The following is a 288,358-nucleotide window of genomic DNA, read 5'->3' as shown; positions in this document are numbered from 1 at the left end:
CAGAACACAGGCACTAGTTCCCCCATCAGGAAGCCTATAGAAGCCACTGAACCAATCTCACCCACTGGAGGCAGACACCAGAAGTAAGAGGAACTACAAACCTGTAGCCTGTGAAAAGGAGACCCCAAACACAGTAAGTTAAACAACATTAGAAGACAGAGAAATATGCAGCAGATGAAGGAGCAAGGTAAAAAACCATCACACCAAGCAAATGAAGAGGAAACAGGCAGTCTACCTGAAAAAGAATTCAGAGCAATGATAGTAAAGATGATCCAAAATCTTGGAAATAGAATGGAGAAAATACAAGAAACGTTTCACAAGGACCTAGAAGAACTAAAGAGCAAATAAATGATGAACGGCACAATAAATTAAATTAAAAATACTCTAGAAAGAATCAATAGCAGAATAACTGAGGCAGAAGAACGGATAAGTGACCTGGAAGATAGAATAGTGCAAATAACTGCTGCAGAGCAAAATAAAGAAAAAAGAATGAAAAGAATTGAGGACAGTCTCAGAGATCTCTGGGAAAACATTAAATGCATCAACATTCGAATTATAGGGGTTCCAGAAGAAGAAGAGAAAAAGAAAGTGAGAAAATATTTGAAGAGATTATAGTTGAAAACTTCCCTAACATGGGAAAGGAAATAGTCAATCAAGTCCAGGAAGCGCAGAGAGTCCCATACAGGGTAAACATAAGGAGAAACATGCCAAGACACATAATAATCAAACTATCAAAAATTAAATACAAATAAAAAATATTAAAAGTAGCAAGGGAAAAGCAACAAATAACATACCAGGGAATCCCCATAAGGTTAACAGCTGAACTTTCAGCAGAAACTCTGCAAGTCAGAAGGGAGTGGCAGGACACATTTAAAGTGATGAAAGGGAAAAACCTACAACCAGGATTACTCTACCCAGCAGGATCTCATTCAGATTCGATGGAGAAATCAAAACCTTTACACACAAGCTAAAGTTAAGAGAATTCAGCAGCACCAAACCAGCTATATAACAAATGCTAAAGGAACTTCTTTAGGCGGAAACCACAAGAAAAGGAAAAGACCCACAGAAACAAACCCAAAACAATTAAGAAAATGAAAATAGAAATATATATATTGATAATAACCTTGAATGTAAATGGATTAAATGCCCCAACCAAAAGATACAGACTGGCTGAATGGATACAAAAACAAGACCCATATTTGTGCTGTCTGCAAGAGACCCACTTCAGACCTAGGGAAACATACAGACTGAAAGTGAGGGGATGGAAAAAGGTATTCCATGCAAATGGAAATCAAAGGAAAGCTGGGGTAGCAATACTCATATCAGACAAAATAGACTTTAAAATAAAGACTATTAAAAGAGACCAAGGGCACTACATAATGATCAAGGCATCAATCAAAGAAGAAGATATAACAATTGTAAATATTTATGCACCAAACATAGGAGCACCTCAATATGTAACGCAAATTCTAAAGGACACAAAAGGGGAAATTGACAGTAACACAATAATAGTAGGGGATTTTAACACCCCACATGCACCAATGGACAGATCATCCAAAATGAGAATAAATCAGGAAACATAAGCTTTAAATGACACGTTAGACAAGATGGACTTAATTGATATTTATAGGACATTCCATCCAAAAACAACAGAATACACTTTCTTCTCAAGTGCACATGGAACATTCGCCACAATAGATCATATCTTGGGTCACAAATCAAGGCTCAATGAATTTAAGAAAATTGAAATCATATCAAGAATATTTTCCAACCACAACATTATGAGAGTAGATATCAATTACGGGAAAAAATCTGTAAAAAATACAAATACATGGAGGCTAAACAATACACTATTAAATTACCAAGAGATCACTGAAGAAATCAAAGAGGAAATAAAGAATACCTAGAAACAAATGACAATGAAAACACAACGACCCAAAACCTATGGGATTCAGCCTAAGCAGTTCTAAGAGGGAAGTTTATAGCAATACAATCCCAACTCAAGTAATAAGAAAAATCTCAAATAAACAATCTAACCTTACACCTAACCAATTAGAGAAAGAACAACAACACAAAAATAGTTAGCAGAAGGCAAGAAATCATAAAGATCAAATAAGAAATAAATGAAAAAGAAATGAAGGAAATAATAACAAAGACCAATAAAACTAAAAGTTAGTGACTTGTGAAGATAAACAAAATTGATAAACCATTAGCCAGAGACATCAGGTAAAAAAGGGAGAAGACTCTAATCAACAGAATTAAAATGAAAAAGGAGAAGTAACAATGGACACTGCAGAAATACAAAGGATCACGAGAGACTATTAAAAGCAACCCTATGCCAATAAAATGGGCAACCTGGAAGAAATGGACAAGTTCTTAGAAAGGTACAACCTTCTAAGACTAAACCAGGAAGAAATAGAAAATGTGAACAGACCAATCACAAGCACTGAAACTGAAACGGTGATTAAAAATCTTCAAAGAAAAGCCCAGGACCAGAGGCTTCACAGGTGAATTCTTTCAAACGTTTAGAAAAGAGCTAACACCTATCCTTCTCAAACTCTTCCAAAATGTATCAGAGGGAGGAACACTCCCAAACTCATTCTACAAGGCCAGCATCACCTGATACCAAAACCAGACAAAGATGTCACAAAAAAAGAAAACTATAGGTCAATATCACTGATGAACATAGAAGCAAAAATCCTCAACGAAATACTAGCAAACAGAATCCAACAACACATAAAGAGGATCATACACCATGATCAAATGGCGTTTATTCCAGTAATGTAAGGATTCTTCAACATATGCAAATCAGTCAATGTGATACACTATATTAACAGATTGAAAGATAAAAACCATATGATAATCTCAATAGGTGCAGAAAAAGCCTTTGACAAAATTCAACACCCATTTATGATAAAAACTCTCCAGAAAGTGGGCACAGAGGGGACCTACCTCAACAATAATAAAGGCCACATATGACAAACCCACAGCCAACATCATTCTCAATGGTAAAAAACTGAAACCATTTCCCCTAAGATCAGGAACAAGACAAGGGTGCCCACTCTCACCACTGTTATTCAACATAGTTCTGGAAGTTTTAACCATGGCAATCAGAGAAGAAAAAGAAATAAAAGGAATCCAAATTGGAAAAGAAGAAGTAAAACCATCACTGTTTGCAGATGACATGATACTATACATAGAGAATGCTAAAGATGCCACCAGAATACTACTAGAGCTAATCAATGAATTTGGTAAAATAGTAGGATACAAAATTAATGCACAGAAATCTCTTCCATTCCTTTATACTAACAACGAAAAATCAAAAGGAGCAATTAAGGAAATACTTCCATTTACCATTGCAACAAAAAGAATAAAATACCTAGGAGTAAGCCTGTCCACGGAGACAAAAGACCTGTATGCAGAAAACTATAAGACACTGATGAAAGAAATCAATACAAACAAACGGAAATATATACCATGTTCTTGGATTGCAAGAATCAACACTGTGAAAATGACTGTACTTCCCAAAGCAACCTATATATTCAATGCAATCCCTATCAAACTACCAATGGCACTTTTCACAGAACTAGAACAAAAAATTTACAATTTGTATGGAAACACAAAAGACTCCGAATAGCCAAAGCAATCTTGAGAAAGAAAAACGGAGCTGGAGGAATCAGGCTTCCCGACTTCAGACTATACGACGAAGCTACAGTAATCAAGACAGTATGGTACTGGCACAAAAACAGGAATATAGATCAACAGAACAGGATAGAAAGCCCAAAGATAAACCCACACACATGTGGTCACCTTATCTTTGACAAAGGAGGCAAAAATTACAATGACGAAAAGACAACCTCTTCAATAAGCGGTGCTGGGAAAACTGGACAGCTACATGTAAAAGAATGAAATTAGAATACTTCCTAACACCATACACAAAAATAAACTCAAAATGGATTAAAGACCTTAATGTAAGGACAGACACTATAAAACTCTTAGAGGAAAACAAAGGCATAACACTCTATGACATAAATCCCAGCAAGATCCTTTTTGACACACCTCCTAGAGTAATGGAAATAAAAATAAAAGTAAACAAATGGGACCTAATGAAACTTCAAAGCTTTTGCACAGCAAAGGAAACCATAAACAAGACGAAAAGACAACCCTCAGAATGGGAGAAAATATTTGTATATGAAGAAACTGACAAAGAATTAATATCCAAAATATACAAGCAGCTCATGCAGGTTAATGTCAAAAGAGCAAACAACCCAATCCAAAAATGGGCCAAAGACCTAAATAGACATTTCTCCAAAGAAGATATACAGTTTGCCGACAAACACATGAAAGGTTGCTCAACATCGCTAATCATTAGAGAAATGCAAATCAAAACTATAGTCAGAATGGCCATCATCAAAAAATCTACAAACAATAAATGCTGGAGAGGGTGTGGAGAAAAGGGAACCCTCTTGCACTGCTGGTGGAAAGTAAATTGATACAGCCTATGGAGAACAGTATGGAGGTTCCTTAAAAAACTAAATATAGAATTACCACACGACCCAGCAATTCCACTAATGGGCATGTACCCTGAGAAAACCATAATTCAAACAGAGACATGTACCACAATATTCATTGCAGCACTATTTACAATAGCCAGGACATGGAAGCAACCTAAATGTCCATCAAAAGATGAATGGATAAAGAAGACATGGCACATATGTACAATGGAATATTACTCAGTTGTGAAAAGAAACAGATTTGAGTTACTTGTAGAGAGGTGTGTGGACCTAGTGTCTGTCTGTCATACAGAGTGAAGTAAGTCATAATGAGAAAAGCAAATACCATATGCTAACACATATATATGGAATCTAAAAAAAAAAAAAGGTTTTGATGAACCTATTGGCTGGACAGAAATAAAGACACAGGTGTAGAGAATGGACTTGAGGACACAGGGAGGAGGTGAAGGGGAGGCTGGGATGTAGTGAGAGAGTAGCACTGAGATATATACACTACCAAATGCAAAATAGCTAGTGGGAAACACCTGCATAGCACAGGGAGATTAGCTAGGTGCTTTGTGACCACCTAGAGGGGTGGGTTAGGGAGAGTAAGAGGGAGGCTCAAGAGGGAGGGATATGCGGATATATGTATACATATAGCTGATTCATTTTGTTACACAGCAGAAACTAACACAACATTGTAAAACAATTACACTCCATTAAAGATGTAAAAAAAATAGTAAAAGTATGTTTCTTTCATTAAAAAAAAATAGAACTACCATATGATCCAGCAATTCCACTCCTGGGTATATCTGAAGAAATGAAAACACTAATCTGAAAAGATATATGCACCCCCCATGTTTATTTTAGCATTATTTACAATGGCTAAGATATGGAAACAACCTAGGTGTCCACCAACAGGTGAATGAATAAAAAAATTATGGCATACATATACACACAATGGAATATTACTCAGCCATAAAAAATAATGAAATCTTGCCATTTGCAATAACATGGATGGACTTCAAGGGCATTATGCTAAGTGAATTAAGTTCGACAGGGAAAGACAAATATCATATATTTTCTCTTATATGTGGAATCTCTGTATTTATGTGAAGCTCATATATATATGGAGAGAATAGATTTGCAGTTGCAGATATGCGGGGGTGTGGTTGAAAGAAAAAAATGAGTGAATTTTTTTTTTTTTAGTTTAAATAAATTGAATTTAAAAAATAAAGCTGTGAGCTACTGAAAAAAAAGGTTATATTCATGAACAATGGGTCAAAAACAAAGTGCTTCCACCTGAATTGATTCTATATTCCAACTATAGCGTATATAATGTAAATAATACAGAGAGAGAGAGAGAGAGAATATGCATCCAAAAACATTTTTTTTCACACACATAGGTGCTACTAGAAGTTCAGAATTATAATGTATTTTAATCCCTCTCAGCTACTCTTTTCTTTTTCCAAACTGTAAAAAGTGAGCTATATTCTTCACTTCTCATAATGTTCATATGTTCTCTAATTAGCATAGATTATTTTTTTTTTTTCCTCATATGGTTTACAAGTAGGTCCTGTTGTGAAGAAGTCTTTTCAGTCTTTTTCCATCTTCTCCTTCCCTTTTAAAAATACATGTTTTGGTTGTGTATTTTTGTGCTGATAAAATGTCCAAGCATTGAATTACAAGCATACCTCGTTTTCCTGTGCTTTGCTTTATTGTGCTTCACAAAAGGCATTGCATTTTTTAAGAACTGAAGCTTTGTGGCAACCCTGTATCAAGCAAGTGTAGCAGCGCCATTTTTTCCCATTGCATTTGGTCACTTTGTTTCTCTGTCACATTTTGGTTAATTCTCATTATAATTCAAACTTTTTCATCATTAACATATTTGTTATGGTGATCTGCTATCAGTGATCTTTGATAATACTATGACTTGCTGAGGCTCAGATGATGGTTAGCATTTTTAACCAATAAAGTATTTTTAAATTAAGGTGTGTACATTGTTTTTTAGACATAATGCTATTGCACCCTTAATAGACTACAGTATAGAGTGTAGATAACTTTTATATTCACTGGGAAATGAAAAAATTCGTGTTGATTCGTTTTATTTTGATATTGGCTTTATTGCTGTGGTTTGGAACCTAACGCACAATATCTCTGAGACGTATGCTTGTACTGTATCAATATCTTCTAAAAGTCTGGATTTGTTTTAACATTTTGAAAAATATTTGAATAAAGCTCCATAATCACTGGTTTCCAAGACAAAAATTATCCTCAAAAACATCTCAAGAATTAACCTATATATTATAGTGTACTTGTGCCATAACCTGTGTTGGTAGACACAGCTTTGTTGTTTAACAAACATAAATGTAAACTCATGAGCTCACCTCAGCAATTTTTTTTGACTTTTTTATTTTAATGTAGACCACATTTTAAGTCTTTATTGAATTTGTTACAATATGGCTTCTGTTTTATGTCTTGTTTTTTTGGCCACAAGGCATATGGGATCTTAGCTCCCCGACCAGGGATCAAACCCACACCCCCTGCATTAGAAGGCAAAGTCTTAACCCCTGGACCGCTAGGGAAGTCCCTCACCTCAGCAATTTTGAGAGGCTTTAACATAAGCATCATTTCACAATTCGCTGATAAGAAGAATAGTACTTTTCTTACCACTTTAAAGCCTCATTATGTGTCATTTAGCCAATGCCCTCTCACTCTACCATATGTCTAAATCATCATGGAATTTATTATTCTGTTTTGAAATCATCTCTTCATCATATCCCCTGTGTTTTTGAGACTCACTCCTTAGACTAAGCTCTTTGAAAGAAGGACCCATATGTTATTTGTGTCCTTAGCACCTGGAACATTGAAGATGTACGTGTAACGTCCTGAGAAAACATACTACTTCTCCAGAAATTTGTCTTGTATTTCACCAGTAATGAAACTATATTTAACATAGCAGGGTTTGTCTCTTTAAGGTAGAATCAAGAACACACCTTCAATATTTCTCAATCTTGTTGTTCGCTTCTTTATAATATTGGAAATCATTAAAAAGTGGTTTCTAAGAGAACTTAATTACATGTGGGGAATTAGAAATAGAGAAAATCATATGTCAATGACACCAGAAAAGGGCAATTATTTTCTCTGTTCCAGTTCTCATATAGAAGCAAAATGTTCTCTTCTCTCCTTCAGTAAAAGTAAACAAAACAAAAATGACAAACACAGGAACTCCAATTTCTAACTGTATGGAACAGAACCACTAAAATTATAAAATATTTCTTAAAAGCCAGGTGTGGGATGCTTCAGTTTGATCTCATGAATCAGAGAGAATTTTTGTATTAACTTAATATGGGAATAGACTCTGTGACAGAACTGAAAAAAAATGTAGCGCACGTAGTGTTATTTTCTTCTGCATTAATAGGAGGCATTTTGACTGCAAGAGTATTGATTAATGGATTTCTGTAAAAATGTGTATGCACACATCAACAGTGATACAATTGGTCTTTGAAAATTACGAAGTTCACCCTATTCCCCATTAGAATGGAAATCTGCATGTAATCATAATACACATCATAAAACTGAATGTATAAAATTGGGTCACAGAGTCTAATAGTAAACCTTTTTTGCATAGTACTTAATTCAGATAAAATTAAGCTTTTTCATTCAGAGTGAGATTAGAGTACAATTACATGTTAACCCTTCACTGCTCTGTTCCATTGCGGAAAACCTTTGAAAGTTCAACTGACTTGTATAATGACAGATTTGGAACTCTGGATTTCATCACTTAGAGATTTATTTTATTTCATGCAAAAGCTACTGCAACATTAAATTAAGTGTCTTTATTACGTATTTAGGTAAAGCATCTAGAATAATTTCAAGATATTTGTCCCAGATTTTATTTTTTGTAATCCTTTTCTTAACCACTCCAACTCCACCCCAAACTTCTTTCTCATCAGTAACTCTTTTATTAGTATTGTGACCACCATAGTCCCAGAATATAATCACATTTTTTTATCACGTATTTTTATCATCATTTGGTAGTTTAAGGCAGTAGACCAATGATACATTAACCGAGAAGGAGTAGAAGTGGCTAGTATTCTTCATCCAGTTGACAACAGAAAATCCAAAGCAAAAAATACTTCTCAGAATATGTTAACCTGTTTTATGCCACTGTATACTCTTATAGCATATGGTTATGAGCAGGTACTCGGCAGTCAGACCACCTAGGGATGAATCCGAGCTATACCAGTAAATGGCTGCATGGCGCTGTGTAATTTACCTACTCTATCTATCCCTCAGTTTTCTCACCACTGAACTGGGGATAATAATAGCAACTATGCCATTATGTTGTTTTGAATATTAAATAAATTAATACATGTTAACCATTTAAACTAGTGGTTGTTGCATAATAAGCTCCCAATAACTCTTAGCTGTTACTAGCCTGCCTTTGCTTTGAGTATCCCCTGATGCATGCACTGTCCTACCTTGTACATTGTCAGTATTTTAGCAACTCAAGATCTGGGAAAATGGTTTTTCTATGTTTGCGTATTCAACACCTCGTGTTAGTCCTGTAACAGTCACTTAGGAAATACATGTTTCAGACGCAGTCAAATTTCATGAACCAATCTACAGTGACCTCTTCATTCATCCTACCAAGAAGATTTTACAGTCTTCCTTTGTGCCCACCTTATTTGCCACACTGCTCTCTCATAGTACTTTTAGCACTTTGTTGGTGTATTAGCTCTCTATGGCTGTGTAGCAAATTATCCCACAATTAGGAGCTTAAATCAACACAAGTTATTAGTTCTCAGCTTCTGCATGTTAGGAGTCCAGGTACAGGTTAGTTGAACCCTCTAGTCAGGGCCTCACCACACTGAAATCAAGGTATTAACTGTGGCTGCAACCTCATCTGAGGCTCAGCATTCTTTTCCAAGCCCACTGTTTTTTGGCATAATTCATTTCCATGCCATTGCATGACTGATGCTATGATCCATTTTCATGCTAGCTCTTGGTGAGGGGCTGCTCTCAGTTTTTAGAGGTCACCCTCAGGTCCTTGTCATATGGTCCCCTGCTCTCACAATATGGCACCTTACTCCTTTAAGGTCAGCAGAATAGTGCCACTGCTGCTGCTTGTCTCCCTTAACTAATTAGGCGAGGCCCACCCAGGATTATCTCCATTTTGATTAACCTGAAGGCAACTGATTAAGGGCCTTAATTACATCTGCAAATTTCTGCCAATTAAAATATCATGGGAGTGATATTCCATTATATTAAAAAAATCCAGTCTACATTCAAAGGGAGGGGATTATACAGTGTGTGTATAATCTTGGAGGTCTTAAAATTCTGCTTATCACACTCAGTTATACCCTGGGAAATAATGAAATGGAGGCATCACATGCCATTTTTCTCTGTATTTCCATCACCTAGTATAGTATACAATGAATATTTGTTGGACAGCAGCAACAACAAACAACAGTTGAATGAATGAATGGATGAGTGAATATTATTCTTATGGTAATTTGCGTATGCTAAAGATAATTTAGATGTTGCCAACATGCATTGAAACCACTAATTTTGCTGAGATTTTGGACATTGAAGTATGATAAAAGTGGCCATTTTGAATATTTTCCTGGCTTGATTTTAAGCATCTTGTTACGGTCCTATTTTTCCCCATAAATCAAAACTAATCAGAATTTTTATGGTTTCTCTACATAAAAATTTACTAGAATCAGGTTATTTTTTTAAGCACATCCTCAAACTATTATCATTGTCTGAAAACTCATATCAATCTGCCCTCACAACCCCTTTGACTGAAGGTAGGGTTCCAGGATGTTCCAGGAGGTGGCTGGTGTCTAATTGGTTTCCTCTCAGAGCATAAGAACTAGACATCTATGAATTTTGATAGATGGATTTGCAGAAATAAATACATAATTATTATTTGTTTGAATATTTCCTAAGAAACATCAAAATGGAACACAACTGAATGCAACTATGTTGATAATTTAAAATAGGGAACGACTAGTTGCACCATATAAATGATACGAATTTCTACTATGTCCTATACTAGGTACATGTGGCTGGAATCAAGCCTATGAGTTTTAATGTTTCCTAAATTCAAAAGAGCTGTTTTAAGTTTTTCTTTTCTAAGTAGTCAGAATAGCATTTACACATAAGGAGAATGGAGTATTTTAATTTCCCAGCTGTTCTGATCACCTTCAGGAGAGTTCAGGAAAGTGCTAACTCCCTTTTCAGTTTGACCCTCTTCTCCCTGAGACATTTCTTGTAATCTGGTTCATAGGTCAGGGTCACTATTATTGTTTTATATTTTGAGGGACATTCTGAATCTAAATACCAGTGACATAGACCAAACCAATTTGGAACAATGTTAAAAAAAAACAATAGCATTGTAACACAAATAAAAGAAAGGGCAATAGTGCATGAAAGTGCTTTTTATTCATGCTTTTGCATATTTTTTCTGCATAATTGGCAATTAACCTTTGTTATCCCTCCAGTTCTTTACCTTCAAACTTATTTCCTTTCCGAATGGGGGGAGGCACTGGTTTTTTTTTAAAGTGCGTCCATTTTGGCCTTCTTAAACTTTGCCCAGTGAGAATAACTAATATTTCCACTGAAGAATATGCATTAGGAGTTCATTCATACTAATTTGCACGTAGAAGAAGCCACTTGGGTAGAAATCAATTTACTAGAAGGGTAGAGGTTGCACCATGACTTTTGCTTTAGGATCTTTATCGAAAAGATTTTTTAAAGAGGGACAGCTATGAGGTTGCCTGCAATACTTTTAAGAACTGTGGATATTTAGAGAGATCTAGGCTCTGCATCTTCTTATCCACCTTTACTTATTTGAAAATTTTGCTTCCAGTAAACTCAACACTACATGACAAATAAGTACATCAAAGTTTCTTGAAAATCCTGCAAAATTATTTCTTAGGTCTTCCCTTGAAACCTTAGCAAATCTGGTTTAGAATAGATCTTTAAATAAGCTTGGAAGCTTGAAGGAGTAATCTTTAGTTATCTCAATAATGCATATATGGGGCTAATCCCATTTCCAAGTGATTCTTGAAATGATTACTTAATCTGTATTTTTGAACTGCTTTGGCAAACAGAAATACAAGTTTGAGGCATATGGTAACTCAGAAACATCTTACTAATAATACAGCTTGTTGCATTAGGTCTTTTTTTTAAATTCTTTTTTAGGATTTCTCATGACTAAAGCAGTCCTTCTAAACACTAGATGCACATCAAATCACTTTATTATTATTATTTTTTAAACAATGCCTATGCCTAGTCCTTACACCATACCAATTAAATAAGAAATTCTGCAGATAGGACCAGCTACTAGTATTTTTTAAAAAGTTTCCCAGAAGATTCTAACATGAAGACAGGGTTTATAATCATTGGAATAAAAAGAATGATTTTTTTCACGTCTTTATTGGAGTATAATTGCTTTACAATGTTGTGTTAGTTTCTGCTGTACAACAATGTGAATCAGCTATATGTATACATATATCCCCATATCACCTCCCTCTTGAGCCTCCCTCCCAACCTCCTTATCCCACACCTCTAGGTCATCACGAAGCATCTAGTTGATCTCCCTGTGCTACACAGCAGCTTCCCACTAGCCATCCATTTCACATATGGTAGTGTATATATGTCACTGCTACTCTCTCACTTTGTCCCAGCTTCCCCTTCCCCGCCCCCATGTCCTCAAGTCTGTTCTCTATGTCTGCCTCTTTATTCCTGCCCGGCCACTAGGTTCATCAGTACCGTTTGACCAACAAACACATGAAAAGATGCTCAACCTCACTAATCATTAGAGAAATGCGAATCAAAACCACAATGAGGTATCACCTCACACCTGTCAGAATGGCCATCATCAAAAAATCTACAAACAATAAATGCTGAAGAGGGTGTGAAGAAAAGGGAACCCTCCAGACTGTTGGTGGGAATGTAAACTGATACAGCCACTATGGAGAACAGTATGGAAGTTCCTTAAAAAACTAAAAATAGAGCTACCATATGACCCTGCAATCCCACTACTGGGCATATACTCTGAGAAAACCATAATTCAAAAAGAGACATGTACCACAGTGTTCACTGCAGCACTATTTACGATAGCCAAGACATGGAAGCAACCTAAATGTTCATCAACAGATGAATGGATAATGGATAAAGAAGATGTGGCACATATATACAATGGAATATTACTCAGCCATAAAAAGAAATGAAATTGAGTTATTTGTAGTGAGGTGGATGGACCTAGAGTCTGTCGTGCAGAGTGAAGTAAGTCAGAAAGAGAAAAACAAATACCGTATGCTAATGCATATATATGAAATCTAAAAACAAGAATGATTTTGACATGAGTGCACACACAATTGAAAATCACATTATAATCTATATGTCCACTTTCGGGTAATGCTTTTATCAAAAATATCTGTAACATTTTCTAAAATATATTAACTCAGTGAATCCAGGAAGGCATTGGGAGAAGGTAAGATGTTTTATATGCAGCCATAAGGGCGAGGCAAGTCAAGAACAGAGTCTGGGGCTCATATTACTGAGTTATGAGAATCCTTTCTCAATATTATCCAAATACAATGATTTATCATAAATAAAACTACAGCGATCCACAAAAACTAGATGCAATTCAATACATCTAGCTTGGTGGTCTTCCAACTGGGATGCACACACTTCTGAAAGTACACAAAGATTTTCCAGGCAGACAGTCTTTAGAAAATAATTTCCCAGACTGTCAGCTTCCATGTATACTCTTCCCTAAAATGTATCTTCAAGAGAATAGCATCTGCACTCTGCTGCTTCTCCTTTCACACCTCTTCTCTTATTGTACTAAAGACACTCAACCTCCCACACATCCTGAATCTTGCTTTCACAGTGCATTGACCCAGTGTGTAAAATACCAAGTGTGAAAAAAAAAAAATTACCATTCAAGAATGCAGATCTCCTGAGTGAGCGTTCCTGGAAGTAAAGCAAAGCAAGGAGAGGTTCTGCAAAAATAGTAACTGGTTTTATATAAGAAACACTCATGGCAAGACTGTGTCTAATTCTGTTTATTTTTCTATCGATCTATCTATCTATCCATCCATTAGATTTATATTTTAGAAGTGAGATGACTGTCATATAGAGTTGTATTAACTCATTTATTGTAATTGAAAAAAAAAAAAACTCATTAGGGTGTATTTTCCCCAGAAAGTCTGATCTAATGGCTTAACAATGAGGTCTAACTTACTGTTGGAATTATGTGGCAGCAGGTGTTCTTCATAAACTGAATTACCTAAATCAGCCCCTTCAAATTTTGATGAAGATATATTTAAATTAATATACAAACAATTCATCGGACAGTCATATTTCATTAATTATAATCTTATGAAAATTGTTAAAATGCCAACCGAAAGATGTACTAGTCCCTAGTCCCTAGTACATCTTTAGGTGGTTTTACAGAAACCGTTTGAAGACCACTGGTCTAGTTCATGCTACCTTGGGAGACTGATTGAGATGGAATTTCAGGGTGTTAATAAAATGTATAAATAAGTCCAAATGAGATGGACTTTTGCTAAAAATAAGAGATTTTTTAAGCTTTGAGCTTGCTAAAGACTATCTAGGGTGTTGCTGACATACAAGGACTGGGAAGTGCAAATTATTGAAATGCTTATCAATCAACATAGCCTATCTGTTCTAGTTATTTGCATCTGCAAGGAAGGAAACATCGAAGCTCATTTTCCTGAGTGAATGCCTTTAAGAATAGGTTTGTGAATAGCAATTGAGGCAGACTACTGGGCGACAGTGTTGCCCTGTTCAAGCAGGCAACACGTTGGCTTCCACTGGGTACTTTGCTCCCACTGGAATCTGCTACCTCTTGCTTAACGGTTTTGCACAAAAGTTCTTAAGTGCCAGTGCTGGGAGTTTGTTCGGGAGCTGGGGCAACTTTCTCTCTCCCCTTTATGTTAATGCTATTAAAACTGTTCAGCTTTTTGCACAATTTTAGAGAAATAGGACTTTTGCTTTTACTTGTTCTCTTCCCCTTTCAACGGGCTGTGGAGCTGGGCCAGGATACACATTTGAGCAATAAATATTAAACTTTATTTGGAATCATCCCTGCTCCCCAGTAGTCCCTAAGGATGAGTTCTCCTGTTGTAGCTTCCTTAGTCCTTCTTGCAAATTGGCTAACAGGTAAGGCTTGGCTGCTGGAAGACTGTTAGACACACATACATCTGAATCTCAGTGATAGACACAAATTGGGTATGAATTGAGAGCCCCATGACAAACATAAAGAATCTAGAATAATGGATGGCATATAGTAAAGGCTCAACAAAATTAGGTTTCTTTCCTTCATCATTTTACTTTTCTACTGTGAATTCAAAAATATTTTAGGAAAAAACTTTCAAAATGAAGCACACATATAACAGCATTATTTCTAACAGCAAACATCAAACACATAGTAAATGTTCAACCACAACTGAATGGTTAATTTTGGTAAGACATAGTTTTATCCTTTAAAATGTTGTACACTGACATTTTTAATGATAGGAAAATACATAGGCTATAATTCTGAGTAATAAAGCAGGATTCTGAATTACAAATATGTTATGATATCAAATACATGGATGGAAACATGTTTCAGTTAATAATGTTTCACTGGGTAGTGAGATTTTGCATGGCTACTGTTATCTTCTTTTTTAAAATTTAAAAAATTTTTTATTTATTTATTTTTGGCTGCCTTGAGTCTTCGTTGCTGTGCATGGGGTTTCTCTAGTTGCGGTGAGTGGGGGCTACTCGTCATTGTGGTGTGCGGGCCTCTCACTGTGGTGGCTTCTCTTGTTGCGGAGCACGGGCTCTAGGTGCGTGGGCTTCAGTAGTTGTGACACGTGGGCTCAGTAGTTGTGGCTCCCGGGCTTTAGAGCACAGGCTCAGTAGTTGTGGCGCACGGGCTTAGTTGCTCTGCAGCATGTGGGATCTTCCCAGACCAGGGCTCAAACCTGTGTCCCCTGCATTGGCAGGCGGATCCTTAACCACTGCGCCACCAAGGAAGTCCCTGTTATCTTCTTTGTAGTACTTGAGAATATCTTCCAAAAATTCCAGAAGGAAGGTGTGTTATCTTTGTGTTGGAGAATGAATAGTTTGATTAAACAGACATCCTAAAAGCAGCCTATTTGCTGGTGCTCTCCTGAAGAAGGAATTTTCCTGATGATAAGTTCTTAGGAAGTCTTTCACTGAAATATTCACCTTTCTGCCAACTCCTCAGCTATCTTTAGGACAAGCATAGTGGATATATTATTTTAAAAGTCCTCATTCCCTTAGCCCATGCCTAATTCGGGAGAGGAAGGAACTTCTTTCCAGGCTCCTCAAAATCTTGCTTCATCAAATAAGCTGTTTTTCTATAGGACTTTCTATTTCTTTTTTCATGATGAGAAGTCTTATCTTGATTCCTAGGTATCTCATTATTATTTCTAAACAAATCAACTTCACTGAGGTACATAATATTTTACAATCAGGGCTTGCTTAATTTAAACCTTGTTTTTTTCTTTGTTTGTTTTTTTTTTTACAATAATCCTTATTCAAGGACATTTGAACTATTCAGTAATTATACCCTCTTGTGGAAGGAGGCTTCCTATTTTTGAAATACAGCTCCTGAATCATAAATTCTGTCTCTTCCTCAATAAGTAATTGACAACTATAGGTGGAGAGATACATATTTCACTCCTCTTGGTCAAATAGCAAAATTAAACCTGGCTGCCAAATATGATCAATGCAAGCCTGCCTGCCAAGGCACAATCAAAGACTCATGACAGGCTACATGGTTCTCTAGGCCCATCCTCACTTCCCAAGTGTATACAGGCAAGTCTCTGCCTCTTCTCTTTTATCCTCCCTTTTAGAAATCCATCTATTTATAATAAATCTTAAATCATTATGGATTTATCTCTGAAGCTCTCAGTATCTGAGACTTAGAAACAAACTAATTTCCTGCTAAGAAAACCATACTGCATAATAATGGCTTTAGGTTAATAACATAGTTTTTGTAGTCAGTGTTCCAAAATGTTTAAACACATTCACTAACTAAAATTACAAATGGCATCAATTTATAAATAATGTTCCATAACCAAGAATTATCATTTTTTATTGAGTGATTAAAAAATATGTTAGCCTGTAGGTCAGCTGGGTCTAAATGATATAATGTCTCAATTGAATGAAAGCATATATTTTTGTTTCATTTTACAGGTATCAGTAGAGAAAGGAATGTAGAAAGAGCTTAAGTGGATTTTTCTGGGTTTTTGAAACTCAAAGTACTTACCAACATGAGGGATTTACGTATGGTCTGTGGAGTGGAAATTTTATGTGGTTGCCTGGGGAGAAAAGGCAGAGGAGACATACTGAAGGGGAGTAGAGTACAGATATTGTTCTCTAGCCCAACTACAAGAGATAGAACTGATGCCTCATAGAAAGAAAGGTGCTTCTGGGATAAATGTAAGGTCTCTCCATTCTCTAGAATCCACTTAAGACTTAGAGGAAAAGGCGATATTGCTTCAAGATAGAGGTAAATGATACAACACATTGCTTGCTGGAGAGATGTTCATTTATGCCTGAGATTCAGCATCACAGTGAAAATGGAAAATAACCCTGTAACATTTAACAGCTATGGTATGGCAGCTTTGGTGGCAATGGGAAGCGGCTCTTTAGATGGGGAGACGAATAGTGTTCCCTTGGAGAGCAGCGGCAGCAATGACCTGTGCCAGCAAGAGAAAGAACATGGACCAATGTAGTTGGCCACAAGCATGTGTGAGATAAGCCTGGGCTTCTCAGAAATACCTGATGAGGCTTCATCTTCACGGATATTTGAAAGCTTGCGGTATCTTACATAAAAACCTTATTCTTATTCGTAGATTCCTGAGGCTGATGGGCATTGATTTTCCACAAATATCTGGTAAAAACCTGATTTTTTTCAATCGTCGCAGTCCTATAGTGAACGCAGTAGTGTTCTCATGTTAATACAAATGAATTTTATCTCAGAGAGACCAATAAATTGCCCAATTTCACCCAGCCAGCAGATGGTAAGACTGGGTTTGAAACTCAGCCCTTTAATTGTAGATCCCAAATGTTTTCACTGCACATACTAGATCTTAAAGTTTTTCTGACTGAAAGACAAAGATGCTATATCTTTATATTCTAGGATTATTTCTAGTATTAATTCAGGCCTATTCCCTTCTTTTGCATGAATAAGCCCTTTACTCTCACTGAAAGGAATAGCAGTGGTGGTTATAATGCATGTAAGTAAGACAATCATACATTTTCAAGGTCAAAACAAGTAGCCGATGTAAATGGAGGGAGGTGAGGAGTTAACACGTGCAGTTTAGCTCAGACATAAGATGCTTGCCAGTCACTTCTGTTTGCCACTGTGCTTCATGACCCATGCAATAGGACTGTTCTCTGGTCCATCAAGGCACCTCTGATTTTCAGAACCTCGTTCACTGCTAACTCCTCTGAGACTAAATCTGGGGAACCATTGAAGCCAAATCTTTCACTTTTCAAAAATACAGGAATTTCACATATTTTACAAAGTACAATTATATTATGCTGAGCCAGGGCCAGAAATTTTTTTTTTAAATTAATATATAACTGAAGAAGCTGAGTCTGAAATATGATGAGTTTGGTGCAAGGTCATACAGCCAGCAAGAGACAGAGTTGGCAATATCCCTTAAGGTCTAGTCACAGCCTTCTGTATCTTCCTGGACAGCAACTTTCAATTGAGTCAAACTACCCGTCTGGCCAGAGAAAAGTAATACATTCAGGGAAGTTCTTTCTGTATCCCATTAAGTCATTTCATTAAGGAGTTTTTATTAGCAACATCAGTACAAATCACACACCCAAGAGCTTCCTGACTTAGAGCACCACCCTTTCTCTAAAATTCAAAGTCCAAGAATTGTGGCATGGTCTTCTGATTCTTTCAGTACATAGAAAAGTTAGCATTCTTATTCGTACTTTGCTTGTTTACTTTTTTGTGTTAGTAAAGTCATAAGTGCAAGGTTGATATTTTCTCAGAGAATGTTGCAAGGTTCATTTAATTGAGAAACAAGGCATTAACTGTGATGATCTTTTAGTGGCTCGGTAGGGTCAATAAGAGTCCTTGATGAGGTAAAAGGAAGGTTTATAGTCATCTATATTATTTATTTTGCTTTAAATACTCATCAATTTGTAGGGAGAGGGGCTATTAAAGAAGTATAATAAGTGTTTGTAGGTAGCATTCCCAACATCCATTGCCACTTCTTTTAGCAAGAATCTCAATTTTCACTTGAGAAATCTACCCCCTTCAACTCTTAACTCAAGCTGTCTAAGTGGAGTTTCATCCCCACATGACCTAGGTCAAATCAGGAAGTGCACTGCGTTTTCCTGGCCAGTGATTGGCTTAGGCATGGTAGCAACAAATCCCGATTCTATCAGAATGGCTAGGAATTTTGTGGGCTCATCTTGAAAACAGAAATATTGTTTGTTGATGATATTAAATATGAGAGGGTATGAGACTGGGGCTGTTATAATAGACATATTATCATCGGGAAGCAATAGTCTATGGTACTGGGGAACCACCAAAGGAAGCCTGAGAATGAAACAACAGAGAGAAGGCAGACTCATGCAAGAACCTAAGTCCTAGTGGCTTTGCTTGAGCCCTGAACCAAGACCCTTCGATTTTTGCGTATTTGAATTAGGATATTTTTTCCTAAATCATCAAGAGTGTGTAGTGTGCGTGCGTGTGTGTGCGTGTGTATGTTCTTGTTAAAAATAAGTAGTCTTAACTCATAAAATAAGGAAACTAAAGTTATTTACAGGTTGGATAAATGTGTGCTTATCCATCAAGGCAAACTTCATCATACCTGATGGTTCTTCCTCCTCTGGAAAAAAGTATTGTAATTGTTGAATATTTTGGGTAAGTGGTTGTCATTCTGAGATACTCTAATCTTGTTATTCCATTTCAGGTTGTCTGGTTTGGAATAGACAAATTATAATTTTTAAAAGATTTTATTTCTCAGTTTTATTAACACTGGAGCAATTTATTAAAGGTATCACCAGCAATTTTAAGAACATTTGAAGAAATAATTTAATTTTTTATTAAAAATTGTACATCAAGAGAGTAGGAGTAACTTACATTTGCCAAACACTTATAAGGAGCTCTCATGATAAAAATTTCTCCCCATTCAAAGAATAAAACAATAAGTAGGCAATTTTAGAATCTGCCAAACTAGATATGTAGTAGATGTTGCTTATATTTATAAATCCATGGAATATATTTGGTTGAAGAGACTGTTTATATGTTCTTAGTGGAAAATCACTACTAGAGTTTTGGGAATTCCAGGTGAATGTAAAGGAAGACAAGAGAATTTGATATAATTCAGGTTATTTTCTGTAAGTAGCAACTGTGAAATCTATGCCTAGGTGGAAAGGGATTGAATCATGCACTCATTGCCAGCTTTAATCCTAGTAACCACAGCATCATTAGAGCTCAACAGTCTTCACAAAAGGTAGCACTAAAATTAACTTGCTTACCTAAGTGTCCATAGACAGATGAATGGATAAAGAAGATGTGGCACATATATACGATGGAATATTACTCAGCCATAAAATGAAATGAAATTGAGTTACTTGTAGTGAGGTGGATGGACCTAGAGTCTGTCATACAGAGTAAAGTAAGTCAGAAAGAGAAGAACAAATACTGTATGCTAACACATATATATGGAATCTAAAAAAAAAAGGAAAAAAATGGTTCTGATGAACCTAGGGGAAGAACAGGAATAAAAATGCAGACGTAGAGAATGGACTTGAGGACATGGGGAGGGGGCAGGGTAAGCTGGGACGAAGTAGGAGAGTAGCATCGACATATATATACTACTAAATGTAAAATAGATGGCTAGTGGGAAAGCAGCTGCATAGCACAGGGAGATCAGCTCGATGCTTTGTGACCACCTAGAGCGGGGGATAGGGAAGGTGGGAGGGACACACAAGAGGGAGGGGATACGGGGATATATGTAGACATATAGCTGATTCACTTTGTCATACAACAGAAACTAACACAACATTATAAAGCATTTATACTCCAATAAAGATGTTAAAAAAAGTTAACTTGCTTGTTTCTTCTATGCTTGAAATTGGAATATGATGTGATTCTAAAGAAAAAACAAGTTCTGTACAACACAGACACACTTCAGGTGAAATGTACCCATGGATAATCAGCGTAGATCTAAAAGAAACAGGAATCTTAAGGTAATTCTCCTATAAAGAAAAGAAAAATCTCTACTTGCCCCTTGGAAAATTGTCTCTTTTCTGTGACTCAGGTTAAACATTTGATGCTTCAGCAGTTTCAATAATTCCTAAAGCTCTTCGTAATACAAAGTACAAGAACCACAGAGAAGGTAGTACATTGCACACTTCTTTAGGATGAAGCAACAAAGTGCCATGATCTACTTGAGGTGTTGCAGCTCTGTCACCATGTTAGCTCTGTGATAGAAATTTTCTGAATTTGAGGGCATGTGGGAAAATCCTTTAAAAGCCTTCAAGTGTAGTTACTAAAGTGTTCACAGATCCAAGATAAATTAATGCCCTTGGAAATGAGAACAATACTTATGACTTGAAATATATTTTTACCATTACCATAAAAATATTTATGTGCACTTCCTTAATTTCTAAAACAATAAATAATCTCCGAAAACACTGAAAAACTCCAAATGAAAAAAAAAGGTTTATAATCTCATCACCTAGAGGGAAATATTTATAATATTTTCTAGTTTGGCCTCAGTCTTTTTCCTGTTGTGCCTCCACATAAATGAGCTTCTCTGTGTGACGGCTTGTATGTAAAAAAACTAAAGTGATATATGTTGTGCATATTATTTTGTATTCTGTTTTTCTTATTTACATGAGAAGGCCCAAGTTAATGAATATCAGTTGATCACATGATTTTTAATGGATACTTGGTACATATACACATGTATTCAAACAATCATATATTGTTGTACGCTTAGACATTTCCAAAGTTCTCCATAATATGGTAAACCATATTAAGCATCCTTCCTTTTTCTGATACTGAAATTCTTTTTATAAATTTTAAATATGAATCTTACAGCAAGTCAGTTAGAGATCAGTGATGTCGAATTTCAGTAGGAATACCCCAAGAATATTTTCACTCTTGATTTGTTGATCAGTTTGCTTCTCCTATTACTATATAGTAACTGATTATTTGCTTATCTCCTTCACTAGGCTATAAACTCCTTGAGGGTAAGGACTATGTTTTCTTCAGCTCACCATCATATCAGAAGCATCCCTCACAGTATATGGCACATTGCAAGGGCTCAATACTTACTATTAAGTGAGAAAAACATAGACTAAATTTTCTGAGACAATAAGAAATATGACAATAAGAATGTTTCAATGGTAAAATCATGTGTTGAAACCTATTTTTCAGATACTACAGTGTTTTAAGTACATTATTGTATTTAACACAAGTCAATGATGTATTACAATTCATATTATAGATGAAGAAATATAATCAAGCATGTTAAGCAACTTGTTTAAGTTTACAGAGACACTAAGCGGAAAATTCATGATGCAGCATACAGTCATCTAGTTCAGAGTCCATGTTCTAAATGACCATGTTGTAGTAATGGTTTCCAACTGTATTAGCATACCTATTCCCAAACTGCCTCAAAAGATCTAAATTGATATTTTTTTCTAAATGTTTCTATATGCAAATACTTTCCATAAACAGCTAATTAAATGAAAATTTGTCTAAATTTTTCTCTTGAGGAACACTGAAAGCATTTCCTACAATGTTGTGCATAGTAAACCATTATCCCTCCTCTTTCTGCACCTACCCTCCTGGTCCCCCAGCTTCCCCCTTTTGAAGATGTGCTATAATGGTGCCATTACATATCTTATTGAATCTACATTTTTTGGCAGGTATAGTCTTGTTTCTGCAAGGCTGGAATGTAACAGAAATGAAATGCTAACCTTCTTTGTTGCAATTTTTTTCCCTCTCCTTATCTTCTTAAAACTTCTTTCATGAGAGCATAAGGGTATGTAATTTAAGACTCTGGTTCTGACCGCACATGAGGTCTGCCTCCAATCCCATTGAGAGTCTCTACATTTTTTCATTTGGCATTAACATATTAGGGTTGTCAAATTCACATAACTATAAGATCTACAGCCAAATGGGTGGAATTAGCAGAAACAGCAAGTGCATGATTCATATCAACTCAACATATTGGAGAATGCTTATTATTTGCATATAGAGGGTGAATATCAACACCTCTAGAAAAACTGGTCACAGATAGGAATTTCCCACAGTGCAATATGAGAGCCATGAGCTTTCCATGTCTTGTGTTACTGCTCTCACTGCAGGGTTTTAGGTTGCCTCTGTACTCTTTTAAGATTTCAAGATTTACTCTAATGAATCCTCTGGATTTTTCTCAGACAAGGGCCTTTGGCAACAAGTTCCAATCAACAGTATTGGCCAAGGAGGTTTCTTGGTAAAGAAAAATCATCCACAAATACAAGGTGACCAGTGGACCTAGCCAAGTCAACTGATGGTCCATTGCAAGCACATACCTTGAGATTAAATTCTGTGGTTTTATCCTTACCCATGTCCCAAAATAATGTGTGTGTAGGGGGTATTAATAGAAGGTTTAATCAAGATTTATTAAATAATTTTATATTGAATAAAGTTTATGTTGAAGAGTCCTATAAAAATGTTATTTGAACAAGTTGCCTGTGATTAGTTTCCACTTATTACTTCAAAGCTAGCAGAGTGAATGCAGCACAGTTCACTGTTGGTGCCTAGATCCCTATGGTTTGACTTTAATATGTCTAGTAGTCTAGAAGGCCGGGTAAAGGCAGTTCTGGGACTGAAGTAACCCCTCTCTGGAGGGCCTCATTATTTTGTAAATGTGCGAAGCATTTTGGGAGACCACCTCCACCTCTCCTCAGGGGAAAGCTTCAGGTGGGTGACTCTCACTAGCCCCTCTAAGCAAGTAGGTAAAAGTTCTGCTGCTGGGAATTATACTTGTCTCTTCCCACAGACTTGCAAGATCTAGACCTGACTTAACTCATATAGGAAAGTTAAGAACAATTTTGTTGGTGGTTTCAGGGTTGTGTGAAACATTGTGTTGCAACACTCTGAATCTCATTTTTGGACTGAAGCACTAATTTCCATAGCTACTGAGAGGGTTGGTTACCACAAGCTTGTATCTGGGTCCAGAGGTTCTCCTTCTGGAGATTATCTGAGTTTGAGAGAGCCGTTTTGCCCAAGGTCATGCCCCCTTCCTGGAGTCAGGCCTCATTCAATGACTGGTTGATATGGGGATGGAGGCCTAGCATCCTCACACCAATTAGGCCACTCTGCAATGCCATCCGGATTCGGTACTCTGTCCAATCTCTTTCTCAGAGTCTGCTTCCTGGGGAACAAAACATGCCCCAAAAGAAGGCAATAGGTTTCCTTTGGTTCTACAAAACAAGCCATCTCTCAATTAGTCAAAAGACTTCTCTAAATTGGCCAACCTACATGAGCAGTTATTAATATTGGGATTTGGATCCAAAGACTAAGAGTCATAGATAGAATTCATTTACTAGCCAGTGTTCACTGCACAAATATTTTCCCAGTAGATATCATGAGAAAAAAGTAGCTGAAAAAAGGAGAGAATAGAAAACTTTTGGCAGTTATAGCAATGATGGGAAATTTTAATGTTACTTTTAGCACATATACTCACCCCCCCACACACACACTCCGTTCCAGTAAGAGGTACTATTTGCAGCAATCCATTTTTTCTCTTCAACTTTGTACTTTCTGTTCTCTCTTTATGGAACATTCTCTACATCTCATCACCATCTTTCCTTTAAAATCTGTCCCATTGTGACCCCTTCTAAGATGGGTTTCATGCCCTGTCCCTATATTTCCAGAGCATAATGTACTCCAAAACCTCAGTGTAAATGTGTTGTTACATCTGTTTACTATATCTCCTCCACTAGACTATGATCTTTTGCCACATAAATTTCTAGCCCCCTATACCATGCCTGAGAGTAAGCATGGACTCTTTTGAGATAGACTCTTTGTGAGAGTCCCATTTACAGTTCCTTATATATTCCCTGTAGATACTGTGAATTCTACAGATGATGCTTACTGACTAGTATTAGCAAGCTCTAAATATCTAAAAATATGATACCATGTGGTATATTCTCCAGCCAAATATCCTGAACATCAGTTGCTTACTATTAAAATATTGTCATGCTTTTCTATCCTTGTGTTCTCAGCTATATCGTTGAACACAATTATAAACTGTTGTTTTCTTCATGTACTTTATTCTTCAAAATAGATTGTAAGCTTTTTATGGGCAAGGTCAGAAATTTATACTACACTTTCTTACCCCACTTGACTAGTACCACGTTAAATCCATAGCAAAATTTTCATTTCGTAATTTGTTGTTTGACCAGATGTAATGGGATATCTTTTATTTTCTTTTGTAAATATAAATATCATCCAAATTATCTGTACTTTTAGGATAACTAAGAATCTTATTTTTGTTGTTAACAAAGGGAAAGTGGCTTTGGTATAAACATTTTTCTTAAGTTTCTACAATCTCCATTTATTTCACAGAGACAAAATAGTCATAGATAAAAGCTTTTTTTTTTTTTTACTAACATTTGCCAAATTATTTCTTGCAGCAAAAATATTGCTAATTGTCTTTGTTTTTATGAAAAATCTCATTAGTAATGATTTTATTTTGTAATTTACCTAGAAATCTGTCTATGAATACTGAAATGTGAAGGCTTTAATATTCTTCTAATTTGCTTCCCTAATTACAGTAAATATCATTAGCTGTGATTTCACATACTCAGACCTTTAAGATAATTATATGTGAGCTAGCCTGATCTTTATTTTGGCACTACTTATAAGGAACCATTGTGATGAGAAAGTATAAACAGATTGTAGATGCAATTATGCATACTATCTGTTATGAAAGAACAAGTGTTTTAAGGGTCTTACAGCTTTCAGTTACTCTTTACTTATATGGAGGACAGATATTACCCACATACAAAAGAACCAAGAACCTGGATAAAAGCAAAAACAGACTCTGAGCAGCCAAATTAGAAGTCACATATTTTCACATTTGTAAGTCACCTTTTAAGACAATCACTGCAAGTCTGTTCACACAACTTAAAAGGCTCCATTGTTAACGGTCCCAGTTACACAACATAGAGGACACCACGACATAATGAACAAAAGTACCACTAGAAGCAGCTGAATCAGCAGGAGACTAAAAATTCCAGCTGGCAGGTAGACACCAAGTTGGGGGATCTTAAGTAAGAAAAGGGGAGGTATGGGTACATGAATCCGGGAGGAGTCATTGGGTGCTATTAATGTAGAGGAAAACAAATATATAAACATAACTGTTTCTTTATTTGATAAAATACCATATATTTGCCTAATGGTAACAAACAATTACTAATGATAGAATTTTACATTTAAAAAAGTGATTTTAGTAGATGCTCAGAGCTGATGGTCAGTGTCCATTCTGATTGGATATTCCCATTTCCCTACCAGTTTTGGAAAAGTCTTTAGTATTATCACTGCTTGTGTTAACTCTTTTGACCTTTCAGTAAAATCTCTACTGCAGTTGTAACAGGTTGCTTTCTGTTGCAAATAGAATTGTATAAAAAGCAGATTATCTGGGTGCTCATGCTTATCATTCCAGCTACCACATAGGGTGACAGGATAAGTTCTAACCCAACAAGAGGTAGTATGTCTCACATGTATAACGTGAGAGATAGGTAGGTGTTCTCCAAAGACTTGTGCTCCCAGTACATTAGTAGAATATTTGCTAGAGAATGGCTGCTCAGCCAAGGACTCTTCCCCCTCTCCCTGCTTTCAGTACTTTCCCCTTCCCTGACCTGACCCCCTTTTTTTTTTTTTTTTTTAAAGATTTAATTTTATTTATTTTTGGCTGTGCTGGGTGTTCGTTGCTGCATGCGGGCTTTCTCTAGTTGCGGCAAGTGGGGGCTACTCTTGATTGCGGTGTGTGGGCTTCTCATTGTGGTGGCTTCTCTTGTTGCAGAGCACAGGCTTTAGGCACATGGGCTTCAGTAGTTGCAGCAAGTGGGCTCAGTAGTTATGGCACGTGGGCCCTGGAGTGCACAGGTTTCAGTAGTTGCGGCTCGTGGGTTCAGTAGTTGCGGCCCGGGGGCTCTAGGGCGCAGGCTCAGTAGTTGTGGCACCCCCGTCATATCTTGCTCCCTCATTTGTGTTACTTCCAGGCTGAAGTGTACCTAGGTGTGCTTGCTTCATATCACCATACTCCCATTTCCTATTCACATAGTACAGTAGAAGTACCAGTGAATACTTGAGACACACATAGAAAGGGTCTGGATATCTGAATCTCCATGTGGCAAACCAAGTGCCACCCAGAAATAGAGGCAAGGAATATATTCTAACATGTGAGCAAAGAATATATTCTACTGTGTCAACACCATAAGTTTGGAATTTACCCCATAATGTTTGGGACTTATTGCTTAAAGTAGCTGGTGTTTAACCAATACTCATTCTATTTAATTAGATTGCAAACCTTTTTTTAGAAGTTGCTAGCGGACTTGTAAGCAATTTGCAAAGACAGGAGTACTTGCCCATGCCCGTAGGAAGAAAAATAGGATTATAGATTTAAAACTCATTTATTTAGCACCAGGAAATAGACTAGAGATAACTCATTTCTAACATTTGCTACAGCTTCTAAACCCTCCAATATTAAGTTAGGTCTACTCTTGTCTTTATGGATAGAACAACCAACCCAGTAGAGCCCAAACCCCAGTAGAGTCCAAAATCTAGTTAAAGCCTGTTCTAGATTTTAATTATCCTGCACAGCATCTCCCAGTTGCAGTCACCAGAAACATGAATATAAGCTATAGAACTTCCTCTTCATATTAACTTTTATTTTCCTGCAGTCCTTATAAAAGCAACCCTGAGTTTTCCGACTTTCACAAGTTCAGTGATTTTTTTTTTTCTTTCATTTGACATTTTCAGATAGTCTTCCAACTCTGTCATTCTCTAGCTGTGACTTTATGGACATGCTACTAAAGTTCTCAGGCTTTTGTCCTTACCTGTAAAATAAAAGAATTTGATCCAACTATCTCTAAATTGTCTTCCAGCTACAAGTAATAGAGAATATGTTTTTTAATGTGTGTGTATTTGTATATAGCAAATTTATAAAATATCAGCCCCCTTTCCATTCGTGTCATGTTGATAAATGTCATCTAGCTTTTTAGTAGGGATACATTCCGCTCTAAGTATTCCTGGATAATTGTGTAGATGGTTTTTATTTTCTGTTCCTTTTCTCTTTCACTGTACTCCAACCTTAATCGGAGGCAACTGTTAAACTTTCATGGGATTCACATGTGCATTTCCAACAATGTAAAGTGTTGAGCAAAGTTAAGAACAGTATTGTAGCCTATACACATACTTATATGCCTCTACCCTCCACACACACACACAGATCCATTTGGAGTGTGTTCTCTTTCTCTTTTCCTTTAGAGTAGAAAATTTTAAGAAGGACTAAATAAAGTTATTCAACTTCCTATATCATAAAAAGATTAAATTATGTTCAACCTCACCTAGAAAATTAAACAAGAACACCTTGTTGCCCAAGCAACAAAATGCTTTTTTAAAAATTTGTAATTGGTTTGAATAGGGCTCTCCAGAAACATGTTGCATTGTTTAAGTGGCTCAATCCAATGAAATTCCACCACTGAGTTCCTGAGAAAATAAAATGCTTAAAATATTCAGACCATAGAAATGAGTGTACAATTGCTTTCTAAGAATGAAAAACTTTGAGCTACTGAGACAAGCACAATTAAGCATTGTATCTAATGCATAACTCAGCCGAAACTGAAGTGAAGTAGCCACCCAAGGTAAACCATTGTTAGCAGTGTTGATCATAAACATTGGTAATGAAGGATTATGAAAGGCATGAGGAAACTTTTGGGGGTTATGGAAATGTTAACCATCTTTCTTTTGGTGATGATGATCATGAGTGCAGATATATCATAATTTTTTAAATTGTACACTTAAAATATGTGTCATTTATTGTATTTCAATATTCCTGAACAAAGATGTTAAAAATAAGGGTAGAGAATATTGTAGAACAAAAGATAAAATGAATTAATTTAATTTACTTTAGGAAACTATCAGCAAATGTTTCTTACTTTATGTTTCTCTCATTTACCAAGCAAACTATTCTAACAGACTGACATTTGGGATCCAGAGGATAAATAACAGAGGTCCTATAATAGAGATTCCAACCGAGGGACTTTTGCTTCAGTGTCAGTGAGCAAATGGCATTGCTCACTACTTAATGGCAAAATATCTCACCTTACATGACTCAATTTCATTTTATATAAAATGGGTTATATTCAAGAACATGAAGTACATTGAAATTGCCCTAAATATTAGCTCCTGTCCATGCTGTGAATTGTTGGGAATTCATACACATTATAACACTGTTGCTTTAATACATACATCTTAAAACAAATAACAGCACTTTGTAATAACAGTGTAAACAAGATCTTATATATGAATTTGCACTTGTTATTCCCTGCTGTGTTTGAACATCAAGTTTACAACTCATCTTTGTAATTATTATTCATTATTGTAATCACAGTAGTGCATGGGATAGATAATCCTAAACAGAATAATGTAAAAGCCGCTCAAATTTGATTTTAGACTACTGAGGAAGCAAGGGAAATACGTTTAGATTAAAAATGGAAATCCACATGTAGACAATCACAATTAGCTGTGTCTAAGCTACCATAGAGTTCCTAACCTAATGTTGGGCTTATTGAGTTAACTAATGAAGCTGCAATGAGGGAGTCTTAGTATATCAAAAGCATATTTAAGACTTTATTAAATAGGCCCAGGAATGGAAAAAATGCACAGTTTTCCATATTTCTAGATTCTTTAAGTACAACTTTGATATGGCTAATGAAAACCACTTTGACAAGTCAAATTATGCAGTAAGTTTCAAATAAGGAGTAAATGACAGTTTTACTTTATTTTAAATGTTTAATTATTTCATACACAATGTTAGGCCCTGGGAATACAAAATTGAGTAACATGTACTTCCTGCCATGATCTCCTGGTTGAGCACTGGTGATGCTAATATTCAAGAGAAGATAATAATTTAGTGCAATTTAAATTATATTTCTATCATGAAAGGTAAATTTTTATATAACTAAGGATGTTTGTCTTTATTAGGAAGGGCACTTAACAGCTGAATATCATTTGAATTTCCTAGTCTCTTAGGGTAAAATTCATGACCCTTATTATGTACTTACAAATGTTAGGGCAGCAAACTTTATTGTTATAAGACTCCTATTAAAGGTGAAACCCATATTTAATTTCATTGGCATGGCACAATAGAAGAGTGACAAGTATACAATTATTGGATATGCTAATAGATTTTCTTACCCTTTAAGATCATTGATTAGGTAAATGCCTTGTTCAAAAGTAGAAATGAAAGAAAGGCATAGAAATGATAGATCTTGCAACCATGCTCCATATGCTACCCCTAACCTAACCCAACACACATTCTCTCACTCTCTCTGTCTCTCCCTCTCTCCCCCTCTCTCCCTTTCTCTTTTTCTCTTTCCATGTAACCGTTCATTTGTTTTTGTGCACTGATCCAAAGATTGCTTATAACAATATAAGCAAATAGCACACATGTACTTACTTTATACAAAAGGAATAGTGAACTTTGTTGTCTATCTTGTTTTCACCTGATAATACACTTTTAAGATCTTTTTATACCACTGCATAGAGGAATCCTTCACCTTTAAATCTGAATGTTATTCAATTGTATATATACATATGGAGTATGTATATATAACATAAAGCATTCAAATAACTCCTATTGGTGGTCATGTTGGTCATTTTTAATCAATATTGTGAAAATGACTATACTACCCAAGCAATCTACAGATTCAATGCAATCCCTATCAAATTACCAATGGCATTTTCACAGAACTAGAACAAAAAATCTTAAAATTTGTATGGAAACACAAAAGACCCCAAATAGCGAAAGCAATCTTGAGAAAGAAAAACGGAGCTGGAGAAGTCAGGTTCCCTGACTTCAGACTATACTACAAAGCTACAGTAATCAAGACAGTATGGTACTGGCACAAAAACAGAAATAAAGATCAGTGGAACAGGATAGAAAGCCCAGAGATAAACCCATGCACCTCTGGTCACCAAACCTATGACAAAGGAGGCAAAAAATACAATGGAGAAAAGACAGTCTCTTCAATAAATGGTGCTGGGAAAACTGGCCAGCTACATGTAAAAGAATGAAATTAGAACACTACCTAACACCATACACAAAAATAAACTCAGAATGGATTAAAGACCTAAATGTAAGACCGGACACTCTAAAACTCTTAGAGGAAAACATGGGAAGAACACTCTGACATAAATCACAGCAAGATCTTTTCTGACTCCTCTCCTATAGTAATGAAAATAAAAACAAAAGTAAGCAAATGGTACCTAATGAAGCTTAAAAGCTCTTGCACAGCAAAGGAAACCATAAACAAGACAAAAAGCCAACCCTCAGAATGGGGGAAAATATTTGCAGACGAAGCAATGGACAAGGAATTAATCGCCAAAATATAGAAACAACTCATGCAGCTCAATATCAAAAAAACGAACAACCCAGTAAACAAATGGGTGGAAGACCGAAATAGACGTTACTCCAAAGAAGACATACAGATGGCCAAGAGGCACATGAAAAAATGCTCAACATCACTAATTATTACAGAAATGCAAATCAAAACTACAATGAGGTATCACCTCACACCAGTCAGTATGGCCATCATCAAAAAATCTACAAACTATAAATGCTGGAGAGGGTGTGGAGAAAAGGGAACCTCTTGCACTGTTGGTGAGAATGTAAATTGATACAGCCACTATGGAAAACAGTATGGAGGTTCCTTAAATAACTAAAAACAGAATTACCATATGACCCAGCAATCCCACTACTGGGCATATACCCTGAGAAAACCATAATTCAGAAATACACATGCACCCCAATGTTAATTGCAACACTGTTTACAATAGCCAGGTCATGGAAGCAACCTAAATGCCCGTTGACAGATTAATGGATAAAGAAGATGTGGTACATATATGCAATGGAATATTACTCCGACATAAAAAGGAATGTAATTGGGTCATTTGTAGAGATGTGGATGGACCTAGAGACTGTCATACAGAGTGAAGTAAGTCAGAAAGAGAAAAACAAATATCGTATATTAATGCATATGTGTGGAATCTAGAAAAATGGTACAGATGAACCTGTTTGCAAGGCAGAAATAGAGACACAGACATAGAGAACAAATGTATGGACACCAAGGGGGGCAAAGGGGGTGGGATGAATTGGGGTATTGGGATTGACATATATACACTAATATGTATAAAATAGATAAATAATGAGAACCTGCTGTATAGCACAGAGAACTCTATTCAATGATCTTTGGTGAACTAAAAGGGAAGGAAATCCAAAAAAGAGGGGATATATGTATACATATAGCTGATTCACTTCGCTGTACAGCAGATACTAACACAACGTAAAACAACTATACCCCAATTAAAACAAAATTTAAAAAAATAACTTTTCTATTACAAACTGATGTATATTTGCTAAATAGAAAATAATATATAATTTTGTATATGGGCAATTTCTTGAAAATGAAGAAATATTTGTAGGGTAAACATGCAGAGGTAATACCTTGCTAAATTGCCATCTATCCATGTTGCATGGATTTAAATTACCATCTGAAATATATAGGATTCTGGTTCTTCCTAGCATGTATTGTTGAACAGAGTGTGTTTTCAAACCTGAATCTTTGCCAGTATCCTAGTTTAAACAGACATCTTAATGTAGTTTTAACTTGCATTTTTTTTCCTCACAGTGAGAGAGGTTGAGCATCATTTCATAAGGAGCCATTTGTATTTTCCTTTCTGTGAACTATTTGTTCAATAGGTCATCATTATTTTTCTTTTGATTTGTTTCTCTTTTTCTTATATGTTCTTAGGATCACTTTATATGTCAGGGATATTTCCTACTGTGAAATGCGGTGCAAATACTTTTCACAATTTAACTTTTTCTTTTGATTTTACTTATAACATTATTATGCCATGTAGATTTTTCATGTTATCATTTATATAATTACATGTATTAGCATTTTCTTTAGCTTTCTCAATATCAAGGTGTAATAATAAAGGTGTTCTTATATAAAACATATAAAGGAATATTACTATGGTGTTTTGTTGCTTATTAATATTATATCTTTTTTTACATATAAATATTAATATTTTTAATATTTGAAGTATTATAGAATTCATCCTGCTGTACAATATAGAGCCTTAACTTTTTTTGTCAGATGGCAACTTAATTTTCCAACATCATTTACTAAAAAGTTCTTCCTATCAGCTGGTTTAACATGCAACATTTATCATAAAGCAAATTTCCATTTGTATTTGGATCCACTTTGAACATTTTTATACTTTTTAATTTTTTTGTGAAGCATTTTTTTCTCTCATGGGCCAGTACTACATTTTCTAATTTTTAAGGTTTGTGATATATTTAAGTATCTGATCATGTTGGTACCCCTGTGTTGTTTTCTTTTATTCTATTTTAGCTTTCATGCTATTTTTCTTATTAATTCACATCTAAACAAAATTGTTTAATTTGTTATTGATTTTTACACTATTGTTTTTACTTAGTGTGTCTACATTTATAATGATATATACATGTACAAAACTCACAAACGTGAGCAAGCTTTTTCTATAAACTCCTTCTGAACCACAAATTTTCCTAAGTTTTGTGGGCATTAATGATACCTTTTGATCAATATACATTTCCAGAGTACTCCACGTGGTAGGTTTTTCTTATTGGCCTTACAGATGTGGAAGTAGGCAGTAGTTCTCAGCATTTAGAATCATAGGATCAGGAATCAGATTACACGAGTTCAATTCCAGGGTTGTTGTTTTCTACCTGTGTGATTGGGAAGAGCAACTTAATCTTCCAGAGTCTCTGTTTCCTCTTATGTAATTTTCCCTCTTCACAGAGTTGGAAGAAAAAGTAAATGAGATTTAGAAGAGTGGCTGAGATAAATATTAGCTCTTGTAATGAACACCAGGTACTGGAGGGTCTAGGGGGTTAGCAAAGGTGAGAGCCACACACTTCCCTCTTTTTAGCAGTATCCAGTTTCCTTTTGGGGAATTCTTTTGATGGTCGCCTTACCACCAATAATCTGAGGGCTCTCTGGTAACTTTTGTTTGGTTGATTTTGTTCTGACTGGCACACCAAGGAGGAGGCATGTCACATAAGCCGGTGAAATAGATTCTTCCAGCTTGCCAAAACTGCCAAGTAGAACCAGGGGCAGGGGAAGTGGGCCAGAGGGAAACAACAGTTGGAATAATCATTTCTAGTGGTCCCTGGACAGGAACTTTGACTCTACTTTTAGTACCAAGGACATATATCACTTCCTCTCGCCCACCTCTTCCAAACCCATTTGTCTTCTTACCTTTTTATCCTATGAATTTCTTGTATCCTTCAAATAAAATCCTTTTTAGATTAATTTAGCCAGAATTGGTTTCTTTACGATGCAAAGATTAAATAATACTCCCCAATTCACACAGCTAAGAAGTGTTCTACACTCTACCATTAAACAACAAAACCTAAGTTGCTGTTTAAAAGAGATGATTTGTAAGTAAGTCACTTTTTTAGAGGTCTCTTCCAGGAAACTGCTCTGAACTCAAGGTCTTGAATTCTGCTACAGGTCTGGCTACAATTCTGTTTTATTGAATACTCTTGAAAGATATCACCATAACTATTTTTGTTAAGAAATACATACGTATCTCTTGTGAAGACAACTAATTGCTCAGAAATACTGTATGGAAAACCTTCCAAGCAAATTTTATCTATTTCTGTTGTTGTTAGATTCTGGTAAAATCTTAAACATTTGACTGGAGTTGATCTTCATTAGTGGATTTAACTTTTTTTTTTTTTTTTGCCATATCTTCACCTGCCATTTCCAGCATGACCATTCAGTATGCCCAGTTACAGGCACTCTATTTACAATGAAGTCAGAGTCCCAATTTGCTAATGAACTGATATTGACTTTATTTTCTGCAAGCTGGTGATGCTTCAGAAAGCAGTTACCTCATTTTCAAAATGAGCCGTGATGAATTTTCTCTGCTGCAGAAATGTCAAAAAAAATCAATTAAAAAATCTAATTGGTTCAATAATACCTGGTTTTAATTACTACTCTGGCTTGGAGCCAATGCTCCTGATCCTCAGGAGGTCTAACTGTATGCTTCCCTCCAGAGAGGATCCCTCCTGGTGCAGGTGAATAGGAGACCCACAAAGAAACAGGACTCCCTGTTTAAGGAGCAGTCAGCAGTGGGTCCCCCCACTCTGTGTTTCCAAGCACTGCCTCAGGTCATTGGGTTTTGATGCTATAGTACAATTCAATGATGTAAATATTTTGGAAAGCCTGCTAAATAAAATTGTGAGGAAATAGCTGGGTAATTTTTCCCCCAAACATTGGCTGATTTCTCTTGTGGGTAGTCAGACAAATTATCTAGATAATTATGGTCCTGTTGACGTCTCCCAAAGGTGCCTTTTTCTCAGCTGCCTAACATTTAATTACTGTCAGGTGTGTTAACTGGTGAGGCGAGAAAGTTAAGACAACAACAGAAAGAAGGCCAAACATCAACCTATAGAAATGCTTTAATTTTTACTTCTGTTACACGCACATTTGCAGATGCTACATGGCAGTTCTTGAAGTCAACGCTTTTCCTTACGTGCCACCTGGGACTATGGTAGGTGATGTTTATAGTAAAGATCAGAATCATCAGGGGCCAAGTTTAATTCTAAACAGAAATATACTATTTATGTTAGAATCAGCCTCATCCACTCTTGAAAGCTTTCCAGGTGAATTCTCTGCCTAGCTCTGATTGAAGAACTACCCGTTAGCAAAGAGAGCAATTTAAAACTCCCTATAATGATAACTTGAGGGGAGATGAAATAAAACCCCAGGCATAAAGCCCCATAGAAGCCAAATCAGTCACAGCTCTACAAATTAATAATTGTTACTTAATTCCTATGAGCCTCCATTTTCTCTTCTGTAAAGTGGAGAATAAGATCTGCTTTGAAGGACATTTTTGAGGATTAAGTGAAACATTTGTAAAGCACCTAAAATTGTATCTGGCTCTTAGATGTGCTTGTAGATATTTTTCCCACACAGTCTCATAATTTATTTTAGAAAGGAAATAGAAAATCTACCGTAAATATTTCAGACATAATAAAATAGGTACTGTTGTTAATTTCCTAAAAATTTAAATCTTTTACTGAGGATGGCCCTTCCAAGTTCAAATCTTAAAAGACCCCCAGTCCCAGCCACTTGCAGAATTATAATGCAGTTTAGTCTCAGAAGATATACAGATGGATGAAAGTCCAGGATAGGAGAATGTTAATGGAAACTGACAAGTAGATTATTAACTTGTTAGTCTTCTTTAAAAAGAATAATGCTTATATATTTTGTTGATCAGTTAGATACAACTTTTTCTGAGCAAATAATTCAAAATTTGGTTGTAAGGTAGAAAAGGGTCTGCAAACTCCTGTTTTACTTTTATACTAACGTTGGATTTAGAAAACATAATGATTTGAATTATTCAACACTGCAGGTGTCCTCAGATATTCACAATTGTTATAACCCAAAGACCCAAACAGAGTGAAAATGAGACTTCAGGCTCCAAAGAAATTACAAAGATAAGTCACAAATATGTAATGGACAGATAGCAGGGAAAGTAGGATGAGCATGTGATAGCTGGCATGTGGCAAGACAGGATCTGAGAAATGAGTTACATCAAAATGAAAGATGAAAAAGGTGATACATTTGATAGTTACCTATTTTTGCTTTGAAAGATTGGATGGGGAAAGCTACCATTTCTTGGTTATATTAGGATGCAGTAAGTAGATATTCATATATGAGTTGATTCAACCATTCATTTAGCAATGATAATAAGAGGTGCTACTGACCAGTAGTTAAGAATGTAAGATCTTGAATGAAATAAAAAAAGGCTGTATTTAAAGGTGTTTCTTCCCTTTCTGGTGTTTCTTCACGACTATTCCTTTGTTTCAGTTTTCTTATCTGTAAATTGAGGATGCCTATCTCATAGGGAACCACCCTCCTATAATTAAAAGAAAATGATAACTAAAGCATTTAAAGTGCTTTTAGTCCAGTAACACAGTATGAGCTCAATAAGTAATCAGATAATTGTTACTGTTTACTGAGTTTCTACTATGTACTAGGTACCATATCTAACATTTTATATGGCATGTCATTTAGCTTTTACATCTTTGGTTTGGTAGAAAACAATTAGTTTTCTTTTGAAGATAAGAAACCCTGAGACTCAGAGAACTTACGTAATTTGTCCAAATTCACCCAAAAGATCCTTGAATTGAACCCAGTTTTCTGAGCTTCAAGTTTTAGTACTACCATTCATTTTCTTTTCCCTATGCCCTTGCTACTATTCTATCCTGAATTTCTCATTTTAAAGTCTTAATTGCTTTTTCTGCAATGATTATTACAAATTATTTAAAACTACTTTATAGTATTGTTCTCTGGAGTTTTCTACATGTTTGTCTTCTCCTACAGACACTTCACTGATTTTCCTAAAGAAAGGAAATGGGTTATAAAATATTTACATTGCCATTTCACTGAGGACAGAACCAACAGGTGCATTATTACAGCTGCTGAATAAATAGCAAAGTAATACAGCATAGTCTATATTTTGCTAAATTATAATGCAGGTTAGGATTTACATTTAGCGCATCTTTCAATCTTCAGTATTCTAGACTACCTAAATGAAGAGGAAATAATTCCAATTTAACTAATTGAGCAACTAGCCCCAATTAATTATAAAGATTACTTTATTCCAAGACTTTCTAATGAAAGAATTGTTTATAAAATGTCTTCCCCCGTTTAAAATTCCCTCATTTTTCAAATAATCGACATATAACTATCTTTATATAACTGAAACTTCTGGAAATGGGAAAAGAATCTTTACATCAAACAATACTTGTTCAGGTATAGCAATTCTGACTTACAGTGATATTGATTAATTTCTTACGTTGTAGTTTTCTCCTAACATTGAAGTTGACTTATATGAAGTTCTTGCAATGAAAATAGAACAAGCAGGGTCTTTGATCTACTCCACTCAATTTCAGATTTGGGTTCCACCACTTACGTGATGCTTTCTTATAGAGAACAGTCAGAATGACTGGACTCTATTTTGGAGAGAGCTAGATGCCTAGATCATCTATACTGGCAAAGAACTACAGTAGAAATACAGGCATCCATACGTTGTGTGTATTTGTGTGTATGTGTTTGTGTGTGTGTATATGAAAAGTTCTCTTTAGTTATTTTCCAATCAACTAATCAATAAGCATTTATTTAGTACATGCTTTATAGCAAACATTGCTAAATTCTATTGGAGATACAGACAAATATATAACATAGTTTTTGCAATATAAACTTATGCTAATGATACTAAAGCTTGAGTAAAAACTTATGCTAATGATACTAAAGCTTGAGTACTAAAGCTTGAGTATATACTGCTTTAAAGCAGTATATAAAAACTTTAAAAGTATTATGATTTTTAACTTAAGGATATAACATTTAGCATGATTAATTTCCTGATAAATGGTGTCAACACTAACTTCAGTAAGTGTTCATAAAAGTAGAGACCACTTTTGGCAAAGGATTTTATGGAGAAGAACTGAGTTTTTTTCTCCCTTGCTTGGCTAAATCCACTTCTTTCCAATGGTTCCTGGTAATCAACTCAGGTGCTGTTTCCCTAACAAACCTGCTTCACATGAACTCTTCTAATTTCCTATTGTCTCACTTTTTGGTCCTCCCATTCTTCACTGCATCTTCCCATGAATTTGTTACCTTGGACCTTCTCTAGCTCTCCAGCATAGGGGCCCCCACTGATAGTTAGGCTGGTTGTGCTTTGCACAGTGTTAATCCTATATGGCTATTATGGATTTATCCCAGGTGGATGCTTTCTCTCCCTCTTTCTCAAAATTACATGCTTCCCTTTGAGAATGAAATAGTTCACTGTCTCTGGATTAAACAGTTCTAGGATCAGGCATACTTCCCTGGTCATGTCTTAAACCATACTTTGACCAAGAAAAATTAACTTAGCTGCTTGACCCAGGAAATACCTGCTTCTGAAAGATTAGACTGAGTCCACTAACCAGCTTATCATTTAAGACTAAATGACTAACAAGTTTTTTTTATCAAACGTTGCTTTTCAAGACTCTCACCCTACTTTACCCACCAATAAATCTTACTCAATCCCAACCATTTCCCTAATTTCCAAAACACACATTAAAATCATTCAGCTCAGATTTGAAAACCCTATAAACACCTTTCCCTAATTTTTTCACTTTCGAGATACTAGCAAGACTGTCAAGTTGTTCTCCATTACTACAGTAGACCTAATAAACTTAGCTTTTTTGAAGTCAGCAGTCAATACCTTCTAAATGTGAATTCCTTTCTACTGCTCTACCCTCTTCCGTTTGATTTGATCTCAGACGATATTATACCCAAACAATTTAAGCAGTAGAAATTCTAATGATTACAGAATGATGACATCCTAAATCTCCATATGGAAGAAAGAAAAAGAACTCATTGAAATTCTAAAATCCATAAGTTAAGTGGCTGTAGATTCTGGTTTTAAGAATGTATTCTTTGGTTTTGAGTCTGCAATTGCAAGATTCCATAGGTACTTGAGCAGTATTTCCTCATTAATTTGATACTTAACTCTAATAATTACTAAACTATGTACCAGACATGAATGTAAAGGGTCTTACATATATTATTTTATCTTTACAACAAATATTTAAGTTTAAAAGAAAAGTTCCCCATATGACTAAGAAAACTGTCACAAAAAGACAGAGTAACTTGTCTTTAGGCACAAAGTTAGTAATTGGCATATACAGAAATGAAATCCATGTGGTATCACATGAAATATGAAGTTCTGGTTTGAAATATATGAAGTTCTGGTTTGTCTTAAAGTGGCATATGGACACATTGATTGTGACCACATTTGAAACATTCACCAGACAGGACACATTGATTGTGACCACATTTGAAACATTCACCAGACAGGTGATAGGTGATTTATTCCTCTCATATTATGAATTTAAACATAGTTTTATAGCTCTCACTGTTATAAATTGTGCATGCTAATTTCTTGTATAGTAATTTTATGTAAAATGCATGAGTACCTTTTGTTTGAAAATCCTGAATGTCTCCATATATTAACACCGTTTAACATTTTGTTTTTGTTTCTATGTCAAATTTGAGTGGTTTAAGATAAAATAATACGTATTTTAAAACTCTTGATTATAGTGGTGACTATAAAATGCTTAGTTATTTTTAAAAACAAGGAGAGATTATCTAATAAAAATTACTAGAATAGATATAGCAAAATTATTTTTGTTACCCTGTCCTCATTTCCAAGGTTACCTTCCCTGGTGTTATGATTTTAATTGTCTTTATGTTTATATTACTAGACATGATGGATTAACAAAATAAACCACAGTTGAGATTAAGGTTGAGAGGGTGGCTTATATTTAGTATTACTAAAGTGTGAAAATATATACACAGTATGGTCATCATTTAATATATAGAACTGCATCTCTGCAGTATGAATATTTTATGATATTTTTAAAATGTTTGAATTGTAATTTATCTTTCAACTTACATTAAATGTTTGGTAAGAGAAACATAATCCATTTTTGGAGCAATAATGTAACCTGTGCTCATAAGACAATGCTCATGTTTTCTTTTCTGTGTATTTAATACTTCCTAACTAATCTCCTTATCTCTAGTTCTGAATTTCTCTGTACACTGGTGACAAACTGATTTTCTTAAAATGTAAGAATAATCTTAAACCTGTTATTAAAATCATAAATTTAAATTTCCTTTCATGACCTTCAATGTCCTCCACAATTGGACAACTACCTGATATTAAAATCACTCAGGATTTTCTTTTTTCCCAACGGGCAAAATTCTTTTTCCCCAACGGGCAAAATTCTTTTTCATTGATTTTATTTATTTCCAGGTTTATTGAGGTATGATTGGCAAAAATTTTATGTATTTAGGTTGTACAATATGATTTTTTAAAGTTGTACAACATGATAATTTATTATTTGGATGTAGTGTAAAATGCTTACTAGATCAAGTTAATTAACGCATCCATAACTTCACAGTTACTATTCTTTTGTTCATTTTTGTTTTTCATGGTAAGAACATTTAAGATGTACTCTCTTAGCAAATTTCAAGTAAACTATACAGTATTATTAACTGTAATCACCATGCTGTATGTGATATCCTCAGAACTTATTCATCTTATAACTGAAATTTTGTACCTTTTGACCAATATTTCCCCATTTCTCTCACTGCCCACCATTCTACTCTCTGGTTCCATGAATTTGACTTTTTTAGATTCCACATATAAGTGAGATCATATAGTATTTATCTTTCTATGTGTGGATTATTTCACGTAACACGATGTCCTCCGGATTTATCCATGGTGTTTCAATGGGCAAAAACTCTTCAAAAAATGTGACAACTGTATATTTACATGCAAAAGGATAAATTTGGGCTCCTACTTCACACCATATACAAAAATTAACTCAAATTGATATTGATTAAAAATGAATAACATAGAAGTTCTGATGAAGAAACTCTCCCAGAAGACTCTAGCAAGTGATAGAAATAGGTAACAACAGAAAAAAGAGAAAGATGAAGAATAGAGTAAAAGTGGTGATGAATATTAATATTCCCAGAAGGAAGGAGGGGAATAAGTAAAAAAAAAAATAGTGATTTTTTTTGGTCTTTTTTACTTTTATTTTCTGTGATTTCATACTTCTTTCACTGACAAATTGCTTCCGCTGAAATATGTATCTGTACCTCTAGATTTGTCTTGAAACCTTAGAAGAGCACCACAAGGCATAAGGGAAAGGAATCTGAATTTGAGAAAGTTGTCAAGACTTGAGAAGGTGCTTTGCACCCCTGGGCTCTCAGTGATGAACTGAGCTGTTCCTATGCCCTATATGTGGGTGCTGGTCACACCCACATTTTAAATGTCCTTGTCATATATTTAAGAGCCTCTGTGTATGAAGATGTATCCTTTATGCAAATCTGTGGAACTGCTGTCATAATTCTCAATCTAGATTTTTTTAGCTTTATTCAAATGTAATGGCCAATTAAATATTGTGTATATTTAAGATACACAACTTGACGATTTGATATACATATACATTGTGAACTGATAACCACAATCAAGGTATTGACATATCCATCACCTCACACAGTTACCTTTGTATGTGTGTATGTAATGAGAACATAAGATTTAGTCTCTTAGCAAATTTATTTATTTTTTTAACATTTTATTTTATATTGGAATATAGTTGATTAACAATATTGTGTTAGTTTCAGTTGTACAACAAAGTGATTCTGTTATACATATACATACATCTATTCTTCTCAAATTTTTTTCCCAATTACCTTGTTACATAATATTGAGCAGAGTTCCCTGTGCTATATAGTAGGTCCTTGTTGGCTATCCATTCTAACTATAGCAGTGTGTACATGTCAATCCCAAACTCCCTAATTATCCCTCCCTGCCCTACCCTTCCCCCCTGGTAACCATAAGTTCCTTCTCTAAGTCTGTGAGTCTGTTTCTGATTTGTAAATAAGTTCATTTGTATCATTTTTTTCTAGATTCCACATATAAGTGATAGCGTATGCTATTTCTGTTTCTCTGTCTGACTTCATTTGGTATGACAATGTCTACATCCATCCATGTTGCTGCAAATTCCATTATTTCATTCTTTTTAATGGCTGAGTAACATTCCATTGTATATATGTACTACATCTTCTTTATCCATTCTTCTGTCGATGAACATTTAGGTTGCTTCCCTGTCTTGGCTGTTGTAAACAGCGCTGCAATGAATATTGGGGGTGCATGTATCCTTTTGGACCATGTTTTTCTCCAGGTATATGCCCAGCAGTGGGATTGCAGGATCATATGGTAGCTCTAGTTTTAGTTTCTTAAGGAAACTCCATATTGTTTTCCGTAGTGGCTGCACTATGGAATTTACAATCCCACCAACAGTGTAGGAGGTTTCCCTTCTCTCCACACGCTCTCCAGCACTTGTTGTTTGTGGAACGAATGACAGTGACCCCTGATAGATGGGAAGCAAATGAGGTGAGTACTACAATTGCCCCAGCTTACTACCTTGAGATAGTTTCCAGGCCATAACTGAGGGAGGGGAAACTTAGACAGAGCTCAGAAGCCTCCTAAAGTTAAAGATATGCAGCTGAGAATCTAGGGCAATTAAGATGGCTAGAGATTACAGAGACTATTGCTGATGGATCTGTTTGAGGGTTAGGGAATGCATTCAAGGTCCTGGCAGTATACAAGCACTCCCCAGCTTTGACTTTCTGCTGAGCTGTCCCCTTGTCTTCTCTGCTCTTGCACATGGTCTCACATTCAGCCAGGGATGTATGGATAACACTCCCAAATCTCCACCAAGAGTGTGTGCAATCTTGCTCATGACCATAGTCTTCCAGAACACCGCAGTTATATGTGAGCTCTTCAAAGCACAGTATGCCCGTCTCATTCCCCAGAATGCCCTGATCAATTTCGGACTATTCTGCCAGCTTCTTGCTTTTCCCAGTCAGGATTGCAACCTGCGGATAGCTGCATCACTGGCCTTCTCCATTCATTTTCTGTTGGTATTGCTATGGTTTCTAATATCCAGGGGCATGGAGTATTTCTGCTCCTCTCCAATTTCAAACAGCTCCTTCCTACAGCAAACTCTGGTTTTCAACACTACTTAGCCAATGTAGAAGTTGGTGGGGAGGGTAGAGGGAGAGTATGAGCAGCCACAGGCTAAAACTCAACAGACCCTCCACCATTCTTAACTGAATTTCAGTCATCTGTCTTGAATAAATGCCTCTCAATTTGTTGTTTGCCTCCAGACCTGTTTTATATCATTTCATTTAGTTTATCATTGATTTGTGAAGAAGGATTTTTGTGTGTGTTTCTCTGCCATTCTGTAATCCTTTTTATCAGAGTCACTGTTGTCTGTTTCCAGATTGTTTGGCTGAGATGGTCGCAGAGAACTCCCTGGCTGCCCTTTTCAGTCATCATTGATAATAAAACAATAATGGGAAAACCTGAGATGCCCTTAATTAGGAGAAATCCAACCATCAAATTATTTATAATAAAGACTTTATGTATACAGCTTGAGAGGCATCATATTAATCTGTAGATGGCTGTTTTTTTTAGTCCCAGCTCAGCTCCAAACAATATATGTGGCATAGGCCGTTCACTTTTTATCTCCAAATCTCTATTTCCTCATATAGAATAGAGGTATTTGCCTAGATTTTTTAAAAGCTTCTTTCATCTCAGAAATTCTATGGTCCTGTGAGAAAATAGCTAGGATGTCAGTTTTACAAGAAATACCTGGGAAGATTAAAGTAAATGTGGTTGATGAGGGAATTGTCCCTAATCTAGGGAGGCAGAAAATGGAGTTGAACATCTATTGCTATATGTGAATATTACTATTGTAATCAGTGTTTAATTTGAGATATATGTTGTTATACATAATTAGCCTTAGATGTCAATCATGAAAAAGGTTGTACTTGCCAGAAATATTTTTATTCAAGACATTTTAAAAGATGTGGGAGAATGTGTGGAAAGGTACTGGGATTATATGTTAGATGTAATGACATTGAACTGGCAGGAGACAGGCTAATGTATCTTTTAGACGTTGAAACTCAGTGCTCCCCAGGCTGGATACTGTGAGGCTCGAATATCATTAAGTTGAACAATTTTCCTTCAAAAATTTCCTTAAATGAATTTAATTTTCTTAATTAAAGTGACTAAATGTAAAATCATATGATGGCTCAAAGGTCAAATGCTTGCTCCATTTTAAGACATGTAGAACTAGCCAAATTGAATGATTTATTATAAAGGAAATTAAATTCAATTATTCATTTGCGGAAACTGCAGAAGATTATCTTTGGTATTTGTAGGCACTCTTAAATACTGGCACTTAATACAGAATTTGCCCTGGCATTGGTCTCTTGACAGTGACACAGTGTGATACATGAACATAATTTTTATTGTAAATGCCCAAGACTGAAAGAAGTCAAAGTTTCCTAAATCAGATTCCAGAAGTGGCTGTAATGGGAAATAAATAATATTTACATATATTTATATTCTGCATTAAATCTCTAATGAGTACTATCCACAATAAAGAGGAAAAATATTACTGTGTAAAAATATAACATAAGCATAAAATACACAAAGGATCAATACAAGTCAATGGATAAAGTGAACAGATCATCTTAACAAGCTTTTTCAGTAAACAGTCAGCAATTATTATTTGGGTTCCTAATGAATATTTATTATTGGGCAAGTTTTTACATACCATTGTTAAGATGTAAATGATACAAGAATTAAGTTATTTGTAGTTTAGTTAAAATCAAGTTAGGATTGTGTAGTTTGTGTTTTCTATCCATTGACTTTAATGTGCATATTAATTATCTGAGGATTTGTTAAAATGCAATTCTAATTTAGTAGATCTGGGGTAAGGTCTGAGATTCAGCATTTCCAGCAAGCTTCCAGGTGATACCAATGCTGTTGGTTCAAGAACCAGACTGTGAGTAACAGGAGCTAAAAACGTCTTCAGTGTTCTTACACAAAATGTCTCAAGTGGTCATTTTTAGAATATATGAATTAATGATCATACTTGTGTGGAAATTTTACTCTCTTATACCATATTCTTAATGAATGAATGTTTTAGTGAGACAAGAAAGGAAAAAATTAGCAATAAATTATTCTTCAGTATACTTTAATTTTGTATTGTTTAATATTTGTATGTTTAGTTTTGGTCTTTCCAAGTTTGAAAATGCATTTTACTCAGTTATCGTATAACGTATTTTTTTCTTTCCCAAATAACTAACTCATTGTTTTATTGTTTATTGTTTTATAAATAAGCATTCTTTGAGGGGTTGAATGCCCACCAAATGCACAGGAGTCCCTTTGCCAAAATAGGCATGAGGAATGTTGGAAGGGACATTAAATAAGCCAAGTTCAAAGAAATTATTTTTGTGCCAAAAATAAATCAATCTAGACATTAAGAATAAGTCATTAAGAATATGTAAAAAATAGAGTGTTTTCCTAATCTGAAATGAACAACTTTAAAAAGCTTTAAAAATGTTGGTTGTGTATCCCCTTTAATGTTTGCCTCATTAGTTTCTTATGTTAAGAATGGTATTTCTGTTGAGCACTACTTTATCATTGCTTAGACTATTTTTTTTCTTCTACTCTTTCAGGAACATTTAAAAATTTTTTTGAATCCAATCAGTATTGGCTTTCACCTTTAACTCCCATCTCTTTTCTTCCCTTCTTGCTGGCTTGGGCACTTTCCTATGGTATTCCAAATCCTAAATATCACCAGGCCATTCATGAAAGGATTCTCCTCTTGGATTTCATCTTGATATGAAATATTAGGAGAGCAGACACTGAAGAAAAAAAAAGTAATATGAAAATCAAAACTTCATTAGAGTTAATTTTTCTCTGGGATGGGTAATCACTTCAAAATTTGTAATCATTGCAAATCACGAAAAATGTTACTCTTAAACAAGTTGATTATAAACAACAGGAAGTCATGGGGCAACTTCCCTAATGAATGAGTTCACTTTACGTCCCAGCCAACCACAAGTCAGAGGAGTTGTGGGGAAGTAACCCTTTCCTGGCTGATTAAAAGGTTGACTTTATACTTAAGCCCCCCTGAAAGATCTCATTAAAAGAAGCAGGTGGGGAACTCCAAAAATGCAAAATATCACAATATGGGGTGGAGCAAGGAGTACTGAGAGGAACAAATCTTCTTCTTTGGGAAAAAGAGGACAATTGTTTGAATACATTTTTACAGCATTCATTACTCAAATTACTTGTTTTCAGTTTTCAACAGTTTTTAATTCAGATACATGCAATAAAATTTTTTGTGCTTCAATATGCAAGATGCAGGATACCTGAGGAAAATGTTAAGCCAGAGGGTAGGACACTCAGGTCAGAGGGAAGAAAACCCTATATTGGGGTGGAAATTTGTTCCCTCAGGCAAAGAGGCATTTTTTATTGTTTGCATAGATCTAGCAAGGCATTGAAATTCGCTATTATGTGAAAAATCTGCTTGGTTTAATGAAATCTTTAACACATACTAATAAGGGACATATACAGAGAGAAATTATTCTGTCAGTCATCAAAAAAACATAATGCTATTATAGTCTTTAAACGGAAAGAGAAGAGCAAGAGGTGAGATCTGAATGAGCAATTTGCAATACTGTTTATGCAGTAAATGACAAGGGGTTATAAGAAAAAAAAAAAAAAAGGCAACTGATATTTCAGGTGAAAGCAATGTGTTTTCTTCCTCTAAGCCAAAAGTACACATGGAGGTTAGGCCAATCTGACAGAATTAGGAGGTCAACAACTGGCTTGATTCAAATGTCTGCAGGGTCATTCAGGTGACATTAACCAGTAAAGCAGGCCAAATATGTTAAGGCTTTGTTCACATATGAAAATATCTGTATGAATGTTATTCACTTCCATACTATTCATTGTTTATTGGGGGCTGGCAGAATTCTGAAATGGTCCACAAAATTCCCACCTTTTTGCACCTTTTTTCAGGCTCTGTATAATCTCCTCTGCTTTAGTGTGGGCAGGGCTGTGAATATCATGGATTGCATACACATAGTTAGACTATGTTTTATGTCAAAGTGAAGAGATTTTGCAAATATAATTATGGTCCTAATTCAATTGATTTTAAATTATTCGAAACTGAGATTATCTAGGTGGACCAGATCTAATCAAATGAGCCCTTCCAAAGGACTGGCCTCTTTTCGAAATCAGAGACATTTGAAGCATGAGAGAAATTCTCCTGCTGGCTTTGGAAAAACAAACAAAACAAAACAAAAAAACAGCTAAGTTGTGAGAGGGTCTATAGAGGAAATCCTGTGTCAAGGAGCTGTGGGCAGTATCTTGGAGCTGAGAGTGACCCCCAACCAACAACAAACAAGCAAAATGGAACTTCTGTCCTACAACTGCAAGGGATTAAATTCTGCCAACAATCTGAATGAGTTACATGAGAATATTGAGCCTCAGTTGAGATCCTAGCCAGGCCAACATATAGATTTTTCAGCCCTGTGAGCCCCTAAGTAAGAACCCAGCTAATATATGCCAGACTCCTGACCTATAGAATCTATGAGATAACAAATAAGTATTTTTTTAAGCTTCAAAATGGTATCACCACTTTGGAAGACAGTTTAGCAGTGTCTTAAAAAGCTGGAGTCTTAAAAAGCTGTAGTCTTACCATACAATTGTGCGATTGTGCTCCTTGGTATTTACCTAATTATTTGAAAATTTATATGTACACGAAACCTTGTATCCAAATGTTTATAGCATAGTTATCCATAATTGCTAAAACGTGGAAGCAACCAAGATGTTCTTCCATAGGTGAATGGATGAACAAACTGTGATGCATTCATATGATGGACTATTATTCAACAATAAGGAGAAATGAGCTATCAAGTCGTGAAAAGATATGAAGGAACATTAAATGCATAGTCCTCAATGAAAGAAGCCAATCTGAAAAAGCTAAATAATATATGTTTCCAAATATATCAGAGTTTGGGAAAAGTAATAGTCTCGAGATAGTAAAAAGACCAGTGGTTGCCAGGGGAGGAGAGGAGAGGTGAAGAGGTGAAGCATAAAGGATTCTTAAGGGGTGTGGAACTATTCTGTATGTGGATACATGATGTTATGCATTTGTTAAAATCCAAAAACATAGAACTGAAGAACACAGTGAATGAACCTTAACTTAACCTATAGATGTTAGTTAATAATATTGTCCTAATATTGATTCATCAGTTGTAACAAATGTACAACACCAATGCAAGATGTTAATAATAGGGGAAATTGCGTACATAGGGAGAGGTATATGAGAACAGTATTGTCTGTACTATCTGCTCATCTTTTCTGTAAATCTAAAACTGTTATAAAAACAAAGTCTATTCATTTCAAACGAAAAGTAGCATTTCAAATGGAAGAATTTTGGCCTCAGTGAGAGGGCGTGGTGAGTATGTGACAAACTTTTTCTAGAGAGTGCTCCTGCTACTCAACTCTGGGATTTCTGACACAGGAAAATGAGACCAATATCTCAAGATGTTCTGATTTCTCAGGAAAAGCAAGAAAAAAGTGAATTTCTCAGTAAATATTCTGAGTTAGAAATATATTCAATTAAAATTTTTTAAACATTATTTTGGAGTTAGATTTAGATCTAAACCAAATAATTTCTACCTTTGATTATAGAAAATTCACTGCTTGGTAAAATGGCAAAAAATTAACAAATGGCTGTGGCAGATTTCATTTTGTTTGGTACTTTCCACAGGTGAAAATTCAGTGCTGAAATAAATCAATGTATCATGTGTCAGTGTCCTGTCTTACACAGGCTAATTCTCTATAAGTTGATCACCTTTGAAACAATGATCCAAGAATGCTGTCTGAGTATTTTTTCGGGGGGAAGGGGTGGGGAAGGGAGATTGTTCAAAAAAAAATCTAATTTAGTGGTAAGGAGCCTTTTCCCTAAGTACAAGAAATGCTCTTCCTCTGTCACGCAAGTGACGAGTTCAACAACTAAAAAGGATATGTTGTAGCTGCATTAGTCAAATGGTAGGTATAGTGCAGACTAAAGAGACAATTCCAGAATGTATGGTGACCTTTAAATCACTTAATGTCCATCTTTACATCAGTTAAGCAATAGTGCTATAGTGCAGCCTACCCTATTACTGTATTTTTCTGGCTACAGAACTAATAAAAGAGAAGTCCAATCTGAATTGATGAAAATCCAAATTGCAGACTATTTTTAAATAAATGAAATTTTACTTCCAAGCACATAAAGGAATTGTAGGCAGTAAAGCAAGGATTCTTAGCCTATTAGCTGTGGTGGACAGGTAAACATGAATTACAGAAAGTCATGAACTAAAATGTGTGTAATTATAATAGATGATCCTTAAAATTTTGAAAATATATGGTACTTGGTTGCACCTTAAATATGTACTTATGTAAATACAAGTAATTCTAAATTAATAAATCCCTTAACAGCAATCTTACAAATGCTTATAATTTGATCCCTAAAAAATGTTTACTGAATATTTATTGTGAAAAATAACTGCGTGAGATTTTTAGATAATGTGACAATAAGATTTGGCACCTTTTCTCAAAGAGCTTGTATTTTACAGAAGAGACAGGTATGTGCACAGTTATGTTAGGACAGAAGTTGAGGAAGAAACATGCTTTGGGGACCCCGAAGGTGGAGGGACTAATTCCAAAGAGATGAGAGAAGGCTTTCTTAGGAAGAGTTAGCATTTGGGCTTCAGTAAAAATGGATGGGGATATGGGAAATAAACATATTTAATACATTTAATAGATGAGATGAGGAGTGAACACAAATAATTATATAGAGTTTGGAAAATACAAAGTTTTGTGTCCTAGACAGATAATGTGTTTGGTGAAGGCAAGAAGGTGCATTCAGAGAGGAAACTGGAATTTTATGTTGTTTCAAGGTAACATTTTGTTGTAAAATAAAGTCCAATTCTTTAGCGTAAAATTTTTACTGTGTCTTTCCTGATATCTACCAGATCTTGGGCATTTATTTTATGTATTTCCAAAGATGGTGCCATAATTAAACATACATGACAAATTTTAACAGAGAAGTTTCATCATCAATACAAAACTAAGATGATGCTTTCTGGGAAGTCCTGGGTACAAGACTGTCAAGGTTTTGAATAGTATATATTTCAAAAAAATCTAACCCAAAAAGGACATGCTATTTTCAGATGTACAAGAAACCTAAGGAATTATCTCATCAGAATCATTGGCAAGGTCCTATCTACTCCAGAAGCTTGGGGACCATAAAACTGGACCCCTTGGCTAGTATGAAATGTTCTTGATCAGTCTAGGAATGAATCAAGTGTGGACACATTCGTGTACTGTAAAGACTATAATAGCATACTCTCCTTCCTCACCATTGTGGCACTTAGCTGCTAAAATCAGCGTTATGCCAAACACAAAAGTGTTTCCAGATGCACATCTGAAAGCATTTAGTAGGCCAAATAATCGGATTTATAGTGATGAATAGATTCTGAGAAATAAAAAGGATGCAGATAAAGTTCCTAATATTCAAAATTTTCTATTTAAATTCTCATGTTTTTCATACTACCTGCATATAGTCAAATGACATCTGTTAAAATGTTACTAAAGTTAGTGGTAGTGGCAGGATAAATGGATTCCTTGATTTATATATTTATTTTAGAATAATGTATACAATCAATATGTGTTTACTACTCTGCTCTGAAGAATGCAAAAAGGTACAAGAAAGGAAGCAAGAGATTATTGAGAATTCTATTACTGTAAAACAACCAGTATTAAAATTTAGTGGTCATAATTTTAGACAATTATTGTTGCCAAAATACAAAAAGAAGGATGAATGGCAGGATAGATGCAAAAATAGAAAAATACTTTTAAGAATAGGATCAAGGGACTTCCCTGGTGGCGCAGCGGTTAAGAATCCGCCTGCCAATGCAGGAGACACGGGTTCGAGCCCTGGTCCGGGAAGATCCCACATGCCGCGGAGCAACTAAGCCCGTGTGCCACAACTACTGAAGCCTGCGCACCTAGACCCGGTGCTCCAAAACAAGAGAAGCCGCCGCAATGAGACGCCCACGCACCGCAACGAAGAGTAGCCCCCGCTCACCACAACTAGAGAAAGCCCGTGCGCAGCAACGAAGACCCGACACAGCCAAAAATAAATAAATAAATTTATAAAAAAAAAAAAAAAAAAAAAAAGAATAGGATCAAATTATACCTGTTATTGTTAAAATACCATATATTTTACTAAGTTAATTTGAATTTAACCAAAAAAAAAAAAAGAAGCTAGATTAAAATGGAGGGAATTATCATACTACAGATTAAGGTTTCATGACATAATAAATATAGTTGCTAAAAAATCCTTCTAATACTTAAAGACTATTAAAAACTTAGAAATGTTTTCCTTTTAGCTAAATAATTCAAGTTATACAGTATTAATAAATACCCTGTCATAAAAGATAATTTAATTTGCTCTTTTATGCTTCTTCTCACCACATTCCTTCTACTTTTCCAATTATTAATGCAGATATTATTTTTTAATTTGTCAAGGACTTTAATATTTATATTTCTTCTCTAATCACATTTTCACGGCTATTTAACTTAGTTTTGTATTTAAGTTAATTTGTTGTTTACACCCCTTTTATGCATCGCCCTTCAATTACCTACTTCTTTATTTAAATTCATCTTGTTTGACTTGATTTCATCTTCAAATGGCTTTTTTTTTTCTTTTTTTAAAGATCATATGACCCCAGTGGTGTAAATCCTCATTCTTACTTTTATGATTTGAAATGGCTGGCTATTGACTTTCTTTTATAAAGGATGCTTGGCTGAGTATATTTGTAGGTAATCCATTTTCTCTCACCAATCTTTATAGATAGGCATTGACCTACTGTGTCCTGAGTGTTGATATTACAGAAGAGAAGTCTCAGGTTAGTCTGCTTTTTTTCCCTTGCAGGTGACCTGCTTTTCCTGAGGCTTTAGCAAATACATTCATCCTTTGTGAATTTCAGTAAGTTAACCAGGGTTTACCTCAATGCTGAAGTAAAGCCCTAGAGTATATCATACTCCTTTTTAAATACACTATCTGTTTTCTTCTTCCTTGATTCCCAAATACCGTTTTTCTTATGTTTATCTGTGAAGTTCAAAAGCTACAGGATGTTTTGATGTCTAGTATTTTGAATTGTTTTTTTGTTGTTATATATACAATATGGGTTTTCACCATATAGACTCAATTACAGATTTCATAATTTTTCTGTATTTTATTTCTGAATAACTTATCTGTTAGCTATTGTATTAGTCTGCTAGGTCTGTAGTAATAAAATACCACAGACTTAAACCATAGAAATTTATTTTCTCACAGGTCTAAGATCAAGGTCCAGCAGGGTTCCAATTCTACTGAGGGTTTTCTTCCCGACTTGCAGACTGATGCCTTCTCACCGTGCCTCACATGGTGGAGAGAATGTCTCTTCTTCTCAGGGCACTGATCCCGTCATGGGTGCCCCACTCTCATGACTTCATGTAAACTTAATAACCTCCCAAAGACTTCCTTCCAAATGCTATCACATTGGGGGTTAGGGCTTGAACATATGAATTTTGAGGGGACATAAACATTCAGTCCGTAACAAATATATTGAGCTCTCAGTTTCAGGAATACAAGTGAACTACAGTTTACATGTTCTTGTATAGCTTTTATATATATTATCTTTTCCCTACTTTATTACTTTATTATTTTCTCCTCTATGGTTTCACAGGGGTTGTCTCAAGCTTTTCTTCCATGCCATTAATTAGGTTTTTCATCATGTCTATTTTATTCTTTGTTTTTTCTATTTATTAGATTATTGTATGCTCAGTACATTTCTCTAGTGTGCCTTTTTAAATCTTATTATGCTTTTTCATAAATAACATTTTTGTACATGTATTTTGTTGAATTCAAATTATCACCAAATTCTAATCAAATTCTATTATCTAAGGGAGCTCTTTTGCAGAATTTGTTTCTACTCCTTTGGTTCTGTCTATGTCAGACAAGTTTTGCCAAGTTGCCAGCTCATTTATTTTTCATCTTGTTCTTAATGTGGGCTGTTGAGTTTACATTAACCATATGTCCTGAAATAATTTGGGCAATTGTTTTTGACTCCCCATCTAACTAATCTGGCTGGAACAATAGATATGGTTCCAGCTTTTCCAAGTTTGTGAGATAATATCACTCTCCTTTCTTTATTAGATAGTTGCTGATGAAATTATGACATTTTAAATATTTAGAATTTTTTCTTACTTAATTATGAATTGAAGAAGGAACTATTTGTGAGTGAGCCAGCTTTTTTTTTTCATCTTCACCCAGCATCCACAAGGCCATAGACTTAAAGGACAGTTGTCAGGATAATATTTTCCAAGATAAGACCCCAAGAGAAAAGAGAATAAGAAGATATGTCCTATATGTGAAGGTAAGTTAACTAAGCTTAAAAGAAAGTGATAAAACCAAGGTCTTTTTAAAGAATTTGGTACAAAGAATTTATGCAATTTATTTGGATGTATTCTTCAGACTTTAAAAAACAATAGTAAATGGCCAACTAAGTGGATTTCAGTTGTGATGATGAATGCTGATGGATTATATTTCTGCCTGTGAACTGAAAAGCATGAGTGAATAAGAAAGACATGTTTGTTTGATTAACTACATGTGAAAGATTCAAACACATTTTACACATAAAAGTGTATATGTGTTAATAATCCATAATAAACTATATGAGTATTATCTTGAGGATATGGGCTTAATTATTAAAAGAAATGACATTCATGAACTATGTAAATTGAGATCCAATTAACTTGCTGCAGCTATCTTATTAAATGCCAATTAAGTGTATTAACATTCTTTACAATTCATATTTCAATATGAATTTAACTGTACCTTCATTGCCATTGTACTGTTGAGTTAATTACATAGCTAGATGATTTATCTTTTGCATAATTATTAAGCCTTACCCTCTGTTCTTCAAAAAACTAAAATTGATAGCTTTATAAACTCTGAAGATAAGTCCCCAAAGCATCACTAATTTCCTGGCTTTGTACAAATCTTTGTTTTAAAGCAAAATGAAGATTTCACATGGTTTGTATTAGCTGGATAGCAATTCAAATTCTTTATATGAAATAAAATATGAAGCCATATAATGTGCCTGAAAGACATTATTAGGTCTTTCAAATTATTTTCTTTTCTATTATGATTTTGGTTAATGTCTGTCTAATTATAGAAAGATTTTCTGACAATTGAGAGGTTTTTTTTAAATAAAATAGAATAAGAAGTAGCCTATTAGAACACAAATATTGATATTTTAGATCCTTTTGGTGAGACAGGTTTTATTTTGCTTCAACAATCCCGTGAATATCTAGCATAGTAACAGGCACTTACCAAATTTGAAGTAGTTGAAGGGATCATGGGCTTTGTAGTCAGATAATTTGGGGTTCAGTATCTCTCCCAGTTTCTGTTTCTTTGGTGATAGAAATTTATGACATTTATGGCATTTAGCCTATTTACTCATTAGTAAAATGTGGATGGTATCAACTCCTGCATATGTTTATGTGAATATTAAATATAATTAAATGCATATATACATGAAAACATAATACCATGAATATGCATGGAAGTCCATACTCAGTAAAAACTAGCCTTTATTCCTATCATTTATATATTTTTGATTTTTGAAACAACTTCATTGATTTGTATATAACCTACTGCTAAGTAACTTTATATATGATTTATGAATGGGTTGGATCTCAGGGCATCTATTAGTCTTGAAAGAAAGAAGTATAAAAGAATGCATTCACATGAAAGACAATTTGGTTATTCAAATCTGAATATACACAAGATTATTGCCTTGTTTCATTTACCTCATTACGATAAAATTTAAATGTTTAATGGTTAACTCTGTATTTATACAAAGAGAACCTCTTTCCCATATATTTACTTATGGTTCAAGAGTCAGTACACTGATGAATCTAAATATGAATTATTGAGAGCAGGGATACCAGAAAATCAATCCTGATTCCATGCTGACAGGTGACCATTCAGTGGAGGCATGCAAATAGTTTGGCTGGGTGTATTTTGCTTTTTTCCTTTAGTTCCACACAGCTCAGTGCTCAGCAGATGTGGCCTGTTCGTCACTGCATTGTTGTGTGATATTCAGATGTAAGTTTCGAGTGGAAAGGAATAACCTTTTCTATGTATTATTCCTGTGAACTCCGCCCAGCACCCCTTCCCTAGTCTTCTCAGCCCTCACTTTTCCTCTGTGTGGAAGGACTGATAAGTGGAAGCCAGACTCCCTCCATTTCTTCTCTTCTTGCCTAAGCAGTGACGATCACTTCCCTTCTTGACATTGTCACTTGTTTCTTTGTTAATCTGTGCCTGTTTAAGTCTTCCATAAAACCACCAATAAAGTCACCTATAAAGCCATCAGGTGTCAGGTACAATAATAAATGTCTTGGAAACAAAATCACCCTAATGAAATGGAAGGAAACCTAAAATCTTTGTCCATGTGCTTCCAATTAGAAACGTTTCCCCTAGCTTACCATTATTTATAGCACTGTTAATGACGGAATTCACACGGAAATAAATGTCTTTCTTGTTGGTGATCATTCATGAGGCCCATGTGCTTATGAGTACCTCAGATAGAACATTCTAATATGGTAGTTTGAGACTGAGGGTCACTGGGAATTAATGTAGAAGTCTGAGAATGGATTTTACCTGTAGCTTCACAACAGTTCCATTGAGCTCTGGATCTGACTGATAAGGATGAACAATTATGACCGCTAGAGGAAGTTTATGGAAGCTAGTTGAACAATTCCAATGTGGCTCTGGAATATCAAAATTGCAATTTGTACAGGTGGTGAACCTTTAGTCAACTAAGCAATGAAAATAAAGCTGCTGCCACTTGTCAGAAAGCCAGCATTTGGATAAAAATTCTTGTAGCAGCCCTAGCCCACATGGCAGGTAGGTTGCAGGCACTAGCTTCAGTTGAAAGTTGCTAGGTTTTCTTTTCTATGATTTGATAGCCTACTGTCACATTTTATTTCTCTCTAGAGTTCTTCATTTAGATAGGAATTTCAAGGATCTTCCCCCATTTCATAACTGCAAAAGACACCCAAGAAAAGAGTAGTCCTAATGATAGATTTCATCCATTGACTACTCTTCAGACGTTTTACATACTCAGTTCGCAAAACAGTGCTGCAATGCAGGCAGTTTTTACAGTGATTTTACGTGTGAGAAAACTATACCTGAAAGACTAATCACTGAGTAAGCTATTATCCAAATAGACTGATTTATCCCTTGAGCTCGTATTCCTTAACTACACCATTCTGCTTGTGAGTTAATTGAGTTAATTGAATGAACCCATGAGTTCATCATCACAGGTCTCATTCCTGCTAACCTATATCCCCAAATCCCCACCTTTTTTTTGCATAATTACTTTAGTACCTTCTTCTGAAGGAGTCTGTATAGGTTTAGTCACTAAAAGTATTTCCTCCTGTGTTGTCAAGAGTATTTTGTTGTTTGTATTTATAGTCTGTGTGTCCTCTAATTATCTGGTCTTGAAGGATTCTGCCTTGTAACTTAATTCTACTGGAATTAATGTGAAATGCTGTGGTGATTTAACCTAATCCTCTGTGTCTGACAGTGCATGCATGATATGAAGTGGTGAGGTAGATATTCAGTGCCTCAGACACTTTGTTTCCTGTGTTTTAAAATGTTTCATGAGTTGAAACTTCCATGTAGTCTGCACACTTTTTTACATATGTTCTTTTTCATTTTTCCCCATGGATAGTATAGACATGTATGAGTAACTGGCATTCTTCACTCTTGATATATTAAGAAATAATTATAATGATGGTGATTGTGCCAGCAAGAAGTTGGAATTTAGGTAAATATTCTACTTAAACCTGTTTTATTAATTCAAACATCCCTGAAAGCATTGTAAGTATACCTTTTCAAAAAAAAATTAATGATGTTCCCTTGGAATTTCTAAAACTTGCTCAATTTATGCTTCAGGATCCATTCAAATTTTCAATATTGTCTCTCTCTTACTTTTCACTATTTTTGAAATTTTTATATAGCATTTCAATTTATAAACCCCTTAAATATTTTTCTTAAACAAAAATTTGTATTCAGTAGTATTTAGTGGCATGTTCAGGATTTCCTAACAATACTAGGTAGGTACACAATACTAGGTGTATCTATACTAATAGAGGCCAGTATCTAGGGTTTCTTGTACTGCAGGATTCTACATAAAGTTCTTGAGTATCTTGCAAAAGTCATAAACAAATTATTTCTTTTTCTTCTATCAAAACTTTTATCTATTGCAAGAAACCATTGCTGATCTTGTGGGATGGCTTAAAAGAATTTCCTTTCTTTGGTCTAAGGCCACCATCTTTCTTTTCTAAAAGTTATTTCCTATCCCCATTGAATGATACAATCACTCCTGTCCTTCTTAGTTTGCTATTATAGCACATTCCTGGAATCCAGTCTTCCTACATTTATAGACATACAATATAGATGCAGGAGATTAAGTCTAGGAGATGAATTTGTCATGAGAGTGAAAGTGACTGGTAAAATCTCCTCACTCACTTTTCCTATAGATTAGGGAGAAGGTTTATAGTTTTTACCATAAAACTATAAAACTTCTTTAACATTTAATAGTGAAAATAATAAATCTCTCAGAGGAGAGTATAGGAGAATATATTCATGAATTGGCATGATCAAATGTTTCTTAAATAGACCATTATTCAAAAAAGAAATGTTTGTTAATTTTGATGTCATTAGAATTCAAAATTCCATTTCATCAGAAGACAGCATGAAGAGAAAGAAGATGTAAAACAGGGAAAGATGTTTGCAGTACATACATCAGACAAAGGACTTGTATTTAGAATACATAAAGAATCCCAGCAAAGCAAGAAGAAAAGGACAGATACTTTAGAGGAAAAAACAACAACAAATAAATAGGCAATTCACAAAAGAATATATCTAAATGATCAATAAGTGTATGTAAAGTTTGACAAAGTCATTCTTCATTAGGGAAGTGCAAATTATAATCTCAATGTATCAATAATGATATACCACTTAGACTCATCATAATGGCTGAAATAAAAAAATAAAAATCTGACAATACCAAGTGCTGACTAGCATGTTGAACGAATGCAAATTATACAACTAATGGGAATATTAATTGTTACAAACACCTCACAAAATTTCTTTGCCATGTCTATTACAATAACGCATGTATACTAACATTCTATACACACACACACAGGTACTAGATTACAGTGTATGTGCATGTGTATATGTGAATCAGAAGACATGTGCATGTCTGTGCATCAAAAGAAATGGACAAGAATGCATATAATAGCGTTGTTCACAACAGAGCCTAAATTGGGTTAAAAGCTTCCAATGTTCATCACTGATAGATTGAATAAACTATAGTCCTACAATGGAATACTGTACATTAATGAAAACAACAAACTACTGTTACTTGCAAAAACAGAGATGCATCACACAAATATGATTCTGAGTGAAAGAAGTCACTTACAAAAGAGTACATACTGATGATGTCAATATATATTGGTATAAAACAGGGAAATTAATTTACAATGGTGAAAGTCAAAAGTGGTTATTTTCCTGTGCATGGGTAATGACCATGAGGGGGCATAAGGCAGGTTACTGAGCTATAGTAATGTTCTACATCTTAATCTGAGTGGAAGTTATCTGACTTTATCTGCACGTGTACATTTTGTAAAAATTAATCAAGCTATACAAGAGATATTTGTGTACTTTATGTTTTATAATTTAATAAAATAAATACCAAAAACCAGACAAATGAAAATACTATATCTAACAATGAGGATAGGAAATTACCCAAGGGAAGAACTTTTTTTTAGTTTTATAATTGCTTGATAGACAGAACCAGATTAAATACGACTGAAACTATTCTATTTATAGCTTGCGGATACCATTTCGTAAAAAAACAAATATATTCATCCTGGCTCCTTCTGCTATATACTTACTTATTGATTATTATCTTTTCCTGATCAGTAAACTTGTCTAGTATCTGTTATAGGATTATTTAGGAGATTCAATGAAATAACGCCATAAAAGTTCTTATCACAGTGCATGGCACATAGCACTCACATACGATAGGTAGTCTTGTTATTAGTATCATCTTCATTATTTTTACTTATTATAGGCACTTGGCTCGTTTTGCCCAATATATATTTTAAAGGTCTATTTTTATTTTTAAAAAATCATAAATCGTTAAAATTAAAAACTTTTGCTGTGCCAAAGACACTGCCAAAAGAATGAAGAGACAAACTGCAGAGTGGGAAAAAATATCTGCAAACCGCACATCCGGCAAAGGACTTCTATCCAGATTCTATAAAGAACTCTCAAAACTCAATAGCAAGAAGATAAGCCACCCATTTAAAAAATGGACAAAGGACTTGTGCAGACATTTTACCATAAGGATATAAGGATGACAAACGAAGGCATGAGAAGATATTTAACATCATTAGCCATGAGGGAAACACAAGTGGAAATCTTGATGAGATACACTGCATGCCTATTAGGATAGCTATAATAAAAACTGTTGACAGAACCAGGTGCTGATGAGAATGCAGAGGAGCTGAGACGCTCATATACTGCCGGTGGGAATATAAAATGGTACACGCACTTTGAAAAACGGGATGCTAGTTTTTTGTAAAGTTAAACATATGCTTCCCATTGGACCCATCAATCCTGCACCTACGTATTTACCCCAGAGAAATGAAAACTTTTCTTCACATGAAAGCCTGTTCATGAATGTTCATAGCAGCTTTATTTATAATAGCCAAAAGCTGGAAACAATCTAAATGTCCTTCAGTGAGTGAATCGTTAAATAAAGTGTGGTACATCCGAGCAATGGAATACTACTCAACAGTTAAAATTCACAATATTGAGACATGCAACAACTTGGATGGATCTCAGACATTTATACGCAGTGAGAGAATCTAGCCTAAAGGTTACATACTGAATGACTCATTTATTTGACAGTCTCGAAAAGACAAAATTATAGTGATGGAAAACAGAAAAAAAAATCATAAATCATATTATTTTCTTGGACAGTCCCATACTTATTACAAACTACCATTTAAATGTGTTAAGAGAAACAATTAGCAAATTATTTTGTGCTTTGTAAAACATAATTAAAATTAATTAAAATATCATATAGACTTTTTTGAAAAACACACACATATACATATTTCTCATCAGCAAAACAATTATGTTTTTTTATTAATTCTTCTAAAAATGTAAGCATCCTTGGACCAACCAACTGTTTAGAATAACCAAACAGTTGTAGTACTTTTACCTATTTGGAGCATTTTTTTAATGTCATGAAAGCCAATTCAAATGTATACTCTATGAGCCTATTTTGGTCCACATTTTTGGTTATATTAGTGCCTACATTTAAGAGCAAAGTGAAACAATAACTCCCGTGTAGTAACATAATTCATCTCTAGCACCTGTGTGTTTTAAGAATCATTTGTATTTTGTAAAGTGGTATGGTCTTTGGCCTTCAAATTTGCATCCTTTGTTCTTAGAAGATGGATTTTTAGGATTGCAAGGATAGTAAAGATGATAATATAATGGTTATCCCTCATGTCACAGAGGAAAAAACTTGAGGTCTAGAGATGCTAAGAACTTGCTTTGGGTCACTCAGTATAAGACAGAGACGACTATAACCCAGGTCTCCTGACTCATGCTGCCCTTGTATAACCTCTCTGAGGTGGCAATAACAAGACAAATGTTTAAAGAGTAAAATGGAAGGGATCCATCAATAGGTTGCTTTCTTTGAAATAGACTATCTAACTCACAGAGTTCTGTTTTTAGCACACTGTGATCATAACACAAATTTTAGGCTAAAATTATTGTATCCCACTCTTGCTTTAGATCATGAATTAGCCTACAGCCACATAAACATTAGTGTTGTTAATCACGTACGTAGCCCCATCTTCTCCTCTTATGAGGCCCTCTCATTATCAGAAGGTTTTTGCTAGTGACAATTTGGATGATGATTTTATTTCTGGGTAAAAGTCAAAGGCATCAAAAGGAAATATTTCATATATTTTCCTGAGCTCTGTGTGGTTTGTGGTATTTCTATGCTAGAGGAGGTAGAAAGGATTTTCAAAATAAATACATTATGCATTAGGCAATGAAGGGGTAAAGCCACTTTTTCTGTAATCACAGTTTTTTCTAAAGTCATATAGTCCCTATAAATGAGATAATAAAGTAGCTCCACATTGGTTCCTTCAGTTCCCTGGAGTTTAAAGTGTATTAATGGCTATTGGATTCAGAATAAATAAACTGGATGGAAAAATCATTATGTGAGTTCTATTTTCCAAATGTCAATTTGGTTTCTAAGCACTCCAATAACTTACCCTTAATTTTCAGCTTGATGCTTCTGAGAAAAAATAGTTGAAATTTGGGGCATCATTTATTTTTCCCCTCATATAATAATGGGATGTGAATTCAGCGGCTGAGTTTATTGAATTTGGCATTAGAAGTTGATTCATCTCTTAAAAAACCACTTATTTTACATATTGAATTTCATCCTTTGGGGGATAGCAAACAATAAAAAATGCATTGGAAAAATTAGTTGGCATGGCTGGATGAATAGACCCTTTCTTCTCTTTATTGAATTCAGTAGTATCATGTGAACCCTAGTTCTCTCTACTACGATTTAACACTGAGAATTAGTGAACAGAGCTGTTAAATGGAATTATATCTTTCCTGGGAAAAATGTTTAAATTTCCCTGTTTGCAATTTGCATACATTGGGACCTTTGTATTTCACAGTGCCACAAAGAGGAAAGGTCAGAAATGGCAGATCACAGTAGTGGGATGTCTAGTGCAGTGTGTGATCGTGCAAGCGTGCGGATCTTCGGGATGACCTGCTGACAAAAATTCATATTTTTACCACTGAATCTCCGTTTCATAGAAATGGAAGCAATTAGTTGGCAAGAATGACAAAAAGATAAACTGCAGCACACAACAATAATTTATAATCACAGTCCAAGGTCTTGTAAAGTGGTCAAAATAGTCACAAACGTATGTTTCTACATTCAACAAACTGTTGAACACCTAACCTCTTGGGTAGTTTTCTCTTGTAGTTAATTTTCTTCCCCAAATCTCCTCCTTTTTCACTTGGCAAATCATCAAATAATTCAGTCTTTTAATCCCGTTCTGCTCCTTTTTTTTTTCACTTCAGTTTATTTCAATGTAAAAATTATTATAGAAGAGAAACTACAGGATATACACACACTTAAAAGATTTTTACCTTCTAATTCACAAACTCAGTGGCTGTTTCCTTCCTCCCTTCCTCTCTGCCTGCCTCCCTCCCCTATTTCCTCCCTTTCCTTACTTCTTTGAATTTTGTAATTGTCTCACTATTGAAAAGCTAGAAGAATTGAATGAGTTCTCTTAACTTCACCTCCTGAAGACAATAACAGAAAATATTTTGATATAATTACTTTCCAAATTTTATATATATTTTAAATGCTTGCTGAGTATAGAAGATAAAGGTATATAATAGTTAAGATCATAATATATACAAAGTTGATGATTTATTTTCTTACAGTAAATATGGTTTTGGATTATAAAATTATAAATTATTTCTAGAAGTTAATTTGTCAGTTCCAAAATTTGGAATATTGATTTACTGATGTTCCACGTGATTCGTCAAGTATCTTGCCTTGTTTTGAATCTAAGGTGAGGACTGTAAACACATGTTACTTACATAAATATATACATTAATGCTGTACATCGTTCTATAAATGTTGATTTAACTCACTTATAATATTGATAACCTTGAGCTACTAAATTAAAAATAAATTTTACAGTGATTCAGGTGGAATATATATTTCCTCCACTGCTTCTGTATTTATCGAGGCCAGTTTCTAAGTGCTTTCTCTCTCCATTTTCTATACAGTGACTAGATCTGATAGAACCCTTCTCTAGATGCCTCAAGTTCTTTTCAAATTGGAGCATACATACATTGTGTTGTCTAGTAAAGAGTTGTTTTCACAATTTAAGTTTTCTCTGTTGGCTCTTTCTTGCCTCTTGGATAATTCTTAAAGAAAAAGGAAAATAACCTTTAACTTCCAGTTGTATGAAACTGCTCAAGATTTCCTAAACGTGCCAAGTATTTTCACATCACCATATTTTTCTCAAATTCAAACCATTTCAACATAAAAACCCCTGATCTTGTACCCTCCCCTAAATTTCTACCCCCTTCCCACATACACACACTGACATACAAACTTATTTTCCTATTTAGTGGGATGTACTCAACCATTCATCAGAGCCCAAACTCTGTATGACTTTATCAGAGATGGCTATCTTGCCCAAATGCCCCAGACAATAGGAGTAGCTCTCATCTTTGGGAACATGATATTATATGACATTAATCACCACAAGTTTTGCCACCTCTTAATTTATATGCTTTTGGAGGGCAAGAACTGTGCCTTACTTACCATGTATCAGGCATTGCAATAGGACTTAGAGCTTTTATTGAATGAATGAGTAAATTATTGTGATCAATGTTCATATTTAAGACACAGAACAAAAGCCTTTTACTTCCCTGTGAGGCAGGAGAATTGCTTTGGTTGGATAAAATGATGAAAAGCATCAAACTAGACTAGGCTGAAAGAAAATAAAGGACAATTATTTGAATAATTTGAAAACAATTTAGTTTATTCATTGAAATCTGTAAGAGAGCAATAAACAGTGACTTTCTTGTATAAGGGGAAGGATCAGGGCAATGGTGAATGTGCCGGTTATTAAGAGGTTAATGAAAAATCCTGACTTGCAGTTAAGTGGCCATAGTCCAGCTGCTGTCAGAATGTATCTAAACACCCCAAATTCTGCAGGCTTTACTACTAATTCTTTTAGTAAGTTTCATTTTTTTATCAACAAAAAACGTTCATTAGAGCCCAGAGATTTTACGGTGATAACGAGGTGTTTTTTAAAAATAGGTATTCACTTTAAAAAGTAAGATATTGAATTAGGATATCTGTCTCCCCAGAACTGGTATTTTTCAGTTTTCAGAGTGCTAGTGATTACTTTCTCAAGAAAAAAAAAAGGTACATTTAAGCAGAAATGAATAAAACTGAAGAGAAGAAAAATAGCCACAAGGTTAAAAAGTTAGGAAAAAGCTGAAGGGAAACCAACACAGCTGCCCAGAACCATGCAGAAAAGCCTTTTGGGGATCCATAATAAATGAACACAGGTGATTAAATTTAATTCAGTAGTTGATGGTTCCCAGGGGCCAAGCCTCCCTCTCAGTATATAAAATATATAACTCTGTGTTGGCTTAAACATCCGCTGCCAGGCTATAGGAAACACACTTAATTCTACCTCTAACCATCTTTCACATGAGAGGTAATTTATTGAAGACCTTGCCCTTCCCTTTGGTGTACAGTTCAGATTACCTGTTTCTGTTCTATCATCATTGTACTTTTTCTCCCAGAAATGGTGGTTTTGTCAGGGAAATTTCCAAGGGCAGGGGATGAGGCAGCTTGCTTCATCATTATTTCATTATTGTGGCCTCCTAGATAAACTGAGAAAGGCCTTTTGCATCTAAGTTGAAGCTACATAAAAATAAGAAGTGCTGTTCTTTCATTCAGCCAACACTTTTTGAGCTCCTGCTATGTGCCAGGCCACAGGGCTGTAGGACTGAATAAGGCGGCAACTGAACCCTAGTCAAGCTTACATTCCAGAGAGAAGAGTGACACTGAAGAAAAAAAGGAAAAAAACCCAAAAACTGTAAGGTAAAAGGATAAGTTCTTTCTTCTGCTGCTAGATTGTGAGTGACCATCCACAAGATGGTTTGGTTGGCTTCATTTTGTGTCTATTGTGTTCATTATTTGTTTTTATACAGATACATGGTGAGAGATGGTTAAAGAGTTTACACTGCCCAGGTAGTTTGGGAACCTAAATCCAAAAGACATAGCCAGTTACTGTCATCAAAAGATAAGGATGCTTAACATGCCATTGATTTTCGTGTTTTGAAGACAGGGCACTGCTTCACCATGACATGGTCTATGGAAGCACACCTAATTTCTTGGGATTTAAATAGTTTACGTAGATGGCAGGGAATGATTAACCACTCCATTACAGAATAATTGACTGATTGATAATTGCCCAAATCCTTGCCCATATACCTCAACATTGAATCATCTTTTTATTTTTAAGACTTAGGGTCAGAATTTCCAAACTGAGTTGTTGATCTATAATTAGTATGTTACAAACAGTCATGAAAACTGCAACATATGATTGCAAATATCTGAATATAAAATGAGTTTATTTCATCTGATCATATCAAAATGGCTGTGCATGTTTGAAATTGCATAGATTAAATTACCTTTCCCCTTGCCTTGTGGCCATTTGTTGTAGATTTAGCTCAAATTTTTCCTGAGTCTTAAACATTTTGGCAACGTTATATGTTCATATCAGAAAAATGAATTTTGGCTCTGAGAATCCACAATATCAGCCCTTATCTACAGTGCCTCCATTTATATATCAAATATGAGGCATTATTTTTAAGATGTACTTTAACAGTGTAAATGTCCAAAGATTTAGTATTCTAAAAAGTGATTATACCAAACCCTCAAAAATCATCTCATGATGTTAATTGTAAACATTGCTATCAAGTCTTATTTAATATCTCACCCAAGGGTCTCTACAGAGTGATAAATCACATTTTTACATTTATTCATATAATTGTTATATCAGTCTAATTTTTAAGCTCAATGCTATCTCATATTTGCTTGGCTTAGTTCTGTGTTTCACAGATTCTCCTCTCTTGTTTTACCTTTATAAAGGGAATAAAGGGTAGAACACAAATGTCCTTCAATACTGATTCAATATTTTATCTTAAAATATTTCCTGTCAAGTCTTTCTCTCTCCTTGACACCTCTATTAATTCCATCACCCATTTTTGGATTTACAAAAAATACTGATACGCTTGCTTTTGTCATAGAAAAAAATGAGGCTCACCATTGAGTGATGAATGGAAAATTTTACTGCCGTGCAGCATGCCCAGTGCAGAAGAGAGTTAGGCTCTGGGGAATGAGGTTGAGAGGAAGAAAGACTTTGAACTGTCCCTGTCCCATGTTAGGAAAGCAAAGTCTCTGATTGTTGCTAATTGGCTGGCAACATGTGGGCTTTTCCATGGGTAAGCACTGAGCTGTCTGGAGGTGGTCTGCTGCATATATGATGGGTATATGCTTCATACATGGGTTATGGCATCCAGCTGCCTAAATCGAGATTATGATGCCCAGTCAGTTATGCACTGTTGACAGGTTAGATGGCCAGGTTAAGGTTGGTCTGTTTCTTTCATATGAGGTGAATAAAATCAAACGTTTAATTGACCATAAAATTTTCTTTGTTGCTCTTAGCACTGTTTCATGTATTCATTCTGTGAGTAAAAAAAGAGATTCATTACCACAATTATATACATTTGGGAAAAATGATTGATTTTTAATTCATGACTCTTAGCTCAAATGTATAACAACCAAATGTGTTTGTAAGCTACTCTAAAACTATCTTTTTATATCTACAATCTTGAGTGAGGAGAAAATGAGATATTTTTTACTTCCCCCCTCCTTTGAAATTAAGCCAATCTTAGAACACTTTGCTTCTGGGGCACCAGGATTTCTCAAGATCAACACTATTGAAATTTTGGGCCAATAATTTTCTTTTGTTATGGTGGCTGTTCTGTGCATTGTAGGATATTTCACAGCATCCTTAGTCTCTACCTACAAGATGCTAGTAGCAACACCTTGCCCCTAGTTGACGTAATAAATGTCTCCAGACATTGCTAAATGTACCCTGGGAAGCAAAATCACTTTCAGTTGAGAACTACTGGGCTAGACTGGTAGAAATACCAATTTTCCATGACTATTTGATTTCCCTTCTATTTCCTGTAGGGTTATTCAAAGGTCTCAAAAACTTATGAGAGTATACCGTTTAGAAAGGTATCCATAGTCTTGGGTGGTTATCATTAAGACCTTTGCATGAACCCTGTTAAAGTTCAGTGACTCTGTTTTTGGATTATGCTGGGGACAGAATAAACCCTGCTGAGCTGAGAGCCCCATGCCTATAATCACCCCCTCTAGTCCTTCTCCACAGCTATTCCCTCTGAGTCCTGTGCCCTCCCAGGTTTCTGCCCTGAAACAGTAAAGGGATCTAATACTTAAGGAAACTGCCAACTCCCTCATCTGTGAAAATCTGTCTCTTTTCCCTCTTCTAGCTCTTCCAGATCTGACCTTCCCTCTCTTTCTTCCTGAACAGTTTCAGTGTCTAATCTTGGCAATAGTTGTACATTTAGAAATGAGGGATAAGGGCAGTTAAAAGAAAGCATTTTCCTCTTGCAAAGTTCTAAAGTTCCAAAGCAAAAGATTATAAAGGGGGTATTTTCAATACTTCAGAATGGGAAGGAGGGAAAAATATAGAGACAAAAATGTATCTAACTTGTAAAATTTGGAGCAAGAATAGAAATCTGTGGCTGAAGAAGTCATATGTGATCCCTAGGAAACTGAATTTCATATTCTTGAATAATGTCATGATCTCTATTCTTGGACACAAGCCTCTTCTCTCCATCCAGTCAGTGGATTTTAAGAAACCCACTTACACCAGCCCATTAAGCAATATGAAGGTAGTGGATTTCTCAGTCTAGTCAGAAGTTTTTTGTTTTGTTTTGTTTTGTTTTTTAATGTGAAACAGATATTGAAAACTCTGATGTTAATGAAATAAGAAAGCAACATGGTTGGATATGCGCTTTGGAGCTAGCCTACTAGGTTTCAATGCCCAGTTCCACTTCTCATGCAACTTCATTAATTTCTCTGTGATTCAGTTTCCTCCATTTAGTCTAATAAAACTACCTTCTTTTTAAAGTGGGTTGACAATTAAATAAGTTAATATGTGGAAAGTTTAGAATGGCTCCTGATCTGTAGTTAGTATTCCATAAGTATAAGTTATTAACTGTATTATTTCCTTGGTAAAAAGGATTATGCCTTCTTAAAATGAATCAGGCCATCAGAAAGGGCTAGAGAAAAAGCAACCCAGGAAAGATCATCCAGAGAGACATGGAAGAATGTCCTCAGACTATTTGGAATCTATCCATGCCTCTGCCCAAACCTCTCCCTGGCTCATTTAGTCAAAGCCTGGGTTATATCTGTGTCTAATCCACTGCTCTGACTGCCCATGGCCTGATATGTCAGAAGTAAAATGCACCTAATATGCAACACCTAGCTTAACTTTACTATGGGCTGACCTCAGATAATCCCGGTATCTATTTCTTCCTGACTTCAGCCCAACCAAATGTCAACACCAGCTGTTCCTTGGGCCTTCAGGCTGGTAGCCAAGTAGTTAGGAACAATAAATGCTTAGGACCTAGTTAGAGATGCTTTGGAATAAAGAATCCTTTTTAACTTTATTTCACTTGAATTTTTCAAACCTTATTTCACCAATGAGTTCTTTTCTTTCATTTTTCATCGAGGAACTATCAACACCTTGAGGAATTGCGGTTCTAAGGAATACAGTTTAGGTTCATGCAGTTTTAATGTACCCATTCACATCGATTAATACATGCTCGGTTCTCTGGTCATTTTTGTGAATCTATGAGTTACTCTTTTATTAGCTTTTGGCCAACCTGTGCTTATTATGGTTTTATCTCACCTCACATTAATTTAATTGTCTCCATTGGCTCCATATTTTATAATAACGTGCAGTCTTATTCACTGCTTTTGCAGATAAGCCTCCTAACTCAGAACAGGTGCCACCTTACCTGCCACACACACACTTTCTTTAGCTAATTGCATGCAGCTCCTTCTCTCACATGTATCTACTCCTGAGACAGAGGACATTTGGAGACAATTAGTGCTTCACTATTTAATCACTTTGGCTTTAATAATGGTTGAACAGGAAAGGTTCATATTAAATTACAACAAATACTAATGTGGTTTTCTGAAGCTAATGAGTCACTTGTATCTCAAGAGAAGAAAGCAAAAATACTGCTGGTTTTGTGAAAGAATGTTCAGCAATTTCAGCAGTCAGTACTTATTTATGGATCAGATACAAATAGCTCAAATGTACTCATTCTTGAGATATTTCAGGATGCAAGTTTTTTAGTAGCTCTCTTCTAGACTAAGTTCATTTGATTTGGATGGGGTCAGCCACTTGGGTATATAACCTGAACTGACAAATTAGAGCAGCAGATCCTCCCGATCACACCAGAGTGTTTTGGGATGTTCCATATGATGGAAGCCAAACCAATGAAAGGCAGCTCTGGGATTTTGCTGGGAACTATTTCAAAATAAACGGTCTATTTTGCTGGAGTTGCTCAGTTGATAGGTATAAGTAACAGACTTACAGCAAGAATCCATTCCTTGAGAGAGCTTGCATCAATGTGAAGCCAATCTTGGGTGGAGAGCATAGCTAAAATATGTAAAGAGACTGGGTTTAAAGATACTGTTTGAACCTCTGAAGCCATACCTCACAAGAACTATTGCCTGGACTGATCCAGTAAGTTTCCATTTGGCTTCATCTAGTTTAAGTCAAATTTTTGGTCACTTGCTCATAAAAGTGCCTGGCTATACAGATTCTAATGTACACAATTTTTGATAAAGCCACCTCTTGAAATGCAAAGCAACAGAACAATGAGGCAAAACTTATAAGAACAAATCTAGCAACATTACATGTAAAAGCACCTTCTAAAAGATTTGTTTTTGTCACTTACATCTCGGCCTGTACCACCCATGAGCAGATCCATGCCATTAGATAATGGTTTAGTTTTGATACACAGGGTTGTTGTATGTCTTTGAGCCCTTCTTTTTAGAATGAAAATTATTGTACTGGACATAGTAGGAAGAAAATGAACTTTTTTGAATGAATAATATAATGACATGATTAAGTGATGGGAGTTTTGCAATTAAAGTTATTATTTTGAATGAGTTTTAGAGAGGACAATATTCATATAATGGACAGTTGTTTTCCAAAAGTGAAAACATTAAAATTGGATATTTCTGAGCATTTTGCTTAAATTTAGGTTGATATATTTAATTCACATTTGTTCCTCTTTGCATTATTTTGCCATCATCTACATATTTTGTTAAATTATTTCATTTTTCTAATAAAATATTATTGTCAATCTTTCTATAAAACTCCTCTTGCTGCCAACCACATGACAACATAGCCATTAAATAAATTTTGTTCCTGAAAAAGTTAATTTACTGTACTTTACATTGTTGTCTTCGGAAGGAAAACATCTATTGTCACCCAAGTGTGCAACATTATCTGCTTCATTATTTTAAAGCCAAAATCTCCAATCCTTCTTGTACCCATGGGCCACCAATGCCATAAATATATATTGTTTCTTCTCTATGGGAATTTCTGGTTATAAAGAACATGTAGACCAAATAGAAGATTTAGTTAGAGGAAGTCACAAAATGCCAGAGAAGTGCTTTGGTGGGGGAAAGGAAGTAATATAGTAACAGTGGGAGATTATTATGAGAGATGTATTACTTAAACTATACCAAGAAATTTGAGTACAAATAAAATCTATATCATAGATAGAACTATAGAAAACGAGGCAGAGCTAAAAAAAAATGAAAGATATACCCCACCTCCCCACACACACATGCCACAAGTGAGCAAAAGACACATTTCCTCTTGTTTCTTACTTTAAACTCCACGTTTATTCCTATTCATTCTGCACTCTTATCAGAAACATATACTGAAATATAAATGATAATCCAATTCCTAATTGTAACTACATACAAGAAAATAAAATTTTCTTGAAAACTAATAAGAGAAAAGCACCTAACCATAAAGAGAGTTCATCCAGACATGAGTGCTTTTGTCACTGTTGTCTTCACCATCATCATCATCATTATCATCATCATCATTAATCATCTTTCTCAATGAATATCTATTTGGCTACATGACAAATGTCAGATGCTTAAAGTTTCTGTATGGCGATAACAATGCTGCAAGGTAAGTGGAGTACAGAAGCAGTTTTCTCTTGAGTTAATTTTAGTTAATACTACTCAAGAAGAAAATGTGATAATGGACATCATGGACTTAGGCTTCATCAGACATTAAGAAGGCATCACTTATGGAGTTTCTCTTATGATGGTCTTTTATCAGATTCACACTCATGAAGATAATAATTATCTAATAGTTATATGCATAGGGTTTCTCCCTCTCTAATAATCAAATGCATATGAAAAGCATTAAAATAATATTTTTTTTAGTCTGACAAACATCAAACAAACTGATAGAATTGTTGAAAAGGTTTCATGAAATACATATTCTTATATACTATTAGTAGGAGTCCTTTTATACTCTTTTTTATGGAGAGCAACCTGGAAATTTTTATTCATTTTAAAATGAGTATACTCACTGATACAGCTATTTCACTTCTAGAAAAAGACAATAGTATGATATGTACCTGCAAGAAATTAATTGCAGCATTGCTTATAATTGCAAAGAAAAAAGGAAGCAAAATAATCTCCATGTTACTAAATCCAAAGAATACCATCATGTGCTCATAGTATTTGACTCAGTAGAATGACTGACACTGTTGCCACTTGCATCCTTGAAAGTCTTACAATAACTGTGTGCTATTTCACCTTCCCTTTTGGCTACTGCTTCTGTCTCCTTTTCAGGGTTATCTTTATCCAGTTAAGAGGCTTTGGAGCCAGATTATCTGCTCTGCCACTCTCTAGACATATGACATTAGGGAAAACATTCTTGCCCCTCTGTCGATTCAGTTTGTTTATAGCAAAAATATATACAGTACCTGTCTCAATAAATATAAGCTACATTATTTTTAATGTCAAAATTGTTGAAATTCTCCAAGACTGGGTCTTTTTATCTTTACATTCTTTACTTCATGTAAAATTTTACAGTGTCCATGGATACAGTTTTTGTAATGGAACTATTTAAAATGAAGAGGTCATAGACAGGGAGAGTACAATTCCCCAGACCTAGTATCCCATCCTTAGGTCCGAAGGGGAAAATAGGAAGAGCATGTACCAGACCCAGAAAGAGGGAAGAGGAGTCGGCAAAAAAATAGGAGTTACAACTTTTTGTTGAGTGATCCAGCCAGTTCGCAATGATCCATAGGCAGGAAACAGAAAATGAACACTCTGACCTCACTGTCCTCCCTCCCTCCCGTCTCTGACTGGCACTCCCCTTTGGTTAAATCGAGTCAAAACCAGAGGCCAGCAAAATCCCTTTCTGTTACGTATACAGATCAGCCTTTAGGAGCACAAGGCAAGGGGAGAGAAGGTAGAGATTGGATCTGAAAAGAAGGATGGAAGATTTTTAGCCCAATCCTTTATATCCCTACTTGCTAGTATCCTTCCTGAAATATCCTCATTTGAATGAGTAAATAAAGTAGCACATTTCTCATGGGCGCGTTTTTTTAACCTCCATTGCAACTCCTTTACCCTTTGTTTAATCTGTTTTCTTCTTTATCTTAGATTACTGCAGAAGCTCCTCAATTAGTCTTTCTGCTTTTTCTGCGTATACTCAGGATTCCTTCCTTCCTCCTTCTCTCTCTTCCTTCTCCTCTCCTCTCCCCTCTCCTCCCTTCTCCTCCTTCCTCTCCTCTTCCTCAAAGAGGGAAATTTTCAAAATGCAAATCGAATTCTGACACTTCTTTGCCTAATAACTTCCCATTTGTTTTAGTGTTCTATTTCTGTGTAAGTAATTACCAGAAATGTAATGATAAAACAATGCCCATTTATTATCTCATGGTTCTACAGTTCGATAATCCAAGTGGACTCAACTGGGTTCTCTGCTCGGTGTCTCACAAGGCCAAAATCAAGGTGACGTTAAGCTGGAATCTTATCTGGAGATTCTGAGAAACGATTCACTTCCAAGCTCATTCCTGTTATTGGCAGAATTCAGTTTCTTGAATTCTCCAATCTCCCCTCACATCATGTTCTGTATTTTCTGTGTGTGCTGGTCACACATGTCAGCTCTCTCAGGGTCTCTACTGGATCTTAGCCTCTCAAATATCAATTCTATAGGACAGCCTTTTCTAATACCTCCCTATTCTCCAGTCCCCAGGCCAACAAGCACCCATCCCCATATACAGTACATGGTCAGTCATGCTTTGGAATATGTATTTGTGTTTGTGCATAGAAAATGGTTTGGAAGAATGTACTCTAAAATATTAGAGATTATCTGTGTGGTGGATTTGTTGACAATTTTCAGTTGTTGGTACAAGCTTTCTACATGTCTAATCTGCTTTGTAAGCATAAATTACTTTTATAATCAATTAAATGCTTATTTTATTTTAAAGTATGTAACAAAACCCCAACATATACGAAATACCTCAAAGATATTGTCAACATTTGTGAATTAGCAATAATTCGGTACATGATATGATTTTAATATAATTTATATTATTCAGCTACCAGCAAGTTCAATGATATGTATATAATAAAAATTAATAGGTTAATATTGATAAACCATCGAAATGCCAGTCATTCTAATATTAGAGGTTTATCCCCTACAATCTTAGCTACAAGAAGTTGCCTTTGATTTTAAACTTCCGTTTTCGTTTTTATTATCATAATTACATGGTGACCATCAATAAGCTCAATTCATTGTACCTTAGAACTTTTTTTAAACATAAACAAGTCGACGTACTTGGAATTTCAGTGAGCTTTATATCATGGTTTTATGTAACCATGTGGGGCTTATTATAGATAATATGAGTATTAGTTGACACAGAAAGTTTAAAAATTAAACAAAACATGTAGAGATACAGTCATATCACATTAGATTTAACAAAGTTTTCTGGCCATTAAAAAATCTTCTTTTATGTCACAGAATATTATAAAGACAGATAACTTTTCCCTTTGTTGAATTGTATAATAGACACAAAGTTCTTATAGATCTTCCTTAAAGGATGAGAGATAGGAATGGGGGTGGAGAAGAAAGCTATAATTTTAGTTTCTCATTTCTTTGTCAATTTGATTACATATCCATAATAGAAAACTGCAGCACAAGCAAAATATATTTCAATTGCTGGATCTAATGAGAAAGAGCTAATGGTGACTAGAAATCTTAAATACACAGTGAGATTTGATGTACTCCTGACATATCTGATATATGCTTATTTATAGAATCAGAATGAAGTTTGAAAAATGTTTGAATTTGAAAGGACAATAAATTTTTACTACTTTATATTATTCCCCTGTATTATTCTCCTCTCTCCCCAACCCTCCTCAATCCTCTCTCTCTCTCTCTCTCTCTCTTTCTGTCTCTCTCTCTCACACACACACACACACACACACACACACTACAGGACAACTTTCCTTGATGTCCTGTACTTAGAACACATTTATCAAGTGTCTCCAATATGCTAGGTATTGGGCTGGTTCCCAGATCCCAATGCACATAAAGTTTATACACTTGTGCTCAGCACTTGTATATGCATAGTCTTGTTATTCATCATAGCAGTCTTTTCAGGTAGGTATTCTTCCTATGCCATGGATGAGTAACTGGTTCAAGGTCACTTCAATAATTGACAGTGGTCTTCCAACTCAAATGTTTCTAGAGATACAACAAGTTTTGAAGTCCACATTTTTCTTTACCGTATCACATATATAATTAACTTAAAGGAAACCATTTTTAAAACCTAAAGTTTGTTCTGTTGGTTCAGTTCTTTCAATACTTTGTATAGAAAATATTTTGATCTGTATATCACAACATGGCATTTGCTTTTTTTCATTCACTTGTTCATTCACTTATCTATCCTACTTTTATCAAGCACTTACCTGGGGCAGATTTTATAGCAAGATAAAAGGAATTATAAGTTGCTGAAGTTCAGATGCTTACTATAAATAAACTGGAGAAGTAAATGAAATATTCATAAGCCAGATGTCAGTCACTGCCACTCTGCTCTTAAAATCTAAGTCAAGATAGACTCTGTTTAAACCTTATAAAGGACAATTGCTGTTATTTTATTTTATTATTTATTTTATTTGCCATGAAGCATTGACAGCCCTTCTTTAGAAAATAATATCTCAATATCTTCTCAGTCTTATCTTTTGTCAGTTGTTTCAATGTGAGATGACTGTATCTCTGGCTCCAACTATGAGTATACTGCTCAGGTCTGGACAATCAGAACATTTTATTTCTCTATATATTTGTCTATATATTGTCTCTATATATTGTCTGGTTTGAGTATAATAAAAATGTAATTCAACTAAAACCAAAACAATTTAATGAAACTTCTCTACAGCTGTTGTGACAGAATGGCTAAGTTTTCCTGCTCAGTTTAAACATGAGAAATGAAACAAAGGAAATGCCCCAGCCATTTTGCCCTCTGGAAAATGGACCAAGTTCTGAAGAAATAGAAAGAGAATAAGGACCTAGTGACATTGTTTGTACCCCTGATTTTAGCCATGCTGAGTTCAGGACTGCACATGATTTTTTAATTATCACCTTAATCCAGTCTTTGCTTTTCTTCTTTCCCCCTATAATTTCCTTTATATTAAGCCTTCACCCCATCAAACCACTTAAATAAGCTTTCTGTAGTGGATGTTCAGTGAAGTATGAAGCTCTAATTGAAAAGGGGTATATTATGGCACCATATGACATTTAGTTTAAAACTGTACAGATTTCAGTTTTTAAAAAATTTCTGTGGTCAGTAATGGCCTACTACCATGCCGCATGTCTTCTCTTTCCTCTTCTCCACCAACACTCATTTTTGCTTTTTCCTACCCAAATTTTAATCGCGGTATGGTTGTCAGGTGAATATAGGTTGCCAAGCCAAGTTTAAATTTTAAATAAACAACAAACAATTTTTTTGGTTAAAGTATATCCAAATTATTGCATGAGACATAATTATGTTAATAACATTTATTTATTTGAAATTCAAATTTAATTTAGAACCCTGTAATTGGGCAACTCTCATTCTAGAGCCATTTGCTGTTTCCATCTAGCCCTTCATCTGAGGGCATTCCTTATCAAAGCATTTTTCCAAATTGTGGTTTTTCTATTTTATAGATTAAAATAAATATTAAAATCTCTCATTTAATTACAGAAGTAAAGTTTTTGCATTACATATATGTTAAATTAATTTTGTATTTCCCTTTGTTTTCAGGCACAGGAAAAACTTCTTGTAAACTGGCAAAGTAGGTGAAACCTACACCTATAATAATTTCCCTTTTCCATTTTCCTACCTCAATGGGACTCCTTACCCTCTTCTGTACTCCCCTCTGTTCGCCAGCTCACCCAGACCCCCAACATACAACATACACATTAACTCTTCCATTCAGCCACTGTGTCCAGTGCTTTTCCAACTTCTCCTACTTTGGCTATATAAAAAACTGTTCTCAGAAAAAGATGTTATAAACTGTTCAGTCAAAATGGAACCCTACCATTTCCATTCTTATACCTGAACTTTCTCCAAAAAGATATTCATATCTTATAAAATTAGTGACTTTTCCCCAAACCTGAGTATCACGTCTACTATTTTTAATTGGTCCAGATGTCTGAACATTTTCTTTCAGGCTAGTTTGGATTGATGTTGAAGCAATCAACAACTTTTAATATCTTTGCCTTTTCTAGAGGTGGAATCTGCTGTCCTTCTCTTTCTGCTATCTCATATATAGAAAATTTACATACTTATGTACCTTTCATGCTCACCCTAAATCTAATCCTCTGCAATCAGCTAAAACAAACAAATAAGCAATCAAAAACAAACTCACAAAAACTTTCAGATCCATCATCTCTCAATTATTTCGATATTTTTTTTTTTAGTTTGGGTTCTTATTCCGCGACTGTTTGCATGTTAAGTTTTTAGCTGAGAGTTAGATCCTGCACATTCCACCTGTATACTGAGGAGTTCTCTGTGAGATATTATTACAAGTTCTCAGAAAATGATGTTTGCAGTCTCTCACACAGTGCAATTCAGGGGACAGCATTTCATTTAAAGAGAGTGGCTTTCATGCCTCACACTTGTCTAACGCCTTTCTTTTGATGTGCTTGGAGCAATTTACAGGTTTCTTTCTTAACAGCTAAATATCCCTAGGAGCCACGCAGGATACAGGTACTAAAGATTGATATCTGTCTTAAAGAAAGACTTTCAGATTTTCAAGAGAGGCACTCACTCAGTAAGTCTTTACATGATTATACAGTTTTAGGTGAATAGATGTGTCTGGAGAATGTGTGACAATTGCAGAGGCTTAGCTAATTCATTTCCTGTGGACATTTTTCCCAGACTTTTTTTTTTTTAACATTTTCCCCTTAAATCTCAAATCTGTTGTGCTGTTTGTTTTAAGGCTTTTACATTCGTTCCTTTCTGGTGACTTAAGACTGGAAGTGGATTTGTCAGGGTAACAATAACTCATCCGTTGGCATGGGTTCTCCAATAATAAATGACCACTAATTGTGCACAAGGTTATAATCCTCTCCCAGAGACTTTGTGGAGGCTGATTCTCCATGTCAGGAATAAAGGCAGTTTGTTCTGAAAATGAAGTACTATCATCTCTGGGGACTTTGGGTGTGGTCTGTTATTACTAAGGACTAGATTATCTGGATTCCTTTTGAATGTTCTGAGAGCTCAAAAGTGGATGTCTCTGGGATGTGTAAATGCAAAGACGAGTTTGTGGTGTCAAGGTGACTAAAGCCCTGATTCTAGGAAGTAGCTTTGATTGACAGCATTTTCATGATTCTTACCAATATATAAATAAATAGAGCCTAGTTTCAACGTGGCTTCCAGTGTTACAGTTGTTTCTTTTAAAGCATTTTCACACCTAGTAAAATTGATATGTTAAATACCAATACCAGTCATTTGAGATTTAATTTTGTAAAAGCGTTCTGTATCATTCCAAAGTAGGCAAGGCTGGTTATCAAAGAATCTAACATACAGAACCTTCTTTCTTCCCCATCCCCAACAAGTTCACATTTCTTTGCCAGTTTTAGAAGTCTAAAGATTTTATACGCTACCTCGTACCAAAAACCCTTCTTTGAACAGCATTCTAGGAACTTATACTTCATTAATGCCATAGATATTTACTGAGCGCCTAGTATATGAGATATGTGGGGAAAAGTATGTCTTGTACTTGAAAGGGTAGGACATAAAAGGTTTTATTTTCTGTAACAATTTGCACTTAAATAGGTTCAAAGACCTAATTTTGTTTATGTCAAAATGATGATGTTCAAATGGCTGCATTTTAGGCATTGGCACACCATGTAGAAGATCGTTTTGTGTGACAAGGACTCCTTTTGCTGATGACACAGAAATCATGCCAACAGTGGGAGCACAGAAGGTTGGAAACAGTCTATAAATGCACTAGGATAGCATTAGGATCCACTTGTGTGCGGTCAGCCCAGGGAAACTCAACACTTGTACCCATATCTCTGTTCTTGTCCAAACCCAAATGAAGAGGTACACGTTTTTTCCCACGTTCTTTTTTTGCCCACCCATCCTCAGAAAAATGCCTGTATTTTGACAATATTAATCACTACCCATTCTCTCCACATGATTTAAGCTCTCTAGTTGTCATTGAAAGAAACTGAATAAAAATTTTAAAATCTTATTTGAAACTTCATTAGAACAAAAATTCTATAGAAATTATTTTATTACTTTTTGACTTTTTCATATATTCAACCAAATTTTTTTTAACTTTGTAATATGTGTCAGATGTCCAGCACTCCTCCATGCCTTCAGCATATAAAGAAGACAAAGTTCGTGCCCTTTGGTACAACTTTTCCACAGGAGGAGTCCTACAGTAAGGAAGTATATAACATATTTTACTTTTGCAATATAATAAGTACAATGAGAAAAATAAACCAAGTTTATTACTTTATTTATTAAGCACATATCTATTAAGGATACATTACTTTAGGCTCTGTTCCATACTAAAAGACTAAGAATAGCCTCTTTAAATCTTTCATATCTACCATATGTACTAGAACTTATAGGCATCAAACTAATATCATATGATAAATCTTTTCAGAAGTTCGCAAGAAGGAAAAAAAGTTATTTTGCTGTGTTAGTTGAGGGATTGCTTCTTTTATCAAATACTTAGCACTGTGTATTCATTTATTAAGTCATTCATTTAAAAAAATCAATGACAGTATTTAGGAAATAAAAGTTGTTAACTGTTTCAAATACTACTGAGAGAGCTGAAGAGTGAAAAGGGTATTTTACAATGCAAAATATTCTCACACCAGTCAGAATGGCCATCATCAAAAAATCAACAAACAATAAATGCTGGAGAGGGTGTGGAGAAAAGGGAACCATCCTACATTGTTTTTTTTTTTTAAATTTTATTTATTTATTTTTTATACAGCAATTTCTTATTAGTTATCTGTTTTATACATATTAGTGAATGTATGTCAATCACAATCTCCCAGTTCATCCCACCATACCCTCTATCCGCACCTTCCCTCCTTGGTGTCCATACATTTGTTCTCTACATCTGTGTCTCTATTTCTGCCTTGCAAACCAGTTCATCTGTACCATTTTTCTAGATTCAACATCTAAGCGTTAATATATGATATTTGTTTTTCTCTTTCTGACATATGACACTCTGTATGACAGTCTCTAGGTTCATCCATGTCTCTACAAATGACCCAATTTCATTCCTTCTTATGGCTGAGTAATATTCCGTTGTATATATGTACCACAACTTCTTTATCCATTCGTCTGTCAATGTGCATTTAGGTTGCTTCCATGACCTCGCTATTGTGAATAGTGCTGCAGTGAACATTGGGGTGCATGTGTCTTTTTGAATTATGGTTTTCTCTGGGTATACGCCCAGTAGTGGGATTGCTGGATCATATGGTAATTCTATTTTTAGTTTTTTAAGGAACCTCCATACTGTTCTCCATTGTGGCTGTATCAATTTACATTCCCACCAACAGTGCAAGAAGGTTCCCTTTTCTCCACACCCTCTCCAACATTTGTTGTTTGTAGATTTTCTGATGATGCCAATTCTAACTGGTGTGAGGTGATACCTCATTGTGGTTTTGATTTGCATTTCTCTAATAATTAGTGATGTTGAGCATTTTTCCATGTGCCTCTTGGCCATCTGTGTGTCTTCTTTGGAGAGATGTCTATTTAGGTCTTCTGCCCATTTTTTGATTGGATTGTTTGTTTTTTTAATATTGAGCTGCATGAGCTGTTTATATATTTTGGACATTAATCCTTTGTCCATTGATTCATTCACAAATATTTTCTCCCATTCTGAGGGTTGTCTTTTCATCTTGTTTATAGTTTCTTTGCTGTGCAAAAGCTTTTAAGTTTCATTAGGTCCCATTTGTTTATTTTTGTTTTATTTCCATTACTGTAGGAGGTGGGTCGAAAAAGATCTTGATGTGATTTATGTCAAAGAGTGTTCTTCCAATGTTTTCCTCTCAGAGTTTTATGGTGTCCGGTCTTACATTTAGGTCTTTAATCCATTTTGAGTTTATTTTTGTGTATGGTGTTAGGCAGTGTTCTAATTTCATTCTTTTACATGTAGCTGTCCAGTTTTCCTAGCACCACTTATTGAAGAGACTGTCTTTTCTCCATTGTATATCCTTGCCTCCTTTGTCATAGATTAATTGAACATAGGTGCATGGGTTTATGCCTCGGCTTTCTATCCTGTTCCAATAATCTATATTTCTGTTTTCGTGCCAGTATCATATTGTCTTGATTATTGTAGCTTGGTAGTATAGTCTGAAGTCAGGGAGTCTAATTCCCCTAGCTTCTTTTTTTCTCTCAAGATTGCTTTCGCTATTCAGGATCTTTTGTGTCTCCATACACATTTTAAGATTTTTTGTTCTAGTTCTGTAAAAAATGCCATTGGTAATTTGATAGGGATTGCATTGAATCTATAGATTGCTTTGATTAGTATAGTCATTTCACAATATTGATTCTTCCAATACAAGAACATGGTAAATCTTTCCATCTGTTTACGTCATCTTTGATTTCTATCATCAGTGTCTTATAGTTTTCTGAGTACAGTTTTTACCTCCTTAGGTAGGTTTATTCCTGGGTAATTTATTCTCTTTGTTGCAATGGTGAATGGGATTGTTTCCTCAATTTCTCTTTCTGATCTTTCATTGTTAGTGTATAGGAATGCAAGAGATTTCTCTGCATTAATTTTGTATCGTATAACTTTACCAAATTCATTGATTTGCTCTAATAGTTTTCTGGTAACATCTTTAGGATTATCAATTTATATATCATGTAATCTGCAAACAGTGACAGTTTTAATTCTTCTTTTCCAATTTATATTCCATTTATTTATTTTTCTTCTCTGATTGCCATGGCTAGGACTTCCCAAACTATGTTGAATAATAGTGGCAAGAGTGGACATCCTTGTCTTGTTCCTGATCTTAGTGGAAATGCTTTCATTTTCTCACCATTGAGAATGATGCTTGCTGTGGGTTTGTTGTGTATGGCCTTTATTATGTTGAGATAGCTTCACTCTATGCCCACTTTCTGGAGAGTTTTTAATCATAAATGGGTGTTGAATTTTGTCAGAAAGCTTTTCTGCATATATTGAGATGATCATATGGTTTTTCTCCTTCAGTTTGTTAATATGTTTTATCACATTGATTGATTTGCTTATATTGAATACTGCATTCCTGGGATAAACACCACTTGATCATGGTGTAAGATCCTTTTAATGTACTGTTGGATTCTGTTTGCTAGTATTTTGTTGAGGATTTTTGCATCTATGTTCATCAGTGATATTGGCCTGTAGTTTTCTTTGTGACATCTTTGTCTGGTTTTGGTATCAGGGTGATGGTGGCCTCATAGAATGAGTTAGGGAGTGTTCCTCCCTCTGCTGTATTTTGGAAGAGTTTGAGAAGCATAGGTGTTAACGCTTCTCTAAATGTTCTCTAAATGTTTGATAGAAAATTCACCTGTGAAGCCATCTGGTCCTGGGCTTTTGTTTGTTGGAAGATTTTTAATCACAGCTTCAATTTCAGTGCTTATGATTGGTCTGTTTATATTTTCTATTTCTTCCTGGTTCAGTCTCAGAAGGTTGTGCTTTTCTAAGAAATTGTCCATTTCTTCCAGGTTGTCCATTTTATTGGCATAGAGTTGCTTGTAGTAATCTCTCATGATCCTTTGTATTTCTGCAGTGTCAGTTGTTACTTCTCCTTTTTCATTTCTAATTCTATTGATTTGAGTCTTCTCCCTTTTTTTCTTGATGAATCTGGCTAATGGTTTATCAATTTTGTTTATCTTCTCAAAGAACCAGCTCTTAGTTTTATTGATCTTTGCTATAGTTTCCTTCATTTCTTTCTTTTTTTTTTTAATAAATTTATTTATTTATTTATTTATTTATTTATTTATTTATTTATTTATTTATTTTTGGCTGCATTGGGTCTTCGTTGTTGGGTCTTAGTTGCTGCATGCGGGCTTTTTCTAGATGTGGTGAGCGGGGGCTACTCTTCATTGTGGTACGTGGGCTTTTCATTGCAGTGGCTTCTCGTTGCAGAGCTTGGGCTGTAGGCGTGCAGGCTTCAGTAGTTGTGGTGCTCAGGCTCAGTAATTGTGGCTCATGGGCTCTAGAACACACACTCAATAGTTGTGGCACACGGGCTTAGTTGCTCCACGGCATGTGGGATCTTCCCGGGCCAGGGCTCGAACCCGTGTCCCCTGCATTGGCAGGCAGATTCTCAACTGCTGTGCCACCAGGGAAGTCCCATCTTTTTCATTTATTTCTAATCTGATCTTCATGATTTCTTTCCTTCTGCCCTCTTTGGGGTTTTTTTGTTCTTCTTTCTCTAATTGCTTTTTGTGTAAGGTTAGGTTGTTTATTTGAGATGTTTCATGTTTCTTGATGTAGGATTGTATTGCTGTAAACTTCCCTCTTAGAACTGCTTTTGCTGCATCCCATAGGTTTTGGGTCATCGTGTTTTCACTGGCATTTGTTTCTAGGTATTTTTTGATTTCCTCTGATTTCTTCAGTGATCTCTTGGTTATTAAGTAGTGTATTGTTTAGCTTCCATGTGTTTGTATTTTTTCCAGATTTTTTCCTGTAATTGATATCTAGTCTCAGAGCATTGTGGTCAGAAAAGATACTTGATAGGATTTCAATTTTCTTAAATTTACCAAGGCTTGATTTTTGACCCAAGATATGATCTATCCTGGAAAATGTTCCATGAGCACTTGAGAAGAAAGTGTATTCTGTTGTTTTTGGATGGAATGTCCTATAAATATCAATTAAGTCTATTTTGTTTAATGTATCATTTAAAGCTTGTGTTTCCTTATTTATTTCATTTTGGATGATCTGTCCATTGGTGAAAGTGGGTTGTTAAAGTCCCCTACTATGATTGTGTTACTGTCGATTTCCCCTTCTTTGGCTGTTAGCATTTGCCTTATATATTGAGGTGCTCGTATGTTGGGTGCATAAATATTTACAATTTTTATATCATCTTTGTGGACTGATCCCTTGATCATTATGTAGTGTCCTTCTCTGTCTCTTGTAATAATCTTTATTTTAAAGTCTATTTTGTCTGTTATGAGAATTGCTATTGCAGCTTTCTTTTGATTTCCATTTGCATGGAATATCTTTTTCCATCCTCTCACTTTCAGCCTGTATGTGTCCCTACTTCTGAAGTGAGTCTCTTGTAGACAGCATATATATGGGTCTTGCTTTTGTATCCATTCAGCCAGTCTATGTGTTTTGGTGGGAGCATTTAATCCATTTACGTTTAAGGTAATTATTGATATATAAGTTCCTATTACCATTTTCTTAATTGTTTTGGGTTTGTTTTTGTAGGTCTTTTCCTTCTCTTGTGTTTCCTGCCTGGAGAAGTTCCTTTAGCATTTGTTGTAAAGCTGGTTTGGTGGTGCTGAATTCTCTTAGCTTTTGCTTGTCTGTAAAAGTTTTAATTTCTCCATCGAATCTGAATGAGATCCTTGCTGTGTAGAGTAAATTTGGTTGTAGGTTTTTCCCTTTCATCACTTTAAATTTGTCCTGCCCCTCCCTTCTGGCATGCAGAGTTTCTGCTAAAATATCAGCTGTTAACTTTTTGGGGATCCCCTTGTATGTTATTTGTTGTTTTTCCCTTGATGATTTTATTATTTTTTCTTTGTATTTAATTTTTGATAGTTTGGTTAATATGTGTCTTGGCGTGTTTCTCCTTGGATTTATCATGTATGGGACTCTCTGCACTTCCTGGACTTGATGACTATTTCCTTTCCCATGTTAGGGAAATTTTCAACTATAATCTCTTCAAATATTTTCTCAGTCCCTTTCTTTTTCTCTTCTTCTTCTGGGACCCATATAGTTCAAATGTCAGTGTGTTTAATGTTGACCCACAGGTCTCTGAGACTGTCCTCAATTCTTTTCATTCTTTTTTCTTTATTCTTCTCTACAGTAGTTATTTCCACTATTTTGTCTTCCAAGTCACTTATCCATTCTTCTGCCTCAGTTATTCTGCTATTGATTCCTTCTAGAGAATTTTTAATTTCATTTATTGTGTTGTTCATCATTGTTTGTTTGCTCATTAGTTCTTCTAGGTCCTTGTTTAACGTTTCTTGTATTTTCTTCATTCTATTTCCAAGATTTTGGATCATCTTTCCTATCATTACTGTGAATTCTTTTTCAGGTAGACTGCCTATTTTCTCTTCATTTGTTTGGTCTGGTGGGTTTTTACCTTGCTCCTTCATCTGCTGTGTGTTTCTCTGTCTTCTCATTTTGCTTAACTTACTGTGTTTGGCGTCTCCTTTTCGCAGGCCGCATGTTCATAGTTCCCGTTGTTTTTAGTGTCTGCCCCCAGTGGTTAAGGTTGGTTCAGTGGGTTGTGTAGGCTTCCTGGTGGAGGGGACTGGTGCCTGTGTTCTGGTGGATGAGGCTGGATCTTTTTTTTCTGATGGGCAGGACCGTGTCCTGTGGTATGTTTTGGGGTGTCTGTGAAATTATTATGATTTTAGGCAGCCTCTCTGCTAATTGATGGGGTTGTGTTCCTGTCTTGCTAGTTGTTTGGCATAGGGTGTCCAGCACTGTAGCTTGCTGATCGTTGAGTGGAGCTGGGTCTTAGCGTTGAGATGGAGATCTCTAGGAGAGCTTTCCCCATTTGATATTACATAGAGCTGGGAAGTCTCTGGTGGACCAATGTCCTGAACTCAGCTCTCCCACCTCAGAGGCACAGGCCTGACACCCAGCCAGAGCACCAAGACCCTGTCAGCCACAAGTCTCCAAACTCCGAACACCACACTCCAGAGGCCCCCCTTTGGACGTGCTGCCTATCCCCTTCCACACAGGTCCTAAGCCTCAATTTTCTTAAATTTACTGAGGCTTGATTTTGTGACCCAAGATGTGATCTTTCCTGGAGAAAGTTCTGTGTGCACTTGAGAAGAAAGTATAATCTTCTGTTTTTGGATGGAATGTCCTATAAATATTTGCTAAATCTATCTAGTCTATTGTGTCATTTAAAGCTTGTGTTTCCTTATTAATTTTCTGTCTGGATGATCTTTCCATTGGTGTAAGCGAGGTGTTAAAGTCCCCCACTATTATTGTGTTACTGTCAATTTCCTCTTTCATAGGTGTTAGCAGTTGCCTTATGTATTGAGGTGCTCCTATGTTGGGTGCATATGTATTTATAATTGTTATATCTTCTTCTTGGATTGATCCATTGATCATTATGTAGTGTCCTTCCTTGTGTCTTGTAACACTCTTTATTTTAAAGTCTATTTTAACTGATATGAGTGTTGCTACTCCAGCTTTCTTTTGATTTCCATTTGCATGGAATATCCTTTTCATCCTCTCACTTTCAGTCTGTATGTGTCTCTAGGTCTGAAGTGGGTCTCTTGTAGACAGCATATATATGTGTCTTGTTTTTGTATCTATTCAGCGAGCCTGTGTCTTTTGGTTGGAGCATTTAATCCATTCACATTTCAGGTGATTAATATGTATGTTCCTATTATCATTTTCTTAACTTTTTTGGGTTTGTTTTTGTAGGTCCTTTTCTTCCCTTGTGTCTCCCATTTAGAGAAGTTCCTTTAGCATTTGTTATACAGCTGGTTTAGTGGTGCTGAATTTTCTTAGCTTTTGCTTGTATGTAAAGATTTTATTTTCTCTGTTGAATCTTAATGAGATCCTTGCTGAGTACAGTAATCTTGGTTGTAGGTTCTTCCCTTTCATCACTTTAAATATATGGTGCCACTTCCTTCTGGCTTGTAGAGTTTCTGCTGAGCAATCATCTGTTAACCTTATAGGAGTTCCCTTGTATGTTATGTGTTGTTTTTCCCTGTTGCTTTTAATAATTTTTCTTTGTCTTTAATTTTTGTCAATTTGATTACTATGTGTCTTGGCATGTTTCTTCTTGGTTTTTCGTGCCTGGGACTCTCTGCAGTTCCTGGACTTGGGTGGCTATTTCTTTTCCCGTGTTAGGGAAATTTTTGGCTATAATCTCTTCTAATATTTTCTTGGGTTCTTTCTCTCTCTCTTCTCCTTCTGGGACCCCTATAATGTGAATGTTGTTGTGTTTAATCTTGTCCCAGTGGTCTCTTAGGCTGTCTTCATTTTTTTTTTTTCAGTCTTTTTTCTTTATTCTGTTCCATGGCAGTGAATTCCACCAGTCTGTATTCCAGGTCACTTATCTGTTCTTCTGCCTTAGTTATTCTGTTATTCATTCCTTCTAGTGTATTTTTCATTTCAGTTATCGTATTGTTTATCTGTTTGTTTGTTCTTTATTTCTTCTAGATGTTTGTTCTTTAATTCTTCTAGATCTTTGTTAAACATTTCTTGCATCTTCCCGTTCTTTACCTCCATTCTTTTTCTGAGGTCCTGGATCATCTTCACTGTCATTATTCTGAATTCTTTTTCTGGAAGGTTGCCTATCTCCACTTCAATTAGTTGTTTTTCTGGGGTTTTATCTTGTTCCTTCATCTGGTGCATAGTCCTCTGCCTTTTCACTTTGTCTTTCTGTGAATGTGGTTTTTGTTCCACAGGCTGTAGAGTTGTAGTTCTTCTTGCTTCTGCTTTCTGCCCTCTGGTGGATGAGGCTATCTAAGAGGCTTGTGCAAGCTTCCTGGTGGGAGGGACTGGTAGTGGGTAGAGCTGTGTGTTGCTCTGATGGGCAGAGCTCAGAAAACTTTAATCCGCTTGTCTGATGATGGGTGGGACTGTGTTCCCTCCCTGTTGTTTGTTTGGCCTGAGGCAACCCAGCAGTGGAGCCTACCCGGCTCTTTGGTGGGGCAAGTGGCAGACTCCAGGAGGGCTCATGCCAAGGAGTATTTCCCAGCACTTCTTCAGTTGCCAGTTTCCTTGTCCCCACAGTGAGCCACAGCCACCCCCCACCTCTGCAGGACACCCTCCAACACTAGCAGGTAGGTGTGTTTTGGTCTCCTATGGGGTCACTGCTCCTTCCCCTGGGTTCTGATGTGCACACTACTTTGTGTGTGCCCTCCAAGAGTGGAGTCTCTGTTTCGCCTAGTCCTGTCGAAGTCCTGCTATCAAATCCTGCTAGCTTTCAAAGTCTGATTCTCTGGGAATTCTGCCTCCTGTTGCCTGACCACCAGGTTGGGAAGCCTGACGTGGGGCTCAGAACCTTCACTCCACTGGGTGGACTTCTGTGGTATAATTGTTCTCCAGTTTGTGAGTCGCTCACCCAGAAGTTATGGGATTTGATTTTATTGTGATTGCATCCCTCCTACCATCTCATTGTGGTTTCTCCTTTGTCTTTGGATGTGGGGTATCTTTTTTGGTGCGTTCCAGTGTCTTTCTGTCAATGATTGTTCAGCAGTTAGTTGTGATTCCACTGCTCTCACAAGAGGGTGTGAGTACATGTCCTTCCTCTCCGCCATCTTGAACCAATCTCCCTCCTACATTGTTGGTGGGAATGTAAACTAGTACAGCCACTATGGAGAACAGTATGAAGGTCCCTTAAAAAACTAAAAATTGAGTTGCAATATGATCCTGCAATCCCACCCTTGGACATATATCTGGAGTAAAACATGGTCCAAAAGGATACATGCACCCCAATGTTCATTGCAGCACTCTTTTCAATAACCAAGACATGGAAGCAAGTGAAATGTCCATCTACAGATGAATGGATAAGAAGATGTGGTACATATATACAATGGAATATTACTTAGCCATTAAAAATAATGAAACAATGCCATTTGCAACAACGTGGATGCACCTGGTGATTATCATCCTAAGTGAAATAAGTCAGACAAAGACAAATATCATATGATATTGCTTATATGGGAATATTAAAAAAAATGATACCAATGAATTTATTTACAAAACAAACCGACTCACAGACTTAGAGCATGAACTTAACGGCTACCTAGGGGAAGGGTTGTGGGGAGGGATATATTGGGAGTTGACATGTACACATTGCTTTATTTAAAATAGATAGCCAACAAGGACGTACTGCATAGCACAGGGAACCCAGCTCAATATTCTATAATAACCTAAATGGGAAAAGAATTTGCAAAAGAATGGATACATGTATATGTATAACTGAATCATTTTGCTGTAAACCTGAAACTAACACAACATTGTTAATAAAAAAAAAAAGTACCCATTAGATATGACAATTTAGGGGCTTATGGTGATTTTTACAGAACAAATTCAGTGGTGTTTTGCAGAGAGGAACCATGTTGGAATACAGCATGTTTCAGGTAACAATAAGATATCATTACACATTCATCAGATTAATAAAAGTACGGAGATTGAGACAAAACCAAATACTGATGAGGATGTAGAGACACTAGAATTTCCCTTCACTGATATTAGGCATATAATTTGGTACAATTTCAGACTATCTAATATAGTTCAAGCTCTATTCACATTTCAAATCCAGGTATTCCACTTCAGAATATAGACCCTAGAAATCTTTTAAACATGTACATAGGGAAAATATATATACAAATATTTATTGAAGAATCATTAGTATAAAACAACAAAAATACATCTCAAAATATGCTATTTAGCACAAAAGGTAAGTTGCAGGATTATATTATTTACACAGAGCTTCAAAAATGTACAAAATAGATGCATACATAGTAACAGGTTACAAACAGGCATAAATATGATAATATAAATCTTAGGATAGTTCTTACAGGACGAAGAAAGAGAGGGGAATTTAGGAGAACAAGAGATTTCACTGTATGTGAAATGTTTTACTTGTAAAAAAAAGGAAAGAAGGATGGAAGGAAAGAAGGAGGGGAGGAAGACAGAAAAGAAAACAAAAGAAAGAAGAAAAACAGAAATGATGTTGAAAAAATGTTAAGATCTGTTGAAACTGGTTAGTTGGGTACATGAGTTAGAGATATACATAACATAGACACATGTCATTCTATTATATATATTTAGATATATATGTCATTCTAATGCATATGTAATATCTTATATACATATACGGCATTCTATTATTCTCTAACTTTACTGTATATTTGAAATAATTTATTACAAAAAGGAGATGAAAAACCAGATGCGACAAGTGAAGACAGTCTCTTTTAGACCCCTTTGACCTGGCACTCAATGAGTGATAGACCAGAGAGGATGATGAGGGAGATACAGCATTAAAGAAGCAAGACTTAACAGGTCAAAAAGGAGGAGATTAATGCTCTGGAGTGGGTAATCGGTTTCTGGGAAAATATCTACCCTCTCTCCTGGTCACGAGGCATGTAAAACATAGGAAGAAAATATGGTCTGCTCCATGAGGAAATGTCATTTTCAGGGGATGGCTGTTTTAGGTAAGAATATGTAGATAAAGCATTTAGAGAAGATACTGAGGGTATGGGATAAGTGACATGCAAGTGATTAAAATATTTTCTGAAGATTTAGTCATTGTAATCACTCAAGACAGATTAGTTCACAAAACACAACATTCGGCAGGAAAAAACTGCCTGAGAAAATGGGTGAGAGGTAAAGCAAAGCAAAACAGTACACAAAGCACACACAAGATCAGGACTATTATTTTTTTCCTAACATAATTTTGAATATTAGAGTTAAAATAAAAGTTAGGGAATGTTCTTAGACAATTAATAGACACAGTCAACAGACAGTAAGATCAGCTATCTTTAGCATATTTTTGGTCACTGTTATAAGACAATTAGGTGTGACTCTCACTATCTTTGTTGTTGTTTCTCCTATTGGAAAAGGAAAACACACCAGGTAAAGTTCAATTTTAATAAAAGATGAAACAACTTACATGAAAGTAAATATGTAACACTTTTCCATGACTAAAATTTGAACGTAAAACAATACATGTGCAGATATTAAGCAAAATAATATGGCTGACAGTCTGTGGGTATTACGATTATTAAAAGAAGTCTGTTTGATTGAACTATTTTGATAAGATTAGATGTTTTGGGAGCCTTTTGATCAAGCTATTTGATCATAACTCTTTACCTCCTAAGCTCAATTGGACCTCTAGGAAAGTATACTCTCAAAATAGTCATAAGCAGATAATAATGGAAACCTATATGTCCTGGAGAGCCACTGGCCTAGAAGATGTTCCAAAGTATCTCATAACCTGGAATTGTTGTAATTATTCCACAAATTAAGTGGAGATAATGGTAACATATCACTAGCTATGAAGTACTGAATGCTATGCTAAATGTATTGCACATATCTTATTGAATCCTGTAAACTTACCCGGTATATGCAATTCTTCCAATTCCCAAAAGAGGCAAAAAATAGGTATAAGCACATTCCCAAGATGGCATAGCTAGTAAGATTCTGAGTTGGGAATAAACCTATGTCTTTATTTTTTTTGAAGTATAGTTGATTAACAATGTTGTGTTAGTTTCTGGTGTACAGCAAAGTGACTCAGATATATATATATATATATATATATATTCTTTTCCATTATGGTTTATTACAGGATATTGAGTATAGTCCCGTGCTGTACAGTAGGATCTTGTTGTTTATCTATTTTATGGATAGTAGTTTGTATCTGCTAATGCCAAAGTCCTAATTTATCCCTCCCCCACCCCCTTTCTCCTTTGGTAACCATAAATTTGTTTTCTATGTCTGCAAGTCTCTCTGTTTTGTAAATGAGTTCATTTGTATCATATTTTAGATTCCACATGTAAGTGTTATCATATGATATTTGTCTTTCTTGTTCTGATTTATTTCACTTAGTATGATAATCTCTGGGTCCATCCACTTTGCTGCAAATGCCATTATTTTATCCTTTTTCATGGCTGAATTCTGTTGTATATATACCACACCTTCTTTATCCATTTATCTGTCGATGGACATTTAGGTTGCTTCCATGTCTTGGCTATTGAGAATAGTGCTGCCATGAACACTGGGGTGCAAGTATCTTTTCGAATTAGAGTTTTCTCTGGATATATTCCCTGGAGTAGGATTGCTGGATCATATGGTAGCTCTATTTTTAGTTTTTTAAGGAACCTCCATACTGTTTTCCATAGTGGCTACACCAATTTACATTCCCACCAACAGCATAGGAGGGTTCCTTTTTCTCCACACCCTCCCCAGCATTTATTATTTGCAGACTTTTTTGATAGATATTCTGACTAGTGTGAGATGATACCTAATTGATTTGCATTTCTCTAAAGGAGGCAAGAATATACAATGGAGAAAAGACAGTCTCTTTAGCAAGTGGTATTGGGAAAGATGGACAGCTGCATGTAAATCAGTGGAGTTAGAACATACCCTCAGACCAAACATAAAAATAAACTCAAAATGACTTAAAGACTTAAATATAAGACATGACACTATAAAACTGCTAGAAGAGAACATAGGCAAAACATTCTCTGGCATAAATTGTAACAATGTTTTCTTAGGTCAGTCTCCTAAGGCAATAGAAATAAAAGCAAAAATAAGCAAATGGGACCTAATCAACTTAAAAACGTTTGCACAGCAAAGGAAACCATAAACAAAACCAAAAAAAAAAACACCCTAAGGACTGGAAGAAAATATTTGCAAACAATGTGACTGAAAAGGACTTAATTTCCAAAATACACAAATAGCTCATATAACTCAATAACAACAACAAAAAAAACAACAACCCAATCAAAAAATGGGCGAAAGACCTGAATAGACATTACTCCAAAGAAAACATATAGATGACTAAACCCGTGTCTTTCTAATGCTATACCCAAACTTGATGATATTCTGCACTCTTTTTTTAGTCTCTGAAGCAAGATAAGTGAAGGAATACTACTTAACATTCTATATAGATAATTAAGTAATTTCTGGAAACAGTTTTCACTGACCATTTCAACAGTCAGAGGTAAAGTTACAGACATTGTTAGATATGTTGATGAGATTGTCTGATAGCTCTGTAAGGAAAATGAGAATACATAATCCTAAATTGAAATGCTCTCCCTGGCTCTACTTTCTTCTTTGCAATTGATTTTGACATAGTTTTATAAGTATCCCTTGTTCTGTAATTACTGCAGCAATTATTGGCCAAAAGTAATGCAATTTTGACTGGACCTCTGATAAGAAAATAGTAATAGTCTCAATATTAGGGAACTTTTCCAGGGATACCAACCAGCTATGGAGACAATCTCCCAATGGACATAGTTAAAGGCCAATTCTCTCAATTAAAAACAGTAAGCAAATTTAAAGACAATGAATTTTCTCTCCCTCTGTCTCTATGAATATGAATTGGCAGTTAAGTGATTATTTCTTTCTAATTTTTATAATTTGATAATGCAGGCATAGTCATGGTATCACTAAAAGAAATCTGATGCCACACATACTTAGCTCCCTTACAAAACTATTGCAAGATATTTTCAGGGCTTAATTTTTACATAACACTGCTTAACATGTAATGTAAACTATGCTCTTTATTTAGATCCTGGCAGGTAGAATCTGTGTTGAGAAGGCAGAAGAGTTAAAAGCAGGACAGAAGGTGTGAATAGTTACATTTAGATTCACATCTTATACACAAACTCCCCAGAATGCTCAAATAAAAAACTCATCTAGCAAGAAAGAATATTACAACTATGCCCAGATATTTCAGTTATGAGAAGCTGGAGAAAGAAGACAATTTTGTTCAAAGTAACAATGACTGCAAAACTAAGATCAAGAGCTTGAGCTACTGATAAACCTCTCCTAAGTAGATTCCAGATGTCAGTTGCTGTAACTCAGTCATTACCAAAGGCAATTAAAAAGAGTGAGTAGTGAACAGTTCTTTACACCTGAAAACAGACACATGATATATCCTTTATAGCAGCAGTAGCAGTTAGAATGGTCATAGTATTGGTAATAATAATGACATTCACCTATGATGCTTTTAAGTGGAAAGTGAATATGTCAGGTCCAAAAATATTATCTTTAATAACTGTAATCTTCTGGGATTAGACAGCAGTACTCAAAAATGCATGACCGTACATCCTGGGGATTTATTATTGATTATGCTTTTTAATCTTCTGTGGTCCATTTTCTTTGGAGTATTCTATCAGTGCCTAAACTTTAGGCCCAGAGTGTTGTAATGTTGTGAAGAGAGTACTTTATTTGATTTGGAAAAAATAGAAACCATTGCTCTTCTTATGATTTGTAAGCATTAATTTTTACTGCTTAGTTGGGAGAGTGATTCAGTTTTTGGTTTGATTTACATATTTTATGGGCTGCTACAATGGGGAACATGTTTTCTAGTTAGAGATATCTGTATGGTGAGTTAACCTTCTTCTAAAATGCATTCTGAGATACCATTCTGATCTTGAACTAATATCTGAGTCCATAAATTGGCTCAAGGAGATAACAATAAAGGGAGGGCAATGACATGGCAAAAATATGGCAAAAACCGTGCCTAAATAAAAGTAATATTTTGGCATACACTTTAAAACTGTTTAGCAATTATATAGTTCTATTTTTGCCTGATGATTACTTCCCAAGGACACACATGTTCTGTTAAGGACAATGTTGGTATCCTCCCTAAAATTCATATGTTGAAGCCCTAACTCTCAATGTGATGGCATTTGGAGATGGGGCCTTTGAGAGATAATATGTGTTACATGAGGTCATGAGGATGGAGACCTTAGGGTAGGATTAGTGCCCTTGTATTGTATACTAGTGCCATATATAAGTCAGGAAGAAAGCTGTCACCAGAACCTGATCATGCTGACACCCTGATCTCAGATTTCCAGCCTCCAGAATTTTGAGAAAATAAGTTTATTTATTAAGCCACCCAGTCTATGGTCTTTTGCTATGATAACCTAGGCAGATTAAGGTATGTCCTTAAGTGGATAAAAATAGTTAACTAATAAACTATATATTTGTATTTGTGGCTAGCAGATATTCTCAATTGAGTTCACTTGATGGTGGATCCTCAGAGTATACCTGTTGCCACCAGAACCTTCATCCTTCCCTCAACCTATTTCCTCATACTGTAACTGAAGTTTCTGGTTTCTGAAAATCTATTTTCCAGGTCTCAGAGGATTTAGCATATACTATGCTCATAAATTTAAATAACCTTTGTATTTAGGTAATTAAGATGTGCTTCCTTAGATTCAATATTTAACAGTTATATAATCAGAGGAAATATTCACATTGTAGCCACCATAAAACTATCTACCTTGCTTAGTAAATATTATATAGTATCTCTGAGTATACACTTACACTAAAAATTTGAATGATAAATGTGTGCCTGCTACTTTGAAATATACCTCTGAGCCTCTGCTAATGGATTCTGAAAAATACATCTCAATGAAATAAAGGATAACATCACAGCACAAATTCAGTGAGAAATCTCAGTTACTGGATGAATTCAATGATTTGTCCTTAAGAAGAAAAAGTAAGATCCTATTGCCAAAGTTGAAAGATGGCCCTTTAAGTAACAGGTTGTGGGCAGAAAAATCTATAGGTATAAGGATGGAAGTTGGGAATGGTTTCCTTTAACATGCTGAGAAAGAAGAACTGTTTCTGCATGTATGTGTCTGATGTAAATGTATCCTTATTAAGAACATTTCAAAAAGCAATCATATTGAGGTGCTTTGCATGAGCCCTAGTCACTTCCTGATAGTAGAATTTGTAGGCATTTGAGTAATTCATGATTAAAATAATAATATATTTGGATTGGATTCAAAGTGAAGGGTCAAAAAGTAATTATCCACTAGTAAATATAATCCATTGTTTCTACCAAGAACCACAAAACAACTTAACGTTAATAATATCAATGAGTATTGATAAGCATGTTTAGTATAACGAGAAGGTCAAATAGTACATTTACTAGAATAAAATTGATTTTAAACATTAATTTTACCCTAGCCTAATCAATGGTCAGAGAGTAGGAAACATAATTTTATTTAAACAGAGAGAAACTGATCTAAGGTACAATCAGTAATGCTGAAATTGTGAACGATAATAGAACATGTTGAAAAGTAACACTTGGATCACTTGGATCAAAGCAATAATATTGATAAAATATATTATGCCAGTGGTGTTACCAGTGGTATTATCAACAGCAATTGTGTAGCTGTTGAATTATTTTATTTTTTAAAATTCCATCTTATAAAGAACAGAAGAAGGTATTTTTATTGGAGTTTTTATTTATAATAAATAGAATCAATTTCATATGACATTACAGGGAACTGAATTACTTTTTGAAATGATGGTATTAACAAATGAATGAATCATTTAATAATCATCTATTGTTTATAAAACATTGAACACTCAACGGAATTTTAGATGCCCTCTTTACAAATAAAAGTGACATTAAAATCGATGAATGGTTGCAGTAGAGGGTGTTTACCTTATTTGTGAAATCTTATAAAGGACAAGAAGAGCATGATGCATATTTGGAATTATTATGTTAATTATGTTGTGAAAGTTGACAGTATGTCGAAAGACTAGTCCAAAGTAGTATGACAGTCAATTCCATGCTGTTTCCCCTAGAAGTAGGAGATCTGTTCATGACAAGTGTAAATGGACAGTAACTTATCAGCTGTGTGAACATTCATCAAGGGGATGATCAGTTCTTGTAGTTATGGTTTTGCAGTCGTTTGCATACTAGACTCATAGAGGTTACAGATGAAAGAAACATGTTAAGTTGAATTTAGTGTATTTTCTTTAACTTGCTTGTCTTGGGATATTCTTTAAGATTTTGTCCAAGCATATTTTATGTAACTCACACAATAAATGTGTCACTTCTTAAGATAGTTTACTTGATGTCATAGATTTCAAGGATATTAATTCCTTTCTCTAGTAGTCTATTGTAATGTGTTTTAATTAATATCTTCTGCAGTTACATGTTAGGATTAACACAAAATTGGCCCTTTAATTTTTATATTTTGTGATTGTATCTGTTTTCTGTATATATTTTATTAGCAATAAATTGTTTATTTTGGTTGTTCTGGTACAAGATACAACATTTAATCCACAACCCTTTCACTGTATGTTTCATTTATAACATATATAATTTCTTTCTCTATATAATTCCAAAATAAAAGTTCTCAAGGATGACATAAATACCAGAATAAAATAACTAGAAATTGTTATAAAAGCTAAAAATGATGACATGCTAACTTTTATCTCATAGTTTATTTTAATCTAGTTAATATTTTAATTTATAAATATTATATATTGATATATAATATCTCTACATTTTAATTTGTTTAATGTGAAGAAGAAAAGTGTGTATTCTTTAGCATAAAAGTTAGAACTTTACTTGGTCAAAATAATTTGTGTTGCAAGCCACTTTAGGGAGGAGATAGTATAGTTTCTTAGTTCCACAAATTGAAACACTTAACTTCTTAACCACCGTTCATCTTTTTAATATTTTTGTAAACTTCGCACATTCTAGAAAATATAAACCCATTAATCAATAGGAAAGTCACTTTTTATGATGTAAAAAGCACTAGAAGTTCAGTCTACACTAAAAATGACACAAAATGTTTAAGCCTGAAAAGTTAAGATGCTACAGCCAGAGGGGATATTTAAGTCATACAGAAAGACATTCATGTTGACCCAATAGGAAATAATTTTTAGTTCACATCTATCATAGGTATTTAATCAAGCAGAAAGAAAAACTCAAAGATACAGAGTAAAACATAACTGCTATGAAATAGAAGCTATTATGGCATAATAGTAAATTGGTGGCAGGCATTAACAGAGAACACTGGAAGAACAATCCCCTTTATGTATGATATATTTTTAAAAATCTATTTAAAAATTGGAATTTTGGGCATCATGTTCAAGATGGTAGACTGAACACAGACAATTAACTTTCCTTGCTCTCAACTGAAATCACAGCAAATATGTATTAAAGAGAATGTATCCAGTATAATGCACAGAATGAATGGTGGAAACTAGCAGAATGGGGATAGAATTTCAATACATGAAAACCTGAACAGACAAAATCACAGCCCAGAAGATTCTTGGAAATTTTCTTCACTGTCCGAAAAAGTCCTGCTAGGCTCCAAACCTATGTTCCTGTTTTGGCAGGTGTAGAGAACAGCTATATATTTAATATATATATTATATTATATATAATTTTACATTATTATATATAATATACAATGTATTATAAAGAATGTACTCATTAACTGTTGGGTTGACTATGATATCCAAGGAAGAGCTGGGTTAGTTGACTCTACCCCCATCCTCTCCCACTATACTTATAAATCTGCCCACAGATTACAGTCTTATTTGGGCCTAAGCTAAACACATAGTCATATTCTAAAGATACTAAATTTGTTAGGGCTGGGAATTCCTTTTGTTTTTTCATTGAGAAAGTACAAAAACTTTCGTGCCTGCATTACTTTCCACAAATTTGAAAGTGAGGACAGATGGCATTGAAACAAAATCTCCACCATAATCAACAAAATTCTTCAAAATTATGATGGACAAATATTTGAGAACACCAATAGAACAAGGGTAAAGGACCACAATAAACGAATAGGATAACCAGCCACAGAGACCAAAGGTTATCAAACAACTAGAAGATACTTTAAAAAAAATCCTAATGAATATCCTCAGAGAGATCCAAGGTGATGTTTTATTCTACTAAATCAGTAGTGCTCTGCTATGAAAGAAGATAAAATAAGAATGTGGGGGGGGGGGCGGAATGAAAACTACATTTTTAAATTGAAAAGTTAATTTAAAGGTTAAAGAAGATATGGTTCAGAAATAGTCCAAATTATATTTTATAAGTTAAAGGAATTTCCTCTTCCAATCATGATATGGAATAATAAGAAAAATTTGATGTTGAGTTGAATTATTGGAAGTTGAATGACTCCCAGTTCACACAGGGTAATGAGGCATTAAATTCTAACCAGTCCAAGTGAAAAGTCTTGATCACTCAGGGCATTTAGTAGAGATCCTAGAAGGGCCACACCTTAGTGGTGGGGCTCAACTATGCTATGCTAGATGTGCTATAAGGTATGCTAGATCTGGCTAACAAAGCTTAAAAATAAACCTTGAAAGGAAAAATTGAACAAGTGTTATGGACTGAATGTGTGTGTTCCCATATGTTGAAATCTAATCCCCAGTGTGATGGTATGTGGATGTGGAACCTTTGGGAGGTAATTAGATCATGAGGATGGAACCCTCATGAATGAACTAGTGCCCTTATTAGAAAAGATGAGAGAGCTAGCTGGTTTTCTTTACACCATCTACAAAAAAAAATAGCTCAATTTCTTTAAAGAGATACAAGAAAATTCAGCATCTAACACCATAAAATTCACAATGTCCAACATCCAGTAAAACCAGGGGAAAAGTCAATTGATAAAACTAGCTCCAGAAATGATTGGGTAATAGAATAAATAGACAAATAGCTGTTGAAACAGCTATTATTACCATGTTCATATATTTAAAGAAAAAGATGAACAAATAATGAAATAAAAGATTAAAAAAACCAAAGGAACTTCTAGACATAAAAAGTGAATTATTTTAAAAAATTAACTGGGTGGGGTTAACAACAGATTAGGCAGTGCACAAGATTGTGAAGCTTGAAGACACAGCAATAGAAATTAGCCATAGAGAAGCATAGGGAAAATTAATAAATGAAAAGTACTTCAGAGCCAATACAAAGCATTTTAGCGTATGTGAAATAGGAGTCACAGAAGGTGAAGAGTTAGGAAATATATATGTGTATAGGTATGTGTGTGTGTGTGTATATATATATATATATATATATATATATATGTATATGTAAAAATTCAGACCATGTTTTCTGAACTTTGATTAAAACAATAATCCCACAGATCTAAGAAGCTCAAAGAAACCAAGTAGACAAAAACAAACAAGTAAACAAAAACCCCATAAGACAGTTTCTAATTAACTTTCTAATAACCAATGAGGAAAGTATCGTAAAGATAAAATAAAATCTAAAACATACTCAATCCATGTCATAGAGTGTTCTGCCTATGTTTTCCTCTAAGAGTTATATAGTGTCTGGACTTACATTTAGGTCTTTATCCATTTTGAGTTTATTTTTGTGTATGGTGTTAGGGAGTGTTCTAATTTCATTCTTTTACATGTAGCTGTCCAGTTTTCCCAGCACCACTTACTGAAGAGGCTGTCTTTTCTCCATTGTATATTCCTGCCTCTTTTATCAAAGATAAGGTGACCATATGTGTGTGGGTTTATCTCTGGGCTTTCTATCCTGTTCCATGATCTATATTTATATCTTTGTGCCAGTACCATACTGTCTTGATCACTGTAACTTTGTAGTATAGTCTGAAGTCAGGGAGCCTGATTCCTCTAGGTACGTTTTTCTTTCTCAAGATTGCTTTGGCTATTCAGGGTCTTTTGTGTTTCCATACAAATTGTGAAACTTTTTTTATTCCCACCTCTTAGAGAAATGGAAATAAAAACACAAATAAACAAATGAGACCTAATGAAGCTTAAAAGCTTTTGCACAGCAAAGGAAACCATAAACAAGACAAAAAGACAACCCTCAGAATGGGAGAAAATATTTGCAAATGAAACAACTGACAAAAGATTAATCTCCAAAATATACAAGCAGCTCATGCAGCTCCATATCAAAAAAAACAAACAACACAATCCAAAAATGGGCAGAAGACCCAAATAGACATTTCTCCAAAGAAGATATACAGATTGCCAACAAACACATGAAAGGATGCTCAACATCACTAATCATTAGAGAAATGCAAATCAAAACTACAGTGAGGTATCACCTCACACCAGTCAGTATGGCCATCATCAAAAAATCTACAAACAATAAATGCTGGAGAGGTTGTGGAGAAAAGGGAACCCTCTTGCACTGTTGGTGGGAACGTAAATTGATACAGCCACTATGGAGAATAGTATGGAGGTTCCTTAAAAAACTAAAAATAGAACTACCATACGACCCAGCAATCCCACTACTGAGCATATGCCCTGAGAAAACTGTAATTCAGAAAGAGTCATGTACCACAATGTTCATTGCAGCTCTATTTACAATAGCCAGGTCATGGAAGCAACCTAAGTGTCCATTGACAGATGAATGGATAAAGAAGATGTGGCACGTATATACAATAGAATATTACTCAGCCATAAAAAGAAACGAAATTGAGTTATTTGTAGTGATGTGGATGGACCTAGAGTCTGTCATACAGAGTGAAGTAAGCCAGAAAGAGAAAAGCAAATACTGTACACTAACACATATATATGGAATCTAAAAAAAAAAAAAAAGGTTCTGAAGAACATAGGGTCAGGACAGGAATAAAAACGCAGATGTAGAGAATGGACTTGAGGACACGGGGAGGGGGAAGGGTAAGCTGGGATGAAGTGAGAGAGTGGCATGGACATATATACACTACCAAATGTAAAATAGCTACTGGGAAGCAGCTGAATAGCACAGAGAGATCAGCTCGGTACTTTGTGTCCAACTAGAGGGGTGGGATAGGGAGGGTGGGAGGGAGACGCAAGAGGGAGGAGATATGGGGATATATGTATATGTATAGCTGATTCACTTTGTTATATGGCAGAAACTAACACACCATTGTAAAGCAATTATACTGCAATAAAGATGTTAAAAAAAAAATTGATATCCTAAAAAAATAAAATAAATTAAAGCTTGAAAAAAAATAAAATAAAAAATACTCAATCCAAAAGAAGGCAGGAAAAAAGAACACAAAATAATAAACTGAATGGAAAGTTATTGATTGGTGTGAACAGAAATTCTGGCCTTTTCTTTTAACTTGTACCTTTCCCAAGATTTGGCTGGGGCTTGGGTAGCAGAACCTCTGTTTTTGAGGGACCTGAAATACACTAATGATTGACTTGAGGCTTTGGTATTCAAAATAGAGTGTGAGAGTCAATGCTAGGGAGCTTCTCAGCATGAGCAAAATTTAGTAATAATACCTTAGAATGGGTGAACCACAAAGGGTTCCAAAGCTTAGTGTAAATAAGCACACATGATCTTCGATACTTATTCTAACTTCTTTATTTTGGAAATTTCCCAAGAACAGGCTCTTCTGGGAGATTACTAGCATTTACTAACTCAGTAGTGGTGAGAAAAATCATGAGAATCTGATTGCCATGTGACCTTCTTAGCTGTTAGCTCAAATTGTCATCACCACAAAGTTTTCCAGACTGTTCACAGTAACTCAGGTTTCAAGTTTTTCTATAATTCTGAAAATAATTCAAGAGTCTTCTTTGTAAATTTATTTTCCACTAATATGATGTGTCTTAAACTACTTTTCTTCTTACTGTGCCTGTTTTCTCAGTAGGAACTGTTCTGTCAGACATCCAACAAAATCATTTTTTAATCACATTTATAATGCCTTTCTGTAGTTGGGGGAATAGCAGACATTGAACTGATTGACTTCAAGGTGAAGGAGAAGCCAAGGCTCTGCTTTCCTTATAGCAACCATAGGGTACATTCCTGACATAATGATAGTTTCAGATTTTCTGCTCATGTAAATAATACTGGTTCACACCAGGCATATGCACTAGGTAGTCTTTCTCCAACCGAGGAAACACATTCTTCTCCACATGACATTCAGTAATCCAGCATCTTAATTATTCATTTCTACCGGTATACTATAACTCAGACTTAGCAATGTCTGTGAGAAAAAAAATTTAAAAAGACTAGGGCTTCAATTAGTCCCTTTGCAAAGGATCTCTTTGGTAGTATAAACAACATGGAACATATTTAACATATTTGTGTTAGATGCATGATATAGACAACAGTTTAAGGAGAGAACTCATTTTGTATGTTAGCTTAAGTTAAAAAATATGAGAGTGAAGTAAAGATGGATAGATGGATGGATGGATGGATAGATAGATGATAGATAGATAGATAGACAGATAGGTAGATGGAGAGACTATAGAGAATAAAATTTAACTGGCAAACTTTGACTCTGAAATTTAACATATGATGAAAGACTTGAAAAAATTTATTATTATCCTTGACACTGAGACTTTACTGACATTGCTAAATTTTGATATTCTGCAAAAGAGAACTAGTAATTATGGAAGGCTGACTCTTCCCTGGACATGATGAGAGAGGAAGGGGTTGAGAAGACAGATCAAAGGAGGAGGACGAGAGGTTCAGGAAACACTGAGCCTTAGGAAATTGGGAACCTCAGAGAGGAGACAAACTCTAAAGTCCATGGCATGGAGAGCAAATTATATGCATAGTTTTTATTATTTTTTCACAACTTCCTGATACTGAAAATTCTGATCAATATTGAGGTTCATAAGTGAGCAATTACTTGAGGTTTGCAGGAAAGGAAAAAGGGGAGTGCTATGTAACTCATACATCCACTGTTGTATACCAGAATAGTTATATCTAATTTCAGAAAAAAAAAAGTAGGATTAAATATTAAGATCCAGACTTCAGTTTTACAAAGACTATTTATTTGTTTATTTATTTGTTTGTTTGATGGACTGTTCTTAGCATAAACTATTAGTCTCCATTTGAAAGTCAATAACAGACCTTACAATTATTATCAAGGCTTTTAATATTTATTATTCCTGTAATTTCAGCATTAACCTTTTCATAGATACAGAATTTTAGAAGCAGAAAATAATACCAAGTTGTACTATTGACCCATACATACATTAGGATTTATAAATTAAATATTCACTTGTGAAGACTTTATAGTAACTAATAATTTCTTATGTATCTTTACCAATACTGCAAGTTGGTGGGGAGTAGTAATCACATTTTACAATTGTTCATTGTTTCCATGACACACTACATAGTGCTAGATGGAAAGTGAAGATTTACAAAATTTATATTGTATTTATTATTGGAATGAATTGGAGTATTTATTCTTTACCAATTTGTATTACAACAAATTGGTAAAGAATAAACTTTGATATGTATTTCTTGTTGAATTATTCATCAAAAATACATTTCTGATCTTAAAAACTAAATTATACTTACACATCCAACCAAGATGTAATAACAGGGTATGGATTTGCCTTCCTGCATAATACAATTAAGAAAAAGACAAAATTATGAAACAATAGTTTTCAGAAACATAGCAGTTCTTCAAAATGCAAATTAATTTAGAGAGATGGAAAGTAGGTCATTGATTGCCTAGGTTTTAGGTGTGTAAGGAGTGTGAGAAGGAGATATTACAAGAAATAGGGGGTGACTTTTGGTGATTGTGGTGGTGGTTTCCAGGGCACATACATATGTCAGTACTTACCAAATTCTATGTTTTAAATATGTACAGTTTATTGTATGCCAATAATATATCAATAAACCTATAAAAATACAGTTCTGTTAACCTAAATTTATGAATGAGGAAATTCCAGAGAGTTATAATTCTGGGCATACACTGAAGTAATAAGAATTTTTTTAGTTAAGAAATTTTAACAGGACTAATAAAAAGGAATACAGACAGCATATAGACAGAACTGATACTTCTGGTATTAATACTTTTTTAAAAAATGGATTTTAGAATAAATGGTATAATAGCCCCATCTCCTTTTGCACTTAAAGTCAATAATACATGGGAGAAAACTAAATGCTTTCCCTTATCTCCTTTAATGTTTTATGAACTCTTAATGATCAGAGATCATTCAATATTAATTTAATTATTTTCACTGTGGGCCAGACAGGTACTATCCTCTGTCTTATGGGATATAGGTTGTTGTACAGGCATATAAGAAATGATAAACCAAATGGTAAGTGATAGTTCCTAAGCTCCCTATAAGACTTATATAGTAGTGGCAAAAAAGACATATGAACTAACCATACCACAATGCAGAATGAAATACCTACTAATAGATGTACCTTTTCATCTTTAAAATATACTAAGGCAGTACAGCTATAGGACCCATTAATTCTGAAATGAAGCAACAAATGGGGACTGGGGAGGTTTTACAGTCAGATGTGAGGGAACTTATTTACATACATACAAGGGTGCACTCTGATGTGTTTGCACAGTAAGGACTAAAGTAAATTCTTGCCCCCTTGTGATAACTCTTAGAGCTGCTGCCTCTCCTAGGCAGCTGTCAGTCTCTATTTGTTCTTGCTTTATGCATTTCTAAGGAGTCACTGAGTAGAAAAGCCTTATGCTTAAATTCAAGCTGGGTGTACTTTATTAGCTGAACTTTGGAATAAGAGACAGCAGAGGAGCTGAAGTCATGTACTTCAAGCCAACTCCTTAAATCATGTGGGCACAAAATATTCCAGAGATTATAGCAGTTCAAACTACACATAGCGGTAACTCACCAAGTCAGGTTTTTAATTACCTCAAAAACTTGAATCAACATCGAATGCTATCAAAAGCAAAATGAATGTACATTAATCACAGAACATTTTAGTCACATGACATCTTTCATCCCAGAAAAGTTCACAACCTCTGGGTCTGTTTCTCATCACATTTAACCTGAGGAAACAGGATAGCAAGTAGCTTTGAAGAGACTGAATGGGAGAAGGTTGAGTGTTTAATTTAGACAGAGCTATACAATAGTTGAAGAAAGCAAGCACTTTCTTTTTTTTTTTTTTAACATCTTTATTGGAGTATAATTGCTTTACAATGTTGTGTTAGTTTCTGCTGTATAACAAAGTGAATTAGCTATATGTATACGTGTATTGCCATATCCCCTCCCTCTTGAGCCTCCCTCCTACCCTCCCCATCCCAACCCTCTAGGTGGTCACAAAGCACTGAGCTGATCTCCCTGAAGCACTTTCTTTTACTGGGTTTCATTTCTAGAGGTGCTGTATTATTTTATCCCCAATGATGAAAAGGTGGACAGTAGCTCATTTATATATTTATTAATATTCTGGGCTAAAAATAAGTCTTGAAAGGACCTTCTAATACCCATCTAATAGAGGTCTCACTTTTGGAAAAATGTGATAGTTTTTATAATGAAAAATTTATGAATATATTTATTATTACTGAATAATTGGTTTATTAATATCCCTGGCAAATACAATTATGGGAAAGCAAGCACACAGAACTATGTTTCACCTTTGGTATTGATGCTTTAGACTAAACAGACCAGAAATTTTTCCTGCTCTTCAAACCAACATATTGGTAAAATATCCTTTTTCTCTTCGTTCCCCATGGAAAAATGGGCCAAAGGCAGAACTGAAGTCATAACAGAAAAATTATAATTTCCTGAAGCATCAATTTTCTATCAGTAACTATTATAAAATAAACTTATTTTATGAAAATAGCAGTTTTCAAACTATACTCCCTTGTACTCTTGAAGATTTATTCCAAGACTTCTGCAAATAATGAATTATTTTCCTTCAAAGAACCAGATTCTCTGAGGAATTTATGAAATACTTTTATCACTTTTCTATATTGGGAGTTATTTTTAAAATTTCAATGTAAAAAAAGTCATCTACTAAATTTTAAGGCTATTCTATTAAAAGAAATTTGTATGTGACTGGAAAAAAGAAAGAAGTTCAGTTGACATTTATAGATAAAATGAGATTTGAAATAAATTGTGTGCTTACTAAATTATTTCCAAGATAATTAGTGTACTCTTCTTCACCTTTTATTATTCTGAGTGAGACTTGGTTTGAACAAATTGTTTCTTTTATAAAAACAGAGTTGAAACTCTGATTCTATAGTAAATTCAGGAATAAAACAAGATTTATTCATTCATTCTGAAATATTTAATGGACTTTTAACTCTGATCTAGGCCCAATACTATAGTAGGATTGGCTCCGTATCTGTTTTCTAGTGGATCTCAGGCTGTGGAGATAGAGATATTCATGTAAATAAGTGCAGCTGTGACATTCTCTGCCAATCACTCAGACATGATGAAATGTACCTTTCTGATTTTAAGTCAAACTTAATTTAATTTTTATTTCAGATCCTTGCTCCCCTACAGAAGTGGTAACTTCATAGTGCTTATTTGTCCTACCCCACCAAACAGCAGTTTTACCTGGGCTTCTATCTTGCTTTTGTAACTTACACACTGCCAAAATATTAGGGAGGGTGTAGGTCCACCAGTTACCCCATATTTTATCCATCCCCACAGGCAGTTAAGGGAATATTTATTCTTTCTCATATGAGAATTTTTCCACATAGGTTTTGTTAAATTGTCTCTTTTTGCTGTTCTCAAGGGCTCATTTAACACAGCAGCTTTCTCTACTCACTATGTGTCCATCTTAGGTACATTCAGGGTTCAGTTTAGGGTACTCAAAAACCAGAAGTGACCTGCTGTCAATTGCGGATAAAGGTTAAGGGTCAGGGCCATGAAATAAAAAAAAGTAAGTGACACGTGAAATAAGTAGCAATTGGCTAATTATGAGTCATATTATCCCAGTACAAGGAATTGCAATCGAATGAGGTAAGAGCTAAAAAACAAAAACAGCACAAGAGTGGCACACACACACACACAAATCAGCATTCATGGGGTCAGAGGAGGAAAGTAGTACTTAGAGAAGTCTTCCTAGAGGCAAGAATAAATGATGTCTACTTATTCTGTGACTTCTATTCTAGCTTATTCCTCTTGGTTTGATGTCCCTGCATCATACATGCTCGCCCAAACTTTTCAACAGAGAAGATCATTCTTAAGAGAAAGTTTTACTTAGGCTTATTAGTCTGTCCAATATAGAAAGTCTGAAATATTATCATATCTTCTTGAAAAATGTTCTCATGGATTATTCTATTGATGTGGCAATGTGTAGCTGGGAAAACATGGGCTTTGGAGTCAGGTATGTCCTGTGGATTGAAAACTTAGTTGCTGTTTAGTAACTGGGGAATTTAATGTAAGCTAGTTAATTTCTCTGAGATCTAACTTTCTCATCTATAAAATCTGGATAAGAATAAAAAAAATGGTAGGGTTGTTGTTAGTACTCTATATAAAAAACCATACATTGTCTAATATAGTACTAAAAATGGTAGTTTAGTATTAAGGATAATAATAATGAAATTAAAAATAATCCCCTCCAATTGGAAGATACTCCATGAATGTGAACCACTTTGGGTATTATGAATTTTTAAATAAACCACAATCAATCAAATGATTTTATGGTCTCATAAAATCATAAAACTGGAGAGGATCCAAATATCTCACCTTTAGTAGTAATTCTAATAATTAATAGGCTTTTTTTCCCATATCTTAGAGCAATCCAAAATTTTAAGTGCAGAATGAATTAGCTATTTTTCACTTTTGGAAAGTTGACATTTAGCCTTTTAGCTGAATGATCAGTAAAAACGTAATTATGTTGAATTTAGAGGAAAAAAATAAATTTCCATTTTCTGCATAATATATAGTTCAGCAGTTCTACTCAGAATTTTTTAATCATACATAAAATAGGTATTTAATGACAAAGTACAAAATTAATTTGTCAATATTCTGTATCAAATTTCTGTTGCTTCTACTAAGTAGGCTAATTTATGAAACAGGCAAAATGCCAATATTTTTTACTTTATGTATATCAAACTCAATAATTCTCTTGATCAGTTCCTAGTGTAAAACTTAAATACCATGACCTTATCACAGATGGCTATAATCAATCTCAAATTAAATACTTTATAATGGACGGGGCCATAGAACAACATCTTGGAAGAAGATGAGAATAATCTAAAGAGCTCTAAATTATTCATATTATAGCCTCAGACTCATAGGTAGAAAAAGGCTTAGAAATCTTCTAGTTTGACTCTATTATTTTTCCAAAAACTATCCCAGGCATTGATGATTTTAAAAATTGGGTCCAGACACCTGAAGTAGTAGATGTAAATAAATAAATGAGATAAAATAATAACTAAAAAAATAAAGGATTATATAGAAATTCAATTCAAAGCCCTATACTCGATAGTAGATAGTCATACTCATATACTTCAATTCATTCTCTAATCATAGCCTTGTTATAGGAAAACTATTTTTTGTGTTTTATTTTATTTGTGAACTCGTGTTTCTCCTAGCATCCTTACCAATGTTAATCCTGCAGGGAGGAAAGCAAAATGAAAACCTACTAGGAAGAGGTGAGTGACTACAAGGTATGGAAAATTTTATCCAGATAGAAGAAATTATGTAAATCTTGCCCTTCAGTCCCAGTAGACTATGGGAAGAAAAAATGATATAGGTTAAGGAAGCAACCATGAAGCACGTTTGTCTAGATTTCATTTCTTTAGGCTCAAACTTGTGTCTGTGTAGGTACATTATTCATCAGCAAAATGCAAATCTAAATCATAATAAGATATCATCTCACACCTGTTAGAATGGCTATTATCAAAAAGATAAGAAATAACAAGTGTTGATGAGAATGTGGAGAAAAGGGAACTGTTGTGCACTGTTGGTAGGAATGTAAATTGGTACAGTCACTGTGGAAAACAATATGGAGGTTCTTCAAAAAATTAAAAATAGAACTATCATATGATCCAGCAATTCTACTTCTGGGTATTTATCTAAAGAAAATGAAAACACTAACTTGAAAAGATATCTATCTTTTCAAGTTAGATAAACACCTCATGTTTATTGTAGCATTATTTACAATACCTAAAATATGGAAACAACCTAGGTGTCCATCTGTGGATGTACTGATAAAGAAAATGTCAGATGGCAATATTCTAAGTGGAATAAGTCAGACAGAAGAAGACAAATGCCGTATGATCTCACTCACATGTGGAATCTAAAAAACAAAAACAAAAGCAAAAAAACAAGCTCATAGATACAGAGAACTGACTGGTGGTTGCCAGAGGTAGAGGGTGGGCATGAGCAAAATGGGTTAAAGGGGTCAAAATGTACAAATGTCCAGTTATAAAATAAATAAATTATGGGGATGTAATGTGCAGCATGGTTACTAAAGTTATAGTACTGTATTGCATATTTGAAAGTTGCTAGGAGAGTAAGTCTTTGAAGTTCTCATCACAAGAAAAAAAGATTTTGTAACTATGTGTGGCAATGGATGTTAACTAGATTCATTGTGGTGATCATTTAACAACATATGCAAATATTAAATCATTATGTTGTGGCCCTAATATATTGATAATATTATATGTCAATTATACCTCAATTTTAAAAAAAGAGTGTATGTGTTAGATATGTTGGGTAGAAACCATGAGAGAGTTTGATCTGACTTCCCATTTCTAAATTTGAGGAGAATTTCACTCTACAGAAGACTCTGTGGCAACCTGGGGGCACAGAGAGTGCAGGGCATGGTTGAGTAAAGAGACAGCCTGAAGTAGCACTTCTTGCCCAGTCTTGATTCCTATGTGGCATGAAGGGAGATCACAAGATCCACATGTCCTGAGAGGAAAGTATAAAGTAACTAATTCATTGGAGGGGTTGCCAGGAAGAGAGTTCACATATATACAAAGTGAGTATTTGTCCTAGAGCTATAGAGTGAGCCATCAAGTCTTGAAGCTTAAAGGGAATAACAGTCAGATCTTGCAATAGTACAATGCCAAAGACAGCTGAGATAAATCAGTCAGCCAGGAGAGATGGTCAACTTCCTGGGTTGTTTGCCATGCTGAGAGAACAGACTGTGAGTTGAATCCTACCAGGAGCAAATATCAGTGTAGATACCATGAAAGAACCGAGAAAGAAACCCCGGACATTACACATGGGGATCAGAAGAGTCCAGAATCCCACTGAAGAGTTGGCTGGCTCACTGAAGGACCAATAGCAGATCAAGACCCCTCCTCCACCCTATTCACTCTGCTCTCCAAAGCCCTGACAGCCGTATGCTTTCCCTTGTATTGGGAATTCATCTTGGGGAGGAAAACAGCCCCACTAGAGACCTTGTATTTGAAGTGATTAAATATTTATTCAAATGATACTGTGTGAATCAGAAAAGACTCATATACCATTAATTGACCCTTTTAAACAGCATTTCATCCTATCCCCTCCCGCAACTCAAAAGATTAAATTACTGGAGATGGAAATGCCATGTTTTATTTATCTGAGTTTTGTGAGTAAATTTGCTATTCAGCTAAATTATAAATGTTTATTTTCCAATTTAAAAGTAGGCTTTGTAAGGACAGAACTTACTTTTTTTTTTGAATTGTATTTGTACAAACCTTTATCACAATATTATTTTGGCTATTTCCCTATATGCTTCTTGATTTTTTCAATGAATATTGAATTGGAAATAAACTTTTTTAATGGTTAAGATTGCTATTGAGTGCAAAAAGGCCTTAAACATTTTAATATCTAACTAAGAAAATAAGATAATACCTGTGAAAATATACAGTAAAAAATAACAGTAACAAAAAAAAAAACCTGAAGAAAATTAGCAAAAGCAAAAACCATAGGCTCCACAATTTTTTCACTTAATAAACTTTGTCAGTTTTTTTTCTGGAATATTATAGAAACATTCTGAAAATTTCATTAAATATAATTCAATATTATTGTTTTGAAAATAGATTACTCAATTTATCATCACAATTAGAACAAGTAAATTAAAATTATGAAAAATTATGAATAGACATTCATTTCCTTTATTTTTTTTCCTGCACTTTGAGCAATTCACAGAACAATTAATTAATTAATTACTTTTGACAATATTTTTAAGATATTTACTATGAGCCAAGAAAGGTCAGTTAGTAATACAAAATCACAAGATTGAACAGAATTCAAAACTATAATATGAAGGACTGGCACTCTGGAGAGGAAACAGAGCATGTTAGCAAATAACGAAAGCAATGTGGAAAGATAATATGAAAACCCATACAGAAAAGCTCAATGGAGCAGAAAGGAAAAAGCCCTTGACTACCAATATTAGGGAAACTTTTTGGAAGAAGAAATATGAGTTTGAACTTCAAAGGCAAATCAAATTCCTCATGCACCAACATCAGAGCACCTAAATATACAAAGCAAATATTAACAGATCTGAAGGGAGAAATAGACAGCAATGCAATCATAGTAGGGGACTTCAACACCTCATTTTTAACAATGGGTAGATCATCCAGACCAAAAATCAATAGGGAAACCTTAGGCTGAAACTAGTTATTTAGAACTGATGGACCTAACAGACATATACAAAACTTTCCAACCAGCAGCAACATAACACAAAGTCTTCTCTCATGCACATGGAATATTCTCCAGGATAGACAGCATGTTAAGCCACAAAACAAATCTTAATAAATTTAAGAAGATTGAAATCATATTGAGCATCTTTTCTGACAATGATGATATGGAACTAGAAATCAGTTACAAGAGGAAAACTGGCAAATTTACAAATATGTGCAGATTAAACAATATGTTCCTTGACAACCAACGGGTCAAGGAAGAAATCAAAACAGAAGTCAAATAATATCTTGAGACAAATGAAAATGGAAATGGAACATAGTAAAAATTATGAGATGTAATAAAAGCAGTTCTATGAGGGAAGTATAACAATAAACACCTACATTTAAAAAAAGGGCTCAAATAAATAATATTATACCTAAAGTAACCAGGAAAAGAAGAACAAACTAAGCCCAAAGTTAGCTGAAGGAAGGAAATATCAAAGATCAGAGCAGAAATAAATGAAAGAGAGACTAGAAAGACAGTAGAAAAGATCAATGAAACTAAGAGTTGGCTTTTTGAAAAGATAAACAAAATTCACAAACTTTTGGCTAGACTAAGAAAAAAAAGAGACAAATAATATTAGAAATTAAAGAAGAGACATTATGACTGATAACACAGAAGTATTAAGATCATAAGAGACTATTACGAACAATTACATGCAAATAAATTAGATAACCCAGGTGAAATGGATAAATTCCAAGAAAAATACAACCAACCTTCATGAATCATGAAGAGAATCTGAACAGACTAACTGATAGTAAGGAGATTGAATCACTAATCAAAAACCTCCCAAAAAACAAAAGTCCAGGACTAGATGGCTTCACAGGTGAATTCTACCCAACATTTAAAGAAGAATTAAACCAATCTTTCTTAAGCTGTTCAAAAAAATAGAAGAGGAGTTAACACTTTTAAACTCATTTTATGAAGCCAGCATTACCCTGATACCAAAGCCAAACAAGGACACTATGAGAAAAGAAAATTACAGGCCAATATCCCTGATGAGCATAGATGCAGAAATCCTCAACAAAATATTAGCAAACTAAATTCACCAGTTCATTAAAATTGTCATAAACCATGATTAAGTGGGATTTATTCCTGGGATACAAGGACAGTATAACATATATAAATAAATCAATGTGATACACCACATTAACAAAATGAAGAATAAAAATCATATGATCATCTCAATAGGTGCAGAAAAACATTTGACAAAAGGCAACATCTTTTCACAACAAAAACTTTCAACAAATTGGCTGTAGAAGGAAGACATACCTCAACATAATAAAGGCCACATATGAATAAAGCCCACAGCTAAAATCAAACTCAGTGATAAAAATCTGAAAGCTTTTCCTCTAAGATTAGAAATAAGACAAAGATACTTACTCTGCTACTTTTATTCAACAAAATATTGGAACTCCTAGCCAGAGCAATTAGACAAGAAAAGGAAGAAAAACACATCCAAATCAGAAAGGGAGACATAAAACTGTCTTTATTTGCAGATAACGTGAGTTATATACATATAAAACCCTAAAGACTACACCAAAAAACTGTTAGAACTAAGAAATGAATTCAGTAAAGTTGTGGCATACAAAATCAATATGCAAAAATATGTTGTATTTTTTATACATTTTTATTAGAGTATAATTGTTTTACAATGTTGTGTTAGTTTCTGCTGTACAACAAAGTGAATCAGCTATATATATACATATATCCCCATATCCCCTCCCTCTTGAGTCTCCCTCCTACCCTCTCTATCCCACCCCTCTAGGTCATTACAAAGCACTGAGCCTATCTCCCTGTGCTATGCAGCAGCTTCCCACTAGCTATCTATTTTACATTTGGTGGTGTATATATGTCAGTGCTACTCTCTCACTACGTCCCAGCCTCCCCTTCTCCCCCTGTGTCCTCAAGTCCATTCTCTATGTCTGCATCTTTATTCCTGCCCTCCCACTAGGTTCATCAGTACCATTTTTCTAGATTCCATATATACGCATTAGCATACGGTATTTGTTTTTCTCTTTCTGACTTACTTCACTCTGTATGACAGACTCTAGGTCCATCCACCTCACTACAAATAACTCAATTTCGTTCCTTTTTATGGCTGAGTAATATTCCATTGTATATATGTGCCATATCTTCTTTATCCATTCATCTGTCGATGAACATTTAGGTTGCTTCCATGTCCTGGCTATTGTATATTTTGCATTTCTATACTCTAACATGAACTATCTGAAAAAGAAATTAAGAAAACAATTCCATTTATTAATACAATAGCATCAAAAATATTAAAACACTTAGGAATAAATTTAACCAAGTAGGTGAAGATCTGTACACTGAAAACTATAAAACATGGTTAAAAGAAATTAAAGAGGACACAAATAAATGGAAAGATACTCTGTGGCCATAGATTGGAAAATCCATGGAACAGAAGAGAGAGCCCAGAAATAAACCTGTGTATATACTGTCAATAAAGTTTCGACAAAAGCACCAAAATATGCAATGGGGAAGGATAATCTCTTCAATAAAAGAGGTTGGAAAAACTGGACAGGCACATGCAAAAGAATGGATACAGACCCCTGTGTTGCACCATACACAAAAATCAACTCAGAATGGATTAAAGACTTGAACGTAAGACCTTACACTGTAAACTCCTAGAAGAAAACGTAGTGGGTAACCTCCTTGATAATGGTGTTGGCAATGATATTTTGGATTTGACACCAAAAGCAAAGGCAACAAAAGCAAAAGTAAACAAATGAGACTACATCAAACTAAAAAGCTTCTGCACACAAAAGGAAACTATGAACACAATGAAAAGTCAATCTATGGAATGGGAGAAAATATTTGCAAACCACGTATCCAATAAGGGGTTAACTCAAAATCTACAAGGAACTCATACAACTTAGTAGAAAACAAAAACAAAACCAAAAACAAAAGAAATAACCCAATTTTACAAATAGGAAGAAGATCTGAATAGACATTTTTCAAAGAAGACATACAAATGGCCAACAAGTACATGAAAAAGTGCTCAGCATCTCTCATTATCAGAAAATGCAAATCAAAACCATAATGAGATGTTAGGATGTCTATTATCAGATAGACAAGAGATGAATGCTGGTGAGTATGTGGAGAAAAGGGAACCCTTGTGCACTATTGGTGGGAATGTAAACTGGTACAGCCACTATCAAAAATAGTATGGAGGTCCCTCAAGATATTAAAAATAGAACTACTATAAGATACAGCAATTCCATTTCTGAGTATATCCAAAGGAAACGAAATCAGAATCTTGAAGAGATATTGGTACTCCCATGTTCACTGCAGCATTGTTCCATATAGCCAATGTTATGGAAACAACCTAAGTGTTTGTCAGAGGATTGATGGTTAAAGAAAATGTGATATATATACATCTTTTTCTATATTCACTAGAGTATATTTCATATCCATTATATAATTACTTTCACAACCCAGTTAGAAAAGAACATTAGAATATTGTACTTTATATTGCATAGATTCCTCTGTCCCTCTCCTTTATTGCAGTCTTAATGCTACACATAATTACATTAATTATCATTATAAACTGAAACTAGGTAAGGAAAAATCGAGGGAAAAAGCATTCAAATTTTTAAGGTTAAGAGACTTACCATATATATGTATAAAATTCAGCCTTAAAAAAGAGGGAAATCTGCCATTTCAGACAACATGGATGAACGTGCTGGGGATTATGCAAAGTGAAATAAGCCAGGCAGAGAAAGACAGTTATAGAATCACAGCATGGTTCAATATTACTTATATATGGAATCTAAAAAGAAGAAAAACATCATTAACTCGTAGAAGCAGTAGAATGGTGGATGCCAGGGGCTGGGGTTTGGGGTACAGAGGGAGAGGCTGGTTGAAGATAAAAAACTTTCAATTATAAGATGAATAAGGTTTGATGATCTAATTTTATAACATGGTGACTATAGTTGACAACACTGTCTTGTACAATTGAAATTTGCTAAGAGAGTAGGAAGTAAGTGTTCTCTCACATACACAAAAACAGTAAAATGTGAAGTGATGAATTTGTTAATTAACTCGATTGTGGCAATGCTTTCACAATGTATAGATATATCTAATCATCACGTTGTACACGTTAAATATATTGCAATTTTATTTGTCAATTATACCTCAATAAAACTGAGAAAAAAGTTCCACATGAAAATTACGGTAGGAAAGACACACCAGGAAGGTCTATTTGAACGAAAAGTAGATAAATTTTAAGAACATTTTAAAACTTCTGTTGGATTTGGCTATGAGAGAAACCAGTTACAATTCTAAGTAATTTTATAATTTTTATTGGTGTTAGTTTCAGTTGTACAGCAAAATGAATCTGTTATACATATACATATACTTATACATATACATACCAACTCTTTTTTAGATTCTTTTCCCATATAGGCCATTACAGAGTATTGACTAAGTAATTTTAAATGCAAAAGTTATCTTTATATTCTAACCATAAGAAACATCCTATTGAACTCTTACAGACTGCACTTCTGAAGATAGTAAAGATATTATTGAAATCAGAAAGTTACTGTCCTTATAATTCACCTTCTAAATGTTCCAGCTATTCATGTTGTATAATTGCTTTCCAAAATATTCTTAAATTATACTTTCATTTTTGTTTTCTTTCTTCATGACTGATAAATTGAATTTGACATTCCTCAAATCAGTTACGATTTTGTATGAGTTTAGTTTTCTTGGTCAAATGACATTATAATCTATTTACTATTATGACCAATTTTCTGGTTGAATGATGAAAACTTGAAAAATGCAAACTATTTTTTTCAGTATATTCAGTGAGACCGTGCTATTTGCAATTGTTTTCCTGTTATATTTTGGACAGTCTACTAATGTTTCACCCTTTAGTTTTTTTGATGTCTGCTCCAGTCTGAATTTCTTCCCACCAAACTCCCCAAAGTCACCTTTATTAATATTTGTGGTGTCTACATGTTGCAAGTCCAGTGACCTAGTGACCAAATGATACTTGATATTTTGCCATGCTATCTTTCTTTAAATACATAATTTTTAAATTTGGGTTTTAGGTTACCACACTTAGCTCTCTTTCTGTCTCACTGACCACTCTGTGTAAGTCTTCTTTGCAGGAATCCTCCTTCTTTTTGCAATCTCTAAATGCTGTAGTGCTTCAGGGCTTAGAATCTAAACATCTTTTTGTCCCTTTATATTCATTTTCCCTGGGATGGATGGCTTTAAAAACATCAAAAGCTTCTAAATTTTAATCTTCTGCTTGGACTTCCATAGTCACCTATCTAAATCCCTGCTTGACATGACTACTTAGATCTAGCAGGCAAGGCATCTTAATCTTAATATGGCTTTAGCCTAACATTTGATATTTGCACTCACACCTGCTCTTTTCCAGGTATTTTCAATTTTAGAAAATGACACTGCACTGAAATATATCCCAAATCTATTTTTATGACTTACACTGCTACTACTCCAACCAAACACCATCTCCTGCCTTGATTATGCAAGTCTCCTAATTACTCTCATTTCTGCCACTTTTATTACTATCTATAGTATATTCTTTCATGCAATAATCACTGTGACTATTCTAATACTAAAATAATTGTTTCTAAATCTCTTAAATTATTCCAGTTCCTTTCAATAACTACTCTCCTCTATATGATCTGATTCCTGCTCCACTCAAATACCAGCTCTTGTTTTTTTATAAATTTTGCTTATTATAGTTTAACTACTTGGCCTTTTCTTGTTGTTGTTTCTCAAACATGCTAAGCATGTTTCCAACTTTTTTGAAAATCTCTTTCGCTAGAAAAAAAGAAGCTTTACCCTCTTCCCTCCTGCATGCCTCTGCTCAAATAGTAGCTTCTTCCCTTATGCACCTGATCCAAAGTAGTCACTCCTATTTATTCTCTGTTCACATAAGCATGCCACTTATCTATCAGTACTTGACATTATCTTATTTATGTACTGGTTTTTGACTTTTTATTTTTTTATCATCTGTCTTTCTCACTAAAGCTCCAAGGTCCAAGAAGGAAAAAGACTGCACCACATACTCTTAGAAGAATAATGGCTGAGTGACAGACTGACTGAATAAGTAAATGTGTAATATTTGTCTCTCTTGAATCTTTTCTACATTTAACTAGTTTCCTTTATGTAACTGCATCTTTTGGAGCCTAGTTTTGAGTCTAACCTTATACCTTGAGAGTCAGGCAACTTAAAAGAAAGATGGGCACACCATTTATGTTATCTGTAGTTTTTAAGTGACTTGTAATAAACAGTACTGCCACTGCTATAAAAACAACTATCTGTCTACTATGATTTTAGACTATTTAAATATTGTCCACTTTAGCAAGAGAAATTACTAGAAAATTTATTGCCCCAAGATAGGATGGTCACTCTCTAAAGATATAATAAGGTGGACTAAAAGAACTTGTGAAATTTTTAAGATTTAAAAGAAAATTTACTATTTTCCCAGAACACTGAGGATTAGTTTTATGTGTTAACTTTTGTGCTAAATACAAGTATCTGAAGAAGACAGTTTCCATATTCAGGTAGCTTTCAAAAACTGTTATGCCCTTGGCATTAATGAACTGCCATAGAATATGTTTATCATATTACTAGTACAGGAATCTTCAATATTACCTTGGAAAATTCACTCAAAATTAAATATGTAATGGGTGTTAAGTCTCATGTAAATAGAATTTACCTGGAGAAATATAATAATATCTGGTTAGCACTGTCTGTGAAACGGACATTAGAGAGATTAACAAGATTGTTTCTAGACCTCATTGTCAATAAGAATTAGGAATTAGGTAGATTAAATGAAATCCCTTATGTTTTAAAGTTCCAGGAATCAGAAACAAACAAAAAAGATTTCTTGTACAATCTTACTTAAATATCCAATGATAATCAGATTTTTTTTTCTTGTAATTTCTTAAGAAGAATATCTGCAAATTTCATCCATTCTGCAAGTTAGCACTATTGATTCTTTATAGATGACAGTATTTAAAACTCTGGACTTCACCTGTCTTTCATTTGCTGCCAGACCTAGGGTCACAGCTCTTACCATGTAAAGCCCCTGAAAATGTTATTATGCAACTTGATCCCTTGACTTCATATATTGAAATGCAAAAAACTAGCATACTCCGAAATTTATATGTGCACTTGAGGCCATCTTTATCATCACTCATCTTTTTTTTTTCTGCCTAATAACAAGCTTTTTATATTCACAAATACACAAACCTTTAAGTAAACTAGCTCATCAAGGTGGTTTTGACATGCCAGAAACCGTATTATAGCCACAGCGATTTACCTGAATAAATCTCCTGAAAAAAAATCTTTCCTCTTTCTTTTACACATGTTTCATCTTTCCTAGGTGATTCAAGACAAAATAAAGTCTGTCCTTTATTTAATCTAATTAAATAGTATGGGGTAAACTAGACCTAATTCTTGGATGCTCAATTAAGGAAGAGATTGCATTTCTAAAATATACAACTGTCTTGTAGAAATGTAGTTTGCACAGGACTAATAGTGGAGTCCTCTAACCTAGCATCTAGATGTTAGCGAGGACCTTAGGGGTACTCAAGGCTGAAACCATAGAGTGCAGGAGTCTATGCCTTTTATAACATCTGCCTTTCATCAGTAGTGGCTGATAAACTACATGCCTACGTTTAATTTTAAACGTTTCCAGGTTTTAAAAAATAAAATATTTATTCTAAATGTAATAGGCAATTATAAATGTATTCAGATATAAGACATTTTCGTTTTCATTTAATGAAGAGCTCATTTCTCAGTGAGCTGATGTGACTTTTATTTGTGGAAGCTCATCAAAGGACTGTTCCTTTCCTTGTACAATGCAGTTTACTTTGCACAGCCAGGCAGCTTTCACCGGCTGATTACACTACTTTCTTTTTCCAAGCTACCCTTGGAAGTCTTTGATATTGTAGAACCACACTGACTGGTGCCATAAGGGAAACTTTTGTGAACCCCTGGTATAAAATGTTCTGCTTTCAATGAAAAGGATTCCCCAGAAGTGGATTTTAAATCCCTTTTAGACATTTTCTGCTGGCTGTAAACTCTACATTCGCCATTTTGTCCATGACTGTTATATGTGATATACTTCAATAAAAGTTTTATGGGTGATATATTTTTTTAACATCTTTATTGGAGTATAATTGCTTTACAATGGTGTGTTAGTTTCTGCTTTATAACAAAGTGAATCAGTTATACATATACATATATCCCCATATCTCTTCCATCTTGCGTCTCCCTCCCTCCCACCCTCCCTATCCCATCCTTTTAGGTGGTCACAAAGCACTGAGCTGATCTCCCTGTGCTATGCGGCTGCTTTCCACTAGCTATCTGTTTTCCATTTGGTAATGTATATATGTCCATGTGACTCTCTCACTTTGTCCCAGCTTACCCTTCCCTCTCCCCATAACCTCAAGTCCATTCTCTAGTAGGTCTGCGTCTTTATTCCCGTCTTGCCCCTAGGTTCTTCATGACCATTTTTTTTTCTTTTTTTTTTTTTTTAGATTCCATATATATGTGTTAGCATGTGGTATTTGTTTTTCTCTTTATGACTTACTTCACTCTGAATGACAGTCTCTGGGTTCATCCACCTCACTACAAATAATTCAGTTTCGTTCCTTTTTATGGCTGAGTAATATTCCATTGTATATACGTGCCACATCTTCTTTATCCATTCATCTGTCGATGGACACTTAGGTTGCTTCCATGTCCTGGCTATTGTAAATAGAGCTGCAATGAACATTTTGGTACATGACTCTTTTTGAATTATGGTTTTCTCAGGGTATATGCCCAGTAGTGGGATTGCTGGGTCATATGGTAGTTCTATTTGTAGTTTTTTAAGGAACCTCCATACTGTTCTCCATAGTGGCTGTATCAATTTACATTCCCACCAAGAGTGCAAGAGGGTTCCCTTTTCTCCACACCCTCTCCAGCATTTATTGTTTGTAGATTTTTTGATGATGGCCATTCTGACCAGTGTGAGATGATATCTCATTGTAGTTTTGATTTGCATTTCTCTAATAACTAGTGATGTTGAGCAACTTTTCATGTGCTTCTTGGCCATCTATCTGTATGTCCTCTTTGGAGAAATGTCTATTTAGGTCTCTGCCCATTTTTTGGTTGCGTTGTTTGTTTTTTTGATATTGAGCTGCATGAGCTGCTTGTAAATTTTGGAGATTAGTCCTTTGTCAGTTGCTTCATTTGCAAATATTTTCTCCCATTCTGAGGATTGTCTTTTTGTCTTTTTAACACCTGCAACTTCATAGATTAAAACACTTTCCTGATTATTAAGATCTGCATTTTAATAGTTTGCTCGCTAGTGTTTTATATTGGTTTGTACTGATTCACTTAAATTCTTGCCCCAGTTTACTCTTTATTAACAGTTATGTATTGTAACCTGCTATGCAAAACACACCATGTTTGTTTTTGGGCATCTGATGATGGATAAATTACGTATGACCCTATACCTTCCATTTCTACTGTAGAATGAGACTAAAAACTAAAAAAAAACAAAACAAAACTAATTTAATTGATTATTTAAATATAACTATTATACAAATGATAAAGGGGCCATTCTAGTTTATAATTTCTTTTGTAAATAATGGCATATGTTGCTTGTCATGGTCAAAGAAGACAACTACATCTCACTGAGCAGAGTAGAATTAATATTACTGATCTCTTTAAAAATTGGTCATTTTAGGGTAGGGCTTTGCATAAATGAGCTGGCCTTAGGCAAAGAAAAGTAATATCTATATTAAACTAAATAAGAAATGGAGAACATTTTGTGCAGTGATTTTTCCACTTCATTGGGCTTTTTGGATCAGTTAAATGTAAAATAATGAATTGTGTGATGCTAAGCTACTTAAGAATGAAACCACAACAAAATGGTTAACATAGATTCTAACATTATTAGCTACTGGCTTTAGGTTGAATCTGGTGGAATTTTAATGCACATTAAACTAATTTCACTTTGTCACTTTTTGTTTGTTTATTTGTTTTCATCATTTTGGATACTTTTATTTTCTCCAATGCAACTGTAGCCTCTGTCAGCATTCAAGTGAATATTGGATGCTCCTTATTTTAATTTATTCTGTAAATGGCATGTCCAAAGAACACATTCTCTGCTACTATCAGAAAGTTTAATCAGTGAAGAAGTTGTATTAATTTTTAATAACTGTGTGCATATTTAGTCCTTGATACTGAAAGATATATCTAGTTGCTTAGATAGAAAATAAATTTTAAAATGTAAAAAATAAAATATAAAAATGTTTTAATGGCATATACCATTTATAAAACCAATGCTCCAATTTGAACCTGTGTAAACACAACTTAAAATTAATCTTTTTAACAGAATTTTTCTTTAAGAAGTTAAAGTGTGCCAATTATCCAACACAAATGAATAAGTAGAGAAAAACCAACAGATACCAGGGAACCTCCTGTCTATTTTCCAACTTTCAGTTCTATTATGAATATACATGGTAGATAACTGGCTTCAGTGATTGTGGGTTTTGGTGCCTTCAGTTGCTGTTCATACTTCATTTAGACTTGTTGGGGCTACAGTAGACAAAGAATAATTTGCCATCCCTTTTTTTTTTTTGCATGCATTTTTTTAAACCTTGAACTAGAATGATAATTGTAATATCTCAACTGATGTATTAAAATGAGTTTTATTAAAAATGAGAACTGCTCCATTTAGCAATAAAAATGGTCGAGGTAAGAGACAAATGAATTTCATATGTAAATGACTTTAACCAGCTGAATTGAAATATGTTTAAATTATCTTTCACTTGTAGTTATTGTGTTACCAATAAATTGTATTCAAAAAGTTTAATACATTATGAGATTTTACAAGAAATAGTGCTTCATAAGTATTATATTAGTATTTATATAATTATAAGCATGCATCACCATCATCACTACTCCTTAAATTGTAGAGAACAAAATTCAGCAGAATTTTTTAAATATAAACACACAATTTTAAGTATTTATTATAAATTAGGCAGTTATTTAGGATGGCAGATTTTAGAAGAGGGTTTGAGATGTCTACTATCTGTGAACTCTGGCAACTCTCTAAATCTCAGTAAGCCTCAACTTCATGTCTGTAAATAGGAATAGTAACATTGTCCTTGCAGTTTCCTTAAAGCTAAAGTGAAACAATATACAGATAACAGAGAGTAAGGTGTCTCACCTTCAGTGAGTGTTCAATAAATAGATGTTATTGTTCAAAATAGCAAGAAAAAATTGCTTAGATAAGGAAAGGCTATATTAGATGGGGATAAATATACCAAGTGGTCTATTATTTCATAATTCTTTAAGGCTTTCATTTATAAAGCTTGAATACTCTATTATCTAGCAGAATTGAAGAAATAGGAAGTCAAAGACATGAAGTGTAGATATAGCACATATGTATGTAACTGTTTACGAAATAATTAGAAAAAAAATGAAACAATAAAAAGTGAACTTTGACTTCTCTTCCTTATAATATAATAGACTAGCTATTCAGGAGAACACTTCTGATATAGAAAGCCTAAGACATAGATGAAATTTAAAAAAAAAAAGACAGCTTTACAGATGCACTTTTGACCTACTGAGAAAGCAAGAGAAATAAAGGTCATAAGGGTGTAAGAAACAAAGACAGAAAAACTGTCCATAGGACACAGATAAGGCTTTCTGAGATTATCTACCAATCTCTGGTAGAATATATCTTGTTTTAATGAGTTAACAATGGAAATTAGAGGCAAAGGCTGGGATTTGAGCAAGATGAAAATTGAGATTGAAACTTTTTTTCATAAAGCTGGAAACTCTAAAAACCTCTTACTACAGTGGGTACTCTAGGAAAAACATGCCTTGACAATTATATCCATGAGAATTACTATCACAAATCTACTATCATGGGACTTTAGAACCGATATTCATATCACTTTTAGGGCTCAAAAACATCCAAGCAAAATGTCTTGTTTAAGGAGCTCCTATATGTTAGTGCTAAGGCACACTTAGCAGAAAATTCAGAGATACTCTTTGTAGGCCATGGTTTAAACACAGATATTAAAAAATTCTCATGCATAAAGTTTTAAAAAATATGAGCTCACAAAGAGAAATCAGAAAATATACAAAGAAACAAGCCACAGGCAGCCAGAGTATGCAGAAACAAACAACAGAATCAGACCGTCACAAACTACAGATATTTGAATGACCAAATACAGTATATTAAATGAGTTTGTTTAATATGTTTAAAGAAAATTTTAAAAATCATATTAAATGTACAATGAATACACTATTGCTATGAACTAAATTGTGCCTCCCTAAAATTCATATTTTGAAGCCCTCACCCCCAGTACTTCAGAATGTGACTCTATTTGGAAATAGGGCCTTTAAAGAGGTAATTAAGTTAAAATGTGGCCATTAGGGTGGGTCCTGATCCAATCTGAATGTGTCCTAATAAGAAGAGGAAATTTGGACATACAAAGAGACATCAGGGTTGCATGCACACAGAAAAAATACCATGTGAGAACACAGCAAGTAGGTGGCCATCTGCAAGCCAAGAACAGAGGCCTCAGAAGAAGCCATATTGGCCAACATCTTGATCTTGAACTTCCAGCCTTCAGAATTATGAGAAAATAAATTTTTGTAGAAACCATCCAGTTTGTGGTATTTTGTTATGGCAGTCCTAGCAAAATAATACACTATAGAAATGAACAGACATATTTTAAAAATAAATAGATTTTCAGCATGAAAGCAAATTACTTGAAATCAGATAATTAATTGACATTAGCACTTGAATTAGCCAAAACACTCTTTTTTTTTTACCCTCAGTCAAGGAAACCTCCTTCCTAGCATGGGTGGTTTTCTGTTTTTTTGTTTTCTTTTCCTTCTTCTTTTTTTTTTGGCCATGTTGCATGTCCTGCGGGATCTTATATCCCGGATCAAGGATTGTACCTGGGCCCCCTGCAGTGGAAGCATAGAGTCCCAACCACTGGACGGCCAGGGAATCCCCCCAAAACACTCTTAAAGAGGAAGAATAAGGAGCACAAATTTGCCTTACATCAAGATTTATCTGACAGCCTTACTAATTCAGAAAAAGTGGAATGGCTGCAAGCATAGACAAATGGACTAAAGTAGTGATATACATAGTAAATATATGACCTGAAGTAGGGTAACCATTTATCCTAGTTTTCTTAGGGCAGTTTATTTAACACTAGTTTTCTTGATGTCTCAGTTTAGTAATTAGCACTCTCTAAACTGTCAGTTTGAATCAAAATTATATCACCTGGCCTCACACTGGATCTTTGAGGAAAGGGTGAACTAGTTAATAAGTATAATTCACCCTAAAGAAAAAAGTAATAATTCATCCTAAAGAAAAAAGTAAATTAGATGTTCACACCAAATTCCAAATTCAGTTGGTACAAGAACTGTGAAAACAATTTAGCATTACAGACAGATGGTTGAAATGGAACAAATGATCATGTACCCAAGTCTTGTGTCCTGCCTCTCAAGCCAGAGGAAGGATATCTTTTTCTAGTTGGTCTGTTGTAAGGGGCACCATATTCTAATTGGTCTGTCAAGTGGGGGACATCTTCTGCAATTCGACCTTCCTAGAGAAGCACTTTTTTTTTTTTTTAATTCTCAGAAAAGGCCCTATGTGTTAGCAATGGCCCGATTGGACTTTAATTCTAGGTAGTTACTCTCTGAGATCATTTCAATTTTTGATGATGCAATTCTCATTATTGACTCAAGTTTTAATCACTATTCTCTAGAGTCCTAAATCATTTTCATGTGTGCTATTGCCTAACCATTATCTCTGTCTTATCTGAATATTCTGCCTAGTCACTTAGGCCAAAGTGCATGCTCTTAGGAGGGCGCTATTGTACAAAAAATAATATGGGAAGTTCTGAAGTCATAACTGCATTCGAAGCCTGGATTTGTGACTTCGAGAGAGGTGCTTAATCTTTTGAAATTTTGAATTCCAAATGTATAAAACTTGGATAATTCTAATACTCCATAAGGTTGCAGTGAGAATTAAATAACTCATGTAAAAGCATTCAGTACAGTGTCTCACACATAATAGCACTTAATGAATGCAGGCTCTTAGATTTCTATCATTTATTTTTATTAAATTTAATTTATTCTAATCATTTCTGAACTTCTACCAGCAAATATATAGTGTTTTTTGGTTTTGCCATCTATGATAGTCATAATTATATTACCCATATATTCACGAATTTAAAGGAGTTTCAATGCAATCATCCTAATCATTGCATGAAATTATGGAATACTAAGAGGTCAAAAACCAGAGGTCGTGGCATCCCACAGCACACCTCATCCTCGGCAAATATCTATCAGTTCACATTGGAGATGGTTATTCAACAAGTAATTATGATAGTATATATTTTAATCACTATATCCAATGATTACTGTATTGCTATTACCCCGTCCCCCCGCAAAAAAATTCTGATTAGCTGAAAAAAGGCTTGAAAATTTTTATATTGAGGTTATATTGAGTTTGAGTTTTTTTAATGTAAATCAAACACAGACATTAAGAAAATCTAAGCTCCTTAGTAGAAGAACAATATGAAATACAATATAAAATGTCATGTGGAATTCACACTAAAAGATATGCTTATATCATGAATATAGTGTTAAGTCACCATTACGTCTTGTTACCTAGTACTTGAAGACTATTTCTCATAGTACTACATTTCCTCATTAGGTTCATTTGAAGTTCTGAGAAAACCTGAATTTTCTCTCCTTTACATTGGCAATTAGAAACTATAAAAGGTATTGGGTTAATAAAACATTCTTTATTTTTAAAATATTCAATTATAAATCTGAGTACATGTATAAGAAGAATGCTTCTGAAGGGATATGCAGCTGGGACTAATTTACTTCTTCAAAGATCTGCTCAGATCTGAGCAATGGACTAAACCCTTGTGAACTACCTATGAAGGCTATAATTATATTGAACTTTGTCTGAAAGTAACAAATACGTAGAAGAAAAAAAAAAGCCCAGAAGTTCTAGAACACACAGAGTGTGAGAATTTGTTAACTCTATACATAGTGGAATTGAATTTTGCCAATCCTTCCAAAATCAGAGAAATATAGAAACTCTGATGTCAAACTAGGATAACTTATGGGAACGTATTAAAATTCTCTAAACAAGTACTTCAAAACAAAGCTCCAAAGTGGCTAATGCAGATTGGCCAACAAGTTCCCTAAGTGAATAATTTAGCAAAAATATAGGCCTTTATAGGATGTGGCTCCTTTTTAAGTAAGCAACGTTAAGGGGAAACCAAGCAATTTGCCAGTTTCAAAACTGATACTTTCTGCTGAGTCTTAGTGTGGCAAAGATCTTAACTATGGAGGCAAGGGCATGGGACCAAGCCAAAAAACACTTGCTATGGAAAGCTGGCTTGTTGTAAGTTGATCTTCTAAATGTAACCATCTCATCACAGTTACCCCTCCTCCCATTATTTTTTCCTTATATATTAGACATCTTTTAGAAAAACAGTATACCAACTATATTACAAATAATTTTAGAAATGGAATATAAAATCATCTGTAATATTATCATCCAATAAAATTATTTTTATTTGTTCCTATTTTCTTATGTTCTATCAATGTGAAAATATATTTTATACATTCAAAATATTACTGAAAATATGATTTGATGTGTTAAAAATTGTAATCTAATAGACTTCCATGTAGTTCATAATAATATTTGTTGCTACATCTTATTTTATCACATATTATTATATTATGACATATTTTGGTATGTATATATAAGATACAATAATCTGTAGCAATGATAAAGAAAGGCATTCCCTCAGTTTTAGATTTTTAACATGGAATTACTTGTTTTTCTAGTTTAGGCACTGGCATAGTAAATATATTTTTGGAAAAAATATTTTTCTTCTATCACATTTTTCCCTTTGGGATTATTAGTATAAATATCACCTTTGGGGCTCTTCATGTATTTTTTTCCAAAAGGAATAAGCCAGAATTTAAAACTTCTGGAAAAATCAGCAACATTTGTCATTAAATGAGCACATAATAATGTGCCAACCACTGTGCAAGGGGCTGGGGATATAACACTCACCAATTCAGAAGAGGTTCTTGCTCTTATGGCATTTACATTTCAGTGTTGGAGACAGACCATAAACTATAAATTTTAAAAATGCTTGCCATTGTTCCAGATAATAAAAAGACCTATGAAGGCAATTAGACTAATGGGATAAAGTGTGTTTGAAAGGGGGTAAGAATAGCAACTTTAATTGGGGAAGGCCATGGAGGGCCTTTCTGAGTGAAATGTGAATAATTGGAAGTAGAATAATTGGAAGCAGGTCCCAGGAAGAACATTCCAAGGAGAGAGAAGAGCAAGAACAAGATCTCACCACAGAGACAGATTTCTCTTACTCAAAGAATAGAAAGGCCAGTGAGTGTGAAATAGGGTAAGAGTTTAGAGATATCATAAAGGTCTAGAACAGGGAAGGCATTGTTAGTCATGGAAAAGTCATTAACAGGATTTAACAGGGAAAGGACATGATCATAAATTATATTCTATAAAGCTCATTCTGGCTATTGTGTGGGCATTGGGTATTTGCAGGTAAGTAAATAACAGGGAGCCCAGATTGGAGCCATCACAGTATTCATATGAGAGAGAATACAGACTTGAACTAGGATGTGGAGTGTAGTGATAGAAGTGGATGAATTGGGGTTCTACTTTGCAGATAAAAGTCAGCTGTGCTCAGTGATAAACTAGAATTGATGTGTGAAAGAAAGAAAAATTGCTAAAGTAATAAGAGTCAGCTTGGTCACTCTCAAGAACTCAAGGGTATTTCACCAATCAGTAAGAAACTTACCTCGTTAATTAATAACAAAAGAAAAAAATTAAAACAAAACATCAAAGCAAAAAAGATAAAAACTTCAACATTTTGCTAGTCAGTTTCTTCTAATAGTCTCCGTATTCCACACTTATTTTAAAAATTAAAAGAAAACAAGAAACAAAACGTATTTTTATGAATCATCTACTGCCTTGAGGCAGCAGTAAGGAACAGCTTTAATTATTCTACTGAATGGTGCAAAGTAACATTGAAAATCCTCTTATACCACCTATTGAAGGCCTATTGATTATAATTCAAACTCACCCAAGGTAATGGAGCAGTGCCCTTCAATACCTCTTCTATCCTTTGTCAGCAATTTGAAATGTTGTCAGCCATTTAGAAAGGTAAGAATTTAGAACTTTTATTAGGCTCCCTCAGGAAAAAGATATACTTAATACTGTGTGTGTGTGTGTGTGTGTGTGTGTGTGTGTGTGTGTACAGGCACATGTATGTGTGTGTTTGCATAACATATATATAAGTATATGCATATACATAATATGAACCTTTTCAACTGTAATTCCTGTTTGAAGTTCACTGCATCACTTGGAGATGAAGAGTTATGGAGAATGGAGCTATGACTGTAAGAGATAAGAATTTACTGTTAAGCATTTTCAGAGGAAATTCATTAAAATGGGCTTGTTTAGTTACATTGAATTTATTATCTAGGGGCCTTAGTGCCCAATAACTACTGTCCATCATGTCAGGCCATGTCCCAAGGAAGAAATGCAAGAGGCAAGGTCGGGGAGATAGATATTCTTTATTAGCTTAGTGGACTTTGTCTACAAAATCCAGCTTAATCTTTTATTGTACTAAATAAGATTATTCGATAATATAAAGGATCTTCTTCTTTGGTTTTGGGTAGATTGATATACTACATGAAAAACAGTTAGGTATTTTTCCCTTAAACCTGTACCCTAATCTTGGACCTTTAGCTCTAGCTTGCCTATCTACATTGAAGAAATCACTCATACTTTTCCTATACTGTTGTAGCTGATATTATTAAAACATGAACCATTAGAGACATTTGGTGTCTCTTTCTCTCTTTCAGAAGAAAAGAAATAATAGGAATTATTCTAGTTGTATTATTCGATGAACATCAGCATTAGAAAGAGCAATGAGCAGGCTAATGGGAACTTAGATATAAAAAAAAAATCTTTCTGGATTATCAAGAGGAGAGTCCAGATCTTTATAATCCATCAGAAATCAATAATTGAAATTACCCATTTTCAAATATGTTATCCCCCAAATACTGGTCTTTTATTTAGAAAAGTCATCTCCTATTTCAAAAAGTGTGATGCTGTTTTGTCTCCCCACCCTTCCTTCAGAAGGAACAATAATTTGATGCTTATGTTAGTGTTCAAATCACTTATTCAGTTTTTATGGAATGCTTTGATGTTCCAAATAAAGCTCGTTATACTGTAGATCAAAGAGGATGATGCCTTTCACCAAAGAAGTACAATACACCAATTAGCATTTCCTCTATGGGGAGATAGATAGATATATATATATATTTTTTTTTTTTTTTCCTTAAGTAAGTCCTATTAGTGCCTATGTGTGCCCAGAATGCATGATAGGACTAAGTAGGTATGTTTTTAGTGACAGGTGAATAGACCAGAGAAAGGTAAAATGTGCTGAGAACCAAAGGTGCTAAAATTTTATCGTTACCATAAAAATGCTTGTATCATTAATAATACTAATACTAACAGCTATTATAAACAGCTATTTTATTCCACAGTTTCTTCCTCTTGAAAATATATCATAGACTAAGTTAAGATGTTAAAACGGTTAAGCGAATTGTAGAGGGAACTATTCTGTTTCTTCCGTAAGTGGGACTGGAAACCCAAGTTTAAAAGGTTACATTCCAGCTTAGGAAAGGAGCACGACTGCTACGCATGAGTTGAGGTTGTCTAAACAGAGTGTCATCTGGATGCGCTCTGAAGTGCATCAGCAACATTCCCTCTGTAGGAAGGTTCTGACTGTGTTTGCTTGTGGGAACTGTATGTACAATCTACAAAGCTGAATTTCACTCCCCAAGCGCTGGGAGTAGGTTTAAGACTCCCACTATTTTTGCCTGAGTTCTGATGGAAGTTTCCTACTTGTGAGTTTATGACCTGCTTCTTTGTTCAAGTCACAATGGTGAGTCTTGCTTCAGTTCTACTGTCCTCTGGGGGACATAATTCCTTTGGGATCCTAGAAGAATGTTTAAAATTTGCTGTTGCCCTTGTTCTCCCGTGTGGTCTCTAAAAAGTGCTACACCAATTGCCCCCAGACTACCATCTGATCCCCAAATGATTATCACATGGCACACCCCCCAGTTCCTTTCTTGGATAAACTATACCCCTTCATGCTACTTGAAAACTCCTGTTGGATTCATGAAAACTGATTTGTTGTGTGATACAGATTTCAAAAGGATTTTAGTATGATTCCTTCTTACACTTTAAAAAGAGGCAGAGGACTTAGGTGACATCTTTCTGTGAGCATCTTTTAGAGTAGCAGTGTATTAGTTATCTATTGCTACAAAACAAATTACCATGGCACTTAGTTGCTTAAAATAATAAATATTTATTGTGTCACATTTTCTGTGGGTCAGAAATTCCAGGGTAGATTTGTTGGATGATTCTGGCTCAGGTTCTCTCACAATGCTGCAATCGACTTGTTGACCTGGGCTGCCATCATCTGAAGGCTTGACTGAAACTGGTGATTTGCTTTCAAAATGGTCCTCTGACATGGCTTTTGGCAGGAAGCCTCAGTTCCTTGCTGGCTGTTGGCAGGAGGGCTCAGTTCTTTGCCACACAGACCTCTCCTTAGGGCTGCTTGAGGGCCCTCATGGCCTGCAGCTGACTGTCCCCAGAACGAGTGATCTGAGAGAGGGAACAGGAAAAGGCAAATACTTTTATGATCTAGCCTCAGAAGTCTCGGACACTGTCACCTCCACCATGTTCTATTCATTAGAAACAAATCATTAAGTATAGTTCCTGTTCAAGGTAAAGGGAATCGGGCTTCACCTTTAGAAGAGAGAAGTATCGAATAATTTGTGGGACCTATTTCAAAAACACTTCATGATGAAAAGGGCTGGCTCTCCTTTGGAATTGGCATGTGTATTATTCTTGTAACCTAGAAGAGCTCCTTTCCTCTCTATTTTAGTATTCAAACTAGAACATTTATACACCAGGACGGAAAATTTAAATGCATGAGATTTATAAATGTTTCAGTTTAATAGAGTCAGTGCACAAGATTCTGTACAGAAATAAAGTCGAGTACATAACAGTTTATTGTGTACTGTTTCCAGCACCAATGATATGTAGTTCAAAAGGCACTTATCTTAATGTCAAAGGCAGAAATTTAAATATATGCAGCATCTTTCCTAGTTAGGAGGCCTTAGGCAAGTTACATAATCACTTTGCACGTCAGTTGCTCCATTTACTTAAATGAATTCTCACAATAATTCTGTGAGGTGTGTATTATTAGCCCCACTTTATAGAAAACAAAATTGAAGCTCAGCAGTATTGCAACTAGAGATTGGCAGAGTCAGTATTCCAACACAAGTTTTGTTGATAGATGCCAAAACTGCTTTGCTCTCTCCTATACCTTCTAGGAAAGAGAGAAAATTTATAAATTACTCGATGATGCAGCATATATGAAGGTGTTTAGTATTTTATTTTTAATAAAGTTAGCATCCATACCAAAAAATAGTCTCATAAATACAAATTATTCCTATTGAGAGACAATAATTACATGCTTATATTAATCAACAGAATTTTAAATATTAGCAGCTTCTAAAGATGTTCTTTAACTTAAAACTTTGAGTTAGGATAAGCAATCAAACAATAGACTACATTACAATTATCCAACCCTGTGTATCGCCTTGCTTTGATTTCTTATCAAAGGCTGGAGCAGTATCAAGGGTAGTGATTCATAGCTTAGCTTTAGTGATGCTCCCCAAGCAAATGTCAGATCAATGGTGCTTTTGGATGGTTTATATCTGCCTGCTTTCTTCAAAACCCAGATTCATCAAGTATCTTGATTATGCTATAGATAGAAAAAAGGATGTAGGAAAGGTCACCTTTATATATGGATGCCCTGTATTTGTTCACTGTATACTGCTTTGGACTAAATATTGAATACTATAGTTGAATAGCCTTAAATGAAGCTATTCAAATCAAGACATATTCTAAAAGCTTAGATGGATGCTTGATAATTTAAAAATCATTGATTCAGCTTTATTTGAATAAAACAGGAATTTAAATTTGTAAAAAACAAATTATTGATTCTGCTTTGAACACTACAGGTTTACCAAAAAAAGTTGAATTTATTGAATATTTAAGCTATTAAATTTTCTTATAACCTTATGCATCCAGATAGGAAGTATCAATCATAGAATCAAATGCTATTATTGAAAGGGGCATTGGCCAAATAAAGCATAAAGATGGATGCCATAACCATAAATGCTGGCCTGTTTCCTTCAGGCTGCAGCTAACTTATATTAGAGTTTAACAAGTTACAGAACTACTGAGTGTTTAATCTGACTGTAATTTATCATGACAACATATTGAGGCTGAAAAAGCAATCAATTTTAAAGTTCTGCTTTAATATGTAAGAAGGAGGTTGTACACTGGGCAAGTATGAATCAAAAAGTAATGAATGTCCCAGAAGATTTTAACAAATGTAAATTGCTATATAAATATTAAATAAATTACACAATATTTTTAGGCTCTGAAACATTGACTTACTTTGCAAGGGACTAAATGTCAAATAAATAATGCATGTTTATACATATTTCTTCTATGGACCATTATTACAACTTTAGCAACACTGTTTGCTTTAAAATTTTTATATCCAGAGCATATTCACTTACCGAATATGGCCTGATTTTGTTTCAAGCACCAACCTTCATTTCTCCAGGGAACAATTTGAGGTTTGAAGCTTCTGTAGCAACTTGTCACTTTCCCTGCTTAGAGACTGCTAAAGGAAGTTGAGGAATGGGGAGGACCTTACTAGAGGGTGATGGTCCTGGGAAAATAGTGCCCCTCAGTATTTGTGTGTAGAAGGAATTGGTTGAACTGAAGTTCAAAGGCAGCCTTGGAGATTAAAAATTCATTTATTGACAGTCTATGTCCTGAAGAGGATATGTGGAAGGTGATGTGGAAGGAGGAAGGCTGTCTTTGTGAGAAAGAGATTTTAGGCTGATAATAACATAAGAATTATACCAGTAGTAGTTTTTATTATTATTATTATTATTATTATTATCATTATCACTGATGTTTTCTGTACTTACATTCTGGCAGGACTTTGCATAAATTATTTCATTTTTAAACCTCACCCCCAGTGAGGTAGGTTTCTACCCTCATGTTTATAGATGAGGAATTTGTCACTCAGAGCAGTGACACTCTGAGATCACTGACTGCTGTCACACAGCAGGTGAATAGCAGTGGCTTTACATAAACGCAGAATAGTCCTACACTAAAGTCAACACTGCAGATGTACCACCCTCTCTCCTGACTGCATCTCTGCCAAGCCCTTCGAGACAGCCTGAACCCTTTTCAGTGCAATGTCTTGAATGTCTTCCTCTAGTGCACCCCCTGGAGTACACAAGGAGGTTACCTCACTTGCAGAGTCGCTGATGGGCCCGGTGTGGCTATCAGTCAGATACACTGGGATTTTTTTCTCTTGCACCGCTCTGGCTGAGCAAACAGTGTGCTGCTGCACTACAGGCTGGGATGCAGTGGAGTGTTTATTTGTTTCAGCTATATCTGAGTCAACAATCAGGATAGGACTAGGTCTCTCCTGGTGTTGAGAATGAACAGACCTCAAAGAGCAGGGACTTCAGAATGAGAAAGGTCTTGAGAGAATGACATGCTATCAGGAATATGATTTTCAGAAGACAAGAGGAAAGAATTCAGATTGGAAGGTAAAATGAACATCATGGTGGGGGAAGTCTGCACATTTTCAAAATTAGGCAAAGGGAGATCATCAAGGACATTCAAGGGGATCCACTGAAGGACTGGCTGGGAATTGTGCTAGAATTCCAGAACATTATCTCAGCACCTAAGAGGACTAGCAAAACAAGACAGATCAGAGCAGGAAACTAAATTAAGGACTGCTTTATTATTAAAGCTTCAGTCCACAGAGGAAATTTCTTATGAGCAGAAATTGTGTGATGAAGTCAATAAGGAATCATTGAAGAGGTCAGTTTCTAGAATCAGAGCATAAAGTCAGAGAAATTGACTTGATGTCCAGCTGTCCATATACTGCATTTGGCTGACTTGTTATAGAACTGAGCAAGGGGGAGGTCTTCATCCACAGCGGGAGACTAGAAGGGGACTAAGTGATTTAGCTTAGTTTAACAAGCGTCAGAAAAAAGCCGTTATGCCATTAAACATCATGATGATAAATGAACTAACTCAGTTTCTTATTTTGGCATTCAAAGATCTGCAGATGTAAGCTCTTTGTCAATAATACATCTGAAATTTGTGAACATTGTGTATAATTTTTATTCCTAAATTGTAAATGTTTGGATGTTTGAATTTAAAAACCTATTTGTAAGTTTCACATGTAAAATCTAATTAAAATCCTTATTTCTATTATAAATTCCTTATTGTCAGGTTTTTGTCTTGACTATAAGCCATAATGTTTTTGTTTTTATTTTAGTTATATCTTTGCCTACTGTATCTCCATCACTAAATAATTAATGTGAATTAGTAACGGTTGATATATGATAATGTTAGTAAAATGACAATAGCTATCATTTGAGGATTTGATGAGACTGAATGTGATCCAGAATTCCTCACATGAATTACCGTACTTAAGCCCCACAACAGCCTATCTAGACAGTTGGCTTTATTGGTCCCTAGAGAGATTCAGTTAACTTGTCCCTAGTTATAGGTAAGAAGAAAGCATACTGAGAGGCAAACTGAGGCTGTCTCACTAAAAAGCCTTATTCTTAACTGCTTGCAACATTATAAAATATAGATACATACCCTACCAATATAAAGTTCCTCATTGCCTTCTATTTCATTATGATTTCAAAAGTCAAGTTTTCCCTGGAGTGAGAGGGAGGACAGTTACGATTGCCAAGCTGTCTTGTCCTTCTACCTACTCACTAAGACAGTCTAAAATTTAGTTAAAATATGCCCATTGTCTCAAGTAAAAAAAGAGATAATCCATGAGTTTCTAATTCACTGTTTTTTTTACATTTAATTTTTATTATTTTAAATATAAATTAATTTATTTATTTTTGGCTGCATTGGGTCTTCCTTGCTGCGCACGGGCTTTCTCTAGTTGCGGTGAGCGGGGGCTACTCTTCATTGCAGTGTGCAGGCTTCTCATCGTGGTGGCTTCTCTTGTTGCGGAGCACAGGCTCTAGGCACGTGGGCTTCAGGAGTTGCAGCACGTGGGCTCAGTAGGTGTGGCTCGCGGGCTCTAGAGCGCAGGCTCAGTAGCTGTGGTGCACGGGCTTAGTTGCTCCGTGGCACGTGGGCTCTTCCCAGACCTGGGCTTGAACCTGTGTCCCCTGCGTTGGCAGGCAGATTCTTAACCACTGCACCACCAGGGAAGCCCATCTAATTCCTGTTTTTTATTTTGGCATTTTGAATAAAAATGTCTTGTAGTTTAAAATTTTCAATGTGTTTGTTCTTTTTAACTTTCTAAAAACATATCAGAAATCTTTGAAGTTTTGAAAAATTTACTGCAAGGTAGCTACAAGGAACAACAAGATAGCTAAAAAAATGGCTTTATCTAGAAAGGAAAATCTTAGAACTTCAGCCTAAAATGACTACTGCAACTAAACAGGAAAATAAGCCTACTTAAGCTATATTTCACTTAATAATTAATTTTGCTCTTTTGAAAATATTTGTAAATGTTATACTGGTGAGCTGGGCTTGATCTACACTTGCTCAATTAAATGCTTAATTTAATAATAGTAAAGATTATCCTATGCCTCCTTCCCACTATCCACCACCCCAACTCTCATAACTTTATGGTGACAGTTTTTTTCACACAACAGATATTGTACAACTGTGGGAAATAGCAACTGTACAAGGAGCCCTAATGAAGGACCATCCTGGGGTTCAGTTTTGTGATACAGATTCTTCTGGAACTCTCAGAGAGCCTACTTGTTTTATTTATCCTTTAAGCCCCATTTTAGGCCTGTTCCTGGAATTAAAAACAAAAACTGACTGTCACTTCATGCCATAGAGTACTTTATAGATGACAGATACCTTAGTCACAATCTAGTCTCATCATTTTATTTAAAAAATTAGAGTACTGGGAAATAATAAGCACTCAACCACTTATCTGTAGCTAGAACCCACATTTCCTCAGTTTCAGGCAAAAGTAAAATTCTATCTATCTCCTAAGTCTTTCTTCGTGAACTTGATAATCAAATCTCAACTTTATCTTATGAATTTTCACATTTGTATCCCAAACATTAAATGACACTGGTTTTATAATGACCTGTTATCTCAAATAGAAGACATAATTATGACAACATTTTTAGGATTTCTGGTCTACGAATGGATTAGATTGATCCTTTAGAACTGAATAGAAATGGGGAGGAGATATTGGAAGAATGTCAAATGGCATTAAAAACATTAATTTTTTCCCAACAGTGTGAATGTCAGACTCAGTGGAAATATGTAATTTATATCATCTTATTTTTTTCAAGTTTCCTAGAGAACATCACCAAGGGCATCTGAGGTTCTTTGGGGTTCTCTCTAACATGCCCAAAAATATTTGTATCTATGTATTAGTTTACTATTAATACTATTGCTGCTATAATAACTTATCACAAATAAAGTGACATTAAACAACATGTATTTATTCTCTCATAGTTCTGGAGGCCAGAAGTCCATCAATCTCAGGGGCACTGGCAGGTCTAGTTCCCTCTGGAGACTCTAGGAGAGAATACATTCCTTGCCCTTTCTAGCTGCCTACAGTTTTTAGCTTGTGTCTCCTTCCCCACATCACTCCAGCCTCTTGCTTCCCTTCCTTTCATCACATCTTATCACATCAATAAAATTTAGCTGAATTCTGCTTCTGACTACGATGCAATAGCTTACTCTTATCCCCCTGCCTCTCTTTTACAAGAGACCTTGAAATTACGTTGAGTCTACCCACAGGGTCCACAGAGATAATCTTCCATCTCAAGATGCTTAAGTTAAGTTTTGCAAAGTTTCTTTGCAATAGCATATTAATAGGTTCTGGGGATTAGGATGTGTTCATCTTGCAGTGGGGTGGGGAGGTGAGCGTTATTCAGCCCACCCTGATCTACTGTGAACTTGATACTTAATCTTATTTTAGCTGTGCTTCATGGATTTCACAAGTATTGATGTTTAAAGTTTGTTCATTTTCCTGCTGTAGCCTCTGTTGGCCCTTCCAGCTACAACACTGCTGTGAATGAGTGATAGGACTTGTTGTGACAGGAATCCTTTGGTAAAAGGTCAACACTAATCCTATAAACCAATACGTTATCTCAGTTCATTGTTAACAATCAAAATATGCCCATGAAATGAAACATATGAGCCTGCATGCATTCTCTCATTAGAATTTGATCATTTCAGTAGCTTGCTAACTCCTTCACATTTTTCCAAATTCATACAAAAATTTATGCCAACTAAAGCAGGTAGCAAATAAGGAGATGAAAGTGAGAATTAATGTTAATTAAAACCTTAGGATAGGCATTAAATTCCATAACCAAATATCTTTGAATGCACATATTTCATGTAGTGATTTTATTTCTAGAGAGGCATTAGTACCATTTGTTTTTCACTGTTTTCTATGTTCTTCGTTTACTGTATTCATATATATACAAGTCTAGCATGTGAGAAGTATAAATGTTTGTACTATTTTTTTGTGTTTTTGGTTGTTTAAAACAGATATTTTAACACAGAGGACATTTGTTGATTACATTTAGAGCTGTGTTTTCTTAAAACAATATGAAATAATATATTTATGAGTATATTCTGTGGGAATTTGTTACAGACTGCCTATATGCATAAAGCTGTATGAAAGACATTGGGAGAAGAGGGTCTTCAAAAATAAGTGGAAGCTTGTCACATACATCCTTCTCCCCCTAAAAGTACGTGCCTCAAGGGACAGGTGTATAAAAATTATACCAGGTCATGAATCATGAGTGTGAAAATAGGAGATGGAGAGGGGGGAAATAAGAGGATGCAGCAAAACTGGGATTAGACAGACTCTATTCTGAACTGGATCACTGCAATGACATTAAACGTGTTAAAGTTCACCTCTAAGCATGTGTAAACCATAGATATGGCTCCTTACCTGAAGACACCATTGTAGGACAGCAGGAAACCCAAGTGTCCTTAAACCCCATCCAACCAGCATATTTGAGGGTAGACCATTTTTTTGCCTAGAAATGAGTCATTCAGTTTGAACTATTTTCAAGGCACTAAAAACAAAAGGAGGAACAAAATGCATAGCGGTAAAACTTGTTTTTTATCAAAATGAGTCATAGTTTTAAGTCAGAGTAAGAAATATCAAAATACAGATCATTAAAGTCATTACTGAAGTTATATTGGGGGACAGTTTTCCCTATTAAAGAGACTCACACAATTCTGAAGATTGAGTCACTGATGTATTCAGTCAGAAGAGCAGAGAGAGGTATGGGGGTGGTGAGCAGTCCTGTAACCCCGATAGAGCGGTAGAACTAAATTCCATGACTTCCCTCCTCTGTTTTAAAATAACATGGATTGCCATCGCTGTGTAAACTGAGCAATACCACATGCCAGCCTGCAACAACCACTGCAACACTGTGCGTGTGTGGTCTACTTTAGCTGTGTTTTCATCCATTATCTTGCTGCATTTAGCCATGAGCTCTGTGATATGGATAATTGCTGCAATTCTTCACACAACTCAGAAGGAAAGCTCCTCTCAAGAAATCCTGTGGCAACAAAGAAGGGATTATTTTATGCCTGAGTTGACTGCCTAAATGTAAACTGACTAAACAATTTGGGTTCTCCAGGAAATTTCTAATTTCCTGGAAGATTTTACTATACAATTCGGAAGATTAATGGTGTGAATCTACATGCTAGGCCCTGTGATCTGGTGATACCAAGTTGAATACAACATTGTCCTTACATGTTAAGCCTATATTCTGGTTGGGAGAATAATTTATTTTTATTTTTATTTTTATTGGAGTATAGTTGATTTACAGTGTTGTGTTAATTTCAGGTGTACAGCAAAGTGAATCAGTTATACATATACATATATCCACTCTTTTCTTAGATTCTTTTCCATATAGGCCATTACAGAGTATTGAGTAAGGTTCCCTGTGCTATACAGTAAGTTCTTATTAGTTATCTATTTTATATATAGTAGTGTGTGTATGTCAATCCCAATGGGAGAATATATATTTTTAATAAATGTGATTTTCTAATTGTATATTTAACAATGGTTTAATTTTATAATATTACAAACCTCTTCTTATAAATATTTCACATGGAATAAATTGTTTGTCCAACTATATGCCCCAATTTTTGTTCAAAAAAATAACTTTATCATACCAACCTTAAAATGAGTATTTACTTTTTCGGAAATAAAATCAATACACCTAAGTGCTGGTTTCTTCAATCCTCAACATAAATTTCTTTTTTTTTTTCCCAAACCAATGTGATTGACTTTTGAATACTCCCATGGTCCCTCTAGTATCATTAACACCTTCCTTAGTTCCAGATACTACTCATACAGAAGGAATAAAAAAAATTAAGCCCAAATTATACAGTGGACTTTGGAAAAGGATATGTAATAATCCAAGTTACAGATAATTGTCCAAAAAAATCTACATTTCACTCTGTGTTGACTCAGCTTCAAAGCCTGGAAAGGAACCAAATTTTGGTCTGGTCCAAATAAAGTTTTGCCAAACTCTTACCAGTTTGGAAAGCCAAGCTTCAAGGTTTGTTTTTCTTGGGTCATGTATAAATGTTTTCAAATTATGTTATTACTCATTGCTAATGAGCTAATTTTTCATTAGAACAACTCCCCTTTCTTAATCTAACACTTGTTCAGATATAATCCTGCTCAATTTTGTTTTTCAATGGCAGTTACTAACACACCATGTAATTAAATAGATCCTAGTTTATTATTTTTAATAGGTTTACATGTACAGCCTTTTAACTGCTGGGTTCTTAACTACTTCCAGGGAATTTAGCAGAAAGTTAAGAGTTTGACCGTTATAGCCATTTTTATGTCTGGGGCACAGGGAGACTATTTTGGAAATGGCTTGAGATTTTGTTGAGATTTTGGCAGAAGGTGATTAATGGAATCATATATGACTTCAGTAGTTCCTTCCCAAACATTAAGAACACTTCTCAATCCATCAAGCTCTCTTACCTTATATTTAACTTGATTACAGATTTTTCATGTTATTTGTTTTGCGCTTTTCTCTCTTTCTTTATCTCTCTCTCTCTCTCTCAGGAACACAATGAATATATTTAGATAAGTGTTTTTCACATTTTGGGACTCAGTTACAGAGTTTGTAACCAATTGCTTTTAAAACAATTTCTTACTAAAGGATATTGAAAACATGTATTTCTTGATGTGAGATTTTTCCATTACACCCAACTTTCACTTGAATTGTTATGATACCTGAGTGTTACAGAAATAATTCAGTTCACCAACCAACATTATGAAAGTGATGTAAGCTCCTAAAGAAATCATAATATTCTGAGGTTAAATATGATTTAAATTTTAAATACCCAAAATTATTTCAAAAATGTATTCCCTATTTTCAGGGCCTGGTATATAATAATATCTGATAAATACTTGTTTTATGAGTGAGTAAGAATGGAAGAACCACTGAATACAAAAGCTAAATATGTTAGTATTAACTACCACTCACATTCAGAATGTGAATGCAGAAAGCAACTTCTCCTCTTTTGCATGCATATACCCACTTCTCTGCTTAAAATGAACCTGTACTCCATGCCTGCAAAGTGGGAGGATATGAGGTTTTCGAGACAGGTTACTAGCATTACTTGCTCTGCCATATGGAAAATATAGACTTCTGTGATTCAATCACCATCACTCCGTCAAATTCCTAGCTTTGATCCCTTTGAACCCTTGATGGAGTGGGGATATAGGAGATCCACGCCTGGGAAAGGGTAGAGCAGTGAGTGGTTACTCACAGCAGGTAACAGACAGAGCCTCTCTCTCATTCCTCCAGGATATCTGTCCATTGGTAAAAAGTTTCTAGGCACAGGAGACAGAGATAACAGGAAGAAATAAATAAATAAATAAATAAGGTAAAGGAAGAAAAGGTGCTGCTCAAGGAAGCAGTTGGAAGGAGGTAGGCAGGAAAAGAGGATTCTAGGAGATTGGCCCTGACTCAAAACTGTTATCAGTCAAAGAAGAAGGACATTGGAAGTTAAATATACAGTATAATCAGGAAAACAAGGGAAAGATAAGGTATTTATGGTGCTAAAAATGCTGCTCCATGAAGGCCAAGTAGGGTCCCAGGATTCATTTCTGTCATATGGGATACTGTGTTTTGTTGTCAGAAAGTTTCTTCTTCTTTTATTTCTTTATCATTATCATCATCATCATTGTCCTAGGAGCTATAATTTATTAAACTTCTATATGACAGGCACTGTGCTTGATTAATTTAATATATTCTTACATGTCATCCTCAAAATAACTATCCACAGTATACTATTATCCAAATATTATACACACACACATATACACAGATACTACAGATACATACATATGTATTTTTAAAATTACTCAGTTATGTAGCATAGCCATAATAACAGCAGCCCAAATTTGACCCTAGGTCTATCCAAATCTATCCAAATCTTGCCTCTACTAACACAAAAATTGGGAATAAACTGAATCTTCCATCAGAACCTTTTATTTTATCAATAATTCCAAATTATATTTCCTTGAAACAATTGTTCAAAATGCTGTTTGTAATGAAAACAAAAAAGACACAAAACTGATTATTCAATCAAATAAGCTTAGAAAAACCTGCATAAATATACTTTTTTGGAGATTTGTAATGCATATTTATATATTAATGGTCAGGAGAAATTTTACAGTAAACAAGCTAGTTTCACATTCTTTGTTGTGGTTATATGGTCTGCCAACCTCTTGTGCCAAGTTCTGTAGTAAACAAACTTTATTAATCTTCTTCATTTTCTTTGCTAAGGTTATGTAACATGTAAACCTCTTGTGCCAAGTAACATCACAGAGAAATTTCTTGGGAATCCCTTTAGTAATTTTATATTATACCTAACACAATTCCCTGGCATAGTAGTTTTCAAAACATATTTATTGACTCAGTGAAGGAATAAATGAACGAGTGAGTTCAGTTTTAGGAAATTAGGGGAAAAAATAGCTTTCCATGAGAGAGCAAAAATGTCTCTCTCTTTCTCTCTTGTTTATACTCTCCTCTCATATTTTTCAGCGCTCCCTTAAGATTTGGTCCTTTTATACAAATCTGTGTTGACTGATTAACAGTCCAAGCCTCACTTTATTGACCCTCATTGGTACTCCTATAAAAATGGACTCCACATGGGGATTTTAATTTGACACACAGCAAAACAGGAGGAAGAGGTAAAGCCTAGTAATAAACTTGAAATTGTTCTAACGAACTAAATCACGTGAGAAGAGTAGCCTCCTTTCCTTGATGTGCCATATGGAGGGGAGAAGCTCATCATCACCTAAGTGTATTGTCAGAGCACAGGATCCTGGCTCTGGGCCATCCCACCATAAACTACTTAAGAATATAGTGTAATTAAAATTCATGAACGAAATGTTGCACTGCCTCCATATCCTGAAGCAATCAAAACTAAAATTTACTTTCTTATCACACCTTCTAGTAAAGCTGATTTTAAGGAAACAGTCCATTGAGGATTATAAAGAGTGACTGTTAAAGAGATGGACTTGAGTGAATTTATGCTAGATTCACTTTTTTCTGATGGGATTTTTTAATTGAAATGTTTGTTTTGATAACAAGCTAAATGTCTTCTATAGGAATTTGTAAATTAAGGTCATGTCTTTAAGATACTCAGCCCAAAGGCTGTTTGTCCATTCTGATGCATCAAGAGGGCAGCAAAAGAAAACTTTTTACCTCTCCACTTTCAGTTAGGTGCTATTCATAAAGAAAACAAAACAAAACAAAATTCTGTGATGCAGAGGAGCAGAGAAAGGATGGTTCTGTGATCCATGCTAAGGAACGAAAGGATTCTTGCTCAGTTGGTAAACTATTAAAATATTGCACTCAGAATTACTCCTTTCTAGTAAACATCAAGCAATTTTAATACAATTCTTATATTTAGATAAGATCTCATATGCACTTAATATTTAATAATATAGCTTTACTGATTATAAAGACAAGGGAGGGAAAGAGGTTAATTGGAATTCTTGAGTCCCTAAAAATAATTTCTAAAAATATTGCCTCCTCACCATCCAACTGAGAGATCTATAACAAAATTTTTTTCTTTTAATTTTTTCATATAATTATACATGAAATAGATTATATAATTCATTGCTCTTTAAAAATAATAATAATAAATCAAAATCCACATAGCTACAACAGAATATATGGTTTTTAATGATAAGCTTCTTTCACTTAGGATAATGTATTCTAGGTTGATCCATGTTTTAGCCTGTAGCAGTACTTCATTCATTTTATTGCTGGATAATAATCATTTGGATATATTGCCTTTTATTTATCCATTCATCAATTGGTCAACATTTGGGTTGTTCCACTTTTTGGCTATTTTGAATTATGCTGCAATGAACATTCGTTTATGTCTTCGTGTGAACATTTCTCTTGGATATATGACTAGAAACTGAATTCCTAAGTCATATGGTAATTCTATGTTTAACTTTTTAAAGAACTACCAAACTGTGTTTCCAAAATGACTATTCTATTTTACATACCCACCAGTAATGCATGATGGTACTGTTTGCTCTGATTACTATAGTTTTATAATATGTTTTGCTTTCTGGAGGGAAAATCCTCCCAGACTGTCCTGCTCTAGAATTATCTTGGCTATTCTTGAAATTTTACTGTTAAACCTAAGTTTTACAATTAGCTTTACAGACTCCACTGGAATTCCCATAGGAATTTTGACTAGAATTGGATTATAGATTATTTTGGTAGGAGGGATATCATTATCATATTATATTCAAAAATTCTTGAAGATAATATACCGCTTAATGTGTTTTGTTGTTCTTTATTACTACAAAGTTTTACAACCATTTAAATGGTTAATTTACATTTATTGTGGGATTCATTCCTAATGCATTATATTTTTATTCATTTTAATTGGTATATGTTTAATTGTTTTTATATATTTGACAAATTTATGAATAGTACTTACTCTGTGCCAGGCACTGTTCTAAGTGGTAAACCAGTATATGAATATTGTGTGTGGGGCTGGTGTAATGTCACATCTATGGACTTTAGTTGGGCTCAACTTCATTCTATTCACTGGTGCTATTTTCCATGTTTAATCTTCATGATGACTTTAAAATAGGTACTGAGAAAACTGTGGCTCAGAAAAGGGAAAATTCTCGATCAAAGTGAGCAAGTGGTAGAGGTGAGACTCTGACGCAAATGGCTCTGACTGGAAACTCATTATTTCAATTTAAAGTAATCCTACTTGTACTTCTTAGTGTTAGACACTCTGTTAATTCTGTGCTAAAATAAACGTCCTCCTATGCTTTGGTTTACATAAGTTTTTGATGATTAAGATCATTTTCTTGGGGATGTGTATATTCACTCATTTTTACCCAAAGTCACTTTGATGCCTACTTACTACAATAAACAGTCCTTGTTAATATGGCAGTGGTTAATGTCATGGGGAAGAAACTTATGAAGATTGGAACACTAAGTACCCCTGGGTATTTTACATCACATACTTAAGAGATTTAAATGGTTGATTTTGATTTTTTAAATATACCTGGTTTAGGAAAAAGAAAAAAAAAATCACAAAAAGTAGAATAAAGAAAAAAACAAACCAAGGGAAAATACAAAATACATCTGCATTTGTTTCCTGAGACTATCATAACAAATAATAAAAATTTTAGTGGTTTAAAACCAAAGAAATTTATTCTTTCACAGTTCTAGAGGCCAGACATCCAAAATCCAGCAGGGCCATACTCCTTCCAGGGGCTGTAGGAAAGAATTGGTTCCTTGCTTCTTTTAGCTTCTGGGGGCTGCCACCAGTCTTGAGTGCAATGGTTAATTTTATATCAACTTGACTGGGTCATGATGCCCAGATGTGGGCAAACATTATTCTGGATATTTCAGTGAGAGTGTTTTTGGATGAGATTTATACTTAAGTGAATGGACTTTGAGTAAAGCAATCTTGCTCTCCATAATGTGAGTGGGCCTCATCCAATCAAGTTGAAAGCTTGAATAGAACCTCCTTAAACAATAGAAAATTATGCCCATGGACTTTATCTTCAGTATAGGTTCTTCCTGCTTATCTAGCCTGTCTTCCTGCTTATCTAGTCTCCCCCATAAGATTTTGGATGTGCCAAGCCTCTACAACCACAAGAGCCAATTCCTTAAAATAAATCTCTTTCTATATATACACATCCTATTGGTTCTTTTTCTCTGGAGAACTCTGGACTAATACACTGGGCTAAGTGGCCTCCCCCCTACAATCTCTACCTCTCTCTTCATAATACTTTCTCCTCTGAGTCTGGTCTCCCTCTGCCTCTCTCTTATAATGAGATTTGTAATGGCCTTTAGGGTCCACCCAGATATTCCAGGGTAATATCTTCAATCTCAATATTCTTAATTACATCTGCAAAAAATCTCATTCTAAATAAGGCAATATTTACAAATCCCTGAGATTTGGACTTGATATCTTTGGACTTCCCACTATTCAACATACTACAACTTTCAAGCATCAAAAGCCTATACTGTAGGGACTTCCCTGGTGGTCCAGTGGTTAAGAATCTGCCTTCCAATGCAGGAGACGCGGGTTCAATCCCTGGTCGGGGAACTAAGATCCCACATGCCATGGGGCAACTAAGCTTGTGGGCTCGCCCAGGAGCCACAACAAGAGAGAAGCCCGCGCACCACAACGAAAGATCCTGCGTGCCACAAGGAAGATCCTGTGTGCCGCAACTAAGACCCAATGCAGCCAAAAAAAAAAAAGAAAGCCTATACTGTAAAAAAGTTTAAAGGCCACGGTTTTGGAAGGCCAGACTACTGCCTATTGCTAGGACTAACTTCAGTTTTGGATTTAACTTTGTCAGATTCTTTTTTAATTTTTTTTTCCAGAAAGTTACTATCTCCAAAAATGGTATATTTTTTTTGTTGTTGTTTTTCCTCAGAGCAAGTAATACTAGAAGAATCATACCTTTTAGTTTTTTACCACAATGTATTTCATTCAGATAGCAGGGCATAGCAGAAGGTGCCTTGGATTGGAAAACGGAGACTTGGATTCTAGGGTGACTATACACTAACTAGCCGTGTGACTTTGAGTAAGTCACTTTCTTAACCTCATTTTCCTCATCTCAGTTTGGTTATGTAGTCTTTGTGGTACTTTGTCATTCTAAAATTTTATGAACTTCTATCTATAAACCTCTGTCTTTTATGATGATATCTCTTGATGGCAGAATAGCTGATCCAGCTGTTTCTTATTATCTGTCTCACCTACAACCGAGGTTGTCTGAATGAATTACTGGAATATTATAAAAAGACTCAACAATTTGGCATTTTAAAGGGGGACAAATCATTTTGAAATACAACGAACATATGTTAAACAATGTTAACCCATTTAATATAATAATTTGTGTCAAACTGAAACTGAACATATCTTAAATCAGTATTAAAGTATCAAATCACAGGCAATAAATTCTTCACACTGCATGTATTATAAATTGCAAATAAAACAGATTTTGTGTTAACAATATGTCAAAAGTTTATTTTTTTTTCTTATCAGCCCATGTACACAACAGTAAGTTTTCAAAAAGATGTTCATAAATATCATAAATCTTTTCAAGATTTCTACAGATAACCATGTCTATTGTCTAATTTGTGTGATAAGAATTTAGAAGTCAAACACTATTCCTCTTTATTTTATACAAGTGTCAGGTGCAAAAAGCCAATCATTAAATGATATTGATGATAATAATAATTATGATGACTACAGTGTTGAAAAACTAGAGAGTTAACATTATTTTGCAATGATGTTAAAATTATACAGATTTTAATACTCTTAATTTAATGTGTCTAAAATTGTAGTGGTGCTTTGTAAGTGGTGCTTAGAGATATTTTTTAAGTGTTTGTATTTGAGCCCACCCAATATTAATTCAGAAAACTTGACCAGATATTTGTAGTTTTCATGAGCAATAGTATTTCAAGAAGAGATTCTGAGGCCATTTAAATTAATTACAAGATATAGCCTCATCTCATCCAAATATCCCCTGAATGTTTCTTTAGTATATACTGTTACTTTCATATAGGTGGTGGTCAGGTTATGAAGAATTGAGTTTAAAAATCAGTTATGATAAAATCACTTCTGTTTTTAGGAAAACATTTCAAATGTATCTTGTACTCTTTTTCCACATCTTACACTTTTAATTATTTGTTCTTATTTTGAATATTGATGACCTGCAAGTGTGTTTGCTGTTCATGCTTCTTAAGGAATGGCAGTCTCTACCAAAATACATGAAATTCAGTTGCTTAATGGGGTTTCTCTTTGTAGATCTTTTAAATGGGCACATTGTCAGCATGATCAAACTAGCTTATGAAGATCTAGAACAAGTGAATGGCAAGAATGTATATGTGAGGAAAGAAGATCAAACTATCAAAAGAGTCTATAAAGTAAGAGAATTCTATTTTTTTCCTTGACTCCTCTTAGAAAGACAGTAAAGTGTGGTATTTACGAATAGAAGTGGATTGCCTGGGCTTGACCACCAGCTCCATCACCGATTAGCTGTGTAACACTGGGCAAGTTACCGCACCTCTCTGTACCTCCATTTCTGCAACTGTAAAATGGAGATAATAACTCGATCTATCCCCACAGGTTTGGGGTGAGGATTAAGTGAGTACTAACACTGAGTAATTGATTAATAAACATAAGCTATTGATATTATCAGTATTTATAAAGAATTATTCTTTTCCATAAATATGAAGACTCCATATTCCATTTTCTAAAGGAATTTTCCAATTGTGCCATGGTTGGTGGGGCAAATTGTATTTTTCAAAAATATCTACAGCAATATTTCTGATCCCACGTGCTCTTCTGTACTCTGCAACTTTTTAGTCAAAAGATGGAGTCTAATCCCCCCCATTATGACTCATTCTAATGAATAGAATATAGAATGTAGGAGAAGAAATGCTGTATGACTTCTGAGGCTAGGTCATATAAGGAGATATAGGATATAGTCTCTTCCTCTGTCCTCCCTCTTTCCCTCTCGGCTCTCACTGTGTCTCCAGATGTTAACTCTTGGAACCCAGCCCCAGTGCTGTGAGGAAGCCTAGACCACCCAGAGAAACCATATGTAGTTGTTCCAGGTGACTGTCCCAGCAAAGGACTCACTGCCAGCCAGACATGGTGGTGATCAAGGCTTTAGATAATCTCAGCATTACAGCTGATGCCAAGTGGAGCTTGAGAGGAGCTCTCCTTGCCAAAGACTGCCCAAATGGCTGGTTAATAAATAAAATAGATGTTGCCGTTGTTTTAAGCCACATATCTTGTGATAATTTCTTTCACAGCCTTAGCAACTGGAATAGTAGGCAATGCAGATAAATTGTAAATTAAAAAGTGCCTACAAAAATATAGGGGAATGTGATGGTTAATTTTATGTGACAACTTGACTGGGTTCTAAGATGGCTAGATAGTTGGCAAAACACTATTTCTGGGTATGTCTGTAAAAGTGTTTCTGGAAGAGATTGGCATTTGAATTAGTAGTCTGAGTGAAGAAGATCTACCTCTCCAATGTGTGTGGGCATCATCCAACCCACTGAGGGCCTGAATAGAACAGAAAGGTAGAGGAGGGGCATATCTGCTGTCTTTGTTTGAGCTGGGACATTCATCTTCTCCTGCCCTTGGACATCAGTGTTCCTGGTTCTTGGGCCTTCGGATTCAGATTGGACTTGCATCATTGACTCCCTTGGTTCTCAGGCTTTTGACTTTGGACTGAGTGTTGCGCCATCAGCTCTCCTGTTTCTCTGGCCCTCAGACTTGGACTGGAACTACACCACGGGCATTTTTGGGTCTCAGCTTGCAGATGGCAGGTCATGGGACTTCTTGGCATCCATAATTGTGTGAGCCAATTCCTATAATAGCTATCTTCTTAAGAATCTCTCTGTATATCCCATTGGTTCTGCTTCTCTGGAGAACCCTGACTACTAATACAGTGATGGCTTATAAACAACAGAAATTTATTTCTCACAGTTCTGGAAGCTGGAAGTCCAAGATCAGTGAGTCAACATGGTTGGGTGACCACCCTCTTCCTGATTCATAGCCAGCACCTGTTCACTGTGTTCTTACACATTTGAAGGGGCTACTGGTCTCTCTGGAACCTCTTTTATAAAGCACTGCTTCCATTCATGAGTGTTCCACCCTCATACTTAAGCATCTCCCAAAGGCCCCACCTACTAACATCATCACCTTTCGGGGTTAGGATTCCAACATATAAATTTTGGAGGGACACAAACATTCAGACCATAGCATATCCATCTTATAAATTGCTCTCCAGCAAAACCAAAGAGCTGGCAGCATTAAGCTAACTCAAGCCTCTGAGTTACCCCATGGATCACTCTTCTCCTTATAATTCACCCTATCTCTATTTTATTCTGACCAGCGTCCACCCTTTGTATTCCCCATTCACCTCTGGCAGCTAAATTCAGACGTCTTCTACCTGACCTTGCACACATCACATTCATAAGCACATTACATATTACTGCACGTGCTGGGATGAGTTACATTTGTCTCTCCATTATTCTGTTGTGTGTTCCTGAAGGATAGGATCTTTATATATCTTTTTGTCCTTGTTGCTGTCTCTGGAACAGAGTAAGTTCTCATTAGAAGTTTTTTTTAAATGAATAAATGCTTAATTCTCCAAAATTAAATTTAATGCTGAATAGCAAATTGGGTTTGTCTTTCTCATAAATGATTCACTTACTCAAGTTCCCTATAGAATGGAACAATTATAAAAGAAACGCTTGACGACATCCTTTATAACACAGAACTACATTAACTCATATACTCAGAGGTAGTAATTTATAATCTGTTTTCTTTTCATAGCAATGGTGCTTAGAAAATGAAAGATGGTGAAAGTAACCTTCTAAAGCAAAATAATGTAAAACATTTGGTTTTGGAATGAAACATGTATAAGGGAAATTGACTAGCTAGAAAAACTGGTATTTCATTGATTGTGCTATCAAAATAAGTGGCTTTTCTGAGGGTACTAGGAGGGAAGGGAAATCACTTTTCCTTAACGTGGTCTTGTCAGGATTCTCTATAAGTGTTATGCATGTTTTACCAGTTTAAGATGGCAGGGGAGTGGGGAAGGAAAGGTCAAAATCACAAAATCTGCTACAACTTGATTTGCAGCTTTTTTTTTTTTTAATTTGCCAACTGTTCACATTTTCCTGTGAACTTTTTTATAAAAGAAAAATACAATTTTTCACAGCTGTCTTTGGATAAATTGATTTATTAGTGCCACTGAATAATAAGCAACTAGATTCACACTGAGCATTCTACTGCAATTAGTATTTTAGTGAAAATGGCCTGTGTCTGGGTCCTGGCCACCCCACTGCCTGCTGACATGTCCGTTTCAAGGTATTCAGGGTTGGCTGTAATTTGCTGTTTTCCAAGGGTTTTTTTTTTTAAGACTTTACATCTTCAGAGTAGTTTTAGATTCATAGCAAAATTGATATGATGGTACAGAATTTCTCGTATACTTTCTGCCCCAACATATGCACAGCCTCCCCCATGATCAAGATCCCCCACCAGAGTGGTGCATTTATTACAACTGATGAGCCTACACTGACACATCATTACCGTCCAAAGTTCATAGCTTACATTACAGTTTGCTCTTGGTATTGTACGTTCTATGGGTTTGCACAAAGGTGTAATTACATGTGTCCATTATTATGATATTATGCAGAGTAGTTTCACTGCCTTAAAAATCCTCTGTGCTCCACCTGTTCATCCCTCCCCTATAACCCTGGTAACTGCTGATCTTTTTACCATCTCATAATTTTACTTTTCCGAGAATGTCGTAGAGTTGGAATCATACATACAGTAGGTAGCGTTTTCAGATTGGTTTCCTTCATTTCGTAATATGCACTTAAGTTTCCTCCATGTCTTTTCATAGCTTGATAGCTCATTTATTTTTAGCACTGAGTAATATTTCATTAGACGTAACATAGTTTATTTATCCATTCACCTATTGAAGGACATATTGGTTGCTTCCAGGTTTGGTGAGTTATGAATAAACCTGTTATAAAAATATCCAAGTGAAGGTTTTTGTGTGGACATGTTTCCAGCTCCTTTGATATCAAAGAGCATGGTTGCTGGATCATATGGTAAGAGTATATCTGGAAGCCACCAAACTGTCTTCCAAACTGGCTGTACAATTTTTCATTCTCCCCAGCAGTGAATGAGAGTTCTTACTGCTTCACATCCTTACCGTGATTTGGTGTTGTCACTGTTCTGGATTTTGGGCATTATTATAGGTGGTAGTGGTATTTCATTGCCATTTTAATTCACATTTCCCTAATAAAATGAAAACAAAATTGTACACTGTCTCTAAAATTCATTATGAAAATAATATAATTACAAAAATATTATGTAAATACAGTAGGGGTTGGAGATTTGAATTAATGTTTGTCAACTTAAATGATCAAGTTGACAGTAGCTGTGTTCATGAATCACCCTCATCCCCTTTTTAACCTGAGGAAACTGACACTTGAAGAAGTTATTTAACGTCACCCGTGATCACAGTTATTAAGGTGACAAAACTGAGATTTGAAACTCTTTCTGACTCTAAATCTTAATCACTGAAACCTTTAACCTCTGTACCATATGGAATCTTCAAGGACAATGGTTGTTTGCAGTTTTTACTTTATACAATCAGCATCTACTTTAGAGTGTGGCATACTTATGTAGAGAAAAGCTCAGTAAACTCTTATTGAACTAAACCACATTAAAAGAACCTAAACTTTTCATACCTGTGAAAACTTCCAGCCCTAATCTACAAAAAGGAAAGGAAAGGAAAGGAAAGGGAAGGAAAATGCTTTTCTTTCTTTCCAATTCTTATGTTTATTGCTCTTATTGGTCTTTCTTTCCCTATCACATATTTGAACATCAGTAAAATTTTGAATAATCCTAAAGTATTAAGTGTGAATCCTGTTTTGTGGATTACTCTTAAGGCAATGCTTCTAATTTTCCACCTCTAAGTAGGATATTTGCTATATGTTTTTGTTGGCTGTCTTTTATCAGTGTAAGGCAGTGACTTTTAATAAATGCTTTATAGGAATTTTGTTTGTTTCAGTCATAAATGAGTGTTAAATTTTAAAACAGGTCTCTGTAGCTATTGAAATGACTCTGTAGCTATTAATTTTCTCTTTTAAGGTGTTAATACCATTAAGTCCATTGATAAATAACCTAACATTTAACAAACTTTGCATCATTTGTATAAATTCTAAGTGGAATGGGAACAGATTTTGCTCTGGAGTTGGCAAGCTCAGCTAGCTAATTGCAGAGAATTAACCTACACTCATCCCCCCTTTCAAATTTTCTTTCCCTCTCTAGTCCCCTTGGAAAAACTCCAGGGAGTATGGCAGGCGTGCTCTCTAACACCTGGGTGTTTATGTTCACTGGCATCATTGCTCTCCTTCAGAATGCAGATCCCATCACATAAATCTTTAGTGAAATTTCAGAGCCATTTCAGCCCCTGTGGACTGTCAGGGCTACGTGGGCTTTCTACTGCCCCTGCTGCCTACCCACTCAGGGCTTCCTCTCCCTCTGTTCTTTGGTCCCAGACACCTGATAACCTTTTGCAACATTATGTTTACCACTGTCATGCAACTGCACCATCAGAGCTTTTCCTTCTTTGATGCTCCTTTGAACCAGTCAAAATGCCAACAGCCACCAGAGGATGCTTCCTGATCCTCTCAAGCAGGGTCTTGACTGTTTTCTGTTGGTAGAGAAGTAGCTTCCCTTTCTCTGTGTTTTGGTCTTTGGATAGAATTCCAACCAAGAAACATCTTGGATTCCCAAGAATTAAAGGTCTTTTACTGCTTATACATGTCCTTCTTTAGGGTATGTAAAGCTCTCCAGGGTCTCTAGGTCATGGGTGGGTTCAAGTATTTTCCTCAAAACATCAGGTACTATTGTTGAGTCTTATTTATGGATTGCAACTTCTGCCCTACCTACTTGTGATTTGTTTCTGTTACCCAACTTCACCCATGTAAGTTTATCTACAGACTTGCATTAATACCAAGTGTGTATAAAGTAAAAATTCTTTCCAAGGGAGTTTACTTGTCTCTATGAATTTTTGCATATCAATACATGCTTCCTGGATGAGGAAAAGGAAAGAGTTATCTAAGTTAACTTGCCAGGTATATGTGAATTCATATTCTACTCAGCTAGGATGAATTTCAGTGACTGAGAATGTGTGTGTGTGTGTGTGTGTGTGTGTGTATGTGTATGTGTGAGAGAGAGAAAGAGAGAGAGAGGAAATGCATATCAGCATACGACCCAACCTGGTGTGTATGTGTGTGTGTATATGTGTGTGTGTATATATATATATATATATATATATATATATATATATATTTAAAATATTAATTCTTTAAGTGATATTTTCTCAACTGAGGATGCTGTTACCTGCCCTTCCCCTACCAGGGGACATTTAGCAATTACCTGGAGACATTTTAAAATTTGTGACTGGAAGATGGTGATACACCAGTGGGTAGAGGCATTTGGTAGATAGTGGCATCTAGTAGGAAGAGGTAAGGGATACTGTTGAACATCCTATGAAACACAGAATAGACCCCCAGGTCAAAGGATTGTCAAGTCCAAAATGCCAATAGCACCAAGTTTGAACAACCTTCCTCTAAGTGAATTGCGGACGTTCTTACACATCTGTAGAGTTTTGTCATCTTTAAATTTATATTGAACATTAATGACATACTAAAATGTATACATTGTTCCTACTCTGACAGAGCTTATTGTCTGGAATGAGACAGACCCCGCAGTAATTCAGTGTGATTTGGAATAATGGGAGCTATAAGGTAGTAGGATCCAGTATTCGTTGGAACAAAAAAGGAGAAATTTTCCTAAACAAGTCCGAAACAAGAGTTAAATAGTACATTTTCATTCATTCTTTAAATCATTATTTTACAGCAAAACCTCATTAAGGCAATGTTGTTTTATTCTAAATAGCATAATTCAAAGAAAAATTATACCCCTTAGTCAACTAAATGTAACATTGTTACATTGTTAGCTAATATTTTAGCTAATAAATAGATGCAGTAATCCAAACCACCTCCCCTCCCATTCATCCTTCTCCTCCCCTTACGCCATCCCATACCTTTGTCCTTAAAGTTTGGAATGAGGTTTTAGTCTTAGCACAGATAAAATAAACACATTTTGGTTTGACATTGGAAAATATGCTTTATGTAACTCTGAGTTATAAGATTTTCTATTATTCATTTTTCTCCGTTATCTTCAGGGAAATTCTCATTTCTCCCTCCCTCTCTCTCTCTATTTCTCTCTCTGTCTCTCCCTTTCTCTCTCTCTCTCTCTCCCCCTCTCTTTCTCTCTCTCTCTCTCTCAAGCTCTTACAATGTCATTAACATCCATTTACACTGACAATAAATAAAGGCATCTGCAGGGATGAGGATACACTGATATGTCTTCAACCTTTACGACTTTTCTCCTAGTATTTGATCTTCATAATGTGCACTTTCTGCTATGATCCAATTAATCTTAAACACGATACCAGGCATGTAGACTGTTTGGTTTTAATTTACTAGGTTATAACTAGTGGTATTTTCTCCTTCAGTATTGCTCTGCACCCATAAATTATTTGGTAGCAATTATCTCTTAAAATACATCCAAAAGCTTTTCACTAGCTTCTTGAATTCCAAGTAAGCCTTCAGTTAACATATTCCTAAGAACTTATTCTAATGTTCTTTTTGTCCCTTTCTCTAACAGAGAGACATGTGGATGATTTTGGGGTCTTGGCTTTCAGTGTATATAATTTGAGGAGTGCTAGAAGCTACCCACACCAAAAAGAACTCCATCTGTGTACAATTCCATACCTCATTTCTTTGCAAATTAAAAAAAAAAAATTGGGTTTAAACTTCAAAACTCCTTGATAACATTTATCAGGTAAACTGTTAAAATCAGAATTTAAATTCGGGGGTTGTTGGAAACCTGGTAGGTGCTTCAGATCTTTGATGTGTGGGCCACAGACATTACTGCTTACATAAGTGGATGAATCTATTTAAAAAAAAGTCAATGGCATGCAATAGGAAGAACAAAAAGGAATCTTATCATTAGACAATCTTGTCTTTGAATCTTTAATGTGTCTCATAAACTGTATTACTGTAGCTCCCTCACTTCTCTAATTATGAGGTTCCTTCCTTGCAAAAAGGATGATGTTCTTACCTTGAAGGGTTATTGTGCAGTTGAAAAGTAAAGCAATAATAATGATTATGCTACAATTTTTCTGAGCTTGTTACCAGTACTGCCTCATTTAATTCTCAAAAAACTATTAATGTGTACAAAAAATGAAATTACAGAGAGATTAAGTAATTGGCCTCTAGTTTGCACAACCATTAATAGGTAGGGTTAGGAGTAAATCCAAGCAATGTGGGTCAGAGCCCATGTTTACAATGACTACATGTATAATAGACACTAAATAAATAGCAGTTACAATTATTGAGAGAAAGCAGCGTATATATATTTAAGTCATGTGTTTAAAATTATAATGGAAAGATTATTAGATATACAGCCTGAAATACTGCAGTCAACTTAATCTCTTTGTTTCTTGCGTATTATAGACAAATATACTAGAAAATTCTAGCCTGAGTTCTCCATCCCTGCAACTACCATTAACTATAGAAACAAGTTGACAGTTAAACCTGTGTTAGAATGAAAAACTAAAGTGTGTCTTGTTCCAGTGTTTGTCTAAGCATTGGGCCTCAGCATCAGTTCCTGAACTAAATTTGCTTTCTCTATCTAAATCAGTTGTGTGAATGGCGCCATGTCTTCACAATAATAGCACAACTTTGCACTTAATTTTAATTAGCTAAGCATAAAGTAGCTGGGATGGCAATCAAACAGATGGAAAATTGATACCACAGTGGCCCAAATGTTGAAGACCATCACACAAAGAAGATTATTTCTTTTTTCCCCTCTACTCTTGAAAATAAAAATATTTCTCCATGATACGCTTAGCAGACCTCATTGATCTACTCTTATTTTAAATAGCGCATGAATAATGGTACTTAGGCAAGCTTGCAGTAGTATGTATAACACCTGTTCACAAACTTGGTACTATAACACTCCTGATCATCCAAAGTAATTTCAGAGCTGTGAGTTTTCAAATAGCTAATGAGCCTTGGAATATTTCTGTAAATAATTGAAAAATGGCAAATTTTAAAAAGTACCATTGGATGATGCAGTATAAGTCTACCACACAATATTCCAAGAAGCCTTACTGGATGGAACTCATTAAGTTGGTAAATCTACCAAGAACCAGGTTCTGGCCCTCATATTTGCAATCTCAGTAAATTTAAAATTTGGGACTGAAGTTTATGTTACAGGGAAGAATTAAATTAACCAATATCACATGGATAAATGGTGATTTATTAATGTATAGTGAAAGATCATTCATACAGGAAGCCATGTAATCTAATGCAGGGGCTGGCAAATTTTTCTATAAAGGCTCAGATAGTTAATAAATGTTTTAGGCTTTGCAGGCCCAATCATCTCTGTTGCAGTTACTCAACTCTGCTTTTGTAGTAGGAAAGTAACCATAAGCAACACATAAATCCATGATCAAGGCTGTGTTCCTATAAAACTTATTTATGGACACTGAAATTTGAATTCTATATAATTTTCACATGTTATGAAATATAATTCTTCTTTTGTTTCTGTTTTCCAACCATTTAAAAAAATAAGAGTGATTCTTAGCTCATGGACTGTGGGTCTTAGTCTGCTGACCCCTGCTCTAATGTAAAGGTCAACCAATTCACCAACAAATGGGGTGACCATAGAATTTACTGTTTAAATCTGGACACTTTAGGGTGAAAAGATGCTCTAAAATTATTAAAATTATATATATTTTGAAATATGTTCGTTACTATTTTACAATAATGCTGTTTTTATTACAGTAATACAGCTTTTGTTACTGTTTATATAATATTACAAACTGTTTAATTGTAACAGTAGTAGTATAGAATAAAACTGCTAAAAACAAAAACGAAAACAAAACATCTTTTTTTCCAGTACAGAATTATTTCCAGGACAAATGGAAAGATAACAAAATAAATAACAAATAAACAAACATCATCTTTATTCTGATTGGCTGACAAGTAAAATATAACATATGCAGAGTGAATATTCTTGGTGTGTAGTCATGATGCCATAAGTCTGAAATGGGAGCTATTTATTATCTTCAATTTACCAATTAGGAAACCAAGGTACAGAGAGGTTAAATAACTTGTCACATAGCTAGTAAGTGGCATGACATGATTTGGCCTAGCAATCTGACAGCAGGGTTTGTGTTCTCAAACTTTATGAAATATTTTCAATTAAATAAAAATTTTAGTTGGTTTTTTTAAAATTAATGGAAGGGTTTAAAGGAAACGTCATGAAAAAAAATTCCAGAAAGTAGAACAAAATTAAGGGGCATAAAATATGAACAAAAATTAAAATAGATAAATCTAGGCTCCAGTAACTAACCGTAATATTTCCTGAAAGAACATAAAAAATCAGAAGGAAGGGAATAAGGAAAAATATTATGGAATAAATTTCCAATAGCAGAAAGACTTTTCAGATGGAAGCACATCTTTGAATTTCCAACAAAATGAACGAAAATATTTCATACTTTGATGTATCACTGAACTATTTCAGAATCCAAAGAATCAAATGAAAATATGTGGCAAGTTTTTGAGAAGAGAAATATGTCCAAAGACACAGTAATTAGACTAGCATCAGACTTAGCAACTGAGAGTTGCTCCATTGCTTCAAGCATCCAAAGTGTGAGGAAAACATATTTTCCACTTGGAATTCTCCGTCAAGCAAAACTGTAAACCCCTGTGTGAAGACAAAATAAGAACATCTTCAGAATCATAAGGACTCAGTACATTTACTTCTCATATAAATTTTTAAAAGAAGCTCCTTGATGATACACTCTAGGCAAAAGAACATTTAGTTGAGACAGAGGAAGATCGGAGGTTAGGAGAAGAGTGAATTCAACCTGGGATAGAAAGAGAGAAGGCCTCAAAGTATCTGCTCTGGGCAGGGCTGAAAGACACTATGTACATGTTAAAAAAGGAAGATAACGGCTAAAGCAGGGAGGTAGAAGGGTTAGGTCTCTGGACTCAATGCACTTGAAGAAAATGGAAGGAATAAAAAAATAAGGTACAGATTTGCCATTTAAGAATTAACAGAAAGACTAGGATCTGAGAAGTAGAGTGTGGAAGGAATCCATAAATCAAAAGGAATCATCAGTGATGAATATTTACATAGTAAGTTATGTTTATTGATTTCAAAATTAGTTGTAGTCACAGAAAAGCATGTAAATGTTACCAGCCTTGAAAATATAAAATTGAAAATCCAGATGACATAATTCTGAAGGTTGAAAGTGCTGGGGGTGGGAAAAGCTTGGAGAGAGGGATAACAGCTGCTTAAAGCTGAAATTTTCAAATTGGAGAATCTGGAAATTATGTCTTATTTATTACAGAAAGCAATAAAGATGTACATTTTTAAACTTTTATTTAAAAATATAATTAGAAAAGGTGTAAAAGAAAGTGATCTAACCATATTGGGGGAGGGGAGGAAGTGGGAGCAGAAAAAGTGCACTAAGCTCCATTTAATAGAGCAATAAGTCAAGGGTTAATATCTAAAAATCCTACATTATGCAGTAATGGTTTAAGAATATCATTTAGTAATATAGTGGTAACCATGTGGAGAAAGAGTTAAGAATAGAGTCTCCTGGGAATAGGGATTAGTGGCAATGACACTAGGGAAGGGAACTCCCTTTTTTTTTCCTATTCCATGGTTTTCAAAATAGTAGAAAAGTATTCAGTATTTTTAATTACAAGGAAAAGATGTTAGATAATGGAACCAAAACAAAGGAAGTTAGCTGAGTCATATGCTTAGTGACATCAACATTGTGTTTTTTTCTGTGTCATCACTGAGACAATTACCTTTACCTGGGACAAATTACCTTTAGGCTCTCATATATTTATGTCATATGTCATATGTTCATGTCCTGTGTTTAAGGACAACAGCATGGTGTTTGTTTCTATGTCACCACTGGAACTATTACCTTTAGGATCTCATGGCCTATTACTCATCCCTTCCTTCACCCATCCCTGCTCAGTTGCCTCCTTGAGTTTCTTGAGCTCACCGGGGCTGCTCTTGCCCAAGTCCTTTCAGCACATTGTACACTCAGCCTGGAGGCTCTTCACCCAGATATTCACAAGGCTCACTCTCACCTTCTTCAGATCTTGCACAAGTCACCCATTCTCCATGACCACCTCCTTGGTTAGGTTAAAATTCTATTCTCAAACTACCCATCCCTTTCCCCTACTTTATTTTTCTCCATCACCATCTATCATATTATATACATTTTACATGTGTTTTGTTTATTGTTTGACTACCACCATTAGAAGGAAAGCTTTATGAAAGCAGAAAATGCTGTCCATTTTGTTCAATGATGTATCTCTAACATCCTGAATGGTGGGTGGCAAATAGTAAATCTGCAATAAATATTCACTGAATGCATAGCTTCCAGATGCCTCTCCTAAGGGACAGGATTACTGGTAGTCAGTTTTCAAAGACTCTTCTCAGTTGACCAGTATTTGAAAAAGTGCTGTCAGTGTTTGCCATTATTTTACTTTCATGGACAGCCAAGCCTAAATTCTTTTTTTTTTTTTTTTTTATCACTGCTGTCACTTACCAAGTATTTTATACAGTTTCTATTCATTTACATATTTTATCAAATAATTCCAACAACCCTTGTAAAATAGTTATTATAATACCCATTACAGAAGAAAAACCTCCAGTGATGCAACTGTAAGTGCAGAAGAAAAACCTCCAGTGATGAGACTGTAAGTAACTTGCTTAAATCCACTTGGCTAGTAAGTGCCAGAATTGATATATTCAGTCAAGCCATAGTGAAGCTTTATAGGAGGCATTTTAAAAATTTTAAATGACTTTCCATTGAGAATGCATCAGATAAATGTTTTTGTTTGCAAGTAATGGCAAACTCAACTCCAACTGCCTTAAATAATAAAAGCTATTTATTGTTCCATGTAATTAAAAAGTGTAGGCAAGCTCCAGATACGGGTTTTTTCCTGAGGTTTATGATGTCTTCAGGACTATAGCTATATTCCTCTGCAGTTCTTTTAGCTCTGTCTTATTCTATGTGTCTACTGTATCCCCAGCTGACTTTTCTTATGGTCAAAAGATAGGCACCATCATATCCCTAGCTTTGTCTCTTTCTCCTTTAGAGAATTTTTTTCCCTTTACTACTCCACTAAGTTTCAGGTCTTTCCTCTGATTCAAATGCTTGAGAAGGAATACTCGAATTGACTGGAAAAAATCAAGATTTACCTATCAAACTGGAGATGGAGTTGTTTATCCAAACTACCCCATGGTGGCATGTGGGATACATATAATGCAGAAAACCACAATGTCCAATACTGAATATGGTTTGTTCCCCAAATTTTCTATGCTTCATTGTAAAATCTTCCCTGGGAGCTGTATGTATAATGACATACATAGAAAATGGAATAGACCACTTTCATAAACATTACTATGTTAATAAATACATTTAAACTCTAATAATAGTCAATGGAAGTGGAAGCGAGGAGACATACAACGACATAAAAAAGGAAACAATTGGAGAAAGAGGCTAGGAAAGAGGAGTACTAAGCTTTTTAGAAGAGAGGCAACAGGAAAGGAAAAGCAAGCCTCAGCAGATGTAAAAATATTCAAGACAAATCTCGATTTGGTCACAGTTTTATTTAGATGCCTATCTTTGTGTGATTTTATCCTTTATTTGGTGATGAAACTCTACGTAAAATATTTAACACAAAAGAAACAGAGCATTCTAGTTTTTGTCAAAGGTAATCAAACTAAAAATCTGTAGCTACATAATATTAGCAGCAGCACTAAAACTGAGGTGGCACCCACAATTGGAATGGGGTCTGTTAAGCCTAACATTTCAGTTTATTCAGATAAATAATCTGTGCCTCAGAAACAGATTGCTTTTCAAATGAATTTAGCAGAACTGAAAGGTAATTGACAGCCCCAGAGATAGAATCCCTTCATTATTTAATAGAAAAGATATCTCATATTTGTTATTCTGACTACAATATTGTCTCAAGCAGTTGATGCAACAGTGAGCTTAGTGATTTACATTCTATGACAAAAAATACTTTCCTTAGTCTGGCTGTTTATAATTCAGGAAGACTTTGAAATATACACATACATATTCTCATTCACAACCTGCCAGAATAAGTGAGGAAATTTGGTGTGTGTGTGTGTGTTTGTGTGTGTGTGTGCACGTGTGTGTGCAGTGTTTATTTAATATGGTAATAACAGTGTTTGGGAATTTGAGTTATTTTTAAAGTATGGCAAATTTACTTAAAAAAAATCTGATCTCTAATTTTGCTTGAAAAAATTAAAAGATCTGAGAACAGTGGGCCAACATGCACACACAGTTATAGGCAGAAGCAGAGCCGTGGTTGTCTCTTTAAATATGTATCTTTTCTCTCATTTGCCATTTACACTATGTATGGAATACCAGTTTTATTAACTCACTGCCCCCTATGTAGCTATCATGGCCTACTGCAAAGCAAAGATAAATAGCACCCAATAATTGTTAAAGGCAGCAAGACAGATTTTATTCAGACTACTGCAATAGGGGAGAGAGACTCCTGCATAAACTGAGTCCAACTCCAACTAAGACAAAGATGACTGAAGTTTGTTTTTTTTTTTTAAATCTGGTTAATCCAGAGCTGTAAATTCTTTTTTTTTTTCTTTTAATTTTATTTATTTATTTATGGCTGTGTTGGGTCTTCGTTTCTGTGCGAGGGCTTTCTCTAGTTGCGGGAAGTGGGGGCCACTCTTCATCGCGGTGCGCAGGCTTCTCACTGTCGCGGCCTCTCTTGTTGCGGAGCACAGGCTCCAGACGCGCAGGCTCAGCAATTGTGGCTCACGGGCCTAGTCGCTCCGCGGCATGTGGGATCTTCCCAGACTAGGGCTCGAACCCGTGTCCCCTGCATTGGCAGGCAGATTCTCAACCACTGCGCCACCAGGGAAGCCCCATGACTGAAGTTTTTACAGGGAGAACAGAGAGGGAACAAAAAGGGGCTATGGGTAAGTGAAAAAGCTGGAACAAAAAGGGGCTAGGGAAGCTATGGGGTAACAAAAAGTGGCTATTGTGAAATGGAAAATTACAGAAGGGAAATGACTGGAAAATTACTGAAAATGGTTAGGCAATGTGAGTTGGGACAAGGTTATGTTTTATGGCTTGTCAGTATTGTGTTTTCTTTAGCAAAGATTCAGCACAGGGACTTCAGACTCTTTTAGTGGCATAGCCCACTGCAGGTAGAAGTCAGGTTATAATTTGGACAAGTCCCTTAGAACAGTGTTCTGGTGTGATAGTTAATTTCACATGTCAACTTGACTGCACTAAAGGATGCCCAGATAGCTGGTGAAACATTATTTCTGGGTGTGTCTGTAAGGGTGTTTTGGGAAGAGATTAGCATGTGAATTGAACTGAGTAAAGCAGATGGCCCTCCCTAACGTGGGTGGATATCATCCAATCTGTTGAGGGCCCAAATATAACAAAAAAGCAGAAGAAGGGCAAATTCACTCTCTCTCTGCTTGAGCTGACACATTCATCTTCTCCTGCCTTCAGACACTGACATTCCTGATTCTCAGGCTTTCCAACTCAGATCAGGATTTACCCCATCATACCCCTGATTCTCCTGCCTTTAGACTCAGACTGGAACTATACACCACTGGCTTTCCTGGTTCTTCTCCAGCTTGCAGATGGCAGACTAGGGGACTTCTTGGCCCTCATAACTACATGAGCCAATTCCTAGGATAAATCTCCTCTTACATACATCTATATCTTATTGTTTTTTTTTCTTTGGAGAACCCTGACTAATACATCTGGCAAGGCATTTTTGCCACATGGCTGTTCACACTTACAACTTCTGCTTTAAAATTAAGACACAAAGCAGTTGAGCAATGTGGAGGCAAGGAGAGGAGAGGGGAAGTGGAGAAGGGGGGCAAGGGTTGTGGTCCAGTCTGCAAATCTTCTATATGTAATTGCTTTTCAACTGTCTACCTATATCCACCGGAGGGAAAGGGGAGTTGCCAGGAGGTGCTTGAAACCACAGGATAAACAAGACCCAATGCCCTTGAATAGTAATTTTACTGAATAAGCAAATCATTTTGAACACATTTTAAATACTTCCTAGTCTATATGCCCCATGGCAGCACAGGATTTATCTGTCTTGCTCACTGTCATTACTATTGAGTCTACCGTCAGGTCAGGCTCACATTATTTCACCTTTTCCTCCTCCTTCTTCTCCTCTCTTCCTGTTCCTCTGCCTCCTCATTCTTCTTCATATATTTCTTCTTTTTCTTCTTTGACTCTTAAAGTAGTTTATATAAAACAATGTACAGGAAATTGAGATTAAATATTTCAGTCTGCATTTCTGCACTATTAAGAATATAAATCCTTTCAAGTCCTTATTTTCAGCAATAGGTTTTATGTATATAAATTGTGTGTGTGAGTGTGTGTGTGTGTGTGTGTATGAGAGAGAGGGGAAGAGAGAGAGATTGAAAGAGAGAGATCCTGGAGTCAAAATAGTTCAAAAGAGTATAATTCCTATGTGTAAATTATCCATTTTGAGATTTTCTGTGTGGGCTTAATCTTTTGTTCTACTTCTTTTCTTTTTGAAAAAAAGTATTTATGATCTAATTTTAATGTAGAGAAATTCAGTAATTAAAAAGAACAATGGTGAATGTTGTTAACACATAAAAGTCAAGGTGTCAAATAGTCATTTGGGAACATTAAAAAAATTGCGTTCAGTTTAAATCACTTTCTAAGGTGTTTGGTGTAGGCTTTATAATTTATTCAGATTTCTCTCCCAAATTTAGCTTGAAAACATGGATATAATTTTTCCCCATAACTTTCTGCTCTCATTTGGAATGCAAATTATTTCACAGCAACATCTTACAGGGTATTATAACTCTTTCACTTCTGCCTGCTGAACTACAGAGAATAGGAATCTATGTCACTAATACTTGTTTTTTCTAATGTTTGGAATGAAGTGGATTTTAAGAGGACCAGTACAAAATAGCAGGAGCATGGGAATGGCTGTCTGAATTTCCATTTCTTGAGTTTGCTTGCTGATCCCAGAATTTCATTACTTATCTCCCTTCTTCATGGAGGGGCTGGTTGACTGACAGGCCTGCATCAGATGTATGTCTCATAACTTACAAGCTGTCATTTCTTTCTTCTAAGCAGAACCTTTTATTAGGGGTGATAAAACAAATCCCTCTGAGATTTGATTATTTTTTAAAATTCAAAACTGGGGAAGTGAAGCGTTCCCATAGTTACAGCTATTGTTATCAATTTTTTTTTCTTTAATGCTTGTCTTTTTATGGTAAAGTGTTTATTTCTTGAGATGATACTTGAGAGGTCAATATTACGATCTGTCACTGTGCAGTAACCTCAGCCTGTTCTCTGTTAAAAATCAGAAGGAGGTTTTTCTTTCCTGCCTGATTGCTTTAAAAAAGTGCTTTTAAAAAGCACTTTTTTCAGCTCTTCCTGGTTGCATAACCTCTTTACTCTCCAGCTACCCTGTGCTTAGAGATCCTAGAAAAAGGAATACTCACTGGTATAAGAGCAGCATTTATTAACACTATTGCTTTTAATAAGATAGATTTAAAAAATCATGATTACTTGAAGAGTTAAATTTACTCTTACTTCCAATTTATGAAAAAGAAAGCTAAGACAAATAGTTATTAATGATAAATCCTCACTGAGCACCAAATATGTGTCAATTACTATGCTAAAGTCGGCGGACTTGTAAATAAATATACCTCATCTTTTATCCTCAAAGAGTTAAGAAGTAGAAAAAACAAACATTTAAACACTGACTCAAAAAAAAAAATATGCATGCCATAAAAAGTATCTAGATAAAGATTAGTGGAAATGCAGATGAGAGTGAATCTAATTCTTTTTAGGGCTGTGTTGAGAAAAATCTGGGGCAAAGAAGTAAATAGGTTGGGCCTTGAAGTGTATGTAGGAATTCAGTAGCCCCACAAGAGACAAAGAGGGTAATGGGAAAGGGAAGGAGATGATGACATGTCAGGTCATTGTCCTAGTAGCATGGCCTAAGGCACAGGCAAGCATAGCATAGCAAACTTGTGAAGCAGCCTGTGTTTGGCACACCAGGGTATAGAAGATGAAGGGGTGAGAAATAAGATTGGAAGGAACACTTTCCCAAGGGGGCACGATCTTAAGGCCAGGTAGAGAATAAGGAGATTCTTGATAAAAGTGTAACACAGAGAAAGGGCAAGAAGGCTTTCCATACTGTATAAGGAAAAGACATTTCTCTCTTTTCAGAAAAAAAGACCCAGGAAGCTAGATTGCAACAGAGGCCTTACTTAAGATTGCCGAGATACAATACAAGATCAGAATGTGTCAAATGCTATGATTAAGGAGTATCAGATTTATCTGCAGGGAGTGTAAGGGGTCAACTGCAGGCATTAAAGCAGAGGGAGGACATACGCAAAGCCCACGTGTAGCAAGATTCATCTGGCAGAGTGTGATAGATTGGAGGGATAAGCAGGAGTAGGCCAGTGGCTGGGAACAAGTTATTAGTTCAGAGCTAAGGTAATAAAGTTTGCTATGAGGATGGTGTCAGGGAAAATGAGATCACACAGTGGCCATAAGCAATGCCCTTACGCATACAGTGTAAATTATTCTCCAGCCCCTCCACTAAATCAAGTTGCCCCCTCCAGCTCTGGGAGTGCTAGGCCAGGACGCACCTAAGACATGGCCTGCAATTATTTTACAGATGAGACCCACCCTATTTGCAATTACTTTTTCCAGCACAGATTTCCACCAGATCTTCTGTTTTTGGAGCATGAAATAGAAGAGACCAGGAGGAACAGCTTGTTCAACCTACAACAGTTATAAAGGAGAGGGTAAACATTTTCATGTTCATTTACTTTGGCAGTGGGAACTCTTCCTCCCTTTCATCTGCCCCATGCTTAGAGCACCAAGTCAGGAGAGAGCAGACAAGTATAGCTACAAAGCCTCTGTTTTTCTACCAGAAGCATTAAACACAGGCCCTTGTTTCATGACATTCTGCCCCAGAAAAATGGAATCCTTCTTCTGCATGGCCTCAACTTTCTCTGCTCTACTCAGATGCAGTCCTAAGGAGGAGCAAAATACCAGGGGATGAAGAGGAAAAGCAGGCCTGATACTCTGTGCACCATGGGGGAGAATACTGCTGAATAGTTCACTGATAATGCAAACAGGCTCCAACTGGCAAACAATTCGCTTTCATCCAAATGATTTATCTGAAAATTAAAAAGTCTAACTGAAATCAAAATAGCAGTATTAATTTACAGAACTCAGAGTGTGAATTAGAGGAAAACATTTAATATGTATACCAGGAGAGCATTATGGGAATGGAACTAAAATAGTACGATTTTAAACTTTTTTTAAGAATCTATGAGCAACTGCCATTTACATTCAGTTCAACCTGGAAATTAGATTGCAATGATATATAGATGCTATTAAGGTGTAGATAGTAGGGCTGTATTCTGGTCCCCAAGAGCCGCTAATTGAATTGTTTCTATGATAATGGATAAATGTCGAATTGCTCTGTGCAGAAAGAAAAAAAATACATTTCCTGTGATCCATTTTAAACTCAAGGCACCAGCGAAGCCCACTAAAGACATTCAGCATTTATTCAATCTCTTTAACTCCCCATCCTAAAGGTAACATTTCAACCACTTTTCTAAATGATGATAAATACGTGAAGCCAAGATATCCAAAGGATGGAATTATTTTATCGAAGTTAATTCCTCCACAGAATCACCACCTTAAAGTTTTCTGTCAAAGGTGAGTAGCCAAGGCATAATTGAATTATGTTACCTAGGCAAGAGAAGGAAAAGAGAAGATAATTTGTGGAAGATTTGACGCTATCTCTAATAGGCTTCTTTCTTTCCGACACAGTTGGTTTATCTGTTTTCCAGAAATCAGCTAGGCGGGTGTGTGTGAGAGAGAGAGAGAGCTCACACACATATGCTGCATGCATAACATACCCGAAAATCATTTAAGATTTTTTCTTTAATTTGGATAATTAGAGTTTCTATAAACTCTAGTTGCCTTCCTGGTTTATCATAGAGCCGAGAAAAATAAGTAAATGGTAATGCAAATTTATATGATACCTGTGTAGCAATGAAATAAATTCAGATGGGTTCAAGGTTTCATTTGAGTGCCTGTATGAAAATTCAATAGGTTTCCTGAAACCTTTCCCATCCTTTCTGAATGCAAAATTGGCTCTAGAATTCTCATGCGACACAAGCTCCCAAGTGATGTTCTTGGCACTTACACATTTAACACCTAATGGAATCCAAAAGTGAGATGGCACGTGAAAATGAAAAAGTATGGTAAAATAGGTTCAAATAATGGCCACATAAATGAAAATTTCAAAAGCTGAGCATTATGCTGAGATTAAGGGTTGGGGGAAGTGCTTGTCTATTTTATAGACAAGATTATGATTTTTAGAACTAAAATCATTCTCCTCCTTTCCTCTTCTCTTTATATGTCTTACCATCAGACTGTACTAACAAATTATATTGCCCTGTTGGAGTTACCTATAGACCCCCTGTACCACTGGTCTTCGTTTATGTGCACAGTAAGGTTTGAGTAGCGTTGAAATAGCCTGTTCTGTCTGCTTCCCCCAATTAGTTACTTAACTCTTAGCCCTTTCTCCTTCACTTCTTTACTCAAATGTCACTTTTGCAGTTTGACCAATAAATTGTCACTCCCATCCATTAACCAGAACACATGACCTGGTTTATTTTTCCACAATCATTATCTAATATATATTTCTTCACTCATAATTTTGTATTTATTCTTTGATTTCTCCCACCCCAAATACAATCCCCTCAAGGGATGGTACTTAGAATTGTTTCTTGCACAGAGTTGATGTTAAATAAATATCTTGTTACATGAACTATTTTTCTTAGGAAGAACTGACCCCTGGAAGTTTTCATAATCTTTGTTAATAATTGGCAAAAATGTCAGCTCTAGCTGCTAACGAATCTGGGAATGAAGTACAACAATATAAGCCAGGAGGGAGGGATGAAAAGTTGAATTTTCTAACTTTCTGAACTCTCCAATTTTAAAGGAGAAAAACAAGGCAAAGTGTATAATTCACTATAATTTAAATTTTGAGGGCACATACAGAATTCTATAGCATCAATTAGAAGTTATCATCATTTTAATGGGAACTGTCTTCTAGATAAATTTCAAGGCCTGCATAAGAAAGTGATAGAAATGAAGGAACAGGTATTGTTTTTAATATTGAACCTATGACTTTGAAAGAAACAGGAAATTTGGAAAATAACAGTGTGGATGATGTCCTCTTTATGAGTTATATCTATAGACCATGATTTTTACCTGACCAGGTAAAAGTGATTACACCATTTTAAAGTTGTTAATGGCCAAGGAATATTAGCACCAATATGATAAGGCACAGGCATATTTTCTCTCTCTTTCTTAAAACACACACACACACACACACACACACACACACACACTTAAATAAGCCTGTGGATGAGCAATCCGAATGGTAAAAATCTATGAGTAAAGCTTGAAAGATGAGATGTGAATTAAAGGATTTTTAACTGTTCTTAAACATTTTCATGATTATCTTGATATAAGAAGGCGGTTTAATTTCTGTTGTTTCACTCATTCAATAAACATAAGTATTTTTGCCCACTGTCAGGACATATACTAAACAATACAGTTAGAAAAATGCACTTGACAAACACAGCTTCGCCCTCATGAAACCTACACTCCTGTGAGAAGCAGTAGGAACAAGTGGATTGAATTAGGACTAGTGTAAAATTATAGGGAAAAATAATTTAGGTTAAGTAGGAAATGTGATCTTCAGAAATAAAGTATATTTCTTGTGAAGTACTGACTTTTTAAAAAGTATTTGAGTAGAATCTCATCAGCAACTTTAAAGGGGCTCTCTAGAAAAGCTTACCATATCAGAGGGAGGATACATTAGACAACTCCTAAAGTGCTTTCCAACTCTTGACTTCTGTGATTCAGTAGCCAAGGGGCTCAGTATCCAGTGATAGGACTATTTAGTTTATTAGTATGTTATATAGCTGTGGGAGAAATTTACAATCAAATTAATTGCCTAAGTAACACCTAGGAACACTGCACCACAGTCTCTCTCCTATTATAAGAGAAAATATAATACAAGCTACACATTGGCAAGTCTGGTTTTTGATTGGCTTTGAAGCAGTGTAATCAGTAGTCTTCAATCTTTTAATGACTGTAAATGCTCCCACCCCCCAAATCAGCAAGGAAGTTTTTCATTGTTTTTTTAAAAAAAATATCAGGGTTGAGCGATTTGTGGAAATCCTCCAGGACTATGGCTTTGGAAGAGTTATCCTTAACTATTAGTCATAGTACAGATTTTTATTGGAGCCTATTTGATGTGATCTCTGATTTACATTGTGCTTGTGAATCCACTTAATTGAGGTTCCTGACATATGACACCCAGCTTTATTTGTGACAATTGCCAGAGGAATAGTCTGCACGATGCATTTTGATAACTCTTAATAAATGATAAATGTGGCATTGAGTTCAGTTTACATAGCACACCTGGCACAGCAAACCCACACAGCTGTTAACAAGTGTGAACACTTGTTTACTTGTGTTTTTACTGGTGTTTGCTCATTTGAATCAGCTTCCCAGGTTTCCTACCGCTGCTAAATGAGGCAAACTTATCTTCATAGCAGTGTTTCCAGTGTTTGTGCTTTCCTGCACTGCTTAATTTAGAAGAAATCAGTATAACTGAAAAGTGACTTTCTTGCAGTTCATTTCGGTTTGACCTTCCCAGGATTGGGAACTTGGTTTCCAGGGCACATATCTGTTTACTCTGGGGTTTCTGCAAAGAAGAGAGTCTGCCATCCCAGCAATGCTTTTAACGACGATCAAACCTTGCTAGAGGGAAATATTCATGAATTGGAAAACTGCCTGAATTTATCCAGGAAGAAAGTTCAGAGAATGGAGACAAAGGGAACTCTTTTTCCCTGGGGCATTTTAGAGCGTGTTACAATTTAGATTCATCTGGCGAAGTTCAAAATGAATAGTCTCTCCCTGGGTAAGTATCTTCTTTGCAACAACTCTACCTCCACACCCTGGAGGATCAGGGTTTCATGTTGGTTATAAGAGTTAAACTTTACCTAAGCTTTTAGGGAAAAAATATATTCAAAGTGCTTTTGATACTAATTCCTGTAGCTGTACTATAAATGCTGTAGGCATGGAGACGATTTGACAGTATTTGGGTTCTCTTTGACAGCCGACACAACCACTACACGATTCTCTTCTATTGCTGAGGAGGTTTTCCCAGGCTTGAACGTGAATTGCAGTTGGTAAAGATCTCAATGTACAAAGATGGAATGCTGAAGCGAAACCAATTTGTCCTCATTTGGGAGGAGGGTGCACAACAGGTTCAAATGGAATTGGGTTTGTTAGGTTGTGAGGGATGAATGGATGAGAGGAGCAGAGTGCAACGTCCCCAGTAAAGCATAATTAAGAAGCAAAGAGCAGGGCAGAGGACACGTAGCTAAGAACAAGCCCCCTGCATGTGACAGTCTTCTGTACATTACATTTAATCATGTAGGTTTCACTAAAACCAAAAGAACCTTTCCCTCATGAAGAAAAAAATAATTTTCTCCATATTATTAAGGATAATTGTTATGAATAATTAAGTCAGGTGATGATTTGACAAACCAGAGATATCTTCTATTGCACAAAGCACAAAAGGGTTGGCTGTGTAAAGAGGGAGACCCTGAGAGGGAACCAGGTTTCTTAACCAAATGTAATCTTATTATCTCTGGGCCAATTCTGTCTTAGCAATGTTTACTAATCCTTTATGCAGTGTTATTTTTCCAATGTTACTAAATCACCATAGATGATTAAGAAGATCAAACGTTAGAACTGATTTTTAAAAGAACAGTCATTTGCTTTTGTTCTGAAGCCAAATTTAGGATCCTTTCCTGTTCGTTATAATTAGTATCTTGGCTCAGATTATAGCCTTGCCTCCCCTGAATGTGTCAGATGCTGGTGTCACTGTGAAAGAGACAGGCAGGCCTCATCTTGAACAAACTATGCTTGATGATGGCAGGGTTCTAGGAAAGAAGCCACACTGTAGGTTGACTCTTTTAATTGCAAAATTCCTTACAGTCATTTCTCCTTAGTCTCTCAGTTGATGTTGGAGTTGCAGTATAAACAAAGCTCACCTATTACATTGTCAGCAGAGCACCCTGAATTGACTACTTTCTCAGTGAGTAAGTTGAGCAATTTCTGACACCCCAGAGTGACTTTTCCAGGTACTAATTAATCCCTGTTGGAAGGTAATGCAGAAAGATCCCAGGGGTGTTGGTTGAGATTCTGCTGGGCTGAACACCTGAAAATTAGATTGGCTTATAGAAATATAGAATTTTTAAGCCATAGAGCACCTATATATTGCACAATATGTGCATTTGTTGTGTTAATTTGCCAATACACATCTTTCTGAGTCTTCCACAGAAATGTTTTTCCCCCCTTGATATTAAAGGAAGGAAGAATAATGGTAGAATTTAAGAACATTTCTTTAGCTTAATCGAAGAATTTAGGGGCCAAAAATATTGGGTACACCTGAATACATAAGAGAAAAGCCTTTGATGTTTAAATATATATATATATATATATATATATATATATATATATATATAGGTTTCCTCTGTTTTCATAAGAGAAAGATCATTTGTATTGAAGTAAAATGCAGTTAGATAAGATTTTATCTACTAAGAGAATGAGAAGGGTCGCTCCCTATGACATTTACCTTTCCAGAAGAGTTCATTCAGTTTAATTTCCATCCCTGCCACTGTGCTTGCTTTTTACTTCTGTTTAAACACCAAACCAATTATTCTTACTGAGTTCTTTTTAAATCACCTGAGAAAGCCAAAATTTCAGCAAAACCCTCATCTTCTTGTCACTTAATGCAGTTTCCCATTGTTCAAGCTTTGTATTTATCACACCTCTTGCTTCCTGGGAACAGACCATTGATCATTCTAATCCCAGCCACAAAGGATGCAAGGAGACCCGTTCAGTGTTGGTGTGCATGTGTTCCCTCCAGTTCTCGATCAGTTTCCAGCCGAGGACAAGGTCTCATCCACATTACATTGGGAATAGAGAAATTGAATAAATCTTCTCTTGAGCTGAGATGGCTAGCCTCTAAAAAAAAGGGAAGTAACTTTATTAAAGAACTTTTTCAGTAGAGCACTACTTCAATCATAAAATAATCATAAAGGAATTATGCAAATGTGCCAAAATAATATCATGCATGCTAACATTCAATCAATTCCAAGTCACTCTGAAGAGAACATGGGATCAGACTCTGTGGGGAGAAAACATGAAGAAAGACGTTTAGAATTAACATATAAGAACTTGACTGATTACACAATTTGTGACTGCATTAAGTAGGCACAATCCTAGCCAACCTCAAATTAGATCATTCTTCAGGGAGGAATTAACTAACTGCCTGAGAGCACATGCACAAACAATTTTGAAAAATATATTCTTTTATCTATAAAAATTACTCCTTTATTAAGTGGTTACTAAATGTCAGACAGAATTCTAATCACTTATGTGTATTATCCTAATTTTGTTTACATAATAACCTTGTGAGATCCTATTGTTTTTCCCATTTTACAGATCAAGAAACTTAACTACGAAAGAGATTAGGTAATGTGTCCCAGGTTACAAAGCTGTTAAGAGCGTGTTTTTAACCACTGTGCTATAAGATTTAGAGATTTCAGAATATCAAGCCTAGGAGATATTTCAGGCATTATTTTTCCATATTACTCAAACTTCTACAGATTACACAAAACCCAGCCTCACATGTTAATGACTGGCTTGAGGTCATAGAAAAGGCTCTGTCTCCTGGGTCCTAGCTCAAAGTAACAGCTTTAGCAACTTGACTTCACTCACTTATATGGGTCAATGTTGCGATATTCCATCGTTTGGATTATCCCTTTTTGAGGAAAATATGTTCTCTTTGCTCCCAAAGTAACGTTTCTAATGGTATTTTATATGCATATTTTTAGAAAAGACAATTCTATGACTAACAGTCTTTTTTCAGTTTAAACCAATGAACCTCATTACGTGAATGATTCACAGTTTGCAAAGACTAATACTACTTGAAACTCTGACTCCTGTTTGTCTTGAAATCTTTATAGGGACGAATTAAGACCTTATCTGATAGCTATATATTAGTCTGACTCTTATCCCCACTCCACCCATGAAATCCCCAGCATGTGAACCTTTCTCTTCCAAATTTCTGTGAGTGTCAGATAGGCCTGACTTAGAAGTGGCTTCTAATCAGATAGAGTAAAGTAAATATTATTAACTGAAGAATAAAAAGGTCCAGCATATCACATCAGCTTTTCCCCACCTAAAGTTAAAATTTCAATAACATTTGCTCTCTTAGATGAAAAGGAAAAAAATGCCTGAGCAAATATTCTCAAAAAGTTAATATTGGTAGTATTTTAATGCATTCTTGTTTTTTTTCTTTTATTTTGTTCTTCCACTCAGAAATCTCAGAGCTTTCAAATAAATGTTCGTGTGTGATGTATGATGTCATCTACTGATGATTATGAGAAATATGTATCCTTCCTAACATAATAGGTACTTATTCAGAACCAATGAAATCAGTCATTTACTAATTTAGTAACTAAATAATTCATCTTTTTTCTTTCTCACAGGACACTATATTAGGAAAGTTTGGATTTTGCCAAAGTGACAAATTAACCCCCAAATCTCATTACATTCTTACCACAAATCTAAAGCACATTCCAGGAGTGGAGGGTGGCTGTATTCCACAGAGATACTCAGGAACTTGGGTTGATGGAGGGTTTACATCTTAGGATACCACCAATGTGTGGCTTCTAGAGTTGCTACAGCAGGAGAAGAGAAAATGAGAAAAATACACACCCACTGTAAATTATCTCAGACCGAAAGTAACATAGCAGGATTTCTATTCACAGCCCATTGGCTAGAATGACTCACACGGTCTCAAACTAACTCCAAGGAATACTGACGATTAGAGTGGGTGGTGATGGTGGGATGAATTGGGAGATTGGGATTGACATATATACACTCATATGTATAAAATAGATTAATAAGAACCTGCTGTGTTAAAAAAAATAAAATTAAATAATAAAAGAAAAAGACTGAAGATTAGAGGGAAGCGCATGACATATTTGGCACATGGCAGAGTCATTTCCACTGGTGGTTAAGGTAAGGGCCAAAGTGTGGGCTTTGCAGCCTGATACGTTTAGTGAGATTGATGGCAGAGCTCTGCTTTTACTTACCTGGGTAAATTGCATAACCCCTATATCTCATATTCTAAAAATGAAGATAACTGTTTTATGTACTTTGTGGGGTTTTGTGATCTTTAATGGAATGATGCACATAGAGTGTTTAGCGCAAACCTGTTACAGAGTAAGAGTTCAGTAATATTAATTAATTAAAAAAACTCATCTGACAAATATTTATGACCACCCACTAGAGAGCTAAGGACTGAGGGAGGAAAGCAAAGGAAATACAGCACCTGCCTTCATGGAAATCCTGGTATATTACAGAAGAAAGAGTTAAGACTTGTATTTGAGTGCTCATTTTGCTCCAGTAATATCTAAAGGTTTCCTATCAGGAGAACGAGAAGAAAATGTGAGCCTGCTTCAAAGGGAGAAAATAACACACCAAAGCAAAAAGCTCCTTAAGCATATTTAAGAGGGCAATGGTCTCTGAAACAAGGATTCTCATTCTCAGAAAATAATCATAAGTAAAGTTCATAAAATTGAAGATATGAAAGGGTCCCTCCCCCTTTCTATAACTGAAATAGGTTTATGTGGGGAACGTGAGAGTTAGGTGGCATTCATGTGTACACTTGAAAATAAAAAGACCTATATCATTTGTAAAAGTACCAGATATGTTTGTCTCACATGTTAACAAATTGCATAGTTAGTTATTAACAATAAAATGTAGTGCCTTTAGAGATCTGCTTATAATGATGGGGACATTTTTTTTTTTTTCTCATCATAGTTCAAGGCCAGCCTGTTGACCCTGAGCTAAATGCCCCCATCCTAAAAAAGTAAACCAAAACAAAACAAGGACAGAATAATAATGAGTGAAAAGAGAGTGAAAGAAAGAACAAGAGCTCTGAAACTGTGATGTTTTCTAAGACTATAGATTGAGTTTTATAAACTTTATAACTAGCCTTTAGAAGAAAATCCAGGTCAAAATTTAGTTCAGTTAACCTCTTGAGTGTCTCATTAATCAAAACCTGCTTAAAGTGATTTTCTTATTCTCAGCACAATGTGATGTGAAATACACTGTGTTTATAAATCCCCACTGTTTGCTAGAGCAATTTTATAGCAGATTTTTGTTTGTTTCTGTCTTTGTTTATGTGGTTGGTTTTGGGTGTGTTTACCTCTTTGCTTTATCTTTCAAGGTGTTTATGAGGAAAGAATTACCTGCCCATTTCATGGTGTATACCTTTCCGTTTACTAGTCCGCTGCTTTAGGAAATATGAGATACATACAAAAAGGAAAGTTAGTTTAAAGTTAAAATGTGTAAGTCATGGTAGGCAAGCAGCTCAGAGATTGTATCAATGCTATTACAGTCACTGACAGATTTGGAGAAAGAAAAAAAAAAGAATCAGATCAGGACAGTTGGAATCTGCCCACCATTCTCCCCTAACATATATTCAGTTAGATATGACTGAAACAGTAATTGCAGAACTTTCTCAATCTGTCCATCACTTTACTCAACAGTAGCCACAAGGATAAAAATGACACATCTATAGGTCATGATAATTTTAAAGGAAAATATGTTACGGTGCATTCTGGGTAAAATATGCAAATTATCAAGATAGCAGAGATAATTAAATTTTCTCAAATCAGAATAAAATGACCTTCTTTGATTGAACCCCTTTTTGGGGGGAGACACAAATTCACTGCACTCATTGTTATAAGAGCATGCCTTGTAATAAAGTCAAGTTTGACAGATGAGGAAATTAGAAAGCCTGAGGATTTATAATAGGAAAAAAATGAAGAAATAAATTGAGGCAAAGAAGATGCTAGATTCGTGATATATGCCTCCTTTTCCTCTGTATTATTTCAGTTGTTTTGATAATTCCTAGGTGCTGTTGATTAAATCTAGCAGAGAACAGTATAAAAGTAAGCAAAGTTAGGTCAGAAGAAGTGATAATGCTTATTAACCAGAGGTGGATCTGTGATAATATTTACACTTTTAATGAAAATAGAATATGCGGGGTTTTTTTGTTATTTACATTTTCACTCTGACCTGACACTTAGTAAAATGTTTAGAAATTCAGAAGCACTCAATTAATATTTGTAGAATCAATGACTAAATAAAAGAATAAGTTATTATAGTATATTGATTCTATTTCTCATTCCAGACTCAATGTAAATGTCTGTGCAATATTAGTACGACTAGTGCCACCCAAATTGTTATTTTCCTTTAAGCGAGATTTGTCAGTGAATTGTTGGTCTTGGATGGATTAAAATAAAGATCTAAAATCTTATTTGGTCACATGTGCATACTCAATATTTTAAAGTCAGTTATGTGCCTACCTTGTCCACTGCACTGGTCCCCTTTGTTTTAATTTATAACTAGATGTGGTGTGTGTGCACACATGTGAGCGTGTAGGTGTGTGTGTGTGCACTCACATGCATGCATGAATGCATGGTTCTCCTGACTGTACATCTTCTGATTTGGCAAACCTTGTTTTCCTGCCGGCAAGCCTACCTGCACTGTAATCAGGAGATTAATTTGGTTTTTAACGTCAGCAATATGACTATGAAATGAGCTTTGGGTGATAAATCAGTGTTCATATTCAGAATCACCAGTTAGAAGATCTGTGACTTGGGGACAGTAATTTCATTTCTCTGGGCCTTGTTTTTCTTATCAAAAATAAGGACATAGTCTATATGTACTCTCAGTACTGTCCACAGCTATTTTGAGATGCAAAGAAATTTTAGGCTCTAAAGAGCTATAAGATATGTGAGAAAATTTTAAATTACCATTAATATTTCATTGGGCTTATCTGAGAAAATTCTACTGGATCTAAGAAAACATCTAGTTCTATATCCAGCACTTTGACAATGAAGATGTAGGGGGCAAGGCAGTGTAGTGGCTGCTGTACAAAAGGGGGGATCATCCTCTGTCACCCCATTTGGTGATAGCCATGACCTGCCAAACCTTTCTTTTCCTTTATTCACCTCTTCCATAAAGTATATATTCTAGGAAACCCTTCCTAAATTAAAAAAAAAAAAAAATCCTAGGGAAAAAAACCCTCAGAATTTGATAATGCATATTAAATGTCAAGACAAATCAAGAAAGTGTCAGGAGAAGGTTTTAATTAATAAGGACATTTCACTGTCTTTTTTTGGTACTACACACTTTCACTTCCTTTTCTACAGATATCATGACTTTGAAGCCGTGGTTATGGATAGTTCATCTCTGTTTGCACTGTGCTCTCCCACTTTATTTTTTCAAATAGCTCACTCTTCTCTAGACCCCAGTATTCAGCCCCTTAGCCAGGAGTAAACAGTAAACTTCACAGTCAGTAGAATTCCAGTTTAGCTGGGAATCCCTTGACATGGTGCACAGACATCCTTAAAACTAGTCTTTTCCAATTTTCTGAACCTAATAGCCTGCTAAGTACCTCCTCCCTGTCATTCCTTCTGTCTATTTACCACTAGATCTTTAGCATATTCCTAGTCTGTATTTTCTAATGGGCATGCCCTTCTCTTAGGCTAGTTTCCTTTTCCCTCTCCAGTCTCAATCATATCATGCTTAGTTAACATTTCTTATTGAAACTGCATTTCACCTCTATCCTACTCTCCTTTTAATTCACTCTATTATGCCCACTTTGTCCCAGTCACATTTTACCCTAATTTCCCATCCCTTTCTACTGATCTGTGTTGCAAATTCCCAGCTATTTCCTGCTTGAGTCTAGCCTGAGTTAATTCAGTTCTGTCTGATTTGATTTTGAGCTTAAGAATATTCTTGTTAATGAAGTTTATGACATTGTATTATAAAGAAAAGGAACTACCTAATGTGTGAATCAGTAAAAAGAAACTAATTCCACTTCTTTCTTTCTAAGGCGTTAACATACAACTAATCCTGGATAGTATTTTTATAAAGATGTTTTAGTGAGTATAAACTGGATACTTATTTTTACTGTTGATATTGGTAATTTTAAAATGTATATAATTTCTTGAAGGCAAGGGCCACATATTATCTTTATAGCCTCAATAATGAAAATTAATTAGATTATCAGACAATTCTTATATTCTATCTTTACCATATCTTGGATAATTGAATCTATCTTCTTTTCTTAGTTGGGTCATGATGATTTTATAAATTTATCAATCTTAATAAACAATGGATCCTACCTAATCGGTTCCATTATTGAGCTCTTACTCATGCCAAGGGTTTTTCTAAGCACTTGTAGAAAAATGATTAGTTGTTTACCATTTTCCTGTTCCTTTTTACTTCTGCATTTTCCACCTAACTTTATCAAGTGACTAAATTATAGAAATTAGAATGTTGTTGAAAATGATATATGCATTTCCAAACCCTGCCCTTAAAAAGTCTCCAGTGCAATTCTCTGTGTACTTTCTCCTCTTTTTTATCAGTGATATTCAGTGAGTAGAGGGTGGACCTTAAGACCTGAGTGATGGCAGAACCACTAGATGGAAGGAACCTGGGTCCCCGAATGACCGTATAGAGCAGATTTACCCCATTCCTCTACCTACATTGGACTATAACATGAATGAGAAGAAAACCCATCCTGTGTTAAGCCGCTGAGATGTCTGGGAGATTTGTAAGTGCGGTTGATCTACTCTAAACACAGCACTTTATTATATGAATTCATTAAATTGTCACAGCAAAACTATGAGGGAGGACTAGATTTAGGGAAAGCTGAGGAATTCCTGAAGGGACTTGAGTATGCTAATGTTAAATAGAACCAAGTGAGGCATTGTTATTGCAGAGAGACTAATATCTACTTCCAAATTTCTGGATTACGCCATTTGTGGAATAGCACCTGAATCACAGAAGGCACAACGAAAACAAGTTGAAAGTGCATAAAGCAGGTAAATCAATGATACTCTACTAAAATAATTCAATGAATAAGGACTCTTCTCCAATGCCATAGGTTTATTTGATAGGATAATCTTATTAAAGTGTTATAAGGAAAGAAAACTGGAGTCACCTCTGCTCATTCTTTTCTGGAAACTTTACTCAGGTAAAGGTAGACAGACAGACCACAAGCCACCTGCTTAATCTATCTCTTTAATACTGCAAAGAGGTATTTATACACATCTATTTATCAAGACCGTCAATGAAATCTATATATTTTTTAAAGTCCAATGCTTGGTTCTCGGTCCTTCTCCTACTTGACCTATCAGCAGCAGTTGACACAGCTGATCATCTCATGTACTTTCCTCACTTGGCTTCCAGGGCAGCATTTATCCTTCTCTGTCTCTCTCTTCTTTTCCCTACCTCACTGGTCACTCCTTTTTTTCTTCTTTACAGTTCCTTCTTATCTTTCGCATTCCTTAAGATGGGAGTGCACCATACGGCATGGTCCTTGGAAATCGTCTCTCCTGTTCCCTTTTAATCTCACACAGTCTCATGATTTTAAATCCCATCTATAAGCTGAAGACTCCCAAATTTACATCTTCCTTCTGGTCCTTTGCCACCCCTTCTTTTTCCCCTAGGATTATTGAGGTATAATTTACAAATAATGTTGTATATTGATTAATTAATATTGAATATTTAAAGTGTACAACATGATGATTTGATATAAATACACATTGTAAAATTATGTGTTTTTTTCCCTTGATCTTCAGATTCATACATTCAGCTGCCTTTCTGACATCTCTATTTGTACATCCATGACCAATGGAAATTTGATATGTCCAAAACTGAATGTCTATTCTTATTCTCAAATGTTCTCCTCCCATTGTCTTCTCCATCTGAAAAGATGACAACCCTCGTCTTCTAGCAACTCAGGCTAAAACCATGGTGCTTTCCTTGCCTTCCTCCCTTATCTTAACACCCATATTCAATCAGTCATCAAATCCTCTTTATTCTGTCATCAACATTTATAAAGAATCAGACTGCTTTTCCCATCTCCACTTCCAAAATTAGGCTTCACTTAAAAGTAATAAAACTTAGATTCACTTCATGACCCTTTTTTGTACAGGCCCTTTCTATCCCTCTGGGGATTCAGGAGAAAGTAATCTAGCCATGTGCTAAAGGCACAGAGTGCAGTCTGCACAATAATTCTTTCCAGAGGTGGACCTGAGGCTGGGAATGGGGGCAACATGCTGGCAGCACTACATCTATAACCACCAAGTCCAGAGCAACACTTGCTCCTGGTTGACCTTACCAGCATCTGGATTCCATTGCTCACACCAAGGGGAAGGATCTGACAGCATCGTGGTTCTTCTAACTGCTGGGTGACCATTATGACTCAGGCTTATCCAGCCCTAAGGGACTGGCCCCGTGGTAGCAATGGTCAGTGGAAGTAAGGAACCCCAGGAGATAAAGATTAAGCCAAGATGAGCCACTGTTTGGGGCAGTGGATTTCTCCAGGGGTCAAGAAAGGGAGGTTAAAGGGCTGGAGCTTTGGAGGGATTCCATCCATCAGCAGGCACAGTCTCAGCAAGAACTACAGAGGAAGTTGTGAAATTGAAAGTTATTTTTCCACCCTGCCCAAAATAAACAACAAAGTTTTGTTCAAGCAAGCTTGTACAAAAGAACAAGTTCTGATTTTTCAATGAGAGAATTATCTTTCTATTCTCTCTACCATAAAATTGTTACATGAAAAGGCGATCAAGGAAAATGCTTTTAGACATGTAGGGAAAGAGCAGCATAGAAGTATATCAGGAAGCTAATAATAACAACAGTAATAATTTATAAATTCTAAGTAATGCCTTATTTTTTGAGAGGGCACCACAACACCTACGTCTCCTCCTCTGCATTGCTATCACCTTATTCCAGGTGTCCATCCGTCTCTAACCTGGATTAACTCAGGAGCCTCTGAGCCTCCCTGATGTGCCCTGGCCCCCTCTCCAGTTAATTCATAAAAGAGCAAAGTGCTCATTTTAAACTGTAATCCAGGCCGTGCCCCTCTTCTGCTTGAAACCTGCCAGTCACTTCCTGTCTTGCTTAGAGTCAAGGCCAAAGCCCTTACACTGGCCTAGCTCTTGTCCTATTTGACCCTCTGACCTTATCTGCCCTCTCTCCTCGTCTTGCTCATTCAGCTTCAGTCAGGCTGGTCTCTTTACTGCTCTGGGAACATGACACTTTCCTGCCTTGGGAGCTTCTTACATGAATCCCTCTTCCTGGAAGATTCTTCCCAAGATAACCATACAGCCTTTTTCCTGGCCTCTTTAGGCTGCTTGTATATAGCAGTGTCTCAGTGAGAACTCCCCCATCATCCCATTTAGAATCAATCCTTCACACCACACAAGGACATCTTCTCCTTCTCTACTTTGTTCTTCTGCATACCATTATCATATTCTAAAACACTCTAGGGACTTCCCTGGTGGTCCAATGGTTAAGACTCCGAGCTTCCAATGCAGGAGGCCCGGGCTCAATCCCTGGTCTGGGAATTAGATCCCGCGTATTGCAGCTAAGAGTCCACATGCTGCATCTAAAAAGATCCTGCATGCCACAACTCAAGATCCCACATGTGGCAACAAAGATCCCCGCGTGCTGCAACTAAGACCTGGCACAGCCACATAAATAAATATTTAAAAATAAATAAAAATCTTTATAGTTAAAAAAAAAACACACTCTTAAGTCAGCTTACTTATTTCTTCATTGCCTTCCTCCCCTCATTTCTCCATAAAGGCAGGGATTTTATCTGGTATGTTTACTACTATTCTCTCTTCCAATATCCAAACAATGCTTGGCACATAGCTGGCCCTCGATAAATGTTCTATGCATTCATGAATGAATAAATGATTGGATGAATAATTTATGTTCCCTGCATTCTTGCAGACCAGAGTTTAGAGATAGAGATATCTCTTCAATTATTGCCTTGGTTCTAGGTGTAACAGTAGTCATTAAAGATTTGTGGCTGGGTGAGTAACATCATGATATGTTTGTATATGGAAGATAACTATGGAAATGTTGCTGAATATGATATGGTTGGAGTCAGACTAGAGACAAGCAGACCACTATTTAGGAGTAATGCAATAATGGTCTGCGCTAAGGTAACAGAAGCGATGCTGAAGTGCTTGGCACATTGATGCTGAAATTTTCATGAATGATTTTCTGGTGGTTTTGGGGGGTCTTTTCAGTTTTTAACCCAAGTATTTGACCTTGTGTAGGCAAATGGTAAAATTAAAATTGAATAACCAAAGGGTATCCAATGATACCCAAAGAATTCAAATCTAGCATTGGTGGGGTGACATGCCTTCAGGATTTTTCTTCCAGAAGGGAAAAGTTTACTAAATAAATATATATTTGCTACCAAAATTTTAACCTTTGAGGAATACCTGTGGAGAATACCGCCTTAGCATTCATCATGAAAACACATCCATCAATTTCATCTACCTATAAAAGAGCAGAACATCTTATTACATGAGATAGAAAAGAGTGACAGTGGGAACAGTAGGTGTTTCTTCATCCTTTGTTCCCAATGTTTGTGGGCATCCCCTCCCCAAAACTGAGGATAGCAAATTGCTCTTCACAGACAAAAACACACAAGAAGCTGGAGAAAAAGGAAACCAGATGGAGAGGGAGAAGGAGGGGGTGGAAAGAAATGGAAGCGAAGCAGGCTGACACCTGTTTTCCAGCAAAATGATCATTAAAGTTACCGCATGTTATGCCAGAAGCTTTATTTTAAATACCCTGTCTGCTACCTTCTGGGTTAAATAAATAGTTTTGAATATGCATCTCATTCAAATTACTTTCCATCACAGTCAGTGACTGCAGTTAAAGTTACAGTACTGAGTAGCTTTGAGTTCTTCCAGAAAAACAACAAAGAAGTAAAAGGAATGCTATCCATATCTTGTTAATTTTGGAACACTCCTTGGTCCTGGATATAAAATCATTATGTTTGGTACCTCAGTAAATGCTCCATGATAGGGCCAACTATTAGTATTCCAAAATCAACATCATCAGCAGCAGCATCGTCACCATCATTACGTAAGGAAGTGAGTAATAGGTTGGGGTAGGCAATAATTTAATAGAGTAGAACTGGTCCCAAGAGAATTTCTCGCCATGAGGCTAGAGATTAATCTTCAAATGGAAATTTCTGGATATAAAAGCCATACTTACATCAACTAATTTTTTTAAAACAAAAAAGTAGAGTGTTGTGCTGACTCAACTATTTCTAGAAATATATATTAGTGCTGGTAATTACAAGGTCTATCTATATATAGCAAGGATTTAAAAAAAATTTTTTTTATTTATTATTTATTTATTATTTATTTTTGGCTGTGTTGGGTCTTCGTTTCTGTGCGAGGGCTTCCCCTAGTTGCGGCAAGCGGGGGCCACTCTTCATCGCGATGCGCGGGCCTCTCACTATCGCGGCCTCTCTTGTTGCGGAGCACAGGCTCCAGACGCGCAGGCTCAGTATTTGTGGCTCACGGGCCTAGTTGCTCCGCGGCATGTGGGATCTTCCCAGACCAGGGCCCGAACCCGTGTCCCCTGCACCGGCAGGCAGATTCTCAACCACTGTGCCACCAGGGAAGCCCTAGCAAGGATTTTTTTTTTTTGAAATTAGTTTTTATTGATTAGTAAATATTCATATGTTTCACTGTTATCACAATAACTATTATATGAAAGTAGTAATTGTTGCTGAGCACAGCAGTTGGATTCTGTTTTCTCTTGATATTTACATGTTTATTGCAATGAACATATTGATGATCTGGAAACGTTAAGTTCTTACTGTGCTAACACCTGTGTTTCTAAACTAGTTTGTTGGTATAATCAGTAGCTATAGAATTTATTACAGGCTCTTAGTGTAACTGCTTATTTTCAGGCTACTGATAAATATACATTTAATTTAAACAGTACATTCTCAGATGAAAATGAGCAATGCTGTAAGAATATATTACTATGATACAAAGAGCTGTGGTCTGCCCCACTGCTATTTCTTGTTAACTGTCCAAATGTACTTAATGGACCTAACACCAGTGTCCTCACATACAAAATGAGAATAATATTTTGGTAATTACATAATTAGTTGCTATCCCACCACCCCCCTCCTCCCCAAAGAAAACAATTATAAAATCTGGACATAATACCAAAAACGGTGCACTGGGCAATGATCAGCAGCAGACAGACCCTGGTGGGGAGGGACCTGCACTGGGAGAAGGGGAATTATATGAACAGAATTCCCAGTCCTGTGATTTTAGCCTGGGGCCAAGGACAATTAGCATGGTACAGGCAGAATGTGTGCTGCTGGTGGTAGATTAACTGCACAGAAAAGTGAAGCCGGGGAGGCTATGGCTACTGAAGAGAGCAGGGTGTTCCTGAAAGGTGATCATGTGTTCGATCCTGGACCCCTGAACTACACATACATGGTACACACTCAAAGCAACTGAGCTAAAGACAAAAGACTGGGTCTGAGATGGGTGTCCACCCAAGAAACAGAGTTTACATTTCAAGTCTATCTAGAATAATGGTCTTCTAAACAGGAGAAGCAATTTCAATCAGAGAAAATAACAAGTTCTTCACAGAGTACAATTAAAAATTACTCAATATATAGGAGGAATCAGGAAAATGGAACAATTTTCAAGAGAAAAGAAAACTGACTCTGAAATGTCCTATATATTGAAACTAGGGACCAGAGTCTTAAAGTGGCTATTACAGTTCACCTCAAAGAAGTAAAGCAGGTATGCTCACATGAATAAAACTATAGGAAATCTCAGCAGAGTAATATTGGCAATATAACATAGAGAAATAAGTGGAAATTCTAAAACTATAAAAGACATACATGAAATTAAATTTTACTGAATGGATTTAACAACTGAATGGAAATTGTAGATGAAAGATTTCAGTGAACTTGAAGATAAAATAAAAACAAGTATCTAAAGTGAAGACAAGAAAAATAAAGATTCTAAAAAAACTAATAGAGCTTCAGGGATTTTTTAGATAATAAATAGTCTAAGTGCATATTTTTAGAGTCCTAGAAGGAAAGGACAGATAAAATGAACCAAGAGAAAAATGAAGAAATAATGGTTGAAGATTTCCTAAATTTGACTAAAGACAGAAATTTCCACATATAATATTTAAAAAGGCAGAAAAATACAAAATAGTTGTGCCTCAACACATCACAGTAAAATTGTTTACAGCTCCATACCCACCCCCCCCCCCCACAAAAGAAAGACCAGATCTTGAAGTCAGCAAGGGAGAAATGGCACATTACATAAAGTACATAAATAGGATCAATGGTTTGATAAATAATTGACTTCTCATCAGAAACACACATAACCACTGCAGCATAAATAATGAGGAAGATGAACCTACATGGTTGCAAGTTCTGCACAGTTTACATGAAATGGTACAATGAGTACTTTAATCCCTAGTGCAAACAATAAAACTCCGATAAGAGAAGCAGAGCTACAAATTGGCAGGAAAATTAAAATGGTATTCTAAAGAAAATGTCAAATAATTTTTAAAAGGCAGAAAAGAGTAACAGAGGAACAAAAATGGGAGATATGGAAAACAATAAGAGAGTAGAGCTGATCCCAAACGTTTATATTAAATGTTCATGAATAAAAACTACAATTTAAATGTAGGAATTGTTAGAATGGAGGAAAACCAAAAACAGCATCTGAAAATATGGTTTCTATAAGAAAACCACTTTACAGGTGGGCCAGGATAGCAGAGTAAGAAGACCCTGTGCTCACAACATCCCACAAACACATAAAGATTACAACTATTCACAGAGCAACTATCTATGAGAATGACCTGAAGACTAGCAGAAAAGGTTTTCTACAGCTAAACACATAAAGAAGGAACCACAATGAGATTAGTAGGAGGGGTGGAGATGTAGTATAGTCAAGACCCACACCCCCAGACAAACAACTCACAAACAGGAAGATAATTGCAGAGGTTTTCCTCAAGGAACCAGTGGTCCAAGCCCCACTTCAGGTTCCCCAGGCTGGGAATCCTGCACCAGGAAGACAAGCCCTGGAACCATCTGGCTTTGAAGGCCAACGGGGCTTGAATATAGGAGAGCTAGAGGGCTATAGGAAACAGAGACTGCTCTTAAAGTGTGCACACAAAATCTCACACACTCCAAGTCCCAGCACAGGGACAGTAATTTGAACAGAGCCTGGGTCTGCTGATCTTGGAGAGCCTCCCATAGAGGCAGGAGGCAACTAGGACTCCCCCAGGGACATAGACAGTGGCAGCAACCATTTTGGGGGACTTGTTCTACCACCAGGACACCAGTGCTGGCAAGCACCATTTTAGAGTCCTCTCTTTAGCCTATTAGCACCAGGGCCTTACCAGCCCACCAGTAGGCTGGCACCAGCCCTGGGATCTCCTTGGTCACACATTCAATGGTACCAGGACCCAGCCCTACTCACCAGAAGGCCAGCAACCACCACATGAGTCAGGGCTCTACAGCCAACTTGGTGGGGGACCAGCACCACCTACCAGTGCCCCCACAGTAGTCGGCACCACCACAACAGAAGGGCCCACGTAGCCCACACAGGGGGCACCCCTAGAGCACAGATCTCTGGTGACCAGAATGGAATGTGCTGCTGGGCCCCATAGGATGACTCCTACATAAGTCCCCTTTTCCAAGATCAGGAAACATAACCAACCTACATAATACATAGGAAATAAAAACAAAAAATTAGGCAAAGTGAAGAAACAAAGGAATATGGAATAAGATAAAACCCTAGAAGGAGAATTAAGCAAAGTGGAGATAAGTAATCTACTTGATAAAGAGTTCAAAGTAATGATTATAAAGATGCTCGACAAACTCGGGATAAGAATGTCTGAACACAGTGAGAAGTTTAACAAAGAGAAAATATAAACAAGAACCAAAGCTGAAAAATATAATAACTGACATAACAAATATACTAAAAGGAATCAATAGTAGTTTGGATGATAGAGAGGCATGGATCAGTGAACTGGAAGACAGAGTGGTGGAAATCACCCAAGCTGAACAGAAAAGAGAAAAAAAAATTTTTTTTTAAAGAGGATAGTTTAAGAGACCTCTAGGATAGCATCACACATATTAACATTTGCATTTATAGGGATCCCAGAAGAAGGAAGAAGGAGGCAGATAACTTATTTGAAGAAATAATAGCTGAAAACTTCCTTAACCTGAAAAAGGAAGCAGACATACAGGTCAAGGAAACACAGAGAGTCCCAAACAAGATAAACTCTAAGGGGTCAATACCAAGACACATCGTAATTAAAATGACAAAAATTAAAAATAAAGACAGAATCTTAAAAGCAGCAAGAGAAAAGCAACTAGTTACATATAAAGGGACTCCCATAAGACCACAAGCTGACTTTTAAGCAGAAACTTTGCAGGCCAGAAGGGAGTGGCACAATATGTTCAAAGTGATGAAAGGAAAAAATATTACAACCATGAATACTTTGCTCAGCAAGGCTATCATTCAGATTTGAAGGAGAGATAAAGAATTTTACAGACAAGCAGAAGCTAAAGGAGTTCAGCACCAACTGGCTTCACAAGAAATGCTACAGAGACTTCTCTAAGGGGAAAATAAAAGGCCACAGCTAAAAATATGAAAATTATGAAAGGAAACATCTTATTATTTAAGGCATCCATACATTAAAGACCATAGATCAACCACTTATAAAGCTAGTAGTAGGAAGGTTAAAAGACAAAAGTATTTAGTAAAATCATTTATGTTCACTATATGTAGTTAAGGGATACATAAAACAAAAAGATGTAAAATATGATGTAAAAACATTAAACATGACAGGTGAAGGGAGTAAAACTGCAGGCTTGTAAATATATATATATTTATTTATATTTACAACCACTGTTGATGGGTGTATATTGGTACAGCCACTATGGAAAACAGTATGAAGATTCCTCAAATAATTAAAAATAGAATTGCCATGTGATCCAATAATCCCACTTCTAGGTATTCACCCGAAGAAAACAAGAACTCTAATTCGAAAAGATATATGTACCACCCCTGTGTTCATTGCAGCATTATTTACAATAGCCAAGATTTGGAAGCAAACTATATGTTCATTGATAGATGAATACATAAAGAAGGTGATATGTATACACAATGGAATATTACTCGGCCATAAAAAAGAATGAAATCTTGCCATTTGGGAAAACTTGGGTGGATCTAGAGGGTATTATGCTAAATGAAATACATCAGACAAAAAAGACAGATACCCTATGAGTTCACTTATATACAGAATCTGAAAAACAAAACAAACGTAACAACACATAAACAGACTCATAGTTACAGAGAACAAGCTGGTGGTTACCAGAGGGAAGGGGGGATGTAAGAGTGAGTGAAATAGATGAGGGAGATTTAAGAGGTATAAAATTCCAGTTGGAAAATAAATAAGTCACAGGGATGTAATGTACAGCATAGGGAATATAGTCAATAATATTGTAATAACTTTATGTGGTGACAGATGACAAACTTATCATGGTAATCATTTTGTAATGTATAAAAATATTGAATCTCTATGTTTTACATCTGAAACTAATATAATATTGTAAGTCAAATATATTTAAATAAAAATATTTTAAATATTAAAATAGGTTAGATTCAATGGATGAAAAAAGTATACTAAGTAAGCATTAATCATAAAAAGGCTGGAGTCACTCTACTGATAAATAGATAAATACAGGTAAAATAGATTTTGAGGCAAAATGTATTGTTCAAGATAGAGGGCAATTTCATAGTGATAAAAAGTATAAATTGACCAGGAAGATATAGTAGTCATAAACGTGTAAGTGCCTATGAACAGAGCTTCATACAAGAAGTAAAAACTGAGAGAATCAAAGGGAGAAACAGTTAATTCCATAGTCATAAATAGATATTTTAACACCCTTCTCTCAGCAATTGTTAGAAGAACTTGACAAAAAATCAGCAGACTTAGAATATCTGAAGAGTACTACAAGCTAACTTGATTTAGATGTCCCTACTCCTTGACTTAAATGATATCCATATCCCAAAAAAGGCAACCTACATTTTTTTTTTAATATGAATTTATTTATTTATTTATTTAGTTTTGGCTGCGTTGGGTCTTCATTGCTGCACGTGGTGAGCTGGGGCTACTCTTCGTTGTGGTGCACAGGCTTCTTATTGTGGTGGCTTCTCTTGTTGCAGAGCATGGGCTCTAGGTGCACAGGCTTCAGTAGGTGGGGCACGTGGGCTCAGTAGTTGTGGCTTGCGGGCTCTAGAGCTCAGGCTCAGTAGTTGTGGCTCACGGGCCCAGTTGCTCCACGGCATGTGGGATCTTCCCAGACCAGGGCTTGAACCCGTGTTCCCTGCATTGGCAGGCGGATTCTTAACCACTGCACCACCAGGGAAGCCTACATGTTTTTTAAGTGCATGTGATTTTAAACGACTAACCATATGTTCTATAAAAAAAATCCTCAATAAATTAAAACATCTTGAAATCATAGAGAAAATATTTCCTGACCGAAATTAATGTAATTAAAAGTCAATAACAGAAAGATACCAGGAAAACCCTAAATATTTGGAAAATAAATAACACACTTCTAAATATTCCATAAGTCAAAGAGGAAATCACTAAGAAACCTTGAGTTACATGATAATGAAAAATTTAACAGATAAAAAATTAGTAGGGTTCAGCTAAAGCAGTACTAAAAATATATATATATAATTTAAAACTTATATTAAAAAAAGGAAGGTCTAAAATAAATGATCTGGGTTCACACTTTAAGAATTACAAAAAGAACAAGTTAAACCCAAAATAAATAGGGGGAAGGAGATAAATAGGCAGGAGTAGAAAGCAATGAAATATAAAACAGAAAAATAATAATGAAAATCAGTAACTAAAAGCTGGATAAATTTATAAACCTCCAGACAGACTTATTAGTAATAAAGGAAAGAAGAAAAAAATCACCAATCAGAAAAAAAAGGGGCATCAGTAAAGATTCTATAAACGTTAAAGATAATAAGGTAATATTACAAATAAATTTATGACACATTTGACAACCTAGATGGACTGATAAATCCAAGAATAAATTGAAACTGAAATATCCATATATCAATTTAAAAATTAAGTTTATAATTAAAAGCTTTCCCATAACTCCAGAACTAGATGTCTGTACTGGTGAATTCTTTCAAACATTCATGAAGAAATAGTACAAGTCTTAGACAAAATGTATCAGAAAGTATGAGAAGGAACACCTCTCAACTTACTTTTTAATACTAATATTACCCTGATTAAACAGGATTTTAAAGACATTAGAAAGACATAAAACTACATACCAATAACCTTTAGGAACTTAGATATCAAGTTTACATAATCTTAAATGAGATTCAACAATCTATAGAAAGGATAGATATATCATAAATACATCATGCTGACAAAGTGAATTTTATCCAGAGAATCCAAATGTGGTTTAATATCTAAAAAATCAATCAATGTAATTAAGAAAATAAAGAAAACATTCATTTTAATAAATACAGAAGGAGAATTTACCAAAATTCAACACCGACTCGATAGAAATGCTCAGCACACTGTAAATAAAAAGAAGCTTCATATATCTGACAGAAGACAGCTATAATCAAACAAACAAAAACTAAAAACACTACAACTAACATCCAACTTAATGCTTTCGACTTTATATTAAGGAAAAAAGCATAAGTGTGTATTCTAACAATTTATATTAAACATTATATTGAAATAAGGCAGGGAAAAATATTGAAAAGGTGAAGTACAACTGCAACATACTTGCAGATAATATGATCATATATTTTAAAATGTAGATTTTATTTTTAATCAGGTATTGCGAGTCCAACAGTGAAGGAGGCAATTGCCATTAAAAAAATAGTTTATTACTCACAGTTCTCAAGAGGAGGGATGCATGCCTTGGCACTCAGGGCCATACCAGTGTCAACTACAAACTGGCACTTGCCATGGGCACTTGCCATCTACCTCTACAAGGATTAAATCAGGTGCCTCTGCAGCCGCTGACCTTCAACACCCGCTGAGAGGAATTCAGGGTGGAGATCAGGAATGAGGCCCTCTGTGCTCTGAGAAAAACTGGCAGAACAGATCTTCAGGTAGTTAGATATTTTCCGGAGCTTACTTTATGAGCCCAATTCTTGCATCTCCTCATATCTAGAAAAGCGCTAAATTCCTTCATGGTGACGTCTGCTCCTCGTGACTACTAACAGTAACCCTTACGAGACCTTCTGCAAAAAATACATGCTTGATTGCATATACTCCCCTTTCACCAAAATCACATCACTGACCTTCCCTCCCACCTCTTTGGAGCAGTTTCTCAGAGCTATCTGAAATGCTGTCTCCCGGGCTATACTCCTCATTTTGCCCCAAATAAAACTTAACTTGCAACTCTCACATTGTGCATGTTTTTTTGTCAACACCAGAGAGCACAGGTTGGTTACAGGCAGAAAGAGAGGGGAACTGAATGTGAAGCCTTTATTGTGGTTGTCCGGGAAGAAATAGGCAAGGCAGGCTAAGCAGATTAAGCAGGTTTAGAATTGGCTATTTGGAATAATTTCAGAGGGCTCAGGGAAATTGTGGTATTTCCTAGTTGTTTGATATCAGGTCCTGCAGTGATAAGGGCAGAGGTATGGTGGCCTGGAGTTTAAGTCTAATAAAGGAGGCTGTTGGGTAATGGACTCTGGACTGGTTAGTTTGCATATGAAAGGCACACTCAGAGGTAAGTCCTTTGCTATCTCTAGAATCAACTTACCCTGGCAGAGGCAGTCTCTCCCAGGTCGGTAAGGTCCCTGATGTCAAAGCATCAAATTCAGACATTAGATAACACAAGTACTATATTATGTTTATATAAAATCCCAAAGAACCTTAACAAAAATTCTACTAAAATTAATACATGAATTTAACAAGATCATAGGACACAAGTGCAAGGTACAAAAATCAATTGTGTGTATGAACAATAAAGTAGGACATTAAATAAAACTGCAATTCCATTTAAAATAGCAAAATATATACAAGAAATATTTTAATAAATGATGTAAAAGATACTGAAAATTTAATACTTTTCAAAGGGAGATTACAGAAGACCTAAACAAATGGAGACATATACAGTGTTTATAAATCAATACAGCCGTATTATTAATATCGTGATTCCCTTCAAAATGATCAATAGAGTCAATGTAATCTAAATCAAAATCAAAGCAGACTTTTATTTTCAAGAAAGTCACATGTTGATTCTAAAGTAACTATCTAGTGACCTAGGTCTGAAAAGCCAAAACAACTTTTAAAATGGAAAATATTAAAAAAACACACTACCTGATTTTCAAGGTTTACTACAGAAGCATAGTAATCAAGATAGTGTGGTATTAGCATACAAATAGATATATAGCTCATTGGCGCAGAATAGAGAGTAGACCTACTCATATAAAGACAATTGATTTTCAATTAAATGCCTAAGTAATTCAATGAGAAACCATAGTCTTTTCAACAAATGATGCTAGAACAATTGAAATTCACTAAGAATAAAAAAAAAAAAGAGTAAGACAAAGAAGCTCTCTACCTTTACCTAACACCATACATAATTAGAAACTGCAAAAGTACACTTACTAAGGTATATCAGTGGTTGCCTGATACTAGGTGTCTTAGGAGAAGACTGACTACAGAGGGACTCAAGGGAAGTTTTTAGTGTGATGGAAATGTTCTGTATTTTGATAATGATGATATTATTCAACTGTGTCAATTTACCAAATTTCATCCAATTTTACACTTAAAATGAATGAATATTATTGTATATGAGTTATATCTCAATAAAGATGAATAAAAATGGAAATGATCATGTCTTAGGAAACTTCTAAAATTTATGAATTAAATAATGCACATAAAAGTGCTTAAATTATAAATTACAAGTTCAAGATTCCATTATTACCATATCAAAATACTGACACTTTAATTAGGAAGAATATATCATTCATATAAATTGAATGCATCCTGTATAATATAATTTACATACATCATCATATTTTCTTGAAATGTCCATTTATTATTTTATCATTTCTAATAAACACAATTACAGAGTGTAAATGACAGTGAAAAATCAAATGTGCAGTAAACTGCAGAACTAGAATTGAAAGATGAGTCTTCTCACTATGAAGCTAAAACCCTTTCTGCTTAGTCACTGTACCTTTTGTATTGGAAGTGTAAAGTTAGACTTGAATGTTAGACATAAGTACAAATATTTCATGGAAGTTTTGCCATGAAAGGTTTTGTTTATGCTTAAATTTATGTCATAATAATTTAAAGATAATCTGATGAAGAGTGGTTTCCATATCTTCTGCAAATATTTGTGGTTTTTAATACAGTTTATTCAATAATACTTACATGAAATGATACAAAACAATTTCCTCCTTGAATTTAGTACAGAAATAGACTTGATGATCAAAAAAATATGTGTTTAATTTTAATCTGGGAATTAAATAATGTTTATGGGAAGGATTTTGCCATTTAAAAGCATGTATGTAGATATGTGTCTTTAATATATTTTAAATGTAATTGTTATCATTTTACCCCATGTGTTTTCTATTTTTAACTTGGCTGACAGGAAGTTTAAAACAAATATTAACATTCAGTCTTAATAACTCTTTAGTCCTAATTGAATGGTGCACAATTCTTCCACATTACCTGATTATGTAGGTATTTAATATTTGTCTTATATGTGATTTAGTATTTTATGCCAATGCTAATACTTTTGAGGCAGGTAAACTACAAAAAATAGTTAAAAAAAAAAAAGTCTTCTGTGTTTTTAATTATTAAGTTTTGCTCTTAAAAATCAGCATTCATTTTTTTTGGTCAATATTCCAAATCAGGCATCTAGCAGCAACTGTTTTAATAAGATCTCATAAATTATAATGGCTATTAGGAATAACAGTACATACTGGGAGGCTGTTCTGATGTTGTATACCAAAAAATGTATTTGTCTACATACAGACAACCTTCCCCATGTACACATGTGAATCTTTGAAAGTGGAAAACATACTTTTAAATTTGGACAACACACATATTCATTTTATGTACTTATTTCAATTACTTAACATATGTGTATTATATAAGAAACAAATAAATAAAATCTCATGAAATGTAAAAGGAAGAGAAAAACAACTACTAATTATAGTCATGCAGTGACTTCGTGACATTAGTTTCTGAGTAAAATATTCAAAGAAATGCATGGAATTCTTCCCTATTTGATAAAGTTTGGAAATAAAGGTATAAGAATCAAGTATTATGATACAGAATAATTTCCTGAGCAGAAAATTAATATACATATCATATACATATGATGATATAAATGGAGATTGTTTCAAATTTAATTGACATTATGGCTCATTTTCCCAAAGAATTACCCAGTACATATTCACTTGTATGGCATTGGTAAATTCATAGAGGGGATACTCTGACTAAAAGAGAATACATATACACACATAGCTGGTTTGGATTATGCATTTACCATCAAGTAGGGTAGAGTGAACTAATTCTTGACAATCCTCTATTATATGTGTTGTTTAGATATTTAAATATTCTCATATCATACTCATGGGCCTAGCTAAAATTTCAAACATTATTTTTCAAATTTCAAAGCAAACACTTTAGGAACAAATAAAATACTTACATTTTTCTCTAAAATTGCATTGAGCAGAATTTAATATTTTACTGGTTATACAGAACTGCAATCATGAGTTACAGGATCATCATTAACACTTGTCTTTTCATTGATAAGAACCAAAGTGAGGACAAATAGAGTGTTCCCAATGAAAAAGGGCCACACAAATCAGTGTTTACCTCCACTCTGATAGAAGCATTTTTATTGGTATGAGCCATCACTTAAGTGTTCTTCAGTTCAAGCTCATGGATTTTTTGGATGACCAATACCATGAAGTTGTGGCAGTGCACTCTGCATGTAGGTAGTCATGATGTTCATGAACCTCTCTGGAGAAATTACCAGTCGATGATGCATTTGTTCTCCTCTGTGTGGCTTGTCATAGTATGTTCCTGACCTGCTCAAGGAAGTCTATTACCACTATAGAAGCTAATAATGCATTCCATCACATATCTCCTGTTGTTTAGAAAATATTGTTTGATGTGAAGTTTGCTTGTCAGTTTCCAGCTTGGTCATTTTGTTGGTGACTCTTTACTTTTTGAGTTTCCATATCAGATACACGACTTTGAATTTGGAATGTTGTTGTCATGGTCTTGAATGTGTCCCTGCAAAATTTGTATGTTGAATCCTAACCCCCAAAGGTGATGTTATTAGGATGTGGGGCCCTTGGGAAGTGCTTAAGTCATGAGAGTGGAACCCTCATGAATGGGATTATTGTTTTTATAAATGAGACCCCAGAGAACTCCCTTCCTCTTCTACCATGTGTGGATAGGACTAGAAGTCTATGACCTAGAAGACAGCCTCCACCCGACCACACTGGCACCCTGATCTCAGACCTCAAGCCTGCAGAACAGTGAGAAATAAATTTCTGTTGTATTTAAGCTATCCAATGTGTGGAATTTCGTTATAGCAGCCTGAATGAACAAAGACAGTTGTTATCTTGACCAATGCAACCATGAAGATTTGAGTATTTAGAAAGTTACCTTGCTATCCCCAGGGTCTGGGCCTAAGGGTCAACAGGAGAATAAAGAGGGTCTTATCTTCTCTAAAACTCTTGAACAAATTTGCCACTTTTCAAAATCAGAGGGTGTGAGAGTGAGAAAGACCAGGTCTCTTGGACGAATATCCTAATCCTACCCCAGAGCTGGAGTCCTGACAAGGGGTCTGTTGTTAAGAGTTCAAGTGAAGCTGGGAAAGAGAGCTGTTGCCAAGCAGTGCTCTCTAGGAAGCCCGACTAAGACCATGGGAAAAACAAAACCATTTCCAAGGATCACAGGCTTTGAATTAAAGGAACCCAAAGGAAAACACAGAGTGGTGTGAGAGTTATGAACTAAGATGGCTCCGCTGGCTTCCTCTGGGTAGCGTGAGCTGGTCTGACTGGCGCCTTGCACACACGCAGGCCAAGCACCTTATTCCCCATTAACACGTACCGCCATTTGCGTTTCCAGCACAGCTGGCTTTTTTCAGTTACGTGTTTAACCACTCTTTAACTAGCAAAGTAGGAGGGTAGAGGAAAAATTTGAGGGTGAGCAATTCTCAGAAGATGTTAACTTTTAAAACACGATGAATGACACTAAATTCAAACTGGTTTTTAATTATTGATGTTGCTGTGGTCCTGACCCTACAGATTTCAGTCGCTCTGCAAACACATTCCTCTAGATTTGGCCTCAGAATCCCTGTGGGCTAGAAACTACTAGATGGAATATCTAATTAAAAAAATAGAAAGGGCTCACAGCAATTTAACCCCCAGTTCCCTCGTCAAACATTTACCCTCACACTCCCTCTTATAAGTGTCCCCATAGTCTCTTATTCATATTGACAACTCGTACTTGACAGCACCCATGAAAGAACTGACAGCTTTCCTCCAAAAGCAACACCCTTCATACTGAAGTTGCTTCAACACCTTGAAATTTACCTTTCAGACTGAAAGCTTTCCTACATGGTGATTAATACAATTCACAAAGGATCTATTTATAAGAGGATTCCTTGTGCACTTGGGTGATAGTTGCTAAAGTAATTTTCTTTTGCTTTGGGTCAAGGCTGAAGAGAATTTTGACTTCATAGAACTCTCACGTATTTACACAGGTGTGGAGCCCACATATATTTTACACACGTTTCTTTGCCTCTCTGTGGTTTTTTTTGTCCCTTCTTCTCTCTTCTACTCTGTCTCCGTCTGTATCCCTCTCTTATATTCTAGCTTTCTCTTCATTAAGAAAGTAAATTATTTTAATGCTGGTGAAAGTTCTGGGAAGCACACACTGGAAACTACAATTACAATCTTCAGTAAATTTTCTGATTCCAGATTCCTCTTGCCAAGGTGACTGACATTAAAATGGCTTTCTTACATCTACTGACAAGTTGGTCCATACAGGTTTTTTCTGACTTGTCTGGAATGTCTCACAGGTAGCTAATAAAAGGAAGGTAAAAATGATATCTTTCAATGTCACCTTTACATTTTCGTTTTGATTCTTGAACAGAGCTAGAGGAATTTTGATATCCAAATCACAATTCTGCATTGTGTGATTCTCTCTCTCTCTTTTTTTTTTTTTTCTTTTCTTTTCTGTCTCTGATTTCCAGTAATAAATATACTCATTACATACTTAAGAGAATAACTCTAGGATACTTGGAGAACTGCTTAATAAGGGAAATTTTACTGTTTACATATACTTTGAATTCACTCTAGGAAACTGTGTCACTGATCATTTTGTCATAGACAATCTAATGTACTTTTATTTCCATTTTTGTTAACTTAGAAAATAAAACTTACTTCAAGTAATCAAAACTCAAAAAAGAACATCTCCCCTTTGTTCCCTACCAAGACATTTCTTTCAAATCCAAGGCCAAAGAAAGTATCCTTCCTGTGGCATGATTATTAGCTGATGCGGTAGAGATAGGGAGTTAAGAAAATATGTGGTGCCATAGTATGTGTAGCCTTTAAAAGTTAAAAGCACTCTAAAGGTTCCTGAGGGGTAGTGAAACTTTAAGAAGAAATATTACAGTAATAAAACTAAGAAAGGCCTAATTTTATACTAATAGTTCACACTTTAGACAGGTCTGATTTTTCCTTTGTTTCTTTCTACTGCTGTTAAAATAATTCCTGTTACCACCTGTTCTTTCTGCTGTAGGCCTTTTAAATATTGAATGCATAAAAGAGTCTGTGTCAATTAGGGACTGCAGTGCACAGGCTATTTTATTAATAGGAAATTCCAATTAAAACGTGTCTTTTATTCTGTTTAACTATTATTGCAAATTACATTAATGTGGATCTACCCTTTGAAAATTTCAGGTAGCTACTAAGACTTAATTTTCCTCCATAAGCTCATAAGTTTGTTTTCTTGACTTGGACTAAGAGGAAACTCTAAATCTTAGTCATCACAATTGTAGGGGAGCAAATTTGCCGCCCCAAAATGTCTCTTAGGCGTGAAGATTATTTCGAACTGAAAACAATCAAGGCCCAAAAGTCTCAGGAAGAAACTTTGATTGTCCCCTTAACTGCCTAAAGAATGTATGTAGAAAACTTGTTCCAGGAAGGAAGCAATCATCATTGATAACTATGGTATAAACAAGGTATATAGACATGAGGGAACCTACCAAGTCCATTTTTTAAAATTCCTCGCTGTCCCAGCAAACACTTGTTTACCAAACCTTTGCTTTTCCATCTCCAGGTCAATTGCCTTCCTCCCCTTTGAGGTCCCAAACCCCTACCCTTAACATCCTCTTTTGTCTTTAGCTGAAAATAGTATTTAAGGTGAGAGTTTCAGCCATTTTGTGGAGTTGCTCAGTTTTCCTGGGTCTCTCCCATGTATGCATGTTATTAAATTTTGTTTGATTTTCTCCTGTTAATGTCTCATGTCAATTTAATTCTTAGACCAGCCAGAAAACCTATAAGGGTAGAGGAAACTTTTTTCGTCCCCAACACAACCCAAGAAGTGACTGATGCCTGAATAATATCTCAGTCATAGGTAAAGGATTATCAAATAGTTATTTGAGAATTATTCTCAAAATAATTTTTTTTTATTATCTTTGGATAGAGGTCTAGATATTTGGGATTATTGATTACCAATGATAAAATGACCTTGATAAGATTTAAAAAATGCAACTGAATGGGCCCTCATTGTTAAATACACAAAGCAAGTAGAAATGTTTAACATCCTCAGTGGAGGCTTTAAGGGATACCTCATTTATGAATTAACCAGCCATATTTATCCTGGAAATAGAAATTTCTTGACCTTTTATGTTTGGCATTTTGTATATTTATGGATTAATTTGAACAGGTTTGGCTTTATGCTTCTCTCACACTAATCTTCCTTCCCAGAATAACCAAAACAGGAAAAAAAATTTCCATGGTAGCTTATATGACCCTGGCTTTCTTTCAGTGGAAATTTATCTGTAGCAGCTGAGAGACAGAAAATGATGGGTCACTGGTGAATTTTAATTATTCTTTGAATATTTTGAAATGCAACTAATAAATGTAATAAATTGTTTAAGGAAAGAAAGAGAGAGAGAGAATCCTTTAGTTTTTTTTTTTAATTGATATGTAGCAATGTATCTCATTATAATCTATTTCTATATATTGTTTCAATTATTAGGCAATATGAGGAATTTTCACTTGATTATTTTTTATGTATATATTTAGTTGGAATAATCCTTTGTTCTTGGGGATTGTTACAAATGTGGAATGGTAGAAGCAGATTTCAAAATGCCATTTTTTTGAGAGATTGTCATCGTGTTTGATACTGAACATTATGACATAAATTGGGAAACATTGTATTTACAGTCTTACCTAGATCCAGGGTAAATAAGGAGTTTGAGAACCAATAACCTATTTGTCCCCCAAACTATTTTTATTTAAGGGCAATCAGCCCAACCTGATAGAATCAGTATGCTCTATACCTAGAGAATTCCCAGATCCAAGAAAGAGTTCTGAACCCATGAAGTTAAACACCCACTAAATTAATATGCATCCAAAAAAGTTCCAAATATTAAATAGAAAGATACAGACTGTTTTGAATCAACAGATATATGTCTGGATTCTGGTCCTTCCTGTTAATCTTTTTAAGCCTCATTTTTCTTCATGCATAAAATGAGGGTAATTGTAGTCACCCCATAAAACTGAAGTAAGAAATAAATGAGGTAATGATTTGAAAGTATTTTGGAAAGTGCCAGGCAATTGGTAATGCTCACATAAAAAAGATATACTTTTCCTTTCCTTCTCCTTCTTAAACATGTGTTGAGAACATACTATGTAAAGAACTCTCTCTGAAAGATATAAAAATTATATAAATGACTCATGAATGAAAGAGTGAAAAACAAGAATATGAAAAATACAAATTGTGATTTGTGTTCACAGAGTGAGGAATTCTCTAACTGGGATAGTACAGAGTATGAATACCTGGAAATAATAGAACATAGGTTAGGGCTAGTATCCCAAGGAAAGTGTTAAATGCCAGATTAAGGAGTTAGGATCATGTTTGTTTTTAGGTGATGGGGAGGCACTAAATGCTTCTGAGCAAAGGAAGGTCACAGTTAAAACATTCCAACTGACAGCATTGTATACTATTACTATAGAAGAGTAGCTACGATATTATATTTACATACTACACTATAGCAGACTAGATAGGAGGCCTGAAATAAACAAATGAGGGAAAATAAAAATGAGGGTGCAAATGTGAGAAAAATGTCAATGCCCTAATCAATAGAGCTTACGTAATCAATAGGGTGATTACATGAGAAATGATGAAGTTGTTTAAGATCATTCTGAAATTATTGAATACATGGAAGTTGAAGCCAGCTGGCTTTGCAAGGAGATTTCGAATTCTGATTCTGACATAATGAATGGTTGAGGTACAAATATAACTTTGAAATGGAAGTATTTATTTGCCAATGGAAAAAACAACAGTAGAGCTGGAAAATAAGATTGAAAATAGAAATGGAAGACTGAGTGCCATCAAAATATTCAGTAAATTGTATTATCAATTATTGTCAGGGAGGATCCCCATTGAGAAGAGGCTTGGCCACAAAACTTGCTTTACCAGTGGAATGTGAGAGGGAGTAACGAACGCGTCATTTCTGGGATGTGCTCTGAGAGCCATGTTCTGCTTGGTCACAGTCTCTTTTGCTCCTCCACATCAGCTGGCAGTATTCCCTCTCACTCCTAGAGTGTGGACAATTACACTGAAGGGCACCCACCACCGCTCTCCCTACCCCACCTATGTCCTCCCGACCACCACAGTAAATAATGCTGCAGACTCTTATTGGGTACGTTTGTGAGGGAAATAAACTTTTGTTCTCATAGACCACTATAATTTGGGGTTGTTAATTTCCATAGCATAACCTGGTATATTTTGACTGATACAAATGGAAATGACCAAGGAACTTGGAACGGATCCTTCTCCTTTCTGGAGTTAGGTAGGGTATACGTTTTTTAAGAATATGACTGTGGAATATTAACACTATATGAGATACTAGAGATAACTTAATATAACCAACCCCCTTGGTTAATTGATGAGGAAATTAAGAAACAGGATTTAAAGGTTTTTCCTACAGAAACATTGGCAACAACGCCAGAAGTGTCTCTAAAAAGTGAGGGCACTTCAGGTGCCAGTTTAGTTACTTTTCCATTAAACGGCACTCATTTTGTCTACTACAAGTCAGCACTGATTGCAAATCACACCAAATCCAGAGTGATGATACAATAAGTAAGACAGGTATTATCTTTTTTTTTTTTTATTGGAGTATAATTGGTTTACAATTTTGTGTTAGTTTCTGCTGTACAATGAAGTGAATCAGCTATATGTATACCTATATCCCCTCCCTCTTGGACCTCCCTCCCACCCCACCCCCATCCCACCCATCTAGGTCATCACAGAGCACCTAGCTGAGCTTCCTGTGCTTTATAACATGTTCCCGCTAGCTATCTTTTTTACGCATGGTAGTGTATATATGTCAATCTTTACCTGCCAATTCATTAGTTTCAACAAATATCCGTTGACCACCTGTATTGTCCCAGGCATTTTACATATATTACCTCTGTTGAGTTATCTATGAGCCCTGCAAGCGAAGTCTGATACTCTGTATTTTTTGCTGAGGAAATTGAAGGCAGAGATTTCAAGTAGGATTCATAAGTGTCAGAGAGGAGATGAGACTGAAATCTGGATGATCTGTTTCAGATCCAGTCTCTGTCAATGTTTAACTAAAGCAGACACACTAAACAAAGAGAAGTGGCTCCTATTTCCTTATCCATAAAAAGCATTTAATCTATGTTGGGGAGCAAGTGGGAGACCAGGAAAGAACATGATAGTAAGAAAATGAAAAATTAAAATATCAGGGTAGAATCTTACATTTAATGGTCATTGGTAGAAACACTAGACAGTCAACTACTATGTTCCTGGTGCTCTTCTCCAACTGCTCTGCAATGTAGATCCCCATTTCAGACATCGGAACATGGAAACTTTAAACTCAACTCAGTATCTTACTCCACTGTGAAATCTTGGGCTTTTTGCTAGTTGAACACAATTTAAGAGTGAGTCGAACTTCAAAAGGCAAGGGTGGGGATAGGCTGTCTGGATTTCAAGTGGAAGGTACGTTGAGAAATAACAAAGACTGGAAGGGTAAGCTGAATCCTTGTGATGAAAAGCTTCCAGTGGTAGACTATGGGGTTTATCCTTAATTCATCAGGCATGAACAAGGCATGGTACACTTCAGAACGCTATCAAAACTAGGCATAAGGAAGATTAATGTGGCAGTGGTAGACATGAGATGTATTGGATCAAGGAGGAACTGGACATGGGGAAATGAATCAGATGGCTATTTCAACATTTTAAGTAATAACAATATTTCCCAAATTGAAGTACTGGCCATGAAGATAGAAGGAAGTGAACAAATATTTGCCAAAATAGGCATTAATGCACCTGACACATAATTTGAACCACAATGTAGCTAAATCTGTGCTATTGCTATGTTCATTTTAATGTTGTTCTGTATCCAATGGCTCAATGTAATCTTTCTGAAAATAGTAAGGGAAATACTCATTTGTTTCCTGTAATGACATAACTGCGAGGTGTAAAGGTATGCCAAACACATGGGTAATTAAGTTTTCCTTTACCAGCACCTGCCTAGCACATTGAAAAATTGCAAAACACATTTGAAAATGCCATGTGGATGCTTTTGGAACTCTGTGTACATTTATTAGAGGCAAGAGTTGCTGTGACACATAAGTCAAACCAATGTGTGTTTAAAAGTTTGATCACTCTACCACGGATTCCCTTTCACATAACACATTTTTTTTTTAATGAAAAACAAACTTTGCCTAAACGTCCCTTTTCTGTTTATCTACCTGACAAGTAGCATCCATTAGTGTCCTGCTTCTTGTACACTGATGTGGCTGCATGATTTGTGACCTAGGAAATTTGGGGGGGGAAAAAAGGGATCAAATATTTATGAGTTTCTGAAGGTGTCCAGAAACTAATTTTCTACAGTTATACTCAAAACTTCCTTTTCTCTCTTAGCATGTTGCTGCTTCTTCATTAGAGATTAAATAAATAAATGTCTTTCCCTTATCTCCTTTTATTCAACTCACTTAACATTTGTTTCTTCAGCCTGCTTCAGAGCCATGCTTTGCTAGAGCTCTCTGTGCCACATCAGAACTGACTGCTCCACACACACATACCTTGGGTCCCCCCCTCCCTGTACGATAATTTTATTCCCCTTTTAATCATGGAGTTGAAAGTGAAGAGACAACAGTTGGGGTTTTATTATGCCAGTTCCAAGATGTTTTAATAAGAGACCACGTGGAAAACAGGGGGTGTAGAAAAGAGGCATGTGGAGAGGGGAACACTAATATTTCTTGACTTCAAAGCGAAGGGAAAAGGATAAATAAGTCATTCTGTAGCCATCAACTACATATATTTATTACCTTTTAAAAATAGTCAGAGGTACTGAAATATGAGTGGAAGGGACTCTTTGGAAGTCTGACCCTTTTTCTCCCTTTCTGAACTATGCAAAAATGCATTTACTCTGAGAACAGTGTACACTTTTCTTTTAATCTTTTTATTTTAGTTAAACAAGAAAAACATGCTAGCTTTTACAAATTCAAACAACATATAAGTGTACATAGTAAAAGTTATAAGCCTTTCTCTGCCTTCTTTTCCCTTAATTGTTCTGTTTATTATTCTTTGAGAATTTTTCTGTGCATAGAAATATGTATCTTACATGTTCATCTATGATTTTGTGTTGGTCTTTTAAATAGACTGGGATCAGATTCTTCATTTCCTTCCATAACTTGCTATTTTATTTAACAATATGCAGTAGATGTTTTTCTAAGTCAGAATCTAATTCAATTGTTTTAATGGCTGCACAGTTTTCCATTTATAGATATTGTGTAATTCTTCTCTTTCTCTCAATTACTTTTCTTTTTTTCCTAACACTAGTGATGTTGCCATGAGCTTACTTATACATATATTTGCATATATGTGTTCAAGTGTTTTGTAGAAAGGATTCCTATATGTTATTCAACATTTTAAACATCTCTTCTCCCACTCATATAATGAATGATCATCATTTATGCACATATGCACATACAGTACACATATATTTTGCCTTTGTTTTCATGATCTCTATAGACCAGAGAGGATCTCTTAGGCAAATATTTGGAAATTTAATAAATAGAGTGCTAAACATCATTAAGTATAATTCTCACTAATGAAATTTTTCTGTAAGTTATCCTACCTCCATCCTCTTAACTCTGAATATTCACTAAGATATTCAAATATTCTGTTCCCATTTTGTGTCTGCACCCATTGTCATGTTTGCTTTGTGGTCCAGAATCTTCCTCTACTTGACATTCATCAACATGCTAGTGATGCTATTTTATTTTTCTCTTTTTTTCCAGCAATTTTTTGTATCAGCCTCTGCAGTAAAGAACAAAGCTACAGTGGAAATGACAGCTTCCCTAGAAGCCATCTAAGTACCTTCCTATGCTCCAGGTATTTTTGTTCTTTTTAGAAGATCAGAGAACACAAAACATGGGCTACATCTGACAAGATGCTGGGTTGAACTCATTTTTAGTAGTTATCATGCTGTGCATGACAGATTTGCAGCCAGAAGAGTGATTTGGGGCAATGGAAGGGAGAATGGGACAGTATGCAGCATTTAATATTTTCTTTGTAACTTCATTGTTTTTTAAATACTTTGTGATATAAGAGATTATTGTCATTTTTGGTGAAAAAAAAAAGCCACAGAGTTGAAGTGTCATTAACTTTATGGGAAGATAACCAATTAATTTAGTAGTTAAGGGTACAAAATTTATTTCTGCCTATAATTATTGAAAGACTTAGAGATGGGTATAAAAATTGGAAAAAATAAAAGAAAATGCATCTTAGTGAGCTATTGTAGAAGAAATTCTGAAGCCAGTGTAGCTAAATAGAAAGGAATTATGTTTCTAGAACTGTTGTAAGAATTAGGGAATTCAAAGTCTGTAAAACCACATGAAACATTTATTTGTAAAAGTAAGAATACTTGAACATTTATCTTGGGGACTTATTTAAATAGACATAGTCCCCTGCTTCTGTACATCTGACAGCCGAGAAAGTATAACTGGTAATATGTAGGTTACATGCACAGCCCAAGGCCGTTTGTTCATCAACAAATAGAAGTGATAAGTATATATATTCTGGGTGGCAGTCATGGGACAGAAAAAACAACAATTGAATCAAATAAATTGCCTTAATATGCAAGAAATTATTCCAAACTAAAAACCACGTTCATTTCAGTTGATCAGCACCAGTTGAAAATCAATTTGATGGGGTCGTTTGGTACTCTATGCTCTTCTGCGTTATCTATTTTATTTGATTTATCCCCTGTAGCACCCACTGAGGCAGGCCAGGCAAAGGCAGGAAGACATTATTTATACAGCCTACCTAAATGCCTTTGAAGCTATAATCATTTTAAACTATTTAAGTTTTATTAGTCTGGGAATGCTAAAATTCGGGAGTGAAATAATACATAGTTCGATATTTAACAGTAACAAAGAGGGACATAAGAAAGGCAAGATGTTCTTTTTCATCCTTCATATTTGCATAATCTCTCTATATCCCTAATGAACTGGGGTAAGATTCATTGTGCTCCTTTCTGACGCAGAGATATTATAAGCTAGATGGCTAAGAGAGTTGCCCTCAATATTGAAATTATGCCAGTCTAAATACAATACTGCCTTTAACTTTTCAACAAAAAGTTAATTTTTTCCTGAATTTCTCCATGAAAACGTCAATTAACCTAAAGTACCTGAGCATCTGGAAGAATGTCTTTTATTTAGAATTTGCCTACTCGACAAGTCATTAAGAATTTCAAGAAAGCACTAGCTATGTATTCAAGATAGGAAGTCCAAACTAAACTGATTCAGAAAAGCCATTTAGCTAAAGTGAAATTTTATCCAATTAAATCCACACTGTAAATATATTGGCAAATTATTTAGACTGCTCAATAGCTTTGGGAATGTTGCCAACATAAGATGGAAGGAAATCCTGCTTTTTAAAAGTGACTACTTCTTCCACTACAGAATTTAGACATCATGCCTCTGGAATGCGTTATTGTGCTCTAGATTAATGGAACTTAAGTGATACCCTCTTTAAATTTTGGCTCACTTTTTTAACACAAAGGCACTTATTTCTCTTAAGTCAACTGCTCTAGGTTCACTTAAGAGTATAGGTCTTTAGTAAAACCCAAACATCAATTTTGTTTTAGATTTTTTTCAGGGCCACTACTCACCTGTGTGGCACTTCTGTGTGAATTAGAGAAAGGTGCTCCTTGGAGTGGCCACAGCCTGAATCAGCACTCCTCAGCCTCCGCTTTGTACCCTCATCTGAGCATCATTTGGCAGCCACAATCTGCTCAATGATTGCCCTGCATCTTCAAATAATCTCTAACTGAATAGCTGTCCAATTATTTCCTCTACGTTCTTTGAAACTTTTCTCATCTCAAGACGTAAACTATATCCAGATCACTCTGATCCTTTGCCAAATATTTCACTTCATATTTTAATGAAATAAATTATTTAAATGTATCTGATTTATATTTCTTCAACCTCTGTTTACTCCAAATGAATATTTATCCATCCTCTTCTCTCTGAGAAAGATGTATCTCTCTTCCCATCTGGGATTAGCCTGTTCCTCAACTTCCCCACCAGCACAGGTGATTGGATACTCCCATCTTCCCCTCTCGGTTTTGCATGTTCAAGCTTTCTCTCTGTATGGAATACTTAATTTCAGTTTGCATATGTTCTCTAACCTCCATTACATGGCCTTGAAAAATTGTTGTATGTGTGTATGTTTCATCTTGCCAAAGAGAATGTGAGCATCTTGCCAACAAAACTCACATGTGCTTCAACTTTATTCCCTAACACAGAAAGCAGAATGTTGCACAAGTATTTGGCGCTCAGTGTTTTATAAGTATTTTGCGGAAGGAATTTTCTATTTAATTGTATAATGCTTTTCTCTCTTTTTAGTATTTTAATTTCTTTAATGATTTTTAATAGACTTTACCTTTAACAGCAGTTTTAGTTTCACAACAAAACTGGGAAGAAGGGGTAAAGGTATATAACCCCTGCCCCCAAACATGCATAGCCTCCCCCATTATCAACATTGAGTACAATTTATGAACCCACATCGACACATCATAATCTTCCAAGGTTCATAGTTTAACTCAGGGTCCTCTCTTGGTGGTATACATTCTATGGGTTTGGACAAATGAATAATAACATGTATCCATTATTGTAATATTCAGAATAGTTTCACTGCCCTAAAGTTAATCTGTTCTCTGCCAATTCATCCCTCCCTCCCTCCTAACCCCTGGCAACCACTGATCTTTTTATTGTCTCCATTGTTTTGCCTTATCCACGATGTCATATAGTATTTAGCCTTTTCGGATTAGCTTCTTTCACATAGAAATATTCAATTAAGTTTCTTCCATGTCTTTTCATGGCTTGATAGCTTACTTCTTTTGGGCATTGAATAATATTCCATTGTCTAGATGTACCACAGTTTATTTATCCACTCACCTACTGAGGGATATCTTAGTTACTTCCAGGTTTTGGCAATTATGAATAAAGATGCTATAAAATTCCATGTGCAGGTTTTTGTGTGGTCATGTTTTCAGTTCATTTGTGTAAATCTCAAGGAGCACAAATGCTGAATTGTATGGTAAGAGCATGTTAGGGTTTGTAGGAACTGCCAGACTCTTCCAAAGTGGCCACACCGAGAAAGCTGAGAGTTCCTGTTGCTCCACATCCTCGCCAGACTTCGGTATTGCCATTGCTTTAGGTTTCAGACATTCTGATGGGTGTGCAGTAATATTTCATTGTTTTAATTTGCAATTCCCTAAAGAGATATAATCTTGAACATTTTTATATGTTTCTATGGTATCTTCTTTGGTGAGGTGCCTGTTCAGGACTTTGGCTCATTTTTTAATCAGGTTGTTAGTTCTCTTACTGTTGAGTTTTAAGCATTCTTTGTATATTTTGGATAACGGTCCTTTATGAGATATATCATTTGCAACTATTTTCTCCCAGTCTGTCACAGTCTGCTTCTGTCGCAGAGCAGAAGTCTTTGATTCTAAAAAGTACAGCTTACCAATTTTTTTTTTTTTTTCCGGGATCGTGCCTTTCTTTGGTGTTGTATCTAAAAATTTATTGCCAGACTCAAGGAAGGCCATCTATAAATTCTCATATGTTATCTTTAAGGAGTTTTATAGTTTTGCATTTTTACATTTAGGTCTATGATCGATTTAACAGTATATATTTTGAAATATATTTTCAGTATATATTTTGAAAAAATTTTTAGTGGTTGATCTAGGCTTTATCATGTATATCTTAACTTTGCCTTCCTTTTTGAAAGACAACTCTGCTAGATACAGGATTCTTGGTAGATTTTTTTTTTCTCATTATTTTGAATGTGTTATCCCATTTGACTCTTGCTTTTGCTACCGAATTTTCATAATTCTCAGGCATAGATTTTTATTTATGTGTTTTTTCCTTTAGGATCATTTCCAGAGGATTTAACTGTTGTTGTTGTTGTTTTTAAAAATAATTTTTACCAGTTTTACTCAGGAGAGGTAAGCAAAACTCCTCATGCTATCATGCTAATCAATGACTTCTTTACAAACGGGAGACTTAGTTGTCAGGTCTTTTCAACTTTATATGAAGTGGCTGATCTTAGTGTTTTGAGCATGAGTTAGTAATCACTTGCAAAGTCCAGTGGAATTTTTTCTCCAAGCACTGGCAAATAAGAATACACCCCTTTGAGAGTATATAATCATTGCTTCATCTTTTCCTAAGTGCTTTACATCCCTTCAAAAGAAAGATAGTCATAAAAAAAATAAAGTGTTATTGAACTTACCCAAATGTATGAATGTATATATGGTGTTTATATATGTGAATTAACTGCATATATATATATTTATTATATATAAATAACATATAAATGTATATGTGTATATATATATATATATATATATATATATATATATATATTAGAGAGAGAGAGATCAGAAAGGAGAGATAATAGAAGAATTTTCTTAAGATGGCTCTCAAGTTTACGCTCTCTTTACCAAACTATGTATTTGGACATTTGAAATGAGCAAATAATATCTTCACAAATTTAGGTGAATTTGCAATTATTTATCTCGGTAAGATAGAGATAACCCTGAATTGAGAACAAGAGCACATTAGCTTTATTGCCAACCCTGCTACTATCTGGCCCTATTAATTTGGACAGATCTCTTAATATTTACCTGCTTCCTTATGTGCAAAATTATATTAATGGAATCTGAATTACATACTGCACAGAGCCATTACAGGACTAAAAGCAATAATGAAAACATACTATATAAATGCAGACTGTCACACACATCTTGTATTTAAGTAGAATTTATAAAAAGAGGAAATGAATCTGCATGGTTTCCACATGTATTTACTGAGCAGCCACTATTCTAGGCAGACAGGTTTCAGTGGTGAAAAATTCCAAGTCTCCTGGAGTTTATCTTCTATTGGTGGAGACAGAAAAGAAACAAATAAATATATCAATGGAATTTAATTATGCATTTACATAATAAAATATTCTTTTAAATTCCATCTCAGGTTTTATTTTAAGCTGAAATTAGAATGAAAATTCAAAGTAATATAGTAGTGTAATAATAATTTATTCATCTTGGAGAAATGCATACAGGAAGGTGTGTTTTCTTAGAAATATGTAACTGAATATTACACTATTTGAATGGTTCATAGTTTAATTAGACCACTTTTATTTATGTTGTTCTGATGCAATAATGTGTTGTCTTATACATAATTCTAACCTATCTATAATTCACAAAATGTATTAGGTTCCAGCAATGCTAAGACCCTGCTTGGCGCCAGTGGAATGACTTCAGAGCCCAACTAGAGGAAGTCCTGCCCAATTATGACTGATCAGATGATAAACACTTTTCATAGCAGAGGCTTTGACAGAATTATGCCAGTGTAAACTGATGGATGGCAGCCTTTGCCTGTAAGAAGCTTTTAATAAAAGAAAAGATGGAGGGAAGCTTGAAAATGATGCACAGTTACATAGGCAGAGCTATAGGATGAATCTAAGAAGGCAGAAGGCAGTCATGGTAATCTCTGTGGATGTTTATACATAATATCATGGAGGTAAATATTTATTCAATAAAAATATTGAGCTCTCACTAAGTCTCCATCACTCTATTTGGGCTGATGATTCAAGAAGATTTGGGCATGGGTTGGGCCTGCAAGTTGCCTACAGTCAATTAGGGAGAGGTCATGAAAATACACAAGTATTTCACACTGCTCTAGTACCTTGAGAGCAAGGAGTCCCAAAGAAGAGGAAGCTAATTCCTTACAGGTGGACAAGAAAGGCTACAAAAAGTAAGTTTAGTTGGTTTTTGAAAGAAGAGATGTTCACCTAAAAGATATGATGAGTTATAGAGTGGTGATGATGGTAGGGGGTTGTGCAGAAAGTTTTCCAGACAGATTGCAGGATTAAGCATTTCGAACATATATACACAAATACTTGCATGAAGGTAGAATTTAAGAAGCACTTTTAGGTTTACAGGATTCCAGGAGAACATGTTTTTATTATGCTGCTGTATGAAATATTGCAGTTATTACTCTGTAATATCTGATTGTTTCATTTTTCTCAATCTGCAGATACAGAAGAGAGGACTCCAATTTTATATACAGGTATGTCAAATGAGCTTTAATGAAGATATTTAAAAAATGTTTTAAAAACTCAGAGTGAAAATTTGCACACCTTTTTAGCTCTATTAATATTATCCAAAGAAGTATGGAAAAATAACTATATACTATCTAGCCAAGAGATGGAAATTATTTGAAATTGCTGTTCTCCCCAATTTTAAGATGTTTTGTATTATGCAATGTTAAAATATTATTGAAAGCTGTCATAGGTTAGCATTGGAGACCAGATGCACAGAATATAAATTCTAACACTGGGGATCTGTTTGGTGTTCTACAAGATGAAAAAACACAAAAGAAGATGTAAAATGTTATACAGCATCTGGAGAATATTTTATTACTATTCTTTGGACCACTATCACACAAACTCCAACATATGCTCCAGAAAATTTTGTCTGTAGGTTTCTGAAATACTTACAAACCTTGATAGGACTTGATTCTCCCTATTAACAATAGAGAAACTACCCTTGCCCACTTCACATCAAATTGCTATGTTTATAGTCGGCTGGTTCAACAAAGATTGAAGAGTCCTGCATGCACCATGGATCTTTCTGTCAGCAAATAGGTGGGTGTTTAGTCCTGAATTAGCTGAGTAAAACCTGCCGAGCTTGCAAGATATCCTGCTATGAAAGTATGAGTGAATATTTGTAAGACTTTAGGCTGTTTCTTTTCGTAGATATACTTTTTAAAAAAGCAGTCTTCCATATGTAAGAAATTGGAACTGAAATACAGTTTATTCTCCATTCACAATTTACTCACCTACTAGAAAGGCATGCCGTTCTCCATTAAAAAAAAATTCAGCCACACAAATTAAGTGCATCCCACTTTCCAGTTCCAAAGGTATAAGTGTGGGATATGAGCAGGTCAGGAAGGAACCGTGGAAAATAAAAGGGACTCTGGAGGCTCATGCCCAAAGAAGCTTTCAATTACACTTTAAAATTAAGTGTCTCAGATCAGGATTTAATTTACAGTTTAAGATTTAATAACATAGTCATTGCATGTTAATTAAACAGCAATGGATCATTTACCAACCTGTTTAATGAGGTGAAACAACTATTGCATATAAAACATACCGACATTATTATTACATTGCCATTAAACTTCAATAAATCTGTTTGAATAATTATTGGTATTTAAGTACTATAAAGTCGCTAACACAACTAGGCATACCTATTTATATTCAATAAAACAGGAATTTTATTGTAGGAATAATTAAATTCCCAGGACCACATTCCTACCTTTGTATGACAAAAAATTCCTATTGGCAACAGTGGGAGTCGCAGCTCCAGTAAAAAGAAGAATTCAAGAGAGAAGAATTCAGCCCACACAGAAGGAACTATCCTCATCATTAGTTTTAGAATCTCACCTTTCTTTAGGGGCAAAGCTCACCTTTAATTCAATTAATAAGTATAATTAGAAGAGCCATCTCTCCATTATTCTTTTGACTGGAGGATCATAAATCCATACACTACCTCCCTTGTGCTCACACAGGATAAACTGGAGAGGCCCTGCCTAAGAATGTGACCTGACTGAAGGTGCAGAAAAGCAGTAATTTTTATGTTAGGAGGATTTGGTGAGCTAGCAAGGAGCAAAGGGCTCTGCTGACTGAAATAAACATAAATAACGGCCCCTGTTTGGCATATGTGTTGCTAGGCTGCCCACAAGATGAGGAAGGTGTGATGCCATCAAGATGTACTCTGAGTAACAATGTGCAATGTCCTGCTGCCAGATGCAATCTCCAAAGGCCTGTGGGTGGAGAGAACAAAGGAGGGCATTAGCCAGATGGTGGGAATATGGAACTCCACGCGGGATAATCTACAGTACCAGTGACTTGACAAATTTGTATTACTAGTATCTAATTTTTGGATGATAGCTTATGAATGTAATATCTTCCCCATTTATCCAGAGTTTTTATTAAAATTTGGCCAGAGAGTAAATAGATTAGTGTGGGATCTAGTTTGACCGTGACATTTTATGGAAAGCAGACAATACGTACTGGAGGTAGAGACAGGATTAGAAATTCAGTTGAAGCTGGATATTGGAGCTAAATGCCATAGGGTACATGTGGACACCCAAAGAACACCATCAGTTGTGGATTGGGAGTTCAAACACTTTTATGTAAATTTTAGGGGCAAGATGACCTTGTGAAGCCTGAATACTTGTAGAAACCTGGCAGCTAACATTTGCTATGTAAACAGGTAACATACGTATTTGTTAATTTTAGTAGATGTCAACAAGGGTAAGACATAAACTGTCATCAAGTTAGAGAGGTATGTATTATACAAATGAAATAATAAAGAAGAAAAAAAATGTCAGTTAATAAAAAGACCAGTGGTTGCCAGGGGTTAGAGGGAGAGGTTGGGATGAATAAGTAGAGCACAGAAGATTTTTAGGGCAGTGAAACTACTCTATATAATACTAACATAGTAGATGCATGTCATTATACATTTGTCCAAACCCACAGAATGTACAACACCAAGAATGACCCCTAATGTAAACTCTGGACTTTGGGTGATAATGATGTGTCAATGTAGGTTCATCACTTTAAATAAATGTACCACTCTGGTGGGGCATGTTGAACATGGAGGAGGCTGTGCATGTATGTGGCTGGGTGGTATATGGGATATGTCTGTACCTACCACTCAATTTTGCTGTGAACCTAAAATTGCTCCAAAAAATAAGGTCTGTTAGGAAAAAAAAAAAAGATCAGTGTCTATTGAAGTGCTAATTATGTGTAGTAGAAATTTCATGGGGAGGAAATTTGAAAGGTGGGAAAATCAGTGAAGACTGGGAAGGCCTTGTAGAGTAGAAATATGAATTATGCCATAAAGAGCAGAAATCAAGAAATGAGAGGTGAGTAGACTGGGTACTTCAAGACAAAGAACTTGAGAAAATGTAAGATGATGTGTGGAAGCATGTCTTAGCATAGATAAATCACACCAATTAGAAAATGGAATCCTTTTGTAAACAGATAAACATTCTAAGTGTTCTTATCAGGGTAGATACAATGGGGCCATTATTAAATATCTTGTTATTGAGCAAAAAAGGTTTAGATTTGCTAGGGAAAGAAACATTGGGTCACTGATAGATTTTGAGACAAGGAATGCCATGTCAACAAAAGACCTCCCATCTATCATTGTTCTTTATCAAAGGGTGGATAATGATTCATGGAGACTCCAACAGGACTTTGAGTCAATTATTATATCATCTTCACTTCCTTGTATGGCTCATTAGTTTCTGCAAACGGGTCAATATATGTCTTACTTCCAATTTGCTTATACAGATCCCTTGTCATAGAATGTCCTTACTACTTTGCAAACTTCATATTAAACTACTCATCATTCAAGAGTATGTGGCCTTTTTGGGAAACTCTTGATGATTTACCAGGTCCTTGATAGACTTGGTAGAATGGAGCTGACTCTCCTTTAAATTCCCCCTACAATCCTACACTTAACTATCCTCATGGCACCTGCAAATGTGGTTTCATGCCACTATTTACATTGTCTTTTTCTGTTTAGGCTAAAGACCTTTGATAACAGATCCATGTTTTGCTCATGTACTGTTATATTTTTTAATTTAAATTTTTTCCAGCTTTATTGAGACCTAATTGACATACAACATTGTGGAAGTTTAAGGTGTACAAGGTGTTGATTTGATACACTTATATTTTGCAAAATGGCTACTACCATAGTGTTAATAATTCATCATGTCACATAATTACCTTTTTTTTTGGTGATAAGAACATTTAAGATCTATTCTCTTAGCAACTTTCAAGCATATGAAGCATATTATTAACTATAGTCAGCATGCTCTGCATTAGGTCCCCAGAATTTACTTATCTTATAGCTAGAAGTTTGTGTACTTTAACCAACATTTTCCCATTTACTCTACTCCCAGCCTTTGGTAAGCATCATTCTATGAGTTTGCCTTTTTTTTAGATTTCACATGTGATATCATATAATATTTGTCTTTCTCTATCTGGCTTACTTCACTTAGCATAATGCCCTCAAGTTCCACCAATATCGTTGTAAATGGCAGGACGTTCTTCTTTCTCATGGCTGCATAATATTATATATATACACACACACACATATATTTATTTTAAATATCCATATATATCTAATAGTTTTCCATTATACATATATATGTATATATATCAGATACTCTTTCTCCATTCATCAATTGATGGGCACTTAGGTTGTTTTCATATCTTAGCTATTGTGAATAATGCTGCAGTGAACATGGCGTGCAGACACCTCACACCCCACACCTATTAGGATGAATGTAATCAAAAGACAAGAGATATAGCAAGTGTTGGCAAGGTTGTGGAGAAAAGGGAACTCTTTTGCACTGTTGGAGGGAATATAAATTGGTATAGTCACTATGGAAAACAGTATGGAGGGTCCTCAAAATATTAACAGTAGAACTACCATGGGATCCAGCTATCCCATTTTTGGGTTTATATCCAAACGAAATGAAAATGGTATCTACTACTATATTTTGAACCTTTTTTACTAGACCTTTAGATACACAGATGTTGGCTAAGCATAATTCTTGATTTGTGACACCCTTTCATCACCTTGCTCATCTTTCTATGCTAAATCTTTAACAGAAAACTGGAATATAATCCATAGAAAGAGTATTCAATGAATTTAAGCTCTCTGGATGAATGCATACTGTGTCAAGTAGAATTTTAAGATGACCTCCATGACCTTTGCACCCTGGTGTTACTCCCATGATCATTTTAATTGTAATGCCAAAGGGAATTATTCTAGTAGACCTAATCTAATTACACGAGTTTATTAAAAGCAGAGTTTTCTCCTACCAGTGGCCAAAGAGGAAGTCAGAGAGATTTCAAGAGTGAGAAGATCTCAGATGCTCTGTTTCTGGTTTGAAGATGAAGGAAGTCACATAAAAGGGAATATGGGTGGTCTCTAGGAGAAGAGAGAAGTCCATAGCCAGCAGCCCACAGAGCAATGGGAACCTCGACTTACAGCTACAAGGAAATGGGTTCTATCGAAACCCTGAATGAGCTTGGAAGTGAATTCTTCTCCAGAGACTTCCAATCAGAGCCCAACCTAGAGGACGTCTCAATCTGGCTGGGTAAGAACCTCAGCAGAGAACCCAGCCAATCTCACACAGCATTCTGACCTACCAAACTGTGAGAGAATAAATGAGTATTGTTTTAAAGCTGTGTTTTTTGTGGTAATTTGTTACACAGCAAGAGAAAACTAATCCACACAATCACATTTTCCTTTTATTTTTACAAAAATGCATCAGTAATGTATTATGGGCATACTACTAATAAATTTGATATAAATAAACAAGACAGCTATTATTCTGGGCTATGAAGAACTGGGTTTTCCACGACTGCAGGAATTAATTTCTGATTTATGGGAAGTGTCAAATTTTTAAAAGTAGTTCTGTTCTTGTTTCAAGAGTGGTATTAGCAGAGAGTAATTTTATCCTGGTTCAGGCTGGACTACTTCTATCCTTCTGAGATAGGACATACTTCCTTCCTAACAGGATATAGAATTTTCAGCACTAACATGCACCTGGCTAGAGCAACAAGGGAAGACAGAGGGTCTTTTGTAGCAAACATCAGAAGTCAGATCAGATGTAGGTCACCAAAAGTAAGCACACTGAATTATGAAGATAACAGGCACAGGTTGGTAGAAAATAGGTGGTCAAAGCTAAAGAGTTTATAGGAACTAAAATGAAGGTGGTGTTAAAAGAGAACATTTTCTATCCTCCAGAAATTTTAAGAAAAATCATTGATTTATCTTTCCCAGATAATTCCAAAAGGCAAGCCTTGAGCTTGCATTAAACTCAGTGTTTACATTAAGCCTCATTAGAGCAAGCAATTGAAATAAGAGCTGCTAGGAGTTTGGGAGTGCAGGAATCACAGCAGTGTCTAACATAAACGAATAGAGAAAAAGAAAACATCAGAGGAATAGTAAAGATGCGACTTATTACAGGAGAGAAGTATGGCAAAGATGGATGTTCAAATTGCATTGAGTAGTTTCCTTATCTGTTTTGAAGAGATATGAATCACCACCCACAGAGGGCAGGAAATATCCAGCCATCAGATATCCCAAGTGCTAGAAGGGTTGTTAGGGGAAGCTGTGCCATCTGCCTCAGACAGGTCAGCCGAAGATATCCTTAGATAATATAGAGCCTTAGAATGAAAGCAAACCCTGGGGGAGGGATATACTCCTTCAACCAAAATAACACTGGTATTTTTTTTTACACATACATGGTAGAGGAGAGAGAGAGGAGGACGGTGGGGAGGAGAAGGAAGGGGAGAGGGAGAGTGCTAATTAGAGTACTAATAAACTTTCATCTGTAAGAAGTTTTTTTTCTTTGGAGTAAAATGAATACTTACCGCATAGAGGTGGTTGCCTAGTTAACAGTGGGAAAGGAGCCTTGGTTATGGTTGTTGGATAAAATTAGCTGGATTTTGAGGTGTCATTCCCTGTTTCACAGGACCAGAATCCAACTCAACTTGTAGTTCCCTTGGCTTAGATAAAGCCCTGTTAACATCTGGCTAAAGCAAAGACAGCTAAATTGTATAAACTATAAAAAGTGCAAAAATATAAAGACTCCTTTCTCATGTGGGGTGAACTGCTGTTTCACAAAGGAGGAGGATGGGGACACCAAATCAAAGAGAGGGTGGGAGCATTGCTTTAAAGAGGAATTATGAGATAATTCAAATGTCATTATGATTGTAGCTAGTAAATGCTTTGAAGAGCTACTCTGTCTGCTCTAAACACATTTGATGGCAGGTAGCATTTACAAAGAGAAAGCTGAACAACCAAAGCCAGGCTCAGAAAGACATATTTCCAAGTACAAAAAACCCCAAAGAGATGGATGGAGCTGCAGGGAGTGACAGCTGAGGGTCTAGCTCTTGAGGAATAACAGGAATGAAAATTGCTAACAGGAGGTGGAAACTAGGTTCCATTAAGCTATAGAGGAATTTTGGGGAAACTAGAAAAAGTTTCTCCCGTTAAGTGTAAGTTTGGTTGGAAGATGGGGGGTTGGTAGTCTTTTACAAGAGGGAAAAAAGTTCTTTTCTCTGTATAGTTACAAGGCTTGCAGCTTTTGTTCCATGCACAAAATGTATGACCATTCAGCGTGATCACAGTGACCCTGGCTGGGGGAAAAATGCACTATAATACCAGCCTTGGGCTTCAGGTTTATGTGGGAACACAGGATTAATGTGTAGGAGAACAAAGACACAACGTGTTAATCAGGACCTGAGCAAAGCTGCCTGATGCCTCTGGGCTGGCACTTCAATGTTTCCCGTGTCAGCATGGGGGCAGGAACCACAACCTGTTATTAAAACACTTAGTTCTACACAGAAAACCCAGGGGCACACAGGGTTCAAACGACCACAGAATCACCAGACAAGGAGCAGTAAACCAGAGGGAGAAAGATAATCGGAAGCGAAAATAATAAGCTTTCTATAAAACACGTTGGTAAATGTAATAAATTACTGGCTTAAAAAAAGAAAATAAAGACTATTATGTGTGGTTTAAAATAAAGGTTAATTTAAAAATCAGGCCAGGAATACCACAATTGTGGAGGAGGAGTGATCAATAGGTGGTTAATGCTTGCTAAGTTCCTTGTGGGTTGAAAATTTAAGGTCAGCCACTGGAAAGGTTGTAAATATAATTTGAAGCTTCTCTACAGGAAGAGTTAAAGAAAGGGAAAAATAGAAAACCTTGTCTCTTCAAGCACTGACCAAGTGAAGTGTGGAAGTTATGGGAAAATGAATGATGATGATGATGAAATGATGTTGAATCATAAGGATTGTTATTTCAGTCAGATTTCAGGAGTGTTTTGCTCTGTCAAAATGTGACCCCAGTAGCTTACAGAATTAAAGGCATGTTTTTTGCTCCCCCTAAATGTCTGCTGTGGGCTTAGCTTGGTTGGGCTCCATATAACCTCCACTGTGGGATTCAGGCTGATGGAGGAGCTTCTCTCTGGGAATCTCTAGTCTTGCGACAGGGAAGGAAGAGATTATGGCAAATCATACTCTGACCCGTAATGCTTCTGCTCAGAGATGGTGGCTGTTACGTTCACTCAGATTTCACTGGGGAAATCAAGTCACTTGGCAAGAGTGACATTAGTGGAACTAGAAAATATCTTGCAGGAAGACACCATGGTGAGGGGCATTGGAAGAAGAGGCAGCAACGATTTAAAAATTATTACACTGGTCAAGAGAAAGCACACTATATGACAATGTAAATGAGTCAAAATATATCAATAAACACAATAAAAGTAACCAGATGAAAATCTATTCAAAACAGGGTTTTAAATTTTTGTTAAAAATAGTTAATGAAAAACTGCTTGAAAAAATCCTAAGACAAAAGCAGACAAAGTCTAAAAATAGGTTAATCGAACAACATATGCCAAGAAATTATCAAATGAAGGCTGCAATAGTAGAAGCAATAACAGATAAAATAGAATGTAAGTTAATAAATTCTAATAGAAATAGTCACTAAAGAAAATATTCATCAAAAAATATAAAAATCATCAACTTTTTGCATCTGAAAGCATAGCTTCAAAAATATAAGTAAAAAAGTCAAAGTAATAAGTGGAAACCAACAGAATCTGCAAACATAGGAGATTTCAGTATCTCTCTCCAAAGCTGATGATTACAAAATTTGGTAAGAGTATAGTAAATTTGATAAGTAAAATTAAAAACATTTGCTTACATACATATAGATACATGGTAGAGAGATTAGGTAAATAGATAAATATCTAACAGATTTATATAATCTTCCACCTAACCAGTTAGATAGATTACACATTCAATTAAAAGACACATTGAAATTTACAAACATTGGCCTCAAATTAAAGAGTAAATTCAAACAAATTTTAAAGAACACTGTAACAATATAATATGATCTCTGACCTCAGTGCAATTAAACTGAGAAATAAATGTTGAAAGTTTATATCTATAAATAACTATATAAATTAAATATATTAGAATTAAATGCAAAAAAAATGGTTGCATAGCAAAAAGAGAAGGATGAGTAAAGTGGTCTTTGGGGCAAAATGTCTGAAGAGAAAATTTACGGAATAAAACAAAATTTTAAAAAATGGGATCTCTTTTCACATTTGTTAATTTGTCAGAGTCCTATAGTTCCAAGCATTAGATAGCACTGGGGCAAAGGAGCCCTCTTACATAGATAATGGGACCGTAACATAACATCACCACTCACACCCCACAATCTGGATATATAGCCCTCCGAACCTCTTACACAAGCACCCAGCGAGACATCTGAAATAATGTCCACTTTAGTATTATTTGAAATAATGAAAAATTCACAAAGAAAACAGAATGTCCACTAACTAAGGAATTCATAGATATTATGAAATGTTCATGCAGTATAACTCTAATCAGCAGTTGAAATTAATGAACTACAGCTACATGAATCAAACGTATAAAATTATGGAACAATGTGCAGTGAAAAAAACCAAGTTGTGGAATAATAACCCCTACAGTATGGGAACATTTATAAAAATGTCTAAAACATGCAAATGATATTGTTGATTGTACATATGCATTCGTGGATTAAAACAGAACAAACTGAGAATCGCAGTTACATTTTTCAGGGGTAGGCTGGGGAATGTGTTATACTGAGAGGGTTGTAACTGTATTTACAAGATTTTCTTTCTTCATTAAAATAAAAATATTTGAAGCAAATATAGCAACATATTAAGATTTATAAAGCTGGATGGAGGGTACATGGTGGTTTGTCATCTTAGTCTCTTTGATTTTCTGTAGGAGTGAAATACTTCATGATTAAGGTAAAGAAAAATGACTAAACACATATTAGAAGATGGACAGAAGGCTAAACTGAGAGGCCGTGGCCTGGGGCCCCTTATATGTTTTGACCAGGTGATCACAAATGCCTGTTCCCTATCTTCTGTCACGGTTGAGCCAATCTTTCATCATGCTTCTCTCCTCCACACAGGTCCCTGACCTACTGCTTTTCCCCAGTCTGAGCAAACACTAAAATGCAGAACATTCCCCCATTATGAGAATAGGCTGACCACAGCGAGAAACATTTCCTATCAGAACACCTGTCCACTCACCAACTCACTTGCCCAGTTTCTCCTTTAAATTCCCTCCTAACCCTGTTTTCCTCTCCTTATAAAAACCTTTCTTTCTTCAACTTTGAGATACTTGCAGATCCTGAGACTGGAGAGTTCACACTATTGCACTAGTCTTCGAATAAAGTCTCTACTCATCTAAATCTGGATTTGTTTTTATTTGACAGTTTTAAGGGAATGGGGAAATTGGATATGGTCACAAGCCCTGGTACACGTACTTGGCCCTGCTTTTAGTACACTTACTACTTAAATTATCATTAGGTTACTTTTGTGGAAGCAAAGTTCAATCATTTTTTTTAAACCATCTGACTGAATAGATTACAAATATAAAAGGCTTTTTTTTCCCTTTTTTCCTACAAGGTAAGATGACCATACATTCTGGTGGGCATGGCAGTTATAAGAGTTTACACCTATTGCAGATTGATTGATAGGTGTTAATTATTTTCAGCAACCCCTTACTGTTACTTTCAAAGGAGTCCCCAGTTTAGGTGATAAATTATAGAGTCAACTTAAAGACATTTAGATGTTTAGATCTGAGCAGAACCTATAACCTACAGAATAATTTTCAGTATAAAAAAGTAAAACCAAAATATAAGCTTATAGATACAGAGAACAAATTGGTGGTTGCCAGAGAGAGACAGGTGGTGGTGGTATTGGGGGCGGGGCAGCGGAGAAATGAGTGAAGGGAATCAAAAGGTACACACTTCCAGTTATAAAATAAAGAAGTCCTGGGGATGTAATGTACAACATGGCTCTGTAGTTAATAATACCATATTGCATGTTTGCAAGTTGCTAAAAGAGTAGATCTTAAAATTCTCATCACGAGAAAAAAATGATTCCTAACTACATATGGTGATGGAGGCTGACTTGACTTATTGTGACAACCAATTTGCAATACATACAGATATCAAATCATTATGTTGTACACCTGAAATTAATACAATATTGTATGTCAATTACATCTCAATAAAAAAATAAAAATAGGTAAATGTAAAGAAGTCCAGAAGACAAATGTATGTGCCTATCTCCTTTCCTGTCCTCAGCTCTAGCTTGGCTGAAATTCTCCTTTTCTTTTGCTTCTGCTATGTTGGAATTGAAAAGAAGAGAGAAAACTGGCTAAGGTCAAGTACTAATCTGAAAGCTTTTGTTTCTGCTCTTGGCTATAGTTGTTTCTTGGACTCAAGACACACTTCCTTGAGGTGGGAAATCTCTTCTGGCTAGACAGCTTTAAATGGTGGTTGAGGGGAAGGAATAATAGAGCAGTTTATTCACCTCTGAATAAGCCTTGAAGAGGTTTTTCAAGCCCCCAAATGCTTACCACTCTCTGTAATTTGGAGGATACTTTAAACTTGTCTGCCTTCACATTTCACTTCAAGGAAACAGGAACTGTCCACCTGAACAGCCTGTTAACAGTCATGACATGTTTATCAGTGGGTTTATCTCCAAAAAGTTTTTTGAGTTTACATTTTTAAGCTCTGCAAGGACCCTTCTTCCTCTTCTGAAAGAGGGGCTATTCCTCCATCTAATGGCAGGAGCCGAGTCAGAGTTCTCCTGTTTGCTAGATTAGCAAGATACTAGTATCCAGGAATCACTTTGGAAGTGATTACTTGGCTGCATTTTTCCTCAGACCCAACATTTTTATAAAGGATTCTACTTGGTTGCCACTATTGCCAATGAATATCTGTCGTGTTTGAAGTTGTTGAAATTAGAATGTAACTACCTTAGCTAATGTCATCATCAATAAAAGAGAGACTCTGGGAGCTGGCCTGCCACTCACAGCTAGAAAAAAAAAAAAAAACTTTTTGGAGGTTAATTAAAGCAAATTTTACTTTGCTTGTCTTTTTGGGGTTTTTTTAATGACTTTATGACTCTTCATTACCATAAATAGAAGAGAATTGACTATTTTTTCAATTTCTCAGATGAGGACACATCTGAGTGTAAAGAACAATTATCGGTTAGATATTTGGACAGGAAATGCCCATTTGTTTTTTGTTTTTTTAACATCTTTATTGGAGTATAATTGCTTTACAATGGTGTGTTAGTTTCTGCTTTATAACAAAGTGAATCAGCTATACATATACATATATCGCCATATCTCCTCCCTCTTGCGTCTCCCTCCCACCCTCCCCACCCCACTCCTCTAGGTGGTCACAAAGCACCGAGCTTTTTTAAAACCATTTGTTTTATTGGGTAAATGACCTGGGAGAATATGTGGGTAATCTTCACCATCCTACCAGCTAGCAGGAAAAACACATCCTAAACAACTAGTGATCTGTGCTGTGTCTGGAGCTGGCTGTGGGGAAAATATGTTGAACAAAGGTAATGTGTTCTTACTACCTCCATTCAATGACTCTTCTTGGTGGGTTCTGATTATTAAGGCCTACACAGGCCTGACTAGAGGAGACTGGCATCCTACTTGATTAACTTTGTTTCTAAAATTACATAAAGAACAAAATAGTGCAATAGAAAACATAGATTTAATATCCATGGGTGTATAGAGAGAAAGTATATGATTACCCAAGCTAATAAATAAGTATAGATTGTGCTTCTGTTGATAATTTACTGTTTTTAAACTAGAGTAAAGTCTATTGCCTGGTCATGGTTTTAATAACCATCTTAAATAAAAGTATATCAATGAATGATAATCACTCATTTTAATAAAACGTATGTATATACACGTATATACTTTACATACATATGTGTGTATATATACATGTAGTTTTGGGAAAATTGTTCATAAACATACCTTTTAAGAATTTAAGCCCTGTACAAAGGTACAATGTATTGTACTTGTTTGTTAAAAGATTAAATCATCATCTTAAATTTTGTTGTTCATTTATATATTCATTATAAAGAATAATAATGCCAATGAGATTTTCTGACCCTGTTAAAATGTGTATTTGAATAAATGAAAATAGTTCTTATTATCAAGAGTTTTTTAAAATATATATGTTTTTGTATTACCCTATATTCTCCAAGAGGAAACTGAGTTCAATTTATATATCTCCACAATAAAAGTAATATTTAAATGAGTCAAAACCAATATTAAACATATATAATCTCTCTCATGCTTATATATATTCATGTCTACTATATATGCAAATAAACAGAAATAAACTCGAGTGGATTTTAAAAATGTATTTTTATAGAAAATCTTAACACTGCTCCTTGAGTTTCAATAAAGAATGTTTCACTTTGTGGACTTTCAGGGAAAAAAATGATCCCCAGCAAGATACAACAGGATACTGAGGGCAATAAAGATAATGGAGAACAAATGTAGAAATTCTGTGTGAAAAAGCCAGGGAGGGTGAGCGTTTTCAATCCTCCCATTTGTGTGATAAATAGCTGTTTGATATGTCTTTCTGGGCAGTGCTTTAGACCGTTGTAAACTAAGGGCAGATGAAAGTAAATGGCTGGAATTCTTCAATTTCCCCAACTATAGCATAGACCCTCGGAATTCCCGCATTTCCTTCTGACTCTGCAATTACCCAGGTGGAAGGTTAGTATTCAACACCTGTTCTGCTGCTGCAATGCCTACACTTAGAAATGCCTGGGTTTATCATCATTTATTAATTACTTAATCAATAAGCTCTGTAAATGGTGACCATAATTATCCCAGAAGGTCACTGAAATAAAGGAGAGTAAGGTCCCAGGGCGATGAGGCCCAGGCGCATATCCATTTATCTGAAGCTACATGACAAGATGCTATTTTTTATTTGTCTTGAATTTCAAATTAACAGTCAGCTGAAAAGACTCTGTTGAAGAATGAATCCATAATAAAGGGATTTACTTCTTTTCACTTGCCGTTGATTCTTTGCTGCCATTGATATTGATTAATGGGAGATGTATACCTTAAGGGAATACTGCTACTCTTTGACTATCTCCTCTCTAGTGTATGTGAGGATCATGTTAATGTCTTGAATTTCTCAACACTCAAGAGTCAGTCAAGTGTTTTAGAAACTGTTTTATATAGAGAAAGTCCAGAAAGCAGAGCGAAAAACAATGTATCAGTGTGTTCTCACTTGTGGAAAAAGAATTCCAGGTACATTCTTTTTTACTCTGCTGTCTGATTTTTGTATATAGAACATCTAGTTTCTGAAACACTTGATTCCTTTTGGAATGTTGACAAGTGCTAGATAGATAAATAGATGACAGAGATGGGTATGGATGTATTGCTTATATTCTAAAGTATACACAGGACACTACCAAACGTAAAATAGATAGCTAATGGGAAGCAGCCGCATAGCACAGGGAGATCAGCTCGGTGCTTTGTGACCACCTAGAGGGGTGGGATAGGGAGGGTGGGAGGGAGGGAGATGCAAGAGGGAAGAGATATGGGGACATATGTACATGCATAACTGATTCACTTTGTTACAAAGCAGAAACTAACACACCATTGTAAAGCAATTATACTCCAATAAAGATGTTTAAAAAAAAAAGTATACACAGGAGTCATTCATTCTCATCATTACTTGTTTGTGCTGTTTCATTTTGTTCTTTTTATGTAGCTTTTTTGATATAATATGTATATATATATATATATATATATATATATACATACATATGTAATAAAATATATGAGTTTATCACAATCTGATAAACTCAGATTGTCAGTCTATCACAATCTGAACATTGGTGCAAACCACAAAAATCATGATATAGAGCTAAACTATTTACTGCAGTAGTGACCAGACATATGTGGTGTTTGAAACACTAGTGCAACATGGATAATAACATTTTAGATGTATCCAGTTACATCAAATATATGCTGTAATTAAATTTAATTATACTTTTTTCTTATTACCTTTTAAAATATGGCTACTAGAATTTTTAAAGTCACTATGTGACTTGGGTTTTATTCCCATAATACAGCATAGCATAGAACATTTTCAGCAACACAAAAGGTTCCTCATACCTCTTTTTATTGAATCCTCCCACCCCATCCCCACTCCCTGACAACCACAAATTTACTTTCTGTCTCTAGTTTTGACTTATCTAAAAATTTTTATAAGCAAAATCTGTGTGTATGTCATCTCATAAGTGTGTCTAAGCAGCTCCTGTACAAGTAGTCCATATAGGTATGGTATGTAGTCTGTGTATGGCTTCTTTTACTTTGCATAATGCTTGAATAATATGTTTATATTACTGTATCAGTAGTCCATTTTTTTTAAAATACTGAGTAGTACTCCTTAGTAGTATACATTTTAACTGCTTTGTAGTATTTGGTAGTATGGATAAACCTCTATTTGTTTATCCATTCACAAGGTAATTTTGGGTTTTGGGCTTATGTGAATAAAGCTGCTATGAACATTTGAGTCAAGGTCTTTAAACGGGCATACATATTCGTTTAGCTTGTATAGATATCTAGGAATGAAGGAGCTAAATTATATGGAAAGCTCAAGAAACAGTAAAACTGTTTTCCAAAGGTCTTGTACAATTTTCTATCCCACCAACAATGTTTGAGAGTTCTAGTTGCTCCCCACCATTGCCTACATTTGCTGTCGTCAGTCTTTTTATTTTTTATTTTTTATCTTTGGCCCCGCCCCACGGCATGTGGGATCTTAGTCTCTGAACCAGGGATCGAACCCACGCCCCCTGCAGTAGATGCCTGGAATCTTAACCACTGGACCGCCAGGGAAGTCCCATCAGTCTTTTTGATCTTGTAAGTTCTAATGAATGTATAGTGGTATCTCAGTATGAAATTAATTTTCATTTCTCAATTGAGAAATGAGCTTCTTCTCATATGGTTATTTACAATTTATATATTTTGTTTTCTAAAATGTATATTTTAATCCATTTTTTAGAATTGAAAAATTATTTATCATTCTTTGTTTTGCAAATATTTTCTACCACTCTATGACATGTCTGTTTATTTTCTAAACATTATCTTTTAAAGAGACAGAGTTTTCATTTTCATGAATTACAATCTCTCTTTTTGTTAAATTTATAGCTTATAATTTTATTATTCTAAGAAAACAAATGTTTTCATCTACGATTTCATTGACAACTTTTATACTCTGGGCTTTACAATTAGGACTTCACACATTTTTTAAAAATCAATTGGTCATATATATGTGAGTCAATTTCTATATTCTCTTGATTACTGTAGTTTACAGTATGTCTTCAAGTCAGGTATTATAAGTCTTCCAACTTTATCCTTATTTTCAAAATTGTGTTTGGTTAGTCTAGTCATCTACATTTCCATATAATTTTAGAATAAAGTTTTCATCAAAATAAGTTTTGATGAAAATGACTACTAATATATTGAATGGGATTGCATTGAATTTCTAGATCAATTGGAGAGAACTGACGTTTTAGCAATGTGCAGTGCAACCATCATTGCTATCTAAACTCAGAACATTCCCTCACTCATGCCCTGCCCCCCCAAAAAAGTCCTGTACTCATGAGTAAGTCACTCATCCAGTCCCTCCCATGCTAATGTTTAAGAGCCATTCATTTACTTTGTTTCTCTGTGGATTTGCATATTCTACACATTTTATAAACATGGAGTCTGGCTTCTTTCACTTAGCATACTATTTGAAAGATTCATCCATGTGGTTGCATATATGAATATCTTATTATAGCTGAATAATGTTCCATTGCATAGATGAACCACATTGTTTATCCATTAATCAACTGATGGACATTTGGGTGGATTCATATTTTTGGCTATTAAGTATAATGCTAATATGAACATTCATATACAACTTTTTGTGTAGACATGTACATTTAACTCTCTTGAGTATATTCTTATCAGTAGAATTTCTGGGTCACATGGTAACTCAATCTTTAACTTTCTAAGGAGCTGCCAAGCTGTTTTCCAAAGCAGCTGCACCATTTTATATCCCCAACCCCTTGCTATATATGATAGTTCTAACTTCTCTAAATCCTTTCAACATTTGCTGTTGTTTGTCTGTAATCATGACTGTAATCATTCTAGTGAGGGTGGAATAGTAGTTCATTGCAAATTTGATCTTTGTTTTCCTAATGACTAATGATATTGAGCATCTTTTCATGGACCTGTTGATCTTCTTTTTTTCCTGTGTTGTTATAGCTTTTATAAAGGACCAGCTTTTAGAAGGACCTTACTCCACCAACATTTCTAATCTCACCTTAGCAATATTTTCTAGTTGTTATTGTATAGGTCTTCTTCATGTTTTTTTTTTTAAATTTATTCCTAAGCATTTTTGATGCTGTGTTTTAATGCTGTTATATTCGATGCAATAATACATTGTTTTTTAATTTCAATTTCAAATTGTGCATTGCTACTACATAAAAAAATACAATGTTTTTGTGTATTAATCTTATACCCTGTGACCTTTCTGAATTTATTTACTAATTCTAGAGGGAGTTTTATAGATAAGTTTTTAAAACTTATTATCATGTCATCTGCAAATAATACCAGTTTTACTTCCTTCTTTCAAATATGTATAATTTTTATTTCTTTTTCTTGCCTTATTTTATTGGCCAGGCAGGACCTCCAGTTACAATATTGAATTAAGTGGACATATTTTCCTTGTTCCAAATCTTAGGGGAAAAGAATTTAATCTTACCACTAAGTTTGATGTTAGCTCTATATTTTTTAAAGATGACTTTAATAGGTTGAGGAAGTTACTTTCTCTTCTAAGTTTTCAGAGAGTTTTATTATAAATGTGTGTTCAATTTTGTTAAATGCACTTCTGCTCTTTGCATCTTTTGAGACGATTATGAAGTTTTGCTTTATACTATATTGATTGATTTTGTTTTCCTGGATATGGGTTGTATATTCTAGGTTCTTTGTATGTCTGAGTACTCTTGAATGGATCCAGATGTTCTGAATTTGATATAGATGGATGTTGAATGTTGTCATATAACTTTACATTTCGTTGATCTTTAATCTGGACACACTGAAGTTACTTAGAGTCAATTTGATATTTTTGAATTTTTTTTAAAAAAATAAACTTTTTCAGGATGAGTCCAGAGAAACTTGTATGTACTGAAGTGGTATCATTCTGAGGACTCAGTGATGCCCTGTGTATTATGTGGTCTTTCTACTCTGACTGATTAGAACACAAACTATTCCCAACCCAGTATGAACTCTAGAAATTGTTCTGACTGCTGCTTTCCAATGATTCTTTCCCCAGTCGCAGGTAGTTTAGTTTCACTCATGCACAGATCAATATTCAGCCATAGCTTCAAGGATCTCCCTCTCTCTCTCCATTCAACTTTCTCCTCTGTGTTGCTCTACTCTGCAAATTCTAGCTGTTCTTGGCCCCTCTGATCTTTTCTCTTCCACTCAGCAAGTTTGTGGTGTTCTGTTTAGGTTCCCATTCTGCTCTTTGGTCTAGAAAATGGAGGCTAAGCAATAAATTTGGGGAAATTTCTATGTTCACTTTGATATTTTTCACTTTCTCAGAGGTTCATATCTGAAAACTATCATTTATATGTTTTGCTGTCTTATAATTCTTGAGGATAAATCTGGTCCCTGTCTTCTGTGGCCAAATGGGAGAAACATCTTTAATTGTGTTTTTAACCATCTTTTCTAAATGATGTGACTCAGATTTACTTTAGAGTTATGAAACTCTCATGCTCTGAAAAGATTATCAGTAATATTTGACCCCAAAGTCCCAAGTTGATTTTAAATGATGTTTTACTTTCAAGAACTATGTGTCATGTCATCTATAGTGAAGGCAATGGAGCAAAAAGTGGGTTGAAAATTAGGGTTAGGTTAGCCAAGGAAAAGTGAAATTTTTGATGATACTGCTGAAGAAGTCATGAACTAAAAATAGAAGTTTGGCTCATCTTTTAGGAGAACAAATGGAGAAGGCTCAATGAGAGTACTTAAACAGAAGTTCAGGAAAAATTAATAAAAAGATTAACAGGGATAAATAACCTAGTCCAAGAAATATGTTTAAAATTGTTGCTTTTAAATATTACTGAAACTTCAATAGTTAAAACTTTAAAAATATATCCATTTAGAAATATAAAGGTGACATGTAACACTGCAAAAATGCAAATGAATAAGTGAAGTACCTTTTGTGTGCCATCTTGGTGCAGTTGTGTTTATCTGGACTGAACCTTTAATATATACCTGTCAATGCATATTGGAGACTAGTGTTACTATAAATATTTAATTGGTATCTGCTCTCCAAGACAGAATGAACAATTTACATTACAGCATTATGGACATTTCTTATTTAGGAAGTGCATGGTGAAAATGAAAGGGCATGTTTAGAAGGAAAAGAAACTCACATCCTAGTGCAGTGTCTATGCTGTCCTGTGATGTGTTTTACATGGACATTTTCTGCAGTTACCTGTATTCCCGATTGCTAAACTATGAACACATTTTTTTCTTTCTTCTTCTCATCATTCATTTCATCCCCAGATTTTCACCATACTTTAATTACTTATTGGAAAAGATTCAATACCATAGGAAGCTGATTTCATAGTTTTAGGAAAATAAAGTACCATAGAAAGCTATTCTGCACACCAGGACAATTTGAGGTTCTTAAATTTCTGTTTCTTCCAAAATTGCACCATTTCATGCAGAAAAGTAGCTTAAGTACAAGGCTTAATACTGTTAATTCAGGAGGTCCTTAACAAATACTTGTTGAGTTGAATATTCTACTAGAGGCAATGGTATACAGTGAAATAGGCTCAGTGTTAGAAGAGGGTTAGATGCCAACCGCAGTTCTAAGTGGATGAGGGACTTAAAAAAGTTAACCTGTCCGTACCAAAGTTGTTTTTTATTTTTGTCTCCAATATGAAGAAACTGATCTGAATCACCTCTAATATTTTTGACACCATTGTAGGAATCCAAGAATCTGTACCTTTTACAAGTCTAAACATTTTTATGTGTCTAGAGGTGTCCCTTTAAACAGCTTGCCCCAAACACACCTGCAAAAATATTTCTCCTAGAAATTTTTAGAAGTCTTTGAAAGTTACTTCTTTGCAATCCACAATTTTCCCCCTTGCCTGTTCTGACCTTCCAAATTACTGATGTCCATGTCAAGGTGCCAATGCCATCGCATGTTTGACCTAAAATTTACTGGTGACATTTGTGTTAGTTGACAGAGCTCCCACTTGCAGGTATCCTGAGTCTGTTCCTCCCAGCAGCCCAGGAAGATTTTAGTGAAGCATCTATTTTATTATTTCTCTGTTGTAGGAGGTCATCAAGAGGACACGATCACCAGTTGACCCTCAAGCTGGATCTGGGCAATCAGAAACTCCTCAACCCCTCCCCTGTCCTTGGAATGTACCTTTCACTTTCCTTCTCTGAGCTAGAAGCTGCCTTAAAAATGCAGCCTTGAGAGAACAATGTGCTGTTGAGACCATCTGGACAGAAGACCTCAATATAAACATTTACGATTCTGGTAGGAGGGTGTGGAAAGCTACTCCTCTTGCAGCAGCCCAAGACAAGCCTCCTTTGTACACTCCCTTTCTTATTAAATCTGCCACCTCCCAATCTGGAGCGATCTGCCTCTCTCTTTCGTCTCTCCTTGCCCTCGGTGTACGGGAGCCAGTTTGCAAACTAACATTCTCACTTTCACTCATTTTTTTGTTTTAGGATTTCCGAGATAAAGTTTTCTTCCCCATTGGATGCATAAATCTTTGCTAAGACAATCAGAAGGCAACCAGAATGACAGTATTATTCCCAGCGTCATCTTCTGCTGTATGAGAGGAATCCCTAGATTCTTATACTTAAACAATCATGAAGGATCTGCATTACTTGTTTCCCAGACATGCCCATCTATCTGTATCCCAGGGTGAGCAGAGCTTAGACTCAGGTTGGGCATTGCGCTAAAGATATGCTCAGAGCAGACTGGGCCTTTTCCTTTGGTGGAATGTAACTCCCAAATAAGTTTCGAAGTGCATGTTAGATTTGACAAGATGGGTGATCACTTAATTAGCAACAACTGAACCATTTTCATTCTCTGAGTCACATCAGGTATGACCTTTCAGTTTACAGCTTTGCACTGGCCTTTTCAACTGCAGAAGCTTATATATAATGTGATCTTTAGCAGCTTCAAAGAGAGGAGCTCTCATAGGAATGAGAATAGGTAGCAGTCACAGGTACTTTGTCATTCATGACGGCAGTCTTGCTACAAATCACAAAGGCAGTGGCATGGCATGAAAATCTAAATGACCCAAACCAGCCCCATTCTTGATACTATATGCAAATCCACATTATCAGCTTTAAAGCCCTATAAAACGGTTGTTTTAAAAATGATAATAATTGTTTTTTATTGCTGAAATAAAAGCCCCTAATCAAAAGTGTCAGGTGTTCAATGAACCCTTCAAAAATGAGCTACCTTATTTTGATTAATGTATACAAGTTTATTTGTGTGTCTTAAACAAGGGTATATGATGAAAATGTCTGAGAGTATGCTGAACAGAGATATTTACAAATTTTTTAACATATCATTTATTTATTTAAGTTTATTGTTTTTTTTCACCTGATCTCTATTTCTTATTAATTATGTTCTTTTAAGTATTTGGCCAGATGAAATTTTTGCATTAATATTTCAGTCCCAGCAGAAAGGACTCGTATATTCTTATCGTCACCTTCTGGAAAACTAATTAATATTCAATAATATAATTATTGTACTTTATATTGCAAGAAAGTATGCTGAAAAACAAGGAAAACAGAAACAGCAATGGAGTTTTTAGTTTATAATTTGACTCTATAAGACTGTAAAAGACATTGTATTATTTGTAAGGTAAACTTAAAAGATCCTGTATTCTAGCCTCTTAATAAATGTCTAGGAAAGTAAATTTAAAAAAAAAAAGACTTTTTGGTAATTAATATATGTCTAATTACTTGTGGAGAAAGTGCAGAAGCCTCTTTCCTTTGTACCGAGCTTATTTTTCTCTTCAAAAATGAGTAATTCACCTTTTGTTGGAATGAAAACCCTGTGGTTATTGAACACCATAGTACCAATAGCACTTCCAAATCTTCTGTGGAAATAGAGCACAGCAACAAGACTTCTTTGTGAAGCTCCGCAAACAACAGAGGCATTTTGAATGCTATACGGGGAAAACATATGTTAGGATGACTTTGCTTTAAGATTTTGGGAAATAAGTTTTCAGATAAACTTTCTGTAATGGAAATACTAATGGGACAAATTTTTTTGTTAAATAAATCATTGCAGAAGAAGAAGAAAAATTCAGAGTTCCTGCATTTAAAAAAGTTATATATAGCTGTATATTATATATACATACTTGTATATATATATATATATATATACACACACATTGGCTAAATAAATCAGAATAAGCGATAAAAATAACACATGCTTTGGTATAGGATAAGTGGTCCTAAATTATCCATTTTGCCTCTCTACATTGATTGTAACCTTCAAATTAAAAATAAAAAAGGAGGTTGTGTGTTTAGTTTTCCATGTTTCCATCTGTACTTAGATTAAAGTTCAAGTAAGGTAGAATGGAGATGTTTTCAAATCCAGTTCTAAGTAGATTAAAAATGGACAAATTTGCTGAATTGTGGTTCTGAATTGCCAGAATTATTTAGAAAAAACACCCACTTTGGATCTTTTAAAATCCAAACCAAATTTATCCCCAGAATACTTTTGCTTTAAATTTTCAAGAGCATATTTTTAAAGGAAATTTAATCTCCTAATTTCTCACTTATTTACACTAAGATCGTTAAGATGTTTTGTAAAGTCTATTTGAATTTCAAGAAACATCTTGAGCATTATCATTTAGGTTCTATGAAGAACCTTTCAATTTTTTCAAGCTACTTTTCTAAGAGCAGTATATTGTGTTTTTGCCAAGCACAAGTAACCTTGAACATAAAAAAAAAAATTCACATTTAGTTGGAAGAATTCAACTACAAATACTTTTTAAGTCATTTTCAAAGTTGGTAAAGTATTTTCTCCAGCCTGAAAACACAACTGTTGATTGTGAGAAAACATACAAAGATTTTCAGCCAGGTAGAGTAATCCAGTACTGTAGAGTTACCAATCAACAGTGTTCATAGTTGTTAAAAAGAATCAAGGGAACACTCTATATTTGATTATATGGAGCATTCTGCATTTATCATCTCACATTCTAAGGTGCTACTCTTTAAGCTCAAAATAATGTATGTGATTTTTGTTTGTTTGTTTAGCCCCACACTATCTTCAAGGCCTATCTCAAGCATAACATTTAACATCTTTCCTTCTTTGTCTTATTCAGTATTCTTTTCAATGAAATGCTACCATAATGGCATTCAGTAAAATTCAATTTAACAACATTTTTCTTCACCCTCTCTCATGTGGTACTGTTTTGTCTTCCCATAAATAGTATAAGTTCTTTGGGAAAAGGAATTCTCATCTTCTACTGTGCCTAGGAGCCAGGCTATTTTCATTCTTCTTATGTTGGCATTACACCATGATTGGAAATTGCTATTAAATCAAAATACAAGTGATAGGGACAGAGTAAAGGGACAAAGTAGGTGATTAAAGAGTTAATCCCACTAGGGGATTTTAAGTAAAGAAAAAAAGTATGGGGGACCCCTGTAAGTTAATGATCACTCCAGAAAGCACGTTTACTTAACCACAAAACCAAGCAGGCTTGCTTAGCAACAAAACCATACAATAGAAGCATGAGACATGCCCCAAAGCAATAAAACAATGGTGGCATGAGACCCACATCCTGCCAAGTGAGCTCAGTAAGTTAATGACCCCTAGAACATGCTCTATGCACACATAAAAAAACAATAATTTATGGAAAGGTGACATTTCAAAGTGAAAGACCCTCATTGTACTGAGACCTGAGATACTTTTTCCATAGGGCCATGACAGTCCTGGCTTGACCATGAAGGGACAAGAAAACTCCCCCATGCGATGTGGAAGAGGAACTGATGATGGAAACTTGACATCTACTCAAGAATGAGGAAGAAGTTGGTCTTCTCCCCCTCCCCACTTTTCCTTTAATTATAAAACTGTAGCCCACTAAGTTCTCGGTGCATGGCACCCTCTTGCCTGCCCATTTGTAAGCCTCACAAGCATACTATTCTAATAAATCACTTCTTACCCATTATTTTGCCTCTTGCTGAATTCTTTCTGCACTGAGACATAAAGATCCAGAGCTCTTAGGAGCCCCCGAAGCGCCACCTAGCGGTTTCACAAGGATAAAATAGCTAAATGACTTTAGGAAGTCTTGGTGATGTAAAAAAGTTTCAGTTTCCACATGGCCCTTAAGCTATGAACTAATTATACTAAATAGTTTGCACAAAATTACAAAGGGGTGTGATTGTTTATATGCCCCTGGTTATTTCCTTAGAAGACAATCATTCTACCCCTAGCTCAGTCTCTATACATGTGACCCTGACCAAGTCACTTCATCTTTACTGGGCTGCAATTTCTTCAACTGTAAAATAAGGAAATTAGTCTAGATTTGTGGTTTTCAAGCTTTTCTAAGTGCCCCAGGAAAGAGTCTAAGGTCACCTTGGAGATGCAAGGGGAAGCTGAACTGTAAAATTCTGGCCCTCTTCTTTATTTCAACAACAACAGTTCCATCTTCCACTTGAAACATTGCATTTTCCTGTATGGATTCCTTTAGAGGGGAAATGCATTTCAAAGCTAAAAGCAAGTTTGCAAATAATTGAAACATTATTTGTAAAAGTTCTTCCTACTTCAAGATCAGTGAATCTAGGCTTTTGTCTTTAACCCCAGGGAACTTGCTTCTAAAAATGTCCCAGCGCTTTTAGTCTCTGCTTTCCTTCCAAGCCTCCATGATTCTCTATAAATAATCCTCTGATTTTGTGCACCAGAAACAGGAGGAAGAAAGCTCACATAAGCCCTGCAATGAAATGTGCCTCTTTATTCCATTAAAAATATAGGGTAAATCAAATGCTTATTCCTTAACATTTTTTTCAAATCTATTTTTAAACTTTTTATTGCTTTACTGACAAACTCCTTTAATTAGGCTTATTTCTTTCTGCCCAATAGTGAATTTACCAGTCTCTCTTTACTCCCTTGAACCATTTTGCTTCCCATTAAGGTACTTAGGGATTAAGCAGTAAATTTGCAGTTGAAAAGGGATCAGTTTTCCATAGCTATTTCTCTGTTATAAACAGAGAATGTCCATTGCTTTTAATGGTGTGGGTCTAAATTTGAGACACAAAAGATCACTTGTACTTCTCACTCTTAACGTGAACTTTAAAAATTTTGACCAAAACCTAAAAAAGTACTAAATTAGTCCATGCTTCATAAACTTATATTTCACAACCAAAAGAAATAAGAGTGAATCTTTTGAGCCTTTGTGTAGTAAAATATCCATTTTGCAGCTCACAGACTTCTCCCTGTACTGAAAAATGCATATGACATTTTCCAGGGCTGTCATTGTACACTTTCAAGAATGTTTTCACTGATGAAGACAAATGTTACAGGTAATGTAGGAATCCTTCTATATCTCTTATTTTCTTTTCATCAGGACCTGCCACATATGGTGATATATTGATATAGAAGGCAATGTATTACACACGCACTCTCACACACACGTACACACTCACACATGCAAATGCACACACACAAATATCTGTCAGTGTTATTCTTTTCATTGCAAACGAAGTTTGTAACAATAAAATCAGTGACACTAAGCACGGAAAATATTAATGGCACTGACAATTATATCACAATAAATTAAGTTTATAGCCTTGAAAATAGCTTTTTATTAAACTGGACGAACATCAATATAACTGCATGTTTGAAAGGATACATAAATCCAGTCAAGGGTGTTAGGATGGAAAGGGGACAGAGAAAGAGAAGCTGACTGAAATTACTTTGACCTAAAAAAAAAGTGCAAGATAACACGTTAGGTGTATTTGGTGGTCTATAATGAGTAAAGGGAAGCTGGTAATGAATTATCCACCGATTTTTGACAATCCATGAATAATGTAAAATATTACCATTACTGAAACTACTAAAGGGAGAAAAGATGCAGTGCTGGTGACTCGCTGGAGAAGACTGCCTTGCAGCTACATCATTGTCTAAGCAACATCACGTAATAGGGCGTACTCTGGACTGATTTTTGAGGAGAACTGTTCTTAGAATAATCTCTCTTACTAATTACTTCTCTAAATGTAGATAAGCCTAGAGGAGTTTGTGAATAAAAAGGAATTAAACTTGGTTCTAGAATGCAATAAACGTGAGCAAGAGAACATTTAAAGAACGTTAAGAGGACATTCAATATAATATAAGGGAGTTTCTTTTAATGGAATTACATAAAAATAAAATGTGTTGCATTTGTCTGTAGTGAGGTTCCCCAGAAAGCAATCCCAAACAAGCAAAATGGCCTTTTACTGGCGATTTTGCAGTGTCTGGGAAATCTGTGCAGAAATCGTTTTACCTCTAGGGTTCTTTCGGAAACAGAGCCAATCCAAGTCCTAAATGTTGTCTCTTGAGCTTCAGTTTCCTGATCTCTAAAAACTGAATCTGATTCTTACTGGATCTCTTGATCCTTTTCAGCTCCAGAGTTATGTAATTGTAATGCAATTTTCTGCTGGGCATGAAATAAATGAAGAGTTGTTGCCTAGTCAATGTAATACCGATAGTAGTATGGATTCCAATTGATTTTGAGGGTAGTGTGATATAACATAGAGTATGGATATTTTTTCAGATATGGTATTTGCAGTCAGTTTTGTGAAGTCAAAGATAGGGTGAGATATAATAACTGCCACAAAGAAATAACCTGGCCCAGTGAAATATACTTTCCACACACACACACACATACACACACACATATCTAGTTTGGATGTAAATAACAAAGCTCTGTAATATATTTTGTCATCTAGGTACAAACTATGAGTTGAGGCTGAGGGAAAAGGCCCACAAATAATAGCAATAATAGCAATAATAATTATTATAAACAGCAGTAAAGTAGTCACAAATATATTAATAATTTGTATTATTTTTCGAAGAAAAAAACCCTCATATAACATTTACTATGGGCTGGGAACTGATCTATACACTTTGCATTTGTTAACTCATTTTGATCCTCATGATAACTCTATGTTATTGGCACTATTGTTATTTATATCCTTTTTAGAAAGAATAACACATAAATGTATAGAGAATATAATTTCCTGAAGTTTGTAATATAACTAATATGATAGACCCCATTAAGACATTTTACATACTCCATATGCTATTCCATTTCCACAACAACCCTGATTGGTAAATAATGCATTTTGTACTTTATGGATGAGGAAACTGAGGCTCAGATAATTTGAATAACTCGCCCAAGTACAATGGCTAGATAATGCAAAAAAAAGGTATTTGCACAAGGTGTATGTGACTCCATAATCAGAGTTTCTAACCATTCTACTTGGGACTTTCCAAAGTTATTACTTTTTAATAGGTATAGTAATTCAATATCTGGCCACGGGAGAAGATAAAATTAAGCGGTTAGGAAGAATGTTTTATAGTATTAATAACAACTCAAGCTTCTTCAGGTGCCGCTGAAACCACTTCACTTTCTAAGGTGAGGTTTACATTTGATCCACGCTTGATGGTCCATAGTTAAACTGCGGTATTAGTTGACCCCATGACAAATTGCTGATATGTAATCATTTCTGACCCATAAAAACAGCGATTTTATAATTTAAGACACGGCCTCTCTAGCAAACTTTGAGCAATAACTTACAAACTCAAACATTCACTGCTGATTGATTGACAAAAAGGAAGCCCACTGGGAGCTAATTTGTAATAGACACTTTGATTATCTTAGAATTTAGATCTCCTTGGCATTATTACATTTAATGATTCATGATTTTAAAGCCAGACTTTGCCTATCTGTTTACCATTCTGAACATGAATGGTTCCAAATTACGGAATGCCAGCGGCCTTCCAAATTTAATAATTTTGCCTCCTTGTATTACCAGTCTCTGCATATTTAATACTCCTGTTTTCATTCAAACAAGGAAGAAAACCCCACATATCAACAAACAGAAGAAATGGGACAACGACTCGGTGCAGTACCAATCAGTTTTTTATACAAGTTCTGGTGAAGAAAAGCCCTCAGAATGCATTGCCTCACTCCCCTGTGCTGTTTATTAAGCTGCTGTCTCTCAGCTACAAACCCTCCCTTCTACACTCAGCTCTGTGTACTGGGGCTGAGAGTCTGCGAATTATATTTCTTTCTTGTAGACTGGCTCTTTTTTAGCTTCTGCCAATAGAGCTCTAGATAGGACCAGAGACCGATAGGATGTAGAGATGTGGACCATCCTGTTTGTTTTATTTGCTGATGCTGTAAGAATGATCACAGCAAGAACTTGTATCCAGCAGCAACAACTGGTACTAGTAGAAATTGGTTCTAGTTTCCAGTTTCTTCCACTTATCCCAGAGCCAAACTTGTGGAGCTCAGAGGAACTGGCACCAGTTTTATTATTCCAATACCCTTTTTCAGAGATCTGAATCCAGCTTCATGGAGTCCCTCCTCTGACCTTCCAAGTTCTAAAAACTCCAAACTCTTCCCTTTTAACCTCAGTGCTAGAGGGTTTGCTCTCATTACTATCTCTCTGCTCCCTCCAAGTTCTATTTGCTTTTCAATATCTTTTAAATCAATTTGCTATATGATGTTCTGCCTGTTGAAATAACTAGTATGATTTCTTTTTTCCTGCCTGATACATCCCCAATGTTTTGACTGATGCTGTTAACAGGTTGCTTTTTAGCATGGAGTAGTTTTCTGAATCTTAGTATGAAATGTGAGAGTGGTACCTAAGAGTTGAACATATGCTTACTACACAGAAATACGGTTGGTAAATATTTAACAATTCCTATATTTAGTATCAGTTTTGAATCACAAATTAGAAATGATAAGAAACAAAAATAATTTTGATGAAAATACTAATTGAAGGCATACTCCACAATCAGTTATGAAAGGTTAACTTCTTTCATTTAGGAAGAACTTCAAGGCTGACTTAACAGCTCATTTTATGAATAGAGGATACTTTCTTGTTTGTGTGAAATCATATGTTCTATATACCCACATTTGCATTTGGCTTGTTTAGTTACATGTGGCTTTTAAGGCGTAACCATCACAGAGTATTCTGGCTGGTGAGCCTGGTTTCCATTTCAATTGTTCATTGAAGTCCAGATCCTAATATGTACTCTAAAACTGTCAGAAGTCGAAGATTTATTTGAGTCAATGCCTTGCTGCCCCTTTTCCCATTTATCTTTCATGTACCAGGCCACATGGGGAGACGCTTTCTTCCAAAATGCTGAGCTTACTTTTAGAGACAGTGACAGCCTAACCAATCCCTTGGTTGCTGTGCTTAAATAATTGGGTCACCACCCACTGACCTAAAGTCTATTTTCTCACTAGATCCTTCATACCGCCAACTAAAAAAATATATATTCACAACCTAAACGTATAGAGTTAGGTTTTATTCAGCGGGAATTTTTAGGACTTCAAGCCCAAGAGGCAGCATCTCAAGTAACCCTGAGAGAACTGCTCCAAGGAGGCGAGCGGGGGAGCTAGGATATATAGGAGTTTTGCAACAAAGAGCAAATAGTAGGAACAAAAGATTACTGTTAATTAAAGAAAACTAGAAATCTCAAGTTAAGAAATTTAGTGTTTTTCTATGTATGGGAAGATGCAAGAGTCTGGGCTCACTGAAATCATTCCTTTGATGTGCACCTCAGCTATCTGGGACCAGTATCCTGTGTTTTCCCTTCCTGAGTTTCCTCAGGGCTCACCAGCTCACCTTGGCTGTGCCTGCAGTCGCTGATGACTGTGACATCCTTTGTTTACTAATATGGCAGGCAGTATTACATTTATCAGTAGTACTAAACTGACTTCAGTAGCAAATTGTTCAGCTCAGGTACAGGGATTCTACAGTATCAGAAAGCTAGCATTTCACATGCACTCACAGTTTTTAGTCTTGTCATGTCAATTTTTGGACATTTGGTCTGCTTCTCTCCTCTGATGTTGATGTTAAAAGAATTTTATTTAGGGATTATTTATTTCAGGCTTGAAGTTTTTCTGGATCCATGTGTGAATTTATTATTGTCATTCCCTTGCTTACATTTATTAAATCCATATAGATAAGAAGTTAAAACATGATAAAGGAATCCCTTTTTGATGTGGCCGTTGCTACCTCTCCACCCTCCCTGTTTTCTCAACTCCCATCTTGTACCCTCCTGATACACATGAAATATTAGCAATTCCTGGAACAGTCCTTGTTTTCCTTTAGCTCCATTTCTTTGCAACTGTTGCTGTCTCTTCCTGGAATATCACCACAACTCATCTCTTCTTTCCATCAAAGCACCACTCTCCCATTGGTGACGAATCAGCTCAAGTATCTGCTTTTCCAGTAAACATCTTATGATTCCTTTGGGTCCCTCCTTGGAGTTGTTACCACAGCACTTTGCGTTTTCCTCTTTCGTAAATCTTAGTTCACTCTGAGGCAAATGATTTTTATGGCATTCTTCAATTTAATAATTGAAACTTACAAATGAGTAGATGTTTTATATATATATATATATATATATATACTTTATAAACATAATTTTAAAAAGACCCCACCAACCAATACAAGAAAGAATATTATCAAAACCTTGTATATAATTATGTGCATTCACCTATCACATCTCCCTAGCTCACTTTACTTCTCATAGATACTCACTAACTTAAATTTTGTTCGGAATGTATTGCTTCATTTTAAAATAACTTAATCACACATACATATATTCTAAACATATTTTTAGTCTTCCTTGAAAATGGTATTATAAATATATATCTACATACATATGTAGCATATACATACCTATGTAGCATATAGACTGTATGTATGTGTGTGTGTGTGTATATATATATATATATATATATTCTTCTGAAACTTGCTTCTTTATTCAACATCACTGAGATTGACATATCTTTACATGTAGCTTTGAAATATTAACTTCTATGATAAATATGATTCTATTATGTAAATATACTAATTTTTATTTATCCATTCTTCTGATTTCCTCCTAGAAAATATCATTACCATATATTTCCCAGAATTCCAGCTATCATATTTATGAGGAGATTAGACTGGGTTACATTATTCTGTTTTTTCCTGGAGGCATTCCCTTAGTAAGAGAGGAGTGAATTACAGGCCTTTTGCTTTTAATCTCCACATGCTCAATAGGTATTATTATTATTATTATTATTATTATAGATTATAGAGTCTTTTGATAAATGAAAGGACCTCCCTTCTCTTAGACAGAGGCCCAGATCTAGAGTGAGCAGAGGCAGCATTTGAACTTTACCTATTAAAGAATAAAAAAAGAGCTTTTGTGGAATCCTTTGACTGTGGTAGGTATGAATAACTCCAGAAGCTCAGGTAGTGGGGCAAATACCGTATTATTTCTTTAATCAAAATTAAATTTCATTCTCAGTCTGTACTCTGGCTGGATGGCAATACTTTTGAATCTTAGGTATTATTAGGTGTTCCTTTCCTTCATGGTTTCTGCAAACGTCCTGGGCAACTGATCCAGAGGAGCCATTCGGGGGATCTTCAGATCTTCAGTCCACGTAGCTACTGTTGAAATGCCCATTGGCTAAGCCTGCATAAGCCCTAGAAATTTGTGTGGACCCTAGAAAGCTATTGGTCCTGTCACTAAGTAATGGATACCTGTGATAGAGGCAGTAATGATCAGAAAATATTCCATTTTCACCCAGGAGTTCATTTTCTGCCTTAAAGTGAGGCCATATGACAGGTTCTAACCAAAGGGCTGTGAGCTTTTACCACTTTGGGGATAAAGCATAGAAAAGAAGGTGTTAACCCTCAATGTGCTCCTTTACTCTGCCTCAGTAAACATGAAGCAACATGTTGAGACAGAGGACCCTCCAATGGTTTGAGTTTCTGAGTAACTGTTAAATAAGAATGCACAGTGTGTAGAATGAATTAGTCATAAATATTTGTTGTGACAGACAATTGAGACTGAAGGATTGTTTTTTATCGCAGCTTATCCCAGCCTAATACACCTACTGTATTATGTCTTTTTATAGCTTTGAGCCTATTTCTCTAGGGTCCAATGATTCTATGATATAATTTAGACATTGCCTTTTAAGTTTTTATCACTTTCCAGGACCTCTAGAGGAAAGCCATCGATAAACTCTACTCCTTATGGAGTCCACAGTCTAAAACACTACTCAGACTTGGATATATTCAATTCTTAGTCTCTCTCCAAGCCAATCATGTCTCACCCTTCCCCTAAAAGACTCCAAACATAACCTTCATTTGATTTGCCTTTGCCTTTCAAAAAATACAAAAATTATCTTCTCCCAACTTCTCCTATGTTTAAGGAGCACACAGGCCCTAACTCTTTATTGAATCATGAAGAAGGAGGTAAAAATGGTTAGGGCGTTTTGAGTCTAAAGAGGGAAAACTTTTTCTCCCAAAACCTATGGATAACATTAAGTTGTCATTCTTTCTGATTACTTTATAGCAGTGAAAGTAAAACATGAATTTATATCTCAATAAATCACACTGCCATACACTTAGAGTTCTTAATGACCTGACCCTGAATCTTGACATCTCACAGACGGTATTTGACTTATAAGCATTAAGCTTGATTGCATAAAAAGACAGTGCACAGACTTCAAAGGGATTCTCTTACTCTATTAAACATCTTGTATGACTCCCACATCAAATTTTTGAAGACCAGACATTCTTGAGAAGGGTGTACAATGTATCTGTGACCCTAGCTCCTAACCAGCAGAGTTTTCACTCTTTTCTCATGCTTTCTCTTCCTTCTTTATTGTTCAACTTCTTGCCTTCGCAGGACTCTTCTCTTTTAAAAAAATTTTTTTCCACATGTATTTTTCCTTTTGTCTCTGTTTCTGAAAATGATGAATTCCTTCATTGTATAAAGCTGGTTTCTAAAACATACAGTTTCTCTCCCAACACCCAGGAAAATTTGCCTAGACTGCTTCTTTAAGGGTTTTTTTTGTTTTTTGTTTTTTAATGACCAGAAACCTCCAAAATAATTTTCTTGACAACTTTATAATTTAAGAAATGTAAGATTTTTATTTTGTGATAACTCTCAATCTGCCCTGACAAGAGTGAGTGATGATCTTTGCTATCAGGAGTCTGATGTACATAGTATGGACAAATAGATTGTCATTCTTGGAGCATCTCCAAAGAATCATCTCCCATAAAAATTGCTTCCCACGTTATGTTCGACTCTCTGTGACTGTGGTGTTATTGCCTGAATGCATTCAATATACTTAGGATCAGGCCAGGGCAATAGCAAAACTGTACATTAAAGAGTCTTTTTATTCAGATTCCCATTTTTTAAGTTCCTTTCCCCCCGTATTTAAGAATTCTATTTGGTATTCACTGCTCTATCTTCTTAGTAAACAAATTAATTCTAAAAAATCACACAAAGGAATTAGGATTCATTTGTTACTTTTTACTACTTTTTTTCATAAATTTTTACAATTCACAAGATAATTACTGTGTGGAAATAGCAATGATTAACAACAACAAAGTTGCAATTGTTCACATAGAGAATTTCTTTAGTTGGGATTTATTTTGGTATCTATCAAATGGGATCACATATGAGACCACTCTGTTACTGGACTAAAATTGATTTCTGGGAGTAAAAGAGTTGTTAACCATATTGGTTTTATCATTGAAAATGGCAATCTAGAACATCCTGTGGTAATTAGATGCTAGATATTAGAAATAAGATATAATTCACACGTGTATCCAAAAATTTATTCACTTCCACATAATCATGTTTCATTTTTGAACAATTGGTTTTATTGGGAGAGTGCATGCAATTTGTACAAAACAAGCTTCTGTTCAGCAGTGATGTTGTGTATTGAATTTTGCTGACTCAGTAGGTATAGCTTTTTCTACTGAGATACAGCAAATCACTTAAACATATTTAAATGAGTATCACTGTCTTGTGCTAACGGTTAGGAGAAAAAATACTCAAGGGATTATTTTTTCTTCACTTTCTCTCTTCTATTCCTAGATTCAGTTTGCTTCGTTCTTCTGCTGTTGCCAAAATCTGCCATATTCCATCTACCCTCTTTTGCACATTTGAGATTTCTTCATACACACATAATATTTAGATTATATAGATTCTGTCTTTATAACATATTTCTCTGTGACTGAGAAGCAATATCTTACCATTACTAGACTAAATCCCATGAGACAGTGATTATGTCTATTCTGTTCACCTCTGTATCCCTAGATCCAGCGATCCAAAGCTCACAGCCCTTTGGTTAGAACCTGTCATATGGCCTCACTTCAAGGCACAAAATGAACTCCTGGGTGAAAATGGAATATTTTCTGATCATTACTGCCTCTATTACAGGTATCCATTACTTAGTGACAGGATCAATAGCTTTCTAGGGTCCACAAAAATTTCTAGGGCTTATGCAGGCTTAGCCAATGGGCATGGAATAGTTCCTGGAACAAAACATGACTGTAATGTGTATTTTTGACAGACAAGATCCAGTTTTGCCAGTTTTAAGTCACTTTAATATTCTTTCCTACACATCTCCCTGAACATGTAGCTGTGCTCTTAAAGCAAGTGCAGCTGACTCTTGATTCACCTTGGTTTCTTGTAACTCCATCCATTGTAGATTTCACTTTTTGAGCTATTCAGCATCTGTGACAAATCCAAAAAGTGAGGATAATAATGGACACTGTGGTTTTCTTAATACTTTTAGCCAAATATTTTCCACTTTCCAAATTCTAGGATCATGGTGGTATTATACTCCTGTCTTGTCCCTTTGTGTCTTCATGAGGCCTTGATCTTAGTCTGGCCCATAAATTTTGAAATTTTACAACAAAGCAAAATTCTCTTTCTCCTTCTCGCATGGCCATTGGTTCCAATCAAGATGGTAGCTGCTTTATTCATCTGGGATCCTGAATGACTCTGATAAGAGAACCTAACAAACTCACAATAGACATGAGTGAGAAATAATCCTTTGCTATATTAAGTCACTGAGTTTGGAGATTATTACTTCAGCATGACAACATATCCTAACTGATGCAGATAATTTATCAAAGTGTTAAGGTTTTTAAGTGGAGTGATTTGAAACTTCCATGCACTATGCAAAAATTCCAGTTTTTATTATCTGTGCTTTCATAAGGACCATTTAAAATACTTTCCCTAAACCTACTTTTTCCTTTACTCATTTATAATCACCTGTTTACAAAATTTTCAGGAGACAAGTATGTATTTGTTAAAGCCAAATATTTTAAAGGATTTTAAATCCTTTAAAATTGTTTCAAATTTTCTCCACCCTGAAATATGTTTGTCCCTCATTGGGTGGCAGCCTCTATTGTTGGAATGAGAGCTACATTTCTGCTTTGAAAATGATACAAAATCTTTTCTGGCTAACTGCAAATCTATCACCCAATGCTCATATGACCCTGTATAAACAAACAGTATAAATTTCAACACACGCATGCAGATAAACACTTGTACCATCCACTGATTTTGGAAGAGGAACAAAGGAGTTTTTTATGAGACATGATAGCAAAATCATTTTATTTTGTACTATAGAATTAATTTAGAGCTCTGATTAACACTATTCTTTTCTAAGCAACTTTTAAATTGTTTTAAATATATATGCATTGGACCTTAAATTCCTCAGTGCAGAGCACATGCTGTCACTGAATTTGGCTTCAGAGACCATTCCTCTCTGCCTTTCTGAATTTTATAACCTTTTTTTTTTTCAGAATAATCTTTGTTCTTTTTAAACCAGAGGGGAATTCTGAGAGGTCCACTTTTAGACTCTTCATATTTTTTCAATCTACAAACTAGACAATGGAATATAGGCATTGTCCTACTTTTCATTAAGAAAGCATATGTACCAGATTTGTAAAATGCATCTGTAATGAAAAGAAGATGGGAAGAGAGGGAGAAAGACTTTGAGTCACATCAACCAACTTCAATGGTCAATATTTCCTTAAAATGTTTCATGTGTTTTTGTTCCTTGTCTCTTTTAAACTATGATGATAAATTCTTGAAAGAAACAGAAATATGTCGTCTGATGCTTTGTGTCCCTTTATTCTGTGTAATAGTAGGATTGCCAGATAAACTACAGGACTCCAAGTTAAATTTAAATTTCAGAAATATATTTTCAGAAATATATAAAATATATACTAAAAAATATATTCATTATATATTTTGAATATATAAATATACTTGAATATATGTTGTATAAGTATGTTACAGGAAAGGTTTGGGACATACTTATACTAAAAAGTACTCCATTGTTTATTTGAAATTCAAATTGAATTGGATTTTCTATATTTTTACTTGATAAATCCAGCAACTGTATATAGCAAGTACTCAAAAAAACACTTGACAGACTCAAACCCCAACTCTTCCCACCATGAGTAGAAGATCTAGAGCTGCAATTAGACACAGAGTTTTCTAATTCCCTGCCCAGAGATCTTTTCCCCACATTAGACCTGTCTGTCATGACAGAAACAGATCACTGCATCAACCCTGGAAAAATACTGCCTGGCTCAACTATTGGATACACCATTTATTAGCTGTGGATTCTGGACAATTTACTTATCTTTTCTGTTCTTCAGTTTTCTCATCAATGTCATTGGGATTAAAGTAACATTATTAAGATATGCAAGACAAAGTACTGAAGTTGGCAATAATTATTATTTCACAGAAATAGAAATTATAAGCAGTACTTATTTTCTTTTTTGTGTTCCAAATCCCTTCTGTGTCTGATGAAATCTAAAGAGCTCTCAAAAGAAAATAATCTATTCACAAATCATTTTCTTAACAATTTCAGAAATTTATAAACTCTCTGGTGCCCAGGTTCCATGAAGATGGAATGAATCTAGTATCAGTTTTAAATACATTTTAGAACCCTTTATATTCAAAAGACACTTTGTTAAATGAGGTAGCCTTATAAATCCCTAACATATGCTCTTTCACCAACATAGAGCTATCATTTCTTAACCTTGGGATTCCCAATAATTCTTCCTTATAAAGGGCTGAGGCGGTAAACTTGAGCTGAGTTGATGGCATATTGCTGACTGATGTGTTCTCTAGGGGGCTTCAAATTGACTTACAGCATTTTGCTAGTTGGGCACACATTTAATTTTCCTGGCACTGCATCCAGTGATCTGTAGCCTTGAACTTAAATAGTGAATTTTTCAGGGACACTTCATTCTGTGCTTTACACAGCAGAACACAAACTACAAAAGGGAAACTCTTCAGAAAGTGCTCTTGGAGTTTAATTACATAACCCAGTATGACTTCTTATTATGTATTATCCAAGTATACTTTGTCTTATCAAATAATAGTAATTTATTTTCTAAGTTAAAAACGATCTATATTATTTTATCACTCTTTCCATCCTACTGCTACCACTGGGGGTAAAAAGAAATGAAGGATATTGGAGCAAACATACATTGTACGTTTATTTGCAACCAAAGCTACGTACTTGAATGCCACACTAAATTGCACAAATTAAAATATAAATCTTTGTCCGTAAGATGGTCAAAGTCATTAACTAAAGGCCAGATCCATTCTATAAGGATTGTCAAGTCTAGCAATATTCTAGATGATAGAAGGCATACCAGATGGATGTCCTATGTAAGAGGAACTTTCTCCAGTTAGCAATAAAACAGCAAAGGAGCACAACTGCTTCATCCAGGCACAGGATTTACTTAAATCATGTGAGAGGGCTTTCATCCTCAGATACTATTATGAGATAACATTATTGAACACAGCAAGTTAAGCAATTTGTCCAAGGTCACAAGCTGGTAAATTGTTGAGCAGAATTGAAACATAGGCAGACAAACTCTGGTATAGCAGTTGTTGCTGTTGCTAAAAGCTGGCATTTACTGAACACATATGCAAATTGGGCTAGGAATTTTGCCATCTATTTTTTATTAGTCAGCTTTATTGAGGTATCATTGATAAAACTATAATATATTTAAAGTGCACAGCATGATGATTTGGTAAATGTATACATTGGGAGAGGAGTCCCACCATCAAGTCAACACGTTTATCACCTCACATATTTACCCCTTTATCTGTGGTGAGAATTCTTAAGTTCTACTCTTTTGGTAAGTTTCAAATATACAATACAGTGCTATCAACTATAGTCACCATATTACACATTAGATTCTCAGAACTTATTCATCTTATAAGTGAAATTTAGGACCCTTTTACCAGCTTCTCCCCATTTTCCCCACACCGCAGCACATGAGGACACAACATTCAACTCTCTGTTTCTATGAATTCCACTCTTTAAAAATTCCGTATATTATTGATATCATGCAGTGTTTGTCTTTTCCTGTTTGGCTTGTTTTGCTTAGAATAATGTCCTCCATGTTGTCACATCCATGTTGTCACAAATGTCAGGACTTCCTTCTTTATTAAATCTGTTACATACACATACACACACACACACATATATCTCATTTTTTTTTTTAATCTCACATTTTATTATTTCATTCATCCATCAATGGATACTTAGGTTGTTTCCACACCTTGGCTATTGTGCATAATGCTGCAATAAACATAGGAGAACAGATACCTCTTTGAGATACTGATTTCATTTCCTTTAGCTATATACCCAGAAGTGGGTTTTCTAGATCATTGGTAGTTCTATTTTTAATTTCTTGAGACATCCATACTGTTTTCCATTATGGCTATGCCAGTTTACATTCCCAACAAAGTATAAGTGTTCCCTTTGCTCCACATCCTGGCCACCATTTGTTATCTCTTGTCTTTCTGATAATAGACATCCTAACTGGTGTGAGGTATCTCACTGTGGTTTTGATTTGCATTTCCTTGATAATTAGTGATGTTGAGCACCTTTTCATGTACTCATTGACCATTTGTATGTCTTCTTTGGAAAATGTCTGTTGAGGTTCTTTGCCCATTTTTTAAATTAATTTTTATTGGAGTATAGTTGCTTTACAATGTTGTGTTAGTTTCTGCTGTACAGCAAAGTGAATCAGCTATATGTATACGTATATCCCCTCTTATTTGGATTTCCTTCCCATTTAGGTCACCACAGAACCTTAAGTATTGAGTTCCCTGTGCTATATACTGTATGTTCTCATTAGTTATCTATTTTATACATAGTATCAATAGTGTATATATGTCAATTCCAATCTACCAATTCATTCCACCACCACCCCTTTCCCCCTTGGTATCCATACATTTGTTCTCTACGTCGTGTCTCTATTTCTGCTTTGCAAATAGGATCATCTATACCATTTTTCTAGATTTCACATATATGCATTAATATACGATATTTGTTTTTCTCTTTCTGACTTCACTCTGTATGACAGTCTCTAGGTCAATTCTTTGCCCATTTTTAATTGGTTTATTTGTTTTTTTGATATTGAAGTTGTATGATTTTCTTTTATATTTTGGTTGTTAACTCCTTATTAGATATTGTGGTTTGCAAATATTCTCTCCCATTCCATAGGTTGCCTTTTCATTTTAATGATGGTTTCTTTTGCTGTGCATAAACTTTTTAGTTTAAAATACAGTTGACCCTTGAACAATGCAGGGGTTGGGGCACTGACCCTGCATGCAGTCAAAAATCCACATATAGGGCTTCCCTGGTGGTGCAGTGGTTGAGAATCTGCCTGCCAATGCAGGGGACACAGGTTCGAGCCCTGGTCTGGGAAGATCCCACAGGCCTTGGAGCAACTAGGCCGATGAGCCACAATTATTGAGCCTGCGTGTCTGGAGCCTGTACTCCGCAACAAGAGAGGCCGCGATAGTGAGAGGCCCATGCACCACGATAAAGAGTGGCCCCCACTTGCCGCAACTAGAGAAAGCCCTCGCACAGAAACGAAGACCCAACACAGCCATAAATAAATAAATAAATAAATAAAATTAAAAAAAATAAAAATCCACATATAACTTATGGTCCAGCCCTCTGTATCCTCAGTTCAGCATCTTTGGATTCAACCAACCACAGTTTGTGTACTACCATAGTATTTACCATTGAAAAAAATCTACATATAAGTGAACTCAGGCAGTTAGAACCTGTGTTGTTCAAGGGTCAACTGTAGTTCCAATTATTTGTTGTTGCTTTTGTTGTTTTTTTCTTTTGGTGTCAAATCCAAAATATCATTGCCAAGACCAAAGTCAAGAAGCTCCACAGTTTTAGAACCTACATACAAGTCTTTAATCTGTTGAGCAAATTTTTGTGTATGTATCCAGTTTCATTCTTTTGCATGTTGCTATCTAGTTTTCCTAGCACCATTTTTTGAGGAGAGTATCCTTTCCCCATAGTATATTATTGACATCTTTGTCAAAAATTAATTCACTACCTATGCATGGTTTATTTCTGGGCTCTTTATTCTGTTCCATGAATCTTTGTATTTTTTTTAAATACTAGTACCATACTATTTTGATTACTATAGCTTTGCAATGTAGTTTGAAATTAGGAACTGTGGTACATCGAGCTTTGTTATTCTTCTTCAGTATTGCTTTGGCTATTCAGAGTTATTTGTGGTTCCATATGAAATTAGGATTGTATTTTCTTTTTCTGTGAAACATGAAATTGGACTTTTTATAGGGATTGCATGGAATCTGTAAATTGCTTTGGGTAGTGTGAACATTTTAACAATATTAATTCTTCCAATCGATGAGCATGAAATATCTTTCCATTTATTTGTGTCTTCTTCAATTTCTTTAATCAATTTCATGTAGTTTTCAGTGTAGTTATCAAATCTTTCATCTCCTTGGTTAAATTTATTTCTGAGTATTTTGTTTTTGTTGCTGTTGTAAATGGGATTGTTCTCTTAATTTCTCTTTCCAATTGTTCATTAACAGTGTATAGAAGAAACACAACTAATTTTTGTATTCTGCAACTTTACTGAATTCATTAATTAGTTCTAAGAGTTTTTGATGCAGTCTTTAGGGTTTTCTATATATAATATCATGACATCTACAAACAGAAAATTTTACTTCTTCCTTTCCAATTTAGATGCCTTTTGTTTCTTGTTCTTGCTTAATTGATCTTGTAGGACTTCTAGTATTATGTTGAAGAAAAGTGGTGAGAGTGGGCATCCTTGGCTTGTTTCCAGATCTTAGAAGAAAAGATTTTAGCTTCATCATTGAGTATGATGTTTCCTGTGGCTTGTCATATATGTTCTTTATTATGTTGAAGTATGTCCCTTCCATATCCAGTTTGTTGAGAGTTTTTATTATGAAAGGATGTTGAATTTTGTTGAATGGTTTTTCTGCATCTATTGAGATGATTATGATTTTTATTCTTCAATATTTTAATGTGGTGTATCACATTGATTGATTTGTGGATGTTGAACCATCTTTGCATCCCTGTGATAAATCTCTTTGATCATGGTGTTTGATTCTTTTAATATACTGTTGAATGTGCTTTCAACCCCTCCCAAGGGATTTATAGGCAGTTTCCCCCTCACAAACTCCTGGCTGTCTCTCAAACCTTTGTGACTGTCCAAGCTGCTGTCTTTGCTCTTAGTAGCTTGCAGTAGTTAAGCATTTGTCAAGACTCACCCAAAGGGGAGGAGTGCTGTCAGTATCTAGATGCAGGTTGATTAGAAGTAGGACTCTCAGACAGCAGCTGGGAAAGTATGCAGTCAAACACCTTCCAGGGAGAAACTGAGAGATAGGCATTTTCACTTGCTTCCTGGACAATGAACCTTGGTGTATAACCATGGGGGTGCTTTTGCACTTGTGTAAAAACTACTTCTTTCTTCATTATAGTCCTGTGGGACTCATAAATGTAATCCCCATTGACTATCAGAGCTAAGTGATTTGGGGACCATCCCTCAGATGGCAGCTGTAAAATTGGAGCACTAAATGAGGTCAACAAGCTCCTTCCAGGGAGACTCTGGCAACCTGGTTTTACTGTTGAAGTGAACCAGAAGGAGAAGATGGGGGAAGTGCCCACCGGTTCCCCAGGGGTCCAGGGAGAAAAACAGTCAGCATCTAGATGCCTGCTAATTAGAAGCTGGACCCTCAGATGGCAGCTCATAAATTATGCAGTCAAACTCCTTCCAAGGAATGACTGGGAGATGGGGGTTTTTTCTGCCTCCTCTGCTCTGAACCCTGGGTGAATAACCACAGCACATCATGCACCTGTGAAAAACTGCCTCTTTGTTTTCTATAGCCCTGTGAGACTCAAGAATGTAAGCACCAGTGGTTTTCAGATCTAAGTGTTTTGGGGACCTATCCCTTGGATGGGAGCCTAAAAATACGTAGCGCTAGATGTGCTGTCCAAACCCTTTGCTCCTTGGTGAGACGCTGGGATTTGGAGGTTTCCTCCTGATTGTGATGCTGTGTTGAGGGTGGAGTTTATGGCAAGAGTATGTGTCATTCTTTCTTACACATTTTGATGTGGGTATTTTCTCTGTCACCTGATATGTTGCAGTTAGCCAGCTAGTTTCTGGGTCTTCCTCAGAGGGAATTGTTCCATGCATAGCTGTATGGTCCATCCATGGGAGGGGAAAATTCAGGATCCTCATATATCACATCTTGATCAACAAAAATAAAAGTTCAAACTTGCCATCTGCCTTTGAACGAGGCTTTAATTCATCTGAATATGATGTAGTGGGTACCCTTGCCATGTCCATTTCAAGAATGAGAAATCTGAGTTTTAGAAACACTGAAGTAGCTTGCTCAAACAAAGGTTAGCAAGGGATGATTCTAGGATTTGGAATGCCACATTCCACCAATTACAAGGTGCACTTTTTTTTCATTTTGCATCTCTGAAATCAGGATTCATTTTATGATCACTTTTAAGCAGACAACAAGGAGGACAGATTTGTCATTGCCTGTCAGTGATTAAACTGGGTCATAGCCATTCTCGATATCATCCCTTCAACTGAGTTATGTACATTGGTAAAACTACAGATGTTGAGTGTAATTGTCATCTAAAATGTCTTCAGAGACATTGCATTATTCTACAGTTCAACACTGAACTGAAAGTTATGGTTTAGGCATTTTTTTCCTTGCAATGTGGTACATAAAATAATGTCATATTTTACAATTGAGGCATTTAGATTTGACAGAATCAGATAGGTAGGTTTGTATTCAAACCTCCAAACTGGGCATAATAATGTTGTCCTTAGATTTTTTTCCAACAAGCTGATATTATATCCTATTGTGTAAATGCCATTGAAGTGTATGTGTAATTATATCATTTAAAAAAAGATGCATAATTAAAAACAAAAATACTACATAAATTATTTGGTGTTATTAAGCATGCAGACCCTTAATAAATAAATAAAATATTTTATCATTCAAGATAGTTTTCTCCTGACCATCTTGGTTACTTTTTAAATATTCTGAAACTGGATCAACCAGTGAGTGGATTTTGGTAATGTGAAAAGACCGTGTTATAATATACTTCAACTCTTTCTTTGTGTGAGCATAGTAAAATTCAAAAAAAAGGTGTGTACTGAGAAGTGTGTTCTTTCTTCTTCTAATAGTCCAAGGTGCCCAGACACATGTTCAGCTTTTTAAGGAGAATAACTTGACCTTAGAAATTAAACTAAGTAGTTAAAATCCAATTCTGGTATTACTTCAGGCATATTCTCAGCAACAAAAAAATATACAAATTACAAAAAAGAGATTTTAGATATAGTAAATAATTGCAAATCAGATGTTTTCCTCTGGCTTCTCTGCCTAGCAAATTTCTTCTACAACCTCTCTCATTTTCACATTGCTCTAATGATATCTGTCCGCTATTGATAATTAATCTAGATAATGGCATTCCTGAATATGATGCCACATCTCTGGACACTGAAGTGTGTCCAACATGCCATTAAAATCTCATTAGAGCTTTATTTACCAGTCTCAAATTAAAAATAAACATTGGTTGTACATAGGCGAGAATAATGATCACATTGACCTTGGAATGTTCCTTCCCCAAAACCTAAGGACTGAAGTAAAGGAGAACTAAGACTGGAACATTTGGTAAAGGAAATCTAACTAGTAATCTTGGCAAAAGAGCTGGAATATATGTAATTCCTTATTTATCTTTAGCAAATACAATTTAGGATGTTCCCTAAATAAGATGCACTATCAGAAGAAAAGTTTTCTGGATTGCATTTTGTTATTTGTTTGTTTTTTAAAGAAGCCGTGATATAAATGACTTAATACAAACTTTATTATGTACAAAAGGGACCTTTATGTACTTTTAACCTCCTACCTTAGCTTTGGATGTTATAATTTTGGTGGGAAGTCTTAGCTTAAGTATAAGTTGAATTTAGAGTAAACAGTTGCCACCTGGTAAACTAGTGAAATAAGATCCCAGATGTTTTCATTTTTTTGAAAGCTAAAGAAATTTTGTAACAGAATTCCAGTTCTGTCTAATACTGGAGGTTAATCTTCATCTTAGTGTGTTTAAGAAACCACTGTAGTAAGCTATTGAGTGTCTGTTTGCAGTAGGCCCAAACTATCTCTATGAGGGAATTAATCCTAGGGTAAGAAATAGCTGGCTGTCATAAATTTAATGTAAATACCAAGTCTTTTTTTAAAATTAATCAATTAATTTTATTTTTGACTGTGTTAGGTCTTAGTTGCTGTACACGGGATCTTTTTTTTTTTAATTTTATTTATTTATTTATTTATTTTTGGCTGTGTTGGGTCTTCGTTTCTGTGCAAGGGCTTTCTCTAGTTGTGGCAAGCAGGGGCCACTCTTCATCGCGGTGCGCGAGCCTCTCACTATCGCGGCCTCTCTTGTTGCGGAGCACAAACTCCAGACGTGCAGGCTCAGCAGTTGTGGCACACGGGCTTAGTTGTTCCACGGCATGTGGGATCCTCCCAGACCAGGGTTCGAACCATTGTCCCCTGCATTGGCAGGCAGATTCTCAACCACTGCACCACCAGGGGAGCCCCAATACACGGGATCTTTGTTGTGGTTTGGAGGATCCTCTGCTGAGGAGCATGGGCTCCTCATTGTGGCACGCAGGTTTCTCTCTAGTTGTGGTACGCGGGCTCCAGAGCACATGGGCTCCATAGTTGCAGCACGCAGGCTCTCTAGTTGTGGCCCACGTGCTCAGTAGTTGTAGCGCATGGGCTTAGTTGCCCCATGGCATGTTGGATTTTAATTCCCCGACCAGGGGTCGAACCCATGTCCCCTGCATTGGAAGGCAGATTCTTAACCACTGGACCACCAGGGAAGTCCCTAGATACCAAGTCTTGATGCTCAGAAGATACAGAGAGTGTTTCTGAGAATAGCTCATTGGCTATTATTGAAATATGTTCTTTTCCTATCCTTGAGGCTGCATAACCAGGTCCTTGAGAAAAGATGATTGTCAGTAAGCACACTAGCACTATTTGATTAAACTGGGGACTACATTCCAACACAAGCTTCCATCCTTTGTGACTCAAAGATCAGATTACAGCATTGAAGGGAAGATGGACTCATCCTAGATCTGCCATGAAAAATCATACAGCTTTGATGACTTGAGTGCTCAATGGATCCAGTGGAAAAGCTGGAGAAGATATTATACAGAGTAGCCAATAAACAGAGAAATAGATGCACCTGCTATGACCATCAAAGGTGGCACCCCCAGGGAAATGCTGACCACATGGATCACCCAGGGGAACCATGGTGTATAAGAAAAGAGCACCAAAGAATGATGTTAATGCCTGACTGGCAAAGAGACACAAAACCCCTCAAAAACACAGCCTGGAACTTCAAATAAATGCTTGAAAGAAGGTATAACTTTGCTGGGGCTAGAGTCGATGGTCAGCAGATGATCACTGTAAGCCAATGAAATTATGACTATCATATTAATGAGGCCTTATTTTATGCATGGACTAGTGACATGTGGGTTATCAAATAACTGCAGGTCTTTCATTCTCTAATGACAATATCATGTTACCCCCAAATGTTACAATGTAGTTCAACAAAGATCCTCTTAGAACACTGTGAAGATGCAGGATGTAATTACGTGCTCAGGACTTATAGTCCTGTCTTCTGGTAGATTCTCAATATGAACGTCAGGATGAAAGTAGCATTTAATCTGTGATGTTCTTGACAAAATGCTCCATGTGCCAGGTTGTAGATTACCAATATATTATAGTTCCCATGAAGTCTGTATGTCCTCAAATATGCAAAATGCTCATAATGTACACATTTTTCTGCAAGTCCCAGGGGCCACCCATACTTTTGATAGACCAGCTATATATTCAGCAGTTCCCACAACCCCTCCTCAATTCTGATAATCTGCTAGGATGACTCATAAAAAATCGCTTTACTCAGGAAATCACTTTACGTAAGTGAACCAGTTTATTTTAAAGGATACAACTCAGGAACAGACAAACAGAAGAGATGTAGGACAAGGCGTGGGGTGAGGGGTTGACACAGAGCTTCCAGGTCCTGTTCTAGACATACTACTTTCCCAGCACACCAGTGAGATCACCAACCTGGAAGCTCCTTGAGCCCCAACATTTAGGGGGTTTTATGGAGGTTGCATTATATAGGCATGTTTGATTAAATTATTTGGCCATTGTTAACAACGCAATCTACAGCCCCTTTTTGCTCCCTGGAAATTGGGAGGTGGGGTTGAAAGTCCCAGCTCTCTAGCCAAGGTTTGGTTTTTCTGGATACCATCCCCCATCCCGAAGCCATCTAGCTCCCACCCCTCACCCTCTCAACAGTTATCTCATTAGCATGAAAACAACAGTAAATTCCATGGGTTTTAGGAGCTCTGTGCCAGGGACAGGGCACAAAGACTAAATATTAATTTTTTATTATACTACGGAGGGGAAGGATAATTTCTCACTACAAAATATTACATAGAGTGCAGGAATACATTACAACTTCCAAATATTCTCTCTGAAGGCAGTGAGGAACTATCCACTAGTGGCTGGTATATGATAGTCGTAGACTTTGAAATTTTGCTAAGTTCATTTTTAACTTTTATTACTCCTATGTGATTATGAGTAAAACCCAAAGAGAATATTCTGAACATTGAAAATGTATTTTTTCTGGATAAAGAGAAAGAGGAAAGATGGGAAGATAACTTCATTCTCCATCAAGATTGGATTAGTAGTAAAAAAAAAAATAAAAGTAGAATACAGAGAGCATAACCTATGGTTAACATTTCAAAATAAGAACCAACAGGCAGAGTTCTGGGGTTGTAACAAGAAAGCCAAGGAGATTACATAAGGCCACATATATAAGGGGAGCTGAGAAAAGTCAGCTTTTTTCCAAAAGAAAAACCTGTGTGGAATTCTTTGAAAACTTACTGCTCCATTCTGGTCTTGCGAGGTCAAACACGTAGGATTCAAACATTATAAAATCTGACTTTTGTATAAGGGGTCCAATTTTCAATTTAACCAGACTAAACTTAGATCCAAATGTTTTAGCAAAAAGGTCAGAGTAACTTCTGACAGTTTTGATCATCAAAAACAGCAGACAAGCCAAGCATACAAAATAACCCAGGATTAAATATGTGATACAAACAAAATCCACAGCAAAGTAGAGGTGATCCCAACAAAACAGAAATCTATAACCTTGCACCGTATTTCTTCTGTGTAACTCCTAAAACACAAAGTTTGAATAGAAAAATATGCATTTTGTTTCCTTTTAAAATTATTTTTTATAAAGTCATATTTACACTATGGAATAAAACTAAAAACTAAAATCTTTCTAAAAACTATTAAATGGAAATAGTTGGAAATTTTTACCAATTGAATCACTAGATTAACACTGGAAATAGCAAGTCATAATTTAAAAGGAATTTTTGAAAACCAGGTTACAAATACCTATAAAATGGTTTGAAATAAAATTTATTATTAAACAATAAAAATCTAAATTTACTAGATTAATATTAGGCTTTTGGCACTTATTTAAGAAATGGGAATAGTAAAATATGAAACATTTTTATTAATTAGACATTAAAGATGTTTAAAAAATGTAGTTACTTTTGACTTAAATACGTGTTTAGATCCCTTGCAGTCTAGATATCCCAATGATTTCTTTTTCTTATCAGCCAGCTCCCCAAAACTTTCATTTTTCTGAAAGAAGACAGTAGATGACTGTAAATGTTTTAATACATTCTTATAAAATGCTCCCTGCATAATTCATTTTTATTCTCAGAGTGTGTTGGGCCAATTTAAAATGCCAGAAGAAATTTCTAAATGCCTCAGTGATTCCCGATTGTACAATTAAATTACACAAAAATAGAGTAAAATAAGAAAAAAAGGAAACACCTGTAATTAAGAAAGTTAACTTTTAAAGTATCTGAAATATTGGTCCCAGAAAGAATTTCGAGTTGCGTGAAAGGATTTTGTTTGACGATCTCCATATAAGATACCTCAAAATAAGGCTACCTGCTCTTAAAGTACTGGCAATAGAATACATATCTCTGCCATTAAGAATTTCAGAGAAATGGCCTGTTAATTAATTATGTATGTATGTATGTTTGTTTGTATGTATGTATGTTTGCATCATGAACACAGAAGTGAAAATAATAAAGGTATCCAACATTTGATTTCACTCTAGCTTTGATTTCCTTGTTCAGATTGTTACTTTTCTTCTTTTTTGGTTGCAATTGAAATAAAAATAGGACCTTTTCTGGCACAGAATCTTTTCTCTCTGAATGCCGTTATAATATTATTCTCTTGTTCCTCTCAAAATCCCTTAGCTCAGTAAGGCTCAAGGAATTCACAGTCCAAGAAAATAAGTGTATAATTCACAGGTCTCCCCAGTCTAACCAGGCAGAAGTAGGCTGAACCCCCTGCATGAGTGGTCAAGAGAGGGCTTCTGCCTTAGGATCCTCTCTCTTTATCATAGGTTTTGGGAAATGCATATAACGTGAAAATACGGGAATCCAGGTCAATTCGGTGCTATCTGTAATGATCAAGTCAGTTAATGGAATTTAGGAAATGTGAGATGCAAGAAAAATACTTTGCTATAGCTTTGCTGCAAAATTCTCAGCTTTGCAGGGCTTTAGGGGATAAAGAGAATATGCAATGCTAAAAAAGAAATGAAAAGTCGCCATTTAACGACAGGAAGTAAAGAAAATTATTTGGAATATATTTTGATACACTTTATGATAACAGAGAGTGTAAATTGAATTCAGAGTTCAAGGCTGAGATGAATCATATAGCCAAAAAAGCAACTGCATTTTTATTTACCTTTGCTTCCCATAATCTAAACTAAAAATACTGTACATATGTATAGCACACATAATGTTCAAAGATGTTTCAGAATAATTATCTATTTTTGTATTCACAAATGTCCTTTGGAATTTTGGAGATTTCAGTGATTACCATTCGGCGGATGAGAAAACAATTTAAATAAATTGGTCAAGATCTTTTGAAATCACACGATGAGTTGTGACAGATCTGGAACTCGCATGCAGTTTTTCTGAACCTCAGGCCCAGACTCTTCTTGCTGTAATGCACGAGGTATGAAATATTGCACGTTGCTATTCTTCAAAAAGAAATCAGAGAACAGTAAAAATCTTTCCAATGTCCTTAGAGAATATTGTGTTCAATATATTTCATGATACAAATTAGTTGGTATACGACCTTGGTCAAGGTTCCTTTACCATTGTTTTGGAATCCCAGGTCCAAGCGCACTTTTGGAAATGTTTTTGCATGGAAGTCAGAAGTTCTTTTTTTTCTTTCACCTATTAGAAAAATATATGTATATATATGAATATATATATTCATGAAACTGAAATGAGATAGTGTATATAAATTGCCTGATAAATGCACAATACATATTAGGCAGTTGCTATTTGAAAGCAATTATAATTGTAATTATTTTCCATTACGTGAAAGAATGGATGCACTATGTTTTCTGATAACCTCTTCATTAGGGTTAAATGTAATCCTCTGGAATAGCTGCAGTGCTGTCTCCAAATCTGTGACATAGCGACACCTAACTTTCCTACTAGAATACTATGGTAAAATCAATGTTTGCTTTATTGTATATTATTTTCCAAGGAATGAAGATGTGCAGAGGAACAGAGATGCAATAAAGTAATGGCACCATGAGGCGTGCTATTTGGGCAAATATGACGAGTGGAGACGTCCCAGAGCACGCATGGCTACAGAGCAATCCTCAGCCCACAGAGAACGTGTTTAGGCTGGACATAGCTGGACAAAAGGCAGCATGGAAGCATTTTTGTAGACAGATTTCCCATGTGTCTATAACACTCTTACTATTTATAATGAAAGGAAGGCAAGGGGTAGCTGGTGCCTGTGTAGCAATGACATTTCCTTACCCAGGAAAGGGTAAGGTTAGAAAGGAAGCCCCCCCCAGAGCCCAGCTGATCTGCCTTTTTTTTTCCCCTGAGTGAACTCAGATCTGCTAAGCCTGCTTTTTGCTCAGTTCCAGAAAAAACAAAAGAAATGGGCCTCTGGGGATATCTTTATTTGTCGCTCCACTAATGGTTAGTTTCCAGGGCAATTTTGTTTCACATTTTTCATGTTGTTAAAAGGAAAGCGTGTTTGTTATGATGGCAGAGAACAGCCCATAATCTAAACCAGTCCAACATACCTTGGTGTGCTGCTATACCATCTCTTGGGGGCCAGGGTTTCGGGGTGCTGGAGTGTTTGCCAATTCCCATGGTATAAACCACCTGCTATTGCTGATTTAAAACTACTGACGTGATGTCACTGAATGTGGCATTAGAAAGAGCTGCACATGAAGAACCGGTGCCAGCTGGGAGGAGCCAACTTCACCACACCGTTGAGGGAAAACATAACATGTCACCAAAACTGGTACAATTTTGGTAAAGGGACATTGTTAATATTTAAAGTGGGACAACAGATGTAAATCAGAACAGTTCCAAACAAGTGGGGACATATAAATGCTGAAACCCTAATAGGATACAAGCATCTAGAAGACACTCAAGGAATCTTCTTGACATAACTTACACCTTCGAGATTCCTTTGGTTTGGTTGGAGTGAGAATTCTATCAGAATCTGATGAAGGTTTGTAAATTATTTTTCTTCCTGGATTTTGAATTTGGAGTAGAGTTTCATAGGATAAAAAAAGACTTGGCTTCCCCACCCCTAACCCCCAAACTTCCCTTGAAGAAGGCTTTCCTTTAATATTGATACTTAGTTTCATTGGAACTATCTAGACCCAGTAATTTTTGCAATCTCTGGTTGTTCAATTTTGCTTTGTTTCAAACTGAGGTCCCCTATAAATTTCCAATACTACTAAGCAAGTCTGTTGCTTATTACCCACAACATAGTGGTGTTGTTGGGATGAAATAAAATGGAAGAAAATATGTCTCTAGGTCTTCAGACACAATCTGGAACACTTATAGTACTGCTGGAAATGCAATCCCCAAAATCCTACCCAAATTCCAGACACTTCTGGGAGGGAGGGTGTGGGTAGAAATTTCTTTAAAGAAAACTTAGGAGCTTGTTTGTGTAAACTGTCTTAAGCAGGCAAAAACAACAAAAGTTCTTTCTGGGAATGATTTTACAGATCAGGTTTCAATCAGATATTTGAAGAAATTTGTCAGAAGTTACAAAACTAGATGATGAAAGAGACAGTTTCTGTTCTGTGCATTTTCTTCCAGGCTCACTTGTATACGCTTGATCACACTTCTTAAAGGTGTCTGAATCAGGTTTCTAGGTGATAATGTCAAGCTAATTTGTTCAGCACATATAGGACCAAAAATCAAACCTACTTATTTTCAGTTTCATTTATCTATTTGTTTAGACATTCACTCTTCTAAGAACACATGAAAGAAAATTCTGTAACCTTTTTTCTCAATGGTATGCCACAAAAAATCAGTATAAATGTATTCAGGAAAGGAGATAAGTTTTCTTAGACACTCATTCATTTATCCAACAAGTATTTATTAATCTTTAATTTTTTAAAAAAATCTAGACACTATCCTAAGAATTTAGCCAAATTTACGAATGAATCTTGAGAATAGATTATGGCAGGAAACGTTGACCCTTCCTCAGTAGTACAGGAAAGTGGTTGATCTTTCATTTTCATTTTGAAATTTCTTCTAGAATGCTTCCGGGAAGTCTCCTTGAATCAGACAAATGAACACAAACAAGTTGTCATAGGTGAATTAGCCCCCTTCTCAGATGTTCTTTCCTTGTTCATATGATGTGCAAGAGTGGAGGAAAAAGCACACTCCTTACTCCTCTGTTCTTCATGAGAAAGGGTTTTCCCTCATAAACACCCCAGGTGTCTGGTGCCCCTCCAGTGCCACAGAGGAGAGGTTACCTGGTTGGGGAGGCAGCTATTGATGCACCTTCCTGGAACCGGTCAAAAAGGCTAATGAAGGTCCTGAGCACAAGAAATTGCGTATTTCTCTCTCTTTCCTCTCTCAGGTGAGAGGCAGCGACCTCAGTAACTGTAGCTTTGTTCACTCTACAACATCAAACTTTCTCACCAGTGGGCTTCTCCAAGGCCTCAAAAGTGGAGTCAGTCATGGAAAAGTTGGAAACCCGCTTTTGCTCTCAAACAAGCTACATCTCCCACTAGCTTTCCAATAATAGAGGTGTTACTTTCTCTACCCTTTGATTCCTTTGTCTTATTTCTGAAGTTCAGAATTCTGGTAGGGAACTTGATTATTTTTCTGCCTGCTAAGAATGATCATTTTCAGTTGCAGAGTTGTTGGACAGAGTTCAAAGTGTGCGATACAACATATAACTGATTCACTTTGTTGTACAGCAGAAACTAACACAACATTGTAAAGCAATTATACTCCAATAAAGATGTTAAAAAAAAAAATGTGTGCCATACATACTGTTGGGTTTCAGAAGCAGCCAAAGTTTCTATATTTGACACCATTAGTTGCTGTGCACAACCGTATCCTTGAAATTTTACCTGCCAGTGCTTGTGTTGCTGTGTTTGGAAGACTCAGTATGAAAGGCAAACTTCTAAGTCTTCTAATTCTGCTGATCTTTTCAGACATACAAATCAAAGTGAAAAATAGACTGGCAGCATGTATTGCACAAAAGGGGTAAGAAGAAAGCAGGGTATCAGCAATATTATCTGAAAGAGAATGCATTTAAAGTAAATTAGTTGGATTCCTTATATTATTTTTAATATATTTCTTGTGTATTAAAGATGAAATTGTCAATGAAGCCTTAGCATAGCTGATAAAAATGAGGGAGACAATAATTGAGGAAACAAAAGAATCTGATGACCTCTGTTACTTAAGTCCATACAAATCAAAAATAATCCATAGCAATTTGCTGTTTACTTGTTTCCTCTGTGATCATTAGTTTTCAGAGATTACAAGCGCAAAAGACACTTTCAGATGTAAGAAGCATTTAAAATACAGGGCTAGAGTCCACATTGAAAATGCAATCTAAAAATGGGTAGGTCCTTATCTCACATTTATGAACTTTCTTTTTTAAGAACATATGCAAACTCGTTTCTCCACAGGGCCCTAGCTAATCGGACTGAAATTGAAAAGCTTCTTAATGCCAAGAATTAATTTTATAATTTTATGCTTTTTTACTATATTAAAAGGCAAATATTTTCTTTGCTTCTTAATAATAGAAATATTACTTTTTATTATTATATATATAGTTAACCTATTTTTAAGTTCTTTATAAGAATTTTAAATTCACAGGAATCCACAAACATTATCATTATAATTTTACTGAGCTTTTACTAAGGTCTATACATATATGATCTCAGGTTTTACTCATAAGTAAGAATTCCAGTGTTGGTATAATTATCCTGTGTTTGCTAGCAAAATCCTGAGCCTCAGAGAAGTTAAGTAACTTTCACGATTTCACACATCTTGAAGGGGTCACAGCCAGGATCAAATCAACCATACTCTTAACATCCAAATAAAATTGTTGTTTATTACTTTTCCTTTTATTTTTTTAAATAGAGCTGGTTATTTATTTAGTCCAGGGCCCAATCAAGGTATACACATTACGTTGATTTTTTTTTTTCAACATCTATATTGGAGTATAATTGCTTTACAATGGTGTGTTAGTCTCTGCTGTATAACAAAGTGAATCAGCTATACATATACATATATGCCCATATAACCTCCCTCTTGCGTCTCCCTCTCACCCTCCCTATCCCACCCCTCTAGGTGGTCACAAAGAACGGAGCTGATCTCCCTGTGCTATGCGGCTGCTTCCCACTAGCTATCTATTTTACATTTGGTAGTGTATATATGTCAATACCACTCTCTCACTTCGTCCCAGCTTACCATTCACCCTCCCCGTGTCCTCAAGTCCATTCTCTACGTCTGCGTCTTTATTCCTGTCCTGCCCCTAGGTTCTTCAGAACCATTATTATTTTTTAGATTCCATATATATGTGTTAGCATATGGTATTTGTTTTTCTCTTTCTGACTTATTTTACCACGTATGACAGACTCAAGGTCCATCCACCTCACTACAAATAACTCAATTTCATTTCTTTTTATGGCTGAGTAATAGTCCATTGTATATATGTGCCACATCTTCTTTATCCATTCATCTGTCGATGGACAGTTAGGTTGCTTCCATATCCTGAATATTGTAAATACTGCTGCAATGAACATTGTGGTACATGACCCTTTTTGAATTATGGTTTTCTCATGGTATATACCCAGTAGTGGGATTGCTGGGTCATATGGTAATTCTGTTTTTAATTTTTTAAGGAACCTCCATACTGTTGTCCATAGTGGCTGTATCAATTTACACTCCCACCAACAGTGCAAGAGGGTTCCCTTTTCTCCACATCCTCTCTAGCATTTATTGTTTGTGGGTTTTTTGATGATGGCCATTCTGACCAGTGTGAGTGATATCTCATTGTAGTTTTGATTTGCATTTCTCTAATGATTAGTGATGTTGAGCATCCTTTCATGTGTTGGTTGGCAATCTGTATATCTTCTTTGGAGAAATGTCTATTTAGGTCTTCTGCCCATTTTTGGATTGGGTTGTTTGTTTTATTGATATTGAGCTACATGAGTTGCTTGTATGTTTTGGAGATTAATCCTTTGTCAGTTGCTTCATTTGCAAATATTTTCTCCCATTCTGAGGGTTGTCTTTTCGTCTTATTTATGGTTTCCTTTGCTGTGCAAAAGCTTTTAAGTTTCATTAGGTCCCATTTGTTTATTTTTGTTTTTAATTTCCATTTCTCTAGGAGCTGGGTCAAAAAGGACCTTGCTATGATTTATGTCATGGAGTGTTCTGCCTATGTTTTCCTCTAAGAGTTTGATGGTGTCTGGCCTTACTTTTAGGTCTTTAATCAATTTTGAGTTTATTTTTGTGTATGGTGTTATAGAGTGTTATAATTTCATTCTTTTACATGTTGCTGTCCAGTTTTCCCAGCACCACTTATTGAAGAGGCTGTCTTTTCTCCACTGTATATTCTTGCCTCCTTTATCAAAGCTAAGGTAACCATATGTGTGTGGTTTACCTCTGGGCTTTCTATCCTGTTCCATTGATCTATATTCCTGTTTTTGTGCCAGTACCATACTGTCTTGGTTACTGTAGCTTTGTAGTATAGTCTGAAGACAGGGAGCCTGATTCCTCCAGCTCGGTTTTTCTTTCTCAAGATTGCTCTTGCTATTCAGTGTCTTTTGTGTTTTGATATAAATTGTGAAATTTTTGGTTCTAGTTCTGTGAAAAATGCCAATGGTAGTTTGATAGAGATTGCATTGAATCTGTAGATTGCTTGGAGTAGTATAGTCATTTTCACAAAGTTGATTCTTCCAATTCAAGAACATGATATATCTCTCCATCTGTTTGTATCTATTGTAATTTCTTTCATCAGTGTCTTATAGTTTTCTGCATACAGGCCTTTTGTCTCCTTAGGTAGGTTTATTCCTAGGTATTTTATTCTATTTGTAGCAATGGTAAGTGGGAGTGTTTCCTTAATTTCTCTTTCAGATTTTTCATCATTAGTGTATAGGAATGCAAGAGATTTCTGTGCATTAATGTTGTTTCCCGCTACTTTACCAGATTCATTGATTGGCTCTAGTAGTTTTCTGGTATCATCTTTAAGATTCTGTATGTATAGTATCATGTCATGTGCAAACAGTGACAGTTTTACTTCTTCATTTCCGATTTGCATTCCTTTTATTTCTTTTCTTCTCTGACTGCTGTGGCTAAAACTGCCAAAGCTATGTTGAATAATAGTGGTGAGAGTAGGCAACCTTGTCTTGTTCCTGATCTTAGTGGAAATGGTATCAATTTTTCACCATTGAAAATTATGTTGGCTGTGGGTTTGTCATATATGGGCTTTATTATGTTGAGGTAAGTTCCCTCTATGCCTACTTTCTGGAGGGCTTTTATCATAAATGGGTGTTGAATTTCGTCAAAAGCTTTTTCTGCATCTATTGAGATGATCATATGGTTTTTCTCCTTCTATTTGTTAATATGGTGTATCACATTGACAGATTTGCGTGTATTGAAGAATCCTTGCATTCCTGGGATAAACCTCACTTAATCATGGTGTATGATCCTTTTAATGTGCAGTTGGATTCTGTTTGCTAATATTTTGTTAAGGATATTTGCATCTATGTTCATCAGAGGTATTGGCCTGTGCTTTTCTTTTTTTGTGACATCTTTGTCTGGTTTTGGTATCAGGGTGATGATGGCCTCATAGAATGAGTTTGGAAGTGTTCCTCCATCTGCTATTTTTTGGAAGAGTTTGAGAAGGATAGGTGTTAGTTCTTCTCTAAATGTTTGAAAGAATTTGCCTTTGAAGCCATCTGGTCCTGAGCTTTTGTTTGTTGGAAGATTTTAAATCACAGTTTCAATTTCAGTGCTTGGGTTTGGTCTGTTTATATTTTCTCTTTCTTCCTGGTTCAGTCTCGAAAGGTTGTGCTTTTCTAAGAATTTGTCCATTTCTTCCAGGTTGTCCATTTTATTGGCCTATCGTTGCTTATAGTAATCTCTCATGATCCTTGGATTTCTACTGTGTCAGTTGTTATTTCTCCTTTTTCGTTTCTAATTCTGTTGATTTGAGTCTTTTCCCTTTTTTTGTTGATGAGTCTGGCTAATGGTTTGTCAATTTTGTTCAACTTCTCAAAGAACCAGCCTTTAGTTTTATTGATCTTTCCTTTTGTTTCCTTCATTTCTTTTTCCTTTATTTCTGACCTGATTTTTATGATTTCTTTCCTCCTGCTAACTTTGGGTTTTTTTTTGTTCTTCTTTCTCTAATTGCTTTAGGTGTAAGGTTAGGTTGTTTATTTGAGAGGTTTCTTGTTTCTTGAGGTAGGATTATATTGCTATAAACTTCCCTCTTAGAACTGCTTTTGCTGCCTCCCATAGGTTTTGGGTGGTCATGTTTTCATTGTCATTTGTTTCTAGGTATTTTTTGATTTCCTCTTTGATTTCTTCAGTGATCTCTTGGTTATTTTGGAGTGTATTGTCTAGCCTCCATATGCTTGTATTTTTTACAGTTTTTGTCCTGTAATTGATATCTAGTCTCATAGCGTTGTGGTAGGAAAAGATAGTTGATACAATATCAATTTTCTGAAATTTACCAAGGCTTGATTTGTGACCCAAATATGATCTAATCTGGAGGATGTTCCATGAGCACTTGAGAAGAAAGTGTATTCTGTTGTTTTTGGGTGGAATGTCCTATAAATATCAATTAAGTCCATCTTGTTTAATGTGTCATTTAAAGCTTGTGTTTCCTTATTTATTTTCATTTTGGATGATCTGTCCATTGGTGAAAGTGGGGTGTTAAAGTCCCTTAATATTACTGTGTTACTGTTGGTTTCTCCTTTTATGGTTGTTAGCATTTGCCTTATGTATTGAGTAACTCCTATGTTGGGTTCATGAATATTTACAATAGTTATATCTTCTTCTTGGATTGATCCCTTGATCATTATGTAGTGTCCTTCTTTGTCTCTTGTAATAGTCTTTACTTTAAAGTCTATTTTGCCTGATATGAGAATTGCTATTCCAGCTTTCTTTTGATTTCCATTTGCATGGAATATCTTTTTCCATCCCCTCACTTTCAGTCCGTAAGTGTCCCTAGTTCTGAAGTGGGTCTCTTGTAGACAGCATATATATGGGTCTTGTTTTTGTATCCATTCAGCCAGTCTACATCTTTTGGTTGGAGCATTTAATCCATTTACATTTAAGGTAATTATCAATATGTATGTTCCTATTAACATTTTCTTAATTGTTTTTTGTTTGTTATTGAAAGTCTTTTCCTTCTCCTGTGTTTCCTGCCTAGAGAAGTTCCTTTAGCATTTGCTGTAAAGCTGGTTTGGTGGTGCTGAATTCTCTTAGCTTTTGCTTCTCTGTAAAGGTGTTAATTTCTCCATCGAATGTGAATGAGATCCTTGCTGGGTAGAGTAATGTTGGTTGTAGCTTTTTCCCTTTTATCACTTTAAATATGTCCTGCCACTCCCTTCTGGCTTACAGAGTTTCTGCTGAAAGATTAGCTGTTAACCTTATGTGGATTGCATTGTATGTTATTTGTTGTTTTGCCCTTGTTGCTTTTAATATTTTTTCTTTGTATTTAATTTTTGATAGTTTGATAGTTTGATTAATATGTGCCTATGAGTAATCTTGGTTGTAGGTTTTTCCCTTTCATCACTTTAAGCTTGCAGAGTTTCTGCTGAAAGATCAGTTGTTAACGTCACGGGGATTCCCTTGTATGTTATTTGTTGCTTTCCCTTGCTGCTTTTAATCTTTTTTCTTTGTATTTAATTTTTGATTGTTTGATTAATATGTGCCTTGGCGTGTTTCTCCTTGGATTTATCCTGTATGGGACTCTCTGTGCTTCCTGGACTTGATTGACTATTTCCCTCCCCATATTAGGGAAGTTTTCAACTATAATCTCTTCAAATATTTTCTCAGTCTCTTTTTTTTTTCTCTTCATCCTCTGGGACCCCTATAATTCTAATTTTGGTGCGTTTAATGTTGTTTCAGAGACCTGTGAGACTGTCCTTAATTCTTTTCATTCTTTTTTCTTTATTCTGCTCTGCAGTAGTTATTTCCACTATTTTATCTTCCAGGTCACTTATCCGTTCTTCTGCCTCAGTTATTCTGCTATTGATTCCTTCTAGAGAATTTTTATTTCATCTATTGTGTTGTTTATCATTGTTTGTTTGCTCTTTAGTTCTTCTAGGTCCTTGTTAAACGTTTCTTGCATTTTCTGCATTCTATTTCCAAGATTTTGGGTCATCTTTACTATCATTACTCTGAATTTTTTTTCAGATAGACTGCCTATTTCCTCTTCAATTGGCCTGGTGGGTTTTTACTTTGCTCCTTCATCTGCTGTGTATTTCTCTGTCTTCTCATTTCCCTTAACTTACCATGTTTGGAGTCTCCTTTTCACAGGCTGTCGGTTCATAGTTCCCGTTGTTTTTGGTGTCTGCCCCCAGTGGGAGCAGTTGGTTGGTTGGTTCAGTTGGTTGTGTAGGCTTCCTGGTATAGGGGACTCGTGCCTGTGTTCTGGTGGATGAGACTGAATCTTGTCTTTCTGGTGGGCAGAACCACATCCTGTGGTGTGTTTTTGGGTGTCTGTGAACTTATTATGATTTTAGGCAGCTTCTCTGCTAATGGGGGGGGGGTGGTGTTCCTTTGTTACTAGTTGTTTGGCATAGGTTGTCCATCACTGGAGCTTGCTGGTCCTTGAGTAGAGCTGGGTCTTAGCGCTGAGACCGAGATCTCTGCGAGAGCTCTCGCTGACTTATATTACCTGGGGCCGGGAGGTCTCTGGTGGTCCAGTGTCCTGAACTTGGCTATCCCACCTCAGAGGCTTAGCCCTGACACCCAGCCGGAGCAGCAAGGCCCTGTCAGCCACATGGCTTACATGTAAATGGGTTAAATTCTCCAACCAAAGGCACAGGGTTGCCAGCCTTCTGCCCTCCGCTTGGTCCTCCAGCCAGGCGTTGTCCTCCTGCCATGGTCAATATGGAGAGTCTGCTTTGGATCCAGGTCCAGCTGCATTCCCTAGCATCTAGAAGAAGCAGCTGACGCCCCCATCCTCCCTTATCCCCGCCCCAACTCATCATGATCCTGGAGTGCCGGAGGCTCCGCCCCTCATGTTGCTCATGGTGCTCTGTTGTTTACTTCTTAATGTGCTTCTTTCTGTGTGTGTGTGTGTGTTGGTATAAGGATTGGTATAGGTCGGTATAAGTATATACATATATTTATATCCTACTTTTTTCCTTAAAATATACTGCTTACTTTTTTATCTTATAAATAGTACTGAGGTGAATATCTTTGCACTTTAACTGCTGTTCAGTTCTCTGAATTGAAGTAGAGGAGTAGATCAAGAGGTTATAAAAACAACAGCAAAATACTTTTAATGTTTTTTATAAAATGGATGATTGTAGGAGATATTAAACTGCCCTCCTACACCTGTTACAAGGCACATACAGTGATGAGCATAACTGAACTGGGAAGAAAGTATGAGAAAGCTCAGCAGCTAAACTGACTACTGATCATGAGCCTGGGGAGATCAATGAGATAGTTTGTTAGTGGCTGTCCATGGAGCATTGCCATTCCCTAGTGGACAATAGGGTAGGTTACATGGACCCTGCACACAGAATGGGGACAAAGTGGAGGCCCCTTATAAAGCAGGAAGTTGGGACAAACATCTCTGTTTAAAGATCAGGGCACAGAGTGAGAACCTCATGCCCCACCCTGCCAGAGAGTATGTACCAAATGTTCGTGCCTCTGTGTTATGTCAGGGAGGAGAGTGTCTTTGTTGAGAATTCCTAATGATAAGCTAATCCTTGTAAGGATTTTGAAGGCAGGATTTGTGGCCCAAACATCCAAACTGATATTTAAAATTGGTTTAGGATTGCCAGTGCCACCAAGAAGCACATCAGAGTCAAAGTTCACAGTCTTTCTGCAGGAAGTATCTTACAGCAGGGCTCAAAGGAATTCTTAAAGAAAAAACTATCATAGACCATGAGCTCAAAATTAATTAATCTTATATCAGAGAAAACAAGCCACTGTAGAGAATCATCAGTGATGAACAATTATATCCCTGCCAAGACTGGTACGTTGGAATGATCAAATATAGACTATAAAATAAGCATGTTTCATATGTTTTAAAAGGGGAGTCAAAATATGATGAAGCGATAAAATACTGTATGGAATGGTTAGGGAGATTAGAAAAAAATCCACTTTTAAGAAGAGGTTCTAAAAGTAAAACTTTTAAAAGTGAATATTGTGGTAATTAAAATTAAGAATTCAGTGGAGAGATTAAACAACTAATTTGAAAGAAGCTGAAGAGAGAATGAGTAAATTTCATATGGACATCATAAAAAAAAACCTCTCAAATGAAGTATAAGGAGACAAAGAGAAGAGAAGTTTGATTGAGACCTCAAATCATCTAAGTTAAGGTGAAAGTTAAAGACACTTATATTTGGACTACCAGAAAGAGATAATACAGACATCAGGTAGTAAGACACTGGTGATTGGACCTAGAGAAATGGTTCTTGACCAAAGTGGAACATATCAAACACCTCCTCCAGAGATTTGAAATTGGAAATAGCAGGTGTTAGTGTTGATCTCTTTTGTTTCCTAGAGCATGAAAATGTACATTTGGAAAGAGGCGATAGGTATTTCCTACCTTGTGAACTAAAAGACTATTGTCTTCAATGCATTACTGACTAATCTAAACTCCAGTTTACTCAAATATAAAATCAGGGTAACAATCAACCTCATAACACTATAAAGCAAACTAACAAGATGGCATATGTCAGTCATTTGATATGTTAAATGGCACATTGTAAGTGACCAATACATATCAGCTACTTTTGAGGCTGTTGTTCATTCAACTTGTTCTTTATTAATCCTTATGTTAGAGAGACTAAGGTAGGAGACACCAATGCAAACAGAGACAGAGGGGTCTTCCTGAGTTCCTTAGAACAACCTAGACCTTTGGATTCTGAGGATGGTGAATCTTATACTATTTTATTTCATTTTTAAAATGAGCTCAAGTGAGCTTTTGTTACCTGTCATAGATATGCCCCAAATAATACAGTTATAGAGTAACATTAAGATGTTGGGGGTGGGGCTTCCCTGGTGGCGCAGTGGTGAAGAATCCGCCTGCCAATGCAGGGGACATGGGTTCGAGCCCTGGTCTGGGAAGATCCCACATGCGGTAGAGCAACTAAGCCCGTGCACCACAGCTACTGAGCGTGCGCTCTAGAACCTGTGAGCCACAACTACTGAGCCCACGTGCCACAACTACTGAAGCCCAGCCGCCTAGAGCCCGTGCTCAGCAACAAGAGAAGCCACCACAATGAGAAGCCCGTTCACCACAATGAAGGGTAGCCCCTGCTCACGGCAACTAGAGAAAGTTTGCACGCAGCAACGAAGACCCAACGCAGCCAAAAATAAATAAATAAATAAATAAAAATATATTAAAAAAAAAAAAGATGTTGGGGGTGTAAAATCGTCCAGCCTATACAGATTGCTAACTGTGTATTCTTCTTGCCCCTATGACTGCTGGTGTAAATAAATGGCATCTTCCTACTGATAAGTAATAATGATGAACAACATTTTTTAAAATGAAAGAAAAAAAAAAAATCTCCCTGAGGCACATATTTTATTAGGAAGGGAATTTACAACATCTAAATAAAAACACTGGGTGCTCCAAAAAAGAAGTTTCATTTCTGTGATTCACTCGTATCAGGAATTGTTTTATAATATGACAGGTCCAGAGAACTGACTCAGAGTGGCAAACCCTGGGCACCACACCAAACCTTCACCTCAAATCATGAAACGGCCCCTTCACTGTCTTGGACGTTGTTCACCATCAGGCAGAAATCTAGTCGAGCTAGAGGAAGCACTAACTCATACCCTTCCTGTTCCTTCACTCCCTCTTCATTCCCTAGTCAGCGTCTAACTTGCCAAAGAGAACTTTAAATTTAACGTAGAGCTCAATCGCTTCCTAAAAAAGGACGATTAAACAAAAGATAAATAGGATAGTGACATCTTGATTGATATGACATAGGTTCATCAGTGTTGCCCATTATAAGAGGACAAATAAGTCATAAAGAAAGTCAGAAGTCAAGTCTGTAAAAACAAGATAGTGTCTCATTGGAGGTTATAAGCATTACAGTACATGAGAAAAACCAAACACACTTCATACTGAAGATATTTTTCATGCATTCACTGTGGCAAGCATTGAAGTTTACCTTTACTGACGTATAAAAGTTATTGTAGACTGTTCTGACATATTATTTCTTGCTACCTTTTTTTTCTTAATGACTTTCCTAAGACAATGTGATATAAATTGCTACTAGCATAAAACACATTTCCAGCAATAGATAAAAGTAGATTTTGGGCTGCAAGAAGCAGATATTTCAACACCTGCTTCGGGCAGAATACATTGAATTTTATGCCCTTTATTGTTATTTGAGTAATGCTATCCCTGTTGTTTCTCTCTGGGGAGCTAAAATATACTAATATCTTAATTTTCAGACATCAATATTAGTTTAATGAGTGAGACATAATTGTAAAACTTGCTAACAAGGCCCAACTGAAAATGTCTTTGATAAAATAGCAAAATCAGCAACTCAAAGCTTAAAGGAGTTTCAAACTTTACCAGAACATAAATCATCAACTCTCTCTAGAATCAAAGTCAATAAAGAGAAAGAGATCCTTTTTTCTACATCAGTTGATTTGCAATAGGCTTAAGGCCCAAGACTTCTATATGAAAGATATTGCCATACAATAAAACATTTTAAGAAACTATGTTTTATTAATCAAAAAACTATCAATAAATAATACTAAGTGCTAGCTATTATGCTAATTTCTAGAACAATGAAGAGAAATAATTCAACATTGTAGATCTCAAAGGCAGTCGTGAAAGGAATCAGGCCCATGTAAGAAGCATTACAAGTAAAGTGGGATGGCTTAGGTGGGTATTGAGAATGGGGTGAAGTAAGGTCAGGGAAAAGTTCCCAAGGCAGTTAATGTCTAAATGGTCGAATAAAAGTCACACCAATAGTGTTACAGAGAGACATAGCTACAGAGACTCAGGGCTGAAAGCGAAGCAGGTGGGCTCTGGGAGTTTCAAATGCTTCTGCTTGGTTTGAATGTGGACATGAGGGAGAGATGTTAGCTGAGGGTCAGTCATGAAGCACAAGCGTGTACCTTATTAAAGAGATCAGTTTTTTCCTAAAAGCTACAGGGAGCTAACGAAGAAAGGCTTTCATGTAGGAAACTGATATATTCTGATTTGTGATCCACTCTGGCAACAATATCCACAGTAGATTGGGGGTGGGAGTTGGAGGTGTGACAGATGTTGCATTAATCATGCAACAAATGATGAGATCCTTAATTGAAACAAATATAAAATGTCAGTAGTAGTAGATTTTTTTCTATTTAGTATAATTCAGCTTCTCAAACATGCTTAATAAACTTAATATATTGAATAACTGACAGACAATAAAATGAACATCAAGTAGGTATCATGTAGAAGATACAGATCAATAATACACGTATTTACAAAAGTATAGTATTTTAGTCCAAGGATAGAGTATCACTTTTGCCAAAGCCTATTACTATGAAAAAAACAAAGGTAACATTCATTGGTCCACAGACACCAAACAACCTTGGGATTAATTATGTAGACTTTGCCTTCTTTAATTCTGACCCCAAAACCTATGAGTGGGAGCTCTTATTCCTCTTATAATGATGAAAAAACTGAGATAGACTGCTATGACTTTCCAAGGCTTCACAGCAGATCCTGGAATGGAAACCACCTCTGTCTAACTTCAGGCACTATGGTCTTAATCTCTATGATATACACCCCTTCTCCTAATTCATGTCTTTAGAATTCTCCGTTCACTGCTACAGTAAATTCCATACTGAAACTGAAATCAAGTACAGCAGGTAAGACTTCTATCCACCAGGTGATTTGATTCTGGCTTGTGTAAATGTTTTAGGTAATAGATACAGACTTTGCTGCAGGTGTCAGACCTGCACATTTGTAGCTTAATGACCAAAGAGAGCTGATGAGCAGCCATGGTGACAATTATTTGCTACAAGGGAAGGGGATGGGAATGAGGACAGACTGCTGTGAGGGGAGAACAGAGGTTGGAAGCACTAATACCATCAATATTAATGCCGGTCACAATGTGATCTTACTGCTAGAGAGGCTGGTGAAGTTGGCACCCAGGAGAGGCTAATAGCCACATCCGATCATTAAAGGGCAGATGTTAAATGTGATTCTGATGAAAAGTGAGAGGAAGTGCTGACAAGGGCACAGCTGAAGAGATAGGCAGACACACATGGTGGCAATTGTCAGACACAAGTGTCATCTTGGAGAAAAGCAGAGTACTGGGGGGAGGGGATTCATTCCTCAAAATCCACCATTTTAGCTTTTAGCCCAAGCTAAAAGCAGGGTCAAAAAGAACAAAATGACAAATATTTAAACATATTCATCAGTCCCAATAATTAAATAAAAGACCGAAACAAGTGGTTTCCTCCAAAGGAAATCTTACTCCACGATGATAGGTATAAGTTTCCCTGAAAAGATCTTTGCTGAGTGAAGAATAGAGTGAACAAAAAATACTCAATGCTGCCATTCTTTGTTTCTTTTTTCTTTTATTTTTTTTCATTCTTTGTTTCTTTTGTTTGTATCCATATATCCACAGATGGCTTTCAAGGTGTCCTGTTCTCATCTCCTTTGAGCGTTTGTGTTTTGTTGCTAAGGAATGTTGATGAGGTTAGCTGGAATTTCTCATTGGTGGCTGCTGAAGTGGTAACTGTTAATCTGTGAATTGTAGATTCACAGTACTTCAACCAGTTTACCTATTAACACAAAAGATCCCTATTTCAAAGAAGGCAAAACAGGATGTAATAGTGTGCCTGAAAGCATAAAACTGTATATAACCATCACCTCCAATAGAGTGAAGTATCTTCCACTGCAGCTAACATCACTACTCAGTAATGTTGCTGTAACTAGTACAAATCATACTTCTGGGCAAAGAACTGTCATCCGATGCCTGATGTGTAGTTGTAGCCGTAGTGAATGTCTGCCCAAGGCAAGTCATTTTAGAAGCAAAAGTGAAATGACCATCTCAGTTATTCACAATCTAATAACCAGAAGCTAAATTACTCTCCATTTTGGAGGGAACTATATTGAGACTACGAATAAAAAGTTACGAAGGCATGGCTTATAGTAATGTTTAGCATTAGAATAACTGTGCTTACTTTGTACAGCTGGGTATATATCACATTTACTTGAATTCAGAAGAGAGGAGATGTGTGAGGCAGAGAAGTAAAAAAAAACTGAACAAATATAAGATGATGAAATACAGAAGGCAAAAAAAGCAGTAAATTAAGAGTAATGCAGGTACAGACATGGGTCTTTGATACACAATATGTTTGCAGATAAAACAAGAAGAGGAACTGAAGCATGGGGAAGGAAGTATAAGACCTCAGCAGCTTTAGAGCCTAGTATTGTTCTCAGTCTGCCTTGTCAATTTCTGTTCCCTATAAATCTCATAAAACCTTCTAATTCAGTCAGATCAATTACATCACATTAAGATGATCTGTATCTCCACCTAGAACACTGACTGGCATTTTATAAGATGTCCACAAATATTTGTTGAGTTAAAGAATGAATGGAACCTGGAAATTGATCTTTCCATACCCATATTTACTGTGGTGCTCCTAGGACAAAGGACGACCCTGCCTGAAAAAGTTTCAGCGTTACACCCCTTACCGGACTCTTAATACGCCCTCCCTACCATGTTTCGATGGTTACAAAATTCCTGAGCCCACCTGGGTGATGCCCACCTGGGCAACAGGACCTGTCCCAAAAAAGGAAAGGCATATGCCCTGTCCCACTCCCACCCTATAGAAGGAAGGTATATGTGCCTCCATCAATCAGTAAACAAAATTTTCACCTCGGACCATTCCTTTGTTTTCTGGCTATAAAAACTGATCAATAGCACATGTTTGGGCTCGACTCTCCCAGACTACTAGGAAGTCAGCCCACTGTTCTGGCAGCGACCCTTCCCTCTAATAAATTCTATCTCCTTTACATTCTGCCTTATGTCTGGAAATTCTTTTCCAACCTGCGTTCGGACCATGACATTTACATCTTTGTTTCCACTTTCACCTTTTAAACTGCCCTTCTTGAATTTTATACAAATGATTCAAGATACCTCTTAAACTTCTCATTTCTATTTAGACACTTTTTTGATAATTTTAGCCCCAAATAATTTATCTTATGAAATCAAAATGTTTATTTTTGGTTCTATTAATGTAACTGATTATACACTGTGGTATGATATTTTATATAGTTATTTTGTGGTGTATATATTTAGTTTTCTGTATGTGTTTATCTGTGTATTTCTAAACAATACAATGGTAAGTTTCTTGAGGGTCAGGGGCCTACTGTATACATTTTTACATCTCTTTAGTTCCCAGAATAATATTATATCATGATATGGATTCAGTAATCATTGAAGGGGTCATTCAACAATCATTGAAGGAATGGAAGAATTACAGGAAAACAGCTGAATGAAGCCAAGTCCTAGACTCTCTTTCACCTACTACTTCAGGAAATGAGAAAAAGTGATCGTTGAGTAAGTTTCCCTTCAAATTAGGTTAGAACAGGAAAGGTTAATGATAATTTAACTACAGATTTGCCTAGCAAAGCATTTGCCGTGGTGCTTCTCTATAGTAAGAGTGAACCTTTTGCAAAATTGGTATTATAAGCAATTAAGTAAATTAAACAATAACACAAAACTTCCAAGTATTATTTTCACTCAAAGATCACAATCTGCAAAGGAATATAAAAACTATCTTGCAAATTGTTCTTTTCTTTATTTTTTGATTTGTTCATTTCACCAGGCAAAATACATACATTAAATCTCTACCCACAAAAATGAATTTAAAAAACTGCTTGTTTATAAATGAACAAGGACAAAGAAAAGGGGAAAAAAGAACAACAGCAAAGAGTATCTCTCAACACCATCTTGAAAGTCAAAGAACAGTGGATTCAGTAGAACAGCAAGAACTGGAACATAAATGTCTACTAATAGGGATAATTATAAGAAACAAGCTGAGTCACCTCATGGAGCAGAGGAAACTCTCAGGAGTTGGACAACCCTCTGAAGAAGAAGATGAGGATAATCTTAGATGACACAGCTTAGTTTAAACTTGTGGAACAGTTTGACTTCTGGTCTCCTCGCTGACCCACTGGCAGTTTAGGCTAGGCTATTCTTCAATACCATAGGACAGTTGATCTGTTTTTCCAGAGAAATTTGGTCTGGATTTGGGAATACCAGTCTGGTTCAGGGAGACACAGAGAGACACAATGTTATCACTATGGTATTACCACAAACTGAAAAGTATCAGCCATAATGTTCATCATAAAAGACCAATGAACTCCCCAGTACCCATTGTTAGATGACCAAAACCTGGTTCATTGCCTTTTTACATTGCAGGAAATTCTTCAGACCCCAAGCCAAGCCTACAATAATCTGAGCTTGCAAAAGAAGACTTTACATGCTTTGCCTTGAAATGTGAAAGGCAAAGATGTGATCACTAGACATCGGGGGAGAGAACTAACATTAAAGACAGTGATGAAAAAAATCAAAGAATGAAAAAAAGGGAAACTGGTAGAAAAAAAAATAAAACAAGAAAAGAGAGGAATTAAGAGAGAATTAAAAGACATTTTTTACAGTGTCAGAGATTAGCATAGACATTGAATCTATTGAACAGGAACAGCAAGCTATTATATGTAAAAGAAACATTCAGAAAACAAGAAAAAGGTTATATGTATAACAAGATTGATGTATATCTAATAAGACCTACCATCTATCTATCTATCTATCTATCTATCTATCTATCTATCTATCATCTATCTATCTACCTAGCTACCTATCTAGAGAGAAATGTCAAAGAAATTTCTCATAAAGTATAATAAGACAACTCAAAATATAAATAATAGGAGAGAGAAAATATTTTTAAAAATAAAGAATAAAACCGAGGGACATCCAATCACAAAGATATCTGAGAAGAACAGACCAAAAGAAAGAATTCATTGAAGAAACAATATGAGAAAATTTCTCCAAACTAAAGTACAGGAGTCTCCAAACTAAAAAAGCTTGTGGAAGTTCCCCCCAAAATGGAATAAATGATAATAACCCACATAATATGCATATCAGAGTGAAATAAATCTGAGAATATATTGGTAATAAAATATCCAAGGCAGAATAGAAATAAAATAATATAAAATAAAAATTAAAATAAATAAACAGGAATGTAGGAAACAAACATAACACAGAGATGAAGAGTATCCCAGGATAGCAGCTGTTTAACAAACTTAGAGAGTGACAGGTCTAACTCGGAAGAAGTTGGGATATAAGGTTTCAGCAAAAATGTCTCCTTTATCTTTCTTTTAATTAGTAAAACATTTTTTAATGAACTGTTACTTTAAACTGTATCTGTGTATTTAGGAAAATTTTAGGCATTGATATCTATAATAAAGAAGAAAAATGATCTGAGAGATATGCAGAAAGCAAAGAATGTGAAAAATCAAGAAAATTATAAAAAATATATGAGAAAAGAAATAAAATGAAAAGCAACATACTGAGGTCAATAGTGAACAACATCATAATGAAAACTATATATATTGACTCAAACAAAGTATTTAATTATATAATGAAGATGGGAAAAGAAAAGTAGGAATATGAAGAATATAAGAAATCTAAAATCATAAAATATAAAAGCAAAATATAAAAAAGATCCTATTTTAAATGGTAAATGGTAAATGATATGACACAGTAATATGCCCATATTATTTAGACATGATGGAGTTAGTGGAAGCAAAATATGTTAATATGGTATAAAGTTATTTCTCCTGGGGAATGATACACACGTGAGGAAGTGTTAGAACACAAACTGCTTCTTTTCCTTTAAGGCATGTAAGTTATTTAAAAAAAAAAATCTATATAATAATTTGATAAAATAAACAAGTGTAATCATAAGTAAATTTCATGGTAAAATCATTAAAAAACTTTTCTTTAAATTATACTTTGATATTATTTTGGTATTATTATTGATTCTGTGATTATATTGAATAATAAAGCATAAGAAAAATTTTGTTGATGTCATTTGTTACCCAGATTTTCAGAACAGGAGAAAGACATTTAAGATGTAAGACTGATGAAATTGAGTAACAATCTTGTAGTCCTGAATATGAATAAAGAATATCAATAGTTGTTTCTTAGCTCTGTACACTGTAATGATCTAGAAATAATGACCAACACAGTGGCATTGGTCCCAGATTATGGGACCTTAGAATACCTTAAGTCCCAGATTATGGCCGCTATATACCAGTGGTTCTCAACTGACCTGATGAGTTAACCCTTTCCTGCACAGTTATAATAATGGCATTTTGCTTATGTTAACAAAGAATCTTTATCTTTTAGACTTCATATCAAAATATTTTTAAAAGAAATATTATGATGTCTGAGATTTGCTTCTACATTTTGTGATGGAGGAAAGGAAATGCATTGGACTATTGATGCAACAAGACTGATCATGAGTCAATAATTGCTGAAGTCATATATTTGGGGGTTATTATGTTAGTCTATCTAGTATAGATTAGCAATTTTTAATAATTATTTAAAAATAAACATAAAAAGCAGTTAACTCTACAGAATTCCTTTTGGTGTGGCTGAGTGCCTCTTCCCTTCTCAAATTAAATACAAGACTGGAGGTTTCATCTCTGACAGAATAGACTAGCAGGACCCAGAAGCAGGAAACAGTACACAAGAATGAAGAGGCCACACTGAAACAGGAAAATTTCTGAAAGCAAAATATTTAACATTAAAACCCAACACCTACTTAATGAGCATTCCTCTAAAGTTGAATAAATAAACAAGGAAGCAACTTATCAAGAATAATGATTTAAAAAGTTTTCCAGACCTTAAAAATGAGTGGCATAAGTTGCCTCCAAAATCCCCCCAACATTTACAGACTTCAAACTTTTTAGTGGTTTTCTGTGTAAGATTCAGCAACTTGTTTTTCACCTTGGAGGAAATATGTGAACTTGGCAACATGTCCTAGACAATCAGACCCCAATAAACTTCATCAAGGTGGTAGGCCTCTGAGTTTTTGTGGACACATACTTTGAGACTGAGACTATGTAAATAACCCATTCCCCTTTGATATTTCTTCCACTGGATTTAGTATTCATTGATGATTCTTACTTGAATAGATTGTTACTATAACAGTTGAGAAATAATAATATTCTGGTGTCTTCATGAGTTTTATATTTGTTAGTTAGCATTCTACTTAAGGCAGAATTCCTTTCTTCTCCATATTTTATTAAATTATTTATGTAAATACAGACTATATCGGTAATCTATTATCAGTATTTGTTTTGATGTTCAAATAGGCCCAGATTGGGCAGTGGGAGTTCCTTCAAGATGCCTCCTTTATTGTTTTGAGATCTCATCATTCTTTGAGCACCCTCTTAACATAAGATGTTTTAAGTTCATCTTGAACTTTTCCTGCCCCAGCCCTGAAATCAGCTATTCAGAGCTCTGATTCCTTTTAGTGGAAAATAGTATTCAAAAACCAAGATTTAGGTTATTTCTTCTATATTCTCACAATGGCTAGAGCTAAGATATATATGTAAGCATAGCACACACACAGACAGACTCAAGTATTTCCACACATACATACATACATATCTACCTATTTTTCTATTTATCTATCATCTATTAAAAACCGAGCTTATCAATACCTCCTAATCCAATCTAGCACTATGAGGTGTCTGTCTTCCTATATTTCCACATCCCTTCTCCAGCAATGAGAAATCTGCCACTTATTGTTTTCAATATGTTCACTAATTTTCTCAAATCCTCTTATAAATATCTCCTGACAAGGTGGACTGCTTTGCAGGACCTATACTCCCATGTCCTGTCCATGCAGGTTGTTTTCCTGACTCTGAGGCCACTGAACAAGCTGGCTGAGTTTTCTGAATTCACCCTAGATGTCTGATGCCACCAATAAGAATAGCTGCACTGATAGAGTACCAGCAAGGCACCCAACCGGAGGAAGGGTATATGAATTCATTTATTGAATCCTATGTTTAATATCAACCAAATGCTCTAGTATAAGTATCAAAACTGAAATGATTTGATCCACAATTTAGATTATATCCTAGTGTTTTGTATTTTTTTCAAAATGTAAAAGTTTGAGAGAAAAAGATTTTGAATGACAGATTAGATTTTAAAGATGTTCTATAATATCTTAGTTCACGAAGAAGAAGGAGAAGGAGAAAGAGAAGGAGGAGAAGAGGGAGAGGGAAGGGGAGAAGACAGGGGAGGGGAAAATCAATACTTTTCCATGTCACTTTGCTACAAATACTTAATGAATATGTAGTTTGAATTTCAAAAGTTCAGCTAGATATTTACAGCAAGGTAGAAGTCAAGAACAGAAATGTAACCTGACTTATTTTGGGGGAGTAAAGATGCGTGTCTTCTTTTTTGTTGTTTAAAGCTATTCATCTTTAGACTTTGTTTTCCCTTAGCATTTGTTTCTGCGAGGTAGCACTATCATCCCCTCAAAATGACAGTGACTTCAAGGTAATAGCTCTTACTGCCACTGTCAGGTTTTGTTTTGGTGCACCTAGAATAAGGCTTTTTATCTGACCATTTTGAAGCTTTTTATGGAACACATCACCCTTGCTCATTTCCATTGTCACCTTCATTCAAGCTTCATTTTACTCATCCCCTCACTGAACTCATAAAATGCCATTTTGTCAATAGACATGCACTTCAATTTCCAAAGAGATAAATGCAAGGTTTACCTAGTTACCAATTCAGAGTTGACCTTTGAAATTTAAACATAACAAGAAGAACATTCTAATTCTATAGAAAAGAGCAGTTTAAAATATCTTCAACAAATATTCTCAAATATAGACTTTTCGCACTGCCAAAATCATCATTCGCCTTCCCTACCTCCTCAACGAAATATATGCTTAGCTTGAAAAGCACATATAAAATAAATATCTCTTGGCTTCTAAAAGAAATTAAAAGCAGCAGAGCATGTTATCATAGTCTTAAGGCTTTATGTAGGCTTAAAAATAGGTATTGTGAAGCAGATTATTTTTATATATAAGATTTGAACCAAGTTCATAGTACTGGATTTTCTCAGGTTTTATACATTTTCTTAGATCTGAGGTGTCATCTCTTCGTTAGCATGAAATATGAAATTATTCGAGATTAAGCTATCTAATATTTGGTAGCGATGACAGAGTAAAGTGATTGTTCAAATCCTCCCACAAATTATAATTATAAGAACAGGATTAAATTTGAAAATGAACTGTTTAAAAGAACTGGAATGTATCTAAAAGATGACAGAAGCCAGAGGAGAGTTTATTCTTGAAAAGTTACAAATAGGAGGGAAACTATGAAGGTCAGAATATTACAACAATACATTCAAGAAAGGAACTGTTAACTGAGAATTCTATATCTGCCAAATTTCAGATAAGCAAAAAATGAGAATATCTGGAGGCAGCAGATAGGCTCTATAAGAAATGCTAAAAGTGGAGTGTGACACCAGAAAGCAACTTGGATTTCAGAAAGAAGTGGTGAGCACTGGAAATGGTAAATATGTGGGTAAACACAATATTTTGTTAGTCAAATGTTTACCATTTCTTTTCTTAGTTTCCTTTAAAGAACATTATCCATTGAAAGCAAAATTATAAAGCACTACTGAGAAATTAATAACATATATAAGACCATAGTGATACAAAGAGTACAGAGTAGGGTAGAAAATGGAAATATGCAGCTCTAGAGTTCCTATATTTTACTAGAAGTAAGTCAGAATTACCTCTAAGTAGACTGGGATAAGTTAAAGATATATACTTTCATTCCTAGATCCTTAAAATATATACTTTAATTCTAATTCTTAAAAATAATGCAAAGAAATATAGCTAGAATGCAAAAAGTGGGAATAAAATGGAATACTAAAGAAATATCTGATTAACAGAAAGGCAGGCAAAAGGAACAGAGAAATAACAAAAAAGGGAAAGAAAATGGAAAATAGCAAAATGCATATCAAACAATATTTCTATTAAATGTTAAATAGACTACACACGTGTTTTGACTTTATTAAATTAATACTGGGTTGGCCAAAAAGTTCGTTCGGGGTTTTCCATAACATCTTACAGAAAAACCCCAGCAAACCTTTTGGTCAACCCAATATTTGTTAAGGGGAGAACAGGGTGCCAGATGATGAGCTGAAATTCAACAACAGACCACAAGAGAAAGTGAAATAGAGAAGTTATCACTCACAGGTCCTGGAGGAAGTATAGTACAGGATGCCATGCCTCATGGGACCACACAGGGAGGTGAAGGCAAAGTGCAGAAGAGAAAGGCAAGACCGGGGCACAGGCCTTTCTTAGGGTTGGTGGGTGGAATGCTTTCGGGTTCCCAGGCCAGAACTGGATTGGTCAACTTAATCCAAAAGAGTAGGGGTTTTGGTTAGCCCCCCAAAGATCTTGTCTAAGGGGTGCATAGCATACAGGAGCTGGGAAGCAGGAGAGACTGTTCATCACAGGGGCTGTTGGGGAAGTCCTATCAGGAACTCACATTTGCTTGTGGTTGCATGGCTACTATCTAGGGTGTACGGAGGGCTAGAGTCAGTTTAGGATGCAATACCATGGAGTAGCTTAGCTAACTCTTGACAACACCCAATCAAAATGCAGTGATTTTTAGATTATTTACAAAAGCAAGAGCCATCTGCATGTAGTCTAAAAGAGACATGCTTTAAATATGACCCAAATAGATAGAAACAGCATGAAAAAAAATATGCTATATAGGAAGTAAGCCAAAGAGAATTAGAAGGGTCATTCTCAGTGTTTCCTAAAGAAAACTAGCCAAAATAATAGTAGTAGTAAAGATGTAGAAGATCTAAATGACATTACTAACCATCTTTTAATCCACTGACATTTACAAAAGATTATACATCCAAAATATAGAATACACATACATTAGAAAATGTTTGAAAAGAAAGTGCTGAATTCAATTATTTAAGCTACCTTTATAGGAAGCTAGAAATACAAAGAGAAAATAAAGCATTAAGTGAAAGGATAAATATAAAGATTATAAAAGAGAAATAAAAAATAAAATGCTGTTCTTTAGAAAGGTCAGAAAAGGCCATCACACACACACAAAATGCTCAACATCATTAGTCATAGGAAAAAGACCCTTTCAACTGTAACGAGACTCCACTATACACCCATTAGAATGGCTAAAATGAAAAATACTTATAATGTCAAGTGTTACAGAGAAAATGGAACAGTTGAAACTCTTGTACACTGAAGGATATTAAAAATATTACACTGTATGAGAGAAGTCAAACACAAGAGTACATGCCATACAAATTCCCTTTATATGACATTTTTAAAAATGGAAACTTTTCATAGTGACGGAAAGCCAACCAGTGATTACCTGGAGACTGAAGGTAGAGAGAGGAATTAACTACAATGTGCTCGAGGAAACTTCTGGGAGTGATAAAAATGTTCTGTATTGTGACTGTGTTTGTGGTTGTGTATGTCTAACAAACTCATTGAATTCTACACGTTACATGATGCAGTGTATTATACGTCACTGATACCTCAATACAGTTTGTTTCAAAAATAAACGGAAAACAAAGTAAATAAAAAGATTAAACCATTTGTCATGAGGAGGCTGGTTAATTTATTCTAGAGTCAAGTCACTGCAAGTGAAATATGTGTTGTTGGGAGGAAGGTATGTAAGGAAAAGAGAAGACAGGAACTGTCAATTAGTGAGTGCCTGCTTTGGGATAGGAAATTTACCAATTTTCACAATGGCAAGCTAACATAGGTGCTCTCCCCACCTAAAAGATGAAAAACTGTTCAATAACACTTATTATAAGATCACACAGAATAGTAAATGACTAGGTCATTCAGATCTTAAAGATTGCGTTTTTTGTTACCTCTCACCTCTCTTTGCTGCTTGCTGCTCACCGTAATAGTTTGTGAAAGTATGAATGAAAATGGCTTTAAAAGACCTTATTTACTTT

This window comes from Balaenoptera physalus (assembly GCF_965194825.1).
Source record: "Balaenoptera physalus genome assembly, chromosome: 2".
NCBI lineage: Eukaryota > Metazoa > Chordata > Mammalia > Artiodactyla > Balaenopteridae > Balaenoptera > Balaenoptera physalus.
Note: the sequence above shows the minus strand (reverse complement) of the source record.